Consider the following 288,358-nt stretch of genomic DNA (forward strand, 5'->3'; position numbering starts at 1 on the left):
GTTTTGGATGTGCTTGTCATATTTAGGATAATACCAGAATGAGGCTAGAGAAACATCTTTATAATTTTCATACACAATGTTCTGCTCTGGCCATCTCCAGCTACCTACCTCTGTATTATATGTTTTGTAGGCCCAAGATAGTGAATATTGACCATTGTAAACTAGGTCATAATGATACACATCCAGTATCCCTAATCCACCTTTGTTCCTAGGAATGGATTACTTAAGATTAATTTTAGGCTTTTTATCTTTCGATAATAACAGTGAAAACAATTTGTTGATTTCATTTCTGGAAATTTTTTTAGTGAGAATGTGGAAAGAAGAAAAGTCAGTCTAGTAATTTCATTTTAAAAACTTCTGCCCTCCCCCACAGAGATAATGGTAAGTTTGTTTATCTCTTCAAATCTTCTCTGACAGATTTCAAAAGGTTGGGACCATTTAACTTAAGAATGTTATCTATCAGTGATTTAATATTAACTCCTAGATATCTCATGCCCTGAGACTTCCACACAATAGGGGTTGATATAAGATGCACAGAGTGTGTAAGGTGATTTAAAGAGATGACCTCACTCTTGGCCTGGTCTAGACAATGTCAATAAAATATCACCTGATAAAGGCTGGCTTAAAAAATATGATCGAAAAGTTATACCGGTTGATACCGGTTATGTTCTAATTTGCCCTAATGGCACATGCAAGGGGCTCTAGTGCTGATGTGAAGATAACTGGTGAGGCTGGGCATCCCTGCCTGGTGGATCTAAAAAGCTGGAAAGGGGGGGATATTAAACTATTAGTTTTGCAGAAGCAGTTGGTAGAGAACTTTAATCAATCAAATACAAAATGTACGAAAACCAAATTTTGGCAGAATATGGAAAAAATAAGACCACTCAATCCAGTCAAATGCTTTTTCAGCATCAAGTGAAGTTGCAACTGCTGGGTGCTTAAGGGATGCTGACATTACATGAAACAGTCTTCTCATATTATGAGCAACATTGCATCCAGCAATAAAGCCCGCTTGATCTAAGTGAATTAATGAGGAGATGACTTTCTCAAGATGTACAGCAAGAGTCTTAGCAAATATTTTATAATCGTTATTTAACAAGCTAAGAGGTCTGAAATTGCCCATTTGATAGTCTTTACCTGGTTTTGGCAATAAAGAAATAACAGCTGTATTCATAGTGCCAGGCATCGACTGTGTGGCAAAAACGTCTTTATATAAGGTTAGAATGACAGACAGGACGTCCTGGAAACATTTCTAAAATTCTATACTATAACCATCCTGTCCAGGCGCTTTGCCAACAGCGATAGCTTTAATGGCTGCCTTAATATCTGTTTCGTGTACATCTGCTTCCAAATAGGCCTCTTCATCGTCTTTAAGCTGTGGGTGGGGTGCATTATTGAGAAAGTCATCTATCAAATTTGGATTATAACTACATTCTGATTTATACAAATTTGAGTGGAATTTTTGAAATGCCAGATTTATTTGTTATTATTTGTTTATTTATTTTATTTGTTGTTAGAGATGTTATTGTTATTCAAAATACTTGAAAAACTTCAGTCTTGGCCAAAGAACTGGTGAGCTGCTAGCATAGCAGAAAATCTGCCAGTACTGCATGGATTTTCAAATCAGCTAGCTCAGAGACTTTTCAAGCCATCAAGTTGTGCATCTTAAAACAACAGTGAAGAAGGCAGGATGCTGCACAAGGATAAATAGAAATGGAATTCAATATAACAAAATATTTAAGACACGTTGACTCTCATTAGAAACAGGCTAAAATCATTCATTCAGCAGACTTTTTCATCTGTTGAAAGAAAATAAGATTCATGGACCAAAATGACTTGATAAGAAGGTGTGTGTTTTTCTATCTGCATACTTGATGATTTCACGTGAATCTCCACCTTTGCCGAAAAGTGCCCCCTGTGGCCAAGATAAAAACAAGACAATAATCAAGATAATAGCAAAGTTATGAAGTCATTATGACATACAGTGCTTAAACCTAATGGACAAACACGTTCCCATCCCGAGGTGTCACATATTGAGGGAGGGGGATTTCAATGCTTCTGACACAAGCTGTTTTTTTGTTTTTGGACCACAGTAGCAGAGACGGACACAGTGTCCTGTAAAAAGTAACTCTCTACTGCCAAAAGATGAAAATCTAACACGTACTGAGAAATAGACTCCTGCCCTTTAGTTAGCGACAAAAGTTTACCTATGGCTTCCCTCCCTTTAACAGGATGGTCAAAAACTTTGTGCATCTCCATAACAAAATCTTGGTAATTAGAACACACAAGGCAGGATTATTAAGGGAGATTGCTAATGACCAGGAAGCTGCTTTGTCTGAACATAAACTCATGATATAGGCTATATGCGGCTGGTCAGTGGAATAAGTGGTAGTTTGCTAATTGCAAACTAAACTACACTGGTGGAGAAACTCAGTCACCTGAGTACTGGGTAAGAGTGGGAATGAAGGCTCACGAAGCAGAAGAGTATTGACCATAGGCGGAGCAGCAGGTGGAGTAGCTAGTGCAGCTACTGAAGGAGCAGGTGGAGGAGAGACACCAGCTGGTATGGTGATATTGGAGAGTTGCGTTGCCACGTAGTCCATCTGATCACCGAGCTGCGTAACACTGGCCGTTGGTTGCTGCAAAGTCTCTGTTACCTGACGAAACACCGCGTCATGCTGTCCCACTAGAATGCCTTGTGAAGCCAGCGCCTGCTTCCAGTGTTCCAACTCTGCTGGGTCCATTGTGGCCAAATAATTCTGACACGAGCTGTTTTTTGTTTTTGGACCACAGTAGCAGACGGACACAGTGTACTGTAAAAAGCAACAGTTTTAATGTTCTGGTGGTTCAACAAGAAAAAACAAACGGGTGGTAACAGAATCCCCCAAAAATACAATGGTAGTGGCTGGAGACGGGCTGACCACAATGAAGCTGGCAATGAGTTGATGAATCTCTTGGAAGCACACTGGAGACAGGAAAGAAAGAAAAGCAGCTGGCAAAAACACAGCGAGGCACAAAAAATCACAAGAAATGAGAGATTAACAAGAGAGAATCCAAAAACATACAAAGTTTCACTACTGGCGAGACCAGAGAAACAACAAGAGAAACTCTGAGAAGCACTACCAAACAGGACAGAATTATTTGGCAGAGTGGTGAAGACCAGTCTTATATGCAGAGGTTGATTGCTGAAGATAGGAATCAGGTGTGCCTCGCTGCCGGCGGGAGAATGGAAAGTGGGTGAGCTCATACATATTTACAGTAAATTGTCTTAGTGTTTTTACCTGTTATCTCGTGATCTTCATTGAGATTAACCCTAACCACTTCCAGTGTATCACTGCATTACTCAATCAATAACACAATGACAACATGCTGTGTGGAGCTCAAGTTTAATTTTAAAAAACAGTTAAAAAACAATCAGTTTTCTCACGTTATTACCAACATTGTGTAATACAACACTTCTTTGTTTAGACACAATAAATTGCAACCTTGGATTGAAGTTGCATCTGTAATATCTATTCTAAGGAAGAACACAAAGGCTCAGGAAATCTACCAAGATATATTCTTACCTTTAAAATATCCTAAAATCACAGAATACACAGTAATGTTCATTGCTACTTCCCCTCGTAAACAAGATTATGTTTATCAAGACCCATTGATGCTCAATCTGTTTTTAAGCCTTATTGTAACATCACTCTACTGCGAGTTAGTCCAAAAAATCTGTTACAAAATGTAAAGCTAAGTTAGGGTGATGGAAAAGTGGAACAGACCTTACATAAAGACATTATTTTTCCACTCTTTCCAAAATCTAATCTTAGCCTGACTGGAAGTGTCAGGGCAACCAGAGGCGGCATAAATCTATCACACTCATCAGACTCAGTTGCGCTCCCAGCTGAGACCAGGCAATTTTCACAAAAACTGACAAGAGCAGCAGGGAGGGCACAACAATGCTTACTAATAATTTGAAGTGAGGGGGATGTCTTCTTTTTTGGATGGTGACACACAGTTTGATTGGGAGAATAACAGGAGAGGGGAGGCCATCAGAGATCAGTCTCTTGAGTTGTGTAATTATGTTCTCGGGAAATGGAAAAGGCTGCTTCAGTGAGCCAACATGACAAGTCAAACTCTGTGTTACTTCCTCAACTGCACTGTAATTAATTTGTGCTAATATAAATATGAGTCCTTAATAAAGAATCTCTTAATAAATGAAATCTGAGCTGTCTCCTCTTGGCTGAAGTTTATCTGCTGTCTAGAAGTTGCCAGCACCCACATAAGTTACTTTTATTGACTTCTATTATATTACATTAAATCTACTGCTCTGATTAACCCATTGCATACTGCTTGCCCAGCAATAAAGGGCAGACAAACATAGTTAGCAAGTTAGTGGAGCTAAATACATCAGTAAGTTGCCAAAGAGTTGAGAGTTTACAAGAGCTGTTGAGGACCAAAGCAGCTAAAAGTATATTGGAGTATATTGGAGTACAGTTTGTCGGGCGGCCAAAAACAAAATTTTGCTTTCAGTGTGCTGGATGTATAAAATAAAAGCACTGCCAATAGATATATTATACACTAGGGGCTGATGTGTTACATGTCATGATTCTTCTGATTGCAGGATGCTGCATTGTATGATCACACACTGAATGATGCCCCATTATTTGATTATGTGAAAAAATTTTACACTTCCTTGCGCCCTTATAGGACGAGCTCTGTGTAAAAGCCAATATAAACTGCATGTTTTGTCTACATGAATCTTGGGTTTGGTTGAGTTAGTTATTTTTAGTTTTTGTTTAATTTTGCACCTTTCATCAATGTGGAAATAAACCCATTAAAGCTACTCTATCTGTTGAGGTGACAAATGTCTAAATTATTTTCTCCTTTGCAGGACATCCCCCCAAAGCAAACAGTAACACTGATAATGATGGCTTCTTCAACTGAAAGATGTTATGTGCTGTACTGTACTAGGTTAGCTTGCTAGTGCTAATGATTTAGCTTGTGAGATGTGGATCTCTGCAGCAGATAATAGATCTCCAGTATTGTAATCAAGGTCTTCATTTTTATTGTGGTCGTAAAAATACTAGAAAAACACAAAGCTTGTGTCCATTTTAATTCAACTTGCAACTGAAGGCAACACAGCAGCAGGATTAAAGTGACTTGAGATGCAGTTACAACAATCCAACATTTAAAACTCACAGCAGAGGAGAAAGCAGAGAGGTCCTCTATTAACAAGATTTCTACCGACATGTAGTCATGCCTTCAGCAGAGTAGCAGTGAGCAGTCTGCTGTGTCAGGCTTCTACATACTTCTCATTGTCTTTCTGTCCATCATCCACAGCAATGCAAATCTACAGTCATTAACATCCAGGTATTACCTACTAATAGAATACTTTTAACAGTGTTCTCCGCACATTTAAATACACATAAAGAAATATTCATACATAGCATATTGCTTGAGAAAAATGGCTTGGGGAGAAGGTGAGATTCTTATGCCTGGGCTTCATCACTTGGGTGAGCAGTGTGTGGGTGTCGCAGAACTTGTTTTTTTTTTTTTAATTCTTTATTTCGGTGCCTATGTTAACAGGTATGAGCAGACACACACCTGCTTGAGCAGCACTGCTCTGGCACGGCTAAGCTGTGGCACATCGACAGAAACAGAGTCTCGCAGATTTTTTCTGTGTGAAGTACGCATTTTCAGAAAAAATAGACTGAAAATGGTCTTTTGATAATAACATTGACTCTATGCCACCTTTTACAACAATTTCAATGTCTTCATCCTTCACAGACATGAGGAAATACGAATATATTTGTTTTACTCAAACTTTCCTGTTTCTGTTAAGATAAAAGCTCTCTGACAACATTTCTGTCAACAGAATCCCTTCAGTTGTCGACACAGGTCTTTTTACTGTGAAATATTTGCAGGACCGTGTTTATGTTGGCAGCACAGCTTCATAGATGAATAAAATGTGTACTTTTAATTGTGGAAATACAATATTTTCAGCAACATGCTGCTCTGCACTATGCTGCAGCAACAACGCTGCCAATGTGGACACCACAAGCGTGCTAGACCCAGTTCGGCGAGGTTGCAGTCACGCGCTGCTCACGCATTCAGTGTGTCCTGGCCAGCATGAGCTTATTTAGAAAATAAGACAGCAGGGGCCATGACATCGAACATATGAGAAATGTAAGCCTCTGGGCTCCAGTGCACAAAGCAAAAAGAAAAAGTAACATGCCCCATGATTATGACATGAAGGGACATTATATTTATTCTGAAGCTGGTATAAATACTGTGAACAAGCAGCAAGATCATTATAGAGTGGCACCCTCTACTGGTCATATGTAACTGTACAAAATTAATACAAAATAACACAGAGTCTCCAATAATAGCTGACTGTGTAGTCAGCAATGATGAAAAGGCTGGGTAAGACACTGAGGAGGGATGTTGTTACCTGAATTAGTTCACATGATACATTTCACATAATCTTTATTTTCATAGCACTACATCCATCAGTGAAAAAACAATGTGTTTTTGCATCTATTTTTCTGTAAGTTACCATCAGTTAACCTCAGCACTTCCTGCAGATGTTACAATTTAAAGCCTACAGGGCATAATGCTCTCTGAGCTGCTGGGAGGCTTTTACTGTGAAACATTACTGAAGTGTTGACTTAAAGTAGTGGAAACTCAACTATGATTAAAAACAAACAAACAAAAAATAAAACAGTAAGTGGTTGTCTCTGCAAACAACAAGTCAATGAAAAAAGTGTTTCTGCTATTCAGAAAAACAGCAGCAAAGTGCAGTGGGAATACCCTGAATTAATCAAGACAACACTTGAACATGGAAAAAGTTTAGAGTTTGCATTTATAGCAAGTAGCACTGACAACAGATCAGAATGGGGACACTTCTTGCAAAAAATGATACGCTTATGTGACACAGGCGTCGAAACTCCAGCAATACTTAAAGTATGTAGAACAACTTTATTATATGAACTCTGATAAATTTAATAACGTTGTTCTACATACTACAAGTGTTGATGGAGTTTCTGTACATCTGCTTCCAAATAGGCCTCTTCATCGTCTTTCAGCTGTGGGAGGGGTGCATTATTGGGAAAGTCATCTGTCAAATTTGGATTATAACTACATTCTGATTTATACAAATTTGAGTGGAATTTTTGAAATGCCAGATTTATTTGTTATTATTTGTTTTATTTGTTGTTAAGAGATCCAGTGTGATCATATATAGTGGATATTGAGGAGTTATACTCCATTTGTTTCAGTTGAAGTGCAAGCATCCTTTTTGCCTATGTATCACTTTATCATATGTTACCGTAATGTTTTTTGTTCTGTACACACATCTATTTCTGTACACATAACATCTATTGCACGTCTGTCCCTGAAAGAGGGATCCCTCTTCAGTTGCTCTTCCTGAGGTTTCAATCTTTTTTTTACCTGTTCATGTGTTTTTTGGGGGGGTTCCTTATTCGCTGTGAGGGTCTAAGGGCAGAGGGATGTTGTATGCTGTAAAGCCCACAAATTGCGATTTGTGATAATGGGCTTGAATTGAGATTATCCTTATACTATGTGAAATTAGAAATAATGTTGGTTCACTTCATAGCAAAAACCAGTTGTAGGACATCATAAAACCTGTGTTGTTACTGGGATCTGTTAATATATTGTTAATACATTTAGTCTGAGCAAACCTCGTCTGGAATATGTATACTACTACTGCTATATACCATATATACTATATATTGTACTCTACACTATGGTCTTAGTTGTTCACAGTAATTATACAAAATCCACTCTTATAATAAATGGTAAATGGACTGTCCCTGTAAAGCGCTTTTCTAGTCTTTTTGACCACTCAAAGCACTTTTACACTCCATATCACATTCACCCATTTACACACACATTCACACATTGGTGGCCGAGGCTTCTGTGCAAGGTGCCACCTGCTACTCAATAATCATTCACACACGCTCACAGTACGATGACACAGCATTGGGAACAATTTGGAGTTCAGTATCTTGCCCACAGATACTTCGATATGTTGCCTGGAGGAGCCAGGGATTGAACCGCTGACCATCCGATGACGACCCGCTCTACCGCCGAGCCACAGTCGCCCCACAATAGGATGCAGATAATGCAATGGACAGTAACAGTGTTGCCTTGTCCTTCATTCTGCTACTATCCAGAAACCTATTTAGCCATTTTGGATAAGTTAAATCAGTTAAATCTTTCATTTGACACACATTCAGCACTGTTCCCTCTGTTAAAGCAGTTAGACATAACACTGTGTTCCTAAGATACTTATTGACTTCAGTAATATTCAATAGCATGTTTTACATCCTCGCTGGCAATAAGGATACATTTAAAATGCCTTAATGCTTCATTTTGAACCAAAGCTCTCTTAGATCCCCTCTGTCCTCATGGATGCATCTGAATCCCCCATCCTGAGCCTGAAGGCTAACAGTTACTCACAGTGAAGTGAAGACTTGTTTCAGCTGGCTTGCGTGGACCAGGAAGCAACAACAACACAAGGATGTAAGCACATAAGCAGTGAAAAGGCTCAGTCAGCCATGACACACACACATACAGTGTGCAGGAAAGCTGGAAATCAGGTTAGAAAGCATATGTGACACATATTGTATTATTATACACAACATTCCTCCCCTGAATTATTCCTCAACTTTAAATCCAAATTAAACAAGGAGCACAAAGTGTTCACTTTGTTGGTTTCTAATTTCTAGTTTAGGAACATACACACATGAGTTTTATTAAATGAGGAAGCTGCATAAAAATGCAGCAGGGGAATATATCCCATTCCAAATATGATATGCGTTTTAAAACAGCATAATCCCCGTTAAATGTTTTCTGTTAGTTTAAAGTAACTTAATGCAGCTGTTAGTATGAACACTTTTCAGCCATACAGTACAATGCAATGAGCCCTTGCTTTGAAAAATACAGTAACTTTTAAATAAATTCCAGTTAGGCCAATAATGCAGCATCAGGCTAATACTGGCCGCGGTGGTTGCTGTTGAGTGTGACAGAATGGAGGACGGTGTGTGAAGCTTTTAATGACACCTTCATGGCTAAGTTTTAAAGGGGTACTCTGCCATTTTTGTTTATACACTTAAAGCTGAGTTCTCTTAAAATCTGGAGAAAATACTGATTACTACTGATGGTGTACCGATACACTGATGGTGCCATCAGGGTTTCTCAGCTTCATTTTTTTTAAGTTTTTTTTTTTTTTTTTTTATAAAACAAAAATTTGTGGTTCAGGGTTTGAGAGGCATGGATATTGTAGATAATGATCCAGTGCTTTTGCGGTTCAACCAAGAGATGAAAAGTCAGGATATCGCAGCTTCTGGTGCACAGATTTCAGTTGTTCTTTTTCCTGTGTTAGTTCCCCAATGTGAACTAATATAACTCAAAGGAAAGTATCATCTCTTCCACTCTGATGCTACTTCGTGTGACTCAAGTTAAGTCTTAATGAAGAAAATCCATTTTACTTTAAAAAATATCGGTAAATAAAGTGTTAAGATAAACTGAATGTACAGTATGTATGTTATCAGTATGTATTTTTTCTCCATGTAAAGATGGTGTAAAGAGTCTGTTGTCATCCACCTGTGACCTCCTCAGAGAGTGATAAACTAACTGCACGTGTTCTGTGGACACAAATGCATTACAAAAATTCTCAGAAGGATCAGAGCCTGCAGACCAACAATTCAAGAAGGAACTGCTGGTGTTGGCCGATCAGGGTCAAATCTAATGCTGTAATGTGCAGAGGCATGCACGGATAACATCTGTGTGTTTGGCTACAGTTGATTTGAAAGACTATGAAAATGTAGAAAAGCTCTGCTCTTCACACATACATTAAGTTGTCAGATCCCTGACAGTCAGTCCACTGAGGATGACTGTGTGGAGTATGAAGGCTTTGCATTCTGACCTACAGTTTGTTGCCAACAGTGAGTAAAATTCTTAGTATCAAACAAAGGATTTAACCCGAGTTATTACAACAGTCTCTATGGAATACTGACACATGAAGCTGTAATTCAGTGTTAAAAAGACCACTCTAAGTTTTAATACGACTAATTAAAAGTCTAGATTTTCACATAATAGCATGGGGAGAGATGCTGCAGATATATTCTCTAAGGCTCCAGGAAGCATGTGTTAATTTAAATATAAACTCTGATCCCCTTAATTATTAATTTCATAATTTTCGCAACTGACAAAGAAAATACTTCCATCCTTATCATCCTCTATCCCCAAAAGAGCAGACATACTGGCTAAAAATCATAGAAAGAAGAAGTTATTTCTCTTTCTGTTCCCAGCTGTCACTTTCTTATCCAACATTTCTGAATCTAACTCTAGTTAACGTCTTCTGAAACGTTTAGGCTGGGATCATGAGTCCCTCGCTTCTCCTTCTTTTTCTTGTCCTTCTCTTTTTCTTTTCTTCAAGAGAGTGAAATTGAAAAAGGAGAAAAAGTACATGGCTGGTTGCCTCTGTGTTGCTTAAGGGGGGAAAAGACCCAACTGCGCTGCTTCTCCAGCTCTGCCACAGAGCCCGTTTAGCCTCTAGGGGCCCCTCAACCAAATGCCTTGTCACATTACAAAAGGCTCAGACATGAGATAAGCAGTTGATAAGCCAACAGAAAATGTTGACAGAGTCAAGTCACAAGAGATCCTTGTAATCCAGCAGCTTCGAGTGCTGGCGGCTTTTCCAAAGGCGGAACAGGCGGAAGTCAAAGTACATCTCGATCATCTCTTTGCCTGCAGCCAGAAGACAAGACAAAGAAAACAAAATCCAGATTACACCACTGTGTACTACCGGGAAAACCTGAGCTCACCCAGCACCACTTGGTTTATTTCAAGATTCTGGACTCACCTCTGAGCACCAGTTCTTTGTTACTGATCATATCAGTGCGTTTGCATGTTGTGGGTCATTATCTCAAATCATGTGTTTTGCTGATTATTTTTCCTACAAGACAACTGTGTTCAGAGGTTTCAGTGTATTTCTCTGCTTTCCAAACAGCAGCTGATTTTCATTCAGTTCAACACATGAAACATGCCTCAGGTAGGTAAGAATCACAGGGAACACCAAGTCTGCTTTTGGTGCTGTCAGATTTAGATTTGTTTTCAATCAAATGGGATCAATGTAAACGTGCTGAATGACCATCAGATTACTGAGGGAAATTCACATGTCATCAGTTTTGCAGACGGTACAGTAATTGTGGCAGCAGCAGGATCTGGGTCACTGAGCTGTTGATGATTTTCTGTCATGGCTACATCAGTCATTGCACTGGTATTTTCAACATAATGACATGCTTGCTGATTTCAGGAGATCATCCGCTGGTCCAGCATGATGTGTTCTGCAAGAAGCACTGGCACAATAAGTGACAGCAAGATGTTTTTTAAACCTAATGAGGACTTTTCTTTAGAAATTGCAACTCTCCAGGAAAACTTAATCCTTTCAGTGTGTTTTTAAAATCTATGATTGTTTTGGTCGTTGCTGTTTATTTGTTGTTGTTTTTTTCATCATGCTAGCAGCATGACTGTATGGATGGCAATGCTGGTCCAAACTGAAACATTTCAAATTTTTGATGGATTGCCATTAAAGTTGTACAGAAATTCCTTGTTTCTAGAGGATGTATCTTACTGATGTAGGTGATTCCCCTGCCTTCTCATAATTTGATTGAGACATTAGACATTATTAGATCAAGATGAACAGTGCAACATTTTATTGTTGACTGATTGTCGATTGTCTGTGAAAGTACGCAGAAGTTGTAGAAATTCAAAAGTGGGGCCTCTGGGAACCCAAATCACTAAGAACGTTCTTAATATGTAATTTGGGGTCTTACATTCATAATAAAAAAGCATCAAACATGAGTCTAAATCCAAATTTGAAATATTGTCCTTTGAGCTTTTTCACAGTTTCCCTGAAGCTGGGTTGATTTGCACGTGGCTATCCCTGATCCATGTCACCTAATTAATAATAATAATAATAATAATAATAATAATAATAATAATAATAATAATACTAATAATAATAATAATAATACCTAATGACAGCTGAGGGATGCATTGAAAGTTAATGTATGTACCTGTGTATGTGCTCACACTGTTTAATATGATTTCTTCATAGCTGAGTGGCTTACTGCCATTGATTAATGTCCACTATTAACATTCAGCCAGTGAACACATGAGGCTGATGAGTTCTAAATCAATACAAATACTGTATGTATTTATTTCTTATTTATGCAAGTGCATTTTATTGTGCATGCTACTCTTTTGTGGCACAGGTAAAATGAACATATCAGTGTAAAGCCATCGGGAAATCTTGTGTGTATGTGTGTGTGGTGTAGTACTCTCACCCTCTGCAGACAGCTCAAGTGGGGACTTGAATTCAACCAAGGAGTGTCTCATCAGCCTCTTCAGAATCTGAATCAGCTGCAGGGAAAGAAGGATAGAGAAAGAGAGGGAATACTTCATTCCAAATGCCATCAAGTATTCTGTTATGAGAACAAACAGACAGAGATATGACTGTACACAGAGAGTAGGAGGAGGGTCTGTGCCACACAGCTTCTGTTCATGCTGTGCTGCAGCTGAGTGTATGTCAAACCACTGTACCACTTTTATTACAATAGCTGCAATAGAGTATAAGTGAAAAACTCTTATGGTAACACTTTCTGTTCATACAGACACAGCAGTCAGAGTGGATCTATAGCAAAGCTGGGTCACATACATGGAGGAAACACTTGAACTCACTGCACCTGCCTCTGATAAGCTGATACCAGAAATAAAGTAATGTAAAGATATTTGGAAAGTGGAAAAATGCAAAAACATTGTTTTTTGTTTGGATCTCTCTCAACAGAGTGATCACACGAACAAACACAGCACTTCCACAGTTTCTCATACTGTGATGCAGTTAACTTGTTTTCCACTGGGTGTCCACACCTTGTAGGCTCACAAAAGGGTGTGTCTGTGACAGCCAATCATATCTGTTAAAAGAATGCATCACACCTTGCAATGGGATCAACCGCACCTCCTCATTAAGATAAACATTTATGTCTCCTCCTACTCAGAGTTGCTCTGAGAATCTTCCTAAATCAACATTTACAAAGCTCTAAATGATCAGGCTCCATCCTATCTGTCACAGCTCATAGTTCCTTACCAACCCTCAAGATCACTGCGCTCTGAAAATTCAGTTTTACTTGTGGTTCCCAAAGTTTCCAAATGCAGGATAGAAACCAGAGGCTTCAGCTACCACGCTCCTCTCTTATGGAACCATCTTCCAGTTTCGTTTAGGGAGGCAGACACCGTTTCCACTTTTAAGGGTAGACTTAAGACCTTCCTCTTTGATAAAGTTTATAATTAGGGCTGGCTCAGGTTGCCCGGACCAGCCCATAGTTAGACTGACATAGGTTTAACCTGCCGGGGGACTTTCTATAGGGGTCAGAGAGCAGTGAGACTAACACTGCTCTCCGACCTTTATATATAAGCCATAATAGCTGATTAGTGACCCTAGTTTCATTAGTGTGTATATTCCTGGAGCACAAGTTTCTTGTGCTCAGTTGAAATCCCTGTACGTGTGATGGGGAGGAGGGGGAGGTGGCAGAGCTTTTGGCCCAATCCGGTGGGGGTGGTTTTGAGTCAGTTCAGACCTGCCACTCTGGCTCTGCTTCCTCTCTCTTTCTTTCTTTTCTATTACTGCTCTCTGGCATTCATATTTAAGTCGTAATTGCTGATCAGTGACTCTAGGATCCTCATTGAGAGCATATCCTTTTAACTGCTCACCACCTTGGGTCTGTTAAACTGCACTACGCTAACTCCGTCGCCTCTCCAGAGCATTCCTGCTCCCTTGTTTCCTAGCTTTCCCGGATCCTGGCTGTAACCCTGGCTGTGCCTGATGGTGGTGATATCTGTGCTGGTGCTGTGACCCTGTCTTTGGTTGTGCTCGTGCTGTGGCTGCACTGATACTGTACCCCCCGCTTGCCCTGATCGTGGTCTTGGTCCTGGTTGCGCCGTTACCGTGATCATGCCTTTGGACACCTCCGTATCAATATATGCATGAGACTCTTATCAACACCCACAATATCATCATAGAGTGCATTTGATAATTTCACACATATCGTTATTGTAATATGATGTGTCTATTTCCACTATGGCTGTGCCTCTCTCCCCCTCCCCCCTCTCTCTTTCTCTTTCCTTTTTGCCACAATTGTATCTCATTTGTTATTTATGACATCTATTGCACATCTGTCCGTCCTGGACAACAGTAAAACAGTAATTCCTGTTTTAATTTCCAGAAACTTAACCAAGGACAGCAGTTGCAAAATAGTTATGGCTAGAAACCTGTAGGCATTGCATCTATTTTGTATTTTGAATATGAACGATGTTTTATACATTTGTCCTTGTCAAATATACAAGTAGATAAATAAATATGAACAAAAAACACAAGACATGTGGATTTGATAGATGACTGCCCCATAAATGGGACACAGCCTACTGTATATCTGTGATCCCAAACAACCACCTCCACTGTGAACTCAATAATTTTTCATTAATATTTCTTCTGTCTTCTTAACAAAGAGTTTTACATCCAGCCTCCACATGTTTCCTGCCTCTTCCTCAATTGTTTCACCTGCTCATCCCTGTCCCTCCTCTCACTCCATACAGTCTGGTCCTGTGCCAACAGGTGTGCCATGACACATGGAGCCTAACAGCCAGATGGCATTTGCAGATTTCATGCCATGCATTGCAGCTGTCCGTTCAAAGAGGAACTGTTTTTGATGCTTTTTGTATTTCTTACTTGACTGAGAATATAAGATTTCTCAACAACAACAACAACAACAACAACAACAACAACAACAACAACATAAATGTAGCATGAACCTTTAAAACTTGAATGCTGGGTAGGATCAAGACCTTTGACAGTTAAAGACACAGCATTAGATTTGATAAGAATTCCAGCCTAAAGACATCTAGATGTCAATATTTAGTTGCAGTCACAGTGCCACCTATGGGCAACAGAAAATGACATGTTTTATATATTGATAAAATCCTCCTTGCAATTTCACCAGATCCACCTGGAATTTGTTTTTAAAAGCTTTAACACCGTAAGGACAAAATCTTGAAATTGAAAATATGACAAAGTTAGTGAGTAAATGAGTGAAAAAAATGCAGGTCACTCAGCTTATGTAAAGGTGATGTGACTTCTTCCCAGAAAGTAACAAACATGACACAGACAACCATAACCTATAGCTGAATTTGTTTCATTCAAAAAAAGAAAAAATTCTTATGTAAACTGATTTTTTTTTTTAAACCCCACACTAGTTTCTGCTCCCATTTTTCACAGGTTTAAAGTTCACAGACTTTCTTTAAGCATACAAAAGACTTACATTTTCTAAATTTTGGTATGGATTGGTATAAGCTACGGAGAACAAACAGTTGCATTTTACAGCAGTTTGAGCGCACAGAGATACTGTGAGAGTCATCTGCTGCAATGACCTCATATTGCAGCATGATAATACAAGGCTCCGTGTTGCAATAATCTCAACACAATCCCTGGAAGCGGAAAACATCCCAGTTCTCACGCAGCCTGCACACTCACGAGACATGTCACCCACTGAGCATGTTTGGGATGCTTTGGATCAGTGTGTGCGACAGTGTGTTCCACTTCCTGCCAACATCCATCAGCTTCACACAGCCAATAAAAAGGAGTGGACCAACAATCAACAACCTGATCAACTCTATGTGAAGGAGAAGTGTCACACTGCAGGAGGCATAATATGTCACATCAGATTCTGACTGAGTCTTTGGGATATCTGTGTCCAAAAATTTCTGTAGTGCTGTATGTGAAATTGTAATAAAATGTTATAAAGGTAAAAGTACACATTTTAGAGTGGCCCTTGAAAAAAGTCTTTTGTGTGCACAAGAATGTGTAGCCTATATTTGTATATTTAGAGATGAAAAGGTATGAATATTTCATACCATGATTATAGTGACCAAACATTATTATGGTTTTGAGCATTACTGTGGTATTGCTAGATTGTACTGAAAATGTTCAGATACACACGCATATCTTTTCATAGTTTCATATTATGTTGTTGAATAAGTGGCCTGCCTTTGAAATGGCTGCTTGAGTGTCTGTGTCACTGTAGATGAGGACAGAGGACCAGCAGCATCACTGCGTGTGCCTGCAGCATGCTCACACCAAAAACAATAAGGCTGACAATTCTCCAGAGTGCTGTTAGTTTTCACTGACACAAAACAAAACCCATGTTGGTTGCTGTACCTGTGCGCCTGCATGTGGGAGACTGTTGCTATCTTTGGTATTTGCTGGACAGAATTTACCCTGAGTCTTCCAAGATGGGTTAATCAAACATGCGTTTAATGATTATTACAATTTGAAACAGTGATACCAACTGTCGAGAATTTTGTTGTAGTTTATTGTAACCATGGCTTTTAATGTGTGATTTTTCATTGTACTTTTTTTTCTATGTCGTCGATTTATTTTCTGTGAATTTGTGTGTTATGTAATTATGTTTACTTTTGTACAGTGTCTTTGAGTTCCTTTAAAAGCGCTGTATACATAACATGTATGATTATTATTATTATAACAACCATTTCATCTCTAAAATATTTGCAGGATATGATGGCTGATAGAGGTGTGGAGTGTTGCTGGGTCGCATAATCTGAAGGTAGCTCAGTCAGTCTATTAATAGTGGCTCTCCAGCTGAGTTTACAGGAGTGCAAACAGGCAGCAGCAGAGGGAAATGCAGTGAGTAAGCCTTCCCCTGTTCATCCACCATGTGACTTATGCTAAAATAGTGTGGAGAAGATGCCAAATGTCAATTTATACCTTTGAGCTAAGTGCCCAAGGCACAAAGCGAACAATAGCTGCTGGAAATGTGCTACAAGCATCATTCAAACCCATCAGTTCTCAAACAGTGGCCTTTATATATCTCAGCTGCAGGGGGAACCAGGCTTATGAAAGAGATACAAATTTGTGTCTCATTCACTTTGTTTGCTAAATATATGTAGCCATATTTCAGTATGAGGCCTCCTCGTTTTCAGATCTGCTCTTCTTTGCCGTGTTAAACTTTTGTTTTAGCATTTTGCTGTCAATACAAACACAATACTGCATCCGTTCTAAAATAAATGTCATGTTTAATATATAACATTATATCATGCAACATTATATTATGAATGTTAATGTACGTAATACTTAATTCCTAGGGCTGTCAGCATTAATGTGGTTATTGTGCTTCACTTAAGGTCTGAACATAACATGTTTTGTTTTGTTTTTTTAAATTGTGTTAATGACAGGCTGACATTCCTGTCTTTAAGAGACTCTTCCGTGCTGAGTTTTGTCATATGAAACTAGAAGACCTGATGAATCAAATGTTACCAGCCATGTCATGCTAGCTTCTTAATAAGAGGGCTGAATAATGTTCCATAGTTGGGCTAAATTGTGGCAATGAAAAAATAGCATGGCCATTTCACAGGGGTGCCTTGACCTCTGATCTCAAGCTATCTGAGTGAAAATGGGTTCTGTGGGAACCCACGAGTCTCCCCTTTACAGATAGACCCACTTTATGCTCATCCCATGCAGTTGTGCTGCTGTCTGATTCCTAACCAAGATGATCTGGTAAGTATTACTTTACTTACTTTACCTTTTCAAAGTTGACTTCAAAATTGTTTTAAGTTGTAAAATAATGGAACTTAAAACATGACTAAAAAATGTGATAAGTCAAATGTTTGACAGCCCTATTTATTACTAATATTTTGTATGTCCCTTGCATTGTCATAAGGCTGTTTCTTGGTTTTTCTCTGCTAGTGTTGACTGCTCTCACAGCTTCATACTGAATTTAAAACTTCATTTCTGAGGTCAAGAGGTACACAAGAATATATTAAGTATCAAACAGTCTTTTCCCTGCACCTATGTTTGTTATCTCAGGACTGTTATTCATTTTAAATTCAGATGTTTAAGTGAAGCAGGCATAAGAAATTTGACATTACTTTTTTTATGTTTTATGTTTTAAGTGCAGAGAAATGACCATGTCAGCAGTAAGCAATCATTATACACAGTGGCACAGTGGTTCTACATGTGGCTGCATGAGAGAGTATGAATATTTTAGTATGTGGGTATGTTTATGTACATATGCTGTATGTAGCCAAAGTGTGACTGCATATAGAAAGTGTGTATCACTCTCTGTAGGGGTGGACCGGTATAAGTGTGTGTGTGAATGTGTGAGTGTGCAGTTGCAGCGAGGGTGAGTGGGTGTAGCTTAATTTAGTGGGTGTCAAAGAGGCTATTTTCCTGTCATTCCAAAGTGCTGCATGTGTTTGTCCTCTTCCCCTCAGCGTGACCTGCAGCCAGGCAGCAGGAGGTAGTGACAAAGCCATAATCTATACACTAATTATTTATAAATAGACTAAACATGTATAGCGCTTTTCTAGTCTTATTGACCACTCAAAGCGCTTTAACACTACATGTCACATTCACTTATTCACACACTGGTGGCCGAGGCTACCGTACAAGGTGCCAGCTGCTACTCAGTAAATCATTCACACCCACTCACACTCCAATGACGCAGCATCGGGAGCAATTTGGGGTTCAGTATCTTGCCCAAGGATACTTCGACATGTTGTCCAGAGGAGCTGGGGATCGAACCTCTGAGCCACAGCCGCCCCGATAACAAAATTACTATTCCCATACATAATTTTTTCTTTCACACACACAAAATCCACTCCCCCTTTCATCATTGTACCATGCATATGCAAAATGCACTATGATATTTTTAGGATTCAAGCCTGAAGGGCAGGGTCCCATTGTTTTTGCGTCAGTTTATTATTATTATTATTATTTGTGTTTTATGTTGTTGCTCAAATTCCTGTGAGCTGGAATGATCTAGAAACATAAAACTTGGCCAAATAACTGGAAATTATGTGCAAATGATTCCCAAAAATGTGAGCCAAATCTGCCACATGGTGGTGCTGTAGTTGATGTCTAAAAATGTGATTTTCAAAAGGTTATGCCCCTCACATTGCAGGTCTGATTGACTTGAAATTTGGCACACAGATGCAGCTCAAAGTGCTCTACAAAAAAGACTGCATCCTGCTTTCAAAACAGTTATATAAATAGAACTAGAACACCAAAATTGGTGCACACCATTTTAAGATGATAATGCAAAACCAAAAAAACATTGAATGTAGTTTTGCTGAATTTGGTGTGTATGCTCTAGGGGCAAGTTTTAATTTAAATCTAAAGTGCCATGTTTATTGGTGCAAGTGGGCTTGGCCTAAAACATTTGAACACATAACATATGGAGATGTTCAGAACAGATGTACCAAGTTTCAATCAAATCCAGTGGGCAAACAACAATATTTGAGAGCGCAGTTGTTGTAATAATGCAACTGGTTGACTTCTTCAACAAGAATTAAACTAGCTGCAGAGGCTTTGTTCAGCTGTGTTAAGACAAAAACCTGCTTGTTGATGCTTGTTGCTTTGATTCGGGGCAGTTGGGCTACTTCTTCTGCTTGTGGCTATATTCTTACTAGACTCTGCAAGACTCTGCGGACATCTAGAGACAGAGCCAACAGAGTTATAGTGGTATGGATTTTGTCTGGTTTTTCATATTTTTTTTCTGGATTTTTGTGCACTTTCAGAGGCTGGATGTGGCCCCCTAGTGCTTGATCTCTGCATGCACACCTGCTGCTCTTTAGACTCATCAACTACAGCATAAATACCCTGGACTCATAATCCCATGCTGCTAGATTGTTTCTGCATCTCACAGTTGAACTATCTGCTCTTCTCTAGTGTATTTTTTGTGAACAAACTGCCAGAATCAGCAGACAGGTTGCTTTTGTCTCATTCCTCCAAGCTCCAGCACCTCAGCTCAGTCACAAGCCAGCTTCCCACCACCTGCGTCTTCAGCTACAGCTCAACTGCTTTAACTATAGCCTCTCACCACCCATGCCTCCAACCTGGGACTCTGAAATCTGCCTGCTTCATCCACCTGCAGACTCAATAATAAATTTATTTTTACCCTGTTGTCTAGTGGTCTCGCTCTTGGGTCCACTTTAACACCACAGTAAATAGTTACAAGGTTGTCTAAATGTCTTTACCTGCAAAGTGCTATTGACAGCATATGACTGAACACGTGGTTGCAGACAGTGTGTGGACATTTCAGTGAACTATCTTGTGGAGTGCCTAGGTCTTTTTTGTTTATCATGACTACAGAAACGATTACCTTTTCTCCATTAGTGCTCCCCAGCACATAGCAGCCCATGATGTGTATGAGGTTGGGCTTCGGGTTCAGCTTGGTCATCAGCCAGCTGAGTCGTCGCCAGAACCTGGGCACACAGGAGAGGACAGAGGTTAGGAAACTCAACAACGAATGGGTGAGTGCAGCAGAGGAAATGATGAGTTAGTAAGAGGGTCAAAACTGAATGATGGTTTAAATGAGAGTAAACACATTATAGTTACAATTCTCAACACAATCTGGAGTTACTTTAGCGTTAGCAGACATTTCCATCACATGCTTTTATAGCACCTGCAATCATTTAAATGTAAAATGTTGAAAATGTAAAAGAAAGTTGAATTTCTAAAACATCCATCCTATTCTTTTTATAAAATGTTGAAATTTCTAATGTAGTGTGGCTGACAGTATTGTTAATGCTGTTAGTCTTTGAATGTCCGAACCACGCTACTTATTGACTAATGATGAAGATATCATACCATCCTCATTGCAAATATCAATTTGTTGACAGTGGGATTGAATGATATGCTGAAACCACTTTATTTCAGTGAATAATGCCTGTTCTCTGCTCCGTATCTTGATGAGAGAATTATAAAACAGACACCTACAGATTTCTGATTACACTGACAAAATGAAGTCTTACTGGATCATGTCTTCTTCCTTCTCCACTTTTGCAAAGGTTGCGACTTTATTCTTCAGCAGGTACAGATGTCCTGGACCTCCCTGTGAAAGGTGTTTGTGTTACTTTAGATTCTTTTCAGTAAAAAAGTCACCTCATTCCTTCATAGGCTATACAATTTAGAATTTAGAAAACAAAGACATGGAATGCAACTGTGGTTGTGTGTAATCCCAGAACACGTTTGATCTGATATGAGATGAATGACACTAAAAAGAAGAAGGAAACTAAAGCATTGTTAAGAAGTCAAATGCAACCAAAAATCGTAATGTATTTTGAAAAAAACCCAAAACAAAACAGAAGCTAATGTAAAACTTCACTTTCAAAATCAGTAGTAATACAAAATAATTTAAGCTGCAAGCAGCGATGAATGGGCCCTCGCACCCCAACGCAAATCGAGGCTAATGGCAGGAGTGACGCAATCATCCATTTCAGTGAAAGTCTGAAAAAGTATACAGAGAGTTTGGACCCTTGAGTGAGATATTTCACATGGTGAATTACTTCCTTTGGACACACAAAATCTACGCCATCTTGGTCTACATCATTGGAGACCAAAACATGTAGATTTCATGAAAATCAAAAGATAGTTGTGGTACGAGGCGTACTTCCTGTTGCCAGTAGGTGGCTCAGTGAGTAAAGTTCAATGACTGGTTGATGTGAAGGGCTGCAGCCTGACTGCAACTGTGAAATCTGGGGCCAATCAGTCGATGTAAAGTGAAGTTACAACAACTTCTTTTTGGCGGCCACCACTGGGTCTCCATGATAACAGCGTTCATGGAAAACCTATACTTCAGAGGGAGGCATCATTAAGGTCTTAAAGGTTTTGTCACCAGATTTGAAGTCAGTCGTATATGATCTGTAGGAGCAGTCTATCAAAGAAGAAAGTATGTAATTTTCATGACATTTCTTTTAGTCTTCTAGTTTCAACTTCATTGTTGCCAGTAGGGGGCACTATAAAAAATGGTAACAGTTGTCATGTAGATGTGTTCGGGGCAAGACTGTCATCAAACGTGAAATTTGGTGCAGATTGGACCAAGTCAATTGAAGTCGATTGAAGTCAATCGGATGAAATCTGTAGGAAAAGATTCGAAAAACTGCAAGCCCTGACAATGGCCAAAAATACGCCAAAATTGTACATTCAATTCAAAATGGCTGACTTCCTGTTGGGTTTAGGGTATGGGTCCAAGAGGCTTTTTTGTAGGTCTTGGGCTGTTACACATGCAGCCCAAGTTTTGTAGCTCTAGGTGAAATGTACTGCAGGGGCTGCTTTGTTGAAATCTGTAGGGGGCGCTACAGAACCATTTTGGCACATCAGTGCAAAAAAAATCATATCAAATATCACATTTTTGGACTTCTGATGTGTGTGCTAAGTTTGGTGAGTTTTGGTGCATGCCTTGCCTCTCAAAAAGTGCTTCCAGTTTTATGGCGAATAATGCATGACTTTGGCAACAGCGTTTGATAAAAACTCAGAAGTTTAATTTCTGTCTATCATGAAGGTCTTTACAGTATTCTAATTGAATATGAGGTTAATTGAGTTAACCTGTTACAGGAGAAAAATCAGAGAGTAAAAAAGTAACTTCCTGCTACCAATAGGTGGCGGTATGACTATGATTCAAAATTGCACTGCAGATGTCATCAGGCATGAACTCTTGTAAAATCTGTGAAATTTTGTAAAGATCTGACCATCTGGGGCAAAGTTACAACAGTTTTTGATGTCATGTAAAAAAATCAAAATTGTCCACCCGACTACGATAACGTTGTTCAACGAAAACTCACAATATTCATTTTCAAGCATCATCATCATCTTGGGGATTTTTTGAGACCATTTTGAGATCAATCGAGTCAACCTGCTAAGAGCTGGACGTCTTAGTGTAAAACTTTGCCTTTCGTGTGCCAATAGGTGGCGCTCTCATTATCGCTTAAAATTGTCATATAGATGTGTTCAGGGCAGGATAAGTGATTGAACCATTTACAGCAGCATTACATACCACTTCCTGTTTACTTCCTGGTTCATGGCAGAACATGCAAATTAGAAGCCTCATACAGATCACACAGTGTGATGAAAACTCATGATTTGAATAACTTTTGCTGTCAAAGGTCTTATGAAGATAACATTTGAATCTGATGAAAGATCTAGGACAGGTTCTCAAGATTACAACCCCTGAAAATGGCCAAAAATACACCAAAATTACAACTTCAAATCAAAATGGCTGACTTCCTGTTGGTTTTAAGGTATGACCCCAAGAGACTTTTTTTTTTATTAATAATAATAATAAGAAGAATTCCCTCAGTTTCAAGAGGGTCCTGCACCGTTCGGTGCTCAGGCCCTAATAATACTAATACTAATACTACTACTACTACTAATAATAATAATAACTTCAGTTCCACAACAGCGACGCTTGAACGAGGTTTGGGTCGTTTGGGTGGCGGTTCTTCTGTGCGGAGTTTGCATGTTCTCCCTGGTGCCTGCATGGGTTCTCTCCGGGTTCTCCAGCTTCCTCCCACATTCCAAAGACATGCAGAGTCAGGTTAATTGGTGACTCTTAAATTGCCTGTAGTGTGACTGTGAGTCAAGTCAAGTCAAGTCAATTTTATTTATGGAGCCCATTATCACATCATGGTTTGCCTCAGAGGGCTTTACAGTGTACGACATCCCTCTGCCCTTAGACCCTCACATCACCCAAGGAAAAACTCCCAAAAAAGAACCCCTGTAACGGGGGAAAAAAAAGGAAGAAACCTCAGGAAGAGCAGCAGAGGATGATGAGGGATCCCTCTTCCAGGACGAACAGACGTGCAATAGATGTCGTAAATAACAAATGAATGAGGATCCTAGAGTCACTGATCAGCAGTTACGACTTAAATATGAATACCAGAGAGCAGAGTGTAAGTGTAAAAGGTTGTCTATCTATATGTCGGCCCTGCGATAGTCTGGCAACCTGTCCAGGGTGTACCCCGCCTCTCACCCGATGACAGCTAGGATTGGCTCCAACCCCCCTGCGACCCTTGTGAGGACAAGTGGTTACGGACGATGAATGAATGAATGTTAGTGAAACACAAGAACATCTGTGACTTTGCAGCCCTGTTCAAAGTCGTAATTATTGTAAAGCCCTGTGACCCCATGAGAATATAAAGCGGTTGGGTGCATACGTGTTTTGCAAAGGAATAATCAATAGCTTGGATGATAAGTTTTATGAGAACACATCATTTTGTGCATTTTCTTTTAGATATATGCCTTTTCAATACTCCTCCTTGAGGATTTAACATATCCATCTATAATTTGCCAATGCCAAACTGCAAAGCATTTATTTGGAATGGCGTTGCTGTGGCAATGCTATGAATTTTGATGTTCTCAAATGACAGAAAATTCCCCATGCTGGATAAATGTCCAAGCCTGAAGACAACTACATGCCTATATTGAGTTGTGGTCATGGGGCCACCTACTGACAACAGGAAGTCTTCTAAATGTGATAAAGATCACAGGAAGTGGTACACATTTTGCAATATGCCATTTCCAGCACAGGAAGTGTCTAAGTTGTGCATGCAGTGTCCTACTGTCAGGTCATTGCATAGACGCATAAATCATCGTTTCCGAAGGTGCAAGGGCCTGTTCACTGCTTGAAGCTTTAATTAGGGGCCGAGTACCAAAAGCCGAGCTTTTGATGAAATTGCTATCATTTAGGGCTGGAGGATGAATGGAATGGTACAACAACCCCGTTGAAACTAAGGGAAGTAATTACAATTCATGCTCTGTGGGCTGAAACAGCAGTGCTCAACAAACAGTGAGCATCAGTATTAAGCTTGATACTTGGAACATAAATGTTTCTATGACGTTTAAAGTATTTGTATTTGAAGCATTCCCTCTGTCTCCTCTGATCTCGGCTGTTTCACTATGTGCTCCTGTCCCAAATGTGTAGCCATGATTAAGGAGGAAGCGTCTGAATGCAGCGAGTCATGTCATCTGAGTTATTTCTTATCACCTTTCTACTGCCCTTGGAAATGAGGCTGTTTAGAATTGCCTGTTGGACCTTGTTTGGTTAACATGTGCCACACTGGCACCATGCCAGGTTTGTTTCATTCTTTTATTTGTTTGTAATACAGGATGCTCACTATGTTTTTTAATTTGTTATTATTAATGTTGCTAAGTTAACTGAAACATTAGCAGTTATCAAAAATGGATTTCATTTGTTTGTTGTTCTTTGATCAGTTAATTTTTCAAATGTTAACTGCAGCAATTATCAACTAGTACTACCTTTCAGCACCTTGTTTCCAACCCTCAATATCATGATCATTGTTGAATTTTATGTAATTTATTTGTAGAATTAAGGCTACGGGTGGATACCCTTTGCTTTCATCCCTTTATTTCTATTGTCTTTCAGGACACTTTCATTTTATGTCAACTTTTATTTCATAATATTACCCTTAATTTCATAATGTCACTTCTAATCACAGTGTTGTCGTCACCACCTTCTAACCTATCACATTGGCCAATTACTTGCCTCCTGACTCTCGAGCAAGCAAGCTCAACAACTGCTGCCAGATTAGCTCCTGTAAATGAGTAATCTTGGATCAAGCAGCTAGCAGCTGCTGTAAATACACACAGTACACAGACACAGAAACTACTTGCAGAATGGCTTCACACCTTGTCAGGGGGCTTAAGTAGGTAAGAGGGCAATGACAACACCACTGTCATAATGACAGTGATGTCATGAACAAAAACAAAACTTATTTAATACTCACACATTCCATATCATTCAATGTTTAATCATTATGACATTTAAGGTACTGCGTAACTGTACAACCTTTCCAGAGGCTCTCTGGTCAAGTCAAGTCAAGGCAAGTCAAGTCAATTTGATCAATATTATTATTATTTTATCACCTTATATAAGGGGTCAAGGCAGAATATTTATGACTCATTCACATCTTACACTGCGTCAGGAGAACACACAAAATGAGTGTGGTCAAGACCTGCTCTATATGAAAAGTGTCTAGAGATAACTTTTGTTATGATTTGGTGCTATTTTACAAAAATGAACTTGACATGACGCATCACCAAAAAAAAAAGCCAGATGTTAGTGAGTGTTTGTGGGTCTTAGCAAATATTTGCAAAAGTATTATCAAACTTAAAATTGAAATTTTTGTGAGGCAAAAACCATTGAAAATAAACATATTACTTATGTTTATAGCAGTTTATCAATTTATCCTTCAGTCCATAACTACTAGTTAGCGAGTTCTATTCTGGCATATAGCAACCCAACACCATTAATGTCATAATTTTCCCCTGTCCCTCCTCCTGCCACTCACCTGGCAGAAAATGAGCATGTTCCAGATTTTACAGCCTTTTCTGTAGGCAGTCAGCTTCTTCTCTATCTCCTCTGCGAGCAGGACAATCAGAGAGAGAGAGGTGTCACTTTTCCCACTTAGCTGTAATGATGAGACTCATAAATTGGCTCTCCCTCAAAACACACACACACACACACACACACACACACACACACACACACACACACACACACACACACACACACACACACCAACAAGTACAAAAACGAAAATGAGTCATCTCTGCTCTTATTTCACCCTCATCGTGTCCACATTTACACTGGGAGAGTACTGTTCATTTGAGAGCTAATGTTTAAAAAACCCACACATGTCACACTTACCAAGGATGTCATCAAATGTGGCATGTTCGTGATCCTTTAAATGGAGAATTAAAACAGCATTATTATTTCATTAAACCCTACTGACCAGAAATAAATCAAACTGAATGACCCATCGATTTCTGCATTAAATGTTAGGTCACTTACAGACATTAATTGTAGCAGATTTCATTTCAGTATAATCCTAGTCTGAGTTGGGATTTGTCTCTTTCACAATGACAGTCCATTAGAATTTCGAGGAGTGACAGCAACAATAGCAGAAAAAAAATTAAATTCCTCAGTCATTAATATTACATGTCCATGTTTTCAAGAACAGTGGCTCCCAACCTCACAGTCAGGGCCACTCCAAGGGTTCCAGGGTAAATCTGACAGTGATCTGATTAACAGGATATTGCAGCTATGTGAAATGAAACATCTATGCTACACAATAACGTGTATTTCTTCAGTTGTTCCTCTCATCAGTAAACTTGAAGATTACTGGATAATTTGAGATTTTCATGTGTGTAAAATTAATTCTGATGGTTTGGAGAAAAAAATCTCCTCTGGGTCAACCTGGTCATGAATCATACCAGCCCAATCCCATTCCAAACTTATCAAATAGCTCCACCCTGTCAGTGCTACTGGTGTGAGTGCATGACGCCAAAAGGCACCTTTCATGTGTGCATAGTAGTGCTGGACGATGTCAGCTGAGAATGTGCTGGCTGTGGTGTTATTATATGATGGTGGATGGCCGGAGGCACCTGTCGCGTCTGCCTGATGCACAGCCAGACTGAACCTGTCATGTGCACATGATACGGGATGGCATCAGGTTGAAACACTTCTGTTAACAACATAATATACCGAGAGCGAGGGTGCTTACAGGGCAAGTGGGAGGGGAGGTGGATGGGTCCCATAAACCTGAACTTTGATGTGGTATTCTGGTGTTTGCTTCCTGTTTGAATTTGATGGGGTTTTTTTTACACCTTAGAATGTGCCTCCTTCCCCTAATCCACATGCTGTTGTTGCATGTGCTGTTGTTGCCTAAACACTACCATGTACCATGTCATCCCATCATGTGCTTGTGTCGGTAGCCGCATTCTGGAGTGTGAACAACAGACACAGAGGAATAACTAACATGTAATATGTAGACGCGGAAATCCACTAAAAAGGTGCAACATGTGACGAGTTGGGATGAGAACGTGTTGACCATGCACATATTCAGTCACATGATTGGTCATAGATAGGCGTTGCTTTGTTTTGGGGGTCAAAAGCCAAGAGTCTGAAGCCATGCTGATGGCTGTGTGATGTGTACATAGGAACAGCGCTGCTTTGAGCTAAATGCTAATGTTAGCAAAACAATGCTACTTGCTGATGTTAAGCAGGTATAATGTTTACCATGTTTATAATCCTATTTTAGTATGTTACCATGCTAACATTTGCAAATTAAATCTAAACACAAAGTACAACTGGAGCTGATTGTTTTTAGTTTTTGAGGTATTTGGTCAAGTGTAGTGGACACATATACATTCTGACCTGCTGTTGGTGCAATATGAAAAGTCAGAGGATCACCAAAGTTATTACAATTCATCCTGAGTGGAATATGAATATCTGTACCAAAACTGTGGCAAAAAAACCAAATAGTTGTTAAAAATTAACCTCATGGTGAAGCTATAGGAAAAAGGGATTATCACATCATAAGGATTCATCATTCAGAAATCATGACTATCCTCACAAAAAGTTGTGCCAATCCATCAAGTAGACATTGAGATATTTCTCCACTTAAGTTAAAACTCAGACCTTCTGGTGTTGTTAGAGGAAAGGTCAGGGGGTCATCTAAGTCAGCGGGCTTCATCACCTGGTGACCATGAATGATTGTTCTAAAATTGATGGCAATTCTTTAAATAGCTGTTGGGACCTGCTCCATCTGCTTCTACCGACCCATCCACCTGCTTCCAGTGACCTATGATGTTCTACGGGGCGACTGTGGCTCAGAGGAAGAGCGGGTCATCCTCTAATCAGAAGATCAGCGGTTTAATCTGTGGCTCCTCTGGACAACATGTCGAAGTATCCTTGGGCAAGATACTGAACCCCAAATTGCTCCCGATGCCACATCATCAGAGTGTGAGTGTGTGTGAATGATTAATGATGGCCTCGGCCACCAATGTGTGAATGTTTGTGTGAATGGGTGAATGTGACAATGTAGTGTGAAAGTCTTTTGAGCGGTCAATAAGACTAAAAAAAGTGCTGTACAAGTACAGTCCATTTATTGTTCACCATGTTTTGCAGGTTGATCAAGTCCTGCAACGGGTCCTGATGAATCACTTGTTTATAGAATGATAAATGTAAGTTTCGTCTCTAGCAGTTTTTTTGTTTTGGTTTCATCGCCCTCATAGATCATATCAAGATGGATCCAGCCAAAGTTTTGCTCATTTTTACTAGGGATTTGGCCATAACTACAGTAGCCCCATAACTATTGTAGCCCCAATTATGGCTCATACCTTCACCTTCAGTTGTCTCCTGAGGCAGAAACAGCAATTCAGAATCACTGAAATTGGTTTACCTCCACTCCCATCATCATCCAGCCTGCTGATCAGTTTGTTGTTGAAGTGAATGACTTGGATGCTGGGGTGCGGTGGGACTTTCTCTTAAGGATAACAGGCCAAATCCACGTGCATTTCTGTCTCACCATCTCAGCTTTGCAGAAAGAACTCATGACGCAGGAAATCAAGAGCTTCTGGTGGTGAAGCTGGAATTGGAGTAACGGCTGCATTGACTGGAAGGATCGGAGCAACCCTTCCTGGTCTTGATAAGAACCCAGTGTATATCCAGTCGGCCAAGTATCTCAACTCTTGACAAGCCTGGTTGTCACTCTTCATCGGCTTTTAAACTTGACACAAAACTACAGGCCTGGCAACAGGCCTGTCAAACCTAATGCCTTGTCCCAGCTGTATGGAGACGAGAGTGTGTGCAACTCCTACTCTGACATCATAGTTCCAGTTATATGAGCTACTGTTGCTGTCATCAGGGATATTGAAGGGAAAGTGAAGGCAGTGCTGTAGACTCAGCTCGACCCAAGTAACGGGGCTGCCTGTTAGTCCCTGATTCCATGAAGTCCTGTGTTGTGCAAGCCTTTTCTGTAAATTCATTTCATCCCCTTCACAGTCTGAGAGGCCGTCTGCTCCACCAATGGTGCCACTATCAGCCTCTCCCCAAACTACAGCCATGCTGAAATAACTAATCAAAAACTCAAAACCACCCTTTGCAGCCCTTGGAGTATGCCCATAACTCCCGGTTGACCTCTGCTTCTGGTATATCATTTTCCCAGTGGTTTCTTCCCATCTGAGGAAAAGGACAAGGCTGTTCAATCTGTACAAGCACACCACTGTCAGTGCTACAAGACCTGAAATCAAGTGTGCATCCCTGCTGAGAGCATCTAGCTGGTTCCAGCAACAGTCCAACCATTGTTGCGTCCCTACTGCCAACTACACCCCTGGAGACAAGGTATGGTTTTCATCTCGGGATCTGCCTCTAAAATCTGAGTCTTACTCAGGATTTCAACCGCTTGCATGTGCATTGCATTACAGCTCTGCACCCTCATCCGTCAGTTCCCACTGGTTGCGGTTTCAGTCTGGCACGGCGCAGCACTGCTGGATCAACTGGAGTGACGAGACCGAGTTCCTGTGGTAATTACAGAATCAGGCACAATATATCAGCACATAAGAATAAGTAATAACTCCATTCACTTCCATAACTCCCAATAAGTTGTTCCACACCACCTCCTTCCTATGGTTGTCCCTATAAAAAAGATGAGTGGTGTCATAATAATTTTGTGGTTTTCCATTTCTATTATTAGCTTCTCTTCGTCCATGATGTTGGTAGTGACCTCTGAAAACCTCTGACCTGTCAATACAGCCCTGGATTCGCTCACTGTGACGTTTTGTTGATGTGAAATATGACTAGATGTAAACAAGAAGTGTATTCTGAAAAATAACCGGATGTTTTAATGTTGTGTTGCTGTCTGATTTCCTGTCTGCTCTGTGTTCAATTCGGCTGAATTTTTGGGAAATGCTCTGGGGTCTAGCAAAAATAGAAGCCTTGCATATCTGATCCGCAGGCATCTGGACTGCCGGAGCTGAGACAAAGTCGATCAGTAATGCAGTGGAGCCAGTGGAAGTTAACACATAGACTAGAGTGTAATCTATTTGCTCCGTCTGCCATGACAGATCACAGACGGAAATTAGGGCTAAGAAACTAAATTGATTAGACCCATTGTGGTGGAGAGGTTCATCAATTCCACAGTTGTTGGCCTGCAACTTCCTTGTATGCTCTTCACCCACCCCTCATTGCATGGGTCCTGCCTTAAACTAGTCTCTGCCAATCCCTTGCTTACTCCTTTTCCTCCTCCTCTGCCTCATCACTTAATTAACAACCACCCCTCGCCCCCTCTTCTATCACCTCTTGGACTCCACCACCTAATTGAAGAGGTGGTGTAGGATACTGTAGTTGTGGCCTACAGCAACTCCCCAATTAAGAGGGATGTGGCCCAGAAAAAAAGATGCAGAATATCTTGTTGCCCAATCCAACAACCTGCTCTCATTTGAGTGTTCCATCTCTGGCACCTGGACAACCACAGTGGGTCACCCAAACCCTCTGCCCAGGCCCCTGCTTATCTCACCTCTCCTCACCAGTCAATTTCCTTTAAAAATAAAGATTTGTTAGGCACCTGGTGGCTCAGTGGATAGAGCGGCACCCCATGTGCAGAGGCTATGTCCTCGCCGCAGCGGCCGTGGGCTCGAATCCAGCCTCAGCCCTTTGCTGCATGTCTCCCCCTCTCTCTCTACCCCTTTCACACTCACACTGTCCTATCGATTAAAGGCAATAAAAGCCAAAAAAAAAAAATAAAAAAATAAAGCCTTGTGTTTCACTCTCACTCACCTTGTCTGCATCTGGGTTCTACTTCAGTAACGTGACAAGACCAAGTTGGGACCAATAAACAGACAGTCCAACTGATCGGTATTGTTATCTTATTTGTGGCTAGAACTGTTGGAAACCAATCAATTTATATTGATATGCATATACTGTATTGATTAATGCATAAGTATGAGCTTGTTTTGTGTTGCAAAAACAAGTAATAGGATTTTATCAGAGCTTAAAAGAATTTTGCATCTCACTACAAACTTCTTGTGTTTTGCTCTTTTTTTCTGGAGAAAAATACCAGCAACAGATATTTTCAGTGGTGAAATTCTATTGCAGGTGCTATGGGGGTGCTAATATTTTCAGTGATGGTGCTTTTAAATTTATGATTTTGAATCATGCGCTGCCAACACCCATCACGCACATTCATGCATAAGCACACAATCCGAAACGCACCAGTAAGAGCAAGAGAAAATCTCTCTGTTGAACAAAAATGTAACATTCAGCTCAGAGTACATGTACAAGCCATCCTCAAACACATTTCTGAATGAAATAACGCACAACTGAGCACACACACAGCAAGTGTCACATGCAGAAAGCGTCACATCTCATTTTACGCACACACACACTTTAGCCTTGGACAAAAAGATCAAACAAACTTCGTCAATAAGCACCGCAACTTATAACTCAACAGCAGGGTAATACCAAATCATATTCATAATTTAGGATGAATTCTTGCTCTTATTTCTATTTTTAGTCATTTGTGTGCCTCAATCACCTGTATCAAATTAAAACACAGCAGTAGGGGGAAAAAAAACACACGCTTTACCCTTTAATGTCTTCATAATAGAGCAATTTAATTCAATTAATTTTTCCTGGTCCACGGCCCTTGTTCTATCTGTGTTGATTGCCAACAGTGCCAGGTTGCTGGTCCCAGAGTCTCCACTGCTGTTCCTCAAGTCTTTAAACGGCACAGGCATGAGAAGCTGCGCTCACAGCTCACCAACGTGACGGGTAGTGTCAAGATATGGATAGGAATTTGTACAAGTCTGTGAAGGCATCTCTGTATGGTCTTATAAGGAATAAAAACTCATGTGTGGTGCTTATCTTATGTCCCCGTTCTTTCCACTTAAGCAGCCGGCGGACTTGATACAGCTCTGCACATTGATTTTCCTCTCTGACTCCATAATGTCGAGCCATGGGCAGGATGCACTCCTTGTCAAGAAATGAGGAATGCTCCGGGCTCAAGGCTGGCAACCCCCTAAAAACATCATTTGTCTTCGAAGAAAAGCGCTGCTTCATCTTCATCAGTAACCTGTCTATAACAGGGTAGAAAGAGCGTGTTTTCAGATCCTCCAAACTCTCAGAGCGTACTCTTTCTAAAGGGGCCTCCACAACAAACTCCTCCAGGTTGTTTGAGTTGTTTGGACCGGCTTTTTCTCACGTGAAGTCTGAGGTGAAACTCCTGCATTTGTGCACAGATCTTCCACCTGTTTCTGCATTTCTTTCCACTTTTCCTCTGTGCGCTTTTCCATGATGTCACACAGAGTAGCCTGGATTGCGGGGAGAGATTTTTTGACAGCCTAGATGGCATTATGCTGGCATGCCCAGTGTGTGTCACTTAAGTTTTATAGTTCAATGTTCTGCACTGCTGGCTGGAGTTCTTTTTGTTTTTTTCATGAACAGATCGTGCACCACCGACCCAGAAGAAAAAAATTGTACAGCTTTGTGTTGGCCAGTGCTACGACGGAGCATCGGTAATGTAGAAAGGAGGTACCACAGGCAATTTATATATATAAATTGCCTGTGGTACCTCCTTTCTACATTCCGATGCTCCGTCGTAGCACTGGCCAACACAAAGCTGCACATTAATATTACACTGACTGAGTGTGCGCTTCGCACTGCCTAATAATGAGTCTGCATCTATCCATCAGCAGCAGTAAAATGCAAAAACTGCACTCCTCCTGCACTTGCTCTGTGTCCGGCTTCAAATACCGCACAATAACTGAAATCTGTTCTTTTTTGCTCACATCTTTACTTTCATCCACTAAAAGAGCAAAGTGTTCAGCTTCTTTCACCTCGTCATTTATGTCTTTTCTGATCATCACAGCCATCACAGAAAATAACTCATTTTGAATGTCACGGTGAATGTATTTGGCATTTGATGGGTTGATGGCTAATTTTTTCCTCACCTCTGGATCAAATAATCCCGCCTTCATGTATTTTTGGTTCTCCATAACCAGCACTAAATGTCCCTTATCTAGGCTGGTCGCTATTTTCGGCCACTTGTCTGTGTTTATTTAAACTCACTCCATGTCTACATAGCAAATTTATGTCCCACACCTTCATGATGACTCTTGAGAGATCCAGATGCTTTTCACCAGTTGTTAAATCCGTTACTGGTGAAAGCTGGCTCCACATGGAAATCCATGGCTTTGTTTCAATTTTCCTCAGCAATAAAAACAGCACGAGTCTGACTAGGTTCGCCACTTTGAACAGTCGTTTTATTTTAAAAATATTTGTTTCTTTATCGTTGTAATCCTTTGATTTGTAATGTATATAAAAACATTTAAAAAAAATTCTCGGGGGTGCTACGAGAGGGTGCTTTGGCCATCCAAGGGGTAGCTTCAGCACCCCTCAATGATTGGTGCAATGCATCAAACATCTGCTTAGTTAGTGTACGTCATACTTGGAAGATTATAAGAACCCTCTACTTGTTTTGCAACTCCAAATTTATCCATTTAAAATTGGAAAAAGTGTGGCTGCAGGGTTTAAAAACTGGCTGGTGTCATGTTCAACTCTCAACTCAAAAAAATTCTTTTTGCTATTTTAGGGGTGTGAAACAAGGTATTCCCATTTTATCCTAACTGTACTGTACCTGCAATATTTTACGGAAGAATCTACCTCGATTAATTTCCTTCACGTTCCCTGCATGCATCCAACGTTAATCATTGGTTACGTTTGTTAGTTTAGACCATCATCAGGAAGTGTGCATTCATCCATAACTTCTTTCAAAGTCTTGGGTAACAACTATCTACATAAAGAGAAGAAAATTATGCCTGCTTTTTATTATTTAACAATTTATATTCTATGCTACACGAGCACCATTTTGATAATTTCTATAAATCTGACAATGTTAAAGTGGCACAATGCAAAATCGGTGGAATACTGTTTAAATTACTGTTGACAGCTGTTAGATAGATGTTCAATGCAATATGGTACATGACTACCAGAGGATGAATCCCAATATTGTTGGTGATCACCTGACTTCAGATAATGCCACCACATAGATTGAAATATCCACTTGTGCAATAGATTGAATGACAGAATACCTGTAAAACTTTTTTTTACCAGCATTTTTACCAGCCTGAGCTTTGCATCTAAGATGACGCTGAGAAAGTACAGCTTAGGCCAATGCAAGCTCAATTGAGTCTGACAATATAGAGCTGAGCCTGGCAGGTGGAGTCTGAGGTGTTAGCTACTGTGTAGGCAGAAACTTTTTGTGGCACCACAGTGACAGCAAGCTGGGACCTCATTGTAAGAATATTTTGTATCCCATTTTTTCATCCATCTAAAAATGTTGCTCTTTGTTTTGTTGTAACCTGCAAAGGACATAACAAAATAATATAGCAAACAGTGCCTTAAACCCAAATACAATGGTGGTGTAGAGCTGCAGATGGCTGCTACTCACATAAAAGAATGGGGATGATGGAGGGGTCATCCCGACGAATGATGTTGGGAACATATTCAGCCTTTGGGACTTTGGAGGATATCAGCTGTGTAAAATGGGAATCATGCAGAAAAACTTAATACACATGGCTGCATGAAAGATAATTTTGTGTCACTTCAAAGTCAATTTGTGAATTTATGCTTTGAAAACTGGATCAATATCACCTTTCTTGTGCTGCATTCAGATGCCTTTCACAAGTATTTAAACCTTGGGAGAAAAAGGCAATGAGCAACTTGGCAAGACATGTCCCGCAATACGCAACAAATTAGTAATTTGGAAAATTATTATTTTCATAAGCCAGTGAAAAATGTCTAAAACTGATCTATATTCATGATTATCATAATTATGTATTTATAAATTATTTCACAGAATTTTATATTTTTAAGCTCTTTTTTCAAGTCAGCCATGATGATATACAGCACAACACACAACCTCGAGTGTGATATTGCTTTCATTCAACAGTTCTACAAGCGCCTTTTATTTATCAATAGTAACAAGAGACAACAGATTATTAATATTTTGTTTATGTAATTATTTTTTTGGCTCCCTCGACACAAATAGTTTTGCAACTGCTAGATGCGACAGCTGTTGCCTAGCAACATGTAAACATTTTCCTGCATGCTTCTTGCTAATCTGTGTTAGCTCGGTCTTCGCACAGAGCAGCTGCTTAGTATCATGAACATTTATCTTTGTGTTTTCAGTGAAATCAGAGTCTGTTAACAGACACTTTGGCAACCTGTGTGATTCAAATGAGTTAGTTTGATCAGACAGTTTGTCGCTCCAGTGTGTGTCCACTCACTGCCTTGATCTCTGTCAACTTGAGTATCGTATCAGACAGCGTGTGTGTTGGTGTCTCTCAGGCTGTGGTTGGTGTGAGATGAGTGTGTCCCTGTCTCTCACTGCACATTCTTCTAACATCTGTAACAGTTGTTTACTCCCAGTGAACGGCGGTTTACCAAACCCCGTTTGCACAGCTGCCCCCTCCTGGGCTTCCTCAAAACCTTTAGTAACTCCAATGCTATGTGAACAGCGCCAACTGTTTGAATCTGTGCTCACACCCTACTATAAACATATCCCACTTTCACTCTTACACTAATTAACAGATTTTGAACAACCGTAAAGCAGAGTGATACATGCAGAGTTAAAAGTTAACAGTCCCAGTGAAGTTGTACTCCTATATCAGCACTCATGGAATGCCTGTCGACCAATCGAATTGCTCGGTCGGAGCTGTTGTATAATTAAGCAACATCACACGAGAGGGACTGATGTTGTGCTCTGTTACGTTCCCTTTAAAGCAAAGGAACAATAACATGATAACCAAGAAAGACAAACCAGAGCAGAAGTGGACATTAAAGTAATTTAATTTAAAGTAATTTTGTGACCATTCAGACATCAAACAAAGGTTCTCAAAATGTGAGAGAGGATGGGACAAGGTGGTTGTGGCAAAGAAAATAACTTAATACAACAAAACTGGGCCCAATTAAATCACTACCTCAGAAAACAAACTAGAAACAAAAACCTAACTCCCTTCTTTAAAAAAACAGCTTTCATGAACAAACACAGGGGGTAGCAACAACCACGTAAACTAGTATGTCTGACAGAGTTTTCCTGAGTGTGTGAAAATGTAAACGTTACCCCAACTTATCTAACGTCCACAACCTCTCATCACATACCTTTCACTAAATACTAAAGACAATTCTGGTCACAAAACAAACAGCTAGCTCAGGCAGAGAACAAAAACAACAAAAGAGAGACCGGCACTCTATTTTGAGGATGATTCCGACGGATTATTGGCCAGGTTGGAGTGGAGGGACCAATGAAAAATGGTAAATGGACTGTACTTATATAGCGCTTTTCTAGTCTTTTCGACTACTCAAAGTGCTGTCACAGGACATGTTACATTCACCTATTCACACACACATTCACAGTGGTGGCAGAGACTACTGTACAAGGCCACCTAGGTAGTAATCATTCATACACATGCACACTTTGATGACGCAGCATCGGGAGCAAAGTGGGGTTCAGTATCTTGCACAAGGATACTTCGACATGAGGACATGACGAGCTAGGGATCGAACCGCTGACCTTCCGATTAGAGGATGATCACTCTACCTCTGAGCCCCAGCCGCCCCAAAAAAAAAAAAAAAAAAACACAATGGGGGGGGAGGGAGAAAAACACATACAACACTGTGCCCCTGCCTGGCACATAACATGCTCATATATCATCACGGCTGTGATTTGGTCGTAGTTTTGAGGCAATTAGCTCTCAAAATAAAAAGCTTTTATCAACTGTTATCTCTGTTTCCACGGAAACACGGAGCCTGACTAATTCCTGGAAAACAATCTGTCACATCAGTAGAATCCTATGTGAAATGAAACGTGGTTTACTAGTGCACTAGAATAAACAGAGTACTGACAAAGGAAGTTCAAAATGCTCGGGTGTCACCTGACACATGGAGGCTTCGAATAGCTCCTGGAAGTGTTTGGCGGGCCATTTGAATACATTATACAGAGAGACAAAACTCAGATTTTCACTAAATAGCAGTCAATAACTGCATTGATTTACAATATACACAAAGACCATCGTATGTAGTTTCATTATTATATTGTTTTTTAAAGTAAAATGTGCTTATATTTGAAGATTAATGTTAACAGCCATGGTTAGATTAGATTGATTAATCTCACACTTGAGAGATTCATGCATTTCAGCAGCTCAAGAGTCAGAGGCAATAGAAAAAAAGCAACTGAGTACTAAATAAGGGTTAAATATGATTCAAATACAAAAAATAAATATAATAAATATAAAATAAATATATATTGTAAAACATAAAATATATAAAATATATATATACATACATACATATAGTACTTTTTATATATAAAATGTATAATTACATAGTATAAATATGAGTGATGTGGATATGACATATGGTTATGCTGACATATTTCAGACTTACCATAGTAAAGGAGTAGGTTGCTGTTTATTGCTTATATATATAAATGTGTATTTTATTTGTCTTTGTCTTTCTACTAACTTACTGCAATTAATTAATTAAATTAAGATCTAATAAACTCAGAAACATAAATAGCACATCAAGCAGTTGGTAAATGTCCTTCTCTTGTGGTTTCCTCTCAGATAGTCTCCACCATGTTTTGCCGTGCTGCACGGGGACGATCCAAGTGTGAAGAGAAAGACATGCAGATGAGGAAAATGTTGTTGTGTAAAGCCAGCAGAAGTAGTCTTACACTCACCACAGATTAAAACTACAAAAAATATGTGAGGTTATCATTTTAAAAACTGCATTAGAACATTTTACCCAAGCAAAGAGCACACCATTGGGAAGCCTTCTATATGGTTTAATAAAAAATAAGGAATAGGGAAAGGCTTGCAGAGGACAAGGAGCTGACACTCAGGATGAGGGTGCTGTTTTAGTGCAGGGAGTCCATTCCATTGAATCCTGTGTAGCTCTTTTGCTGTTAAACACACCTGTATAGGCCTGGGTGGGAAACCGCTTTGGGAGATGAGGCGTGTTTGTTCCCCAACTTCAGTTATGGAACTTTGTTAGTTGTGTTCATTGTGTTCATCATAGTGAATTACTCGCTTAGAAGTTAGCTTTTGCTGTGCTAACCTCAGCATTTGGCTATAGTGTTTCATATGATAGGCCTACAATTATTGATCCTTTTTATATTATGTTTAAAAAGGTCTAGGCCACTTCATTGTTCTATGTTGTCACACTACTGTTAATATAAGAGAGTGATTTAATACAAAGTGTAAACCACTGCATGTGAATGCATGAATTAGTCAGATCTGCGCTCCAGAGGAGAGTCTTCATTAGGCTTCTCTACTGGATTTATAGGTTAATGAACTGCATTAAACTAGAGCCTTCTGTGTTTTTATAACCCACTTCGAAATAGTATCTCCGGCACCCAGTGCTCCTATTGTAAGTTAACAATATACAATGACAGGATTACATATAACAACATAATTTTAGTATTGAGAATAATTCCCCATTAAGCCTAGTATGTTTCATTTTTCTAAATGATTTACCCTGTGATCTCATTCAGGTCCTTCAGCTTCCCCTTCCTCTGCTGTCAATGGAAAATCAGCTGAGCTGTAACATAATATAAACAAATGGAGTCAACAGAATCACAAAGCTAAAAACATTCTCCCTTAAATTACATTTCTGTTTACAGTAATGTTTTTAAATTATTTATTAGTCTCAAATATGCACTCTTAATCCATATCAATGCTAATATATCACAAAATAGCACTCCGCTATCAAGCACCATGTTATCTTTAACAAAGCTGACATGTAACTCACACTGAGCTGTAAAATAAATTACACAAGCCTTTTCTCCCCTTTAACTCCTTAATGTTTGAAGAAATTACTCAAGAGCAGGGCATTTTAAATTAACAGGCTGTTAGCAGCGAACGAAATGTATTCAGTATATACAGTACAGCGTTCTGCAGTACTGTTAGCTTACTCCGTAAGCATGCATGTTATTGCTTTGGAAATCTACTAATTTAGCGGCAGACAATCCAATATCATGCTTTAATGCACATGTTAATTTAGCTAAGATATGCTGATAATATGAAAAACGATTCTTTAGACGTCTTACCCAGTTAAAGTCCATCACAAATGGTCTTCATGCTGTAACTCCATTGTGCTGCTAGCAATTAATGCTACTTCCGGAAACTATTGAGGCTCTCCATGATCCGCCATCTTTGAAAAAAAAAAATGGTCCATTGGAGCGAACGGAGAGAACGCGACTCTCTCTTAAAGGGCTCTGGTTTACCAATCCAGCTAGTAGGTTGGACCTTAGTAACAACATAGCAACAGACACATTTTCTAGTCCCTCCTCAGTCCGCTGGCCAACTTGTGCTGATACTTTCAAGAGATTGTGGGGTTTCCCAGACTAAATAAATACACCAGATATAAACACAGAAATGCTTAGCTTTCTCAGTTTTGTTATGACTAAGATATCTGCAGACAAAAAAACATTTTATATAAACAGATTTAGAGACTACATGTCATGGTTCCTGCATTTCCTCCTCCTTCCCCCACTGCCAGTATTTTTCCATTCACCCTCCCTCTGCTCCGCTCTACCTGCCAGCCACGCCCACCGCTGCAGCCTGCTCTCCCCACAGCTGCAGCTCATCTCCAATCAACCCGGTATATAAGACACTCCAGCACCCTCACTCACTGCCAGATTGTTCCACTGCGTTATGCAAGACTTTCCAGCGTTTACCTACCAGATCTTCCGAAGCCGACTCTGCCTGTCCCCGACCTGCTCTCCTCGCCTGCCTCCCAGTGTACCTACCTGCCTTCTGTCCTCGACCACGTGCTCTGTTTTGGCGTTCCAGAAATCTGACGGCTTCCCTGGTAAAGACTCCTCTGCTCAGCTTCGACGTTTCTCCTGCCTGTTCCCTGTCGGTGCTGCTGCCTTCGCGGACGGATTTCCTGGTGACCGAACCCCTGCCTGCCCTCGACCATTCCTCTGCTCGACCCACGACGACGCTTCCACACATGTTGTCGTTGTGCTACGGGGCTTCCTCCTCCCCAGCCACAGTGGGTACAGGCTTCGTTTCTCCTCTTCGTGGGAAACCCAGAGACATTGCTTGGGCTCTCCGCCTGAAGAACGAACTAACTATCTGTAAGCTGAACTTTATTTGTGTTGGTATTAATAAAAGTTATTACCGACCGCCACAGAGTTTTGGTGTACTGCATCTGGGTCCTAAACACACCCGTTACAGTACAATCTGGCCACACATGGATCCAGCAGACTCCACCGCTCTTCAGTCCCGCCTAGCCCGCGTGGAGGGGATGCTTCAACAACACGAGGCTCAACTCACCTCTAACGCGGCGGAAGCTCGCCAGTCCGCCTCGGCGCTAGAATGGGCGCTAACCCTGCTGGCTAATCAGGTACAACAGATGGCTACCACGTTGACTCAGCACGCCGCTCCTGCTACGAGTCCTGCCCAGCCTGCTCCCATTCCTGCGTCATCCCCGAGCACCGCTCCTGAACCCCGGGTAGGGGCACCTGAATGCTACGCCGGGGATCCTGAGGGCTGCAATCCGTTCTTAACCAACTGCTCAATCCTGTTTGCCCTGCAGCCACTCACATTCGCCACAGAGGGAGCCAGAGTCGCCTTTGCCATAAATCACCTCACGGGCCGAGCACGTCTGTGGGGAACAGCGGAGTGGGAGAGAGGCAGGCCGGCCTGCGCTTCCTTCCAAGCCTTCGCTGAGGAGCTGCGAAAGGTGTTCGGGCCGATTCCTGTGGGTCCCGACGCCACGGGGGGACTCGGCAGGGCAATCGGACAGTTGCTGATTTCGCCATTGATTTCAGAACAAAGGCTCGACAGAGTGACTGGAACTCAGCAGCCCAATGCGACGCCTTCCTCAACGGACTAGCTCCCTACATCAAGGACGAACTGGTCTCGTTCGATCTCCCTCATTCCTTGGACAGTCTAATCGAACTCACTACTAGATTGGACAGGCGCATCCAGGTGAGGAGAAGGGAGCAGCTCATGGAGGGTGGTACTCATTGGGTTCTCGGCACCCAGCATGGTTCCCCTGCGTTCACCGGCCTTCCTACGGATCCAGTTCAGGGAGGGGCGGAGCCCATGCAGGTGGGACGTGCCCGGCTGACTACAGAGGAGCATGAGAGGCGACGACGGGGAAACCTGTGTCTCTACTGTGGACAGGCCGGCCATTTCGTATCCAGATGTCCGGCAAAAGGGCGGGCTCAGCAGTAAAGGGGGGCATTCTGCTGAGCCGTTCCCAGAACTCTGTCCCCAATCCTCGCCCCCTGTTCCATGTCCAGCTCCTGCTTAAGGAGGGATCTCACACCCTAGCTACATTCATTGACTCTGGGGCCGATGTTAATTTGATTGACGAGGAGCTCGCTCGTCAGCTTAAGATGAAGCAGGTCCCTCTTCCTCGCCCATTGCCGGCCAGCACTTTGGATGGTCATCTCCTGGGAACAGTGACTCATCAGACCGCTCCCATCTCTATCGGGGGAACATCATGAGACCATCCAGTTTCACATTCTGAGGTCCCCGAACCTGCCTTTGATCCTCGGATACCCCTGGCTTCATCGTCACAACCCGCATATAGACTGGTCTACGGGTTCGATTCTGGCATGGAGTCCATCTTGTCAACAGATCTGTCTACAACAGCCGGTCACTTCCACGCCATCCACCAGTTCCTGCTCCATCCCTGATTTATCCATGGTGCCTCCTGAATACCACGACTTCAGAGAAGTGTTTAATAAATCGAGGGCCACTTCTCTGCCTCCTCACCGAGCCTATGACTGCACCATTGACCTCCTGCCTGGTTCTGTCCCACCCAAGGGCCGCCTCTACTCCCTGTCTGCACCAGAAAGGGAGGCCATGGAAACCTACATTAACGACTCGTTGGCTACCGGAATCATCCGGCCCTCCTCGTCTCCTGCTGGGGCCGGATTCTTCTTCGTGGGAAAGAAGGATGGTTCTCTACGCCCTTGCATCGATTACAGGGGTCTGAATGAGATCACCGTGAAGAATCGTTATCCTCTCCCCCTCATTGCTTCGGCTTTTGAACTTTTGCAAGGAGCCACCATCTTTACTAAGCTGGACCTCCGCAACGCCTACCATCTTGTTCGAATTCGAGAGGGGGATGAGTGGAAAACGGCTTTTAATACTCCCACTGGACACTATGAATATTTGGTGATGCCCTTTGGGCTCACCAATGCCCCAGCTGTCTTCCAAGCCCTCATCAACGACATTCTCAGAGACTTGCTAAACAAATGTGTTTGTTTACCTTGATGATATCCTGATCTTCTCCCGTTCCAAAGAAGAGCACATCCATCATGTCCAGACGGTTCTGCAGCGCCTCTTACAGAATTCCCTGTTTGTCAAAGCGGAGAAGTGCAATTTCCACGCCACATCTGTCTCCTTCCTGGGTTACATCATTGGGCATAACGGCATGGAAATGGATCCTGCCAAGGTCTCCGCTGTGTCCTCCTGGCCCGTGCCTGACTCCCGCAAACAGCTGCAACGGTTCCTGGGGTTCGCTAACTTTTATAGAAGATTCATTCGAGGGTACAGCACAGTGGCGGCTCCTCTCACTGCCCTCACCTCGTCCAAGGTTCCGTTCCGCTGGTCCCCGGCCGCTGATGACGCCTTTCAACATCTCAAGAGACGCTTCAGCTCGGCACCCATCCTCCTCATTCCTGACCCCGAGAGACAGTTTGTGGTGGAAGTCGACGCCTCAGATGTGGGGGTGGGGGCCGTTCTCTCCCAACGCTCGGCTGACGATGGGAAGCTGCATCCCTGCGCCTTCTTCTCCCGGCGTCTGTCTCCTGCTGAGAAAAACTATGACATTGGAAACCGTGAACTGTTGGCAGTCAAGCTGGCGTTGGAGGAATGGCGACATTGGTTGGAGGGCACCAGAGTTCCCTTCCTCGTCTGGACGGACCACAAAAACCTTGAGTATATTCGATCCGCCAAGAGACTGAATTCTCGCCAGGCCTGGTGGGCTCTGTTCTTCGCCCGATTTTTCTTCACTCTCTCGTATCGACCCGGCTCCCGCAATGTCAAGCCTGATGCGCTGTCCCGGCAGTTTCTGGTGGAGGAGGAAGAGGACTCATCCCATCCAGACAGCATTCTTCCAGCTTCTCGCCTCCTAGCCGCTCTCACCTGGGAGATCGAGGAGCGGATCATGTCGGCGTAGGAGGACCAGCCGGGCCCCAGCTCTTGTCCCCAGGACCGTCTGTTCGTTCTTCAGGAATTCAGATCAGAGGTTCTGCAGTGGGCTCATGCTTCCTGCCTGACCTGTCATCCGGGGGTCGCTCGCACTAAGGAGGTCCTTCAACGGCAATTTTGGTGGGCTACCTTGGACAAGGACACGAGAGACTTTGTCAATGCCTGCCCCGTATGTAATCAGAACAAGACACCCCACCAAGCTCCTGCCGGCCTCCTACAACCACTCCCTGTACCTCATCGTCCCTGGTCACATATCTCCCTGGACTTTGTCACTGGTCTGCCACTGTCGGGAGGGAACACTACCATCCTGACAGTGGTAGACCGATTCAGTAAGGTGGCGCACTTTGTGCCCCTGCCCAAGCTCCCCTCCGCCAAAGAAACCACAGAATTGCTGTTGGTACACGTCTTCCGACTGCACGGTCTTCCTTCCGACGTGGTCTCCGATCGAGGACCCCAGTTTACTTCTGCATTCTGGAGAGAGTTCTGTCAACTCCTGGGAGCATCCACCAGCCTGTCTTCAGGTTATCACCCACAATCCAATGGACAATCAGAAAGAATGAACCAAGGAATGGAAACAGCACTGCATTGCATGGCCTCCAACCATCCTGCCTCCTGGTCTTCACAGCTCCTGTGGGTGGAATACGCACACAACACCCTTGTCAGTTCTGCCACTGGACTCTCCCCATTCCAGTGTGCGTACGGCTTCCAGCCCCCCTTGTTTCCTGCCCAGGAGAAGGAGACTGCATATCCGTCAGTGGAGGTCTTCATCTGCCGCTGCCGCTGAACCTGGTCCCGAGCCCGGTCTGCACTCTTGCGAGCTGCTGCTCGTTACACCTCTGCAGCTAACCGTCGCCGCTCCCAGGCTCCCCCGTACCGGGTAGGACAGAAGGTTTGGCTCTCCACTAGGGATCTTCCCCTGAGGGTGGAGTCCCGGAAGCTGGCCCCCAAGTTCGTTGGCCCGTTCACCATCGAAAAGGTCATCAACCCGGTGGCGGTTCGACTTAATCTGCCCCGCTCCATGCGCATCCATCCCACATTCCACGTCTCCAAGGTCAAGCCGGTTAGGGAGTGCCCCCTGCAGCCCGCCTCCTGGCCACCTCCGCCTCCTTGTCTCATCGATGGGGCTCCGGCTTACACAGTGCGTCGCCTGCTTCGCTCCCGTCGCCAAGGAAGGGGTCTGCAGTACCTCGTGGACTGGGAGGGATACGGTCCAGAGGAGCGGTCTTGGGTGCCGGCCCGGCAGATACTGGATGACCAGTTGGTGGAGGAGTTTCACCGTTTGCATCCTGACCAGCCCTCCCGTGTCGTCTCGGGACGGGGGTCCCCTGCCTCTCTTCCTCATCCTCCTCCTGTTTCCGGGGCGTCTGGTTTGGGGACCTCCACGGGGGCTCCCGTGTCTCCGCTGGAGGACGATCCTTCTTCCAACGACGACAGGATTGGATCGGACGTCTCCGAGGAGTTCTACCTGTTCCTCTGCCTGTTTCCTGTCAGTGCTGCTGCCTTCGCGGACGGATTTCCTGGTGACCGAACCCCTGCCTGCCCTCGACCATTCCTCTGCTCGACCCCCGACGACACTTCCACACGTGTTGTCGGCTCGTTGTGCTACGGGGCTTCCTCCTCCCCAGCCACAGTGGGTACAGGCTTCGTTTCTCCTCTTCGTGGGAAACCCAGAGACATTGCTTGGGCTCTCCGCCTGAAGAACGAACTAACTATCTGTAAGCTGAACTTTATTTGTGTTGGTATTAATAAAAGTTATTACCGACCACCACAGAGTTTTGGTGTACTGCATCTGGGTCCTAAACACACCCGTTACACTACAGAAACTTTGCCTGTATTTTTAAACTAGTTGCTCCGTGTCAGGGCACAGCTGATAGAGGATGCCAGAGAATCACAAACATTTCCAATAACTCAAGAGCAACGTAAAGTCCAAAGTCAAAATTAATGAAAAAAGCTGGAGGTATCATCATTTCCAAACTTAATAAAATGGTGTTGTCTAGCAAAATATTCTGTTTCTTGATGCCGTTTAGCCTTTCACGTTTCAGTGCGGTCCCAATCACTATATTATATTTCCCATCATGCCTAGATCTTGACTGAGTGGTTTTTAGTTTGCTGTTTTCTGGTCATACACACAAATGTCACTTTTTTCTCATTGTTTATACATATCTGCAGAACATGGTGGTTTATTCTGATTAAGTCTTTGTGTTAACCCTACTTGCATTATTACAGTAATAATTCCATGTCTCCTGGAGCTCTGATTCAGAAATGGCAGCGTAATCTTCTTAGCGATGGGTCAGGTGTGCTGTAATTAAGCAATATCACACGAGAGTTAATCATGTGTGATTCAGTCGTAGGCACAAGGCCGCTTTTATACAACAGTTCTACAAGCATCTTTAATTTGTTAATAGTAACAACTGACAACATATTATGATTTGTTTGTTTAATTAATGCTTTTGTTTTAGCTCTGCCTAATCTGTTTTATCTCAGTTTTCATGTTATGCACAGACCAGATGCTTAGTATCCTGAACAATTATCTCTGTGTTTTCAGTGAAATAAGTGTCTGTTAACAGACAATTTGATGGCCTGCTGCTGTCCTCTTCTTGCATTACTTATTTCATGTCTTCTGGAGCAATGATTCAGAAATGGCAGAGTAATCCTCTTAGTGCTGACGCAGGTGTGCTGTAAGGCATATTTGAGCACATTCTAAAAGTCTTGCGGACCAATCAGATTGTTTGTTTCGACGTACTCATTGTATAATTGTATGTATAGGAATTATGGTTAGGCAAAAAAGGTATATAGAAAGGTGTAGAAAACACACATGCACAAACACACACACACACTCACACACACGCACACACACACAAATATGGGACGCAAACTCCAGACTCCCGCACTAGTTATCACTCCAAACTCAGAATGTCAAAGTTTGACGCAGCAGGGATACCTAAAACATCATAGGTTGACATGGATGATCACTACCCGACCGTCACCATGTGATGACTTCGGAGTGAGACTGGGTTGTCTGTGTTTTTTTCTTTCTTGTTTTGTTTTTTTGCTGTTGTTGTTTGGCTAATTCTCAGTTAAGGTTTTGTACTTTTTACTAATTTCTTGCTAATTACGAGGTCATTTGTTTAGCAGTTGCTCATTGCCTTCTTCCCATGTTTTTCAAAGAAATCGAACCATTTTGCCCAGGTTTTAAATGGTTAATTGCCAAGACCCTCACCAGGATTTTAGGTGGGATGAAATCCTCTCCATCACAGGCCACTCTCTCCATCTCCCTCTCCTCCTCCCACTCAGCATCCTCATCCAGCCCTTCAACTAGTGTCCCTGAGGACGTCTGAAGCTCGCCACCTGGCACAGACACACACACACGCACGCACGCATGCACGCACGCACGCACGCACGCACGCACGCACACACACACACACAAAGAGTGAGATGAAACACACAAACAAGATTAGAGAGGATGGTGCACCACTTAAAAGCTTGCACCTATTTTTTTATTTTTCCAGATGGGAGTAAGGGAGGAGTTCAACTCAGACAGCAGACACGACAAAACGACACACTAACACTCTCTTTTATTTATCCAGCCAAACACAGACAGCATCAACACAAAGCAACAGGCAGATGGGCAACAGACTGAAAGATGACGATGGCTCTGTGGTTGAATGATACACAGGATAGGAACAGAGATACAGAATGCAGATAAAGGCACACCATCCTGTAACTGTAGACATACAATGACAGTCAAAACCTAAAATAAGAGTGCATGTGTGTGTCACAGTACATCTATCAGTCTGTGTCTGGGTGCCAACCATTCGTCCACAATGTCCTAGGTGCAACCATACTCCGCCTTCCCCAGGACATATGTTCTGGTCTTATCAATCATTAAGCAGCTTTTGGTTTTCAATATTTAAATGTTTCTCATATTTATGTAATAAAACAATAAACCCAATTCCTTTACTACTTCTTTTTGAGTAATCCAATGAGAGAGGGCCTTTCTGGTCATCAAACAAGAGAAACAGAGAAACTTTCGCTTGCCTCTGTGATGAATAAATGATAGTACTAGAGGTCAGATATACTGTATGTGGGTCATACTAGAAATATAATGAAACCTGTTTGCCTTTCTTTAACTATTTTAAAACCTTGTCATTTGAATGATTAAGTTTTAAAATAGCTGTTCCTTACAAAATAGTTCACTTATGTATTGAATATACATAACCTAAGAATTGTTTTCTCCATGTGTGACTTACATACTCTATCTCCATATGTGTGTTATATATTAGATGGTTCACTTACATATTGAACATACATAACCTAGGACTGGTTATTTCTATTTATTTGACCTATGTATTTATTTATTTATTAATGTATTTTATCATTATTATTATTTCATTTTATTCATTTATATTTTTTTTGTTTTTTCTCTTCTTATTTCAGCAAACTGTGTAAACCTGGATGGGAGAGTGTGAGTGGGCATATTTGTAAATGACAATCACGTCTATACATGTATCTTCATGTTATATGATTATATTTTGAAAATATACAGTAAATAAAGTTGTTAAAGAAAATAGTGTCTCTTAAGTCATTTGCTCTTGTGTTTATGTGTGTGTATAAGTGTCTGTATAAAAGAGTACATGTATGTACTATGTAGAGTATGCGTGTGTGTGTGTGTGTGTGTGTGTGTGTATGTGTGTGTGTGTGCGCGTGTGTGTGAATGTGATTGAGAGAGGGCCAACTCACTGTTTCTGGAGTCATGCAGCGAGTCAGGGTTGACGGGGGTAGGGTCACTCCACGAACGGCTGAAGCTCTTGGTGCGGCGGTCGACAAAGGCTGAGGGCGAGAGGAGGGAAGAAAGTGACTTTTAAAGAATCATCAAGCACAGAAATCAAAGCTAATGCTGCATCGGTACACTGTGACGTCACTGTAAGGTGATGTTACAACTCAACAGTCCAAACCAAAATCCATCTTTTTTTTTTACACATAGCTTAAACTAGATATACCACGGGGTTTTATGCCTCTTAAGTAATGGACAATACATGTTTTATGAGGTCACTGTGACTTTGACCTTTGACCTTCAACCACCAGATTCTAATCAGTTCATTCTCGAGTCCAAGCAGATGTTTGTGCCAAATTTGAGGAAACTCCCTCAAGGCCCCTTTCAGATATTGTGTTCACTAGAATGAGACTGATGCAAAGTCACAGTGACACTGACCTTTGAACACCAAATTCTAATAGACTTATCACTGAGTATGAATATTTGTGTCAAATTTTAAGAAATTCCCTCATGGTGTTCTTGAAATATTACTTTCACAAGAATGATATGAATACAAGGTCACTGTGACCTTTGACCTTTTACAACAAATATCTAATAAGCTCATCCTTGAGTCTACTTGAAGGTTTATCCTAAATAAATTTTAATTAATTAATTAAATTTAAGAAATTCCCTAAGGTTGTTTTTAAAACAATGACTCCATATGAATGAGATGACTGCAAGGTCACTGTGACCTTGACCTTTGACCACCAAAATCTAATTAGCTCATCCTTGAGTCTACTCAAATGTCTGTGCCAAAGTTGAGGAAATTCCATCAAGGTCTTCCAAGATATTGCGTTTGCAAGAATGATTTCAGTGATCTTGACCTTTGACCTATGAACACCAAAATCTAATTACTTCATCTTTTCGTCCAAGTGAACGTTTGTGCCTAACTTGAAAAAATTCCCTGAAGGTTTTCTTGAGATACTGCGTTGACAAGAATGACAGATGGATGGACAGACAGAAGAATTATGGAGTGTTTTGAGGAGCGAGGGGTGGATGTTATATCAATATGGCACACTGATTAACAAGAAAATTTCCAAATGGCACTTGCGTAGTTAGTGACTGTTAGAGTTCCATGCTAGTTCCAACACGCTGATGAAGCATCACAAAAGGCTTAGCAGAGGTTAAGTTGCTCGATAAATTTTACTCAACATAAAAATCTGAGGTGTCAGGATACAACAAACTAACAAATGTATGGAATGCTGAGTTCTAGCAATAACTTAATCAGCATTTGATACCCAATCAATACAAAATTCTTTTTCCAAAGCAAGTGAAAGTGAGTGCATAGACACACACACACACAGACACACACATGCACGCGTACACAGCAGTCTAAATACTTTAGTGTAGACTGATCAAATGATCTTTAAGGTTTTAAGGAAGAGGGTTTTGCTGGCATGTCTGATTAATAAACACACTCAAACATGTATTCCAATAAGCATGCAGAGTACTGTTGATCTATGCATGAACTGTCATTGGCATGCACACATGCATAAAGATACAGTGAAAGACTTACTCTGGACCTTCATCCTGCGGCTGCCCACCACTCTAAGGTGTTTGCGGAAATTTCTAAGATTTTATGGAAGAAAAGGACATAGAGACATCAACGGAACAGAGGCACACAGCCAGTAAATGAAAGAATGCATCCCACTTACACAGATGGAAAGATAACAAGACCAAAATTAGGGATGTGTATCATTAAGATTTTCACAGTACCACTACTTTCACAGATACTGCTTATTGATTATAATAATCATTACTTTACCAGTTCTCTTATTGGTTCTTTTTCAGGGGTTTTGAAAAAAAAAAGACGAAAATAATTAACATTGCTTTATTTTCTATGTATGTAAGTACATTATATAAACAATTAAAATAAGTAAATAAAATTGTCAAATAAATTGACATTCTGTAATAATATTGTTTTGAACATAATCTTGTTTTTTTTAGACTGGGTTTTGTTGCCCATCCCTGGTCAAAATACAAAACAAAGTCAAAAGTATAGCCAGAGCTGTGTCAAGAAGATTGATACCAAATCAGCTCTGAGTCTCCAGCAGGAAGCTCCGTCTTGTGCACATGCTAATTTGTTTGCTTACATCCTAAAATATAAATAATCTGCAATATCCAAATCATTTGGTTTCAAAAAGAAAAATCTGCTGCACAATTTAAAAGATTTTTAAATGGGAAAGCTTCTGGCTCGCCTTGTGGGGCGTATGGCCCATGTGGGCTGGGTCCTTTCCAGTGTTCCATGTTGGATTCAAACTTGTGGCCCTTTACTGGTGTCATCACCCCTCTCCCTCCTGCTGTTCCTATCCATTTAGCTGATTAATAAAGGCCAAAACACCAAATAATAATCTTAAAAAAAAGTATATATATTTTTAACCTTTCCCAAATTGCAACTCTTTTTCCTAATCCAAACCATGTTAGCTGACATAACATTTCTATAACATAATCCCAAATTAAAGTTTTGTTATCACTTATATTTGCCTACATGGATGCAGCTTTCTATTATTTTATACAAAAATTACTAGAAAGTAAAATACATTGGCTGAAATTAAGTGAAATAACATGTTATTTCCAGATACCTAGGTAGGAAACAGGCTTCAATTTCAATCAATCAATCAATCAACTTTATTTATAAAGCACCTTAAAGAGCAACATAAGCTAAAACAAAGTGCTGCACATCAGGGCAAATGAAATATAAAAACATAACACATAAAACAAGCAACAGCACAATAAAACAAGAACAATAAAATTAATAAAAACAGCAGTCAATTTAGGAAATGGCATAAAAATCCCTGTTTTGGGGCAGCAGGTGGAATACATTTTTTCATCCAGATCGGTCAGAAAAAACAAACAAATAACAGTAACAAAATACAAATATTTCTTTAATAATGCCTGCAGATTACTAAACATACTGTTTGCTAACATACTAGCATGTAAAAGGCAAAGAACTATCTATCTGATAGTGAGGTGGTTTTAGTATTTTGATTATCAGCCCTGTCTCCTAGTGTTCATGTTTGTATGTTACTAATCTGCTGTCTTCATTGAGTTATCATAGCTACGTAATTGCTGCCTTCAGAGACAATGTTTCTTTCAGGTAATGAAACACTACATTCCTGTACCACACAGGCTTTGGATGAGGTGGATGGAGAAGATGGCAGGCATACAAAGTGCAGGATTCCAGAACTCTGGGTTCATTTTCAGGTTCTGCCTTGTCTTAAGCCCTGTACACACTGTGCGATTTTGGGCCTTCTCAGACAAAAGATAACAATTGTGGCAGAAACGTGGGGATATCTTTGCTCGTGGCTCTAAATGGTGGTCCTACATTGCACAGTGAGAGAGGTGCAAGGACGGCCGTTGTCGCGGTTGTGTGATCAAAGACAGCCTGGGATAAAGATATTTGGGATGAGAATCTAACAGTGTGACTGTTGTTAAAACCTACGTCCACTAACCAACCAATAGAAATGCAGCATGAGTCTGTGTCCTACTCTTATATAGATTTTTTCCCGACACACAGTATTGTTGTCACAGCAAAGGCTTGATATCTTACATTGTTTTGGTTTGTTTACCTTTTTCTCTACAACTACAGCTGCGTAGATGAATGACGCCTGCCAACGACCCTGTGTTCCTCTGTTTGTACCCAAGTTTAATCAGATCCATGTAGCACAATGTGGCTTGCACTAAACTTATAAGATTGCAAAAATCTCACTGTCTGCAGGAGGCTTAAGGTTAAGGCAACAAAAGCAATTTGGTTAAGGTTAGGAAAAGTCGTGATTTTGGTCAAATTTTAATAAAAGAACATCAAAACAAGGACTCCTTATGATTGTGATTTTACTTACATTTTAATTAAAAAAAAACTTAGTAAAGGCTATTGTTTTAGCTTTAGGCAAAAAATGCACTTTGGTTAATGTTGGTAAGATTGTGACTTTGGTTAAATGTTAAAAACGGTTATAATTCTGTGGTAAATGGTAAATGGACTGTACTTGTATTGCGCTTTTCTAGTCTTATCGACCACTCAAAGCGCTTGTCATGGTTATTGTATGGTGTTGTTTTCGGTGCTTGTATTTTTGGAATTCTTCCCCTTTCTTTTTCCCTTCTGCATGTTCCCTCCTGTGTGTGTGCAGCGGTAGGCGGGGCTGGCTTCCCCTGATGAGGCACACCTGAATTTCATTTGACAATCACTCCAGCCTTCTTATGCCCGGTTGAGACTCTGCTTCAGTGCTAGATCACTCCATTGCAGTCGGTAACCAATGTGTTTTGCTAGCTCGCTTGTTTCTAGATTCTCCATTGCTCTGTCGTATTTTTGCCTGCTCCTATACAGTGGTTTTTTGTTTTTCTGCCTACTGGCTGATTTTTTATTTCAACCCCATGCTTGTCTCCAGTTAGCTTCACCTGTGCCACGCCGACTTTCCAGCCTGACTACATCTCTGTCGTGTGCCACCTGTCTGAGTGCCTCAGTCTGCCATGCCAGCCAGCAGCCAGCCAGCCTCCGCTGACGCCACCAGCCTTTGTTTGTTCCCTCTGTTTTGATCAATTGCAATAAACTCTTCTACACGTTTTTTTCCGTCTTCGTCTCTGCATTTTGGCTCCTCCATACAAACAGCCCTCACAGCGCTTTCACACTACACTGTCACATTCACACACTGGTGGCCAAAGCTACCATACAAAGTGCTACCTGCTACTCAGTAATCATTCACATGCACTCACACTCCGATGACACTCTATTGGGAGCCATTTGAGGTTCAGTATGTTGCCCAAGGATACTTGTCGACATGTTGCTCGGAGGAGCCGGGGATCGAACCGCTGACCTTCCAACGACCTGTTCATCCTCTGAGCCACAGCCTTACTATGAGTGGATATTGCATTGCAAGGTTGCCTAATTTGGCAGAAAAACACTGAAATACGTGGTCAGTGGACATTTTGTTGATAACTGAAATGCTTATTAGTGAACATTTTGCTGACACATTTTGTCATTTTTGAGACTTTCCACATACATTAATTTTCAAAATTTCCTTGTTATGTTAATAGAAAATGTATTGTTCTTGGCATTACATCTCCCTCAAAATGCATTTGCTGTTTCATAACAGTTGCACATAATTGTTATTTCCAGGAGACAGGGCTGAGATTATGCATTGTGCAAGTGCTCTCTTTTGTTAATTTATCCTAATTTGTCACTCTTTCAGTGAAGCTACAGTATGAAACCAAGTGAAGTACAGAGTACCTCAGATGGAGTACTGCAAAATTACTGGTGCTAGATAAATAGCTGATTAAAGAGCACTCCACGCATTTTACTCATGATGATCAGTTTGCTCATGCAGACTGTATAATGGCCAATTACAGCAACTCTGACTGGACCTGCTTAAGTCGCAGAAAATAAGTCCAGTGATGATGACGAAGCATGGAGAGACACTATTGAGCTGCATGATAAGAAGAAAGAAGAAATGTAGTATTCAACGGTTTTGTTTCTTGCTTGTCCGCTAACTTCATTACAGTGCACTCACCTTTAGCTGAAGTAGGGCTATTCTTGTATTGAATTAATGAAATTAATTTCAAATGTTTTTGCATATTGTGTAAAATGTCTATAAAAAACAAGTTATTACAATATGCACAGAAAGGTTACTTTCAGCCAGACTTGATGGTAGCTGGGTAGATTAATTGTTTTGAGTGACAACCTGTAAAGTGCAATGTGAATATTCACAATATATGCTAACGAGTGGCCATTACTGATGTTATTGACTGCTGTGACTCAAGGTGCAGCCTCACAAACAAACCTATGCAAACAACCTCTTAACACCACATTATGTGATGGCTGCACATGTTGAAATTATGTGCCAACAGCACAAAAACAAAGCCAAAGTAAAGTAAGTTATGATTCTTTGGCTTGGTGAACACACAAATACCTTGGTTCAGCAACGTCATGCAGCAAGTGGAGTTTAATACTAGGTAGTATAAAAAGGGACAAGTCCGCTTATAGAGAAGGTTGGGGTGGTGGACAGCTCATACAGACCTTTGTAGTAGGTCTGTTCTGCAGTCTCATTCAGCCACTTGTTAGCAACCTCCTTTTTAAAGACACATGCAGGCTTCACAGAGTTCACAGAGGGATATTTATCGACACATTTTATGTTGAAGAGCAAAACATGAAAGTCTCTTCAGCTTGTGTCATCTACAGACCTTTTTTCAGGCTTCTAACCAAGAACACATTCAAAAAACCCACTGACTTTGAGACAAGAGAAAGGAGGTGTTGAAGTGCTAACTCAATTCTGGGTTTAAAGACTCATTCCTGGGGTTGGCAATTCAACCAAAGAAAATCTTGGTGTGTGTGTGTGTGTGTGTGTGTGTGTGTGGTTTTTTTTCCTGTCACAGGTCTCAACATGAACACTTGCCCAGGGCAAGTAAACTCTGTGTTCAGGGAAGTGGAATGCCTTGAGTGAAAAATAAATATGATCTACGATGTCATATAATCTGAAAAAAACTGTAATTGTAAAACTTTTCCACCTGAGCTGTGTGTGTGAGTCTGTTTCATCACTAAGTGTTAAACAGGACTGATGAGAAAAATCTGACACACTGGACACTACAGAAGGTAACTCTGAGGTTGTTGATGTTCTGTGCAACATAACATTGCTAACGTTGAATAACTATGTAACAGTAGGTCCACCCTAGACATGAAAGTGCCGAAATATGTTAATTGTAGCGCAGCTGCCTGTCAGCTGTCACCTTGCCGTTCACACAAGAAGCGTATTCCTTCACACCGGTGAGCAAGTCTTTCTGCTCCTCTACTCTTTTCTAATCACATGGAGAGCTCTCTGCTTTCCTGTGTGTGACTGCTCTTCTCTACCTCTCTCTGTTTAGACACAGCTGACAAATGTGTGGAAGCATGAGCAACATATTTTTTTTCATTTATCATCAGCAGATGATAATGAAAAAAATAATATGGATTATTGGTGAATCTGTCTGGTTTGCTCACGGCTTGCATAAAAATAAAACAGGCACTACAACTATTGGTGCAGATTGAGAACTGTCACAGAGCTCGGGGCCATGGCGCGTCCAGTGTGAACAGCCTTATTTCTCAACTTCTCACTAAAAGAAAATAGGCAGCTTTGCAGCACTTCTGCATCCAGTGAAACGCTGCATATGACAGAGAGACCTCCTACAGTCAAGAAGCTAACGTTAGCAATCCTGTTGCTCCAACAGGGGCTTTGTTGTGATTGTACCCCTTTCAGAAGCTCTGCATCTGGCTCTATCTAACTGCAGTGTCTTTTTGGAGACTTACTAAAATAAATCCATAGTAATAAATCAAACACTGAATGTTTTTTGTAATTATTTATCTATTTTCTGATTAAAAATGGGAGTTGAATGTTTAAAAATGTTTATCTTTGGGTAACTTTAACTTTAACTTTTATTTGATAGGACAGATATAGCGGGGTGGGGGGGACAAAAGCAAAGGGACGAAGCCAGGCTCGAACCCGCAGCCGCTGCGGCAAGGACACAGCCTTGGCCCTTTACTGCGTGTCATCCCCACTCTCTCTCCCTTTCATTCTGTATCTGTCCTGTCTCAAATACAGGCAAAAGTTAAAAAAAATCATCTTAAAAAAAACCAAAAAAAAAACAACGAGGGGATGTGAAACAAAGCCGAGTGATAACTGTAAACCCTCATTCCCACTGCACAAAAAACCCAATAACACCCACTAACATCTGGCTTTATAATGCGCAGCATTGATCAGCATTCACACCCGGGTCAAAGGCCTCTGCAGTTGACACGGGCTTTTATCGCCTTCATCTTCGATCAGCATTGATGAGAACGCAAACACCCAGGTGAACCATGGATGTATTATAAGGAAGTCTGGATACAGCCGTGGGGGCGGGGCCTCATTCATTTCTATGAGAGCTGCTCAGTGGCGCATGAAGCAGAGAAAACTCTTTTTCCAGGTTTAGAAAAGTGTAAAATACCCAGATCTACTGGCCCATAGAGCATGCGTAGAAGTGATTTACGACAGCTGAACGCGGCAGGTGCACGAGCATTGCTCTCGTAGTAGCTTAGCTTATTAGCAACAGCAGCTAATCTGCGGTATAACGACAGTGCTGTCGGTTTTAATATTTACGTGATTATCAGATAATGGTATATTTATCTTTCTCTCTCTCTCTCTCTCTCTACACACACACACACACACACATATAAATACAACTCATCAGGGAATCATATCGTAATCATGACCGGAGAAATCAAATTAACAGAATTGGAACGTGTTGTGCCCATAAAAAGGTAATAAAAGGTGGTGCCTTGTAATATTGCCCCGTGTTTTATTACACAGCTCAACTTTAAAAAATACTACGTTCAATACCTTTTAGTAACTGTCACTGGTGCTCCACGCTGCTCACTGATAATCGATAGTTTGAATACAGACCGTAGGCTGTATATACGGTCTCTGATACAGACACAGTAAGACATAATAATTGGCACTCCTTTTGGGGGAAACCTGGTCTTATCCAGAGGGACGGCATCCATCCCACTTTGGATGGAGCCGCTCTACTCTCTAGGAATTTGGCAGAGTTTATTAGAGGCCCAAAGCCATGACAAACCAGAGTTGGGACCAGGGTTCAGAGTGGCAGTCTTACACGCTTCTCTGAGCTTCCTCTAGCACAGTCACACACCCATAATGTAAATGTTATAAAAACAGTGTCTGTCCCCCGACCACTTCATTTGTTTAAAGCTAAAATAAACAAAAGGGAAGTTGTACAAGAAAATCTCATAAAAATTAACTCATCTCCTGTCAGACAGCATCATAACAGGAGAATTAAATGTGGACTCTTGAACATTAGATCCTTATCAACCAAGGCTCATTTAGTCACTGATTTAATATTGGATAACCATACTGATTTATTATGCCTCACTGAGACCTGGCTTTGTCCTGACGAGTATGTTAGCCTGAATGAATCCACTCCTCCTGGTCATATAAATAGTCAGGTTGCGCGGGACACTGGCCGAGGAGGGGGAGTTGCTGCTATTTTTGATTCAAGCTTAGCAATTCACACTAAGTCTAAGCTAAACTATAATTCATTTGAAAGCCTTTTTCTTAGTCTTTCTCACCCATCCTGGAAAACTCTACAGCCAATTCTATTTGTCATAGTGTACCACGCCCCCGGCCCATACTCAATCAAATTTAGTGCTTAAATCAGACAAAATTATTATCGTAGGGGATTTTAACATTCACATTGATATTAATAGCAATAACCTTAGTTCTGCTTTCTCCACGCTTTTGGATTCAATAGGCTTCAGTCAGTGTATACATAAACCCACCCACCACTACAATCACACCCTCGATCTAGTCCTTGCATACAGCATCGATATTGAAGATTTATTAGTCTTTCCTGAGATTCCTGCTCTGTCAGACCATTATTTTTCACATTTTTCATTTTTTTATTACTCGACTACAAGCCTCTCAGTAAGAGCTACTATTCTAGATGTCTATCTGATTCTGCAGTGGCTAAATATTAAAGGAACTAATTCCTTCTGCTTTGACATTATTACCATGTCTTACAGCGACTGAGAACACTACTACTAACTTAAGTCATTCTCAAATTGACTGTCTCATCGATAATGCTACTGGCTCACTGCAATCAGCTCTCGACACTGTTGCACCCTTCAAGAAGAAAATAATGAAACAAAGAAAATTAGCTCCGTGGTTTAACCTCCAGATTCGCAAATTGAAACAAACATCGCGAAAATTTGAAAGACATTGGCGTTCAACCAAACTGGAAAAGTCCTGTTTAGTCTGGCTGGACAGCCTTATAGTCTATAAGAAGGCCCTCCACCATGCCAGGGCAAACTATCATTCATCATTAATTGAGGAAAACAAAAACAATCCCAGGTTTCTTTTCAACACTGTAGCCAGGCTGACTCAAAGTCACAGCTCCATAGAGCCTGTATTCCTTCAGCCCTAAGCAGTGACGACTTTATGACTTTCTTTAATGATAAAATTATAACTATTCAAGATAAAATCCATCACCTCTTGCCCTCAACTGACCTGACCCCAGACTCAGATAGCCTGGATATGGCAGCAAGGCCTGAAATTTATTTGGGCCATTTCTCCCCTATTGACCTTCATCGACTCTATACTTTGATTTCTGCATCTAAGCCATCAACATGCCTGCTAGACCCCATCCCAACTAAGCTCCTTAAGGAAGTTTTGCCCTTATTAGACAACTTCTTATTAGATATAATAAATGCGTCTTTATTAACAGACTATGTACCTCAGTCTTTTAAAGTAGCTGTCATTAAACCTCTTTTAAAGAAGCCCACTCTCGATCATGAGATTTTAGCTAACTATAGACTGATATTTTTGAATAATATTTTTATTACGGTTTTTCCATAACCATACAAACTGAACACATTACAAACAAGCTAACAAACAAATCAAACAAACAGACAAACAAACAAACAGTGGCCACAGAAATCACATCTTGTAGAAGTCCCTGATATGCCTAGCCCACAACCTCCCAAAGAATAATTGCCTGCAATTATATAGGCATATTGTGGGAGGTGCCATAGCACCTGAACAAATATATGCACACAGCAGCACTCAGTCCATTACATTTGACAGTGATGCAACAGCTAATCAAGTCAAAAGGAACAAATAGAAAAGGGGTATACATTTTCATAAAAAGGAAGATTTGGAATCTTAATAAAATTTCACAAAACAAAATATGAGTAATAAATGACAATCACAATCAATCACCCAGTAGTTAGAAATATAGCCTCCTGGCCCAAAAATATCATTTTGCCAATTATCAGTGCTGTGATCAACCATTCCCTTTAAGACAATGCTTGTGAGTCTTTTACCAGCATATTTAAAAAAGGGTGTCCAGGACTTGAAGAAAACTGCTGTTTTACATCTGAATCTATATGTTAGATATTCCATTGGTATTAACTTAAATATCAATTTATGCCAGCCTACAATTGTAGGGGGTACATTATCAATCCATTTAAGCAATATATTTTTTCGAGCAGCAAATGTAAGAATATTAAACAGCTTTCTTTGATCTGGGCCTTTGATATGAGGGCTGGGTAAGCCCAGGAGCAGAGCCTGAGGGTCAGGGTCAAGATGGACATCAAAAATCATATTAAGTTTATCAGTAAATTTACGCCAGTACTCCTCAATATGAACACACGACCAGACACAATGCCTGTAACACCCCACCTCCACGTGACACTTAGAGCACATTTCAGTCAAACTCGGATTCATCCTATGTCTCAGCTGGGGGGTTATCTGTAAGCGATGCAATATCCTAAACTGGGTCTCTCTGGTTCTGTTACATATAGAAATCTCTTTCGCCAATTCCCAAACTTCTGCCCATGTTGTTTCATCCATTCTGAGATTGAAATCATTATTCCACACTTGTCGCAGATAGTCTGTAGTATTATCACTAGCCTGATTAAGTTCAGCTTACCCCTGGCCAAGGACTGATTTCTTGCCTCTGTTGAGGAGCAAACGTTCTATTTTTGAAGTCTGATAGTCAAAGACATGACTATTCTGATCCTGAATGAAGCTACAGACTTGGAAAAATTTAAAGCAATTATGTGGGGGTAGGTGGTATTTCTTTTCAATTTCTGTAAATGGGAGCATCACTCCTTTATGAAATAAATGCCCTAATGTTAAGATACCTCTATCTCTCCAAATGTTAAATCCGCCATCTGTACTAGCTGGGGCAAAATCAATGTTACCATGTATAGGGGCTAGGGAAGATAATGTATTCGCACGGCCTTCCAGCTTCCTTATTGCTTGCCAGGCTTGCAGAGTCGTTTTAACTATCACATTGTCAACTGAGACACTCTTAGTTTTCTTTAAGTCTAGTGCAAATAACAGACCAGGCAAAGGGCTACCTGCGTTAAGTGTTTCTAGATCCAACCAAACTGATTCTGGGTCATCATTAATCCAATCGGCTATGTAGCGAAGCTGTGCAGCTAGCTGATAAAGTCTAATGTTAGGGACAGCCAGGCCACCTTTCTCCACAGGCATCTGTAGCTTACTCATCTTCAATCGTGGTTTCTTTTTGTTCCAGATAAATGTGCTGAAACAGCTGTTCACCCTCTTAATAGTTTTATTATTAAGTAAAATAGGGACCATTTGAAAATGATAAAGGAGTCTCGGCAAGATATTCATTTTGAGCAAGGAAATCCTCCCTAACAAAGACAGTGGCAGAGATATCCACCTGTCTAGATCATCCGTAATGCGTTTTAGAAGAGGTTCAAGATTAGCCTTGTACAGTGCTTCTAATGATGGGGTAATTGAAATCCCCAAGTAAGTGAAGCCTGCAGGCGACCATTTAAATGGAGATGGGGTGGGGCAGTGGGGGTTACCTAGAGGCATGACCTCAGATTTAGAAAAATTGATTTTGTACCCTGAGAACTCACTAAATTGATTTATGATTTCCAAAACAGCTGGTACAGATGTCTGTGGGTTAGTTACAAAAAGTAAAATATCATCAGCGTATAAGGCTATTTTATGATCTTTTTCACCAACAGTGATTCCAGTAATATCCGGACTGTTCCTTATGGCTTCCGCAAAAGGTTCTATAACTATGGCGAACAGCAACGGGGACAGGGGACATCCCTGCCTGGTACCCCTGCCCAGGGGGAAATAAGAAGAAGTCTGTCCATTAATCCGAACAGCTGCCAGTGGTCTGTTATATAAAAGTTTAACCCAGCTGCAGAATGTTTCTCCCAGCCCAAAGGTATTAAGAGCAGAAAAAAGAAAAGGCCATTCGACTCTGTCGAAGGCCTTTTCAGCATCTAGACTCACCACCATGCTGGATAGTTTCTTCTGATGTGACAACTGAATTACATTTAGCAGCCTTCTCATATTGTTACTAGAGTTCCTGCCAACAACAAATCCTGACTGATCGACATTAATAATATTAGGAAGTACCTTCTCAAGGCGCCGTGCTAGTATTTTGGAAAGTATTTTAAAATCGACATTTAACAGGCTTATAGGACGATACGAGGGGCATTCATCAGCTGGTTTCCCCTTTTTAAGTATGAGACTGATGTTGGCTTCGGTGGGGGACTTCGGTAAAGATCCTCTAACAAACGAATCATTTAACATCTCCAGAAAAGGGTCTATAAGTTCTGACATAAATTCTTTATAGAATTCGCAGCTAAGGCCGTCAGGGCCTGGGGCTTTTCCTGACTGTAGGGTCTGCAATGCCTCCAAAGCCTCCTGTTTTATAATTGGTTTATCCAGTTCTCGTCTTTGTTCATCTGTTAGTTTAGGTAGAGTGAGTCTAGACATGAATTTATCAATCAGATCTGGCTGCTCACTGGTGTAGAGCTCACTATAAAAATCCCTAAACACCCTAGTAATATTGTTTGTATCAAATTTACTAGATCCATTTGTGTCTTTAATAGATGAAATTGTCTGAGAGTCACTCCTCCTGTTTACTAATCTTGCCAGGTATTTATTTGGTTTATTGCCATACTCGTATAGCCTGTGTTTAGCGAACCTAATACTTTGCTCGGCTCTATGAGTAAGCAGAGAATTTAGAGATGCTTTTGTGGCCAGCATAGCCTTCATATTAGCCTCAGATGGATATTTAGCGTACATCTTTTCAAGGCTGGATAATTCACTTTCTAGTTTCATTTGGGCTTCCAAATATTTGCGTTTTTTACTTTTTGTATAGGAGATAATCAGGCCCCTGGCATACACTTTACAGGTCTCCCACAACACCGAGGGAGAAATATCAGGTGTTTTATTTATGGAATAAAAGATTTTAAATTCTGACTTAAAATATGAGGCAAATTTGGGGTCACTGAGTAGATGTGCATTGAACCTCCAAGAGTTACTAAAACCTTGTTTTTCATTAAACATCAATTGTAAAAATACTGGACTGTGGTCAGAAACAGAAATAACTCCTATTTTACAAGACACCACAGATGATAGCATCAGCTTAGGAACAAAAAAGTAATCTATCCTGGAGCTAGTTCTGTGAGCACTGGAAAAAAAGGTGAACTCTTTTAAATCAGGATGTACAGTTCTCCAAATGTCAACAAATCCAAACTCATCACACGTATCTATTAATGCTCTAGCTCTTTTTGAGGGGGCCCCAGTTTCTGCCGGCAGTCTATCAATAAGTGGGTTAAGGTGGCAATTGAAGTCGCCACCTACTATGGAGCATTCGGTTTCAAGTTCAGCAAACTCCAAAAATACCTTTGTAACAAAATCAGTAGGGTGACCAGGTGGAGCGTACATGTTGAGAATTGAGATAAACTTTCCATATAATAGGCCTTTAATTATAATGTAGCATCCATTACTGTCTTTGACACAAGATTCAAGTTTAAAGGCCAATTTCTTGTTGATTAGAATACACACGCCTCTACTGTTTGACGTGTAGGATGAAAAAAAAGTCTCGCCGACCCAATCTCGTTTCAGTTTAAGATGTTCCTGGTCCTCCAAGTGGGTTTCTTGCAGCAACGCAATCTCAACACCTTCCTTTTTAAGGGAGGTGAGAATTTTTTTCCTCTTTACTGGGTGATGAATACCCCGCACGTTCCAAGTACAAAGTTTAATACTAGGAATACTCATAACTAAATTAAATAAACTTTAGCATAACTCAAGCTGTTGCTAATACTCACTGCCATACATACTAGTAAGCTAATCAAACTGAGCACATTGTAAACTTTTAACAAACCAGTGGCCAACCTTGGAATAAAACTATTTACAAACACATACACTAGGTCCTTCATTGACCATACCAATACCTTTAAACTTAAACGGAGAGTAAATTCAAACCCTCCTTTAAGGTGAGAGACCCTTTGCCTAACCCTAAATGCAAGCATGCTCCTAATCGAGCTGGCACATTTGGTTAAATTAAAGTGACTAAAAATATATGAGCCACCCCACCATTGGTGAAAACCAAAGTAAAGTTAACCAACTCCCCAAAAGGAGGAGAGGAGACAAAAAGGAGAAAAGAAAGGGGGGAGGGGGGCAATATTTACTACATTATGAGACCTGATGGCGTTGTTAGGTAAACTCAAACAAAAGTCCCAGTGTCCACAGCCATGGAAAGCAGAACGGCTGTTTTGCCTGGTTGGCAGTAAGCAGGTGTTTCATGAGTAATCACTACTTACGTTTCTCTAATAACTGTAGCTTATCAGATTAAAAAATATACATAAATAATAAAAAAAAAATTGACCAGTGTATCCATATGAATCTTTTAAAGATCAACCATAAGTTAACTCAAAATGTGCTTTTTAGGTGGAACAGTGGCCTTATTAGTTAACAACTTGCCCAAACAATGATGAAATTACCCGCTTCAGCTACATATCTCCTGTCCACTAGAGAGAGTCAACAAACACAGAGGCTTGCTCTGCAGAATGAAACGTTTTAACAGTGTTATTCACCGTAATCCTCAGTGAAGCAGGGTAGATCATGGCGTAGCGAGCCCCCTCGATATTCTGCAGCTTCCTCCTCACCTGGTCGAACTCGCGTCGCCTCTTCTGTGTTGCAGCAGCAAAGTCCGGGAAAAAGTGAATCCTCGTTCCCTCAACTCGGATGTCTTTCAGTCGTCTAGCTGCATCCATCACTCGTTGGCGGTCGCTGAAGTTATGAAACCACGCAATTATGGCACGGGGGAACCTGGACGTCTCCGGACCCTGAAGCCTGTGTGCTCTCTCCAGCTTAATGCGTCCCGCCTTAGTGTCGAGCTGCAGGATCTGGGGTATCCACGTCTCCATAAACGTTGTTGTGTTCGTCCCCTCCAGCTTCTCCGGCAGGCCAATGATCCGTAGGTTTTTGCGTCGGCCCCTGTTTTCGTAGTCGTGGAGACGCTCGGTTAACTCGTTAGCCGTCTTTTCCAGAGTTAGCAGGCGCTTTTCAGTATCAGCCGAAGCGTTTTCCACCATCAGGATCCTCTGCTCAGCCTCGCCAATCCGTTCGGTAACTTCTTTCAAACTCTGAGAGATGTTGGCTTTGATATCGAGTGCCATCTTTTCTAGTTTTTCATCCATCATCTGTGCGATATTTGCCGTCATTGCCTCCAGAACTCTGGTCAGCACCGGGTCTGCTTCCAGGCTAGCGGATGGGGGGCTAGTACCACCCGTTAGCATAGCATCGTCAACACGAGGAGAGGCCGCCGTTACATCTTTCTTCTTAGTGGTGTTTTTTGGAGGCATTTTGCCGGCAGCTTTGCTCCACAGCTGGTCCAGGGACATCACCCGGATTAGAATCTGTTTAGTTTTAAGTTATAACGCCAGCAGAAATTAATGAAACAGGATAACGTGCCGGAGCTCCAACAAAACGTGGCTACCCAAGCGCTTGCATCACCGGAAGTCCACTCATAGACCGATATTTAATCTCCCCTTTATTTCTAAAATCCTTGAGAGAGTGGTTGCTCATCAATTCTGTGACTTTCTCCAAGACAACAGTTTATTCGAGGACTTTCAGTCAGGCTTCAGAGTTCATCATAGTACAGAAACGGCACTTGCAAAAATTAATAATGACTTAATTAGCGCTTCTGACATGGGTCTGGTCTCTGTTTTAATCCTATTAGATTTCAGTGCCGCATTTGACACCATTGACCATCAAATCTTACTGCACAGACTTGAAAACTTAATTTGCCTTAAAGGAATGTCACTAGCCTGGTTTAAGTCATACTTATCAGATCGTTCCCAATTTGTTCACATCAATGATCAATCCTCCGCACATACTAAGGTCTGCTTTGGAGTGCCACAAGGTTCGGTGTTTGGACCAATCCTTTCTACTTTATATATGCTTCCTCTAGGCAACATAATTAGAAAACACTATATAAATTTCCATTGTTATGCTGATGATACGCAATTATATCTATCTATGAAACCAGATGAAACTGATTAGCTATCTAGACTTCAAACATGTCTTAAGGATGTAAAAGCCTGGATGAGCCGTAATTTCCTGATGTTGAATTCAGACAAAACTGAAGTTATTGTTCTTGGCCCCAAACACCTCAGAAGCTCCTTTTCCAACAATATAATTTCTCTAGATGGCATTACCTTGGCCTCTAGCACTAGTGTACGGAACCTCAGAGTTTTATTTGATCAAGATTTATCTTTTGCCTCCCATATAAAACAAACTTCAAGGACGGCTTTCTTTCACTTGTGTAACATTGCAAAAATAGACATATCCTCTCCCAAACAGATGCTGAAAAATTAGTACATGCTTTTGTCACCTCTAGGCTGGATTACTGTAATTCCCTATTATTTGGTTGCCCCAACAAATCTCTTAGGTCTCTCCAACTGGTGCAGAACGCTGATGCTCGTGTTCTAACGGGAAGCAAGAAAAGGGACCATATTTCTCCTGTTTTAACTTCTTTGCACTGGCTCCCTGTGAAATCCAGGATTGAATTTAAAATCCTCCTCCTTACTTACAAAGCTCTAAATGGTCAGGCTCCATCCTATGTCTCACAGCTCATAGTTCCTTACCAACCCTCAAGATCACTGTGCTCTGAAAATGCAGGGTTACTTTTGGTTCCCAAAGTTTCCAATAGTAGGATAGGAACCAGAGCCTTCAGCTACCATGCTCCTCTCCTATAGAACCATCTTCCAGTTTCGGTCAGGGAGGCAGACACCGTTTCAACTTTTAAGGGTAGACTTAAGACCATCCTCTTTGATAAAGCTTATAATTAGGGCTGGCTCAGGTTGCCTGGACCAGCCCATAGTTAGGCTGACATAGGTTTAACCTGCCGGGGGACTTCCTCTGATACGCTGAGCTCCTTTTCCTTCTCTCAATGCCGCCATCGGAAAATCATGCATGTCTGTTAACTGCATTGCCATTTGCAAGCTTAGCTTAGCCTCAGTAGTTTAGCTTAGCCTTACATCTGTGATAGCCATGTGGTACCTTCACTACCTGGGGCTCGCGATTACAGAGCCTGGGTCTGTTGGATTGCACTACGCGAATCCTGTTGCCTCTCGGGAGCATTCCTGCTCCCTTGTTTCCTAGTTTTCCTGGATCCTGGCCGTAACCTTGACTGTGCCTGACCGTGGTGATAGCTGTGGTGATAGCTGTGCTGATGCTGCGACCCTGCCTTTGGTTGTGCTCGTGCTGTGGCTGTACTGATACTGTGCCCTCGCTTGCCCTGATTGTGGTCTGGTCCTGGTTGCGCCGATGTTGTGATCTTGACACCTCCCTATCAGCATATGCATGAGACTGTTATCATCACCCTCAACATCCCCCTCTTCTCCCCCTCTCTCTTTCTCTTTTCTTTTTTGCCATAATTGTATTTCATTTGTTATTTACGACATCTATTGCTCGTCTGTCCGTCCTGGAAGAGGGATCCCTCATCATCCTCTACCGCTCTTCCTGAGGTTTCTTCCTTTTTTTTTTCCCCCCCGTTCAGGGGTTCTTTTTTGGGAGTTTTTCCTTGGGTGATGTGAGAGCAGAGGGATGTCGTACACTTTAAAGCCCTCTGAGGCAAACCATGTTTTGCGATAATGGGCTCTATAAATAAAATTGACTTGACTTGACATCCATATTAAGCTTTATAGCCAAAAGCGTATGGATGTGTTGTAAAATGGTTAAAATTATGAATTGTGATTAAAAAATGATGAATTACAGCAAAAATATCCATTACTACGGCCGGTACGAAGCCTGTGCTGTATCAGAAACTCAAGTTAATGCGCATTCTCACGAGTCCCGATGCGCATTCATTTTATGTCTGGAGAAAGACCGAATTCCAAATCTTGATTCTGAAAATAGCGCATTTTACGTCTTTAGGAAAAAACGCGTTTTGAAAAGTCAACATGTCTCAAAAAAAATTATCCAGTGATTTAAGGAGGTCTCTTTCCCAATGTTAACAAATGGGGAAAAGTCATTCTGGGCCAGTGTGCATCACGTGACGCTGTAGTTCCACTTTCGGCCACTATGTAAATTTTGCTTCAGAGGGTGGCGCACTTCCTGGGGGCTTGAGGTGAACGCAGTCATTTCTGTTCCCTAACCGGCGAGATGTAATGAGGCGCCGTCACTAATTATTGTCTGTGTCCGCCTAAGCAGCGCTAAAACACAGATTCCAACACATCTGCACCGAATTTGAAAGGGGGACTTAATAAGTAAGAGATAAATAAAGACAAAAACACAAAGAAAAGTTTTCAAAGACGTCTGCTTCTGCTGCTGCTCACTGATACCTGTTCTCCTGCCTGTCCGTGACGTTGCACCGACTACCCAACAACACAATGCGCGCGCGCACACACACACGCCAGCTAATGTGGCAGTGGGAATACAGACATCAACCCGTGTGCACCCACTAATTGCAGTGGGAATGAGGTATTATATACTGGTCCATAACCCAGAGCTTATTGCTTTTGACAAGACCCACCTGCTGTCGATTATTGCTAGCTTGTTCCACACAGCCGCTGTTGTTTGTGCCACCCCATAACACCCCACGACTTTAAGGTCAATTTCAGTGTTTATCAAAGTGTCACAGGAAAATAAAAAGCACACATCCTCCCGCATGCATTGAAAAATTTTGTATCCGAGACATCCCAAAAAACAATGCTGCCATGTCAGTGCTGATTGCAGGAGTCAAGAAGGCAGAGCCTAAAATAGAGCAACGACTCAGAGGAGAGCGGATCCATAAGTCAGCCAACATTGTATTTTCATAGTGAATGACAACAGCTTAAAAGACACCTAAAAACACCCGCGCATCAACATCACCCAGTCAAATTCACGTCAGTGTGAAAATGGGTCTGTAACGATCTTACCCGCTCAAAATACTAGATATGTACCTTTCCATTTAAAGCATTACACTCTAAACACACACACACGCACACGCTAAAATGAACGCGCATAGGACCCGCGGGATTCTACCGCGTGAATGCGCATGTACCTCTTGGAGTCCCTAACACAACACAGGCTTCGTGCCGGCCTTAGTAACGGATATTTTTGAATCATAATTCATCATTTTTTACATTCATTTATTTTTACAACACATCCATATGCTGTTGGCTGTAAAGCTTGTAATATGGACGTTTTACCGTGTCTGTATCAGAGACCATATACAGTCTGCCGTCTGTATTCAAACAACTGGTTATCAGTGAGCAGCGCGAAGTACTAGTGACAGTACTAAACAGTACTGAATGTAGTATTTACTTAAAGTTGAGCTGTGTATTAATACACAGGGCAATAGTACAAGGCACCACCTTTTGTTGTATTTTAGTGGGCACAACACTTTTGATTCTGTTAATTTAATTTCTCCGGTCGTGATTACGATATGATTCTGTGATAAGCTGTATGTATATTTGTGTATGTGTGTGTAGAGAAAGATAAATATACCATTATCTGATTATCACGTAAATATTAAAACCGATAGCACAGCTGTCGTTATACCACCAATTAGCTGATGTACGAGAGGAATACATAATACATAGTAAGCTATCTGTCTAATGCAGTCAACTCATTGTGTTCTAAAATGGCTAAATTTAATCAAAATTAATTAAAATCAACCCAACCGTTAGAATATGCAGACTTCTGGTTTCAGTTTTAAAAATACCAGATTTTTCAATCAATGGATTCAGCATCCTCAATAACCTCCAAAAGCACCCATAAAACATGAAAATTGGCCAAGCAGTTGCTGATGTACTGTCATTATATATTATAAATATATATATACAGTATATATGTATATATATATCTTTGTGATGGGTCACAACTTAATGTGATGAGATGCAGCTCCAAAATACTGTCACTTCAGCACACAACCCGCCATCAGGTGGATTATGGGCTTCTTTAATACACAGTGTGCTCTGTAAACACAGTATGACAGTGGGATAATGATGGGAATCTGCATTGGTCTTGGGATAAAAGTCACAGTGCATTCCTCAGCGCTCTTTGTACTCTCACAACACAAAATACATGAAATTATTATAACATGGTGTGATCGTATGGTGTATTTTATTTGTCTACTAGAGTGAGATTCTGTTCTAGACTCCCCTTTGAATTAAGATCGATTGTGGGGATGTTCAGTCTCAAAAAGAACACATCAAATTGGTTGTGATCTGGTGTTAAATCAGGAATATAGTTTAGAATAGAATTCTTTAAATTGATCATTGATAGTTTGATGATTCTCTGTTAAGATGCCATCTGATAATCTAATCTGGGAAATAATATGAGATGCTGCTTTTTGACGAAGCCGATTCACTAACAACTTGTGTGTGTGGGTTTATCCCCTTCTTCATAAAATCTACTTCAAGACTTAAAGCTTAGCCTCTCTGCTTCATTAGTTGTTAAGAGATGACCTTCTGTTTGTAAACCTACTCTTTTCCTTATTAAATCAGGGATCGGTTTGTATTTGATTGTATTTGTATTCTCAATATTTCTTTGAGTAGTTTTCCTAATAAATGCATTGCGAGCAATAATCTGATATGCTCTAAGCGTTTCCCAAAGAGTCAATGCTGAGATGCCATCTGTAACGTTTGTATCAAAGAAAAAATCAATCTGTTCTGAGACAAACTGCACAAAGTCTGAAATGCTAGCCAGACTCAAGCCGCCATACCCCTTTAGTCCTCTGAATTGGAAGTGTTATATTTCTAGCTACAGGGGCATGGTCAGAGATCATAATTGTAATATATTTACAGTCTGTAATAGCACTGTTTAAATAAGAGTCAAACAGAAAAAAATATATCGGAAAAAATGACTTTTGTACATTACCAAAAAAAGAATACTGCCTTTTAGTGGGATTTTTAACCCTTCATGGGTGTATGAGTCTTTGCGTGTCCATGAATGCTTGCATTGTTTGTACTGATTTCGATGATATCAACATTTGTTGATATCAGGAGCTGAAGTCGGGGAAAATGTGGATTCGTGATACGTCATAGGTGAGAGGGCCTCTTTCAAGGCGCAGGATCAGCTCTTTTGTTTGGAAGTTGTGTAACTTCACTATGAACGGCCGTGATCTGTTGTTGCCCTCTCCTGGTTTTGGGGCTGAACTTCTATGGGCTCTGTCCACGGACCACGGTCTCTCAAAACTTTCTTCCACCACCAAACACTTTGGTGGCAAACTCCACAGGACGTGGTCCCTCTGTGTTTTCTTTTACCCCCACAATATTCTGTCTTCTGGTGTAGTTTTCCAAGTAAATCACCTTCTTTCTCAGGATAGCATTCTCTTTAGCCAGTGATGATGTTGATAATTCCACGCTGTTCAATCTCTTATCAAACTTGTTCAGTCCATCCTCCACGTCTGCTATTCTTTGGTCATACATAATCAGTGTCGAGTGTTGAGAGGCAACAGATGCCTGACTTTCCTCTCGAAATGAGTCAGTTGAAGCTTGTATAGTGCCGACTGCCTTAGCTAGCGCCTCCATGCTTTTAGCATTAGCATCTGCTTCCAAGTTAGCTGTAGAGTTTGTGGTGTTTCTTAGTGGCCTACCCTCTCTTGGCTTTTTAGGAAGCTTTTGTGACATTGTAGAGATTGTCACAGATCACTCAGCATACGTTATATCAAAGTTCGGGTAGGTACGAGGTTCACAATATATGATTTTTAAAAGAATATTGCAGGAGCTCGGTCTGATGCATCTACTCCGTGAGCATGCTCAACAGCGCCCTCATTCCAATTATGTTTTCAAATGGGTGAAACTTTTATACAAAGAAATAGTTACAAAAAATAATTTATCCAATCCAATCCAATTAAAATCAAGAGAGGATGTAGACAAGGCTGCCCTCTCTCCCCCCTACTATTCATAATTGCAATTGAGCCTTTAGCAATAGATGTTAGAAATCACACACTGATCTATGGTACACTTATTGGTCAAGTCGAAAACCACATAGCTCTCTTTGCAGATATTGTGACTCTATTTCGAAAAAAAAAAATTAGGTTACAAAATCAGTGGCCTAAAATCATCCATTCTGTTGTTTAATTTAGCTGAGAGAGAAATCCCACCCAGTCATATTAACCAATTCAAGGTAGTAAACAACAGAACAACAAAACAATAAGAAATTACAGGCCAATTATACACCAGTGTTAAAAACTAAGTCAGTTGATTGATGATCATCTCCTCCGATCTCTGTAAAAGGTAGAATTAATATTCTTAACATGAATACTCTCTCCAAGTTACTGTATCTCTGTCAGAACATCCCATTGTTGCCTCCTTCAAACTTTTTTTCTAGTCTAAAAACTGTTCAATAATTTTGTATGGAAAAATAGATGCCCAGACTCTGCCTGCCTATTCTATACTTACTTTTTGACAGGAGAGGGCTGAAGTACCCAAACTTGCTATGGTATTACTGGACAACTCAAGTTAGAACTATGAGGTTTTATTTCTACTCAACAGAAAACCCACAAGAAATGGAAAGCTATGGAATCTAACTCTGTAAGCTTTACAGAGTTAGATTCCATATCTTTCCTTCTCAGCTACAGGCTAATGATCCTAAAAAAACAGAACAATGTCAATGAAACAGCACAATGAACCCTATAGTAAGAAACGTGATTGGTATATTGTATGATGGTAAAAAATACTTGAAGTAAACATACAACATATAAATAATATATAATATAAAGTAAAACAATCTTGAAAAATACATACTGATATGTTAAGAACAATAAGAACATATTATTATTTATTTATTTTTTACTTTCCTTTTCATTTACTATTTTATTCATTTAGCTATTGTTGTTTGTGTTCTTATTTATTTATTTTGTATATCAAAAGAAAAAAAAATCCCCTTTATGGAGGAGTGGGCAACACCTACACAAGATGCTGTCTCTCATACTGCTAATTTTATGAACAGCAAAGAACGTTTTTATGAACATAACTTAAAAATACAAAGGAAATTGTGTTATCCCCATCAAAATAAAAGTCTCATAGGAATCTATTTGAGATTTCACAGGGATTACACAGATTGTTTGAAAAAAAATGTGTTTGACTTTGTTTGAAAGTGTTGACTTTCACTTGGTTCTCTCTGCATTGCCTGGTTCTCTCTACATTATAGGTAATTAAAGGCCTCAGTCACTATTTGAAAATGTACAGTATCCATATAAATGAGGTTAAAAATCAGCCAAAAGTCCGTTAAGAAAAAAAGAGAATTTAAGAAAGAAATGAGACAGATGATGAGACCTGTTAGACGGGGGGATTATGTTAGATGGTTTTGCACCACACAGGACATGATAGGACAGCCAAGACACAGTACCTCTCAATCATGGTGGCAGCCTCCTGCTCTCTTTTTCGCCTCTTTCTTTCAGCAATGCCTCGGAAAGCCCTGCCAGGATGTCAAAGCATGAGGTGGATTTGTGGGGACAAAAACATTTTTATCTTTTAGCTGTTCCTGACCTACACCAAAGAACTCTTGTCAGAACCTAAACTGAGCAAAGGGAAAAATAAACTCTACAGAACTGACCTTATTTCGCTCAGAAATCATTTATGCTGTAATTCTAATACATTTACTTCTTGACTAAACGTAACTGAAATTCCACTAAGCTGAGAGGAACTGACCAGATATAAGCCCTTTGGGTTGCATTTGGGTTTAGGCATAAATATAAAGTTGCAGTTGGGATGGCTGGGGCAACAATATAGGGGTTTAGCAGCACATTGACAATTATCTAACAGAGGCAAAAGGCATTGTGGATATTTTAAAATAGTATACACACACTCTCACATGCACACACAATAGGGTCACAATGCAAGACAAGGATCTACAAGACGAGACACAGAGTAGTAACCAGGAAACCCATCCTGCCTATCCAATGTGAGTTAAATTTATATTGACAGGTTATTAGGAGCAGCATGAATGGTATCTGAAAAATATAATTTCATAAATCTAAATTTGGATAATTAGTGTTCTCTGTAAAGGGTATATTGTGGTTAATGTACTGTAGTATGTGTATTATAGTATATGTATTTTTCGTGCCTTCCATGTTTATAGTGTATTGTGGTCTTATGGTGTTTGAAACTCAATATTTTAATAACACTGTAGGTCTACATGTAAAAGCCCAACTTTAAATAAGAGTTGAATATTAGCAATAGCTATACCCTAGACCCTCATCAGTCTCATACTTTGTATCATACTCTGTCAATAAGAAGTCCACAATAAAGCTGTAATATTTTGAGAAAAAAAATACCCAACTTCTGTCCTATAGTCTGCTCTGCAGTCAGACTGTCTGACAGAGCCATGTTTCAGACTCTCTGAGTGAAACAAAGTTTAGGGAAGTGGAGGAGCGCTCTTCATCTGAGGTGGAAAACTCAAACTAGATCAAAGAACAGGCTGACTGTACAATCAGCATCTTGCTATGCAAAAACAGCAGGGTTTTTCTTGTGGTTTTCCAGCATGCCACACTTAAAGGTGGGATAGTTTTCTACTGTGACACGTACACCTGAAGCTCGGGACCTTGCCACAAAAAATGCTTCAGCTGATGGTGGTAAAGGCATGTTTTAAAATCATCAAAATGTGCAAGTATGGCTAAGCTGCTATCAAAAAGACACATATACCCCCAAGAGCTCCTTAACCCCCCCCCAAAAAAATATTGCTTCCAGCACCCTCCAACGTTCTCTGAACGCCCCCCTGGGGGTCAGTACCGCTCCAGTTGAGAAATGCTCATCTAGGGAATTCTATGTAGAAGACTATATCATGGGCTCATTGGCCTCATAAAAAAACTCTTTTGGACACAGCTTCTGTAATTTTAACTGCACCTTTAATGTGGTGAATGAGGACAATTCCTGAATATAAGAAAATGTTTAAATAACGGCTAAGACTGAACTTCTTTTTATTTTCTCCTAAACTGACCTCAGGGTCAGCTAATGGACCTAATTGCCCTGTTGAACTTATGACTTTGTTCTGCAGAGACAGACATTATTGCCCAGCCAGTCTGACTTAACTTACAACTCATTTGGTGCATGGAGTTGACAACTGAGCTCCTGCAAAGACTCATGAAGACATTGGGAGATCCCTACATTAAAGAGACAAGTCAATTTAACCCTTTGTTGACAGACTGCTGAACTGAACACTGAAGAGGAAAGACCCTTGATACTCCTGATACAGACTTGCATTGATGTATGCATTTCCTTTATGTGCATACAAATACTTACGCCGCAACTTTCTATTTGATAATCCTCTTATTGTAATTAGGCCTTTATCTGTATCTGTAATCATCCCTCCTATATACGTTGTTGTTTGCATATGCTATATTTGTTTTCTAATCATGCGAATTGTGATTTGCTAATTATAGGATTTGTTTTGTTTGATGGGGCTTTGATCATTCTGATACGAGCACTTTTATACCTTTATTCTAATAGGATGTTGAATAACCTTTACTTATATCAGAATGTTTTGACACTGTAGTATTACTGCTCTTACTTATTCTAACACATGTTCATCATGTTTGTTAAACTTGGTTAATACTGTTTTACTCATTTAACGGTCTGCCAAAGAACTGTTTGGTTTTCTCATAAGTGTTAGGTCCCGATCAGCAAAGAAGAGTGTCATGGTTTCAGATCTTGAGGATTCAAAAGCATGTAGTGAACTTTTTCAACACTTTAGGAAGAAATTAGATCTAGATAGTTAAAACAGTAGGAGTGTATTTTTCCCACTTCGACAGTCAAGCACTGCATCCCCTTTTTCACAAAACTTTTATAAACAAGGACAAGTCTTGGGACTCTGGTTTTTGCCTTTGCTCCATTCCCCTCCTCAAGCCTTTAATCTACATAAGAAAAAGAGAACTTTTGAAACAGCCTGTGCAACATCGACCAAAGGACTTTGCACGAGAGAGACTGAACGACAAAAGACTTCGAATTAAATGAGGTCTGATGAGCTTTCATCAAGATCTCATCTCAGCCATGTGAGGTGTCAGAAGATGATCCGGCTGTCCATTGGGAGAGAGAGAGAGAGAGAGAGAGAGATGGAGAAAACAAACTAAAGCCGGGTTTGCAACGTTAAAACTGACAGAGGCCAACCAAGGGGACTGCGCAAGCCCGCATTGTTCAGTGCCCCCACAAAGACGACACTGCCACTTTTCCAGAGCCGACCTTTTCTCTGGCATCTGCGACATTAGAAGAAGGTGAACGATCTTTCCTGTGCTTATGGGGTTTATGCTCTTAGACAATAGGGAAATATAGTGATGACTCAGGTAAGGATCTCCAGTTAACAGAATTATGGTTTATTGTCTAATCAGGCCTGGGAAAGCAAAGGAAGACTAGTTGAGGTTTAGTTAAATAGAAGTACAGTCTTAGGAAGAGATGGATAAGTATAGTCTCAAGTAGAGAGGAAACCACATAAATTTGAGAGTGGGTTAGTTAGAAATGTGAACTACTAGCCACTAAAGTGGCTGGCCTTCTTCACACACACACACACACACACACACACACACACACTGTGTCCACTCCTTGGTTGATGTTGGCAAGAACATAAGTTTTTCATTTGTCTGAGGAGGATGTTAAAAATTTCGAATTTTTATTATTGTTGCAGTGTAAACTAACAGGTAAAGCTCAGGAGGTCTATTCTGGTCTATTCTATTTCTGGTTCTCCTCACATTAATTGATTTAAAACTGGCAACAATTGCCCTGATTTTGCCAGTTTTTGCTCCAAAGGCTAGCACTGAATTCTCTGAGAGAATATGTTCTTCTATAAAGAGCCACGTCATAGTTGATTGTCATGCCCTCAGTAAAAAGCAGAAAGCTATTAAGCCTGCAAGGCTTCAACACCATGTCAGTTGCCTGGAGTAGAAAAAGATCCCAGTCAGTCCTTTGAAGATGGCACCAAGCAGGACCCCTTTAGACCACACTGTATGAATGGCTCACTAGCCTTCTTTGAAGCCTATCTCAATTCCTTTTCTATAAGATAAAGGAGCTGCTCAGTCTTTTTTGTTTAAGGGAATTTTTAAAACCATTAGTGGTAGCATTACTGTAGTGCAGGTATGTGGAATGACCTGGAGTCAAGCCCCATTGCATGTTGTGTATTTGCAATCTTGGTTACAGGCTGTGTGGCTGAGGCCTTATATTGCAGTTCTCGAGAAACAGTTTCATCCACTTGAGCTCAGGTGTTGCCTGCTGCATTGGCCTGGGATTGTGATAAAAACCCTGTAACGGGGTAAAAAAAATGGTAGAAATCTCAGAAGAGCAACTGAGGAGGGATCCCTCTTCCAACAGACGTGCATAGATGTCATAAATAACAATTACATTACACTAATGACAAAAAGGAAAGAGAAAGAGACAGAGAAAGAGAGAGGGGAAGAAAGGGGGAGAGAAGCAGAGCAATAATGGTAACAATAAAATAATAATCAAATAATGAAATATATAGGCTATAATAGGTTATCTGAATACTTATACTCTACACTTTAATTCTAATACTTTTGTGCTTTTACTTGAATAATTTGAATGCAGAATTTTTACTGAAAACAAAGTATTTCTTCCACATATGAGTACTTCTTTCACAGCTGTATATTAATATACTGGAATACTGGTTTTCAGACACAGTTGATGCAGTGTGGTGTGTGCACTGTCTGCCCCCTCTCTCTTTGCTGTCACTTTGAAATGAAAGTTAGTTTACACACAGAGTTTTCTCCGATAATATAAAGAATGTGTGCACCATTTTAGCTCCTTTTGCGTAACGTTATGTAATGTGACTTCTGACAGAAAACGTTAGTTGGTTTCATGTGTTTGGGCCACAATCTAAGGAGACCAGTACCAGCAGTACACTCTGCTGTCAGTTTGTCCTGGTGTTTTGCAGTACTGGACGGGGAAACAGTCTTTGACACTGGAGTCCTGTAAAACCTCTCTGATTGGTCAGGTCTTGCCTGTACACTGATGATGCAAAATCGCAACACTGTCGTTTTCTTTAGTGACAATAACTCCTCAAACTGAGAATTATTTGGGGCAAAAGATGCCTGTGTTTGGCACTTGTGGGGCAGGTGGTGCATGTATGGGGACATTGCCAGCCCCCCCCCCCCCTCCCCAACCCCCACCCATGCCTAGAACCGGCCTCGGGGGCACCACATTTCTCTATTGATTTCAGGAAGGTAAACATTTTTACCAAGCCAATTTCCTCTTCCTTCTGTGGAAGAATGTATGGATAGGATTGGAGCTACTTGCCAGTCATGAAGTTTGCTCAAGGGCTACTTGCAAGTGCCCTTGACAGCCCGTGCACCTGAGATCTCTGTATTTGTTATCCCATATCCTGAGGTATATGGTCAATGCACCAGCCAAGCACAAGTAACAAATAATATATATATATTGATGATGTGGTAGTCTATTCTGCTGATGGGAAATCTCGTGTTGAAACTCAACCAGCTACACTGAGACGGTACGATCTTCTAATGGAAAATTGCCCCCCAAAAAGTACCCAATACCAAAGTCGAGTAGAATAGAGTGGAGTACTGTAGAGTAGAGCTGGTACCATGTAGTGGAAAGAGGCTTTAGGCTATCACTTATCTAGGCAAGCAGGTCCATCAGGGCCAAGTGCACCATCGCTTGGTTATCTGTTCCCACTACTAAGTAGGAGCCTCATCACTTTCTCAACTTGGGTCCCTTTTAACAGACTGAGCCCCACTAAGAGAACAGCAAGCAGATATTTCCTGACTGTAAAAAGTCCTTACTGTAGCTTACCAGTGCTGTTGGCACTAATAGTGGAGCTGGTGCTTGCTACAGTTGAATTGAAGTGCCAAATTGAAAAAGAAGCCCAAGCAATGCTCTTGGCTGTACAACATTTCAAGGCTTAAGTTTGCTCAACCCCACAGCCAGTGGTAATTTTACAGGTCAGTGCCGTCTTTCAGTTTAGGAACACAAGCCTGTTCCTAAGTCAGCTGTATAACAGTAAACAGCTGATGCGCTTGGCCCCTATAGCCCAAAACTTAAACATCCACAAAAAGGAGCGTGGTATTTTTGTGAGTACTGCTCTCTCAGGAGCATCTTAGGATGATAACAAGTGAGGATGTCATCTTAAGCCCCTTTCCCACTGTGCGAAAAAAAAAAAAAAAATACTAACACCACCTAGTATTTGACGTTTGTTTTTAATGGGAAAGGTTATAATCAACAGTGATGAAAATACGACACCCAGGTGGATGTGCTAATTTTAGTACCGTTACCAGTTCTATGCAACAACAGGTGACCACAAAATACCATCCATTGTGGGCCAAGTGCAGGAAGTGTATGTTGTTGATGAACAGGACATTGTATTTCCCTGTGAAATCTCAAATAGATTCCTATGAGACTTTTATTTTGATGGGGATAACACAATTTCCTTTGTATTTTTAAGTTATGTTCATAAAAACGTTCTTTGCTGTTCATAAAATTAGCAGTATGAGAGACAGCATCTTGTGTAGGTGTTGCCCACTCCTCCATAAAGGGGATTTTTTTTTCTTTTGGTGTAGCAGGAAGTGCGGTAATAACGGAGTTGTATTTGCTGCGCTCCTGCAAACTGTTCTTCCGTTTGCACCTGACTTTCTCCTGGGAAGGTATGCATGTCTTTCTCTGTGCCTATTTTTGGTTATTTCACACTTATATTTTATGTTAACTTACCTGAATTTTTTTAAGAGCAATGTAATCTCACTGTGATCATTTTGAGTTACAGTTTTCGTTGTTTTTGATTCATAAACCCTTTAATTAGGAAATAGAAGTTGTTGAAGATTAGAGTAGCAGGGCCGCCATATAGCCAGTTGCTGTATAAGTATAAGGAATGTATAAGTAAGGCATGTAAAGAAGAAGTTGACACCATAATTTTTTCACTGGCCTCCATGCTGCTTTCTGCTATTTATTGACCCTTTTTCAGACCTATCTGTCACATCCAACGTGGCACACCAGTTAAAAAAAAACCCAAAAGACAGTTGAGTCGAATTGTGTTTTTCTCTAGTGTGCTGGCTATGGAAAAGGAGTATAATGCCTAATTTTGGATAAAAAAAAATTGCATTCACTTTCTAATTTTTGTGGGAAAGGGGTATTAAGGGTACATGTCATTCTATGTGCTGTAACTGCTTTGTGTATGTGTGTGTGTGTGTGTGTGTGAATGTGTGTGTGTCTGTGTATGCGTTCTAGCTGCTGCACAGTGATTGACAAGCTGATGACAGTTGACTGATTGCCAGCAACCTGTGTTAAAGTGTGGGTTAGGTCTAAATAAGTGGCTCCTTACTCTGCCCACACTTACTTCATTTCACAACGCAAACCCAGCTTTCTATTTTTTCTGTTATCTGATTTTTTTTTTTTTATTTTTAAGATTTTTTAAAGCATTATATTTGTGTGTTGTCTTGGTGTCCATTGTATTTTATTCTGCCAGTGTGTAAATTGTTCAGCGTGGGTGGGCATTCTTGGGGGACAGTAGTGGCTCTAACAGGATGTCAGACATAATAAGAATCATCTCTGACAATGTATGTCAGAAATGAAGTCATGCCCTGCATCTTGATTTTGACTGACAGACAGCTGATGAGCCCTGGAACAACAAACTATTATCCCCAAGTGTTTATAACCCTTCCCTCACAAGCTCCATCACTTTCTGTCCCCTCTCCCTGAAAAAAATGAACATATTGTCACTCCTTCCACCATCTGCCAACACCAAAAACTATTCATCCGTTTTGTACCACAAGACAATCTAGCAGATTTCCCACCAAATTCAACCAAGAACAAAAACTGACAGCCTATATTCATTGGTGTAGTATGTGTTCCATTAGTTTCGAAATGCTTCCATTTTTATACAGAGCCATGTGTTAACTTCAAATAAAATCAGAACATTCATCAAAAGTAATCAGGCCCCTACACCAGCATAGATTCTAGTTTAGTGCTATAGCTATTTGCAATTTGCATAAAAAATGTAATTGTGATTTTTGTGAAATATTTTGCAGTTGGAATTTAAACTCCAATTACAGCTCTTCCAGTCAAATAACCTCCAGTTTTAATTGGTGACCTACATTGTTTTAACATGAACAGACCAGTAAAAATACAGAAAATACAAAATACATAAAAATACAGTACAAATTTAGCTTGTAACTGTTTGCATATGAAAGAAAACAGATAAAACAATAAAAATTACCGCTCAAAGACATTAAATGATGCAGAGTGGTGCTAGAGTACAGACATTATCATGCAGAGAACTTATCAGCCAGATATTAGCCAAGAGTTTGAGAATTAGAGAATTTAGAGAGTTTGAGAGTAAGAGAATTACAATCTTTAGCTACAGCTTAGCAGCCCGTTCTCATTCCAAACTCGTAAAATAGTGTCGCTTTTGTCAGTGATTTTGGCAAAAGTTTGCAACGCCACAAGGCACTTTTCGCATGCGCATTAAACGCTGCTGGACGGCGTAAGAACGTTCTTACCTGATGTTAACGTTCTGGCATTGGTTGCCATGTGCTAGTGTTGTCTTAATATTACCACATTGCACCTCATCCCACCATATGCATTTGTTGACATCATGGTAGCAGCATCCCCATCAACAACAGATGCAGAGGGATACCTAGAACATAATAAGTAGTCGTTGAAGTCCACTGCAAAGCATCAACATGTGACAAGTTGGGATGAGAACGTGTTGACCTTAGTCTGTTGGTGACAGTTGTCCCATCAGCTAGCAAAACAATAAACAGAAACTTTCACCTTTTACAACTTGTAATGAACAGTATATAATTTAACATAACAGCTCTTATGATTTGAAAAATGCACATTTTTGGTTACTGCTCTTTAGTTGACTATTGATTGAATAGATAACTTCAGTTACCCATACCAACACACACTGAGATAGAGGGGTTTGAGGACACAGCAGACTGAACAGCACAAAGCCTCAAGAGGAAAAGGGTTGGAGACATGCTACCAAACTGACAGAGTGAGAAAAAGCCATAACAACAAAGAAAGAACAGCGAGGGCAGTTGGTGGAGTTACTCACGATATTCTACAGTTGTGGTTTGGCAAGCCGCCACATAGAGACGATAGAAAGAAGAGAGGACAAAATTAAAGAGAAGAACATACATATCAGAGACTGCTTCATGTTGCATTTCTCATGTAAGATTATAAGAAGAAAAAAAAAACCTCACCTTAAGTGGAAAAGTCTTGAGTGTCATGAAATGTATGTAAAAATAAGTAATTCTAATTAGGACATATACAAAGAGGTAAAGAGCAGTACAAGATGTTGAAAATGCTAATTCCTTCATAATATGATCACTATTTTACAGATAGTTTGATCAATTCTACAGTAAATATGTATTAATTGAAATGCAACAAACCCATCATATTAGGGGTGAAAGATACTAATTGGCCACTGACATAGAGATATAAGAGGGAGCAAGGGAGAGATGAGAGAAAAGATCATGATGGGTGAGCTTTGTCTGTTTGAGAATCATAATTATAAGATCTAGGTGATCGGTGATAATTAACTAGTCACAAGAAATGGAGGGTACTTTTGTGTTGGTGTATGCATGGCTAACACACATTCTCCATGTTTACCTCCTGTCAGTTGATGACATTCACACAAAATGCAAAGCATTCAAAAAGGAAATTAACAGTGATCCATTTAGAGTTTGAAATGATCTATAGCACTTTCCACTCAAGTTGTACCTGTTGATATCCTTTAGGTAAAGGTAGGTTTCGTGAATTTTGAAAGATTTTACAATTTTGATTTGTGATTTTGTGAATTTTGGCTCTATTTTCTAAATCTGATTCAACAGAAATTGACCAGTTGATGTTTTGTTTGGATCTCTACATCAACTGGTCAATTTCTGTTGAATCAGATTTAGAAAATAGAGCCAAAATTCACAAAATTAATAAGAGCTTTAAAGTTCTTATTAAAACCAGACAAGGACTCAAGTCCTTCCTCTGCTTATGGCTCCATATCATTAGCCAACACAAACATTAAAATTATTTCCAAAACACTAGTAGAAAGAGTACTTCCATCTTTAATTCATAACGACCAAACCGGCTTCATTGAAAGATGACATTCCACTACCAACATTTGAATACTCTTACACTTAATCAACGTTTCACGACACAACAAAGAAAAGACAATTATAGTTTAACTTGACACAGAGAAAGAATTCAATAAAGTTAACTGGATGTTTTTAAGGTTCTACAAAAGCTTGGTTTTGGGGAGTTGCTCATTCACTGGATAAAAACACTATAATACACCCAGGGACACAGTCCCCACTAACAGATCACATAAAAAAAGCACAAGAGCACCAGGCAAGAAAGCCCATTCTCTCCCTGTCCTTTTTCCATTTTCATCAAACCACTTGCTTGTGCCATTTGGCATAAACCATAACATTAAAGGAAACAGCAAACATAGAAAACAGAATCAATTAGAGTCTGATGAGACCATACTCTACCTTCAAGATCAACAAAGCTCACTACAGGAAGTAACAATTTCATTCACATTCTCTTTCTCATTCTTTCTCCTTTGGTAATATTTGATCAGACTTGATGCTGGAATCCTGTTTTCCTTACTATAGCTCTCAAAGCAGTTACAAAGACAAAAAGAAAAGAAAGGATTTAGGTTGTCCCATGCTTCCTTTAGTGCCCTTTGGTCTTTTCTGGTTTGGGCAGACATTGGTCAAGAAAACACCAAATAACTGATCAGTTGATAGCCACTGGAGCAGCCTGGGTGTAAAGATAAAAGGCATCGGACGTTCAGAGAAAAATTGTTGATGCAGTGAAAGAAATGCTATATATGTCTGTGAACTCCAGATGGCAGGGTTAGGGTGAGGCTGTCCTGGGGAAAACAAAGAGTTGAAGAAATCAAGGACTGCTGAAAAAAGCAGATTCACCAAACAGCAGAGGATGAAGCAGCATGGTTGAAGCAGAGCTAGGGGAGGATTTCACCTCGCTCTCAGATTGTTTAAGAAGAATACTTGAAGCCAACAGTAATTACAGGACTGGACTGCTGGCAAAGATTCAAAATCCTGGAGAGAAGCTAGGAACAATTCTCAAACTGGAAGGAAGAGGGCAACATTGGGAGGACTGCCAGGGATATTAAAGACAGATTTGAGGAAGTGACAAGAAGAGACATGGTCCAAGCTAATCTGTGGTCAAGGTATGGAAAATGAATTAATCTGTTATCATGGAAGCAGAAAAAGCCTATGACCTAGCTGGTAATGTACTTGTTATGGAAACAAGAAGTGACCTAGATGGCAGAGTCAAAGACTTAAAGGCAACCAACATCAACCTTGAGCTAAGGAGAGCTGGATTTGTAAGTGCATGGGGGACTGCAGCTGAGTCACTAACCGTAGAAGCTCTGCCCACATTGGCAGCACTGATTGTGAGGAGGATGCCCACCATCTTCCAATTTTCGGTGGTTGCAGAAAAGAATGAATGGTAAGCCTGCAAAGACAAGGGGAGCTGTCTGGATCTGCTGAGGTCAAGAGAATCCAACTACAAATGACAAAATTACATAAGACTCTCAACCTACAACATTGCTGGAGAACAGGTATGGAAATAAGTCAACTATCACCACAGAAATCCTTGAAGACCCAAAGAAGAAATGCCAGCTGTATAGGGAAACCAGCAAAGGAAAGTCAGTGACCTCATACAAACTATTGAAATAGAAAATGAAGACACCATGCCGTTTGGAAAAGAAAAACCAGAGGAGAAATGCTTCTACAAGAACAACAAAGTCGGGGGTCCTGGAGAAGTATTTGATGTGTGTGATGGTGAAAGACACAATGACAAAATCTTTTTCTTTAGGATGTTGAAATGCCTGAAGCTGCAGAGAAACAGAGGAACACGATACGTTTTGAGTTGAACTTTCCCTAAAGAGAGCAGAAGGATGTAGAGAAGACTTCACCAACCAGACTGCAGTTGCAAGTACCATTGCTAAGGACCAATCCAAGTTTCACAAGGGAAGAGACTTTTGCAAGCTTCCTGTCATCATGATGCTGATGGAGGTCACTGCCAACAAAGGGCAGAAGTTTGGGACTCTGTTGGGCCTTGCATCAGACACAAACTACATACCCATAAGGCTGCTGACAGTCTGCATTTACATTGCATTTAGTTGTCTATGGAGTAGTCGGAATGACCATCAAAGTTGACACTCAAAGGTGTCTTCCGAAGGTCAGAGTCAAGACTCCTAAAGGAACAGAGTGGACTCATGAACTTGCCTACCATGGCCTGGATAAAATCGCCAAAGTCCAAAGGTATTGAACCTGAGAAATTGCAGAAATTTTTACCAGAAGTCAAGCTTAAAGAATTAAAGAGTCCAAAGGAGGTAGATCTTATCACCCATGGAGAGGGAAGACTAACCCCACACAGGGTAAAAGTTGTTGGAGACCTCATTTTGTGGTAGCGTCCATTAGGAAAGCACACCCTGACATGTTTGAGGAGACAGGGGAGGCTGCACGAGTCCCAAACACACTTTGCTTAGTCCAAACAGCTGCAGTCAAACATGAGGAGATAAGCAAAGGGTCAGCGATTAAAACAGCTCGGTTGCAGCAGGAAGATACGGCTGAGACAAATTTTACAGCTTCGACTAATCGTAAGTTCCTGAAATGGTGGAAATAGGACAGCATCAGAACAGCCTGTGAGCTGAAATGTGAGGGATGTTGCTGTGGAAATTATCAACCAGGGGAAAGAAGATCCCCTCCCTGAGCTACCACCTTATCATGGTGGTGGGGTTTGCGTGTCCCAGTGATCCTAGAAGCTCAGTTGTCGGGGACGCCGGTCAGACCTGGCAGACCCGAACGCATTGTGAGGGTCTGCTGGGAACGTCTAGCAGAGTCTCGTCAGAAGGAGCTTCAACTCCCACCTCCGGGAGAGCTTGGACCATGTCCCGGGGGAGGTGGGGGACATTGAGTCCGAGTGGGCCATGTTCCGTGCCTCCGTTGCTGTTGTGGCCAACTGGTGCTGTGGCCATAAGGTGGTTGGTGCCTGTCGGGGTGGCAACACCCGAGCCCGTTGGTGGACACCGGCTTTGAGGGATGCCGTCAAGTTGAAGAAGGAGTCCTATCGGGCCTTCTTGGCCTGTGGGACTCAGGAGACAGCAGACAGGTATCGGCAGGCCAAGTGGAGTGCAGCTACGGCGGTCGCAGAGGCGAAAACCCGGGCGTGGGAGGAGTTTGGGAGGCCATGGCGAACGACTTCCGGATGGTTTCAAAGAGGTTCTGGACCACCATCCGGCGTCTCAGGAGGGGGAAGCGGCGGTCTGTCAACACTGTGTATGGTGGGGACGGGGCACTGCTGACTTTGACTCGGGACGTTGTGGATCGGTAGAGGGAATACTTCGAAGACCTCCTCAATCTCACTGACATGCCTTTCAGTAAGTCAAGTCAAGTCAGTTTTATTTATATAGCCCATTATCACAAAACATGGTTTGCCTCAGAGGGCTTTACAGTGTACGACATCCCTCTGCCCTTAGACCCTCACATCACCCAAGGAAAAAAAGAGGGATCCCTCACTATCCTCTACCGCTCTTCCTGAGGTTTCTTCCTCTTTTTTTTCCCCGTTACAAGGGTTCTTTTTGGGGAGAGGGGGGGAGGCACAGCAATAATAGAAACAGATGCATGTCATATTACAATAATGGTAGGTGTGAAATTAGTAATTGCTCTCTATGATGATGTTGAGAGAGGCTATGCTTTCAGTAAGAAAGCATAGCCTGGGGACTGTTCCATCTCTGAGGCTGAGGTTGCCGAGGTGGTCAAAAAACTCCTCGGTGGCAGGGCCCCTGGAGTGGATGAGGTCCGCCCGGAGTTCCTTAAGGCCCTGGATGTTGATGGGCTGTCATGGTTGACACAACTCTGCAAGTTTGCGTGGACATCGGGGGCAGTGGCTCTGGACTGGCAGACTGGGGTGGTGGTCCCTCTTTTCAGGAAGGGGGACCGGAGGGTGTGTTCCAACTATAGGGGGATCACACTCCTCAGCCTCCCTGGTAAGGTCTATTCAGGGGTACTGGAGAGGAGGGTCCGCCGGACAGTCGAACTCCGGATTCAGGAGGAGCAATGCGGTTTTCGTCCTGGTCGTGGAACTGTGGACTAGCTCTGGACCCTTGGCAGGATCCTTGAGGGTGCATGGGAGTTTGCCCAACCAGTCCACATGTGCTTTCTGGACTTGGAGAAAGCATTCGACCGTGTCCCTCGGGGAGTCCTGTGGGGGGTTCTCCGGGAATATGGGGTATTGGACCCCCGATACAGGCTGTCCGTTCCCTGTACGACCAAAGCTTGGTCCACATTGGCAGCAGTAAGTCGGACTTGTTTCCGGTGAGGGTTGGACTCCACCAGGGCTGCCCTTTGTCACCGATTCTGTTCATAATTTCTATGGACAGAATTTCTAGGCGCAGCCAGGGTGTTGAGGGGGTCCGGTTTGGTGACCTCAGGATTTGCAGATGATGTGGTCCTGTTGACTTCATCAGGCTGTGCCCTCCAGCTCTCACTGGATCAGTTTGCAGCCGAGTGTGAAGCAGCTGGGATGAAAATCAGCACCTTCAAATCCGAGGCCATGGTTCTCAGTGCCCTCTCCAGATCAGGGATGAGATCCTGCCCAAAGTGGAGGAGTTTAAGTACCTCGTGGTCTTGTTCATGAGTGAGGGAAGGATGGAGCGGGAGATTGACAGTCGGTGCAGCGTCTGCAGTAATGCGGACTCTGCACCGATCTGTGGTGAAGGGGGAGCTGAGCCGAAAGGCAAAGCTCTCGATTTACTGGTCGATCTTCATTCCTATGGTCATGAGCTTTTGGTAGTGACCGAAAGATTAAGATTGCGGGTACAAGCGGCCAAAAACCCTCCGTAGGGTGGCTGGGCTCTCCCTTAGAGATAGGGTGAGAAGCTTGGTCATCCAGGAGGAGCTCAGAGTAGAGCTGCTGCTCCTCCGCATTGTGAAGAGCCAGATGAGGTGGCTTGGACATCTAATTAGGATGCCTCCCAGACGCCTTCCTGGTGAGGTGTTCAGGGCATGTCCCACCAGTAGAAGGCCCCGGGGAAAACCCAGGACACACTGGAGAGACTATGTCTCTCAGCTGACCTGGGAACGCCTCGGAATCCAGGAAGAGCTGGACAAAGTGGCCGAAGAGAGGGAAATCTGTGCTTCCCTTCTTAGGCTGCTGTGCCCGCGACCCGACTCCGGATAAGCGGAAGAAAATGGATGGATGGATGGGAAAGAAGATGACCCTGGTGGTGGAGGGTAATTTGAGATCATAAAAGAAGGCCTCACCTGCATCAGAGAGGATGCTCGCATAACATCTATATACTGGGATGCAGTATCTGTGGACTGAAGACCCTGCTTCTCTTCCTATCAGCAGAAGTGCAGTAAAGACCACATTCCTGAGGACAGAAAGGCACCTGGAAAAAGAACCAGAGTGGCAAGATAAGTTTAAGTCTATGTCCGTGTCCCAAATCCATGAGATGGTGGAAGTGGAATGCAGTCCTTCAGAAGAAAAATTATGTGGGCAATCTCTTGACTTCCCATAATCGCCTGAAGGAGCTGGACAAAACCACAAGAAGAGCCATATGGGTCCGGTCAGGGCACAAGCTTTCTAAACCAAATAAGAGATGAAGACGTCAAAGCCGTGGGTTTCAGGCACCAGGTGGAGGAAGACAAGCTCCACATGATGACCTTGATCAACTTTTCCAAAAGGAAAAAGAAAATGGAAATTTAGTATTGTTCAGTCACGCTGACAGTTAAACAGTCCTGGGAGCAATTCAAAGAGATAGCTAAGGTACTCAACATTCTTTGCTAACAGACTTGGTGAGATCCAGTAGTCTGGTTGGTTGAAGACTGGTGGTGGATCCTTGGGGCTCCAACATTGCTCACATTATCACAAGAGGAAGTCCTCTGGAGGATCTGAGGGAGGATACCACATGACAAAATGGGCCTGAGTTTCTGAAATGGCCAGTGGAGGAGTGGCCTTAAAAGTCAGTGGCAGAGGGTGTAGCACATGCTAGAGAGAGTGCAGACAAGCTCCAGAGGAAAGTATTCTTAGCAGCTTTGACCAGAGCTCAAGTAAAAAAGGATCAGAGAGATGCCCTGTGGATCCCTCAGGAGTGTCTCAAGAATAAGAACCAAGTTGCTATATGGGCAATAGAAATCTCTTAAAGGTAAGAAAAATTCAATTGTAGACTGATCATCAGCTGGGTATGGCAAGCTGCAAAGAAGTGGCTAAATGAAAAGGGCCACATCAGAAGACAAACAAAGAGCGAGAGATATCAGCTGTCTGGTTATCTTACTTCCTGTTGAAGTACAAAAAGAAATCTGAAAGACTTTTGTGACCTCCTTGGCTTTGGGAACCGAGAGCTCAAGTGGGAGATGTGAGGACAAAGCTCAAAATTTGCAATAAGGTCTTAATTATTTTCAGTTTTCAAACCTTATTTGTATTTTTTCAGTATCACCCATCGCATTACATTTAAGGAGTCAAACATGATAATGACATTATTGTGGAGTGTTACACAAAAGGGTGGCGTGTATGTAAAAATCTCACTTGTGGTAACCACAGACCTTATTTCTATTGCATCTATTGCTCGTCTGTCCGTCCTGGAAGAGGGATCCCTCATCATCCTCTACCGCTCTTCCTAAGGTTTCTTCCTTTTTTTTCCCCGTTCAGGGGTTCTTTTTCAGGAGTTTTTCCTTGGGTGATGTGAGGGTCTAAGGGCAGAGGGATGTCGTACACTGTAAAGCCCTCTGAGGCAAACCATGTTTTGTGATAATGGGCTCTATAAATAAAATTGACTTGACTTGACTTATTTCGCATCTAACCAACAATCCAGTCAAATCACCTTTTTAATTAAAGACAAGGAGTGCTGACATGCTTACTCATTTCAAGGTTTTAGGACTCATTCCTTGACGTCGGGCATGGACGCTTCCAGCTGCGTCTGTGTCCTCTGTAAAATTTGCACAGGCTCTTTTGTCTATTTTGCAAGTGTTGGTGACGCTTTTTGCATTTTTTTTTTTTTTTGGACAGTGGTGGCATGTGAACATCAGTAAACATAGAGGAAATGATGGAGAGGAATGGGCACTGCTGGAAAAAAAAAGTAAAGAACATACTTTCTGTCACATGAAAGGCTTAATTTTAATGGATGAATTTGGCAATGGACCTTTGACCTCTGGCCACACCCTCTTGGCGCCCATTGTATGACATCACTACCCCCCCCCCCCCCCCCCCCCCCCCCATCCCATTGTGAACCTTAGACCATAAACTTTTGACCTTGTGTCTCCCCTACCGCATGTGAATCATAATTCATTCTAAAATAAAATAATTCTTGGGCCACACCCCACACTCACAAATGTTTTAAAGTGTCAGGTTCTCTCTCTATTCTGTAAAAACTGTTTGCAGTTGTTGAACAAGACGGTTGTAATAGCTGTGTGTGTGTGTGTCTGTGGGTTGAATGTCTGGCGGGTGACCTGTAGGCTGAATGGAGCAGTAATAATTGAGGAAGTGTGTGTGTGACCTGTACAGAGATTCTGATTTATTTATGACGCTTGTAGAGGGCGCTTATTGTTTAAAAGTAGTAATTAGGAGGTGGCAGGACGAGATGGACAAATTATCGTCAGGCTTGTATGCAGATGGTGTGACATAAACGAAGACGGATGATCCATTTATCCTGTCTGCAGAGAGGCCATAATTGTTTAAAAGTATTAATTTAGGAAGTGGGGGAAGAACTAGACTGCAAAATATGTGAAGGCTTGTATGCAGAAGACTCTGCTCATGTGACATGGACAAAGTGACTCCAATTTGTCCTCAAGTGGGGATATTAATGAAGTGATTGATCCGAAGCCTCCACACCTCTCCTTTAAAAATGCTCACTGAGGAGCAGCCTCAGTCTCAGTGGAAGAGGACCTGTGAGAGCTGCAATCCTGAAGATGCCATCCAGTACGTGTTTTTTTCTTTCATACTTGAATACCTTTTCCCAAATACTTTACTTTGTTTTACACCTTTATTTATCAGAGTTATTTTCATTTTAGACAACCATGAATACAAGATGGATCGTCACAAGTCATGCCGAGTGAGTATCAAGTCTCTGCATTTATTTAAGAATTTAAATGTAATTTATGTTATGATATACTTCACTGATTCAGATTGTATATGCTGCGATTATAATTACATTGCGCTGCATTGCAGGCACACCAGTTGTGCGTCCTAGTCAGGCGGTTGAATCCTGTAAGTCTAGATATTAGTTATTAAACCAATATGTTTTCATCGTGTTCCTTTACTCTCATGTATCACCTTTTATCCGCTGTATTGACATTTTGTCTTTTTATGTGTCTAAAGGATCTAAAGAGACTTTTGAGTGGAGTCAAGAGTGGGAATTTGAAGGTAAACTACATTCTACATTTTTACAGTGTTTCAAGCGTGCAAGACTTCTTTTTAACCGCACGAGACCCTGCGAGATCTTAGTGTGGTTATGCCTGAGGTTTATTAGAAACAGTCTCAGTTCACAGACTGCAGTAGGCCAGTACACAGAGTGCTGAGAGCCTGAGAGTCTTGGTCTGGTCATTGATGATATAATGAGGTGAAAAGTGATTAATGTCTTAATGTTTCAAGATACATTTGATTTAATGTGAAACTGTTTTGGTTTGGATTAATGTCTTAATGTTTCAAGATACATTTGACTTAATGTGAAGCTGCTTTGGTTTGTTTTATTTAGGCTTGGAAGAAGCTGAAGAAATAGAATATATTACATTGAGCTCTGACTCAGAGGAAACTGCATTTTGCAGCAGGTGAGCTTTTTAAATTTTATTTCTTAATTTTTGTAATGGTATATATTTATTACATGCCTTAGATGTATAGTTTGAAATCTGACCTTCATGATTTTTAAAAATTATTTTTCAAGAGGCTCCAGTGGAACCGGGGGCAGGGGCAGAAACAGAGGCAGAGTCAATTGTGACAGAGGCAGAGACAAGTGTGGTGGAGGATTCAGATCAGGTTTTAATTGCTGGTGAGTATTATTATTTTTGTTTGAGTTTTGTTTGTGTTTTAATTTATTTGATTATCATTATTTAAATACATTTTTTTTTCATCAGAAGAAGGGGCAGTGGCACCACCAGCAGGGGCACCACCAGCAGCAACAGCAGCAGCTGGGGCAGCTGATTGCTGTAGGATGCAGAAGATCCCTTGTTGGAGGGAGAAGAAGAAGAAGGAGGAGAAAAGGACAACTCTTTGCCAGCCTTTGGCCTATTGTAAGTGAGGAGTTACATGAATTCCTTGCGCGATATAGTGTAGCTACAGCAAAATATTTAATGCAAAATAAATAAAGAGTCGGATGGGCATTTGAAAAGTAGCTTTGTCTCAGGGTTTTATTACTATTGTTAATCATGGGTGAAAATTACCAAAGGGCTCCGCTCTCTGATCTTCAACATCTCAAAAATTTGGAAGAGGCTTTAAATGTCCTGGCACAGCCCTCTACCAGGCTTGTGTTCAGCTCCTTCAATCAGAAATTGATGCTCTGATGCGTGATATTGTTAGACAAAATGATCCAGACTCTGCTCTCATAATGCCTGAACTCTACGAATTACAAACCAAAAGTGAAACAAACGCAACCCTCAATAAACCCCCTCTTTCTGATCTTCAACAACTAGAAAATTTGGAAGAGGCTCTAAATGTCTTGGTGCAACCCTCTTTCAATCAAAATAGTCACTTAGTCAATATAGACCTAAATGATCAACAACCTGGGCCATCAAACACTGGTAGGATGGGTGGAGGGAATGCTCCACCTACGCTGAGAATCATTCACAGAAATCATTTTAACAACATTGAAATTAGACAGTTACTTAATTTTCCCTCCCCACAGCCCATGCCAGATTATGCAGAGTTTTACAATAATGTTATGGGCTCTGTACAAGAGGCGGTAGATAGAGCCTTATTGCATGCAAGGCAGGGGGATGTGGTGCAGCTAGAATTAAGGGGAGAAAGTTTCTAAAATGATGTCTCAAATTTCAAAATCTTCTTGACAGGTTAGTACAATCTAACATGGCCACTATGACAGCACTCTAGAGCTAGTTGTGCAGGTGGTGCGTAGTCTTCGCGGCGGCACAAAAAGAAAACTTGAACATCGATATTGTTCAGAAAAAAATGCGCTGTCTGCATATAGTCAACAATACTGATAATCAGTTATGCTTTGCCATTAATCTAGCACTTTTGCTGTATCCCAATTTAAACCTGGATGAGGCTGTTGTAAGAGCCTGCAAAATACAGAATCAGACTGGATTATCTTTCCATACTCCTGTGTCCTTTAGCGATATTACTAAATTTGAGCAGACCCTTGACTGTAAAATAGTAGTGTTTTATAGAGCAGAGGGTGAGAGAGCGCTTTCCAAATTTCAAACATCTAGTGGGAAACACGCTAAAACAGTTTTTCTCTTCCTTCTCAAAAGCCACTACTATGGCAGAACTTTTTTGAAAGCATTCCTGGGTACAAGCCATGTGTGTGAATATTGTTACACAGGTTATGACCTCCACATGAGGCACCACTGTGCAGGTCATTGCTTTGTGTGTTGTACACCCGACTGCGCAAAACAAAAAGACAAAAACACAATCATGTGCGGCGACTATAATAAGATCTGCTTTTCTACTCACTGCTTTCATGCACACAAATTACCTAAATATCACCCTAAAGCCGATAAGTGGCTCAGTGAATGTGATACTAGTAAAAAATGTCTGAAGTGCATTCATTTCATCATATCAGAAAAAGTTTAGAGTAGTGTTTGACAAAAGACGGCTCTTGCCAGTCACACTGAGCCCTTTGGCTATTGAATTCAATCTTTGAATCTCTTGTGATTGTAAATATTGTATTTTTGGATTAAACTGCTGATTTATTTTTCTATTTTGATTGTAGATACTGTATTTTTTGATTTAACTGTTGCTTTTTCTAGTTTGATTGAATTGTTTTTAAAAATATATATATATTGATTAAACAACAAAAATCCTACAGGGGTAAACTGTTGTTTTTTATTCTAAAAAAACAAAAAAGGACATAGAAGATAAAAACAAGACTGATTATGATCTTAGAATGTGTTTATCTTTTTCTTGTTTAGTTGGTCAGGAAAAACCTTTTCTGTCAAAAAAAGTGCTGGAAAACTGTTTGCATGTTATGAACGCTGTTCCTGATAATATTGTATGGATTTATACTTATTTTCAACCAATGTATAGAGAACTGCAAGAGAAAATTAATAACATCGGTTTGTAAAGGGCTACCTGATTCTTTTGAGGATGAAACCCTTTCTCCATCCAACTCCACACACTTGGTTATTTTAGACAACCTCATCTTTCAAGACTCCTATCTTCCAGAGGTCGTGAGAATTTTCACCCAATACCATCATCACAGAAACATGAGCGTCATCATGCTCACCCAGAATGTTTTTCATCAGTACAAATTTAGCCGCACCATTAGTCTGAATTGTAATGAGGTGTATTATGCTCAGTTTCTTAAGGTTCTTATTTCGGTTAGGCAAGGAGGCCTTGAGGTCAAAGGTCTAGGGATGGTTAGGCCTGGGAGCCAAGTGTGCAGAATACTGGCGCCAGGCTAAAAGTAAAATGGAATGAGGCTCCTTTCAAAAAAGGAGATATTTGTGGGGTCTTGTGATTGATCACAGCAGGTGAAGAGTTGCTTTACTGACAAATGTATTGATGCCTGTACCTATATAAGAGACTTGCATGAGCTGTAAGATAGAGAGATTCGCATTGATCCTGAATCCTCTCCCAGGCAGACCATGGTGCCTGGTGGATGCTGAACTTTGTTTTAATAAATTGATTTTAATGCAACCAAGTCCGTGTCAGCGGAGGTTTCTTCATCTTCTACACATCATTGCTACTTAAGAAACAACTACAGTAACTACCTGGTGCTGTTTAAAAATCAGTGAGATAAAAAGCAGAAGAATATTCTAGCTCAACAAATGTTTCCCTCCAGAAAAAAAACATTTTCTAGAAATTTTTGAGGACGTTAACAGGCAACCGCACTCTTATTTATTGATGGATTTGACTCATCATTGTCCAGACCAGCTCAGACAGAGAATAGAGATACTACCTGGTGAGTGGACTGCTGTGTATCTGCCCAAATCTTAACCATCAAGACAAGCACACGCATTAAGAAAAATGCCCCCTTACTTAAAGTTCCTAAGCTCCTCAGATCTTCAGTCTTTGTCTTCTGAGTTTTTGGTATTGTTGGCGAGACAGGGGAATGTTTCCTTTTAAAAGATTAAGAGCAATCTCAGACAAAAGAAATTGACCAGGTTGCTGGCTGACAAAAAAATCAGTCTGAAGCGTAAACAGGGTGCATTGCAGCAAACAGGGGGTTTTCTCCTTCCTCTGCTTACAGCAGCAGTTCCTATAATAGGACAGTTAATAGGAGGACTGGTTAGAAAATCAGATTAACCACGATGGAAATGGCTCTCAAGACAGCGCAGAAAATCTTTTTGGTTTCGCCTCAGCAGTTTAACCGTCTGACTCAAACTGCCTCAGCAATGAGCAGCAGCAACAGCAGCAACAACATTAGACAAACTGCTGAACACGATTTGGATTTAAAGATGAAAGAAATATTAGAGGAGCGAGGACTCAGTCCTTATAAAAAGATGAAAAAGTGCAACGCTCTGCTGCAGCGTTACCTTAATCTCATCAAACAAGGGCAGAAATAAATAAAACGCTTGACCTTGACTCTACTGCAAGATGAATTAAAACACATAGAATCCGAGGAGGAAAAACAACCTGGCAAAGAGGAAGCGGCTGTACAACAGATATTTAAAAGCCTTCCTGTTTGTGATCGTAAAAATGCAGAGTATGTATTTAATAAACTACCAGAAACTCAGAACGGGTGGACTCCCATTTGATCAACCTGATCAAACACCTAACCGGTTCCTATAAGAAATCCAACGCCCCCTCACCCAGAGGCTGGACCCCGTTTCTTGCAGTCTATGACTGTCTGTGACAATCCAAGACAATCTTTAAACATATGTAAAGAACATGACAGTTGGTCACAAGACCTCGTGCAGGGATGTGAAATACAATGCTGATATTTTTCAACAAAGTGTGACACCATCATGTAGGGACCTACAAAAATACAGAATTACAAGGAAAGTGTGTTTTAAATCATACACGGGTATATGCATTGAAAACTACATTTCCTATAAACTTGTTGTGGTGAATTGTAAAAGTTCTGTCTAGTCAGCCAATAGATTTTCCGTAAAGCTGCACCTTAGCCAATCGGAATTGACTTTGTGGGTTGGTGGACGTAAACGAGGAAATGAGGGAAAAACCCGCAGGAGGAGAAGAGCACATGTTGGCAGGAGAGGAGCGTGGCCGTTCAGCGAGCGAAGCAGAAAAACTAAGTTTAAGATCGAGGTGACTGATATTTGTAGACTTAAATACTTTTAAAAGTACTGGCACAAGTATTATTTTGCAGTGAAATGTCTTGTGTGACACACTGTTTATTGACTCATTATACCGCAGTTTGAAGTGAAGTGCAGCTAGGCTAACCGCGTTTATTGTTTTCACTAGCTTTGGAAAAAGTGTTAAGTGTAAACTTGAAAAGCGTGGACGTTTAAGCTAGTATCGTCGTGAGGGACAATCAGCTATAAACGCCAGCCGCTTCTTCAACTGAGGACTGAGGGAGACGAGGACCGTGCCGGCTACCCAGCCTGTTACTGCCGCCTGGGAGGACGGACCCTGCCGCTGGACCTGCGTGGACACAGACGCCTACCTGCTACACCTTGCCTGTTGCTGCTGCCGCTTCATCATCATCCTTGCTCGCCGACTCTTCTGACCTGCTTCCTATTCTGTGTGGATTCGTGAGTAAGAGAAGTTTTTCTCTGAGACACGGAGTGTGTCGCTTCTCATTGAAGGATCGAGGATTTGTGTTTCTGTTGTGCACCAACTTAAGGGCCCCAACGGTTAGAAACCCAAGCGCTTGGTAATAACTGAACACATTTAAAAGGGTTAAATTAACGGACCATAAAAATATTAATTCATTAAGATGTTGTCTTGTTAAAAATATAATTCATTGTGAGTGTTAGAGTTCATAAGTGATTCTAATCTAAAAACTTGAAGGTATTTCATTTGATATATTTTTGTCCTGGTAGGATAAAACCAAAAAGGGTAACATTTATTTTAAGAGATAAAAAAGTGTTTGAGGTCTAAATATCTTTTCATCTCATTATATATATGACAAATTTTGAGTTTAAAGGAGACGTATGTGAGATTTTCAATTTAAGCTAAAAAGTTAAAGGACACTTATGTGACTTTGGTATTTACTTTTAAAAAGTTAAAGGACACTTATGTGAATTTTTATTTGATCCTATTTGACGATTTAAGGGTTTTTTTGGTACATTGGTACTCATTTTGAGTTTATTGTGGTTAACAAAGACAACATTTATTTTTTTTGGGACAAAGACCAGAGAAAAGAAACTATATTTTGGTTACAAGAATACAGGAAAGAGACCAAGATAAAAGAAAATAAATTAATTCAGGTTGTACATTTTACCAACGTTGTCCTGAACATTTTATTTTCTGAAGGTTTATTAACATCTGTGATATTTACTATTGTTTCTGGGGAATTATAAGTGTAGCTCATAGAGGTTGAGTTAAGTAGTTCCACAGTGGAGGCACCACGCTATTATTACCTTTTGGATACATATGCCTGTGAAGATAACATCTACTGGAAAGAGGGGATTTAGCCGATTCAACATCAACCGCTAAGCACTCAGGATCCTGTTCAGTAAATTTGAAACTGTAGCCCAGATAGATATTATACTTCCAGTGTCAGGAAGGGGTTACAATCACATCATTTTTTTATCATGTTGTCTGAGTAGCAAGATATGACATCTCTGTAGGATAACCCACAGGCTCTCTGGCATAAGCAATACAAGCAGTGTTGCCCGCATACAGTGGATAGTTCATGTTGAAGTTGACGGTTATGGTAAAAATGTTCTTTATCCCGCGATGATTTTCCAGGAAAAAAAGGATGCTTTTAGGGTAATAAAAGCAGGTAGCGATAGGGGTTGCAGGATGCTCAATTCATCCAAAGCCCAAAAACCGCAGATTATGTTACCCAGTAAGCGTCTTAGGAGTGTTTCAAGTTCACCAGTTTTCATCTTCTCAGTAATAATCCACCAGAACTTCTCGCTTTGAATTAATCTCTAAAACAGAATCGTACGCAGCATAAACCACGAGAGTCACCATGTGAGGTAAGGGGACTCTGAATCTCATCTCAAGTCTTAAATTACCATTAGAGACATCCTCATTGGGATTTAAATTAAAAACAAAAAGGCCATAACCCTGCTCAAAATCTTCTCTGTCGATACACAGAGCTAAATCGTTGAGATGTCTTCCAATGGCTGTAAAGAGGTTGTAAAACTCTCTGACAGAAATCCTGTTGTTAAATTGAGGTTGGAAGGCTTTTGATGGAATCTGTCTGCTGTCTTGACAGAGAGCCTAATACTCCACATCGTAGTGGGCAAAGTTGAAAGGTGAAAGATCTCTTCTCCCTGTAAATGCATTATTTTTTACAAGAGTGATGTCCAAATATTTTGGCAACAATCCAGAAATGACATTATCTTGGTACATATTCTGGAATTTTGGGGGATGGAATAAGTTTTCACATTAATTCTAGATAACGGGTAGAGTGCGTTGCTTTTCAGCAGGGCCGCTAAATGACCCAGATGCACAGCTGGGGGAACGGCCACCTTTTTCACAAAATGAGAAGCCTCTAGTATTTTTAATCTGAAATCAGAGTTGGGCTGGCCCATTAAATGAAATGGGTCACTGGCTCTGGTCAGCTTGATTCATAGTTCTAAGTTGTTTAAAAGAAGTCGGTCGCAAAAGAAGATATCGGCGTGCAATGGACCAAAACTGTGAAACTCGCTCAATGTGGCGCTAAAGCGAGCCCTCTGAACATACCCTCTTTTGGGACCATCTGCTGTCCATAGCTCCAGCCGTATCTTTGTAAAACAGACCCTCTGTGAATTGACTTTTCAGCAAATCATCTGAAAAATTTAAAAATGTCTCAATCATGGCTTTGTAGGGGTGGGTGGTGCTGGATTGAGAAATCAGCCTGTCGCCTAGCATTACATCCACCTGTGAGAAGATTGTATTAATTGGATAGTTTATCACTCCTATGCAGGCATCCTGCGCCAAGTTTGTTCCGTCCCCAGTCACAATTTGCAAACACAGATGAAGCAGAGTGTTACTGAGATCCACATAGCGATTGCCTTGACCTTCAAGCACAAACTCCATGGGCGAAAAGTCAGTGAGAGCTGAGACTGGTGTTACATCGACATACTTGCTTTGTTTGATAGAAAACTGAGTGGGTGGGGCTGCGAATAAGTCCAGCTCCAACATGCTGCATTCTGGAGATTTATGGTGTACAAAAACCATCACAATATTTTCGAGAGTCAAGAGAATACATCGCTGGACCTCCTTCTTGTGGCTCGTCTTTTCTGCACTGATTTGCTCAGACTGTTGGTCTTGCGCTTTTTATGACCCCCCTGCACGACGCCCTGGGGGTCTTTTTCCAGGTCTTTGAGCTAGAAGCATAAGACCCGCACCATCTTGATCTTCCGTGACTGGAGCCTATTTTTGAGTCACTTGCCTGACAACTCTATTGACTACGTCCGACGCAATATTTTGCGCAGGGCTTTTAAGATGAGGCTTAGCAATGGAAAAACCTTTTGTAAGCATCAGTGTTACAAAGCGAAATTATTTGAAAACATGGATCCCAGTCCCTTGCCGTGCATCGTGGGAGCCCCATGGAACCCAGGCATCCTATTTCCCACTTGATTTTCAAAATAACCTACAAATTGATAAAGATCGGGGTGAGGTTCTACTTGCACCATCTTTTAATTATTTTCAGGAAGCTTCAGCGTTTTAACAGGCTTAAAATGTAATGTCAAAACCACTTTTCCGTAGGTGAAATTTACCGGCTGGTTTTGATCTGTCTTTATTTCTACACCAGCGTTTTCAATTTGTGCCTGTGCCACAGGTAAGTAGTAAGCCGGGTTAAAGGTTTTAGTGACTATGTCGCTAAATTTCCCCTCTATTTGAACTGTTCGTAAAAGCGGAGCGTACAAGTCTCCAACCACTTGCGGTGGCACCAGATCGCAGTAACAGAAGAACTGGTACTTCTCGGCTTTTATATCAGATGGATGAGGAGAGTTTTTGCCAGGACCGCACCCAAACCATTGGCAGGCATGTAAACCTAAAATGTACGCCATTCAGGGGGAAAAAACACACTCGATAGCAACCGCTACCCGTCCATTGAAACACATGTTTTAAGGGGACATACCTAAGAGTGACTTCAGATTGCATCCTTTTAGGCAACAAATTTATTTGTCTCAAAATGATTTCTTTATCATCGTAATAGCCTTCTTCAAATCTTTCCCTGTGGATGGTTAATTTGCTATTGTAATAGTCACATTTTTGTATGTGCTTGTTGAACTCTGGAACTCTGTGCTCCCAAGTGTCTATCCATTGAAAACTTGCCTCCTTAGCGCTAACATTATAAAAAGTGTGAGGGTATGAAATCTCTGTTAAAGCTATCTGCCAGGGACCGTCCAAGTGAAGATGCTGGGCTAAATCCACTTCAAAGTCAGAAATGGTGTTTCCTGTATACACACCAAGACTGGTGTTAGAAGGCAGAGTCATAAAATCCTTCTTCAGACTTTGCGTCCATGGCTCTTTGTGATTTGTATCAAAAGCTGTGTGCTGCCTTTATACATCAGTCAGCTGACTGGCCTCCACCCAACTATTGAATTTCTCTGGCCAATTTTTCCAATGCACCAGGACATACTTTTTACCACGTTTATTATGCTTGGCTAGAATCTCTTCCACTTGATAAAATTTATCTTTACCAACCGTTACTTTTTGTAATTCGGCTTCATAAAAGGGCCCGTCAATGAGCTCTCCATCATAATCTTTTATTTTGTACATGGGGGGCTGACGCGGTATACACTCTGACACTGTAAACAGCTTATCCATGGAACTTTGCTCGTATTTTTTATCAAATACCCCTCTGAGTTTGGATAATAACGTCACCTTCCTTTAAATTAATCTTTCACCTGTTTTTGCGACGAAGGGGAAATGTCCCAGCAAGTTTTGAAATACCTGCCGTGTGTTTACCGGAGTGACTTTTATTAAATTTCATTTTTATGCTTTGATGATAGCTGTCATAATAACTTTTTAACAGATCCTGTAATACATCTATGTAACGACGTGTATTTTTATATTTTTAGCTGTAAAGTATCGCCACATTCTAGTCTTTAGTGTACAGGTAAACCTCTCAACCACAGAAGCTTTCAGATCACTGCCGGTGGCAAAATGAACAATACCATGTTTCTGCATTAATGCCTTAAAATTTTTGTGGAAAAATCCTTTACCTGCATCACTTTGTACCTTCTCAGGCACTTTGCTGTCTGTTAACACTGAGGCAAACACCTTGGTCACTTCGCTTCCCGTTTTTGTCTTTAGCACTTTGGCATAAGCCTTTTTTGAAAAAACGTTGATAACGGTTAAAAGATACTTGAACCCATCGCTGTATTGTGCAAGTTGCAGAGATCAAGCTGAAATTGGTTTAGGGGCCGTGGTACGAATACTGTATTTCTTGGAAAATTTATTGTGGCAGGTTTATGTAAGGTATACATATCTTGCTCTGATAGAAATTTTTTCACCCCATCTACTTTGACTTTACTCCCCATGTCATCCTGCACAGCCCTGTGAAGACGGTCCACTCCCCCAAAACTGCCGGTTATTAGTTCCATTATTGTTTCTAATCTTTCCAATTCAACTCCATTGTACTTTGGCCCATTGTTTACAGTATTTTCAATGGCCTGATGTAAAAGAGCCGATAGCTCAAAAATGATGTAGCGTTCTCTCACAGCTTGAAACAGTCCTCTCAAACAATTTCCCATGGTACAATTGTCTAGCAACAAGTATATACATATATATGTATGAGAAAAAAGCATGCAATTTAAAAAAAATAGTCTTCTGAACCACTCCAAAGGTCAGCAGCCGCTCGAAGTTGAGCTAGTTGTTGAAAAGTTCCTTGATTTTGTCCACAATCTTCTCTGATGATTTCAGATTGTGAAGAAATGTTTCAGCCATACCTTGGACTCTGGATTCACTGGTATATATGCACTGCAAATACAGCAGCCTGAGGATGGCCAGAACAAACTGTGGTGTCCAGAGTTTTCTCATCAACGGGTCAAAGTGAGTCTGGAAGAAGTACTCTGGGATCTCTCACAGGCATTCATGCTGTATCTGACTCGGGTGGTTGACTTGGCATCCGTAGCAGATCTTGGTACTGGCTCAGGACAATGCTCAGTAGATGAAGGACAGCAGATTTAACGCCGTCAAGAAGCAGTGTCAACAGCACAGTGTCCGGCTGGTCACTCTCTGTGCGTATGCAATCGCACTCCAACCCATCATGCAGCTCCACATGAGGAGGGGGCATGTATCACAGGGTCCTAGAGTCCGACCTATATATGTTAAAGGAGAGGGGCGCGGAAGACGGGTGGGAGTGGCCTCGTATCTCGATCTTTTTTTTTTTTTTTCCAGAATAACAAAGAGAGATTCTTGTTTACCTTAGACACCTCCCTATAGCATCGACTGGTGCGAAACAGTGTGCCTATGTGTATCCCGCAGTCGTAGTCGCAGTCATTTTCATCCACCCCTTTACAGGCACACTCAGGGTATTTGAAAATACCCATTTTTTGAGCTGAAACTCTCCACAATGAATTGACCCTCAGGAGTTTTTCCAAACATTTAAAAAGTCACTCTGAAGAACCATCGGATGGAGACGTCACATTTTGATTCCAAAATCACTCTGACAGTCTTTTTCAACTCTTGTTCTTCACCGGGGCTATGAATCAGTGTTGCCTGGTCCGCTCCAGCCACCTTTTCAATTTGGACGCTATTTGGATGGCTCTGCATCTCGTCAGAAGATGGTATTGCCTCACCTCTAAACCATCTCACCATCTCACCAATTGTCTCTGGACCAAATTGTTCCCCCTGGTAAAGGCGGTAGAAAAGCACTTCTCCAACATAGTAGTTAAAGTGGCAGCCCAACTTTTCATTCTCTTCCAGTCAGTGCTGGGAGGTATACTGGTTCACACCGAATACCGGTGTATATTTTTGTTATGGTATGGATTCTTAATATGCCGCCATACCATTGTATTTGATTACACAATGTTCAGAATGCTGCGCTGCATGACACTGTTTCAGACAGGACCCTTTTCAATGTCGCGCTTCTAAACACGCATGTGTGCGACTGTGAGGCATGGTGAAGGTAAACATTAGTGCTCTGGTGTTATGTTAAGGTGAAGATGGATAGGATAGACATTGAAAGTTCCAAAATCTAAGCTGCAGAATTAGTTGAACATGATGACACAGAAGAACTCCAAAAGGAGGAGCCATGTCTTTTGTTTGGAGGTTTTTTGGTTTCAAAAAATCCGACGTCGACAACAACCATTTTATGCAAATGTTGCCGGGCCAAAGTTGGTGCCGAAAGCGGCAACACGAGCAATTTGCTCCACCACCTTAGCCGCAAGCATGTCGTGGAATATGAAGAATGTATGAAGTTAAGGTCAGCGCCCTCAACATCAGCAAGTAGTGCTAACATGGGGAAAGCAAAAGAAAAGTCGAGCCAAATGTCACTTCAAGACATGTTTACTAGAGGGACTCCCTACGATGGCAAAAGCAGTGGATACAGTGGATCGAGATTACAAACACGATCCACCTAGCAAAAGACATGGTTCCGCCTGATACAGTCAAAAAAGAAGGCTTCAAGCAGATGATCAAGACGCTGGATCCCAGGTATGAAATACCAAGCAGAAAGTACTTTAGCCAAGTTGCAATCCCCAACTTGTACTGGAAGCACAGAGCTAAGCTCGAAACAGACCTGGCGACCGTCCGCCATTTGCAGCAACAACTGATATGTGGTCTAGTCGCACTATGGAGCCCTACCTTAGCCTTACAGTTCACTTTATAAGTGATGAATGGGTGTTGCAAAGTCATTGTCTGCAAACAAGCTACTTTCCTGATGACCATACTGGAGAGTTACTTGCAGCAGGCCTGCAAGAGGCACTTGATTCCTGGGGGCTTTCAGAGAAGACGCTAGTGGCTAAGACTCCAGTGCTTTGGTCACAGACTTCACCTAGCCATAGGTAAGCAATAGTCATTATATTAATAGTGAACTATAAATTATAGCTGTAAAATGAAATTGATGAATGAAATGAAATAAATAGTTTTCTGTTATCTCTTTTCATCACGATCTTCATCATCATTATCATTATTATTATTATTATCATCGTCATCATCATCATCATCATCATCATCATCAATGCCTTATATGATATATATTTCCAACTTGCTTCGTGTGGGTTTATTGGAATCATTTGGTTTGGGGCTATGGTAAAATCAATGTTTTAATTAACATTAGGATAAGTGAACTAATATAATTGTTTGTCGTTTTTACAGAGAGAGGTGTGAAAGATGACCGCATACAACGTGCAGTCGGTGTGTGCAAAAAAATTGTGTCAGCCTTCACATACATACTCATGGAAGAAAAGGAGAGACCTGGCCATTGTTCAGAATGATCTGGGTCTTCCAAACCATGTGCTCACATCAGAGACGCCTACCAGGTGGGGATCACGTCAGATGATGATTCAAAGAGTGCTTGAGCAAGAGAGGGCCATTAGTCAGGTTCTAAAAGATGACAAAAAATCAAGGCACTTGGTCCCTCGCTGGCAAGCTGTGGATGTCCTAGAGGCTGTCAACAAGGTGTTGAGCCCACTCCAGACTTCACAGATGCCTTGTCAGGAGAGCAATATGTCATTGTCTCCTACCTCAAGTCAGTGCTCAGTCTCTTCAACACATCCATTCTTGTTGAGGAAGAGAGTGATACTCAGCTGACGAAGGATGTGAAGAGAAACATTCTAGCCTACTTGAATGAGAAATATTCCGATCAGGTCACAGATGACCTGCTTGGCATTGCATCTCTTCTTGATCCACGGTTTAGAACCAAGTATATGGATAAAGAAAAGGTAAAAAATTTTAACTTTTTATTTTCAACTCGAGAGGGCAAAAAAGGAGGCGGAACTGCTTCAATTACAAAGATTACCATGTGCTCAAATGAAGTATTTTTTAACAACTTCGTATCATTTGAGTATCATGCCTTTGTTTTTAGCAACCCCCCCATTCTTTGCTTAACCGTCTACAGACCACCCAGGTACTCATCATCTTTTATCAATGAGTTTTCCGAACTTTTATCAATTATCTATAGTAAATACAATAGAATTTTAATAACTGGTGATTTTAACTTGCACATGGACAATTCCTCAGACACAGTGTCCAGAGAATTTTTAAACCTTTTACACTGCCTAGATTTTAGACAGCATGTCACACAGCCAACTCACAGCAGGGGGCGCACCCTGGACCTGGTCATAACTTATGGCCTGTCCATTGGTGGGCCATCTGTTGTGGATCTGGCTGTGTCTGACCACTTTTGTGTGTTTTTTACAGTCACCAGTTTTAATCAACGGGAGGCCCCGGTGAGATCAGTGAGGAAACGCTACCTAACTTCTGAAGTGGCTGCAAAGTTTATCCGGATTTTACAGAGCACTCCAGCAGATATTTTACCAGCACCATGTGATTTCATTGTTGACAGTTTTAACAATAAATTAAAGACAACACTGGACTCAGTGGCCCCACTTCAATTGAAGACTGTTAAAACAAAACCTACACCGCCCTGGAGAAATATGAACATCAAAAAGCTGAAGAGAAACTGCAGGAGTGCTGAGAGGAGATGGCGAAAGTCAAAGTTAACAGTTCACTACAAAATATTCCGTGAACACCTCAAAACCTACAATAACACTGTCAAACAGGCAAGAATTTCTCACTTTCAAAAATTAATCAACGACCATAAAACCAACCCAAAATTCCTCTTCTCCACAATCGACCTTTTAACAAACGCAAATTTTAATAGACCCTCCAAGATACCAAGTGACGCCCTTTGTGAGGATTTTGCAGACCACTTCAGAAGTAAAATCAATGACATCAGATCGAGTCTTTTACCGCATCAGATTTTAAGTGTTTACTCACCCGAATCATTGATTTTACCGGAGGAAACACTGGAGAGTTTTGCCCTGGTAGATGCGAGGACACTTGGTCGAGTTTTCTCCCAAGTAAAGCCCACAACCTGCCTCTTAGACCCAATTCCCACTCCATTTTTTAAAACGTTTCATGCATTCTTTGAGGAACAATTGTTATACATGGTGAATTGCTCTCTTCAGACGGGTGTCTTCCCCACCTCCTTTAAAACGGCGGTGGTGAAACCCCTTCTGAAGAAGAGCAATTTAGATCCCAACATTTTTAATAATTATCGGCCTGTATCGAACTTACCATTCTTAAGTAAAATCTTGGAAAAACTTGTGTTTAACCAAGTAAATGACTTTTTAACCACAAATAACATTTTAGAGAGGTGTCAGTCTGGTTTTAGGATGAATCACAGTACCGAGACGGCCCTTGTAAAGATTTTAAATGACATCAGGCTCAACTTAGATAACCATAAACTCACTGTCTTGGTACTACTGGATCTAACCGCCGCCTTCGATACAGTAGACCATCACATTTTATTAAATAGACTGAGGAACCTGGTCGGCCTCTCTGGTACTGTTCTGAACTGGTTTGACTCCTACCTCACAGATCGACACTTCTTTGTAAGTATGGATACATGTTCCACAGGAATCCATGAGATAAAGTGTGGGGTTCCCCAAGGGTCAATTTTAGGCCCAACTCTTTTTAATCTGTACATGCTTCCCCTTGGGGACGTCATCAGGAGTCACGGCATCAGCTTTCATAGTTATGCTGACGATACTCAACTGTACATCGCTGTGTCTCCTGATGACACAGGGCCTATTGATGCCCTTTTTAACTGCATTTCAGACATAAATTCATGGATGGCAGCAAATTTCCTACAGCTCAACCAGGACAAAACAGAGGTTTTAGTCATCGGTCCTGAAGGCCAGAAAGAGAGACTTTTACCAAAGTTACAGGCTTTTAGAACATCACAATCTGTAACAAATCTGGGTGTGATTTTTGACTCTGAGCTTACTTTTATCCCACACATCAAAAAGACAACAAAAATTGTTTTTTATCATCTAAAGAACATAGCCAGAGTCCGCCCGTTTCTCTCTCAGGCCAGCACGGAGGTACTGATGCATGCTTTTATCTCTTGTCGTCTAGATTATTGTAATGCCCTGCTCTCTGGTCTTCCCAAAAAGAGCATTTCCAATTTACAACTATTGCAGAACTCGGCCGCACGAGTGCTGACGAGGACCAGAGGGCGGGAGCATATTACACCGGTTTTAAAATCGCTTCATTGGCTCCCGGTGCGTTTCAGGATTGATTTTAAGGTTCTTTTACTTGTTTTTAAGTGTCTCAAAGGTCTTGGGCCTTCTTACCTAACTGAGCTGCTTTTACCTTATCAAACCTCGCGGACCCTGAGGTCCTCCGGCACTGGCCTTTTAACCATACCACAAGTTAGCTCTAAAAGAAATGGGGAGGCGGCTTTCAGTTACTATGGCCCCCGTCTGTGGAACAGCCTCCCGGAGAACCTCAGGATCACAGACAGTGTTGAGGTTTTTAAAAAGAGGCTCAAGACCCATCTTTTCAATCAGGCTTTTAACTAACTAACTAACTATTTATTTATTTATTCTACTTTTTTATTTTATCTTATCCCACTGTTTTAGTCTCCCATTTATTTATTTATCTAATTATTAGCGGTTATAACCTTTAAACTATTTTACTGTGCACTTGTATTCTTTGTCTTATTTTACTGTTTCAGTCCCTTACGTTCTTAGCTTTTATGTTCTTTACGTTATTTTATTGTGTTAGTTTTTAGCTCCAGTGTTTCCTCATCGGGGCCTACCGGACTGGGAGTGGTCTCTGGTCCACCATTGGGGGTGCTGTACCGTGGACTGTTTCGGCCCGGGTGGCTAGAGGGCTCGGCATCTTGGTGCGGGCACTCCTGTCCGCCCGGGTTGGGATGGTCTCTGTGGCGGCGCCCCGGCGGTGCTGGACCGTGACCTCTCTCAGTGAGGTTGGCCCCCAAAGGTAGCTTCTCCCTCGCCTCAGGTCTCAGTGCCTAGCCATGTCTCTTTAGTAACAATTGGTGTGTGTTGGTGTATGTGTGCGTGTGTGTGGGTGGTAAGGGTGGATGTTCGGGTGCCTTTGCGAATATGTGTGGGAATATCTACATGATTGTGTGTGTGTTGTTGCGTACGTTTATGTGGGGGTGGGAGGGTCAGGCTGTCTGTATTTTTCTTGATTTTCATTGATGTTTTTCATTTCTGTTATTGTTTTTAATCTCTGTGAGGCACTTTGTGTTACTCTTTGTATGAAAAGTGCCATACAAATAAAGATTTGATTTGATTGATAAAGCAGGTTTTATCCAGAGCAGTCAAAGAGATAGTGTCACTAATAAAGGCCCAACAGGACACTCTCTCAGGGGCTGCTGGTGCAGCAGCAGCAGAAGCAGAGCCTGTTCCTCCTCTTTTGGCCAGCTTTTTCAAAAGGCAGAGCAGCAGCAGCAGCAGCAGCAGCACACTGTCAGAAGAGGAAAGCATCAGAATGGAGCTGATAGTCTCCTTACAGACCACAGAGGTTGACAGTGATGTAGACCCTTTAGACTGGTGGAGATGCCATCAGACAAATCTCCCTCGCTTTGCCAAGCTAGTGCGGCAGTATTAATGCATCCCTGCCACCAGTGCTCCATCAGAGAGAGCGTTCAGCACTGGTGGCAACATTGTCACTTGCCAAAGGGCCGCACTCAAACCAGATGCTGTGGACCATCTGGTTTTCCTGGCTTAAAATTGTGAAAATTGTAAATGTTGAAATGTGTGATTATTGTTTCTATTATACAGGATAATCCTGTGAATCAAGTTGCACTTTATATTTCTTTTATATGTTCAATACTGGTTTCAAAGCAATACTTTTAAAGTAAGTGATAACTAATGGAAGTTGCATAATTTTGCTTTACTGTTTTATTTGTTTGAATGTGTATATATATCTCAAAGCAATGCATCTTAGATTTACTTGAATACATGTGTAATGTACCTGGGTTTTAACTAATACAAGTTGCACACATTTTTGTATTTATTATGTAAGTTGCCTTTACATGCTGTTGATTTCACTTTGTTTTACTATTTATTTGAATGTGAATATACCTCAAAGCACATATCAATGCAATTAGTCTCTTCACTAAGTCACACTTGTTTTATATTTCCTTTTTAGATCTACTTGAATACTGTGTAATGTACCTGGGCTTGAACTTAAAGCAAAAGTATAACTATTGCAAGTTGCACTACTTTTTGTATTGGTTTTATGAAAGATGTTTGTGAAATATGCACGGTAAAAGTTCTGTATTTTGACTGCAGTTGTCTTTGCATTCTGATTTCTTACTTCATTAGAATCATGAGTGGCTCTTCTTTGTAAACAGCATCATTTTGTGGGGCCATGCAACCCTGTATTACTACTAGTGTGGAATTCATCTACAATATTCACTCATCATGACAGTGAAATAGTGCATCCTAAGTAAATCTACTGCAGTGATTCCTCTCTCAACCAGTAGAAACTGTTGTGAACATCTGATTATGCATGAAAAAAAAAACAAAACGGTCCTATACAGTGAAACTGTTAGAATTTTGAAAAATACCGTCATATACATTTTTGGTCATACCGCCCAGCACTACTTCAGGCTCCATTCAGCCTGCAGGTTGCCCGCCAGAGGTTCTTGAATTCTGCATTTGAGCACCAAAGATTTTCTTGGGTCATTCCACACAGATGAGTTTTGAATAACCGTCAGCAGAGTCTTGCTAATAACTGCGGAGGTATACACTCTCTTAGGCATGTTTTTTTTTTCTTCTTCAACAACCGGAAACAGTTTTTCCAGACTAGAGAGAGAACCCAATAGATTAAACACTTGCGAGTAAAAGGGTCGGGCCTATGTGTTTGCGCGCTCCGCAGACGCGCTGGGGATGTGGCCCTATTTTTTTAATTTTTTTTTATGTTGGGGGGGGTGGCCAAAGGTCAAAGGTCAACTCATCCATCAAATTAAGCCTTTGATGTGACAGAAAGTATGTTCTTTATTTTTACTTTTTTTGCTGAAGTTGGCGGGAGTTTTCGCTGTTATCTTCTTTATTAAACATTGCCATGAAAATCTACAGGCAGAAATCATGTTCATGGAAAACAAAATGTATTAACGTCTTATTTTTGTTACATTTAGTCAGAATTCAGATTACATAATTTTAAATAGTAAAAAAAAAATCTAAATTAAATCATTGTGTGTTGATATTGTATTAAGGTACACGTTATCTAACCTTAACTTGGTGACTGGCATGAGCCACTTATCATAGTAAGTTAGCTCACTGTAGAAAGCTGCATCTGTATTGACATATATTAAATTAAATCTCTTCTTGATTACTGTCTTGCAAAATGGCATGCAAAAAAAACGGATTTGCAATGATGTATCATCTGGTGTTTCCCATGTTTCCCAGAAGTTATAGCAACTAAAGGAGGTAAAGGGGATATGACGTCAGTGACAGGTAACCAAATGAAATGCAACATTTCTTAAATAAAATTGCAGATTTCTCTAGGACTAAACATTGTTGGAAACATTTGGGATAATGTAAGTACACCCTTCAACAAAATATCTACCATAAGTACGGTGGTTTCTCTATTTTAATGCGGAAATGAAACATATTATATCTTATACTAAATAGAAAACTTAAGTTCAATTTGGTTAAAAAAGTTATTTCCATATCAGCAGCTATGAGTTTCATAGACTAAAAATTAAAATGTAAAAAATAAAGTGGACTTATTACAAGTTGTACTGGCTTCATATATTAGTGAGGCCAACAAGTAAGAAATGTGTAAATGCTCATTAACATTTTGTGACAAAACACTACATTTGAGCAATAATTCTTAGAAGGAAAAGTTTAAACGATATCCAGCCAACATGGTGATGCAGTATGACAATGTAATGTATAGAGTAGGAGTGAGGGCAGATTTCCATGCAATACTCACGCCTGCATGGTGGTGGTGGCTGTTTGAAAGCTGAACATATTCTCTTTGGGGAACCAGCTATTAGGACTGTCCTCTGAAAACAGAGAACAAAAGGAAGGCATGGTATCAGGGTTATGAGTGTTCAAATATGGGCCTTGATATGAAGAGAGGAGACTAGTGAATGCATGTTGTCAAGACAGTGTAAAGTGAAACAGCTAAGGATGAATGGGTAAAATACACCTTGTTTTTATGTTTTATTCACTGAAATGTCTAGTGTGTAGGATGTAGTGTTATCTAGCAGTAAGGTTACAACCAATTGGAACTTCTCCAATGGTGCCAAGCATGCGAGCAAATTATGGAGGTGATGCGAAAATGCAAGTGGCCTCAGCAAGAGCCAGTGTTTCTTTATCCATTCTGGACTACTGTAGAAACAACATGGCAGACTCCTCAGAAGAGGACCCTCTCTGTAAATATAAATGGCTCATTCTAAGGTGACAAACACACAACTGTTCTTAGTTTTAGGTAATTTTACATTTCTAAAAACATATTGTATTTATGAATTATTATGAATAATTATATTGGGTATACTTAGGTATCCTAAGTATTTTTCACACTACTTTGCAAATAGTATTTGAACGCACAAACCACAAAATTACCGACTTTTCCCTTCTCTCTTACATTAAATTAAGCCATCGCCCATTTTTTCATCCATCTTTCTTTACCCTTTTCATCAGCTGATGCTCTGTCCTCGCTGTACGTCCTCTGTAGTTTCTTCTGGTGTTTCTCTGCTGCCTGCGGTGAGTTATCCAGGTCAAGAGAGCGCTGGCTTTGACATGGAGCCCGAATGCAGGCAACACAGTCTGTGGTGTAGACATCTCGCAATTCCCCTCTCCTCATCTCCCAGTCCCGGATGTTGTTAGCACTCCCTGAGCTCTGCAGTGGCTGTGGTGACCATGGCGGGCCTCTGTATTGTTGGTTGGCGTGATGATGGTTGCTGTGGTGATGGCTACTATGGTGATGGCTACCGTGGGAGGCTGTGGCGGACAGCTGGCTGGTGCAGGACGGGTTGAGGTTGGCAGAGGCAGGGGCCTGAGACAAAGGGTGCGCCCTAGAGCTCTTCAACACCTCCAGCTCCAGGCTCTTCTCACTGCTACGCCCCCCCAAGGTCATCCCTCCTTCCCGAGTAATTGTGTACACCCTGGCCGGATTCACTGCCACGCTCCCCTCTGGGCCACTGTCATCTGGGTGGTCTTCTGTGGAAAGGCTGCACTCAGCAAAGAGTCGGTGTCTGGAGGGTCCCAAAGGTGTTTGAGCCTGAAGGCTATTGAACTGAGGCTGAGACTGAGGATAAGCACTGGGATTGGATTGACTGGGCTGGCTGATTTTAGCTATGGGTATGCAGTGGCTCTGTGGTCTCAGATTGTTGTCATGCAAGTGGCTGACATCTGGAGAGTTGCAGTCCTGGCTGGGAAAAGTGTCAGACAATAGATGATCTGGAAATAGAGTGGAAGAAGATGAGAGGACTCAGGGAGCAGTAACAAGAAAGCAAACAAAGCAACAGATAAATCATGTTGCCTGTACTTTTATACAGATAAATATGGGATAATACTGGGATTAATAGGTTTGGCAGCAAAGTGGTGAACATTTGTGTGCCAGCAAAGCTTTTGGGGGGATAAAAGGGAAAGCAAAGAGGTGGCTGAGTGCTAGAAAAGAGCAAGGAGAGGAATGATAAAAGATTTGTAAATGGATGAGCTGGTGCAGTACACCAGGGGCACTGGCACAAGCAAAAGCTCTGTTGTTCTGTGGGGTCATGGAGGTCAGGTGCTCCTGTAAGCAGCTGCAATGCTGCAAGCTATTAAGTCTGGTTTTTTTTTGTGCCATCTGTGTGTGTATAACATGCTTGTTGAAGAGTGAAACTGAGAAAAACTGAGTAGAAAGCTCTGTCTGCTTCACAAAACAAGGCAAAATTTTTTTACTTTCCAGCATTTTAAATTTTTAGATATGTTTTCGTGAAATTTTATGTAGTTTCATTGCAGGTTTATTATTTTGCATAGGGTTCTATTGTTAAGGTGTAGAGCCACGAGAAAGTGGCAGAGCAAAGTTCACTCGCTTCCTTGCAAAAATAGGTGGCGCTAGAAGGTTTGGGATACAGTAACAATCCACAGGGCCACTTGGTGAACTATGACTGGAGAGTTGGTTAACCTGTCAGCTATATTTTTCAGCTAGTTTTTTTGAGTGTGTGTGTACACACTCAAAAAAACTAGTTTCTACCAGCAAAAGCAATGAGTTTGCATCATTTTTCAATGACAAGATTTAAGGCATCAGATACACTGTCAACTTTACAGACATGACAAACATGACAGCTCCCCCAAAGTGTAACTTTTATAGGCCTAGGTCATAAAGCCCACCTCTCCATGTTAGTGAATGGGACATAGGCAAAACTAAAAACTCAAAGTACACACTAAATACATTATTTTCCAAAGATGGTCACTGAAGGTAGTTCTCATCACCCTGATGTTTGTTCAAGTGTTTTGATGAGTAAATAAATTATCCAAAAATTGGAATTTTCCGCCATGACTCAGCTGTGACAGCCAATATGTGCATTTGCATTCAATGGAGCTGATCACGACTGGTCTGACAGGTGTTTTGGCGGGAACTCCTCCACCGCGGATATTACTACTGTGCAGATTCCACCTCTCGATGACATCACCAAACTTAATTCATCTACCTGTTGCCTGGATGTTTTACCCTCTAGGGGTACAATACTCCCTAATCTGGCCTTTATCCAAAAGCTTTGAAAACTGAAGTAATTAAGCCTCTTTTACAGTCTTGATGCTACTGTCCTAAATAATTATCTGTCTATGTCAAAACCTACTGTTTTTGGGCAAGGTCATTGAGTTGTTAATCAAAAAATAGATTTTTTTTACTAACTTTCAGTTGGGATTTAGCTGTCATCAAAGCACCAAGACTTCCCTCATCAAGGCGCTACATGACATCCTCTTAAACAAGACTTTGTTTTAGTATTGGTGGCTCTTAGTGCCCACTTTTGACACTGTGGACCATGTAATTCTATTGTAAATATTAGAAATCTGGGTGGGACTCTCAGTAACTGTCCTCAAGTCATATTTACATGACAGAAAGTGCTATATCTCAATTGGTAACTGTTTGTCCAAGCAGATGGCCATGACCTGCAGGGTCCCACAAGGCTTCATTTTTGGACATTTGACTTCTATATGCTTCATTTAGGTCAAATTATATGACATAACAAAGTAGCTCACCACAGTGATGCAGATGATATGCAAATCTACATTTTGCTTACACCAGGTGACTATGCGCCTGTTGGATCTTTGTGTAAGTTTATTCAACGAATTAAAGACTGGATGACACAACAATTTTTCTCAAGTTAAATCGAGATAATGTGGTGGTTTTGGCTTTTGGATGGTTATGGGTTTTGGGTGGAATTCCTGGGACTTTTTTTTGTGCTTATGGCAGGTCTCCCTTTTTCTGTGGCTGTGTTGCAGGGGCTGGGTGTGGCTTCTGGGTGCTGGAGCTCACACGCACTTCCTCACCCGCTCGCCTCCCCTGCCAGCTCGGCTTCTGGAATCCACCTTCCCTACATTCCCATTCCTCCCCACCAACAACCATTAAACCCATTATTCATCCATTCACTCTGTGTGTTCGCTCCTGTATGCAGAGCCTATGCCATTGCGTATGAACATGGCAAATACAGTTTGAGTATTTATACTCACAACCGACATGCTAACGTTATTAGCACAAGTCCATGGCATTTGACATTGTATGAATTATCCTAGCAGCTAGGATGGTCTTTGACTCTAGTCATTTACCTACACTTACATACCACTTTACCCACAATGCAGCACAAACTATCTGCCATTGTGTTGGAGATGTAAACAGACAATTGATAATTAAAAAACTTTATAATTTCTAATAGCCATTTTAATACTTTGTAAACCTAAGAACTCTCAAAAAAATCCTTTTTGGAATCTGTTGACATGTGGTTAATGGAGGAGGGCAAGATAAGGAGTTCTAGATCTATGTTATTACCGCTGATGATTTGTTTTTTGTAAACTGATGGAAACTGAAAGTGGACAGAGGATGACAGGGCAAGACAGGGAGAATAGTTGCCCACTATAGGCTACATGTATGGAAGGAACTTGCTGCTGCAAGGATTGTGAAGGACAGCAGGGTGCTGGCATCACAGAGCTGATGGTTCCAGCTGACATGAAGTGCAGAGGCCGTGTGAAGCCGGGACATGAAGAACCTGGCATTCTGCTGTTAGGGAGCCTGACTAGAGTGAGCGACTACGGTTGCAGGGAGTGGGCAGTGGGGAGCACTGGCATTATGGTGCGAAATGATCAAACCAAACTGACTGCTGTGTATGTAATGACATGTTCTGGAGGGGTGCTGGTGTTCCGTAGGGGTTTTATGGTGGGAGCGCCAGGCTGACGTAAGAGTGTTTAAAAGAGTTGCTGTGTTTATCCTGTGAATTCCTTTATCCTTTGGTGTTTTTTTAAGAGTGGTTATAGTCCAGTCACCAATTTTTGATGAGAGCTGGTTATTGGGGGACCTTGCTGGATTGTGTTGATGCTGCAAATTGTGAGGGTGGAGTGGTTGGGACAATAGCAGGAGTTTTGATTTCTCTTTGATGGAGTCAGAGAACTGTGGCAATGGCCATTGACTGTGATGAATTGCTTTATCCTCTTTTTTCTGATGAGGGTGGGGGACTAGGAGATGCTGGGGTTTTGTCAGGAGAATTATACTGGTCTTGAATGTTGAGGAGGGATGAACTGGGCGGGATAGGGATCACAGAGAAGAATTTGTTGAGGCTTGCTGGATTCATCGGCTTCGTGGATGGCTTTTTAATTGCAGAAAGCGGGGTTTCAGGCACGGAGGTGGCGGACAAGTTTTTGTCTTCTGTTCAAGGGTTTGCTTGCGTGGGCTCACCCCAACTTTGTAAGTGGTCATCTTGATTCCCTCAGGAAAGGTAATTCCCCAATGTTAGATGGTGTCCATGGCCTGATCGATACTAGTACAGGAAGTTAAGGTTAAGTGGGTATTTATGCCAGTGGGTATTTATGGTTGAGGTGTGGTCCTGTGATCCCACTAATCTGCTAGGAAGCTTCAACTCAAAGTTCACCACAGCACACAAAGGATTTGTATAAATGTCCTTCCCCTAGTAAGCAAATCTGCTAATCAGGGTGATCCCATTGGAAATACAAACCCCTGGGCACAAATGTTTGATGGCCCCCTGCACAGCTTGATTGGTGTTCAGGCATTTTTTTTAAAAATTTAATAAATCAGATACAGGGAATAGTTTTAATTAATTATGGAAAGCCTTGTCCAGCATTTTCCGACACTATATTGCAGTGTGAAAATACTATGTTACAGTTAAAAGTCTTGGAGCCACACAGCATATGTTGCTCCAAAAGCTGTATATACCTTTCAACATTCATGGTGCCTTCACAGATGTGCAAGTTACCCATGATGCCTTGGGCATTAACACCCCACCATACCATCACCAATGCTTTGAACTTTGAGATAGTAACAATCTGGATGGTCCTTTTCCTCTTTAGCCCAGAGGACACAACATCCATGATTTCCAAAAACAATCTGAAATGTGGACTCGTCAGACCACAGCACACTTTTCCACTTTGTGTCAGTCCATCTCAGATGAGCTCAAGCCCAGAGAAGTCGGCCCTGCTTCTGGATGCTGTTGACAAATGATTAAATGATTAATTTAATGTGTTACCTACCTGCTTTTTTGTGGTTCTCTTGATTAGTATTGGACAGGTATTCTCCATATGCTCTGGCAGCCCTGTAGAGACAAAACAAGTGCAGCAATTAAAACATGCATTTTTTTTCCTATGAGGCCTTTCAGGGCCGGCTCTTGGCATAGGCAATATAGGCGGTCCTGCTCAGAACCCCCCCAAAAAACAGTAATAATTTGCCTCGTCCTTTAGCTCCCTTTCATCATATTCCACCTTGAAAATAACAAATGGACACATAAAGAAAGAAATAATCATAAACTCAGCGCCCCTGTGGTTGACCTGGCCTTGACTAGCCTGCACTGTGAGCACTGACAGCACTGCATATTGAAAATGGAAGTCTAGGGTGAGTAACTGATGTGTCAAATGACACTGACACATGTCAAAGGCAGGTTATAAGTTATCTGTGTTTACATTTTTTTTTCATACAAAAAGGTCTAAACCTTCAGGTGTGCAATTTATAATAATAATATATATATATATATATATATATATATATATATATATATATATATATATATATATATGTATAAGAACAGAAATGAGGAAAGGAGATCCAAATACAGAGTTATGTCTTCTTTTATAACATAAAAAAGGCTGTTTTGTTGCTCTACCCAGTTAGTACGTTAGACAGCTGAAAATTAGATTAGCTGACCAATATGGACAAATAATTACTTGTGGTGCATCCTTTTTTATTTTATTAATGAATAATCACAATTAAGAAATCATGCAGGTGCATGTATTTGCCTGTGCAGTAATAGGCTAATGTACTCTATAACTGTCCAGATGCACTCTGGAAACTTTTGCTCACAGCAGCTGCTGGAGAATTTTTTGTGGTCACTGAAATACTGCTGTTATTATTATTGTTGTTGTTGTTGTTACTGAATATTACTGTTAAATCTTCAGTGCCTGCTTTACATGAAGTAGAATGAAAAACATATATATATATATATATACAGTATATATATATATACGTACATATCTTGAGGAACTTGGGAAGTAACACAGAGCACACACTTTACCAGTAAATTAGGCCTTTTATCTTTGCTGTTGTTGTTTAAATTAGAGTTGCGTCGATTTCATGTTTTGCTGGTCCGGTCCTGTGCAGTGAGTTTTGGAGGTTTAACTTCATGCAAACAGGCTTAACCGGTGTTTGTGATTAGAACAAGTTATGGTTAAAAAAAAAAAAAAAAAAAAAAAGCAACAGACATCAGCAATCTGTGCAGATGGCCTCACAGCGCTAAATCAAGCTCATGTCACATTAGTAATAAGCAATATGACAACGTGATTAAAATAATATTATGTTTATAAATTTGAAAATAAATTTTTTTAAATGGTGCTGAGCCATGAGTGTGTGACAGACTGTGGCAAATTACTGCCAATCACTGCCAAGCACCAAACTGCAAGAGATCAAATTTTAGAGGAAGATGTGCACATCATAAGTTGTTTACTGAAAATTCATGTGTTATCGGGCTGACGAAGACAAGAAACATGGCTATCTTGGTCTCAAAGAAAACCAAAATTGCTTCAATATCCAACATTTTGGATTTGAAGCCAACAACAAAAGTGAGCTGAAAAACACAGATGCGGCCATGTGTAAACTCTGCAGGAACTTGTCATGGCCAAAGGGGTAATACATCCTATTTACATGCCCATCTGCAAAAATAGCATGCCTCCATTGCAGCACACATGGGCCCCACAGTTAAAGGAGGACAGTCTTCCACTTCATCCCAATCAACCATTGAAGGAGCATAAAATATAAAAGAGTGCCAGATGGAAGGAGTGCACTGAAGCTGTTACCAAATATATTGCTGAGGAGATGGTGTATTTTAACACACTTGAATAGCTGTCGTTCAACTCGCTGCTGAAGAAAAACTTTGGGAAAAATTCTGGCCGAGGTGGAAATCTACAGACGGAGAGGTCAAACCCTTTTGAGTGGTATTTGTTGTGAAATGTAGTCTGCAAATACTTATCAAGTCAAGTCAAGTCAGTTTTATTTATATAGCCCATTATCACAAAACATGGTTTGCCTCAGAGGGCTTTACAGTGTACGACATCCCTCTGCCCTTAGACCCTCACATCACCCAAGGAAAAACTCCCCAAAAAGAACCCCTGTAACGGGGAAAAAAAAGAGGAAGAAACCTCAGGAAGAGCGGTAGAGGATAGTGAGGGATCCCTCTTCCAGGACGGACAGACGAGCAATAGATGTCGTAAATAGCAAATGAAATACAATCATGGCAAAAAAGGAAAGAGAAAGAGAGAGGGGGAGAGAGGGTGGGGGGGGGGCACAGCAATAATAGAAACAGATGCATGTCATATTACAATAATGGTAGGTGTGAAATTAGTAATTGCTCTCTATGATGATGTTGAGAGAGATGATAACAGTCTCATGCATATGTTGAAAGGGAGTTGTCCAAAGGCAAGATCACAGCATCGGCGCAACCAGGACCAGACCACGATCAGGGCGAGCGGGGGGCACAGAATCAGTACAGCCACAGCACGAGCACAACCAAAGGCAGGGTCGCAGCATCAGCACAGCTATCACCACGGTCAGGCACAGTCAAGGTTACGGCCAGGATGCAGGGAAACTAGGAAACAAGGGAGCAGGAACGCTCCCGAGAGGCAACAGGATTAGCGTAGTGCAGTTTCAACAGACCCAGGCTCTGTAATCGCGAGCCCCAGGTAGTGAGAGTACCACATGGCTATCACAGAGCTAAGCTAAGCTTGCACATGGCAATGCAGTAAACAGACATGCATGATTTCTGATGGCGGCATTGAGAGAAGGAAAGGAGCTCAGCGTATCAGGGGAAGTCCCCCGGCAGGTTAAACCTATGTCAGCCTAACTATGGGCTGGTCCAGGCAGCCTGAGCCAGCCCTAATTATAAGCTTTATCAAAGAGGAAGGTCTTAAGTCTACCCTTAAAAGTTGAAACGGTGTCTGCCTCCCTGACCGAAAATGGAAGATGGTTCCATAGGAGAGGAGCGTGGTAGCTGAAGGCTCTGGTTCCTAACCTACTTTTGGAAATTTTGGGAACCACAAGTAACCCTGCGTTTTCAGAGCGCAGTGATCTTGAGGGTTGGTAAGGAACTATGAGCTGTGACAGATAAGACGGAGCCTGACTATTTAGAGCTTTGTAAATAAGGAGGAGGATTTTAAATTCAATCCTGGATTTCACAGGGAGCCAGTGCAGAGAAGCTAAAACAGGAGAAATATGATCCCTTTTCTTGCTTCCCGTTAAAACACGAGCAGCAGTGTTCTGCACCAGTTGGAGAGACTTAAGAGATTTGTTGGGGCAACCAAATAAATAGGGAATTACAGTAATCCAGCCTAGAGGTGACAAATGCATGTACTAATTTTTCAGCATCTGTTTGGGATAGGATATGTCTAATTTTTGCGATGTTACGCAAGTGAAAGAAAGCCGTCCTTGAAGTTTGTTTTATATGGGAGGCAAAGGATAAATCCTGGTCAAATAAAACTCAGAGGTTCCTTACAGTTGTGCTAGAGGCCAAGGTAATGCCATCTAGAGAAATTACATTGTTGGAAAAGGAGCTTCTGAGGTGTTTTGGGCCAAGAACAATAACTTCAGTTTTGTCTGAATTCAACATCAGGAAATTACGGCTCATCCAGGCTTTTACATCCTTAAGACATGTTTGAAGTCTAGATAGCTGATCAGTTTCATCTGGTTTCATAGATAGATATAATTGCGTATCATCAGCATAACAATGGAAATTTAAGGAATGTTTTCTAATTATGTTGCCTAGAGGAAGCATATATAAAGTGAAAAGGATTGGTCCAAGCATCGAACCTTGTGGCACTCCAAAGCAGACCTTTGTATGTGCGGAGGGTTGATCATTAATGTGAACAAATTGGGAACGATCTGATAAGTATGACTTAAACCAGGCTAGTGACGTTCCTTTAAGGCCAATTGAGGTTTCAAGTCTGTGCAGTAAGATTTGATGGTCAATGGTGTCAAATGCAGCACTGAGATCTAATAGGATTGAAACAGAGACCAGACCTGTGTCAGAAGCGATAAATAAGTCGTTATTAATTTTTACTAGTGCCGTCTCTGTGCTATGATGAACTCTAAAGCCTGACTGAAAGTCCTCGAATAAACTGTTGTCTTGGAGAAAAGTCACCCTCTCTGATGAGCAACCACTCTCTCAAGGATTTTAGAAATAAAGGGGAGATTAGATATCGGTCTATAGTTAGCTAAAATCTCAGGATCGAGAGTGGGCTTCTTTAGAAGAGGTTTAATGACAGCTACTTTAAAAGACTGGGGTACATAACCTGTCAATAAGACTTATGCGTTTGCTCAACTAGCATTCCATCAGAGACAGTGTTTAGCACAGCAGGGAATACTGTACCATCTTAAAGGTCACTTCTAAAAGACTGGTCTGGGTCTGTTTTCCTGCTGTTAAGGTGCGCTGTTCTAGAACTATTTTCAATACACTAAAAGACTAGGCCTCTTGTGAAATTTCTATATCCAAAACCCTAATATAGAACTAAGAGTAACTGGATTGCAAAATGATTCTGATGAAATAGCAGAAATAGACTGCACCAGCTTAAGTATCCTACAGTCAAGCATGGTAGTGACAAAATCATTCAAAATGGCGCTTCCAAGGCAGATCTACGACATCAACTATCGCTTCATTCGCATTTTCTAGCAAAGTAGCCTACTCCTACAAACATGAAGAAAAATTGTAACACAAGAGTCATCAAGCTTGCTGTGAAGAATTTGGCATGTGACAGGGGTTACCAAGAATGCAAACTGTCTCCAGCTACAGGGGAACCCTCCAAGGAAGTTACTGGTAGGCCTAATTTCAAGTCTGTGCGCCTGAAAAGATGCATATTTCTTTTACTCACACAAAAGTATATTTAAGCAACATCACACGAGAGGGAGTGATGTTGTGCTTGTATATCATCACGGCTGTGATTTGGTCGTAGGCACGAGGCCGCAGGCCAGTCTGGTTTGAGTCAACACACAACCTTGAGTATGATATTGCTTTTATACAACAGTTCTACAAGCATCTTTTATTTTTTTTTGTTTTTTATTTCTTAATAGTAACAAGCGACAAATTATGATTTGTTTGCTTAATTCATGATTTTTTTGGCTCGGCTGACACAAATAGTTCCACAACCACTTGACGTGACAGCTGTTGCCTAGCAACACATACATAGTTTCCTGCACGCTGCTTGCTAATCTGTGTTAGCTCGGTCTTCATGTTATGCACAGAGCAGCTGCATAGTATCATGAATATTTATCTGTGTTTTCAGTGAAATCAGAGTGTTAACACACACTTTGGAGGCCAGTGTGATTCAGATGACTCAGTTTGATCAGACAGTTCGTCGTTCCAGTGTGTCCGCTCACTGCCGTGATCTCCGTCACCTTGAGTCCCGTTTCAGACAGCATGTGTGTGTCAGTGTCGCTCAGGCTGTGGATAGTGTCAGACGAGTATGTCCCTGTCTCACTGCACATCCTTGTAACATCTGTAATAGTCGTTTACCCGAAATGAACGGCGGCTTACCAAAACCAGTCCATGACAGCTGCCTGCTGTAGTTACTAAAAGTTATGAGGAAGTGTAGGGGCATCCTCATAACCTTTAGTAACTCCAGTGCATGTAAAGTCAGCTCAAGCCACACTTCAAAATTCCCGTCCTTTGTCGCCCCCCCATCTCTCTCTTACCTCTCTTCTTTCTCTCCTCCCTCAACCTGACCAACTGACAGCTATGTGAATATCACCAGCTAGCTGTTTGAACCTATGCTTACACCCTACTATAAACATATCCCACTTTCACTCTTACACTAATTAACGGATTTTGAACAACTGTGGAGTAATACATGCAAAGTTAAAACTTAACAGTACCAGTTATGTTGTACTCCTATATCAGCACTCATGGAATGCCTTTCGACCAATTAAATTGCTTGGTCGGAACTAACTGTTGTATAATGAGCGATAGCAGACCTACACATACTGATGTAGTGCACAATAATACAATATAATAATACAATACCCCAGTCTGGACACAGCTGTGTCCGAAATTAGATATTATGTCTCATTATGCTCCACTCAGAAGCAGCTGCTGCATCAAGTCTTTTTTGGATAAATTTGGTAAACCGGTCCAGTCTGGTGTGAGTCTTAATATTGTAGCGACCCTGTGGTGTGGCCAGCCATCATCTCCTGTCTCTCTGCCATTCACCAACGTGCATGATGTGTCAGTGTGCGCGCATGAGTGCGATTTGTGGGGGAAGAGGGGGCTGGACACGAGTTCAGTAGAGTGTTTATGTTGTTACAGGAAGCTAGTTCTGAGCGGTTCTCTGTGGGACGCTTTTTCTTCACTGCAGTGTGTTCGTACGGGCTGCTGAATGAGATAATAAACTCAGCCACTTCAAGACATACTCTCGTCAGTGTCCATTACAATATAAGGTAAGGTAAGTAAGTTTAAGTTTATTGTCATTTTTTCTTAAACGTAGTTTTAGAAGAATTGAAATTTAAAGGTGATCCTAAATCCTGCTACATCTTTTGGTGTGGAGGGGGAGTTGAGGAGCCTCACAGTCTGGGGAAAGAAGCTGCTCTGTAGTCTGGTGGTTCTGCAGCAGATGTTTCTGTATCTTTTTCGAGATGGCAGCAGGGTAAACAGACTGGCTAGGGTTGCTGCTGTCTTTCAGTATCCTTTGGGATCCTCACTTCACTGAGGTCACTGATGCTCTGTAGATGGGAACCAGTGATGCTCTGGGCAGTTTTAATCACCCGCTGTAGAACCTTCCTGTCCTGTCAAACCAGCCCAACCCTAGTTTATATGCACACTGTAAACATGTAAATATGTCATAATAATATACATATGTGTATAATAGACATAATCCAAGCATGTTGCATGCTGTGCATAGTATATATACTATCATATCCACTTACCTCATGTCTAATCTGTTTATCATTCAGTGTTCTTAGACTGTTTGCACTCTACACGTTTCCACTAATGTCTGACTTTATAAAAGTGATTGTGATTCTAAATAGCTGAAGTGTCATATATGGTAGTTTACACAGCTTACACAGAAACTGAGGAGTGTCTAAAGGTTATTATCTTTGAATGATGATTTTCTGCTACATATAGCTCAAGATCAGATCAGTAAAATTTGCTGCTTTACTAGAGTTTAGTAGTCACATACAGATTTCTCATGAAACACCCACACACTTAGAATACTTATCAAAGATCTTATAAAAGATATAGACCACACTCACACACACACACCCATGGAGAACAGTAAGTCTGTAATCACTCTCCTCCCACTCACTTTGACCTGGCATTTTCCTGTTGTCTGCATACACACATGCACAGTCTTCCACACTGTCAGAGCGTGCATGTGGAGCAGCATGCAGAAAAAAGAAATAGGCTACACACACACACACACACACACACACACACACTCACGCACAATACACTTTCTATATGAACACAGGGATAAATCTCCAGGGGACTGTGATGAAATGGAATTGCTGTGTTGTTGCTGTAGCCTATATGCCTGCCTGCTGCAACACTCTAAGTAATGAAATATTAGGTGGCACGTGCAGCAGCAGTGCTCCTCGTGAAAACTCCTCTCCCAGCCTGGCTGAAGGGAGAGGAGGAGTAAGAGGAGGAAGAGCATGAGGAAGAAAATTCAATCATCTATGATATATTTTGCTTGGCTCTGCAGTGCTTTGACTAAATATTCCATATGCTAAGCTGAGAGAAAAAGGGATGTCAAATAAGCTATGGTTTGCAGAGCTAGAAAAGCTCCCCTCCATGGATACTGCTCACCCCCTGCTGCAACAACAAAATGCAGGTCATTCTTAGAGACTTGCATCATCCTGCAAACTCTCAGTTAAGGTGGAGAAGCTCTAGATCCCAGCTAAGTCACCATCGCACAGAGATCATCAGAGCAAAAAAGAAACACTTTCACAACAGTTACTGGCAAAATACATTTAAATTGGAGTGAAAAAAAACAAAACAAATTGTCATGCTACCATCACCAAAGGGAAAGTTTAAAGAAAATAGTTTTTTTTTTTAAAAATTCTTCTCCTCTTTGATTTTGGATTAAAGGAATCACCCGAATTAACTGTTAATGACCTACTGACCTGCTTCTTTTGAACCTCCTATTTTTGCATATTTTAGTACAGCCCCATCCCAGCCTACCCTGCTGACCTCTCATGACATTAAAGCTATCTGGATATACTCAACCCCTGTTTAATATAAATCCAAAAACCCATATTTGTGGCCCAAGAAAACAATACTAAACCGGAAAAGTAAGAATAAAATCTCACATTGGTAAGATCCAACAATGCAACAATTAACAACAACACCAATCAGCTTTTCAGAAGAAACCAGGTTAAGCAGTTCAATAGAATATTTTCATAAATGTTTAGATCAGTCCTACTGCCAGTGAGCTAATGCTACATTTAAGTATGGATGTAAATGTAAGCATGTAACCAGGGTATGTGTATGTGGTAGTGTGTATTTGTATATGTATGAATAGAAAAAATTGACAATACTATACCAAAGCCATCCTGCAAAGCTCAGCTGAAAACCAGACAGATCACAACCCCTGTTTATTTAGACTTATTTCTTCCCTCCCTCTCGCTATTTGTTTCACCATCTCCTGATCATCTTCTTTATTTTCCGTGTAATTATTTTATTTTTAAATTATTTTATTTCTTTTTAAAATTTTCTCTCCACATGCTATCCGCCTGTTTAAAGAACACCGATAAGTATCGGTGCCCTTTAATGTTTTGCAAATTAGTAAACATCTGTCCATCTATTGTCGCCTTTTTGTATTTGTCTGTATGTCCATATTGTCTAAATGTGTTATTTACAAATTGTTAAATAACAGGAAAAAAACATAAAGTTTTCCTCACTATCCAAACTTCTCTAATGGTGAAGTAAAAATGGTGGAATCATACCTTACTAACCAGTCTTAACTAGTCTTGTCTCCATAAATAATCAACAATCTAAGCCATTACAGCTCCCTCCTGGGGGGTATACTGCGAAGCGAGATTAGTGCCTTAGCGAGGTCTGTGGAGTCTAAAGCAAGGGTTTCCTGTACTACGAAGGTGGCTCTCTTTTGACCTGGCTTGATTGCTATGGTAACTTACATGTCAAACTTAACCTTGTCGGGAGCAGTTTATGTTCAGAGTTTCAGCTTGAAATCAGCTGAAAAGCGTCATTCACAGCTTCTTTGAGGAGTGTCACTCGATAATCAGTGTCAGCATGAATTGAAAATGTTTATAATACCCTTCATACAACTTGAGCCGTAATGTTACATAAATGCCTTCCAACAAAGTTGCGCATTTACAGTATACCTATATGCATTACAAAGCTTTATTTTTCCCCACAGGAGCCTGCATTTTATCAGTGATGCAGAAAATCTAAAACAGACTATTTTTTTACCTTATTCACGTCTCACTGAACTACTGAATGTTTCTGTGGTGTTTGCTGGTCAACTTGTCCACAGTGAATCAAAAATTTTTATGAAACCACAGATCACATTAGACATTAACAGGTCACTATATATTTTTAATCAGGATGATGTTAATTTCACAATAAATGCGGTATAATTCCTACAAATCATGCATACCGTTACCACTTCTATTTATATACTTAGTTCTGATGTGCTGAAGTCTGTTTAAACACTAATGTTATATTACAGCTGATATATTAGTCTCTTAATATTTATCACAGATATTATTCAATCCTGACTTTGATTTCTCTAAAAACTAAAGTGATTGATATGTCTCCTTCATTACAGGACAGTGTCAGACCTAAAATCTGCTGCATCAAGTTTGAAGTTTCAGAGCTGCAAAATGTGCAGCTGATATGTTAGAAATAATGGAGTGATATATTGCCTAAATAGATCAACTACTGTATATGAACTTGTGCATTCAACATACGTCATTTTCTGTCAGCTCCCGCGTTTATTAAAGCAACAGTGTTTCTTTGTGCGTTATGCTTTCTAATATTCTTCAAAGGGCAGAAGTAGGCATCACGCAATCGATTATTTTTAAGTGTCAAATGGCATCATTTAACTCATTTTCTTTGAACACGCAGAGAGTTTGAAGCAGAAAACCTGGGTTAACAAAGAAAGTTGATAACCACCTTCCTGTTAACTCTGACTGCGGCTGCAGGGTTTGTCAAGCCAGCTCAGTCAAAGAGAGCCTGGCTCTGTTGAACTGGCTCCGTAATATACCCCCCTGATGTCCCAAAAGGATCCATTCTTGGTCCGTGTAGTCTGTACATCAACAACCTTCCATTTGCTTGTGCTGAAGTTGGAACCCTAATAATGTATGCAGACAACGCTGTTGTATTTGTACATTGAAAAACCATAGCTGATCTTATAGCTAAGCTCACCAGTTCAGTTGCTCAGGTCAAAACATGGCTGAAACAGCACTGCTTCAAACTCAATGTGTCTCAAACAGTCAGCATGGTCTTCTGTAATACCAATAGTAACCTTCATATATTTTAACTGTGAACAATTAAAGCTGGGTTGTTTATTGACTGTAACTTTTCTTTTAAGTTGTGTGAAAAGAAACAAAAAACCTGTAATAGGATCTGGTCAAATCTTTCAAATTTCTGATTCATGAGAAATCACATTTCTACAAAGACTGCCATGACGTTTCTACATTCACATTAACTCAATCTGTCTTTCACTTTCATGGTTGTCAGAAGGGGTAGCTCGTATAGGGACTCATAGTCTTCTGGATCACATGGGAGCCTGAATAATCAGATCTCCTTCTCTTCATGCAGTTGATGTGGGGGAGGGCAACTGGTTGTCTATAAAGGACCAACAGTTTCCTTAAAAGTCAGTCCCATTCCCTTCCATTTCAACATCACTTCCAGCAATAGGATTACTACCAATAAAGGGAACAGATAAACACAACACACCCCTCCCCCTACAAACACAAGCTGGAGTTTGACTTGGCAAGTCAAGTGGAGCATTACTCATGTAGGCCACAAACTAAACCAACAGAGAAACAGCAAAACAAAATAGCCAACAAACAAAACAACTCATGATCAGAGCTAGAGAGTCATTTTCAACATGCAAAGAAGAATGCTAACAGCCCAACAGAGGAAGACCAAGGTCCCCAGTGTTCAAAGACACAGTCACAGCATTATGTCAACATGGCAAGCTGACATCCACTTGCTCAATGGCACATTCATCTATGTCTTCTATGTTACATCTCCTTCTGGTGTTCTATACATAGGTCTGCATATGGGGAAACCAGTATGAATTCAGATGGGTATCTTGACAGCATGGACAGACAAAACAAGGAAGACCACAATTAATTAATTAGACTACAAATAATTAATAATTATGTATTAAAATAAAACAAATGTATAATGCATATGGATCTAAGTAGATAGATAGATAGATAGATAGATAGATAAAACTTTATTGATCCCACATTGGGGAAATTTGTGCATCAGACACAGATGAAAGAAGGAAAACAGCAATTTAAAAGAGATATAAATAAGAAGAGTAGCATTATATACAGCAATTTAAAAATAAAGATATCAAAGAAAAAAGACACCATATATATATACATTGTTAGCTGAAGGTAATCTATATGCACACATACACAGTATGCATTATGGGCGAAGGGTTGTGGAAATATGTAGATAATAAACAAGTACACATATGTATATGTACTATATATGGATGTATGTAATATAAATATGTGCGTGGGAGTGCACTGTGTGTGCATAAAGTGGGGACAGTGGAGGTAAAGTGTCTAAGTGACTCATGACTTCATGATGCGTTATAGAGTCTAACTGCTGTTGGGATGAATGACCTGCGAAAGCGCTCCTTCCTGCAGCGAGGGTGTTTCAGTCTCTGACTGAAGGAGCTGCTCAGCGCACTCACAGTCTCATGCAGAGGGTGGTGAGAGTTGTCCACGATAGATGTCAGCTTTGCCAACATCCTCCTCTCACCCACCACGACCACAGATTCCAGAGAACATCCCAGCACAAAGCCAGACCTCCACACCAGTTTGTCGATCCTGTTTCTGTCCCTGTCAGTGCTTCCCCTCTCCCAGCAGACCACTGCATAGAAGAGGGCAGATGCTACAATGGAGTCGTAGAATGTCTTTAACAGGGTCCTGCAGACTCCGAAGGACCTCAGTCTCCTCAGCAGGTGGAGTCGACTCTGGCCCTACTTGTACAGGGCGTCTGTGTTTGTAGTCCAATCCAGTTCATTATTGAGGTGAACACCAAGGTACCTGTAAGAGTCCACTGTCTCTACCTCTTTTCCATGGATTCTCACCGGTGTGACAGGGGGGACTTCCTCTTGAAGTCTATGACCATCTCCTTTGTCTTGTTGGCATTGATTTGCAGGGCATTGATCTCACACCAGCCGACTAAGTCACTGATGACCCCCCTGTATTCCTGGTCGTTCCCATCCAATACGCATCTGATGATGGCCGTATCATCTGAGAACTTCAGTAGGTGGCAGTGGTCACTGTTGTAAACAAAGTCTGGGGTGTAGAGACTGAACAGAAAGGGTGAGAGCACTGTGCCCTGCGGCACCCCCATTTGCAGATAACCACATCAGACACACAGTCGTGGAGCCTCACATACTGTGGTCTGTTGGTGAGGTAGTCAATGGTCCATGCAGTCAGCTTCTTGTCCACACCGGCTGCCTCCAGCTTCCCTCTCAGCAGTGCAGGCTGGATGGTGTTGAAGGCACTTGAGAAGCCAAAAAACCTGACCCTCACAGTGCTCCCTGCCTGCTCCAGGTGAGAGAGGGATTGGTGCAGTAGGTAGATGACAGCGTCGCAGCATATGTAGGGGGGATGGTGGAAGCTGGGGGGTGGGGGAGGTGGTTCAAGTCACCTCCCCCATTCAAGTCGTGAGCCCACCCCCGGTCAGCAGGCACTGTGGCTCCCCCAATTGGCCTTGAAGTGACCGGAGATTTTCTTCATGTTCCTCCATCCTCCTCCTGAAGCTCTCTTTGCCTCCCCGGATCTTATATTTAAGATCCTTTTTTTCTCCAGCTCCTCTTTGTCTCCAGATTTGAATGCCCTCTTCTTCTCATTCACCAGGGTCTTCAGCTCTGGGGTCAGTCAAGGTTTACTGTTGGAGAAGCACCGTACTTTCTTGGTTGGTACAGTGTTCTCCACACAGAAATTGATGTAGTCCGTGATGCAGTGGATGAGGGCGTCAATGTCCTCCCCCTCGAGGCCTGCAGACTTCCTGTCAGTCTGTGCATTCAAAACAGTCTCTCAGGGCCTCACTTCATTCCTCAGACCACTGCCTTATCACTTTCCCGGTGGGGGTTGTCTTCCTCACCATGGGGGTGTAGGTGGGGTGCAGCATAACTAGGTTGTGGTCTGAGTGGCCAAGCGGGGGGGAGGGGTGATGAGCTGTAAGCCACCTTTGTGTTGGCAAACAGCAGGTCAAGAGTTTATTGTCCCTGGTATGGCAGTCGACATACTGGGAGAAGTTAGGGAGAGTGGTGGACAGCGTGCCATGATTAAAGTCCCCAGAGATAATAATAAGGGACTGCGGATGCGCTGTCTGTAGCTGAGAGACAGTGGTGTGAATATCTTCGCAGGCTGCCCTAGCAAGAGGGCGAGATTGCAACAGTTAACACAATAACATGTGAAATCTCCCGGGCCAGGTGGTATGGCCGAATGCTAACCGCTAACAATTCAATGTCTTTGGCACAGTGCTGCTCCTTCACCGTGATGTGTCATGGGTTACACCATCTCTCGCTAGTCCCCCACCTCTTCTCTTACCACTCTCCCTCATGCTCCGGTCTGCTCTTACTAGTTGAAATCCGTCCAAAGTTACGATGGAGTCCTGTGTGTGGTCCATGAGCCAGGTCTCCATGAACAGCAGGAGGCTGCTCTGCTGGTACTCCCATTGCAGTCTGGTTAGCGCCGTCAGCTCTTCTATCTTGTTGGGTAAAGATCTTACATTACCCATGAGAATGGATGGAATGCTCGGTTTGTACCGTCTCCTCCTCTCTCGGTACTTCGCTCCAGCTCTGCATCCCCTTCTCTGACGCCGTAATTCCTTTGGAATCTTGAGTCGCTCCTTCAGGAGTACCCTGCTGTTGCTAAGCACTAGCAGCTGATCCTGGCTGTAAACAATGGGGGGGCTCACGGGTTCCCCAGATGTGGTGGCTAAAAGTCCCAAAAAGAGTAGAAGACACGCTACTACTCTCACTAAACTTAGCATGTCCATAGCGGGTTGTAGTCAAGAAATAAACACGACCCAGATAGTCGGGAAAAGGGCTTAAAAACACAGAAAAACACAAGAAAAACAAGGAGGTAAACAGGGAGCTGTGGCAACAAGCTGCCTACCGTGGCGCCATCTTGATCTCTTGCTCTATACACAAAGATTTTTGCAAAATATAAGGTGGCAATAATGTGAAAATGAAACCAAATAAACCAAAAAAAAAAGAACCAAAAAGCTCCCTGCTTGCTGGGAGGAGAGAGAGACAGAGCTGCCATATTCAGCCCTCTGTAGGAGTCAAAAGGAATAGATTCAATAGAGAACATCCTCCTGACACACCTCTTTCCTGCCTGACTGCTAAAATTTTACAACCCCCTCCAAGTCTTCCTCCTCACCCTCTCAGCAACCTTTGTACCTGTAGGACAGGAGTGAGCAACCTGTGACTCCAGAGCTGCTTGTGGCTCTTAAGCCCCTTTCTAGTGGCTCACTGTGGCTTTGAAAAAAAAAAATATGAAAAAGAATAATGGTTATTCTTTTTAAATTTTAAATGTAAGTTATCATGGTTGTAAGCCTGAAGGGGTTTTTTTAAATTCTCAAATTAAAAAAAAAAAAAAACATAGTCAAACAAAAAATGTTAAAAAAAAATTACTTTTCATCAACTAAAATGCGCATCCAACATCGAACTGTTGCCATCTGGTTGCAGGTGTGTTTTTGAACCTAACATTGGCTGGTCTCCCAGGCTAAAAGTATGGAAGGAGAATTTAAGAATTTAACAAATGGACTTTTAAGACATGGAATAACTCTTCAAACTCCACTACTGCTGCTGCTAGTTTTGTGGCAACTTAGGAGATTGTAATGCATGGAAAGCTGTTCACAGACGGAAATCATTCATTAAAATATCAGAGCATCTATTAGACTTCAAAAACAAAACTAAGATAGTTCAGAAAGTTGAAGATATTAAACTCTGTGCAAAGACTGTCAAGGACAGAGCCATAAAAATGTCTGCAAACATCAGCTCAGCTTCAGCATATTCAGCTGCCTGTGATGTGAGCCATACTGAGCAGGCGAATGTGAACAGAATATGTAAACTGTTTCTTTATTGTAGTTCTATAATTTCATAAAAGCTACAAAACATGATGTTTTCAAATGTAAATGCAAATCAAAAGTACCAAATAATCACAAGTGCTGCTTCACTTCAACAAAACTCCAGCTACCAAATCAACACAGAACTGGAATTAACGTCCACACAAAGAGGAAGGCAAGCTACAACAAAGCTCTCACCTGAAACAAAAAAAACCCCACAAACTTCAGCACTTGCTGCCAAAGCTAGCAGGCCAAGCTACCAATTTGCAAACACAAACAACAAACTTAATCAGCCGCTTCTTCACAGCTGTCATTTTAGTTCCTCACCTACGAAACCAAAATCTATCATGAGGCTAGCCATCTTGAGGAGCGCCAGGCTCAAACAAAGTTGATAATGCATACCATCAACTCCAAACCAGCATTTATGTTACCCCCCAACGTCTGGCCTGTATCACATGTAGTTGTAGTTGCAAATAAAAATAGACAGCCAAAATGTCAGGTGGGAAATAGGCCGAGTAAATACATGAATTCATTGATAGTATATTAAATAACCTAGCGTGACCCATAAGATATGTTACCAAGATAACTTGAATATATGCCTAAATTATGAAGACCAGATTTCAGGATTTTAATCAGGCTCTACTCATCCAATGAAGCCACATAGCTTGCATCCCTGCTTCTTTTGAAAAAGTGCCACATCTATGGCAGTCATGGTCTTCCTATCACTGTGCTCAGTCTAGTTAGGTGAGTGCATCACAGATCACATTCTCCAGGAAGGCCATCTACACACCCCAGGTCCTTTTGTAGATCAGACCAGATCACTCCACCTCAGGTAGCCAGATGGTGGATAGCTGGCTTAATAATTTCCTGGATGTGTTCACAAAGGACATTACAATGATGCTTGCTGCACTGAGTCCTTCCTCTTTAACTAAATCTTTGGTTAGTCCCTCTATTCAACAGACTTCGTCATTTAGCTTGTTTTCAAGTGTTTTTAATTTGAAGGTGTTTTTTTTAAATGTGGGCTAATATATGGCAAATTAAGTCATTTGTTGGTCTTTATGGTCCAAATTCAGTGTGGGGACAAGTCTGTTACGATAATTTAAGCCATTTTCTCAGTCATACATGGCTGTTAAAGTAAACAGAAAATATAAAACAGCCCAATAACAATGATAGATGATGTATGGTGTTACATTAGCAGCTGTGCAGAAAGTTTAAGTTAAGTAATAATCCTATTATATCATGCTTGAGTGGGGACAAAAAGTAAACAGGATGGTGCTGTTTTGCTGCTATCTTGACAAGCGCTCTAGGATGCTCTCCCTTAACATGTCTGGTCACAGTAGTTGTACTCCTGTGATAATCTGTTTCAGCCATAGAGCAAACTGTAGCTCGATCTCCAGTGGAATCCATGATTTAACCAGTGAGCATACAACCTACTTACTGCTGAGATTGTGACAGGTTTCTGTTTTAGAGATGGGACCCAGATATTTCTAACTAATAGCCACAATGGACCGTGGCTGGAGCTAATCTATGCAGTGATAAGGACAGGGTTGCTGCTGGTCACACAGTCTTCAGGGAAAGAGGCCCTGAAATCACATTTTCACCAAAGTGGAAACTGAAGTGCTGTGCAACTGCTTTCAAAAGAGACTCAAACACTCTTGAAACATTAAGGGCATTTGTACCTCTAAAGTGTCCTTTCCTATTGTGTGGTTAACAAAGCATAGAGCATGGTTTGTGTGAATACCTGCACATACAGTCACCATTGGTTACTGTGGCTTACCTCAGCTTGTTTGTTTAATTTCTCTCTTCCTCATGGGACCTCCAACAAGCATCAACAACTCTCCAACAAGGAGTGTTGTTGATGCTGGAGGACGTGCTTGTCCCTCCTCTGCTTTTTTTGTTCACCTTCCTGCATGCTCACAGCAGAAAAGACTCTTTTCACCTAATGGCTTTTCGAATGTACCCTGCTCCAAGCAGACACAGAACTCGTCTTAGTGAGTTCAATCAATCAATCAATCAATCAATCAATTTGTTACATGACATCGTAAGTTGTCAGTTCCTTCAGTTATAGCAATAGTAATACATAAATGTCAGTGTTTAGGATTGGGCAGAGTCATCATTTAGTATCCTTCTTGGCTTGAAGGTAGAAGCTCGCTCTGTGCTTCTCAGTGCTGCCTGGTGTAACTGGTACCTTTCTCCGAACCTTAATAGGATGAAAAGGCAGTTATTCAGGTGGTTGGGATCTTGAATGATTCTCTTGGTTATTTTTGCATCATCTAAACATTCTTAATGCAGGGTAGAGCAGCGCCTATGGTGTGTTCAGCTGAACTAACCACTCTTTGAAGGGCCTTGTGGTCCTGTTCACAGTTGTTTCCATACCAGGCTGTGATATTCTCCGTTAGGAATCTCTTGATGATGCAGGAGTAGGAATTCCTCAATATTTGAGAGGATATCCAAAATTTTATCAGGTGTTCCAGGGAAAACAGTCTCTGCCTTTCATTTTTTCACCACTGAGTCAGTGTGCAGCACCCAGGTCAGTAGGTCTGTCGTTCCAATTTCTTCCTGTAGTCCCTTTTTGTCATATCGCTCTTCTTACATTGTAGGTTTCTGCTTTAAAATTGTTCATATTTCCAGACTGCAATCCTGATTTGTAAGCTGCAGTGCATTTTTTATGGTATCGCGCATGGATCTAGTAATCCATGGTTTCTGATTGTGGAATGATTTAACTGTCGATTTTGATACAGTTGCTTCTATAGTTTTACAGATTAAATCCATCACAGACTCAGTGAGTTCATTGTTGTCATCAGTGATGTTGAAAGTGGTGTCCTGGAACTTGCTCCAGACTGCATCATGTAATGCAGACATCTGATAGGCCTGATCATTTGCAGACCTCTCACGTCACTGGGATTATGTGCTGAAGTTTTTTGACACACTTTGATCCGAACAGGATGGCTGCATGGCCATGCATGGCAGGGGTAGAGATTCTGCCCTGCAGCCACTTCTGAATGCAGTATAACATTGATCCAGTATCCATAATTCCCTTGTAGTACCTGGCTGAATGTACAGTCCGGTATTTCTTAAGTTTTACATTTATTTAAATTTCAGTGAAACAAAGCACATTGCAGTTCCTGATATCCCACTGGAGACTGACATAGGTGTGGGGATCATACAGGTTATTACACAAAACCTAGGAACAACAAAGCCAAACTGCTAACTCTGTAAAGGTAACAAAATGTAGCACCAGTTTACTCTGACCTGGACCACTGGAATAAAGCACAGCAAAGTCTGCATCACAACCACTTATCATGGCTCAACCACCACAGAGACAGCCAGCTAACATAAGAAGCATGGCACAGCATCTCTTTTTCCCCCCATTCATTTTTCACCATAACCCCTGGGTCCAGTCAATGTTAGCACAGTAACAGTAGAGGCTTAACAAGACTGTTTAACTTTTGTCAGTATATGTGTAGCAAATTGATTTGATGTTATTCAGTGAGTTTTATTGTTTATCTCTTTTTCGGTGTATTAAACAGAACCAGTGTTGAGTGAGGAGACTGACAACCACCTCACTGAAGTGATGTGGCTCGCACGCTTATGGGGCTTATACAGACAGCGTTGCTCCTGCAGTGCTGGGTCAGAGGTGCTTGCAGCTATAGCTATTGTATTTCCACCATTAAAAGTCAGTACTCAGTCATGTAAGCAGCCATGCAAGCCACTGCACTGTCAACAACATGGAGGCAGTGTGGCCTGGGTAAGCTGCTCCAGTCAAAGCATGGATTCCCCCAGAGAGCAAGCCGCAAATGAATTTCCTCCATTAATATCAGTCTGTGATTAATGTTGAAGCGAGGTTGATTATTTTATTGCAGGGGTAACCTGAGCCTTACATCTGTCCCACAGACTATATTACAGGCAAAATACACACTTGAGAAATAGCTGGATGAAAATCAACTCTGCACTCTGCACTGGATTTTTTGTACGGTAGCTTCGACCACCAGAGTGTGAATGTGTGTGTGAATGGGTGAATGTGAAAATGTAGTGTGAAAGCGTTTTGAGTGGTCAATAAGACTAGAAAAGCGCTTTACAAGTACAGTCCATTCACCATTTACCATTTAGTCCACCTGATGCTACATCAAGTGCTGACTGATGTTCGCAGTGTTGTAAAAGCAAGTGAAGTTGTCATGTCTTTGGGCCAAAGACATTAATAATTCATATGTTTCATAAGTTAGTTAAAAAAGTAATAAATTATTTCATTTTCCGTAAATAAATAGCTAAAAGTTCTAATAAATATTGTTAAAAACTCTAAGGTTAAAAAGTCTACAGAGTGAGACATCTTCTCTAGAAAGTATCGTTTCTGGGCCACTGAGTGAGTGCTCTCGCGTATAGACAATCTTTGTTGTTTTCTCTCGGAAAAAGCAGGCTGGCCTCACGGCAGAGACGGAACAGGAAAAACCTCATAAACACGCTAAAAGTTGCTCTTAACGCTTGTTTCTTGGGAAATTATTGTCTTTGTAAGTATATATGTGTACAAAGCACCTACATAGACGCATTTTCTATTTCAAAAGTTGTACTTGTTTGTCAAGTTACTAACGTCATGCTGCCGCTATTTTGCGTTTGCATTTGGTGTAAGTGTGTTAGCTAACTGTTAGCTGATGTGTGTTTAGCCTGCGATATGAGCAGTATTGGAAGTTTATTTTATTTTTTCTGTATGTTTCAGTTACCACTTATTTTTGCAAGAAAGCTTCATAAAGCAAGAAAAGCAAGCCTTGTGTGCGGAGTTTTCTGCATTGGTTCGCTGGCTGTCTAGCAGCATACAGACACATCTTGTGAGGACAGCACAGTAAAAAGACAAGTAAAGACGTCCAAAGTAAGAAGACGTCTTCTCAGCGGATTCAAGCAACACAGACCAGCATTTAGCAGACATGAGTACTCGCTCAGGGAAAAGGTATTTGAAAGATTATGAGCTGCATAATGAAGCAGACCCACTGCAACAACCAGACGTTGACACAGAGCATCCGGATGACGCAGACCAACCGTCGGCCATGCTACAGCCACCACCACCATCATCTGACACCAGGTCCAAGACCACCAGGACATCCCGCACATCGTCTTCGGTATCTACAGCCACAAAAGCCTATGCCAAGGCGCAAGCGGCCAAAGCTCAACTAGCCTTTGCTGAAAAAGAAGCTAGCATGATGAAACAAAAATCTGACTTAGATGCGAGCCTTCATGTTTTAAAATGTCAAAAAGAAATAGCAGCAGCTGAAGCAGAAGCTGCAGCCTATGAAGAGTTACAGAGTCATAGCGGGGAGGGAAGCATTAAGCCCCTTTCTGAAGTTGATTCTCATGTGAAAGTACAACGCACAAGTGAATATGTTGCTCAACAACGTAAGTTAGTCCTTTCACAAGCCTCAAACAGGTCACATCCGCTCTCTGCGACAAGAGGGAATGCTGCAGTAGTACAAGACACCAATCAATCATTTGATCAGCTAACAAGTGATACACAGTATGCACCTCCTCCAATGGTTGCAGACATAAAGGAAGAGCGAAAGGTAACCGAGGGTCCTGCAAATACTCAAATGTTAAATCCTCTAGCTCACACCTTTCAGCCTCCAAAGAACAACTCAGCTGAGTTTAAAGGAGCTCAAGATTTTGCTAAATATCTCATTCGCAAAGAACTGGTCAGTGCTGGTTTGCTGCATTTTGATGACAAGCCCGAAAACTATTGGGCATGGAAAGCCTCATTCGTTAGTGCAACTAAAGATTTGGATTTGTCAGCTAGAGAGGAAGTAGACCTGCTCACGAAGTGGTTAGGGCCAAAATCCTCTGAACAGGCCAAAAGGATTCGTGCAGTGCACACCGTCAATCCATCTGCAGGTGTGAAAATGGTCTGGCAACGCCTTGAGGAGTGTTACGGATCCTCAGAGGCCATTGAAGACGCACTCCTGAAAAAGATAGAGGACTTTCCAAAAAAACTAACAAACAAAGACAATGCTAGGCTTAGAGAACTTGGCGATCTCCTTTTGGAGTTACAGTGTGCTAAAGCAGACGGTGCACTGCCAGGACTTGCATACCTAGACACAGCTCGAGGGGTGAGACAAGTAGTTGAAAGACTTCCCTTCAGCCTACAGGAAAGGTGGACAACTGTGGGAACAAAATACAAAGAGACTCATGGCGTGTCATTTCCTCCTTTTTCAGTGTTTGTGCAGTTCATTCAACAGCAGGCTAAAATGAGAAATGATCCTAGCTTTGCTACATCCAACTGTAACAGTCAGGCATTCACACGCTCAGAAAAACCCACTTCATACACTCGCAAAGTCACTGTGTCTGCACACAAAACGGAAGCTATGGAGAAAAGTGGCACTGAGATAAGGAATAGCTCTGAGACAAAGAAAATAGAAGAACCAGATCGGCAGTGCCCGATTCACAAGAAGCCACATCTGCTCAAAAAATGTAAGATGTTCAGAGATAAACCAATCGAGGAACGTCAAGCTTTTCTCAAAGAGCATCACATTTGCTACAGGTGTTGTGGTTCAGTTCAGCATATGGCGAAAGATTGTAAAGTGGCAGTTAAGTGTGGTGAGTGCAACAGTCCTAAGCACATTTCTGCACTCCACCCAGGTCAAACCCCTGACTCAAAAGATGCCACAACAGATAAGGACAAACAGAACAAGGATGAAGAGCAAACTGAGAATGCTCCTTCAGTCGTCTCCAAGTGCACAGAGGTATGTGGTCAGAGCAATAGTCCACGTTCTTGCTCTAAGATCTGTTTGGTGAAAGCCTATCCAGAAGGACAGAAAGACAGAGCAATAAACATGTATGCAGTGATTGACGAATAAAGCAATAGGTCCCTGGCCAAGACAGAGTTTTTCAGTCTGTTTGATGTTAAAGCCACACCTGCACCGTACACACTAAAAACCTCCTCAGGAAAAGCTGAAACTTCTGGCAGGAGAGCTACAAACTTTTGCATACAGTCCATGGACGGAAAAACAAACATCCAGCTGCCTCCCTTGATTGAATGTGATTCAGTGCCGGACGACAGAACTGAAATACCCTCGCCCGAGATTGCTCAGCATCACCCCCATCTCCTCCCAATTGCAAACAAAATCCAACCTGTGGACCACCAAGCTCCAATCCTTCTCCTCCTGGGAAGGGACATCCTCAGGGTAAACAAGGTGCGTGAGCAAATTAATGGGCCAAATAATGCTCCTTATGCACAAAGACTGGACTTGGGTTGGGTTATTGTGGGAGAGGTGTGTTTAGGGAAAACTCACAGTACATCCGAGGTGAATGTTTACAAGACACACACGTTTGACAGTGGGCGCACGTCATATTTTGCACCATGCCAAACATCATCACTGTTAAAGAAAACTATACAGGTACATCTGGGCAAAAGACTCAGTCAGTCACAAAATGTAAGGACATTGACTTTGAACACAACACAGACAGGCTAGGTGACTCTGTGTTTGATAGATCTGAGTATGATGATAAAGTCGCACTTTCTGTAGATGACAAAACTTTCCTAAATCTTATGGACAAAGCAGTTAGCCAGAACAAGGAAAACAGCTGGGTTGCTCCTCTGCCTTTCCGCTTCCCAAGAAGGAGGCCCAAGTAATAGAGAGCAAGCCCTAAAGCGTCTGTACTCACTCAAAAAGACTTTGGAAAAGAAACCAGAAATGAAAGATCACTACATTCAGTTCATGCAGAAAATGCTAGATAACGATCAAGCTGAACTTGCCCCGCCTCTGCCCGAAGGTAAAGAACACTGGTATCTGCCTACATTTGGTGTATACCACCCACAAAAACCAGATCAAATACGGGTGGTTTTTGATTCCAGTGCTGAGTGGGAGAGCATATCCCTAAACCAAGTGCTCCTTAGTGGGCCTGATCTCAACAACTCTCTGATTGGGGTGCTACTAAGATTTAAAAAGAGCCCGTAGCCTTAACAGCAGATGTACAACAGATGTTTTATTGCTTCGAGGTATGCGAAGAGCACAGAGACTATCTTCGCTATCTCTGGTTTGAGGACAATGACATCACAAAGAACATAGTCGAATATAGAATGAAGGTACATGTTTTTGGCAACAGCCCGTCGCCTGCTGTAGCCATTTACTGCATGAGGCGGGCGGCACAACAGGGTGAGCAAGAACATGGCACTGATGCAAAACTGTTTGTTGAGAGGCAGTTTTATGTCGACGACGGACTCACATCAGTTGCCACACCAGAGCACGCTGTCGATCTGTTAACAAGAACCAAAAACATGTTAGCTGAATCAAATCTAAGACTTCACAAAGTTGCATCTAACTGCAGCCTCGTCATGGAAGCGTTTCCTGTGGAGGACCACGCAAAGGATTTGAAAGAGTTGGACCTCGGAGTAGATCCCCTCCCAGTTCAGAGGAGTCTGGGACTCCGTTGGAATCTACAAACGGACAGCTTCACATACCTCGTATCCAGTGAGACCAAACCTTTCACACGCAGGGGAGTGCTGTCAACGGTCAATAGTCTGTATGACCCTTTGGGCTTCGCCGCTCCGATAATCATGCAGGGAAAAGCAACACTCAGAGAACTGTCATCTGAAGAGAGAGACTGGGACGCGCCTCTTCCTTCAGAAAGGGAGGACACATGGGTCACATGGAAAGACTCCTTGAAAGCCCTTGAAGACCTACAAATCAAAAGGTGCTACAGTCCAGGTTCAGTAAGTGCAATGAAAAGTAATGAACTGTGCATTTTTTGTGATGCATCCACTGTAGCAATAGGAGCCGTAGCTTACTTGCGCTCTTTAGACAGTGATGATCAGTATCACCTAGGCTTTGTGATGGGGAAGTCTAAACTTGCTCCTCGACCAGCACATACCGTACCACGGCTGGAACTTTGTGCTGCCGCACTTGCGGTTGAAATGTATGAGTTAATCAGAGATGAGTTAGACTTAAAAATAGACAATGTAAGGTTTTTCACTGACAGTCGTATCGTTTTGGGATACATTCACAACACTTCCAAAAGATTCTACATGTATGTAGCCAACCGTGTCACACGCATTAGGTTATCCACACAACCTGACCAATGGAACTATGTTGCAACTGATTTAAATCCAGCTGACCAGGCAACTAGATTTATCCCAGCCGCTGAACTTAAACACAGTCACTGGTTCACAGGCCCGAACTTTCTCTATACAGACACTCATCAGGAGTCACGCAAAGACGATCTCTATGGACTAGTCGAACCCGAAAAGGACAGAGAAATACGTCCAGAAGTCAAAACGCTGTCAACTACGATCTCAGAGCCTCAGTTAAGCTCTGATCGTTTCAAAAGATTCTCAAGCTGGACTATACTCTGTAAAGCTGTAGCCAAACTTATTCATGTTGCCGCGTCTTCTAGAGAAAAGTCAAGTGGACAAAAAGGATGGAAAAGTCTCAAAGAAAGTGTAAACACAAAAGAACTCATTCAGGCTCAGAATGTGATCATCCTCTCTGTTCAAAAGGAAACATACAAGGACACTTTCAAAAAGATAGAAGAGGGCAAGCAGATAAGGCCTTAAAATGACGCTCTCAAAAAGCTCTATCCAGTTGTGGACAAAGATGGACTATTACGAGTCGGCGGGCGTCTCTCCTCTGCCGACGTCTCAGACAATGAAAAGCACCCTCTGATCATCCCCTCCACCAACCACGTTGCCACACTCCTGGTCAGGAACTTCCACGAACGTTCAGCTCATCAAGGACGTCACATTACGGAAGGAGCTGTCCGTGGTGCTGGTTTTTGGATAGTTGGAGGCAAACGACTTGTGTCTTCTATCAAACATAAGTGTGTCACTTGCCGCAAATTGCGAGGCAAAATGCAAGCTCAGAAAATGGCGGACCTGCCTGCAGACCGCGTAAATCCTGAACCTCCTTTCACTACTGTGGGTTTAGATGTGTTCGGACCTTGGACTATTGTAGCGCGCCGTACTAGAGGGGGTAGTGCTCAGAATAAAAGATGGGCTATCCTTTTTACGTGCATGTCAACCAGGGTTGTACACATTGAACTGATTGAGACTATGTCCACAGATAGTTTTATAAATGCATTAAGAAGGTTCTTCTCTATCCGTGGCTCAGCTAAGCTCTTGCGCTCAGACAGAGGTACTAATTTTGTAGGAGCGTGCAAAGAGCTAGCTTTAGACAACGACAACACAGCGGTGAGAAAGTACCTCCAGGAGAAGGGGTGCTCATGGAAATTCAACCCCCCACATGCATCGCATATGGGAGGGTCCTGGGAACGTCTCATAGGAGTGGCTAGGCGTATCCTAGATGCAATGTTGTTACAAAATGCACAGACTTGTCTTACTCATGAGGTTTTAAGCACGTTTATGGCCGAGGTGATGGCTATTATGAATGCGAGGCCTCTTGTTCCCATATCTACCGACCCAGACTGTCCATCTATTCTGACTCCAGCGATGTTGCTTACTCAGAAGACAAGCACTGTTTCTGCACCATCTGGCAACTTCTCCTCGGGACAGTTGTTTGGGAAACAGTGGAAACAAGTTCAACATCTCGCAGACACATTTTGGAAAAGATGGAAAGGAGAATACTTGTCTACCTTGCAGAAACGCACAAAATGGACTGACAACAAACCAAATGTCAAAGAAGGAGATGTAGTTCTGTTGAAGGACTCCCAAGTTCACAGAAACGAATGGCCTTTGGGGAACTTTTCCCAGCAGTGACAAAAAGGTCCGCAAGGTTGAACTGCGGATTACAAAAGATGGGAGGGCTAAGGTGTTCCTCAGACCTATCTCAGAGGTCGTAGTCGTAGTTACTATCAGAGACTGAGTGATATTTTCATGCCTTGTAACATTGAAAATGTTTATTGTGTTATGTTGGTATTTGTGGTGACATAATGTAATTATATCAAGCGGGGGGAGTGTCATGTCTTTGGGCCAAAGACATTAATAATTCATATGTTTCATAAGTTAGTTAAAAAAGTAATAAATTATTTCATTTTCCGTAAATAAATAGCTAAAAGTTCTAATAAATATTGTTAAAAACTCTAAGGTTAAAAAGTCTACAGAGTGAGACATCTTCTCTAGAAAGTATCGTTTCTGGGCCACTGAGTGAGTGCTCTCGTGTATAGACAATCTTTGTTGCTTTCTCTCGGAAAAAGCAGGCTGGCCTCACGGCAGAGACGGAACAGGAAAAACCTCATAAACACGCTAAAAGTTGCTCTTAACGCTTGTTTCTTGGGAAATTATTGTCTTTGTAAGTATATATGTGTACAAAGCACCTACATAGACGCATTTTCTATTTCAAAAGTTGTACTTGTTTGTCAAGTTACTAACGTCATGCTGCCGCTATTTTGCGTTTGCATTTGGTGTAAGTGTGTTAGCTAACTGTTAGCTGATGTGTGTTTAGCCTGCGATATGAGCAGTATTGGAAGTTTATTTTATTTTTTCTGTATGTTTCAGTTACCACTTATTTTTGCAAGAAAGCTTCATAAAGCAAGAAAAGCAAGCCTTGTGTGCGGAGTTTTCTTCATTGGTTTGCTGGCTGTCTAGCAGCATACAGACACATCTTGTGAGGACAGCACAGAAGTAGTTAAACAGAGTGACACTTGAAGGGACATCTGTGTGAGATGCAGTGTGAAAGGAGAGGATCCTATGAGGATCCTATAATCCCTCCATCGGATTGCTCTTTACACTCACGCAAATACAAAGAGGTGGAATTGGATTTGTTAGAGTGAGGTGAGACTCTGTTCTTTCACTGCACAACAGATAAACTCAGATGAAACTAATCCAGGCTCAGCGCCTCAGTTCACTGACAGCCATTACAGTCCTTGTCAAGTGAAGTCTCATGAACACCAATATAACAGGAAAAACGTACAGGCACAATGGCCTTGGCAGTGTTCCCATGCACGTTGACGCTGTTGCCTGCGTGATTTATGGAAAGTTAGGATTGAGATGTGACAAAAGCAAATGAGGTGGAGAAGAGAGGCAGGTGATAAACAGGCTAACAGTTAAAGAAAGAAAGAAAGAGACAAATGGAGGTGGAAAATGTGTGCATGGTGTGTTGGTGACTGTGCGAGTAGATGGAAAGGTCATACGTTATGTGCTTAAGCTTATGTGTTGTTGTTTTACTGCAGAGTAGCTGTGCACTGGATCAGAGCGTAGGTGTACACACACAGGCAGAAGAGCACAGGTCATATATATTCATCTGCGTTGCGTGTTTCTGAGGTCAGGATGTGGGAGACACACCACATATCCCATCGCAGAACTTATTTATCATAAAAACACACTGATCTGACACCCATGACACAAAGCCCTGTCAGGGCATGACTCATATGTTCACAGTTAGAGTTCTGCTGGAAGTCTATGGATGGTCATGTCACTGAAGCTAAGCTTGCTTTGGCTGGGGGTCACTTTTGAAAAACGACAGGATGCCAGGGGCCAGTTGCAGCAGCCCCATACATGTTTCTTAGATTTAAGGCTTATAGGACATTTCTAGGATTTTAGGATGTTTATAGAATTTTAGGACATTTCTAAAATGTTTGCACATTTCTAGGATTTTAGGACATTTCTAGGATTTCAGGAAATTTCTAGGATTTTAGGACATTAGTGTCTTAGCTAGGACCTCTGGGGCACCTTATGTATACTAGGAGTACAAAAACAATTCCCAGTGTGAATCATTTTTTTAAATTGTGAATTAGGAAATTGTTGATGGGCCAGTCTGCATCTTATCAGGGGCCAGATTTTGCCTGTGGGCTGGAAGTGGAACATCACTGCACTAAAGCAAAGGAAATGGCTTTATATACAGAATTCAGTGTGACACATCAGGGCAAGGTTTTTCCTTATGTCATAACACAGTGCAGTTCACAGCATTTTAAATAGTCAGCACATAGAGGAATATATACAATAACTAAGGTCACTTAGCCTAATATAAATATCAAATATGAACAAAAATATTTGACACATTTGACACAGTGGTGTGTGGTTCAGGCTAAAAGTAATGGACATGTTAAACAGTCCCCCCCTCCGCCCGCACACACACACACGCACGGACGGAAACACTAACCGAACTTTTGAGGTGACGGAAGATATGGCATCACTCCTCAGATTCCTTCTCCTGGACACCGCAGTTCCCATGCTGAAGTGGAAATAACCGGGCAGGGAGCACGCAGACCATTCCACGGACTGACCGGCAGGAGAAACGCAGGAGAGGAACGCACGACGGCAGAAAATACAAAACCACCGGTATCCAACGAGGAACGATCTATAAATATTCCATATCTATTATTGTCATTTCTTCTGATGAAATAAAAGCCCTGACTATTCGAGAGAGGTGCGGGCTGGAGGAGAGAAGCTGCACTGCGCTCCTCTCATCCATCTGAAGCCTCAGGAAGGAAACAGACTATAAAGGAGGAGCAGCCTGCTGCACGAGCAGGGAGAGAGAAAGACGCAGGCTCGTTATATCTCCAGTATACAGACGCCAAACCAGAGGTGTTGATTGGCTGTGGACACTTGAGTCCATAAGTAATCTGCATTTTTTTTCAGCTCCAGAGGTTTCCTGCCTCTCTCACTGTCAAGTCCAACATGACCTGCTCACTACTTCACTACACACACAAGTATAAGCAGCAGTTTAATGTTATAGCTGGTCGAGGTGGAGCTATATGTTCAATTGCTTCCTATAGGCTTTTTTTTAATGTATCTTATTGTTAAAAATTTTAGCTTTACAAATAGTAAACCAAACCTGCATGTTCATACAAACAGATCACATAAAGGCCTAACAGAAAGCAAGTATCAAAAAACAAAAACAAAACATAAATCCATCCATCAAGCCATTATGCACAATCTGGCATTTCTGGAAGCAGGGAGGGCTGGATGATTTGCAATCCAAAAGGATTTTTTTTCCATCAATGCCATTGGGTCTGAAAATGAGAGTCCTGTAGCATTCCCAGAACATCCAAAAAGTGCAAGCTTAGGGTCAGGCTCAGTGGGTTCTCCAAAGATCTTGGAAAAGATTTCAGAAATCTTTGACCAAAAATCAGATAGGAGAGGACAGAATTGCATACTGTACTATTTGATACTTTGAGCAATAATAGTTATGAAAAAATATTATATAACTTGTACAGTATTACACTAGTTGCCAAAGTATTATTCACTTCAATTGTATTGTGTTATGATACGCTGCTGGACGGCCCCTGGCATGGCAGCATGATACGCTGCTGGTCAGCGTCAGGTTGAAACGCTGCCAGTAACAATATAATATAAGGAGCACAAGGATCCCTATATGGTGGGCAGGAGGGGTGGTGGATGGATCCAACAAAGTCAGTCCTCTTTCAAATGATCTGACAATGTGAACATAAAAAGAGCTTAGACATTTTTCCCTACCTTTTTTTTCAAAATAATTTTCTAAATCTACTAATTTTTTTGCAGTTTATTAAACATTCATTACCAAGTTGCTCATTGCCTTTTTAACCGTGTTTTTGGAAGAAATCACAACAAATTGCTCAGAGTTCAAGAGTTTAAATACTCGTGAAAGGTATCTAACAACAGCCCAAGAAAAGTGATGTCACTCCAGGTTTCAAAGGGTTAACTTGAAATTGACTTTAGACCAGACGCAAGTACTGCAGCCTGAGAAGTTATGTGATGACAAAAATAATTTGTAGTAAAATACTTTTCCACTCAGTGCCTTGATGTGATGGTGTTGAAGAACAAAGTGGTTACCTGGCACACTGATCAAGTTTCTCGTTGAGAAACGTGCCGTGTCTGCACATGTCTGATGTCTTATGGGGGCAACTGGCAGAGTGGTAACACGTACAATAAATAAGCATGTGCCGCAGCCAGAGGGATTCGCAGCCTCAGCTGTGCAATGACCTATTTACCTGCTTGACCTGCTTTGTTTTACATTAAAAATGGATGACATGAAAGCTCTGAGAAAACTGAAGGAAAGGAGGAAGAGGAAGAGTGTGAAGATGGAGATGAAAATCACCAAATGAAAAACCATTTGAAGACAGGGGCAGTCCACTAACACAGATTAAATCAATGCTTTCCCCAAGTGGAGGTAGCGTTTGTGTAGAGTGACAGCTGCCACACTTAGTATCTGGCTGTCATCTGTCTTCACATGTAGTTAAAGTAATACTGATGCTGTGCTGGTCAGCTGCTTGCAGTACATGTGTGAAACTATTGGAGTTTTCCTGTATACACTGCAAACATGCCCAATCAAATTCAAGAGCATGACTGAGTGCTGGCATCAAGGAGGCTAAGAGGAGACATCAGCAGAGACTGGAGAGAGACCTCAACAGCAACAACACAACAGATATGTGGCAGGTGATTCAAAATGTCACAGGCTACAAAAACAGCAGCGCCCCCATCATATGTGAGGCCACGCTGCCGTACGAGCTGAACACATTTTACGCTCACTTTGACCTCTCAATAAGGACTCAGCTGTGAAGTCTACTCCACCTCCAGAGGACCGGCCAACACCAGTGACCACAGCAGATGTGAGAAAACTCCTGCTGAGAGTGAATATAAACATGTCCACTGGCCCCAACAATACTGCTCGACGCATACTAAAAACTTGTGCTGATCAGCTTGTTAATGTTATAACTGACATTTTTAACATCTCACGCTGCCTGACAGTCATCATTGTCCCTGTACCTAAAAAGTCTGCTGTGTGTAGTCTTAATGACTACCGCCCTGTGGGTCATACCCCCATCCTGATGAAGTGCTTTGAGAAACTGGTTCTCCAGCACATCAAAGACAACATCCTTGCAAGTCTGGACCCTCACCAGTATGCTTTCACAGCCAAGAGATTCACAGAGGACGCCATATCTACTGCTGTACACCCAGTCTTCACTCACCTTTAGATAAGAACAGCTACATCTGGATGCTGCTTGTTGATTTCAGCTCAGCATTCAACATAATCTCTTCCATGAAGCTGATTGGAAAACGTAATACTCTGGGCTTCAATACAAAACTCTCCAACTGGATACTGGACTTCCTCACATGCAGACCCCAGAGAGTTCAAATTGGCAGTCACACCTCCTCTACATTAGTGCTCAACACCAGCGCTCCCCAGGGCTGTGTGCTCAGCCTCCCTGTTTTCACAGTGTACATCCATGACTGCACTCCCAGACATCAGGAGAACTCTCTTGTGAAGTGTGCGGACGACACCACCATCATTGGCCGTATTACAAACAACGATGAGAGTTCATGCTGGGAGGAAATCAACAATCTTGCAGAGTAGTGCACAGAGAACAACCTACTGCTCAACGTCAGTAAAGCCAAGGAACTAATTGTTGATTTTAGAAAGAAGGAGGCAAGGACACACACTCCTGTCTACATCAGTGGAGCTGAGGTAAAGCAGGTGAACAGCTATAGGTTCCTTGGAATTACTATCACTGAGAACCTATCTTGGTCGTCACACATCACCACCCAGGTTAAACAAGCACAGAAAAGGCTCTACTTCCTATGGAAACTTAGGAAGGCTAAATTCCAGAGCAAGATCCTGGTTAACTTCTACAGACGAGTAATAGAAAGCATACTGACAGCGGGTGATTAAAACTGCCCAGAACAACACTGCTTCCCATCTACAGAGCATCAGTGACCTCAGTGAAGTGAGGTGTCTGCACAGAGCCCAAAAGGATACTGAAAGACAGCAGCCACCCCAGCCACAGTCTGTTCACCCTGCTGCCATCTGGATAAAGATACAGAAGTATCGGCTGCAGAACCACCAGACTACGGAGCAGCTTCTTTCCCTAGGCTGTGAGACTCCTCAACTCCTCCTTTGACGCCAAAAAGATGTAGCAGGATTTAGGGTCAACTTTAATTTCATTTCTTCTTAAACATAGTTTAAGAAAAATTACAATAAATCTACCTCGTACCTTGTACCTTGTACCTTTAGATATGAGCATTATTTCACTTCAAAAGCGCATTTGGCTGCCAGCGCAGTGAATGATTTTCACACATTAAGACTTCTTAAAATAACAGTATCTTCAAAATTTGATCCAGTCAGGAAGGATAAGGAATGTTTCCGACACTAGTTAGCAAACCTTTATCATGTTATTGCTCACGACCCCAACCTGTTTTCACCTTCTCCCATTTTCCACGTCTTTGCTCAAAAATTATCTTTATTTAAATACAGAGTAGACTTCAGCAACTGCAAGGCCCAATGTTATGTTTAGTTAAATATCAAGTTCTTTAACTAAACATAGCCAATAGGATATGAATCTGAGAGCTGTAATCTGAGGGCTGTGCCTGACCGTGGTGATAGCTGTGCTGATGCTGTGACCCTGCCTTTGGTTGTGCTCGTGCTGTGGCTGTACTGATACTCGCTCGCCCTGATCGTGGTCTGGTCCTGGTTGCGGCGATGCTGTGATCTTGACTTTGGACACCTCCCTATCAACATATGCATGAGACTCTTATCATCACCCTCAACATCATCATAGAGTGCAATTAATAATTTCACACCTATCGTTATTGTAATATGACATGCATCTGTTTCTATTATTGCTGTGCCTCTCTCCCCCTCTCCTCCCCTCTCTCTTTCTCTTTCCTTTTTGCCATGATTGTATTTCATTTGTTATTTACGACATCTATTGCACGTCTGTCCTTCCTGGAAGAGGGATCCCTCCTCTACCGCTCTTCCTGAGGTTTCTTCCATTTTTTTTTCCCATTACAGGGGTTCTTTTTCGGGAGTTTTTCCTTGGGTGATGTGAGGGTATAAGGGCAGAGGGATGTCGTACACTGTAAAGCCCTCTGAGGCAAACCATGTTTTGTGATAATGGGCTCTATAAATAAAATTTACTTGACTTGACTTGACTTAAGCATAAGTGGGCTATAGATGCTACTGGACCAGATTAAATTATGGAACAAGACAGATTAAATGGACATTTTTCTTAGTCTTTCTCAACCATCCTGGAAAACTCTACAGCCTATTCTAGTTGTTAGAGTTTACTGCGCCCTTGGCCCATACTCAGAATTTTTATCTCAAGAGTTTATATCAAGTTCAGTGCTTAAATCAGACAAAGTAATTATTGAAGGTGATTTTAACATTCACGTGGATATTTATAATGATAGCCTTAGTGTTGCATTCTCCACACTTTTGGATTGAATTGGCTCCAGTCAGTGTGTACATAAACCCACCCACTGCTTCAACCACACCCAAGATCTTGTCCTCGTGTACGACATTGAAATTGAAGATTTAATAGTCTTCCCTGATAATCCTGCTCTGTCAGACCATTATTTAACAACTTTTGATTTTTTGTTACTCGATTACACGCCTCTCAGCATAGGTACTATACTAGATGTCTGTCCAAGTGCAGTAGCTAAATTTAAGGAGTTGATTCCCTCGTCATTGACCTCATTACTATGTCGACTATGTTGCACCTTTCAAGAAGAAAATAATGAAACAAAGAAAATTAGCTCAATGGCTTCACCCCAAACCTTCCTCTTTGATAAAGCTTATAATTAGGGTTGGCTCAGGTTGCCTGGACCAGCCCCTAGTTAGGCTGACATAGGTATAATCTACCTGGGGACTGTCTAAGATACACTGAGCTCCCTTTTCCTTCTCTTGCTCCCTCCATCTGCAATAACTCCTGTCTGTTTACTGCATTACGCTAACTTCATTGCCTCTCCAGAGCATTCCTTCTCCCTTGTTTCCTAGTTTTCCCGGATCCTGGCTGCAATCTTGGCGGTTGTGCTCGTGCTGTGGCTGCACTGATGCTGTACCTCTGACTTGCCTTGATCGTGGTCTTGGTTTTGCCATTGCTGTGGTCCTGTTTGAAGCTGCACCTGTATTGTGGGTCCTGGTTGTGCCGATGCCATGATCCTGCTTGATGCGACCTCCTACTGCCATTATGCGTCATGCCTTCATGCCTATCAACATATGCATGGGACTCTTATCAAGACAATATTTGCGCATAACATCACATGCTATCATAGAGTGCATTTAGTAATTTTACACCTATCAATATTGTAATATGATATGCTGTAGTTACCGTTACTGCTGTACATCTCTCTCCCTCCCTCTTCCCCTTTCTCTTTCTCTCTCTCTCCTTCTCTTTCTTTTTTGTCATTATTGTAATTTAATTGTTATTTACGACATCTATTGCAAGTCTTTCCGTCCTGGAAGAGGGATCCCTCCTCAGCTGCTTTTCCTGAGGTTTCTTCCATTTTTTTCCCCCGTTACTGGGTTTTTTTTTTCGGGGGAGTTTTTCCTTGGGCAATGTGAGGGTCTAAGGACAGAGGGATGTTGTATGCTGTAAAGCCCTCTGAGGCAAACTGTGTTTTGTAATAATGAGCTGACTTGATTTGACTAGGCATTTTTGTCCACATATGAAATAACATTACAGTTTTAGGGCTAGGGTTAGGGTTAGGGTTAGGGTAAGTGAATATGCCTTTGAAGTAATGAAGCAGTTGCCCAAAAGCTCTAGGAAACTATAAACCAACACATGACAGTCATCTATCTATATCAATCAGACCTCTTTAATTGTTACCACTCATAGAAAACCATAATAAATGCACTAATTGAGCCTTTAATGGGGTCAGTCGGCCACAATATGCTGACACATATCTTTGAGTGTAATTGACCAATTCAATCAGCAGATGAAGACATATAGCATGGAAAAATTGTGTGGAAAAACACAGCCTTTCTCAGTAAATTTCCACAATGCTATTTCAAGCATGTTTTCAGACTAACATGGACTGTTGACAGGCAGAGAAGTGTGTATTACTCATTTCTAGCACTTCCATGCATCCAGACACAATTTTTGAACACAAAACTTACATGCTGCATTTGAGTGTTCATGAAGCATTTTTATTGAAGGAGTTTTTCTCTCGATTGCTGCAAATAGAAAAAAACTCTCACCCTCACAGGGTGAGCGCTATGTTCAGAATTCTTAAAGGCAACTCAGTAAACAGCAAATGAGTGAATGTCCACACAGAATTTAGAATTATAAGTTCGAACCTTTAGTGAATCTTTTCAAACAACAAGCAGTAAGCAGTTACAGAGCTGTGGATCAGAAATGCCTCTCCCTAGCCGACAACATCAGCGAGTCAGCCTGCATTCTGACAACCTGTCTTTCCCTGATCCAGTCTTTTATACTATTACAATGAGGAAATGAAAATGAAGGTAGAATCATCTTCTGGTTGGCTCCCCTCGTTATCTGGCCCCCCTTTCGGCATGGCATCACTTTTGGGATTGGCCAACTTCAAGGACAATCCCTTATTAGGAGTTGTTTTTCCCATCTAGGTGTCCTGTTGAACAAAATTATAGGCACCACACATCCATTCCCCTTTTGACCCCATGCATCCAACACATCTCCTCCTCCCATCTCCATATCTCAAGCTCTCTTCACGTCATGCTTTCACTCACACCACTGGCACCCCAGGTTTATATTGTCATACAAAACGTTAAACTGTCATCCAGAACTCATGCGTTCACTCACACTGCTGACCCCAAAGGTTAGTTTATCATACAAAACGTTAAACTGTTAACTAGAATATTGAGTTATTGTGAGACTATATCTTATCTTTTTATATAAGGAATAAACAAGAAATAAGGAATGAACATGAACATGAACATTGTATCATATACTTACATACTCCAACAATATGAAGTGAACATTTACCTTCCTGCATGTGTCTTCAAATTGCCACCTCAACATCTACATCAGAGCTGACTTTATATGTATGTAACCCTCTCAAATCTTCATCTACATGTGCAGTATATATGCAGATGTTTGTCTGTCAGATTGGGAGGACATTAGGAGTTTGGTATTTTGTACCAACATTTTGTCAGGTCCTGTTGTGAAAATGAAGTAATCGTCAAATATCGTGATGCTTAATCAAGCGTTCCACCTCCTTACCAGTGTTTCAGAGAGGGCTTATAATATGCTCATTTTAGTTACACAGGTTCACTCCATGTCAGACTCTCTCAGTTGAGTCAATCCAGTCATCCCTGTTGGAAAAACAGGGATGACTGGATGCCCATCATGTGCAACTGTCCCCTTTGAATCAGAGACACAATGCTCCCACCTAGTGCTGCAATATCAGCCCTCCAGTTCTCACAGAAGGTTATCATCCAAGCTTGCTTACACTGGACACATTTCTTGCATAGACAAATAATTACTGTAAATATTACGGACATGTCTCTGCAAAGCCCAAATAACTCACATTTATTTGATTAAATTCGATATGCTCTGTTGCTCAGTATCAAGGTCCAAAAAATACTGTTGCAGTCTATTATAGATTGAAAAGGAATTTAAGAATTTATAAATTTAATCAAATCACGGTTTTATTATCATAAGCTGAAGTGAATTGCAGATATGATCATACAAGCAGTCAACCGAGGCAAAACATTTCCTGCTGTTCTCTTGTTTATTTCATGAGTTTTATTATAGCCACTGTGTGGTCCAGATCTCCTCTGCTTCCTCTTGGCTCTGCTTGAGGACGTCCATCAGTCTGTTCCTGCAGCATTTGATCTCCTCATGGGATGAAGAGCACTTCTTCGTCATCACTAAGCTCGGGAGTCTCTGTGACATAAAGAAAGAAAGGTCGATTCTCAGTCAACAGAAGATTAACAAATGATGGAAGCCTTGTATGCATTCTGATCTTTTTTTGTAAAACATGAAAGTCCTGTTTTTGTGGTCACTGTTGACCATTCAGAGCAACTGTCTCTCAGCAGACAACTGAACAGTTGATTGCACTGATGGAATTGGGCTGTAGTTGCTTTGAGATGGCCCCGAGTGAGATTTCTGACCTGTTCTGACTATTAATCTCTAATGCTTCCTCAGACCTGTACCTCCACACTGTTGATGATGTTTGTGGCCCAATCTCACACATGCAGTGTCAAACAAACTCTGTAGTTACCTACGTCAGTAAATCATAATACCTGACAGGAAGTTAACCCTTTGAAACCTGGATCGACATTACCTTTCTTGTGCTGCATTCAGGCACATTTCACAAATATTAAACCTTTGGATCTTGAGCCATTTCATTTGACTTCTTGGGAAACAGAGGGCAAAAGGCAATGAGAAACTTGGCAGAAATGTCTCAAAAATTGCAAGAACTTAAAGATTTAAGATAAAAAAAATACTAACTAAAACAAAAAAAAAATAGGGAAAAATGTCCAGAGAACTATGTTTCTAATTATCATAATTATGTATCTAAAAATATTTTTATATTATTTTGTGCGTCGGGTAATTTTCTTGTACTTTTGAGTAATTTCTCGTTAATTGATTTTTTCCTTAGTTGTTCATGGCCTTCTTCCTATGTTTGTGAAATAAGGCAAGCCAATTTGCCCAGGTTTCAAAGCATTTAGAGGCAGTCTCATAAAGTTAAACTCAAATATTTATTTTACAATACTGTAAGTTCTGAACTGGTTGTATATTTTTTTAATAACATTGGTGTGATGTGCTGTGCTATGTGTGTACTATGTGTGTGTGCCACCTTCTTGTGATAGCAATGAGTGATTAGGCACACTGGTGCTCACTTTCTCATCAAGGACTAAGATTTACAGGACCAGGACTCTCATTTATAAAACAGTCCATAGAGTCCAAAATAAAAGCGCACACATGGACAAAAGCCAAAAATAGCGTGGGTTAATTAATGTATTTTTTCATTTTATTATCTTTTTTTTCTTTTTTCTTTTTTCCCCTTTTGTTACCTGACAACCATGAAGCATTAGACGCATGTTTATCAACAAAACAACTACCCAACATTGCTATTATTTCTGTTGTTGTTGTTATTATCATTATCATCGCCATTTTCTGTTATATTATATGTTATTACATTACTGTTGCTAAAGTCATTTACAATATTATTCTTATAATTTTTACTATTGACTATTATACTATACTATACACTATTTGATTTATTTCTTTTCTTTTCTTTCTCTCTCTTCAGTTATAACATTTAATTATTTTGAATCCAATCATCCTTTAAATGCAGTACCTACACTACCTACCTAAACCTCATACACAATCACACACTGTTATTATGATTTTTAATATCATTGTTTACATCATATTTATTATTACTATTATTATTGTTGTTATAAATCACAACTACCTACACTATGTATTGGGGGACTGTAAACCCCCCTTCTCCCTACCACACTACCCGGTGTGCTGGGGCACCATCATCTTCTGTCAGACTGGGGAAGGTCGTTTGGGTGGGGTCGGCATGCTTTCTCTCCCCTTCTTTGTGATTTTGTTTGCTGGCTGTTTGTCAGGGGTACAGCTTGTCGGCTGTAGCACTGTGGAGATAGGGGGGTACTTGACAGACAGTCCCTTTGATGGCAAGGCTCCCTCCTCAGGGTCTGGGTGCTGTTTGGCTCGGGACTATGTTCCAAGATTTTGTCCAAAAAAAAAAATAATAATAATAAAACAGTACTAATAAATAACTCAACCTCAAAAGATGGGCTGTACCAGCTAAGGACAGACAGACTCCCTCCTCAGGGTCTGGGAGCTGTTTGTCTAGGGTTGGGCTCGGCCCTCGCTGCGTCTCGGCGGGCGGTTGGTGGATGGGGTCGGAGGGATGGGGAGGGGGGCGTGTTGATGATGATTATGTGTTTACAGTGTTTACAGTAATCACACCTGGAATATTTATATATATATATATATATATGTGTGTGTGTGCACTATATATATGTGTGTGTGTGTGCTCTGAATCTTGGATGTTTTAACTGGATTCAAACCCTTCCAACAGTTTCTCTGTCAGTCAGCTCAGTGTTTGTGTATTTCTCTTAACAACAGTAAGCTTGTGGATACATCCTGGCGTGTAAGTTGCTACTCACGTATAGGAGTAGTTAGTCTCTTGTTGTTCCTTGACTCTGTCCTGTTGAGTTGTTCCAGCAAACTGTAAACCTAAGAAAGAAGAAGACATGGAGGCAAAGTTGTCAAAAACTATTCTGATTTCTAAAGCAAAGGCAACAGACTCACCTATCAAACGACTTGAACGCATGATTATGAACTACAAAAAAAGAAAAGCTATTTAAAAATAGATTGTCTTAAATGGGCAGTGAATTTAAACCAAAATTAATTTCTTACACCTTTAAATGCATAACTTATAAACAACTGGAACCATCGGAGACCATTTCCACTTTTAAGGGTAGGCTTAAGACCTTTCTCTTTGATAAAGCTTATAATTAGGGCTGGCTCAGGTTGACTGGACCACATCTGTCCGTCCTGGAAGAGGGATCCGTCATCATCCTCTGCAGCTCTTCCTGAGGTTTATTCCTTTTTTTCTCCCATTTACAGGGGTTATTTTTTAGGAGTTTTTCCTCAGGTGATGTGAGGGTCAAAGGGCAAAGGGATGTCATATGCTATAAAGCCCTCTGAGGCAAACTGTTTTGTGATAATGGCCTTTATAAATAAAACTGACTTGACTTGACTAGATACTTACAGTATAACCTGATAAATTCATTTGCGAAATCTCCAAAAACACATTTATACTACTATCATCTTCTCATGCAAATGTGGTTAAGACAGAAAATGTGTTTTCTAAAATGTTAGTTGCATGAAAAAATCTGTGGAAAATATTGCAAAATAGACCAATTTAAAGATACTGAGAGGATGCACAAAAGCTGAGTATCTGTACCCTGATTGCACAATTATTTATTATACTTATTATAATAAGGTTGTGGCCTATATACATGGGACACAGGCCCAGTGCAACACGTCTGCCAAAGCAGAGCATGTCTGTTATAATCAACTGAAGCTGCTACACTGAGCACAAAAGCTATGCTTGCTACTGTAAAAAATGATGCTGGCTCCTCCAGTTCACATGTGGAAGTATCCTTGGACAAGATAGGTCTGTGGACAAGATACTAAACCCCAAATTGCTCCCAAATCCTGCATTACCACTTGGTAAAACTCAATAAAGCTGGCAGCAACCACACAAAGGCAGCCTGTGTGGCAGGTAAAGAACCTCACTCAGCCCCGCTTACATAACGTGTCCATGTCCCGTGTAGGAAAGCTCCAATAATTACATCAGCATAGAATATAAGAAAGAGCACACCAACTGTTAACTATCCTTTACAAAGGTCTGGGTCAGATTGGAGAATTGAGAGCAGATAAAAAGAGAACTGTAACACCGTCTCTGGGCTCTGGCTGCTGCTCTCAGGTCTCTGCTCGAATGCTCGTTGCAGTAATGTTGGCAGACGGGCGCTGATGTCCCTCAGTTTGTCCATCCTGTCAGCACTGGATGCACTGGCTGACAAGACCTGTCAAGAGGCCAGATTTACTCAGTCAGACATCATGTAAAGATAAACAGACTTTTTTTGGGTCTTTTTTAGTATAAAAATGTGAACAAAAATTAAATTGCATTTTTCATCAACACAACAGAAACTCATGAGAAACACTTGGAGGCCTGCAGTCCTCAATGGTGTTATTTTAACCCAGTTGTTGGCTCCTTTTGTCAAGAGGTTTGTTTTTCCCCTCAGAATAAACTGTAATCACAGTGGGCATCTTATGACTTTTCATTAAGCCTAATCATCAACATTTTAATGTGTCCGATACTTAAGTTTATGACCAAATCTTTACAGGGCTACTTTTCCATCAGCCTCAGATGAACATTTTTACATATTAACTAGAATGTTACCACTGTCATTATAAACATGTTAGCATGCTGACTTTTAGCATTTAGCTCACTAGCTCAGTTGTGGACTCTTCAAATGTGTCTAAACTCCACACCACATAGGAACTGAGCGCAGGCTTCCAGTATGTGTTCTGTTTACAGAGAAAAAGTGACAAAATACAGCAAACTCTAACTAGAGTGTGTGCACAGATTCATTATTCTTGACTTTTTGAGTGTACTGTCAACAGACAGTATTCACCCACTATTTTATTTTATATCTTTTATTAGTTTAAAACTTGTTTTAAGAACAAGTTTAAACTTAGTTTAAAACAGTGTGTTTTTACTTCTGCTGGTTTGTATTATTTGGTCTCATTTTTTATTTTTTGAGTTTTTGGTTTTACTGTGTTATCATCTTTTATTGGTCTATTCCTCTTATTTTATTCCATTTTTAGTTATCTAATTCATTTTAAGTCACATGTATTACCATCTTTTAATGCCTTTCATTCTTAATTTTTTGATCATTTTGTCTGTGTTCATGCATATGGCATACATTTTGGCAAGATTGTATATTTATTTTTAATCTTGGAATTTAAAAGTCTAAAATACACTGTGGAAACTAAATAGTTACATTCAGACGTTAAGTGTAAAACATGCTCCATTGAAACCCATTCAAACTGACATTTTTGATCCCACAGCCATCAAAGAATAAAAACACGCACTGCATTAATTCTGGTTGTCATTCTGAGCTTTTGACTTGGAATTTGTCATTTTTACTATTTTTCACCTGACAACATTTTTACCATATTTGGCATATGGAGAATATAAATGCTATTTCCACTAGATGCACTTACACAAACAATATTGCTGCAAATCATTGACATATCCCAGGCTGTCATCATCAAAAAAAATCCACTTTGCATGTAATATACTGAAAATAATTCATTTCTTGTTTTTTTCATTTGAAAACATAGTGGCATAATGAAAAGAACCTAGCATTAAAGGGTTAAAATTTTGAACGTGAATGAATATTTGATATTTATGACTTAAGACTGATGTTGGTTAAAAAACTAAACTTCATGAAAGTAGAAAATAATATTAATGCATGACATTTTTTAAAGCCTAATTTTGAAAAGTGCATTTTGTGTGCAAAGTGGTATTAGCGTGAGTATTTGACACTGCACAAATAATAATATATAAAAATCAATGTTGCTGCCAATCATTTACATATTCTAGGCTGTGATGATCCCAAAAAAATATAATATACTGTAGTATTTTGAAAATAATAATAATAATTTTTTTTTTTTTGCTTGTTTGGTTTTTTTTTTCTCATCTAAAAACATAGCGACATAATGAAAAGAACCTAGCATTTAAAGGGTTAAAATTCTGAACATGAATGAATATTTGATATTTATGACTAAGGGCTGATGTTGGTTAAAAAATTAAAATTCATGGAAGTAGAGAATAATCTTAATTCATGACATTTTTTAAAGCCTAATTTTGAAAAGTACATTTTGTGTGCAAAGTGGTATTAGCGTGAGTATTTGACACTGCACAAATAATAATATATAAAAATCAATGTTGCTGCCAATCATTTACATATTCTAGGCTGTGATGATCCCAAAAAAATATAATATACTGTAGTATTTTGAAAATAATAATAATAATTTTTTTTTTTTTGCTTGTTTGGTTTTTTTTTTCTCATCTAAAAACATAGCGACATAATGAAAAGAACCTAGCATTTAAAGGGTTAAAATTCTGAACATGAATGAATATTTGATATTTATGACTAAGGGCTGATGTTGGTTAAAAAATTAAAATTCATGGAAGTAGAGAATAATCTTAATTCATGACATTTTTTAAAGCCTAATTTTGAAAAGTGCATTTTGTGTGCAGAGTGGTATGAGCATGAGTATTTGACACTGCACAAGATAAAAATCAATGTTGCTGCCAATCATTGACATATTCTAAGCTGTGATAGTCAGTCATTTTCTGTAACCGCTTGTCCTCGTAAGGGTCCCGGGGGGGCTGGAGGCAATCCCAGCTATCATCGGGCAGAAGGCGGGGTACACCCTGGACAGGTCGCCAGACTATTGCAGGGCCTAAACTGTGATAATCCAAAAAAATATCTGTAGTATACTGAAAATAATTAATTTTATGTTTTGTTTTATCCATCTAAAAACATAATGGCGTCATGAAAAGAGCCTAGCATTTAAAGGGCTCAAATTCTGAAAGTTAGTGAATATTTGACATTTATGATTTGGACTGATGTTGGTTAAAAAGAAATTCAGCAAAAGTAGGAAATAATATTAATGTATAATTAGTTTGATTTTGAAAAGCACATTTTGTGTGCAGAGCAATACCAGTGTGTGTAATATTAAAGCAGGCTCTAAAGGTTTAAGGCAGTGGTAAACAAAAAAACTGGTCTGTTTTTGTGTCAGACCTCCACAGGAATGCAGCTCATCCTGAAATAGAGGTTATTGACCCCCTGCTCAACAGTATCCAACAGGTCCTGAGACTGCCTCAGCTTCGCCTGCAATTGCTGAACATGGCCCATTTCCTGATTCAGCTTTGCCTGCATTTGTCCCTTCAGCTTGTCAAACCTAAAAAACAACAAAAACAAACAGATGTAGTTCTTTAAGACAGCCCCTCTCTCCCCTCATTATATAAGCTAAACATGGCAGTAAAATGGCTCATTAGGCATATGAAGGGCATGACATGAGATGAGATTAGATGAAACAAAATAAGACAATCCTTTATTAATCCCACAGCAAGGGAATTTGCAACATCAGAGTAGCAAAGGGGGAAATGCAATTTGAGAAGCATCAGTAAAAAGACACAAAGCAGTTTAATAAGTGAAATATGCATCAGTAAGAAACACAGACCAATATGAGTATACAAGTAAAGTAAACAGTGAAAAATACAAAACATATTAACTAGACAGGCTGAATGGCTGAATTCACATTATTGCAGGTAGGAAGTATAACTATTACATATACATATATTGCATATGAGTAAGGATTGATTCTACCAACCAATAAAAACAGAAACATTTAAGAAACTGCAACCATTGACTTTTGGTCTTCAAAAGATGAGCTAAACAATTATTCTAGCAGTAACATATCAGATTAGTTTTTATCTGCTCATATTAATCAGTTTAGTCAGTGGACTTAAAGTTACAGCTCTGTATGAATGACACTGTATTTGACTGTAATAAAGATTTGATATAGTATATTAGGTGGCCATCTTAGATAACTCATTTGGGCTCCTCATTTTGGCTCTCATCCAACACATACCTTAGAATAAGAGGAGCTGAATAAATATGACTCCAAGTACAAACATCTGAAGGATGAATAAGTCAGACTGTGAGGCAGAGCTTCCATGTCGGTACCTTGTAGCTGCAGGTTTGGCTCTGAACTTGAGTTCTGTGAACTGCAGCTCCAGATCAGCCAGGGTTCTGGCCTCCCTTCTGGCCAGTTGCTCATGCTGGGTCACCTCAATGAGGAGCTGCTCCTTGGTGGCTCGCTGTGACACCACCTTGTTTACTAGCTCCTATGAAGACAGGCAGACAGGAAAGACAAACCAGTCACGTACTCATTCATAATATGTCTCCTCTTCTGATGCCCGTACCCGCAGGCTAATGGCAAATCCTGCTTCTTAACCATTTTTGACAATGTCTGTGGATCTATTAGTTGTAATGTGCAAAATGTGTCCATTTGTCTGTAAAGTCTGATGTTTTCTGTGTTTTGTCTGCTGGTCAGCTGGATGTAATTGTGAATTTGCCTTATGTTTTATGTTCTTTGTGTTACCTGCTTTAGGACTACGGATGAAATTTAGCTATTGTGCTAATTCTGGCATATTTGCATTGATGTGCTGATATGTTGCTGATATGTTGATTAATGTGCATTGTCCTAATTAAATAAATTTCATTAAAAAGAAACATTAAAAAAATGTGCCCAGATGAAAAGTTTTTTGAAAAGGTCAAGTGAGTGATGAGTTGTAAAGTGTCTACTCCAAAATGTATCTATGTATCCTATGGCTCCCTCCAGAAAGTGTTGACGACACACACAACAACGCAAGTTCATGAAGTCAGAAAAGCTTATGATTTCCTCCACACAAGCTGTTACAAGTGGAAGCATCTCGTGGCTCAATCAATTCTGCAAAAACTTTTATGGGCGGCCCTTGCAACTCATTTGTATTCATCTACCACTGCTAAGCGTGAAGTAGTTTAAATGAACAAGGAATCCTTTCTTGAATTTCTAGTCGATGTGATAGATGGTGAAGTGTATGAGGACAAGCCAACAATAATGAACCAGTCTGAGAGGGGGAAGAGAGCAGGGAAGGACAGGATTTAGATGTAGATGACATGTGCAAGTAGTTGGAAGAAACTGATCCAGCATTGTCAGCCCTTTGAAACCGTGAGCAATATCCAGTTTGTGCTGCTGTCAGACACCTTTCATAAGTGTTTAAACCTTTGAACCCTGACCACATTGGTGTGATTTCTCAAAAAAATCTTTTGATCCTTTGTGGGAAAGTCAGGAAAGATGCAAATGGTGCTGTGATTGAGGAAATTATAGACAACAATAATCTAGGGATTATAAATGACAGCAGAACAACCCAATTTCAAATGAAGTTGTTTCAAATGTCTTGTTTGTATCTGATGCTTTAGCAGGAGTTGGGGAATGGAGTGTTCTGGAAAGAGATTCAGCGAGGTGGCAATAATTTTCCTGTTCTTAGCCAGTTTGGAAGGTCTCAAATTTTGTTACATGGGGAAAGGGTTCAAAGATGTGATTATGCCTGAGCTGAATGGGGCAAGTTTAAGGAAGGGTTTGAAGGTGGTTTAGGGGAGGTCAATAGTGACAGCTCTACAGATGAGTATTATGATTCATTAACTGCATGATATTGAGAGTATCCTCTGAAACAATTCCTTTTAGAGAGGTCCCCAGGGATCTTCTTATTGTTCATGGGTGGATTGAGGACTGTGATGAGGCAGTAAAGAAAAGAAATCAAGTATTTAGAAACATAAAACCCCCTGAGGCAAATTGTATAATTACAACCTATACAGTGGATTAGCAAGGAAACTATTAAGGATGAAAAAAAAAAAAAAAATGCTGGAGAAAATCGGATTCATGTCATGATGTCAGATGAATCAGTCAACTCAAAAGGTCTCTTCCGGGCAACAGAAGGGAATCTGACTGCTAAAATGGTATCGCTAAAAACACGTGATTGCGACTTGAATTAAATTGTCTACCTGCACATCAGCACAGCCCAGAGCCTCTCTCAGAGCCTCCATATCCTTGACCACTTTCATGTCAGACAGCAAAGCACCACAGACATCATAACACTGATGATCTGCAGAGACACACAGAGCACATACCAGCACTGTCAATACCTAATGACCTCACTTATTTACGCTCACATCAAGATCAACATCAACTTTATTGTCTCCTGAGGGAAATGTGTCTTGGTAACAGTGCAATGCAAAGTTGCAATCACAGACAATTAATTGATATGATGAGTTGAGACACACAGAAAAACAAAAGACAAAACACAGTGTACACTGATAACCTGGATTAAATCTCACCTTGAAATAAGGAAGTTAAGTTTACGAGGCCTCCATGCTGTGCACCTGCCCTATCACACTGCACCAGCCTCCGTGATCACAAATAAAAAATGTAATTGCACATGGATAAAATAAGGAAAAAAAATCACTGATGATGAAAAGAGAGATAAGATAAAAAAAAATAATGGCAATGTCGTGCACAGGATAGATAAAATAACGATAATAGCAAATATAAATAGCAGCTATTACACAAATATTACATGCACCGCATGTCATGTGATGAGGAAAAACCAATCAAAGCCGGCAGATATCTCTCCTCAGTAAATATCCGTCTGTGATTAATGTTGTGGAGAGGTCGATCATTTTATTGCAGGGATAACCTGAGCTGAGTTGCTAAGCAACCTCAGACGCAACCTTTCTCTGTGCTCATGAAAGCTGGCACAGCATGGACACAAGAGTGTTTCTAGGCGGTTCAAGATGCTCCATATGCATGGCCCCTAAATCCACCATGATGAATTTTTTTGCTACTCTACACGATATGAAAAACTGAATATCTTTTTTAAAAACTTTTGACTCTATTAACACTAAATTTGGCATTTGGCAGAACAAGATGGACACACACAAGTTAAATGAACAACATCAGATAGAAAAACATGGCCACCATCAATCGTAAACTTCACTATCAACTTCAACTATCAATCCTAGTAGATCATTCCGACATACAATCAGTGGCCTGTTGGCATCAGACACCTACGCACAGAGGCACCCTTTAGAGGTGGTATGAGATGCCTTTGCATAATTGTCATTTTACTGAGCCAACCTTGAACACATCAATATGAAACCTTATGCAGCCTTGTTTATTTAGCTAACTAGCTAACTTGGATTTCAACACTGGATTGCTATTTTTAACAGACAGGACTTGCTACAAAGTGTGAGTGTGCTTCCCACTGCTGCTGTGAGTGGATGATGATGAAGACTGAGCTGGCTGTGCCGCTGCAGCAGTTGACGGAGATGATGGAGTTTTTTTAACCCAAAGACAATTGAACAATTGATGTCTGTGGACCAGTGATTGGATTAAAAAGACGTGACTCAACTCAAGATGCAATGTTATGTTATAGGACCCATGAGACTCAATAGCAGTATCATTAAGCTCACACCTTAATGATTTGGGAGTTTTGAAAAAAGCGAATCAGGTCCTTAATAGAACGAGGTTTTAATCCCCATCCCTAGTCATAATAATGTCTTCGTAAAAAGGATTTAGCTTTGATTATAGTTCACATCCAGCCCTGATGGAATTCTGATTCATAATGGGTTAATCTTTTGTTGAGGTTTGTACTTGGCAAGCATGTCAGTTTTTTCATATTCCATATCTTATACATGTGCACCTGCTCATGCTGCTTTTAATTTCAGAGTCCTTTAGAGTTTATGATCTGTCAGAGCTCAGCAGACATTTGGTTGGTGTTTAAGTATTTCACAACCTGTAACAGCGTGGCACAACCACCGAGGCAATGAAATAAGGCAAGTCATTTGTTGTCAGACCTGTGACAGGAATGTCATGTGTTTCTACACCTTCCTCTTCAATTTCCTGCATGTGAAAAAAAACATATACCAACAGTTAATAAACCATAAACAATCATTTATTTACAAACTGATTTATCTGCATCTTATTTTATCTTGATCAGAACATTATCAGATTAGTTCCTTTTTCATTCATACCTGCTCTTTCAGCTTACTCTGCCCTGTGGGGCTGAGATGCTGAAGTGTTTCCATTTGCCTTTTCATCTCCTTTTCTTCTGCACCCAGTTTATACAGCTCATGATCCATTTCTCTTTTCTTTCCCATGGTCTCATATTCCATCTGTGCCATCCTGCCCTGATGGGTTAGACAGAAAGAAAGGAACAAAATAAAGTGATTAATTATGTTAGAAAAAAGGTTCCATAAGGTCAATATGAGTCATAGATTTTATCTCAAGCTCTTATAGAAAAATGTTTTAATATGGAACCATGTCAAAGTCATGATGAAAAATAATAGCGATCGTGTGAATGTATGATTCAACCATTGTCATGGTAAAATATTTCTGAGTCCTTCAACTTCTGCATGCAGGCATGTGAGCAGGCTGCAGGATGTCTAAAGGTTAGAAGATAAAGACCTTATAGATGTTCAAAATCCAGTGTTAAACAGGTTGGACCAATGTTAGACATGCTTCTGTACCATGTGTGAAATACACTATGTAAGGTTGAATCTTTTACTTAAAGTTTTTGATACAAGATCTTTTATGACGTCAGGTTTATGTTGTAATAAACATGTCTTCCAGTAAGATCAACTGTGTCTGCTGGTAGGACACACGTGAAAGTCATATGAAAAAAGCAAAAAGTCTGTGCAGTGCAATCGCCACACAACAATGACAGAGTAGATGCATAATCAGGAAACTGTCTCATTCTCTTGGCATGAATCAGCCTCCAGAACAGAAACCGTCTGGAGAGCACCGTCAGAGTCTGCTCCAAGATCACTGGTCTACCAATAAGAACTCTTTCCTCATTCTGTGAACAGCAAACAGTCAGGCTGCAAACCGAATCCTGCAGGATCCCTCTCATGCTCTCCATGCTCTGTTTGAGTGGCTCCCCTCGGGACGACGTCTCCACTGCCCAGGCTGCAGGACACAGAGGAGGAGAGCAACCTTTGTTTCCAAGGCTGTTCTCCTCCTCAATTCCTCCTAACCCCCCTCTCCCTCCTCCACACACAAACCACACGGACTTTCAAAGCTGTGGAAAGAAAAAGGGAAAGGGAAGGAAAAAAGGAAAAAAAAACAAACAAAAAAAAAAAAACTGTTCATGTCTACCTCCTCTCAGTCGCACCTTATCAGTGAACTCTATGTTCCTTTATTACTGTAAAATTGTACATACAGACATATTTCATTCTTATTATATTTTTGTTTATAACAGTCACACACGCCACACAACATACATACACACAACATACACACACACACACACAAACATACACACACACACATCTTACAATACACACACACGCACAGACAAACATACACACCACATGCACACACACACGCCACACGGACTTTCAAGCTGTGAAATTGTTTTTAAGCACAATTACCTCCTTTACATGCACCTTATAATTATTATTAATATTATTATTATACTTTATTCACCTATATACTGTATATACACAAATATTTAAATTATCTTTATTTTGATTTCTATTTTTTCTCTCCTTCTTACTTTCATCTTTACGTTATTGCTTGTCATGCTGCTCTGTGTGCCTTAAATTGCCCCCTGGGGACAAATAAAGTTTTTTGAATTTGAATTTGAATTTGAATTTGAATTTGAAAACATGATATCCAGACATATAAGTCGAAGATGAAGTATTTTAAATATAATCCTTATATTTAGTTTTGTAATCCGGTGGAATATGTTAGAAATTACATTTAAGGGCATGTTTTCAGAGATCTGTACTGGAATATGTTTTACAAGTGCCCCTTTAAAAAAGGATAGCTTTCAAAAAACTTTTGATGCAATGTTTTTATTGACTAAAATAGGCTTGATGTTCTGTAATATGGCCTTGACATCACTTTTTTGTCCGTGCATCCCGTTAATGTATTTCCTATGTAATCTATTTAATTGTTTATTGTCAGTTGTTTAACTACCCTGAATGGTTCTGATGGTTAACCATATCTGCAACCATAGGGCGTTTCAAACAGCAGGTCGGTTCAGTTCAGCTCAGTTCCATACACGTTTTTTGCGTTTCCATTCTGAAAAGTTGTGGATGGTACCTTTGGAACAGTCCCCATTTTTCGTCTCCCCTCTGCTTGGGGTACCTTGCACCCAGAGCTGGTACTAAAAGGTGGAGCTGAACCATTGCAGTCTGTTGATTGGTCAGAAGAGAATCAACAGTCTGCTCAGTACTGGGCTGTGGCTGCTTTAACCACTGTTTATACTGTGACAAGTTTTTCATACATTAGTAAACTCTAACTATAAAATGAAAGGATGTTTGCAGCCTCTAGCAGCAGCTGGAGTATGAGAGAAAAAAAGTCATTCACTGGGCCGGCTGCTGGCAACTTTTAAAGTGGAACGTTTTACTTGTAATGTTACTGAATGCATGAGATGACGACGTGAATCCATCAACACACCTTAAATTTAAACATGACAACTTTGACCACTTCATCTGTTCTTATTCTCTCACTCGGATGACAGACACTTTCAAAGATGTATATACTGATGGCAACCAAACTGTGAACTGCATATATTGTCATCCACATTCGCAGAAAAAAGTGTCCTTGTTCCGATACTCTTTGGCTGCACTAAAAACCCTTGTTCAAGGTGACAACGCACAAACCCACTATTTTTAAATCGAGAGTGACTCTTTCTGCAGCCTGCAGCCTCATTCTGTGGACAATAAATGGGGTGCAGACTTCACTCTGCATCACCTTTAAACAAGGAAATATAGCGAGTGCTGCTGGATGGAGCAGCGAGTAACAACAAACCCACCCACATGTAAGAGTACTGTCTGCAGTGGAAACACTACATACAGTATATTTAGGCTCTAGGTACCTGTTCGTAGGGTGATGGAAAAGCAGCTTTAGATGTTTATATTCAAGTCTGAAACAGTCTATATTTTATAGTTGTGACATCACGATTTCCTGGAAGCCCGCTTAAGAGCACAGTCTCTGAATATCGACAGTTTGTATTTCTCTGTGAAGCACTGAGCTTTCTGATACTAGTATATTAGTGAAGTGAATCAGGTTTACATCTCACTGGGAACCCAGTGGATCTGAAGGACTCCTGTAAGCCTCCAAACAGCAGTCTGAATGGCACATCAAACCTCAGTGCTGTTGTCAGGTTAAGCTATGTTTGTGATGGCGAAGTCTTACCAGTGTACCGTCTGCAACAGCTGCTGCTGACTGGAACTGTTTGTTTGCTTTGTCCACTTCTGCCTGTCCAATGGCAACTGCATGCTGTTTCTGGTCCAGGACCTTGTGCATACCACAGACCTCCTAGTCAATTATAAAACATCAGCTTAATGAGACAATGGGTTTGTGTCAATATTTTACACTGCTGCCTATTTTAATATTGTTTTTCACGTGGCTAGAATCTCAATGTGATACTAGAATAACGATAGCTGTAATAATGGTTTTTCAGTCAGGAGAGACTTATTTTCTTTCTTGATGGATGGTTGAAAGAGGATGAGAGGAATGGGTTAAACATTTTGTAAACAAATTATCAGAGAAATACTCATGATAAGTCTAATTCTGGAGTTGGTTGGTTCAACTGTGTTTGCTGTGTTTTTAACAGCAGAAGGCAAGCAATGTGTATCTATATTAATCATTTTGCACCAGTTTCTGTCAACACTGAAATACAGCTAGTATGTTAAAGTGTCACAGCCAACTCACTATTGGTGTAAACTATACAATGACACAAACATGACAGTGCCCCGAATAAACCACCATGTTCTGAACAGACACATTATAAACACTGACAAAAAGTGACATTTGCAGTTTGGAACATAAAACAGCAAACTTCACTAAAAACTACTCAGTTCAGCACTAGGAAAGTATAAGCACCATCAAATACGGACTGGAGCAGAATATTTATTAACAACATGTGAATTTTGGAAATGATTACATCTATCATTTGTTCATTAATTCTGACCTTTGGACTTTACAATGCTCTTGTTATTGAAAATGTTATCCTCCATCAGCTGTGCCTCTGATATGGAAATACTAGTTTAAAATACAGGTTAAGTTTGTGGATGTAATAGCTACATCTGTTTATGGGAAAATAATTTTTTTAGCAGATATCTTAGCCTTAACAAGACCAAGCAATCTGAGCAGTTTTGTGTTTATATCTGGTGCATTTATTTAGTTTTGGAAACCTCACAATCTCTAGAGGGTATAAGCACAAGTTGGCCAGCAGACTCAACAGGGGCTAGAAAACATGTCTGCAGCTCGTTACTAAGGTTTGACCTACTTGCTGGAGCAGTATAGTCGTTTATAGTCGTTATATAGTCGTTTCATATAGTCGTTGACAAACAGCATAGCTCACCTGCTGCAGGTGCCCATGAATGTGTTGATAAGTGGTCTGAATGTCTTTAGCCTTTGTGATCTTCATCCTCATCTTGTCAAGGTTGTTCTCCAGCTGACGTATACGCTAACATTAAAAAAATAAACAAAAGCTATGGTAAGTGATCAGTGATGCTAGGGTAGCATAAAAGAAGACATGCTACAACTTAAAATGTAAATGAATTCATCAAGCATCAGCTGTCTCTGTCATTGTTGAAAAAGAACTGAGACTAGTGCTCATGTTCAATTCAAGTCAATTTTATTTATAAAGCCCATTATCACAAAACACAGTTTGCTTCAGAGGGCTTTACACCGTACGACATCCCTCTGCCCTTAGACCCTCACATTGTCTAGGGAAAAACACCCCCCAAAAAAAACCTGGAATGGGGGGAAAAATGGCAGAAACCTCAGGAAGATCGACTGAGGAGGGATCCCTCTTCCAGGATGGACAGACGTGCAATAGATGTCATAAATAACAATTAAATAACGATGACAAAAAGGAAAGAGAAAGAGAGGGGGAGAGAGAGGGGGAGAGATGTGCAGCATTAATGGTAACAATAGCATGTCATATAACAATAGTGATAGGTGTAAAGGTACTAACAGCACTCTATAATAGCATGTGATGTTACATGCAAATATTGTAGGTGTTGATAAGAGTCTCATGCATATATTGATAGTGGAGACATGATGGTATGATGGTAACAATAGCATGTTCACAGAGACATGAGTTGTGCGGAGCAGTTTGAGAAGGCCCATTTTCAGACAAACTAGTTGGTCAACAGGTGGAAGAAAGCCCAAGCGGGAAGAAAATTCTGCATTTTATTGTGTATAAAGCCCCATTTACTTTATAATTTCTGACACTTAAACTGGGTAGTGAGTACTGCTGTCACTGAAACACACATTAACAGTAGCACTACACTAAACGTTACATGAACTGACTGATCCTATGGGCCCCTTGGTCAGTCATCACGAATAAACAGGGGCTGGCATGGTGGTGCAGTGGTTAGCAATTTTATCCATGGGGCCCATATCTGTGGAGTTTGCATGTTCTGCCTGTGTCAGTCAGGATTTTCTTCCAGTCTTCCGGCTTGCTCCCATAGCACAAAGACATGCAGGTTAACTGGTGACTCTAAATTTCGCTATAGGTGTGAATGTGAGCATGAATGGTTGTCTGTCTCTATGTATCAGCCCTGTGACAGTCTGGAGACCTGTCCAGGGTGACCTGCCTCTCATCCAGTGTCAGTTGCGATAGGTTCTTCTGCTAAAGAAAAATACTATGTGGACACACGCCCTGAGGCTCCTGGGTGCACACTTACCTGCTTATATGTGTCTTCATTATTGTAATTTGTGGGCTGAAGGTTTTTTGCTTTCAGTAACTCCTCCAGCTCCTTCAATTTAGCTTCTTTTTCTTTCATAGCAAGTGTTAGTCTGTTGTGCTCATCAATCAGGACATGCCTCCACCGCTTCTCTTGTTCAACTTTTTTCTGTATGACAGTAGAATAAAAACAGAATACACAGACTTCAGCTTCCTTAATTCACAATTAAAAACTGTAGCCTACTTTGCAAATGAAAGTCAAAATAAGTTTGGAAGGTGTATGATTTATGTAGGCTCCATCTAACACGAAGATGGCATTAGTTAATGTCTTGCTAAGGGGCACATCCAGCAGCAAAAACAAAACAATACAGCAAGCCTTACCTCCAGAGGTAGACCAGGCTTAGGCAATCCTTTTTGTCTTGAGAAAAAGACCTGTTTTGTGACACAGACCTCTGCTTCAGTCTGTTTCTCTGGAAATGAAAATGGCGCTGTATTGATTATATTCAAAATGTATTTAGTTAGTATTTAGTTATTTAGTTCAGTTAACTTAGCTAGCTCTTGAGTAAGTTATTATAACTTCCCAACTAGACTTCTGTTACATCTTGCTACGAGCAAAACAGCAACAGGCTACAGTTCATTTTCAAAGGTAGCCAGAGAAATGACACTACAAAGTGACGCCAAGGACTAGTTGCTGCTAAAAAGTATGAAAGTTGAACTGACCTCAACTTTTTTCAGGGCTCCAATGACACATTGAAGCCCCAATCAGTCATATGGTTTGTTTTTAGCTATGGAACTGTAAAATTTCTTGATAGTTGTTTTATGATAACACAATGTAATTTTTACAGTGATGCAATGTATTTTCTGCAATGACTGACTTTAAGAAAGATTAGCTTACGTTAACATGTCACTGTTATCATTTAACTTATGCCTGTAGCCTTTAGAATAACTCTATATGCCCTAGTAATACAGCTTCAATACAATTTTCTATGAGGGTCTTGCTTTTTATGTGTTTTGTGATAGGTTAACTGGCTAGCCAAGTTAACTAAAACAAACCTATTTCAGGTAGTCATTATTTAATTTATTTCACAGTGGAGTTTTCCTCTTTATATCACAGATGTAAAGCTAACACATGCTGCTTATCTATGCTAGCTATGCTAACTAGCTTAACTAAGTTTTTACAGAGGCCTACCTGAGGTTTTCCCCCGAGGCAGAGTCGGAGTCCTTGAATCTTTCATCTTTGCAGAGGAATTACAATCCATTTTTATTAGTGCCAGATGTTTAAACTAATTGCTACCTGTACGTTTATTTTTTTTATATAAGTTTATTCAAATGTGCTCATTGTTTTGGCAGCAATGCTTTCAAATCATGCAGTTTCAATTGACTGTTTGCTGCCCCATTGCCCTCTTAGTTACTGTTGCTGTGGCTGTCAAGCTTTCCATTCCAAAGCACTGATAACTGTGGTCACTTGGTAACTTTGTTTCTAGCGACTTTTCAGACCCTCTTTGCAATTTAATTTCTAAACAGCAACAAATTTAGCAACTTATTGAGACGATAGACTGTATATAAAAATGGACATAATGACAGCTCCCACAAAGTGTAACTTTTCAGGCTTGATCACCCCTGGTGTCTGACTGCAGTAGTCTATAGGTCATAAAGCCTACCCCTTTATGTTACTGAATGGACATTGGCTAAACTAGTGCAGTAGAACAGAGTACTGACAACAGAAGTTCAAAATGCTCGGGTGTCATGTGACACATGGAGGCTTTGAATAGTTCCCGGAAGTGTCTGGAGGGCCATTTGAATCTGCGTTTTTATAACCCGCTTCGAAATAGTTCCTCCAGCACCCAGTAATCCTATTGTAAGTTACCAATATACAATAACAAGATTATATATATAACAACATAATAAGAAATAATATAATACAGTTGTGTAACAATGCCAGTGTTTAGAATAATTCCCTATTAAGCCTAGTATGTTTCATTTTTCTAAATGACTTACTCTGTTTAAATCTCATCCAGGTCTTTCAGCTTCCCTCCCTTTGCCTTAAATCGAAAATCAGCTGAGCTGAAACATAATTAAGACAAATGGAGTCAACAGAATCACAAAGCTAAACATTCACCCTTAAATTACGTTTCTGTTTACAGTAATGTTTTTACATTATTTATTAGTCTCAAATATGCACTCCTTATCCATATTAATACTAATATATCACAAAATACCACTCTGCTATCAAGCACCATGTTATCTTTGACAGAGCTGACATGTAACTCACTCTGAGCTGTAAAATAAATCACACAAGCCTTTTCTTCACTTTAACTCCCCAATCTTCGATGAAATTATTAAAGAGCAGGACATTTTGAATTGACAGGCTGTTAGCGGCTAACGAAATGTGTTCAGTATATACAGTACAGTGTACAAATGTTAGCTTACTCTGTAAACATATGTTATTACTTCGTAAATCTACTAAATTTAGCGGCAGATAATCCAATATCATGCTTTAATGCACATGTTAATTTAGCTAAGATATGCTGATAATATAAAAAACGATTCTTTACACGTCTTACCCTGTTAAAGCCCATCACAAATGTCTTCTCTGCTGCAACTCTGCTAGCAATTAATGCTACTTCCGGGAACTATTGAGATGCTCCACGTTCCACCATTGTTGTGAAAAACGGTCCATTGGAGCGAAAGGAGATGACGCGACTCTCTTAAAGGGCTCTGGGCCAAACTAAAAAATCAAAGTAGACACCTAATACATTTTTCCCAAAGATGGCTTCGTTCACTGAAGGTAGTTCTGATCACCCTGATGTTCGTTCAAGTGATCGTTGTTATGACAAGTTTGGTTATAATGCCTTAATAAATTCTACAAATTTTTCCGCCATGACTGACAGCTATGTGTGCCAATCCATGTGCTTGCATTCAGTGAGGTTGCTGGTTGGACAGGTGTTTTGGTGGGAACTCCCTCACAGCAGATATCGCTACAGCGCAGACTCCAGACATCACCATTGCAAGATGGCCCATCTCTGATATTTTTACTTCACTTAAGCATAACAAGGGTAAGAGGGGGTGTCTCGTTCAGCTTTTTTCAGTCTATGATTGAGACCAGCAGGAAAAAAGAGAAATATATTGTAATTCATGCATGCTGTTCAAACAAGTCCAGTTCCCGGCTGTTTTGCCATCAGTGTCTCTCTCCTCTTGTGCCATGCAGGACTGACAGGAGAAGAAGAGCGCCACTCGCAGTGGGAGTTAATCTCTGTTAGTTTCTGTGGTTAAAGGCACTAACACACTTAACCAGCGGTCGGCCGTCAGTCAGTGTTGGTTCGCTGTGGTGTATCTCACAGTGTTGGCCCTCTTTGGCGTTAGCATTGTTCTCCAACTCTTTTTCAATAATTCTTTTTTCGCTAAGTGGCTAGCATGGGGGCAGCCTCTAGCTTACCTAGAGTATGTGCCCCATATACCAAGGCCTTTGCAGCGGCCTAGGTTCGATTCCAGCCTGTGGCCCTTTGCTGCGTGTCATTACCCGTCTCTCTCCCACATTTCCTGTCATTCTACAGTTGTCCTATCAATAAAGGGAAAAAATCCACCAAAAATAATCTTAAAAAACAAAACAAAGGCTAGCACTAGCTTCAAATGTCACTAGATGATAGCATTAAATTGCTCCCATGAAAAATCCTCAACAAAGAATTTATATGCAATGAGAGCTATGGGGCTTAGAATACAGTGCAGCACTTTCTTGAACTTCCAATGCAAAGAGCGAGAGCTTCACCTTAGTCAAAGAAACTCACTACAATTGAATTCCCACCATGAGTAGCAGTCCTCTTCTGTCCGTCACACACCTACTGCAGAGCACAAGAAAGAGAGGAAGAGAGACTTTGCATTGATGGCGAAAAAGCCATGGACTGCAACTTCTCTGAGCAGCATGCATGGTAATGAATAGCACTATATTTCTCTTCTTCTCCACTAAATTTGTTGCTTGTCGCTTTTTAGAAATTAAGTTGCCAAGAGGGTCTGAAAAATCACCCAATATAGCAACAAACTCGGCAAGTTGGCAACACTGCAAGTTGGCTTTTTTTCTGTCAATTCAGCATGTTGAATCTGAGCCCATCGGTGAATGAAATCACTCTGACTGGCAGTTCAGTTTAGCATACCAGAGACACAGAAGTGACGAAAGAAAACCAAATGCTGAAGTCAAGAGGGAGTGAGATCGGGGAGCCAAGTTGCTCACCTAGTATGGCGCCCCACAACAAAGGTTGTATTCTATTTTCTTTTTTTTTTAACCTGTCCTGTTCGGCAGCTTAGGCATGCAGTACGAGAGGTCTGGATGCCTTGAGGTGCAATAACAGATTTGCTCTGCAAAGGAGGAGTCTGACATACTTCTTCCTGTTGCAGTCCGTACTGAGATTTATTGGCAATGCTACCGGACAGCACAACGTCAGAGTGGATAGGAAGAGAGAAAAGAGAGAGGTTGGGGGACACAGAGGGGAGGGGAAGACACAAGAGACAACAAAAACAACAGCAACATAACAACAACAACGACAATGAAAACGATGACAACAATGCTAATTACAATAATGACAGCTGCAAGTATTTACAACAGTATTAACGGTGGAAGCAGGCAGGAAATGAGTAAACTGCCATCCACGGGTATTTACTCTCACACAGGCGTGGAACGCATCTGCTGGTTGGCCTGTCGGTTGTAGTCCTTGCAATGTGTGCCTATGCAACTTTTTGGCTGAGACAAGGCAACATGAAGCAACAGAGCAGGGGGCCCTCGCAGGGCTGCCAACTTTTCAGAAAAGTTTGGAGTGAGATTTGGAATGGTGTTTTTTGGTGGTGGTGGTGGTGGTGCTGCGTGTGCGAATGTGTCGTGCAGCATTTTTTTTCCTTACAAAAAGCATGACATAGCCTGGCTTATTTTGTGTAAAAGTTTTGATAAAAAAAAGTCTTTATTCTTTCTAGCGTTACAACAACAAATAAAAACGTATTATTCATACACAGATCTGCATTAAAAAACATTATGACCTTAGTGAATGTCAAACTGCACTTACTGAACTAAAAGTGAATTATGCCTTAACCGAAACGCAATAACTGTAGGCCTACTTTATGTTACACTGGGGCAAACAGGTGTGTTGTGTGTGAAAACAGCATAACTTATTCTACAGCCCACCACCACTCCCAGTTAGAGAATGGGTAAAATCAAAGCAAGGCAGATAGACTGGGGCACCAGGCCGCCAAATCACTAAATCCACTCCTGATAAAAACGGAAGCAACAAAGCGCAGATGGATGAGAGATGGAGCGATGCGTCATGATATTTATAACGAATTCCATCTCAAGACTGAGAGAAAGTGATATTAAAACAAAGTCTTCTGTGGAAATCTGAAGAAGTCACTTTCCCTGCTAACTATTCAGACGCTGTGAGGAAAAACTCTGCTGTCTGTCTCTGTCTCTGTTACTGTGCTGGGCTGTCAGTCTGCTGCAATCTATCGATCAGCTGTGTGATCAGCAAAATATGTAAGGCATATTGTTTTCATTAGTGCCTTCTGTTTTTTGTCAGTGGTTGAACATAGTAAAATTAATTTCTTGGGTTCAGTTACTTTGGTTCGGACAGGAATGTGCGGCCTGAGTTGCTCTAGTATCCAAATGCGCACACACCTGGCGCACAGTCTGTATTCAGGCAAGTTTTATAAAAACAAAACTATTTCTGTGCATTTTTTAGTATTAACTCTCTAACCAGCTGCTGCATGTCGGATGTTTAGTAAAACACAGGACAAAAAGTGACATTTTTGGAGCGGTCAAATTTCCCTATTTCGTATAGCCCAGGAGTAGGCAACCTGTGGCTCTAGAGCCACATGCGGCTCTTTACCCCTCTCCAGTGGCTCCTGTGTCTCTGACTAAAAATTAAATGGAAATGAATGGCGATTATTTTTTTAAAAGATTTTCATTCAGTTTTTCAATTGCAAAAATGTGTAGCCTGTACACAGAGTATGAAAATGTATTAGCATTTCATTAACTAAAATATGCATCATATTTCTGTGGCCTTGGTGCCTTTTCTGCTTAATTTTGCCAAATTTCAAAAGCAGTGGACGCTCCTGAATCAAAAAAGCTTGACTAGCTATGGATTCCAAATCCAAGATAGGAGAAGTCTCAGAGGAAAATGGAGAAGTTAATAATGCATATAGATAATAATGCATAATAATAATAATAATAATATACTACAATAATAATAATAATAATAATAATAATAATAGTGCATGAATAGATCTTTTAATTTTTACCACCAACACTGCAAAGTTAATGTAACAAAAAATAATAAATAGTAGTAAAACATATTAATGAATGCTCATATAGACCCATTCATAATATTGATAAGCTAGTTTGACGATGTGTTGTGTTACCTGCGGCTCCAGACAGATTTTTTTTGTTTGTTTTGGGCCAGAAATGGCTCTTTTGATAGTAAAGGTTGCCGACCCCTGGTATAACCTATTGGTTCAGACATGACCCCCGGTTCCCCATGGAGACCACGTGCATGGCCCAGGGCTCTAAATCGGGAGTAATACGGGAGAAATGTCATGCCGGGAGGACACCGAGAGAGGGCTGCATGAAACAGGAATCTCCCGTGAATTCGGGAGGGTTTGCGGTATGGCTGTGACCACAGACTATATGGCTATGACACGCTAGTCATGCACGCTGGCTCTCCAGCTCATTGTGGTGTTGATGTGTAAAGTAACAGGTCCTGCTGACAGGTGAGAAAAGGTCCAGGAAGGTAGCCAAACAAGCCATAGCCTTGCGGATGTATATAACCTTTGTTAATTTTTATGTCACATTTAGGAACCAATACCTGGCGTTAAGTAGGCTACTCGGTTCTAATTTGGAACAGAGTTTCGGATGCCAACCCTACTAGTCAGGCAGATTTGATAGGCAGATCTGAAAAGTAAAAGTAGCAAATCCATTTTTAAAAATTCTAAAGAAAGTCCAAACGATATTGCTGGTGACTTGACCGGCCCTCTTCATGAGTTCCTACAAGTTTTTTTCTTGTTTTGGATTTGATGGAGTGGGAAATAGGGGGTGTGGTGTGAGAGCGTGTGAAAGACGGTGGATGCGTGTGTCTCACTCTCATTGCGTGAGAGTTGGCAGCTCTGCTTTCGTCACTGCAAGTTTCTGATGTTGGTTTGGTGTGTCTGGGCCTAAAGTGAAGCTCTTACTATCTGAATTGGGAGTGCAAGACAGTGGTTCGTTATAGTATAACCTCCATCGCTATGCCATTGAAATGTTTTGTTGATGATTTTCTGTCGAATCTAATTTAGCAATGTTTTAATGCTTTTATGTGAAGATATCACTAATATGCAAATGAGCACATGATGTTATGTAAGCACCGTTCCTATGGTGGCAAGCTTATATACACTGGTCAACTTTAACTATAAAATGACAGGATGTTTTTCCTTTTTATCTCTACTAGTTACCAGTGAACAACCATGTGTCAACCAAAAATATATTTATTGACACATATCGATTCTGAATATTTGAAATGGTTTCAAAACTCATTTTCCGCAGTATCAATACTATCGGTACTTCCTTCTTGCTCTCTCTTCTCTTCAACAGAGAGCTGACACACACACACACACACACCACTGCAGGGTCCTAAGACTTTCTATTTTGTTATACAGATCTCTGTCAAAACTGGAGACCTCTTTGTCTTGTCCTTGTCTGCTCCTCTCACCTGTGGGCTCCATTTTGGAACTTTTTTTTTTGCCTTATTTGCTCTCTTCAAGATCCAGCTTCCAGAAATACAATGTCTCCTACCACTGCTACACAGACAATACTCAGCTATTCCTCCCAGTAGAACCAGATGATAACAAGAACAACACAGTTAGGTCCCTCCTTGACTGCCTCCAGTATATAAAAATCTTGGAGGGCAAAAAACTGTCTTTAATCAAATAAGTGAGACCGAAGTGGTCATATTTAGTCCCTCCAACTCCTCCCGGGGCATAGTTAACCACTTTAGGCCCCTGATGCCTAATCTTTATGCCCATTCCAGAAATCTTGGTGTCATCTTCAATCCACCTTTGAAATTTGACTAACAAAATCACACTGCTGTGAAAGGTTGCTTTTTAAAGCCAACAAACATCGCCAAACTGTGAATATTCTATTTCCTCGTTGAGAAAAAAAAAGTGGCAAAGTGTCATGGTGGCCTCTGGCAGCACTACACCTCTGTTAATAACCATCCACTTTTCAGCTGAAATGGCAACTCTTATTGACAGATTTGATCAGCTGTAGGTGCTAATCAACCCTTTGGGCCCACTTTGATATTGCACACACTGGTATCGCTCTAGCACAAATTGTGCTTTTCAAAATCAAGCTTTAAAAAATATTATTTTTCTATTTTCATTCAGCTGATTTTCTCACTAATCATAAATATCAAATGTTCATTCAATTCAACCCTTTAAATGCCAGGTTTTTTTCATGATACCACGATGTTCTTCAATGGAGAAAGAAAGACAAAAACATTATTTTTTAAAAAATTATATTCAATATACTTCATTCAAAGCTGATTTTTTTTTGATGATCACAGCATGGGATATGTCAATGATTTGCAGCAACACTGATTGTGACATTTGAAATACCATGTATTTCACCACCTGCAAAATATGGTTAAAATGACATGATCATGTGGAAAAATAGTTAAAATAACAACTTCTAAGGCAAAAGCCCAGAATGACACCCAGAACCATCTTAAGCTGGTAAAGCTGTTTTTTACAGCAGGGTTAATGTTTAAATAAATGTAAGGCTCATTTCATACAGACACGACTGTTCTCAAAACAAACTGATGAGGTGAAAACTGACATGACGACTGCGGATGCCTTGTTAGCTGTCTAGCCACCATGCTGCCGTGTTACACTGCTTACAGAGAATTATATAACATTGTCAATAACGATGATCAACTGCCCTCATCAGCTTGTGCTTGTTCTCCTGTTTGTTGCCTTATTGATGACTGGAAATAGCAGCAGCATCAACCTTTGGACATTTGAAACAGATTAATATAAAATTGAGGGAAAAACAACCTGTTGACATATGAAAAGATACTGTAATTTGCAGGCAGTTTTATTGGTCCTTTCTCACTGGTAGCCCAGGCCATGTCTACTGAAGTGGCAAAAGAGAGGGATGGTGATAGACAGACAAATGAACTGTAAACAAAAAGGACAAGAAAAACATAGTTTAACTACTATGAAACAATGTTTTTCAAAGACACTAAATCTAATAAAACCAATAAAGAATATAGGGCTGCATTATGCTGGCTTGAAACTTCAAGTCAGCTAGGCTACATAATAGTGATGCTGCCATCTCTGGAACACAGGCCACTGTGAAAATGTGACTTCTTGAAGATGCTCTAATCAATACTTTCCTATTAACAATAGGGCAAAGGACTATGTGTAATGTTAACAGCATTGCTTGATCTGACAAACCCACAGACAGAGAATTATTACTTGATGCCTTGCATTTGTCCTACCCCACATTTTTCAGCTGGGAGATTTTAGCATATGTCAGCTCATTGTTTTGGTTTTACACACCACAAATGAATTGTGTGGTTCACTCTCACAGCTCTGATCAAAATAATTTCAACCCAAAACTTTTCAAACTGATAGTACACTTCCTGCTGAGCACAAAACAGCAGACAAACCAACCCGTTCTCATCGTTCTCATGTATTATGCAGTTGCAAAAGCTGGCTTTTTGTGTTGGGATCTTACACTTAAATCACTGCAAAAGTCGTGGTATTTGATGATTTAGGAATAAGAACCGGCTGGACAGAGACAAGATGGTCAACATAGAGGAGCATTTAGCAGCTAAACAGACAGATATTTCGAGATGGCAGAGTCCAAAGACAGAATAAAAAAGAAAAACAAAAAAGAGAAACATGACTCTGAATGAATGTTAATGTTAGTACTGCTGGTAACATGTTTACCATAGCAACAGTGCTGGATTGCCCACAGGATATCATCATTAGCTAGCTGGCTTGAAATGAGTAGTTCCAATACATAAAACACATTGAGCTGTTTTTAGCCATTGACTCAAACAACTAATAGCTTCCATGGTGTTGCTACTACGTCAGGGTTTAACTGATGCTTGTAAGCTTTATAATAAGGAAAATAAGAGGACTGACTGAATTACTGTACCTGTATGATAAACATTGTGACAACGCCTGCACCTGTGCTAAGATAGTTCCTGGCAAACCAGTTTCTCAGTTTCAAGAGACAACCCTGAAAGAAAAAAAATGTATAGTTATTCGTTATTCATACAGAGTAAACTGGCTGAGATGCACATTTACAGCGACACTCATAAATATGTAAAAAAAAATCAAAAAAGTTACAGACAGGAAGTGGACATTTACTGGTATGTCTTGAAGTTACAGAGGAAAAGAGTGTTTTGATTGCAGAATAGTTAACTATTTTATATTTAATGTGCAAAGGTGCCTATTGTAATTATCTGCCATGGCCATGAGTTGGATCAAATGAGGAATGATAGAGAACTTTGTGTGTATTTGGAGATCCTTTGAGAAGCAGGTGTTTATAAGATGATAATATAGTAAATGTAACCTCTTGCCAGTAGTTGTGAGGGACGGTGTTACAGGGGTCCTTGATACAACATGATATTGGCACGTTACCCTTCCAGTCTTCCACACCATGAACTCCACAGCACCCGAACTGTACAAAGAAAGGGCTACTTTAATGGAATAAACATATACATCACCAGATCAGGGGAAAGTGAAGAAGAAAGTCTTTCATCTACTTAAAGTGTGTGTAACATATTAGCAATAAAACATAATCATACTATAAAAGTGCACTGGTCTCAGCCAGGCAGCCAGGCAGCCGCAAAAATGATCAAGAGCACTCAAGGCAATTTCTACAATTCCAGCAGACCTACTGCTGGCATTTCAGATGTACGTATTTCCCAGAGGCCATTAAAATTACGAATCTCCTCTATTTTTTTTTTACAGAGGGGACAGTAAATTGCATAGAGCAGATTGAGTTTCCTACTAAGGCACTGTATGCAAATATACATACAATGTAGTTATTAAGATAAATGTCTTCAAAGGGTGCTTTCACATTAGGCACGACTGTTTCGTATCGTGTCCAAGCATGATTCCTCCGTACTCAACTATACATGAATCATGCCCGAAACCACCAAATGGACTCTGGCATGGTTGAGTCCAGAACATTTTGTCCACACTAATCAAATGAACTGGACTTCGGGGTCAAGTGTTTCCGGCCCCGAGTCCCTAATGTGGAACCACCCTTAATAAGTGAAACACAGCCACAAGTCTTTGATCCATGTCATTTATAACTGAACTTAGTATTAACTTTGTCTGTAGGCTACAGCACAACTAAGTAGGAAATAACAACAATAAACAGAGAAAAAGAAAACAGCACAGCAACTATTGATGGAAGAAACACAAATCTAAAAAGTCTAAAAATTCTGGCAGGAAAAACACTCTGCTTCTGAGATGCTCCCAGTGTTGTATGTTGCTGTGTGGCGGATGGAATAAAAGCAGGTCGCAGCCATGGCAGCCAGCTGTGCCTAGTGGACTGCCAAGTCACAGACTTGTCACATTATTAGACAATGACGGTGAGCAAAGATGCAGCGGCTTGCCGCTCTCTCACTCTCAAAGTGAGAGAGCGCAAAGTTTACAAACTTTACTTACTGGGTATGGCATTGAAAGGATAGTTCGGGATTTTTGAAGAGGGGCTATATTAGATACTTATCTATAGTCAGTACATGACATTCAGCATTCAGCAGGTGACCGGTGAGCTCTGTATTCAGTATCAGACAGGACTCACACCCAAAAGCTCAACATTACACTGCTGTTTAGGGGGGTCAATTTAAAACTCTATTTTAGCCGCTTTAAAAAAGCCTACTTAAAAAAAATCTATATCAGTCTAAGTGAACAATCTATATTAGTCCAAGTGAACACACAGCCTTTTTATTTGACACTGTTTTTTCTCAACCATATAATGTCACTACACAGAAGCCCAACTGTAGCATGCACTGTAATACTCCGCCTACCTACTCAGTTTACGGGAAAGACAAGACATGCATTTCAAAGACAATACCAGGAGTCCTACTTAAAATCCTACACAAAATACAGGTTTATCGTGACAGGTGATTCTCACACACCAAACCCCCTCTGCATAATATGTGGCTATCAAATGAGGCAATGAAGCCTTCAAAACTGCACATGGAGACCAAGCACCCTGCATTAAAAGATGGGCCTTTGGAGTTTTTTGAAAGAAACAAAACATGAACAAGAAGGACAGAAGCAATTATTGAAGGTCACCACATCAATGAATGTGAGTGCACTGAGAGCTTCATACTTAGCGGCTAACCGTATTGCTAAGGCTAAGAAACCTTTCACTATTGGTGAAGAGTTGATTTTTTTGAGAAAAAAAAGTCACCACTGGCAGCACATTTCAGTGTTCTTTCTTAGAACAGGTCAGGAAAACACAAGCATGTGAAATTTTAGAAATGGGAAGTTTCAGATTGTGTTACAGTCAGTGATCCAGTTCACTGCAGTTGGGCTTCTGCGTAGGCACTACATGTTCTCAATTGGACATGATCCAATTGAGAACATGTGCCAAATGAAAAGGTTGTGTGACAACGAGGTGAGGCGGTAAAAACACTCTTAATACAGGGTCCACTTGGAGAGCTTTCTTTTTTTTTCTTTTAAATATGGCTAAAATATGTTTTATATCAACCCCTCTATACAGCAGTGTAATGCTGTCTCGAGGGAAACAGGGAGCGCACTGACCGCCAGCCACTGTGTGTAATATATTAACTATACATAGGTATCTCATACAGCCCTACTTCAGAAAGTCCAAACTATTCCTTTGAGCTAAAGATAATTTGGTTCAAAATGAGACCAAACTTTTCTATGGATATCAGATTTTGAGCCACAGAAAAGGCCAAAATTTGTGCTGCAACAGAAAGTAAATGGTAAATGGTAGATTGCATTTGTATAGTGCAATTCTAGTCTTTAACCACTCAAAGCGCTTACACATTACATGCCACATTCATAAATTGGTGGCCGAGGCTACCGTGCAAGGTGCCACCTGCTACTCAGTAATCATTCACACGCACTCACACTCCGATGACGCCGCATTGGGAACAATTTGGGGTTCAATATCTTGCCCAAGGATATTTCGACATGTTGCCTGGGAGGTGCTGGGGTTTCGAACTGCTGACCTTCCGATTAGAGGATGACCTGCTCTACCTCTGAGCCATAGCCGTCTAGTAAGGATTGCTATTTTTAGCCACGCTGATTTCAGGAAAAGTTGCTGCCCCTACCAGCCTGTTAAGAGAAGTGAGCAGTCAGCAGTCAATGATGGTATGACACAGTAATTTTTTTTTCAACAGGTATGACCAGAGGTCCTCGGTCATAGAATTATAAATGTGCACACAAAATATTAGGATGATTATCCAATAGTATTTTAGATTAACTGCGGGCAGACAGATACACACATGCAGACACAAATACATCCACGCACACACACAACCAGGTGCACTATCTCCTCAAGGCTTATTTCTTGTGGGGATAATAATGACTACCGGAATGACATGAAGACATACAGCAGTGGAGTTCACCTCAGATTGATGAGCAGAGGAGCTAATCATTTACCAGGTGCTGGACAGCATCAAAGTCTTCTTTAATGGGGGTGCTGATTTCTGGACTGGACTGTCTGTAGATCTCCAAGCTTTGCATCAGGTCCCTCTCAAAGTATGTGTCAATCTGCACAACAGATCAAAGCTACATTATCTGCAATAGACGGCTACTTAAAAAGCCCGGGAGTTGCCATGGAGAGATAAATAAATAAATCAAGGCCACGTTTAACTTAATCAAGTGCTCAAGATGCTTTTGCATCACCTCATTTAACTAAAATGTGGCCTCGCTTTACTGTTGTGTGTCCTTGAGATTGGCTGAATCAATCCCTCATTTTGGTTGATTCATATACATTTGACATAATTAGTTTCCTTGTATTGATTAATTTGAATTATTAAATTAAATAGGCCAATTAAATCATTTCACTCCAACTGCCACCTACTTGGCACTTATGTTATCAAGACATCAACAACTGATTTGTAAGGGATTATTAATAGTACGCCTAAAAGGCAGTTATCAAGGAAGGTGAGAGATTGTGGATCATATAGTCGGCAATATGCTGACTTGGCGGATGCTATTGTCTTAAACTGCAGTGAACTTAGTTTCAAGTTGGATATTCAACAGACATTCATTCTGGACCCAGCGGTGTCTTCTTTACTCAATTTCACTCTGTCTGGGCAACAGAGGATAGTTAGATCACCTCCAGCAGCCTTGCGTTTAACTGGAGGTGGATTGGGCGATGATCAGTAATTTCCTATTTACTTGATGCAATAATTGCAGTTTTTTCAATAGCTTTCATGTCCTATGAACCAGTGACTTGAAACCAGTGCCACATTGTTTTGCTACTCAGGTCAAATAAGACACACCTCTTTTTAGTGCTTTCAACTCTTCTTGTATTTTATATTAATATTTTTGTTTGATTTATTTATTCTTTTCTCTGCATGGTACCTCCGAGGCTCTGTAGATACCTACTGGACAGTGGCAGACAGTGACAGATAGTGGCCTCCAGTTTCATGGCAGTATATGCTACCAGAAAAATCAACAGTGGTAAGTGCAAAGCTGGCAGTAACAAAATCAAATGACAGTGTGTTGCGTGTCCCTCTACCAGCTATAAGCTTCTGATATTATCAACCTCGTCATCAGTTGACAAATTTTACACATGTGCATTTGGAAAATTTGAAGAATTCTGCCAACCAGATGTTTGAAGTGAAAATATTTCAAAGGGGGGCCATATCAATCAAATGAATGGCAATAAATAAACTTCAATAAATGTGTTGTTGTGTAGGCCGAACATGAACTCCTTCACCTCCCTACTGTAGACGAAGAACACACAGGCCATGGCCAGCTCCACCAGCATCAGGATGAACAGCAGGATGAAAAACTGCAATCAGTGCAAATCAGATTCAAACGTGTGAGTTTGTATGATTAGCACTGCTGAAGAAAAAATTCTGTGATTGGTTCAGTTGAGTTTTATTCACTGCGCAGTGGAAACAGATGTTCACAACAAGGCTGTAAAAATCTTTCTGAAGATTGACAACAAGGTTTATGATATGGAATCAAAGGCAGGGCTAAAATGATGGGCTGAGGGCTGAGCTAAACAAGAGATGTGAGTGGCAACAAAAGGAAACCTGCATATAATCCCCCACACAATCTGATAGAATACAAATCAAATCAATCTTGTTGCCCTAATCCCTTCAACACCTCAAAAGCTCAATTTCCACCATGTAGTCCTGTTCAGTTCAAGTCGATACAATTTCTTTCTATTTCCATCACGTAAAATTGTTGATTGTTCCAACCGAATCGTTCCTTATCATCCCAATTTTTCATCTGGCTATATGTTCATAGGAGTTATAAAGTTAAAATTTTTGGTGAAAACATGGCTAAAGACTGTGTTCTTGAATGAATAGCTAAATAAATTAAGCCGCATTTTGGTCAAAAACTTTCAGTATAGTACCTTTGGAACCAAAAGTATCACCTATACGAACATGCCCGTAAACCCTAGATCTGTTTAGCGTTTCCACTGCAGACAGTACTTTTACATGTTGGCAGGGTTGTTGTCTCTCACTGCTCTGTCCAGCAGCACTCACTGTATTTCCTTGTTCACTGGTGATACATAAAATCTGCAGTCCTGTTTATGGTCCATAGAATGAGACTGCACACCTACATTTTCAGAACAAAAAAGAACTGGCTGCAGTGAGAGTCTGTCTCAGTGGAATATATTGAAATTGTTGGTTTGTGCATTAATTTCTTCTCAGACAACAGCAGAGGTTTAGTGCTGCTGGAGCACACAGGAATAGACTACAATATATGAACGTCACATAATTTGGTCTCAGTTAATATAAATTTATAAAACACTTAAACATCTACTTATTTCTCAAAGTGTCTGCCATCCAAGAGAGACAATAAAGAGTGGTCAAAGTTGTCATGTTTAAATTTAAGGTGTGTTGATTAATTTACATCATCAATGCATGCATTCATAACACTACAAGGAAACGTTTCACCTTAAAAGTGAATTCATTTTTTTTTCTCAGTCTCCAGCTGCTGCTAGAGGCTGCAAACATCCTTTCGTTTTATGTTAGAGTTTACTAATGTATGAAAAACTATTAACAGTGGTTAAAGCAGCCACAGCCCCGCCCTGAGCAGAGTGTTGATCCTCTATTGACCAATCAACATACTGCAGTGTTTCAGCTCCACCTTTTAGAACTGGAATCAGTGTGCTAGGTACCCCAACAGAGGGGGAACCAAAAATGGGGACAGTACCAAAAGTAGCATCCACAAATTTTCATAATGGATACTCAAAAAAATGTCTACCGAACTGTTCTGAACTGTCCTGAACTGAAGCAGACTGCTTGGTGGAAACACAGCTTTACACACAGGTGTCTAGTAATCAGTTTCAGTCAGTTCATAACTTAATCAGAAGAACAGAACGAACAATGCATTAAGATAAAACTAAAACTACGGGAAAAAACATTTGCTGCAACAGTACTTTAGTTTGTCATGAATGCATATGTAAGGCTAATGTTTTTAATGGGAGAATTAAGCAAGCATCACAGAATGACATTCAGTTTACTGAGTAGTGCACCATTAACCAGTGGCGGTAGTAGTAACAGGCAATATATGCTCACCCAGATTTTCAGTTTCCAGATCCTCTCGCCAAGGCTGCCCTCTATCTCCACTTTTGTTCACTCTCTCTCTAGAGCCTATCGCTCAGGCTGTCCGACAGTCAGAGACTGTAGCCCCAGTTACCATACATGATACTCCACATCACATATCTTTGTAAACGGACGATATTCTAATTTTTACAGAAAACCCATCTAAATCACTTGCACATCTCTTAAAGACTTTTAAGAACTTTGGTAATTTGTCTGGATATAAAATTAATTGGACAAAGTTGTCATTAATTCCTCTTGGGAAATTAAATGGGCAGATACCTCCATTTGATATTCCTGTTGTTAACCATTTCAGATATCTAGGGGTCAATATATCTTCTTCACTTCAAACATTAACTGTCAACAATTACATTAAGTACTTAATGATATCCATGATGTACTTATGATTGAAAAACTCAATCATAAGTACATATGTATGGAACAACAAAAAACCCAGAATCAAAGCTTCCAGCTTGCAGAGACATAAATCAGCAGGAGGTATAATCATGCCTAATTTTGTGTAGTGGATGATGAGGACAACTCTTGATAGGAAGATATTCAAATGCCTACCCAAAACTGATACTTATTTTGGAGATTCCTTAGATGACCCTCGGGGTCAGCTAATGGACCTAACCGCCTTGTTGAACTCATGACTCTAGTAAGCAGAACGAAATTACGACAGATTTTATTGCCCAACCGACAGTTTGAGTTAACTTACAACTCATTTGGGGCAAGCAGCTGTCCACTGAACTCCTGCAAAGACTCAAGGAGACATCAGGAGATCCCTATGTCATAGAAACCGACAATTTATGTCTTTGTTGCTTTTGTCCAACACGTGGCACACATCTGCACATCTCCAGACTGTAAGAGAGGACCACACTGACTGATTTTCGTATTTAAAGTAAAATGTACTTTGAAATGTTGTGTGGTGATCTCATACCTACAGAACAGGAACTTTGCTTACATGCCGATTTTGATGCCAAACTCACAAACACAAGCTGACTTCACTGGCAATGAGTGCTGCTGATGGCGTGTTTGCCTGTTGTGTGTGTGTGTGTGTGTGTGTGTGTGTGTGTGTGTGTGTGTGTGTGTGTGTGTGTGTGTGGAGGGGTGTGACCTTTCGTAACCCCCTGCCAGCAGCGTGCTACACACTGAATAGAAAGACTCTTAGTACAGACTTTCGTTTTGATATGCATCTCCTCTATTTGTATCTTAATTATCGTTCCTTTACACTGTTGTGTGCAGATGCTGTATTGTTTTGTAATCGTGTGAATTGTGATTTTCGAATTATAGGTTTTGTTGATAGACCTTTGGTCATATTAAGTACTTTCATATTTTGTTATATTTTGATGCTAGTACTTGTATAGCTTTACTCAAATAGGATCTTTAATAGCCTTTAATTATATCAGAGTGTTTTGACACCGTTGTATTACACCTATTACACTTACTTATTTTCACACATATTTGTTGTGTTTGTTAAACGTGGTTAATACCGTTTTACTTAGTTAATGATCTGCCAAAGAATTATTTGTTTTTCTCATAAGTGTTTGGTATCGATCAGCAGAGGAGAGTGTCATGGTTTCAAATATTGAAGATTTGAAGGCCTGTTGTGAACTTCATCAACACTTTAGGAAGACATTAGATCTAGATAGTTAAAACAGTAGAAGTGATAGAAGGGAGGAGTGTATTTTTCCCGCTTTGACGGTCAAGCACCACACCCCTTTGTCACAGGAGTTATAACCCCAAGAAGTTGAAGGGGGGGTGCCTGCATGTGCTGTAGCCATGAGATGCTGTGATCTGCTGTTAATCTACCTCAAAAGAGAGAACTGTGGAAACAGCCTGTGCTGCATGTGTTCTAAATGACGCTTTAGAACTAGAGGACTGCACAAGAGAGACTGTGAGACAAAGAGAGACTTCAAATGAAACAAAGTCTGATAAGCTGTCATCATGATCTAATCTCAGCCACATGAGGTGTCAGAAGATAGTCCAGCTGTTCATGGAGACAGAGAGAAATAGAAAGATGGAGAAATGAAACTCAAGTCGAGTTTGCAACGTTCAAACCGACCGAGGCCATCCACTGGAATGATACCTATTCCTTGGAGCTAACCATAAATGACAGGTGCCTTTTGTTAGCTGGTCTCACAGCGGCTAAAAGAATGGTAGGTTGTTGCTGGAAACAGCCGCATGCACTGTCGGTGAGGGAATGGCTCTCTGCCTACAAAGACGTTGCACAGCTGGCTCGGTTACAAAAACATAAAATATCATTTGTTGGTCAATGCTGCTCCAAAAAATCTGTACCCGGTTATAGTTATTATTTGTGGTTAATCTCTTGTGAGCCATGCAATAAATATCTGTCAGCTCACTCACTCTTCTTGAGCATGTATAATATACCATATGTATACCCCATTGTCCTGTTCTTTCATATACATATATTTTATGTATTCCTGTGGCTATTTCTGTGGATATCATCATAGATGATGGAGGAAATCAGCTCAACTCTAATAATTCTTTTTTTGATACTTACATTTTTATTGAAAAAATGACATTTACAGAGTGACATAAACATAGACATATCATTTCCACCACAATAATAATATCAACAACAACATTAACTATAAAAGAAATCTACCTCGTGACATGGGGTTTTCCTCTCTTTGTTATGCATTGTTATGCATGGCCCTGATCTGAAACCATCTCCTAACCTGTGGTGTCATTCACTTCTTTTATACTCAACCCATTTTTCCCACTTTGATTCAAATTTCCCCTCCTGGACCCTGAATATGTGTGTGAGTCTTTCCATCTCATATATTTCCTCTATTATACCCAGCTATTGCTCCTTTTTAGGTGGTCAACTCTGCACCATACCCTTGTTATGGTTTTTTTGCTGGCTGCCAAGAGTACCTTTATCAAGTATCTATCCTGGCCCTGAGTGTTTTCCTGTGTCAAATTCCACAGGTATAACACCATGTCAGTCTGAGGCAACTCATAGCCCCCTTTACCCCCTTTAATACTCCCCATACTCCTTCCCTTAACTTTTGGCATTTCCAAAATATGTGTGTGTGGTCTGCCCCCTCCTGTCCACATAGCCTCCAGCACACATTCTGTTCTGGGGTGTACCTCCCTTTTGTCTTTGGGGTAATGAAGAATCGTACAACAATTTTCCAACCGAACTCCCTCCATACTCTTGACCCGGTGATTGATTGTTGCACCCAACACACATTATGCCAGTCTTCCTCAGTTATCTCAATTCCAAGTTCTCTTTCCCACTTTTCTTTTATATACAGCGTTGAATTTCCCCTACTCTTCAACAGAGCCTGGTACAGAGCCGAGGTCACCCCACCCATTTTCCGTTTATATGCATCAATAATTACTTTAATAACCCTATTCTGCTCAGTGTTCTGATCTATTCTTCTTTTCCCTTCTATAACAATCCCTTGCCTGTAGATATCTAAAATAGTCGGTTCTGTCCAATTCAAATCTATCTTTTGGGTTTTGAAAACTTTGCATTTCTCCTTTTTCTATCATTATACATATTGCTGTGATGCCTTCTCTGGCCTATCTCTTAAAGCCCTGATCTTCTTTTCCCGGCTGAAATTTATTATCATACGTTAACCACCTTAAAATCTTTGTCTCTTTGTCTAGTTTGTATCTCCTTATTATCGTGTTCCAAATATTTAGGGTGAATTTGGTAATTGGGTCTAGTAGGCTTTCCTCTATCCCATATAATTCTCTGTCCCCTAATAGTGCTTGGATCTGATAGCTTTCTACCTTAGTTTCAATATCCTTCCATTTGGTTACATAGTCCCCATTATACTAACACGCTACTGCCCTGATTTGTGCTGCATAGTAATAGTCTTTGAGATTTGGCACCGCCATTCCTCCTCTCTCCTTGGGTAGTTGCAGAGTTTCAAGTCTAATTCTGGGCCTCTCTCCCCCACCAAATGAATCTTGAGATCCCTTCGTCCCACTCTATAAATTGGCTTTGTGGTACAGATATGGGCAAAGAGTGATAAAGATACAACAACCTTGGCAATATATTCATTTTCACTATTTCAATTGTTGAGCTGAAGTCCAGGGTCTGCATTGCCCACCTTCCTAAGTCCCTCTTGATGTTGTGTTGGTCTGTGTGTAATTTGCATTATATAATTTGTCTACCCCTTTTGTGATGCTCACCCCTAGGTATTTAATCTTGTCCATGTCCCATCTAAGTTTGTATTTATCTGTGATCCCTATTGTTGGTGTGTAATTTAGAGCCAATAACTGTGTCTTGTCACATTAAGTTTGTACCATAAATAGTGTCAATATTCCTCCAGTAAATCCATAAGTCTTGGGAAACTCACATCTGGCTGTCCTATATATGCTATCATGTCATCCACAAATAGGCCCACTTTGTGTTCTGTACCTCTTACCTCTATTCCCTTAATATTGTGGTTCTGCCTAATTGCTTGGACAAGTGGTTCTATAAATATATCAAAAAGTGTCGGGGAAAGGCAGCAACCCTGCCTCGTCGACCTCTCTAACTTTATCCGACCAGTCAGACTACCGTTCACCTTCACTCGTGCTGTTGGCTCGTTGTACAATGATGTGATACATTTAACAGACTTCTCATCAAAGCCAAACTTTTTTAAGACATTATACAGATATGTCCATCTCACACTATCAAATGTGTTTTCTGCGTCCATGCTAACTAAAAGCGCACTTTCTCCCCTCTTTTGGGCCTCCTCCACTATATGAATTGTTTTCCTTATATTATCCTGTGCCTGTCTCTTTCTGATAAAACCAGTCTGGTCCTCCTCTATAATGCCGGGCATAAATGTCTCAAATCTTTTAGAAATTATTGAGGTATATATTTTATAATCTACATTAAGTATGGATATTGGTCGAAAGTTACTACACAGTTCTCTATCCTTGCCTTCTTTAGGAAATATGGAGAATATGGCTTCTTTTCAGGATGGGGGAATTTTGCTCTTTCATAGTTTATCTAAATGATGCTAACATTATGGGGCTTAATTCCTGTCTAAATATCTTATAGAATTCAGATGTGAACCCGCCGCTCCCTGGTGACTTACTATTTTTTGTTCTATTGATTGCATCACCCATCTCTTTCTCTGTAATATCAGAGTTCAACATTCTGTTCTGTTCTTCCCCTATTGATGGCAGATCCAGCCCCTCTGAAAATGTTTTGATACTCCCTCCATCTGCTGCAGCTAGCTGTGTGTACAATTCCTTATAGTACTCCTCAAATACCCTCTCTATTTCCTCCGGTTCTCTTAACAGTTCCTTGGTTTTGGGGTTTCTAATCTTATGTATAGTGTTTAATGTTTGTTGTATCCTTATCCTTCTGGCCAGTAATGTACTTGCTTTGGGTACCCCTTCGTAGTATGCCTGCTTCACAAACCTAGCTTTCTTTTCCACCTCTTTTAATAATACCTTATCAATCCTCCCTCTAATTTCCTTAACCTTCCCCAGTGTCTCTGAATCATTCACAATTTGATGCTGTCTCTCTAATTGCTTTAATTGCCCATTTAAGTTTTGATATAGTTCCAGTCTGGTTTTTTTTTGGTTTTTTTTTGAGGAGTGCTGCTTGTGCTATAAATTTCCCTCTTATCACTGCCTTCAGTGCATCCCATAAAATGGTCGGGTCCAGTTCCCCATTGTCATTTTCCTCCCTATATCTGATTATATCTTTCTTTATTTCTTCCACTAATCCAGGGGTAGGCAACCTGTGGCTCTACAGCCACATGCGGCTCTTTAGCCCCTCTCCAGTGGCTCCTGTGTCTCTGACTAAAAATTAAATGGAAATGAATGGCGGTTATTTTTTTTAAAGATTTTCATTCAGTTTTTCAATTGCAAAAATGTGTAGCCTGTACACAGAATATGAAAATGTATTAGCATTTCATTAACTAAAATATGCATCATATTTCTGTGGCCTTGGTGCCTTTTCTGCTTAATTTTGACAAATTTCAAAAGCGGTGGACGCTCCTGAATCAAAAAAGCTTGACTAGCTATGGATTCCAAATCCAAGATAGGAGAAGTCTCAGAGGAAAATGGAGAAGTTAATAATGCATATAGATAATAATAATAATAATAATAATAATAATAATAATAATAAATAATAATAGTGCATGAATAGATCTTTTAATTTTTACCACCAACACTGCAAAGTTAATGTAACAAAAAAATAATAAATAGTGGTAAAACATATTAATGAATGCTCATATAGACCATTCATAATATTGACAGGCTAGTTTGACTATGTGTTGTGTTACCTGCGGCTCCAGACAGATTTTTTTTGTTTGTTTTGGGCCAGAAATGGCTCTTTTGATAGTAAAAGGTTGCCGGACACCTGCACTAATCCCTTATTATTCAATAGGCCTACATTTAACCTCCAGACTCTGTTCCTCTTTCTATCGATTAGGTTTACTGTTAGACCGCACTATGATCAGATAAGTCTGTTACGCCTATGCCACAGTCTTCCACCTTGTGTTTGTCTCCCTTTGTCATAAAAAAGTAGTCTATCCTAGAGTAAGTTGAGTGTGGATGTGAAAAATGTGTGTAGTCTCTATCTAGTGTATGCATATCCCTCCATATATCTGTGAGTCCCAGTTCTTTCAGTTGTAAATTCATATATCTAGTGATATGTGTCCTAGTCTCCCTTGTGCTTGTTGTATCCAAATCGTAATTTAATACCATATTGAAGTCCCCCCCACAGATCAAAATTCCCTCCATTTCCACCGCTATGATATCAAACAGAGCCTTGAAAAATTTCTTTTCACTGTCCAGCAGTGCATATATTTTATATATATTGCATTTATTAGTGTAACAATTTGTCCTTCCCTCTTCCCCTTAACCACCCCATATCTCCCCTCTCTGTCATTAATTTCTTTGTTTTTAAAAATTTTAGAGTTCCTTATTAGTATGCCACCCCTCTCCTATGACTTTGCTGAAATGAACTATAAAAATGTATTGCTGTAACCATATCTTTTCAGTTTTTCATGTTCTTGTGATGTAAGGTGAGTTTCTTGCATAAAAATGACCTGCACCTCCTCCTTTCTAAATTTACTTAGTACCTTCCTCTTTTTATCGGGTTGCTCATACCATTGACATTCAACAACACCATTTTGATACCCCTACGCTGCATCACATTTTCCTTTAGTGCATTTTTCTGTTCCCCACATGTCACAAAACAAAAAACAATGAAACAACAGCAACAAACAAACCAACAAAATCAAAACTTGTTCTCCCAAGGCATTTGGGGGTTTTCAAACCTATCCCCCTTACCCCTGCTGGTGGGCGGGCATGAGGCCTCTCCTAATGAGAGGGCCTCCCCTAGTGGCGGAGATCTCCCTTACGGGTGGTCTCCCAAGCTCACTATAAGTGTCCAGCATTTAATTAACGTCCCGGGGCTCCCGGCTGGAGCTTTGTACACATTGTCCATATAGTCTGTAACCCTCTTTCCATATATTTGTGCCACTGTTGATCCCATGAGCCCTTCAGTCTTTAAACTTATACATTGGTAACTTAAATGTGGCTCTGATCAGAACAAAATCACATTCACTAGGATATATAGCTTCTGAGACTGCATTACAGTATAATAGAGTTCCGTTGTTGAGTTTGTTTCTTGCTCAGCCGTTGTGGTGTTCAAGGACCCTCGACAAAAATTGGAAATTCTAACTTTCTGAAGTAATATGATAAAATCAATGTTTATGTTACTCCTTCAACAATGTGCGTCCTCCCTCACCGTTTTCATTCTTTCTTGTCCCCCATGTTCTCATTTCCCGACTCTGGTCCACTTGCGTGCAGCCTTCAGTCTCTGCATCAGTGTCAGTCCCTCGTCTCCTGGGTCCGGTACCTGCCATCCTCTCTGCCGCATCGCCCTCGCTGCGTCCTGCGTGCTGTGGTAAACCTGGGCCCCCTCAGGCCAGTGGACCCTCAAAGTGTCCATTGGTGACTGGAACCGCATCATTCTCTTGAGCCCTGCGTATTTCCAACATTTGGCCACCACTTCAGCTGTGTAATCCTGATCAAATGTCAGTCTCCGTCCTTCCACTTTCACCGTCTTTTTCCAGGCTGTCCTAAGGATGTTCCCTTTGACCTCGAACCTCAAAAAGTTCACGATGACTGCTCTCGGGGGCTTGTTTGGTTGTGGTTTCGGTGCTAAAGCCCTATGCGCCCTTTGACTCTCCAGTTCAACATCCTGCGCCACTCCCAACTCCTTGTGAATTAACTTATCTACATATTCCTGAACAGAGTCTCCCTCTATTCCCTCCTTTAGCCCCCAGATATGAACATTATTTCTTCTTGATCTCCCTTCTAAGTTGGTCAGTTTCTCTTGGAGTTTGATTTGTTTTTCTAGTGAAGCCTTAATAATGTCATGGACATCGGTGCTCCACTCCTCCTCCTCCAACTCCACTGCGCGTTCTTCGAGAATCTCAATGTCCTCCTTTTGAGCACGCATCTCCGCATCCACAGTCTCACACTTTCTGTTTGCTTCCTCTCTGCAGGTGTTCAGTCCATGTTTCATCTCCTCACCGGGCTTGTCCATAAACTCTTTCAGTTGTCCCATATCTCCACGTACTCCTCTCAAAATGTCCTCCGTTTGCTTGCCTATTTTGTCCAATTTAGCGTCCACGTTGTTTTGGCCCATCTCTATTTTAGCCACATTAGCATGTAGCTCCTCCACCCAGCTGGGCTGCTTGTCATTGCTAGCTAGCTCATCATTAGCCGCAATCTCAAGCTATGTCTTTCCCAACAATTCGGGCCTTGCCCTCCTCTCTTTTGCCGTTGTTTTTGTGCTCTATTCACGTTAAATGTTCTTCCGTCTTCGAGTTATAGTTATAGGGTTTTTTCTTCACTTTTTTTTATCTTATTTGGCTGGTAGCTCCCGTTTTAAGCTGCCTACCGTCTCATAGTCATACCAGAAGTCAACTCTAATAATTCTTGTCTGTTCAATGTAGTGGCTCATCATGGATTCCTGGGTGGTTGGGGAACGGGGTGGGTAGTTTATTGAGTGTTTTTATTTTGTTTTCTTTTTCTCCTATTTTTAATTTTTTTTTTTATTATTGCTACTTCTTCCTCTTTATTTGGGTTAATTCCTCTTTTTTTTAATTTATTTTATCTTATTTATATTTACTTTTTTCTTTTCTTTTTTTTTTTTCTTTAAAGCTTTCAGGCCCTTGCTGTGTCTGATCTGCTTTGTCCTGTGTACACTGCCAGGGTTGGGGGGTTGTGGATGGGGTTTATTGTGTGTATCTGGGGGGTCAGCACTGCCATGTCAAATTCATCTTATGACATGCTACATCCCACTGTCTGTAAACAACCAATAAATACTTGATCACAAAAACTATAATCTGGCCCATTTACTACCTAACTCAGCGCATCCTGTTTGAATCATTTCATGCTTGATACTTACAGTGATGAGCATGCAGCCGTTTTCCTTCATGCCTCCCAACACTCCCAAAAAACACACACAAGGTGACAATGGTGCCGGTGACCACCAGAGTATTGGCAGGGTAGATGGGCCAGAAGGTGGTGATGAGGGAAGCAAACTTGGAGTGGATCATCTGGAACTCGCCAAACGCCACCACAAACGCTCCGCACAGCTCCAACACACACAGGAGACACAAAAGACATCTGATGTTATTATTGTGGATATGTGAGTTTATCTTTGACTTTACAGCATAAATCAGAATACACTGGAACTGCACACTGAAATAAATCAGAACAATGACCTCATCCAGGTTACTGATTTAACTTCAAGACAGATTATATTAGTCATTTTCTCTTAAAGGGGTATTTGACCAATTTCTAATCAATCAACCAATTTGTCACATGAAATCACACAAAATACATTTCCAATGAAATGTTAGTTCTCTTGGTTGGTTCATTAAAAAAAAAGACAAAAATTCATATAAGATTGTGCAGTCTTACACCATCTTTGCACTGGTCACAGGAGTGCCCCAATGTGTCAAATGGCAGTTGGCTATCAGCAGTAACTTGTCAAAAAGTGTGTGTGTTGTGTGTGTGTGTGTGTGTGTGTGTGTGTCTGTGCGTGTGTGTGTGTCTGTGCGTGTGTGTGTGTCTGTGCGTGTGTGTGTGTGTTTGTGTTCTGCCCGCTTCTCAAACATATTGTCATCTCAAGTCTTCAAATGTTGCCGCTTTGCAGTGGACTTCCGCATTTACATATTATGCTCTACGTATCCTCCTGCATCTGCTCTATGCATTTTGGTATGCAGCTACAGTGATGTCAACATAAACAAATGGTGGGATGATATCTGCACGTGGTTATGTTTAGGCAACACAAGCACATGGCAACTAATGCCGGGGACATCAAATAAAGCACATGCTGGCATGAATGCCTAGGTTTAGGCAAAAGAGGCACATGGTAAGGTGTAGAAAAAGACATCACATTCAGACGGGAAGCGAACACCGGACTCCTGCATGAAAGTCTGGGTTTGTCTGCCATTAACATGTTAATGAAGTCAAAAATAACCTCCTAAGGTCAGGTTAATTGAAATCTTCAGCAACAGTGACGCAGCAATAGTGATGAAGCATCAGGAATAGCAGTCTGTGGGTGGTTCAGCTCTTTGCAGAGGTCTCTGTATTTGCTTTGCATGGTGGAATGTATAAAGTGCAGTCTGCATTTGATTGAGAACTAGAAAAAGCAGTTCCTGTGGAACATGCGTGTGGATGCTAATAGCTGAAATCAGTTTGAGAGCATGTTTGAAAATGCAGAAATATATTGCTGAAAATGCAGAGACCCATTACAAAATGATGGAAATATCTGAAAAACTGGCAGAAATGAAAACTGAACTGCTTTAAAGTGAAGAAGCTACAAGTTGAAATGCAAGAGTGTGTCATAGGAAGAAGTTGATGTCAACTGAAGATTAGAATAAAAAAATATTTAATATTTTAGGCATAAATGCAGAAAACAAAATGAAAGGCATAAATATCCTTGTAGAGCAAAACATTTTGACATTAAAATGGTTTTCTGTAGCTTAAAGTATGCAGAGGTAGCAGTTGACCAGAAAGTACATGAGAAATAGTACTAGTAGTATTAGTAGCATGAGTGTTAGTCATAGTAGTTGTTGTAGTTGTGGAAGTAGAGAAGGTAGCAGTACTTCTATCACTACAAGGAGCAGTACTTGAGACAGACAGAGAAACAGACAAAGATAAACACACCTAAGAGGCCACAAGGGCCAATAAAGGCCCCTGTTCACCTGAGGGCCCACAAGGGCCAATTGATGGCCTACTTGGACCATTTTTACTAACTGGCAACTTTAATTGGCGATAAGGGCCAAATAAGGGCACTCTCCACCTGAGGGCCACAAGGGCCAACGATGGCAATATAAAGGGTCAGTTAACCATTAGTTACAAGTGGACAAGTGGGCCAGGCATCACTAACTGGCATCTTTGTATTGGAAGAGTCACGCACACACCAGGATGGCACTCTGGTGTGTGTAAGTGCCCGTTGCCATGGTAATTAATGGCCCAGGTGCACCCCTCCTCTCCCCTCTCCTCTCAGGTCAGCTCAAAGGAGGCAGTTGGATTTGATGGAAATGTCTCTGTCAAACCCATAGTTTTTACCGCCATACCTTTCACCAAATAGTCAAAATATTACAACGAGAAGAGAAAGGAGGTTGTCACGAACACAGAAATACCAAATTTGTCTGAAAAAAATTCTACTACATATCTCAAATTTTTGTGTAAGAAAAAGTTTGCGGCAGCAAATTTCCAGAAATTTCTCATCTCAGTCTGTATTGGAGTAAATGGGGATTTTTTCGGCAAACTTTTTGTTTGGAGGCGCACTGAGCCAGCTGTGTTGGGTTGTCAGCTTTCAAACCTACTTTTCTCCAACCGCCACAAGTTTTCCTATGACGTGATGTACAAATTGTGTATGAAGACCTCATACTGTGGGCAGGAGAAGACTTTGTTTGAGAATTTTTTGTGAAAGAGCAGAGACAGAGATATCCAGAGTGCGGGAGCTCGTTAGTGATGTCACGTGCTCTGACCTCCAACATTCCGTCTCCATTTGACTCCATTATAAACGCAGAAATCGTTTGAAAAAAGCATAAAACTTAAATCCCAAAAACAGAAAAACTGTAAAAGATACAAAGGGCTAAATCAAAGTAGAAGAGTTGAAGGCCTTGTGACCCATTAAAAGTTTAAATGGAGTCTCTAGCTGAAAGAAAGCAGAAGCACTAGACTTTCAAAGTGGAGTGGAGTAAAGAGAATTTGAAAAATTTCCCCATTTATTTAAATGTGAAAAAAATTATATTTATTATAAATTATATTTAATTATAATGAGTTGAAATGAGAAAAGTCATAGCAATAATGTCCTGAAGCAGCTGAATGTTTTGATAGTTTAATGGTTTAAATAGCAGAAAGTATGCAGAAGTAGTTAGTGGACAAAAAAAGTAGGGGGGTTAATTAAGAATAAAGAAAAGATGAACAATATTGTGGCTGCTGAAGCATCCACACTAATAACAGGTGAGCAGGACAGGACAGCATTCTAATATTCACACTTCCATGCATGTTCTTTTTCACCATAAAGCACACGCCTCCTCCTTCTTTCTTGCCCAAGTCCTCTGTTCTGTGAGATGGGTGTATAGTGAAAGAGTCACTGTCAGGTACTCCAAGATTTGACTCATTTAGCTAAGTTTGGATGAAACAGAGGACATTGCAGGTCCTAATGTCCTGCTGAGGAAAATGGCGCGGGCACAGAGGTCGTCCAGTTTATTATCCAGAGCTCTATATGTTGGCTAGCAGGATTCTTGGCAAACAAGATCCATTTGGTTTGCACCGAAGCCTTGTGTTTAATTCATCCACGCCTGCCACAGTACCACCTTCTCTGCCTTTTCCTGGATGTTTTTTTTTTGGTTTTGTTTCAGTTTTTTATTTTTCACAAGTAAATTACTATCTGCAAAGATGAAGAAAACATAAAGGATACTGAAGCAAACTGCTGCGTTTCTGATTAATTCTTGTCACATATACTTTAGTAAAGTCAGTCAATAAAGTGAAAAGTTGTTATTCTTACTTTATAATGAAATCTTGTATGTATGTGAGTCTTAATTCACCTACCCAGCACAGGAAGTTGAGAATTATCACCAGAGTTTTCAGGAAGTTTACACAGGAGCGATTCATCCTTCCTCAGAGTCTTCCTCTATATGATCTGTAAGAGTGATGATTATCAAAATACAAGTTACACTGAACAATTTAACACCACACTTTTTTTTGTTCCCATTTTTCACAGGTTAAAGTTTTGCACAAAAGATTTGTTTCTCTCAAATTGTGAATTTGCCATATAGATAGATAGATATAGATAGTTATCTCAGTGTTTATCTCACTTTCTGCAAACAGAGATAAACATTTTTTTTTATTGTTGCCTGATATTTTCTTGAAAAATGGATGCTAAAGATGAATAGAACTGGAAAGTACAAAATGGGATCAATGCTTGAATCTTCATATAGTCCAAAGTCAAAGCAGATAACAATAATAAATAACAATATCACAGAAAATAAACATTTTCCACATATTTTTGTTCAGAAAGACGGTAAAACATTATGAGAGAAAAACTGATCAGCACAGACTAAGTGTCTATTTAGGAGCTTCTTGTATATAAAAGTGCTAATAGAAAACCTCAACTGATGAGAAAGACAGTTTCTCCCTCTAAGACAACAGCCATTTATTTATCATTTATGTACATATATAAGAGTATGTGATGACAGTAATCCAATCAAAAGTGCACTTAATGTCAGAAATGTTTTTGACTATGAGACCCATAAGCCATCTGGCCAGCCACTTGCTTGAGATTGACTCAAGCAGTAATCTTCAAGGCTAAAAAATGCAAAGTGCCAAAAACTGCATTTCCCCTAATGTCCATTTGAGGCTGCCTCCTAAACAGAGTCAATCCCTATAGACCCCCATGTTAAAATGTTTAAAGGGGCCCTGATATGCTCATTTTTGGGATCGCAGTTTTATTTTGGGGGTCTGCTAGAATAGGTTTACATGCTATGTTAATGTTCAAAAAACACATTATGTGTTTCATACTGCCCTCTGCTGTGATTGGTCAGATGGAAGCACAATCTGCTCTGATTTGTCAGCTGGCTCTCTTTCTATTTGTTACATTGTGATGTCAACAAGTTATGGAAGTAAACACTGAATCTCAAATGAGCAGAGAGAGCTCCATTTGGCTTGAACTTTGGGCTTTATTACTTGGAGACCTTTTGCAAGTACAAAAATGCTACATAAAACAATGAAGAAAAGAAAAAATCCAAAAATTAATTTAATTTTACAGCAGAAATAAACATGTACAGCCTGGTAAGCCTACAAAAAACACTTTTGGTATCTATAGCTAATATTAACGTTCATGACAACTGCACCGGGTGGGTTAGCAGTCTTTAAGTCAGATCCGCCCCTCGCTCCTCCATAGCTCAAGCTCCTCGTCTAAAAATATGGTCACCTCTGGCCTCAAAAAGTCAAGATGGCAAGGGCCGAAATGCCAAACTCAAGGCTTCAGAATTGGAGTCCACACTCCTACAGGTGACATCACTGTAGCTATGAGCATTATTTATATGGTGGACTGGCTCTGAAACCCAAGAACTCAGGCAGGATCTTCCTTTCAATACAGGCCCCTCACTGATTGATAACAGTAGGCTGTAGAGCAGACGCAGATGGAAGCTCCTCCTGACACAAGTGAGGTGCCAATCAAAAAGCTTGGTGTTCAGTATCCAATATACTATTAATATGTTACATATCTGCATGCAAACATTAGTATCAGGACCAAACATCATGAACTATGAACATTTTAAATGATGATTATAATAATGTGTTTGGATTAAATAGTTCTCTGGATTTAGATTGTCCGGGCCTTTTGGAGTGTGCGAGGACCATTTATGTTGGAATGTCTGTTTGACTGAGGTGAACCTGCTATGATTGCGGTATCTTAAAATGATGCGCATCAAACAGACCACAAGGAGTGTAGCTTTCTAATGATAGGCTGTGTGAGTAAACAGTTGTTTACATATTATAATCATTGCGGGCTGTCGTTAACCAAGTAAAAATCTCATTCATATGAAAAATCTCTTTCTTAAAAGACTTCCCCGACAGGATAGCATAAACATCACTGCAACGATAAACACGAACAGACATCCATCTGTCACAAACCACAAACGAGCCAGCACAATGTCCAGTTAAAATGCATTACAAAAAACATTATAATACATAAAAATTTACAATTTTCTACAACAATTTTAGTAGCAATTACCCTGACCAAGAGTGCCATTTTCTCAACCCTTTAAAAAGATCCAGAAAACTCATTCACTAAACAAACATATGACAGAAAACTGGGCACCAGTTTGAAAACTGTCAGAAACAGAGGACAACCAGTTCCAACTAAAAATCTCAAAGGAGTATCTTATTATAACTAACATTAATAGTTGTTTACTCAACAATGAGAAAGCTTCGCTGCTTGCTGAAGTGCGTCTGAAACAAACCACAACAGTGGTCAAATGGCCCTTAAGAAATTCAAAGAAAAGCATGTGGAGGAAAGCTGGTGAAGCTGCTGCCCCTCATGCTGGCAGTGTTTACAGGACACCACTGTTTGATATGGCAACACTGAGCCATCAGGCACATGGACACCTGTGACCTCTCCAGGCTCCAGTGAATCATCAGGACCCGCACCCATCCACAGATTAACCACTTCATGTCTAAGAGTGTGTTCTGTTGCAGCAGGTCAGCACTTGTTTCTTCTCTGCTGAGACCTAGCTGTCCTCACACTTTGCTCTACAACCAGACACAGTAACACACACTCTGTGAAGACAATCAATGTTGTTTTGACATGTTGCAGTTACTTTTTGAAATGAATGCTGGTTAACACCTACTTCTCTAACACCAACAACACTGCAAATAGCTTTATTACCAAATTTTCTTTGTTTTTAGTTTGCTGTCCACTACAAATAGAGCTGTTTTTATACAAACATGGATCAGTTCATAGTGTCATTACAGGGAGTATCTTAGCCATCATAATAAAAGTGATGAAATGATCTGAGGGCTTACCTGAACTACAGTGGAAGCAGCAATCCTCCAGTGATGCAGTGGGCAGGATTTTGGTGTTGCTCTTTACAATCCTAGTGTCAACTGAGGCTTGTGTCTTCCAACTAGCACAAAGAAATATTTACATGTTCAACAGTGAAGAGGAGTGGCCACATACTAAGCAATAACACAGGAAGAGCTGGTGAGACAAACTTTAGTGAAAAGGCAGTGTGAGCAAATTAATATGAGTTGAATGTATCCCCGCTGGATCTGCCGTCTCTACTTCCTCTGCTCAAATGCACCAGCCGTGTAGATGTTGCTACACTGTAACTAACAGTCGAGATCATTCTAGTATTTTGACCACTCAAAGTACTTTTGCATTATATGTCACAGTCACCCATTCACACACATTCACACACTGGTGGCCGAGGCTACCATACAAGGTGCTACCTGCTACCAAGGATACTTCGACATGTTGCCTGCCCAAGGATACTTCGACATGTTGCCTGCCCAAGGATACTTCGACATGTTGCCTGGAGAGGCCGGGGATCGAACCACTGACTTCCGATTAGAGGACAACCCGCTCTACATCTGGGCCACAACTTTGCGACATCACAATGTAACAAATAGAAAAGAATGTGCATAGAGAGAGTCAGCTGATCAATCAGAGCAGACTGGGCCTCTCAGGAGGTGGGACATCAGCTCAGACAGACAGTTTCAGCAGAGGGCAGTATGACACATGATGTGTTTTTTAAACATTAAAGCATGTAAACCTATTCTAGTAGACCCCAAAATAAAAATATAATCCCCAAAATTAGCACAATAGGGCCCCTTTAATAGCCCTCTCCTCAGCACTGCTGTGCTCAGGCTTCCTGTTATTCACCTTTTAAACCAGGAAAATCTACCAAAGTCCAAGTTACTTAAATCTCTCCCATTATAATATCTGGTAAAAAATATATCCCCTACAAATATGTAGGCCTAACACTGAGTCCTAACAGCATGCAGGCGCCTCTCTGTCCACACTGAATCCGTTAAATATGCACTTCTGTAACCCCCTCCAGTTGGAAAACAACACCACAAATCACTAACGTAAAAAAAAAAAAAAAATCTGCAAAACTGCTGACAAGAAACATGGTTCTACAAACCAGGTCAATTGAATCTTTCTGTTCTGCATTTTTGAGTAAGGCGAGCAACTACAGTGGGATGAAAAGGCGCCATCTTTGGTGCGGTGTCTAGGTACTACTAAAGTCTATGAGTTCCATACTGTAAAATCCAACCACTACTATGTCCCTATCTGGCATACTACACATTGGGACATAATAAATATTTTTTCGCCATGCTATATAGTATTGCAAACGCGCTGCATATACAGACAGGTGCTGCAATTAGAGAAACGCGCTGCATATCGGAAAACAGATGCAAAACGAAAATGCTACAAATACAGAAACGCGCTGCAAATAAGAAAACAAATGCAAAAAAAAAACGCTGCATATTCAGTCATACAACGGAAGTGCTCCAGGCCTCTAGGGGCTGAGCTTCCACCCGCCCGAGAGACAGACAGACAGACGCATCAACCTGTGGAGCAGATAGGTACATGAGCGGCAGAGATATTGGTGAGAGGAAAACTGGAGTCGGGAGAGGCAAATGAAAAAGTATGTATTCTTTTTCTTTTTCTTTCTTTCTTTCTTTTTTCCATATGTGGCCCTCATCTTTTACTGTATTATGAAACTGCAGCTGATTTACATGATGTTAGCATGCTAGAGACTTTGAGTTCTACAAGAGTAGTGTATCTGTAGTGGTAATGTTAGCTAACGTTACTGTAACTAACGTTACTTTCCGGGAGACCCCAGGGATTTGATTGCATTTAAGGTTAGATTATTTTCGACCTCGTCTCCACATATGATTGGATACTTTATTGATCAGTGACGGGATTTTGAATAAGAGGAAGGTGGGGAGGTGATGAAGAGAGAGAGAACAGAGTAAAACAAGAGTAGCATAAATTAAACACACACACACACACACACACACACACACACACGTCGTATTCCTCTAATGTAACATTTCTCTTTATTTAGTGATAATTGCTATTTATGTGATTTTTTGATTGAGTTTACTAAAGGGATTTACCATATCAATGTCTGTATTTCCAGGCTGCCATGTTTTGCCCTTTCTGTGGCCAACATCTACACACGTTCGAGTGTTCTGTGGCTCATGTGGCAAAAATGTACAGTTTCTGGCAGAAGTGGGAGACAACAGTAAGTAGACTAAAAGTTGTATGTGTTTGTAGATTGTACAATAAAGGGTTCAACATACCCAGTTTGGAATACTTATTACTGGCTAGATACAATAGTTTTCAGTCGGAGTACTTTTCCGAACATTTTTTAATGTATAATACAGAGATCATTATTATATTGTAGACTTACTCATTACAGACTTTTAACAGCTCGTATTATAAATCATTTGATATTAGTTCTTGGTTCATAGAATTAAACAATAAATCAGAAACAGATATTGAGAGAGCTGGGGGCAGGGAGAGTGTTTGTGAGTCCCCACTGTTTTTATGGTGTGAGGTTTTGGTCTTGATAGTCCAAAACCTTTTAACAGAGGGAAGGGGTTCTGACAGGTGGTGGCCAAGATGGGAGGGGTCTGTCTTCCTGCACTCTTTTGGTCCTCAATGATAAAAAATTAAGGTGAAATGATGAACAGCTGATGATGATGAAAGCAAGGACTTTCACCCAATGATGACAATTATATGCTAATAATAAGTAACAACAATGATAATAATTAATAATCTAACATAATACATTCATAAAAATGCAACAAAAGTGCCAAACATAGGAAACAGACATGACATGACATTTATGTTAAAATCCTAAAAATAAGGTAAATCAAATAAATCAACCATAAAAACACTATATTTAAGTTTTTTTGAATGAATGTGGTTTTCATATGCTTTCATTTAGTCAAAAGGTGAGTGTCAATATTTTCTAAGACAGCTAGGCTGTCAATTTGTGCGTACGCATGGTCTGAGGAAGTTCTGAATTTGTTTGCAGAATATGAACAAATTCAGGTAAGAAAATATTGATGAATCCCAGATTTGTGTGTACGCACGGTTTAAGCATAAATCTGTGTGTACGCACTGTTTGTGAATGAGGCCCAATGTGTACAGGTCCTTAAGAGATGGCAGATTGCAGCTGAAGGTCTTCTCTGCTGACTGGATGATGTGCTGCAGCTTGTCTTTGCTGGAAAATGTTTATTTATTTTTTTCTCCCTGTGTTTGTCAGGGTCAGCATCGGACAGCCCCACAGAGGAGGATTTGATTCGGAAGTATTTCCATGATGGCTACAGCTACAACGAAATTTTGGATTTCCTGGCCACAAAACACAATGTTAAAATGAGCCTTTGCTCTCTGAAGCGTAAACTGGAACATTTGTCATTGTCCAGGCAAAAAAACAACAACAAAATATCTGTTTCTGATTTATTGTTTAATTCTATGAACCAAGAACTAATATCAAATGATTTATAATACGAGCTGTTAAAAGTCTGTAATGAGTAAGTCTACAATATAATAATGATCTCTGTATTATACATTAAAAAATGTTCGGAAAAGTACTGAAAACTATTGTATCTAGCCAGTAATAAGTATTCCAAACTGGGTTTGTTGAACCCTTTATTGTACAATCTACAAACACATACAACTTTTAGTCTACTTACTGTTGTCTCCCACTTCTGCCAGAAACTGTACATTTTTGCCACATGAGCCACAGAACACTCGAACAGTGTGTAGATGTTGGCCACAGAAAGGGCAAAACATGGCAGCCTGGAAATACAGACATTGATATGGTAAATCCCTTTAGTAAACTCAATCAAAAAATCACATAAATAGCAATTATCACTAAATAAAGAGAAATGTTACATTAGAGGAATAGTGTGTGTGTGTGTGTGTGTTTAATTTATGCTACTCTTGTTTTACTCTGTTCTCTCCCTCTTCATCACCTCCCCACCTTCCTCTTATTCAAAATCCCGTCACTGATCAATAAAGTATCCAATCATATGTGGAGACGAGGTCGAAAATAATCTAACCTTAAATGCAGTCAAATCCCTGGGGTCTCCCGGAAAGTAACGTTAGTTACAGTAACGTTAGCTAACATTACCACTACAGATACACTACTCTTGTAGAACTCAAAGTCTCTAGCATGCTAACATCATGTAAATCAGCTGTAGTTTCATAATACAGTAAAAGATGAGGGCCACATATGGAAAAAAGAAAGAAAGAAAGAAAAAGAAAAAGAATACATACTTTTTCATTTGCCTCTCCCGACTCCAGTTTTCCTCTCACCAATATCTCTGCCGCTCATGTACCTATCTGCTCCACAGGTTGATGCGTCTGTCTGTCTGTCTCTCGGGTGGAAGCTCAGCCCCTAGAGGCCTGGAGCACTTCCGTTGTATGACTGAATATGCAGCGTTTTTTTTTTGCATTTGTTTTCTTATTTGCAGCGCGTTTCTGTATTTGTAGCATTTTCGTTTTGCATCTGTTTTCCGATATGCAGCGCGTTTCTCTAATTGCAGCACGTTTCTGTATTTGCAGCGCTTGTCTGTATATGCAGCGCGTTTGCACTTGTCGGCCACCGTAGTACGGGCACTGAAACGCACAGTAAGTTCACAGCATAATGAAAAGGACCTCAAGTGTGCAAAAAATTGAGCACAACTGAATTTTTCAGAGCCACTGCTTTCTAAATCTTGGTTGCATTTTTTTGGCCTATATACAAACCACAAGTCAAAGATCCAACTTCACACATTTGACATTCTTTGTTTTTATTATCTAAACAATTCATAAAGTATTCATTAAAAAAAAAAAAAAAAAACATCACAACAAAAATTTAAAAAAATGAGACTAGGGAGACAAGGGTAAGAATTAGAAAATTTTAAACAGAATTGATTTAACATTGTTATTTGAATAATTAACTACACTGATTTTGCCCTGATGATGGTTTGTGGATTGGATGTTGAATTTCATGATAATGACAAACAGCTTGGCTTACATAGTCCAAAAAGGTTCATTTTAGCCTACCAGATAACATTATATAGTTGCTCTTTTTATGGCTAGTGTTACTTTTCCTGCCTTAACAGCCATCATGAGCGGCTTTTTCATGGAAGACCTAGAGGCCAGAGCCATAACCACAGCACCCACAGACTGCAGATTGTCCTTTTGGAAGAGATATGTGGACAACAAATGGGAAAAGATCAAGGCTGGCCACACACAAGAGCTCACAGATCATCTGAACACCATAGGCAACACCAATAATAAAATTCACCCACTAGGAAGAAGCAGACAGATCCACCATGAAGAAGACTGTAGCATCAAGATTAAGATATACAGAAAACCAACCCACACAGACCAATATTAACTGTGGACATCCAAACACCTCACAGCACACAAATTGTCAGTTGCCAGTACACTTTTTGACCGAACGAACAACATCATAACGGACACACGGGACCAACAGGAAGAGGAAGAACACAACAAGAATGCACTCAAACAATGTCAATACCCAGGATGGGCTATTAATAAAGGCAAAAAAGAAGCTCAAAAAATCCAAAACGAAAAGGAAACAAAAAAGCAAAGAGATGCAAGAAGGAGAACATCAGCACGGTCACCCTCCCATACATCAGGGGCATCACAGGGTCCAGAATGTGATGAAGAAACACCACATCAACACACCAACCAAAACCGCACATAAAGCTACGCCAGATCCTGGTACACCCAAAGGACAAAATAGACCTAGATAGAAAATGTGACATAATATATGAAATTCCATGCCTATCTTGCAATAAAACATACATGGGGAAACAGGTAGAATGTTTGGCAAAAAGAAGAAAGAACACCTGAAGGAATGTGAAAAAGAAACATCTGGAGCGCTGACTCGAAGAACAGGAAAATCTGAAATCAGCCATCTCTGATCATTGCAAGAGGGAGATCCACATCATGGACTGGAAAAACGCCAAGGTCATCCAAACAGAAATCAACAGTTTCCACAGATGGATAAGGGAGGCAGTTGAAATTACAAAAAGGGGCCCACAGGACAATAAACCGGGATGAGGGAGCATACCAGCTGTCTCACACCTGGGACTCAGTAATACAGAGGTGCACCCCTGCTGTCTGACCTCCGTTAGAGAGCAGCCCTCCCCACCCCCATCCCCGGACGCCTGACTCCCATCAAGCAGCCAGATACCATACTCTCTGGCGGCTGAAAGAGTTTCTCACCGACAGGGGGATGTCGTCTTTCCACCACTCAGGTGAAAGAACCAACCTGGATAACGTGCGGAGGTCACAACACCACGTTACACTTCAGAGGAAGACTGCAGACAAAGCAGTTGAAACTGTTAAGGTAGGAAAAGCAACACTAGCAATCAAAAATAACAGCTATATAAAGCTTGACCTACAGTTACGACGAAAAAGCACCAGCTAAGAGGAAAAGAGACATACCTGTAGACCTTAGAGAAGGACAGCAATATTAGAGTCTGCATGACAATCAACAGCATTTCCAGCTGTTGGTGAGTCCAATTCCATGAGATATAATAATAATAGTAACTTTTTATATTGCTTATTTCATGTAAAACCGGAGCCCAAAGTGCTTAGCAGGACATGATCAGATTAAAATAAACAGTGTAGATGAAAATTACAGTAGCAAAAAAGGAGACAAAAACAAAACTTTGAAAATTATACTAGTGAAATTATCTCCACCTGAAAGCCAAATTAAAAAGATAGGTCTTTCATTTTTTTTTCTGTTCTAAGATCTGATGGTGGAACCATGAAAACAAAGAGTGGCTTCACCACATTTCCTCTCCAGAAAATGAACAAAGGGTAATGATAAAATGATGTCTTAATTCCATTTGACCGCATCAGGTTCAGGGTCTTGCTGTAGTGCATGCTGACTCTCTGTCACACTGCCATGACTTATGAGGACATCTCAATCGAACAGAGCTGTCATTGATGTTATCAGGTAAAAAGGCCTGTTAAATAAGCCCTGCTGTCCGATGCATGCAGCAGAGTCCGCTCTCCTCCGCAGTTCTTCAAGGAGTTGTTGAGCAGACACATTTCCAGTATTGTTCATGTAGTTTGTTTAAATATTTTCTTTTTCAAGCATATTGAAAATGTGGCTGCAGCTCATTTTGAATACTTTGTGGCTCTACTTTGAGCTTCATTTCAAAGATAGAGGAAGTGGACAGAAGGGATGGACAAAAAGGACAATAACTTGTGTTGGAATGAACTCTAAGAATGGAAGCAGTAGCAGACAGTGTGATAAAATGCCAGTACATGTCATCTACTGATTCATTAACGCCGATCTAGTGGTAAGTTACTCTTTAACCTCTTTAACTCCAGCCTCCCCACCAACCAGAGACCCATTTTTATCTTTTGTAGAGGAGACAGTGGACATTAGGGGGAGTTTGCAGTTGAACAACAGATGCCCTACTGAAGTGATATACATCATCTAAAAGCTAAAAACCTCAAGATTAATTTGAGATGCAGCTCACTTATAAATCTGTGTATTCACTTATAAATCTGTACTAACATTGTGTTTTGTTTAGACACCTATTTGGACTTTAAATGTTAGAGTGTATAGAAACTTTATGATGGACATTTTCATGCTTAATTAGACTTGATTTATGTTTCAATTTAGTTTAAATATTTCCTTTTTGATTTTGAGTCACTGTTTGAATCATTATGTGCCTCCTCTCTAAGTTGATGTTTGTTGCAGGTTCAGTGATCGCAGCGCAGGCAAAATTGGTTAGGAGTTCTTTTTATCCCTCAGCAGCAGTTTGAGGAGTTTGAGTCGCAGCTTGGATAACTGATCAGTTGATCCAGTCAGAGCTGATCAGATGGATGGATGGGAAGAGAAGCTGCTGCACATTGAGTTACAGTAAACTTTTGGAGCCAGTATAATCATTGGCTAAGTTTCACTTTCACTGCGCCTGGTGTTGTTCTGATCAGTCTGGGCTCAGAATATGAAAAATCTTCTTCAAGCGGCAGATGTTTATTGTGGCAGCCCGCTACAAGATCAATAAATGTGTGGAGAAACCCTTATTATGTCTCATAAATTGTTGTAGCAATTTTTGGGTTGACTATATTTGTTAAACAGGTTTGGTGCCAAATATATGCATTTTCAACTCCCTCGAGAAATGATAAAAACCACCCCAAAATAGCGCATAAAGTCACCGAGACATTGAGCAACTCCACAGATAAATGTAAAGGTGTGTTTCTCTTTGAGGCTACAATATGTCATTTTACACAGTGAGTCGTTTCAAAGAAACTGTCTCATTACTATGAAACAGCTACTATGGAGACCAACAAACTCACACATGAACAAATCTCACAGAGAGTCTTGCTTCTCTGTTTTATATTCATATAAAACAGGTAAAACAACATCTGTGCTGTATGAGGAAACGGTATGCTTTTGCCTAAAACTGCAGGAGTAGCATTGAGTGGACATGTCTTAAAGGAAAGAGCCCATTTTCATTCAGATACCTCAAGCAGAGAGATCAAGTGACTGTTTTTCTGTTGCCAAAAATGCATTGTTATTTAACCTCCTTTCAAACAAGTTAGATTTTCACAGTTGGTACCAGAGGACACCTCAGTTCTTCTGCTATATAATAGCAGTATGTTCACTCTGCCTCGGAGAGACAGACATGTTGGCCGAGGTCTGAGTCCCTGCGCACTGAAAAATGTTCAGTTTTAATGTCAATGAACATTACATGTAGACATTTCTAGAAATTCAAAAGTGATCTTCATGCATTAGAGACTTCAGCAGAAATACACTAGGAGCCAGTGGAGACAGTGGAGTGGAGACCAAGAGCCATGAGTGAGGAGCACTGGTCACCAGTCTGATGGACACTGGGACAGCAGCTAAAAAGGTAGTGGATGGTCTCAGGCAGCTGCGTCTAGTGGACAGCAGGGGAAAGGCACCAGCTTCTGTAATGGCATCACTTAAATTTCAAGTCTAAACAAGTGTTAATAATTATAAATATAGTGTTTGGACATTTTTCCTTTACTTTCTAAAAAACAATTTTCTAGATGTATTAATGTCTTGTAATTTGCAGCACATTTCTTACCCAGTTGCTCATTGCCTGTTTTTCCTGTGTTTTTGAGAGGACTCAAACCAATCTGCTCAGGGTTCATATACTTGTGAAGTGTCTGAATGCAGCACAATGAAAGTAATATTGATCCAGGTGGTTTCAAAGGGTTCAATAACAGTGCACACTAGAGCAAAAGTCTAAAGTCACATAATCAGAAATGAATCAGTTGATGAAACAAGATGGTACTGATGAAATCATGTACTACAGAAAAGTTGGATTTTGTTCACATAAAAAGTGATGCTAAAGCTCAAAGATCTGATGCACAGCAGCCATAAACAGATTACTGACAAAACTTAACATCAACTTCTCACAGCTGAGAACTGTTATCAGCTGCTGATGGGAAAGGAAGCAAACAGAACACAGAGGAGGAGCTGAAACCAGCAGAGAGGACAGGAGGAGAGTCAGAGCTGCTCTATTGGTCCTGGCTCGGCACTTCAACTCTAATCACTCCTTTGAAGTACAAGAAGCACGATGTCTCACTCACCGTACCTTTACTGATTGAATCAATCCATTTCAGCTGATCTGAGTGTTTGCCGGGCTCAGAGGGCGCTCTCAATGCAGTTTGCCGTTTTCAGTGCTGACAGAAGAAGTGTCCAGAGATCCACAGGTTGATGGTCTTCACAGCAGCTCCATGTCAGATTCAAGCTGCACGTTGGCAGCACCCAGTGGCAGTAAGAGGTACACTTTAAACTGCAATACCACAGTATCTCGTAACGTGATTTCAGTAAAGCGCACACATCTGTGATTTTGGAATTGATCGGAAGTTGTTTTGTTTTGTTTGTCTGTTGGGGATGAAGTGACCACAAGGGACACCAGAGTCACATCAGCAACTATTTCAAATCTACAGTGTCTGGTTTAGTGCAGTTGTTCCAAACATACTGTGATCCATTTTTAAAAGAAGAAATTCCTCTAAAGCAGCTTTATCTCATCTATCTTCCACGCACGCGACGAGGCGCGCGTGTGCGCGCGCGCACGCACGCACACACACACACACACACACACACACACACACACACACACACACACACACACACACACACACACACACACACACTTCACAGCTGGCTCACCTGTTGATCTCTGCACCTGTCTCTGTTCTGTGGGCTTGGGCCTTCAGACCCGTCCGGTTGTTCATTCAATCACATGGTTCAGTAAAGCTCTGGCAGTCCTTGCATTGTGGTGATCTAAGTTGATTCCGAAACCTCTGTGAAACGCTTGCTCTCTGATCAATAGAAACGTTTGCGTCTGTTTTCCTTCCAGCGGCCATAAACCATGAGCCCTACCACTGCCAGCACACCCAGGCCCAGGATGGAGAAGAGCAGGGTGAAGAAGAACTGCACTCCGCTCGTCCCTTCCACCTCCACCTCCGCTGCAAAGCAAAACGAAGAGAGACTCATAATCACACAGATGTTCTTGGTTTATACAAGCACTTCATGAGGAGGGACCAAATCAAAGTTTGCTACTCCAGACATCAAAATGTGGGTATGCTCTGTAGGCATCACTGCTGAGAAAGAGAAACTGCCTATGGAGAGTACACTCCCTCAACAAAGATCTTTAGAACACATTTTAGAAAAAAAACTTTAGAGGATATTGATGAATGAGGCCCACTGTTTCAAGATTACAGGTCAATTAAATTGCTTTTTTGAATTCAAAGTTAAAGAAAAGCTCAACCAACTTAATACAAGAAATTAAGGTTTTTCATGGTGAGAGGACTACTTTGCATTATGTCTTCACTGGTTCCAGAAGTCTGAGAAAACACCCTGTTCATGTCATTAAAGTTATCTTCATTAAACTTAAATAACTCGCAACCCAAATTTCTAGGAGGGTAGTATTTAGTTAGATGTTGCTTTCAATGTATAGGAATATGTATAAAAATCACCCTCCTCAGCTCTCCTCTCAGCTCCCTTCTCAGCTCTCTCCTCTGCTCCCTCCTCAGCTCTCTCTCCTCAGCTTCCTCCTCAGCTCTCTCCTCTCAGCTGCTGTTGTAGCTGCAGGGGGGTCCTCCAGCTCCAGTGTTACATTTGTGCTCACTATAGTGACTGACTCACAGACAATCAGTTTGTTGCTGACTTTTTGCTGACGTCAGCTCATGTTGCTGACTTTGGTTGCATGCATCAGTCTACACTACCTTTATTCTGCACACGGTACAAATACACAAACTGTCACAGCCCTAGTAGTGAGGAATCTAGTGGCCCATTCAAGGGATTAAAATGATATCTTGGCCTCTGCAGTTTTGATTTTGAATCTTTGCAAAGAATGTGGCTGTGGCTCAAGAGGTAGAGCGGGTCATTCATTGCTCAGAAGGTTGGCGGTTCGATCCCCAGCTCCTCCAAGTCGCCGCTCGAAGTATCCTTGGACAAGATACTGAATGCCAAACTGCTCCTGATCCATGTGAGTGTGTTTGAATGTTTAGACTGAGTAGTAGGTGGCACCTTGTGCCTCAGCAACATGTGTGTAAATGGGTGAATGTGACTCATGGTGTAAAAGTCCTGTGAGTGCTCAGAAGACTAGAAAGTGCTATACATGTGCAGGTCTAGTTCTTCATGATCATCATCAAAATAAGGATAGAATTCATATAAACTCATGTCACATTCCCACACTGGTGGCGGCATGGTGCTAACCATTCACTCACACTGACACACTGATGGAACTTTCATGAGTAATTTAGGGTTCAGTATCTTGAAACCACCAGCCACCTGGTCACGAGAATGGGAACTTGGATTAAATTTTACAAACTGCTTCAGGATTGAATTTTGGTGTTTCTATGTTTCTGAGATCATGTAGTGTTGTAAGAGACAACTGATGACCTTAGAGTGAGCAGGGTGGAGTGGGCGATGGTGGACCTACCTTGGAACTTATCCATGTTGTCAACGCTAGGGATGGTGACCTCCTCCTCCTCTTCCTCCTCCTCAGGAGTCCTCACTACTGTCAGCTGGTACAACTTCATGGAGATGATGTCATGGTTATCTAGAGCAACATGCACAAGTCACTAAGTAATATTTAAAGAAACAATTCACACAATTGTAGCATTGTGTGAATTCTATGGCACATGGTTCAGTAAAGCTGCAGTCCTTGCATTGTGGTGATCTAAGTTGATTCCGAAACCTCTGTGAAACGTTTGCTCTCTGATCAATAAGAAAGAAAAGCTGTGGAGTCACTGGAATTTTTGGACGTACTGATTGTATCCCAGTTTCCCATAAGAGACTGCAGAAGCAGGGATTAGGCCTGGGTCGTATTATGGTATACCAGAGTAGAAATTCTAAAGATATGTTTTTTAATACCATCATAAATTTATAAAAAAGTTAAAGTAAAGCTACAGGACTGTAAACAGCTGGTGGCCAACAGGCAGTGGGAAAGCGTGGGGAATAATGGCATGTTTTTTTTACATCTAACATCAACCAAACTGGAGCTGCTGATTGTTGAAACAGAGGACTTAGTGGATAGTTTGGGTGAGTTTTATTTTGTTTCTTTTGAGTTTAAATTTAGTGTGTTTTATGATGAGTTTAGTTGATTTATCATTATCTTAATTTATTTTTTTTTTCTTTCAAAGAGCCTTTTATACCATTGCCTAATCCTATGCACTGTTTTATATCTGCTTAGTTTTTGCCTTGTTTTTAATGTTTTTAATCTACTGTCCTTATACCATGTCTGTAGCACTTTGAGATTTTTCTAAATAAATAAATAAAATGTATTTATTATTATTTTAACAAAATGACGTATAAAATGACAAACCCACACTGTGTCTTCTCTGTCCTTTCCAGAGAGTATTCTCCAGCATTTGCTGCTTCAATGCAGCTCCAACCTTTGTTACATGAATGAACTCTAACCTGTTGAGTGTTTATTTTTGACTTGTGTATATTTTGCAGGGATTTGGCTACATTAATAAATTTACTCTTGTTGGCTTTTTGCCCATGGGGCTTTGTCAGTGCTGCAAGTGAAACAGCATGCACCAGAGATGACAAACGAGCCCAATACAGATAGCGATGATGTGCCAGCATTATCACGTATTCCTAGCCTTAATGAAATTAATCAGAGGTTCCCAGCAGTCAAGCAGCCCTCATGTGATTATTAAGACTTCATACCTGATAGGTCTCCAGTGGCAGAGGACGCACCAAAGAAGTAGCCTGAAGGTAGCCGCAGTCCTGAGATGTCAGCACAGTCTTTCCATTCCTGCTTGCCCTCTACGTCCACCATCAGCTGGTGGGCAGAGGAAGAGTTGGTATGAGTCACTGATGAAGAATAAACTCATGCTAGGAGTTCTAAACTTAACTTCTAAACTTTACTTATTTAATAGGAATTATGTTAGAGCTGTCAATGGGAATCCTTTAATGTAAAGGCCCTGACACACCAAGCCGACGGGAGGCCGTTGGTGAGCATCCGCAGCCCTCGTCTCTGTGGTGTGTCCCACACCCTTGGCATGTGTCGACGCTCGTCTACTTTTTTTCCCCCAGTGATTTAGCATGTTGAATTGGCGACGGTGGAGCCCGAAGGTGAATGAAATCACTGATTGGCTATTCAGTGCACAAGAAGAGAAATGTAAGTAAAAAATATAAACCAATGGCTAAAGTTAAGAGGGAGAGAGGTCGAAACAAACTTGTTAAGTTAGGTCAGATTAGTTTTTCTTTAACCATTGAGTACTTCAGCAGAAAGGTTTCCTGATGGCTTGTGATGTTGCTAATTGTGCTTTGCTCCTACAACACTAGATTTTGCTGTTAATGTGCTCAATGACTAACTAGCGTCATAGAAGTCTTTAGGTTTCCCTATTTGAATGACTATTTCAGATGTCCGTATGTGCTGGTTGGCTGTCAGTTTGGTGTGTTCATGTGCAACTTCCTGCTAGAGACACGGCGAAGTGAGGTGGGAGGAATTCAACGCTCCTAATTCTCTGATGTCGGTTTGGTGTGTTTGGGCCTCAAGAGATTTTTCACACAAATTATGTCTGTATTAAGACATGATGACAATAAAAGAGTCAACATGTAACAATTCTGTGTCCATTTCACCTAAATTAGAGGATTTCATACCGTCAGTCTGTTTCTGGAGAATCTGATGAGAAGAAATGTGTCATAGATAGCGTTGCGCGTCAAAGCTGAACATCCTCCAAGTTCAGTGTGCCGTCCATCAGAATCATGGTCATATGACAGTGTCCCATTTCCCAGCATCACTGATACATATGGGAAAACCCTCTGAAGAAGACAGGAGAGTTAAACTGGCTAAGCACAGAGTACACCAGCATACCAGACAACAGACTCAAAACACTCAGATGTGATGAGACATCGGGCCTCATGCAAGAAATGATATATGATCACATTTTCTCTTACTTCTGCTCATATACAAGATTTGCTCTTGTTTTGTTAGTACTCATTGATTTGGGGGATTCATCAGCGTTTTCTGATTTTTGCTCTTCTCTTAGGTAAGAGAACATTTTACGAGTGGTTAGGAGCAGTCTGACCAAGATAAGAGATAAATATCTCGCTTTCACAGTCCACAAATTGTTGCCCAGCAAAAGAAAAAATAAGTTTGACATTTGAGAAACATTTAAAAAACGCATGAATATCCTTTAATCAAATTTATATAATAATTAGAATAATTATAATGACTTGATTGTTAAATATAAAATATTTAAATATATATATATATATTTATTATATAATATATAAGACTAAAGAAATACTGCTATACTTGGTGCACTGATCCCAGATATTGCAATTTCAGTTACTGCGTCACTCTACTGACCAGAAGTAAATTTACTTAAGAAATGTTAGTACTTTACCTATGTGCAAATCTGAGGAACTTTTACGTAACTTGGGTATTTTAATCTCATGCCACTTTCCGATTGTACTCCACTACACTTCAGAGGGAAATACTGTACTCACATACAGTGTGTCATGTCTCCAGTCTTGTTCATGTGTCAGAGTCTTTGCACACAACCCTAAACCTGCTCTTATATAGTGCTTAGGAGGTGATACCTGTGCTGACAGGTGACTTATGATCAAGCAGGATTCATCATTGAGCACACCTGGGCAGAGCAGATTTGAATGGTTAACATTTGGTGCATCTGGAGTTGACTTTTCTTATATTTTATCTTTGAAGAAAATTAAGAGAAAACATAAGACAAATTTAAGAGAAAGTTGCTGCACAAGGCCCATTATGGTATGGTGAAGTGATGAAGACATGGGGTGAACAATGTCAGCTCATGGAATAAATAGCTGTATTTGATGCTACCTGCATTCCATGTTGTGGCCTCTGCACATTGGAGAGGTTTGCAGAAAGAGAAATATGACACATATCTGAGATAACTGATCACAAAATAAGAGGTCTGGCAGACTATACTTTTGACATGTTTGTCTAGACTATATTAAGAAAAACACTAACAGTGTGATAACACAGGCATGACGCAGAGGCTACAGACCGAAACTCACATCATGACTCTTGTCAGCGTTGGGGTAAGTATCCACAAATATTCCAAGTCCAATGAACTGGTTCATGCTGCCAAACACAGGTCCTGCCAGGACAGAGTGACGTACATCAGGGCAACAGCCTCACAACAAACAGCATGGGATATTTGAGCCATTTTATGTAGTTTAGCCATTAACACAAGGCCATCCACACAGTTCTATTTACCAGTTGTTATTATGACCTTTAATTTCAGTATGAACATACATAGAGCCATCAGTTACCTCAGTGTCTCTGTAAGTGTCAGTTAGTACCTGCATAGATGTGGAAATCCCTTCTACTATACAAAGGTACAGTAAAGACAGCATCACCTTTGACATGACAATGACTTGATCTGTTTATCTTTACATCTGTCTTCACTGCATGAGTTGACTGATGAGATTCATAATTTTCTTTCTTTCTATTACTTATAGCTTCTTACCTAGTCATTTTTCTTGTCACCTCTTACTCATTTCTTGCAATTTGTGGGACATGTCTTGCCAAGTCGCTCATTGTGTTTTTCCATGTTTTCAAAATGAAGCAAACAATATGCTCAGGTTTCAAAAGTTTAAATGCTTGTGAAAGGCATCCAAACGCAACACAAAAACTGTGACTGATCCAGATTTCAAAGGGTTAAACAGCTAACTGATGATACAGTATTTCAGTATTAGTATTAGATTTGTTCAACTTAATATGGAAGGGAGGAAATCTCCTTATTTGTGGGAAAATTAGGGGGCTGTTCTGTAGTCACTCTAATATCACCCTAAAAACTTTTTTTCTGGGTCAGAGAATGCGGTTCTTTTTATCTCCTTTGCAGCTGAATGTCACTCGTGAGGTGGATAATTGATCTGTTGATACATTCACAGCTGATCAGATCGATGGATCAGAGAAGATATTTGCAGGTTTTTGTAAGTGAAAGAGAGTTTTAGGCCCAGCAGAATGAACGGTTGAGTTTCACTTTTAATGTGCCTGATGTTCTGCTGCTCATCTCTGCCTTTACTGCGCTATAAATAACCCATCGGTGTATATGTTTTTAATACTGCTCTAATTAACAGTCCAGCTCCATTGAGACTACGACAAGATAACTGAATGTGGTGGCCCGCCAAAGTCTTAGTTATTAATAAGAAACACTGGCACAGCATGTACAAGAGCTTTCAGTAACCCTCACAAACATCTGAACTTAGAGAGGGGACACAGAATAGAAAAAAAGGACACAGGCACATAAGATAAAAAAAGCAACAAATCAAACAGCACTTTAGCTGGAACACATTTCCACTTAACACACCAATAAGCAATAATGACCTATTTAAACCTGCGAAGATGGATGCCAGGTTCTCTCTCTGCAACAGAAAAGGTCTTGGCACAACTGGTGATTTCTGCAGTGAATACATATTCTCCAGCTTTTCTCAGTTACGCACTGCCTTTAATCTACAGCAATCTGATTTCTTCAGGTAATTTGAATCTTAAAAATCGAATACACCCTCTCTTCTAGAATGCTCCACCCTCTTCGGTAATTAAAACCTTGTACCAGTAACAAAAATGAGCAGAAGGTAAATTTCATTTCTATATGAGCTCCTAGCTTCAGATACATCTCTGACTTTGCTAAAAATTAATACTGAATGGGAATAGAACTTCTTATTTTCATGTATGATGATTAGTGGACTACAAGAAATAAAATCTTGCTTGAAATTTCAACTACTCTAATTTAAAATTGTTTATAGGGTACACTACAGTAAAGCTAGACTTGCCAAGATATACAAGAATATGGCTGGCACTTGTGACAGATGTTCCCAGTCTCCTTGCAATCTCACTCACATGTTTTGGTCATGTTTGAGTCCGGAGGAGTACTGGTGCTGGAGTTCTAATTTTAGAATAATTTCAGTTATATTAGAACAAATAATGGAACCTTCCCCACAGATGCTATATTTGGTATACCTGAAGTTGTAAAAGAAAATCTGTCCAAAAGGCAAGCAAATGTAATCTCATTCACTTCCTAAATAGCTCGGCGGAGAATACTTTGAATATGGAAGAAACCGCCCCCATCACATACTTCATGGCTGCGTGATACAATGTCTTCTTTAGAGCTGGAAAAGATCAAATTCTCTGGTTCGATTGACAAATTTTACAGTAATTGACAGCCTCTAAATAACTATGTAAAGAGCCTGACCTCACTTTCCTAAGAATGACTACCCAGGTGAGATGACAGTACATTTAGCAGCTGAAGCCTACACTCTGGCAGAACTTTGAAAATTAGCTTACTATACACTACACTGACCCATATGTATAGACTCTCCTCTCTCTTCATTTTTCATTGACTTGTGTATTTATTTTTATTTTATCTGAATTTATTGAATATTACTTTATTCATTGTAAATGTTTTAAATGCGGAGGGTGGGGGTGATGTGGCGTGGGTTCATTGTTGTTATGACTTGGTTTGACTCTTACAATGATAATGAAATATGTTTAAAAAAAAACGGGATGTTTGTTGGATTTTTTGCTTTGGTGCAAAGTTTTTCCTGAGTTATCGGAATAAACCAGTGACTGGGAATTATCTGTATTTCAGTGAGTGTGTCGTTGGTTAAACACAGATAACAAACCTGGGTAATGCAGGTAATATTAAAATCAACTAACCTCTCCTAAAAAATAATCCAGTCTAAATGGGGCTTTGGAAGCAAAAATTGGCATTAAAGAAATTCACATAAGACAATTCTTTGTTGCTGTCTCATTTACACATGGTTTCTTGTGTATTTTACTGTAGAATTAGAAAATTAAAATATGTGGTTTTAGGAGCAGTTGAAACTGTGAGTGCACGGAGGCTACCAGATCCTGGTGTCTCAGCCACTTTGTACAGGATCGTAATAAGAGAGGATATGTGCTCCTGAATACTTTCACATTACATTAAATCATTTGTAGCATGTAGTTTCTCTCACTGAATGACATGACTCCCTCAGAGTGATCCAGGCCTGACCTACCACTCTGCATGCGGTCTTTGGTTAACCAGATAGCCATGCCATCCCCATTCAGATTCTTCTTTGCCTGGCCATGGATTTTAAAGTGCACCTTTAGTTCCCAATCCCTCACGAAGAAAGGCTAGAAAGCAACAGAAATAAAGATAAGCAGGTTATTCTTGTGCAATGCTATCTGTAGTATGTGTTTATCAAAGGCACTGAGCAACAGACAAAAACAGAATGAACTTGTGGAATGTTAAGTGTAAGTAAATAAGGGGTCTTTGGGCTGCACAATATTGGAAAAGTGACATTACAATATGTTTTCCTGCAAAATAAATAGCAATATGAAAAATACAGGGATTTCTGCCAGATTACTTGAATAGCTCTATTTGGAAAGAATCAATCTAAATGGAATTATTGGTGGAATCTTGCATCAGAGTGCATCTGCAAAGAAAATGAAAATAATAGTTAAAGCTGAAAAGTGACTTTTTACTTAAGTTAAATGCACTGGTTGACTTACAATGACACCATGTATTCATATAATACTCGTCTATCAATCCAGGCTCAAGTCAGTGATCCTAAAATGAATAGGCTCCTTGATGTTGCTCCCCTCTTGTTCCATGCTTATTTTCAGGTTCTGGCTGGCGAATGGGACGTGCTATGATTGTTTATCAGACTGACTTCCCTTTTAGATTATCATTACCCTTAACATTACAGCCTTGCAACTCCAAAGTGCTGTTGGGAAACCTCTGGTTTCTTTAGGTTAACTTACTTAGCTTTAGCCTGGCTTATTGCTGGTTACTAGCTTTTACATTCTGCTAACTGCAGGGAATACTGATCAGGGTACACTGGGATAATGATGCATTAAACAGAAGGTATATTTCTTCTGTGCAGCAAACACAAAACACATTCCTTTTTAAAGTTTTTATACTGGAACCTGAGCTCATCTACACACTTTCTGCTGACTGCCGTGGTTTCGGAAAAGCATGCATTTCACTGTGTTTGTGGTACTGTCCCGGTTATGGTGCTTCTTTACTCACTCACACACAGGAGAATCTCACCTTGCAAACGGCACCAGACACATCACTTACACACATAACCTTTCTTAAAGGAGAAGGCTTGGTCGGAAATATTAGTCAGAGAAAATGTGAACCGTGTGAGTTTTCCTTTTCTATCAAGCAGCAAAAAAGTTGCAGCATGACATCTTTGAGTTAAGATGACTTCCTTGACAGTGCATGTTCTGTGATGTTACTATGCACATTCGCACAATGTTATGTCTAAAGTGACACAATATGTTGTGTATTATTGATTAATTGCTCCCTTAAGCAATTAATCAATAATATAGCATATTTAAGGTATACTATGCAGGGATTGTCAGTGACAGTTTGTAAATAATATCACAAGAGAAAGTGAAAGCTACCCCCAGGGGTCTGCACCACCAAGTGAGATTAGTGCCTTATACCCCTTTCCCACCAAGTCTAGCTCTTGCACGCATGTATTTTGAACGAAGGTAAACCCACTAATTATCGGCGACTGGCTGCATTCCCACTGCCAGTGAACACACTGCTGCATCACACGTCTGCCTTTCTGTCAACTTATGTGTGTGTGTGTGTGTGTGTGTGTGTTGTTTTGTTGGTGTGTCTGTGCCTATATCTAGGGCTGCACCTAACGATTATTTTTTTATCGATTAGTCTATCGATTATTTTTATCAATTGATTGATTATTTTTTTAATTGATCTAACTGTTATTTTTGTATTACTTGAATAATATAACAACAAATTTACTGACATTTTAATGTCACATATTAACATAACATTTTAAAACTTGTCACACATTGCAGGGCATTATTTCCCCCCAAAAAATAGCCCAGTCTTAATTGGTAATCTGTGATTTACAGTCTGATATAAAGTCTCTAGTGCACAAGCTTGTTTCACTGAAGTAAAAGGAATGTAGTGCAATCTACATTTAGCAATCCAACAGCAAAATAAATTAAACTATGTAAAATTAAAGTCACTTTTAGGAGGAGTAACGAAACAGTTACTCTTTGTTACAATAACAAACTTCAAATCTGCCAGTCCAACAAAACATCTTACAGTAAAATTAGTGAAATTTGAATAATACTATAACTTTTCTCTAACAGAAATGATTATTAGTACATTCTTTCTGCATCAAAATATTCCAGTCTTACTGAACCTTAAGGCGTGCCTGCTGATATGAGTGCTGTATTTTCACATTTATAAGCACATATTCCACTCATTTATGAAGTTATACAAGCTCCTGCACAGCTGACAACCCCATCCTGTAAATGTTTCAAAATAAAATACATTGTATCAGCAACTGATGGCATTCTGTCTACAGACACAGTCAGATGGCTTTTGTTTTGAAAGGGAAGCATGGAAGTTGAGGTAAAACAAACATCTTTGTATTTCCTCATCTCTGTGACAGAGAGCGACTTTAAACTGCAGTATGAAGTGGTATAGAGTCAACAAATGCGAGCGTCACGCGTAAAAAAAAACAAAAAACGCGAGCCCCTGTTTCTGTAGATGTGCTGCAGCTTACACGCAGCTCAAACGCACCTGACAAGCGCTGCTCGAGCGAGCATTGTGCACGCTCTAACTTGATACACGAGCGCCGAAACAAAAAACAACACACTCGGCTCTGCTTACCATCGCATAGGGCGTGCTGTGTGAAACGGCGCAACGCATCGACGCAGGTTATGTGAATCGACGTAATCACGTAATCGATTACGGCAACGCGTTGCCCCAGCCCTAGCAATGTCACTGTAATACATCCATGAGGAGAACAGGTAAACAGTAGACAGCAGCAGGGACGGAGGTGGGTGAAAACTTTACGGTGGTTACTTCACTTTATTTATATATCTCTGACTTATTTAGTCTGCCTCTAAAAACTGGTGCAGACTAATTAGGGCCCGAGCACCAAACGGTTCTAGGACCCTCTTGAAACTGAAGGAATTATTATTATTATTAATAATTATTATTATTATTATTGTTATTTTTCTTTAAAATTAATTACCTTTTTGAGGGCAACATATTCAAAAAGTCATGGAACTTTGCAGACTTATCAGGTCTGGTGAAAAATTAGATATTTTAATGGTCTCGTGCGTGGGTGGGAGGAAATGTACCAGTGGCGCCCCCTACTGATTTTTAACAAAGCAGCCCCCACAGCACGTTTTAACAAAGCAGCCCCCACAGCACGTTTTACCTAGAGCTGTGAAACTTTGACAGCAAAAGTTATTCAAATCATGAGTTTTCATCACACTGTGTGATCTGTATGAGGCTTCTAATTTGTATGTTCTGCCATAAACCAGGAAGTAAACAGGAAATGGTATGTAACTCTGCGGTGAATGGTCCAATCTGCCCCAAACTTCACATGTTTGATAGGAGTCCCGCCCTGAACACATCTATATGACAATTTTAAGCGATAATGACAGCGCTGCCTATTGGCACAGGAAAGGCAAAGTTTTACACTAAGGCGTCCAAGCTCCTACCAGGTTGACTCAACTGAGCTCAAAATGGTCTCAAAAAATCTCTAAGATGTTGATGATGCCTGAAAATGAATATTGTGAGTTTTCGTTGAAAGGCGTTACTGAAGTCGGGTGGACAATTTCGATGTTTCGACATGATATCAAAACCTGTTGAAACTTCGCCCCAGATGGTCTTTACAAAATTTCACAGATTTGATGAGAGTCCACGCCTGAAGATATCTGCAGTGCAATTTTGAATCTTAAGTCATGGCACCACCTATTGGTAGCAGGAAGTTACTTTTTTAACTCTTTGATTTTTCCCCTGTAGCAGGTTAACTCAATTGACCTCATATTCAATTAGAATACTGTAAAGACCTTTATGATGCACAGAAATTACACTTTTGAGTTTTCATCAAACGCTGTTGCCAAAGTTACGCTTTATTCGCCATAAAAATGGAAGCACTTTTTGAGAGGTAAGGCATGCACCAAAACTTACCAAACGTGGCACACACATCAGAAGTCTTAAAATGTGATATCTGATATGATTTTTTTTTTGCTCTGATGTGCAAAAATGGCTCTAAGGCGCCCCCTACAGATTTCAACGAAGCAGCTTCTGCGGTACATTTCACCTAGAGATATGAAACTTGTCACACTGTGTGGTCGTGACTCGGCCACACATTTCCATGTCTCGCCATTAACCAGGAAGTAGTTTATAACTCTGAGGGACATGGTCCAATCTGCACCGAACTTCACATGTTTGATGACAGTCTTGCCCTGAACACATCTACATGACAACCATTACCATTACTTTTACAAAAGAGGAAGTTGTTGTAACTTCACTTTGCAAGGACTGATTGGCCCCAAATTTCACAGTTGTGTTCAGGCTGCAGCCCTGAACACATCAACATGTCATTCAACAATGATACTCACTGCACTACCTATTTCCAACAAGAAGTATGGCTTCTCACACAATTATCCTTTCACTGACATGAAATTTACATGGTTTGGTCTACAAATAATGTAGACCAAGATGATGTAGATTTTGTGTGTCCAAAGGAAGTAATTCTCTCTGTGTACTTTTTCCACTTTAAGCTGCAAGCAGCGATGAAAGGGCCCTCACATCCCTGCGCATGTTGGGGTACTGGTGGGACTCCATCTCAAGTGGTTGTTCATTTCTGTAAAAGGTGGATAATCTACGCAGAGAGTTTGGACTCTGGAGTAAGATATTTCACATGGTGCAGTACTTCCAGCGGCCATTAGGAGGCAGTGGAGGGGGGACAAATTTCATGTCATGTTATAGACCAAACCATGTAAATATGTAAATCCAATAATAATTGTCCCTCAAGGCTTACTTCCTGTTGCCAGTGGGTGGCACTTTTACTACTAGTGAACATCATCATACAGATGTGTTCAGGGCAGGACCCTTATCAAACATATGGAGTTTCAGGCAGATCAGACAATGTACACCAAAGTTACAACAATTTCCTGTTGTATGGCGAGACATCAAAATTGTACGCCATGCCACTGAAAAACCGTAAAAGGTTTGTGCAGACCTGTGATAACTTTTCAAAGCCAAGGGGTTGAGAATGGACACACCTCATTTGACGTTGATCGAATTAATCCTGTGGGACAAGATGGCAAAAGTACGAGGCCGGAAATCGCCAAAAATGAATAAAAAATTCCAAATGCCGATGTCCTGTTGGGTTTGGGGGGTGGGTCCAAGAGTTTTTTATGTGCATCTGGGCATGATAGATGAGTGTACCAAGTTTCATAATTGTAGGTGAAACTACCTAGCCATTGGGGCTACATGTTAGGGTGCGCTGTGGAGCCATTTTGCCATGTCCATTTTCGAAACCACCAAAATAGATATTTTTTGGCCAGGCCGAACGAGCATACCAATGTTCATGAGTTTTTGAGCATGTTTAGACCTCCAAAAATGCAATTCATTTTGTAAAAAAATAATAATAATTAAAGCTGCAAGCAGCGATGAACAGGCCCTCCCACCCCCACTCAAGTCAAGGCTACCGTGGGGAGTGATGCAATCATCCATTTCAGTGAAACTTGAAAAAGTATGTAGAGACTTTTTGTAGAGAGTATGTAGACCCTTGAGAGAGATATTTCACTTGGTGAATTACTTCCTTTGGACACACAAAATCTGTGGCATCTTGGTCTACATCATTTGTCGAACAAAACGTAAACTTCATGAAAATCAAAGGATAGTTGTGGTACGAGGCGTCCTTCCTGTTGACAGTGGGTGGCTCAGTGAATATCATATTAAAGGACATGTTGATGTGTTAAGGCAGGCATGTCAAACTGGTCCACAGGGGGGCCGGTGTGGCTGCAGGTTTTTGTGCCAACCAACCAAGAGCACACAGTTTGACCAATCAACTGTCTGAAGACGGAGATCAGTTGATTAAATGAGTCCAGTCTGGTGTGCTGCTACTTGGTGGAAACAAAACCTGCAGCCACACCGGCCCCCCTGTGGACCAGTTTGACATGCCTGTGTTAAGGGCTGCAGCCTGACCACAACTGTGAAATCTGGGGCCAATTAGTCAATGTAAAGTAAGTTACAACAACTTCCCTTTTGGCGGCAACCACTGGGTCTCCATGGCAACAACGTTCAAGGAAAATCTATACTTCAGAGGGAGGCATCATTAAGGTCTTAAAAGTTTTGTTACCAGATTGAAGTCAATCGTATACAATCTGTAGGAGCATTCCATCAAAGAAGAAAGCATGTAATTTCCATGACATTTCATGTTGCCAGTAGGGGGCGCTAAAAGTAATGGTAATGGTTGTCATGTAGATGTGTTCAAGGCAAGACAGTCATCAAACATATGAAGTTTGGTGAAGATTGGACCATGTCCCTCAGAGTTTTAGGGCTTCTGAGAGGATTTCTAAATTTTGAAGTCAATCGGATGAAATCTGTAGGAGAAGATCAAAAAATTGCAAGCCCTGAAAATGGCCAAAAATACGCCAAAATTGCACATTCAATTCAAAATAGCCGACTTCCTGTTGGGTTTAGGGTATGGGTCCAAGAGGCTCTTTTGTAGGTCCTGGGGTGTTACACATGCCGCCCAAGTTTTGTAGCTCTAGGTGAAATGTACCGCATGGGCTGCTTCGTTGAAATCTTTAGGGGGCGCTACAGAGCCATTCTGGCACATCAGTGCAAAAAAAATCATATAAAATATCACATTTTAGGACTTTGGATGTGTGTGCTAAGTTTGGTGAGTTTTGGTGCTTGTATTGCCTCTCAAAAAGTGGATATGATGTCAATTAAGTTAACCTGCTACAGGGGAAAAAAATCAAAGAGTAAAAAAAGTAACTTTCTGCTACCAATAGGTGCTATGAGTAAGATTCAAAATTGCACTGCAGATGTCTTCAGGCCTGGACTCTCATCAAATCTGTGAAATTTTGTAAAGATCTGACCTATTCTGTGCCCCCCGCTCGCCCTGATCGTGGTCTGGTCCTGGTTGCGCCGATGCTGTGATCTTGCCTTTGGACAACTCCCTTTCACATATGCATGAGACTGTTATCATCTCTATCAACATCATCATAGAGAGCAATTACTAATTTCACACCTACCATTATTGTAATATGACATGCATCTGTTTCTATTGTTCTGTGCCCCCCCCCCCCCCTCCTCTCTCCCCCCTCTCCCCCCCTCTCTTTCTCTTTCCTTTTTTGCCATGATTGTATTTCACTTGCTATTTACGACATCTATTGCTCGTCTGTCCGTCCTGGAAGAGGGATCCCTCACTATCCTCTACCGCTCTTCCTGAGGTTTCTTCCTCTTTTTTTTTCCCCGTTACAGGGGTTCTTTTTGGGGAGTTTTTCCTTGGGTGATGTGAGGGTCTAAGGGCAGAGGGATGTCGTACACTGTAAAGCCCTCTGAGGCAAACCTTGTTTTGTGATAATGGGCTATATAAATAAAACTGACTTGACTTGACCATCTGGGGCGAAGTTTCAACAGTTTTTGATGTCATGTCGAAACATCGAAATTGTCCACCCGACTTCAGTAACGCTTTTCAATGAAAACTCTCAATATTCATTTTCAAGCATCATCAACATCTTAGAAATTTTTTGAGATGATTTTGAGATCGATCGAGTCAACCTGGTAGGACCTGGTCATCTTAGTGTAAAACTTTGCCTTTCCTGTGCCAATAGGCGGCACTCTCATTATCGCTTAAAATTGTCATATAGATGTGTTCAGGGCGGGACTCCTATCAAACGTGAAGTTTGGGTCATATTGGGGCCATTTACAGCAGAGTTACATACCACTTCCTGTTTACTTCCTGGTTTATGGCAGAACATACAAATTAGAAGCCTCATACAGATCACACGGTATGATGAAAACTCATGATTTGAATAACTTTTGCTGTCAAAGGTCTTATGAAGGTGGCCATAACATTTGGAGTCAATCTGATGAAAGCTCTAGGACAAGTCCTCAAAATTACAACCCCTGAAAATGGCCAAAAATACACCAAAATTACAACTTCAAATCAAAATGGCTGACTTCCTGTTGGTTTTTCTGGTATGGCCCTAAGACACTTTTTTGTAGGTACTGGGCTGTTGCACAGGCCTCCAAAGTTTCACAGCTCTAGGTAAAACGTGCTGCGGGGGCTGCTTCATTGAAAATCAGGGGGCGCAACTGATACATTTCCTCCCACCCACGCACGAGACCATTAAAATATCAAATTTTTCACCAGACCTGATAAGTCTGCAAAGTTTCATGACTTTTTGAATATGTTAAAGCCCTCAAAAAGGCAATTAATTGGGGAGAAAATAAAATAATAATAACAATAATAATAATAATAATAATAACAATAATAATAATAATAATGATAATAATAATAACAATAATAATAATAATAATTCCTTCCGTTTCAAGAGGGTCCTTGCACCGTTTGGTGCTCGGGCCCTAATAATAATAATAATTCCTGCAGTTTGAAGAGTGTCCTCACACCGTTCGGTGCTTGGGCCCTAATAATAATAACATTCCTTAATTGTGTAGGCCAAGTTCATAAAAGAATAAACAATTGATATTTGGGTCAATGACATGACGTGCATATTTTTGTGTCTGAGTCCATTATTTTTGAAAAACATAATTTAATCTAATCATCTATCACTTTATTCTATAAAACCTATTTATTTTCAAACATTTTTCAGTAAATTCAAATAATTATATGCTTTTATGTTTTGGCTTCTCAAACCCCTAAGATGTCAGGTGGTGCAACTGTCCGAGCAAGTGAGCAGACTAAGAAAACTATTAGAAATGTTATTTTAATAATGATAAATTCAAAATAAAATACTCTGGCATTATTTTATGTGAAGTCTTTTGGATATTTTTTTTCTAATATCAATAGTTTTAAAGCTGTCAAAATAACTGCAAAACTTTTGTCCAGCAATTTACATTTCCTAAATATCAGGGTGGTGCAACCATAAACATTGGACTTTTATTTTGAAGTGAAGAGACAATAGCTGTAAACAGGATGTTGCATCAGCCAGAGGACCCCAAGTGACCCTTGGGACTAAGCTAAAAGGTTGCAGATCTCTGTCAAATACTGATAAAAATAACTACTTTCAACTCATATGTAGGCAGGTACACTTTCCATGTCAGGTGGTACAACCAATGTAAAACTAGAAAAATGTTATTTTATCATTTAACTCTTTATTTTTTTAAAAAAGTGGTCTGTTTGAACTTTATGACAAGGGTAGAAGCTAATGCTAGCATCTAAACAGAAACCTGTTTAATTTGAGATTAGTTGCAATAGTCAGGTGGTGCAACCAGTTAGTCAGGTGGCACAACTGCAAGGAATGTCACTATATAATGCTATTCAAAGCTCTAAGATTATCCATGATACTTCTAAAATGTTAACTAGTTTTAAATTTAAAGATATTACACACTTTAAAACATTTTACATGATAATTTGTACATTTTAGATGCCACTATCAACTAAAGAAAAATCAGCATGACACAGGGCGTGCATTAACAATGATCCAGCTGCAGGGAAGCATATCTTGCAAAAAGAAAAGAGAGGTAATACATCTAGACACAACACAACAGTTCATTTTACAGTTATTATTATTATTATTATTATTATTATTATTATATTAGAACTTTCAGATTAAATGGGACTTTGTCAATTTATTAGTTCTTGTGTTTTATAGTTATCAGAGGAGGAAGAGAGAGGGAAAAATTGTGAAACCCCTCATCAGCCAACTGTCTAAGCAAGAAAAGGGAAAAAATGAAGCAACAGTGGAGGCAAGATCAGAAAGCATAGGGACAGGAAAAGGGCCATGGAGGAAATCTTGAATTTCACACCAGAGTCAATAGAACCCCCAGCAGAGCTTGAACCAAACCCACCCAACAAGGATGATATTGTCAGTGTAGATACACCTAAGGCATCTTCAACACCACAAAGAAAAGCATGCAGTAGATGGAAAAGAGAGAAAGCAAAGCTGTGCAGGAATAGGCAAAAAATGAAATGAGAAGTGGAAGCTGCCAAAAGATAGTCTGAAAGGTTAAGAAAACGAATAGAAAGATTAAAGAAAATGAAGCCTGAAAAGCAAAAGACTAAATCTACTGAAGGAGACAGATCAAGTCCAGTGGCCATTCAGAGAAAAGAAAGAGTTGTAGACTTCCTCTGTCGAGATGAGAACAGTCGCTTACTGCTAGGGAGAAAGGACACAGTCACAAAAAACAAAAACAAACAACATAGGCGTGTATTAGTTAAACCCTTCACTGAACTCCACCTGCAGTATCATTCTGAAGTGCAAAAAGTCTCACAGGCTATCTTACAGACAGTTTGTTCAATATTGTCCATTTTTTGTAACTCAGCCAAAATCATCAGACAGGAGTACATGTGCATGCTTAGACCACGAGAATGTCAAACTTTTGACCGAAAAACTGCACCAGAGCGGTCTCCTGAAAACTACCAGCATGTCTCAGCTGTTGTCTTCTATTGTATGCAGTCCAGACAAAGACATGCATGTATCGAGTCTGCCCCAAATGCTGTTATAATGAGGTTGAAATTCCAATACCACAGGCAGAAGGGTTCGACTTACTGCCGGCAATGCGGACCAAGCTCTGGCACCGGTCATACAGGGAACGGACAGCCCGTATCAGGGAGTCGAAACCCCATATTCCCGGAGAACCCCCCACAGGACTCCCCGAGGGACACGGTCAAATGCCTTCTCCAAGTCCACAAAGCACATGTGGACTGGTTGGGCAAACTCCCATGCACCCTCAAGGACCCTGCCAAGGGTCCAGAGCTGGTCTGGGCTTCCCTGCTTAGGCTGCTGCCCCCGCGACCCGACCCCAGATAAGCGGAAGAAAATAGATAGATGGATGGACAGGCAGAAGGGACCATGACATGGCATCAGTGGATCAGAAAATCTGTGTCAGACAGGCCAAAAACATACATGAATTTTGTAAAAGAAACACAAACTGGAACATGTGCTGAACTGTTGAACATTTTCAAACAGAAGCTCGACAGCCTAGCCAAACACCACTACTGGTTGCACCAAACCAAAGAGTGCAGGGCTTTACAAGAAAGCCTAAGAGAAGATGAAATTGTCCTCCATGTGGACTTTTCAGAGAATTTCTCCTGCAAACTTCATAGTGAGGTGCAGGCTTTTCAGTTTGGAGGGAGTCGGAAGCAGGCCACAGTCCACACGTGTGTGGCTTATACAGCAGCAGGCTCACAGTCATATGCAACCATCTCTGCAACCCTTCGGCATGATGAGAGAGCTGTGTGGGCCCACTTGGAGCCAGTGCTGAGGGATGTGATGAAGAATTGCAGTCCATCTCCTGCAATTCTACATGTGATGAGTGATGGTCCAGTCACCCAATACCGCAATAAAAAGAATTTTTATTTGCTCAGCACTATTCCCTTCCTCTCAGGCTTCCGGCAGGTGACTTGGAACTTCTCAGAGAAGTCCAATCGAAAAGGCGCCCCGATGGAGTTGGCGGTGCAGTGAAGCGCACTGCTGACTCTGCTGTCCAAAGGGGTGAAGATGTCCAGACTACAGAAGATTTTTACAACCTCCTAACAGAGAGGAAATCTGATGTCAAGTTCTTTGGGTGACGGGTGAGGACATCAGAAGATTTGATAAAGCGGTCCCTGAGGTTGTGCCTCCTGTAAAGGGAACTTTGGCAATGCACCAAGTAATCTCCACTGAACCAGGGAAAGTCATGCACAGAGAGATCTCCTGCTTCTGTAGCAGACCAAATATCTGCCAATGCCACAATCCCATAATGGTCAACCTCCAAACAGCCAGTGCTCAGGCCAGTGCCCATGAGAGTGCCCATGAGAGCAGTGATCTAAATGGAAAGTTTATCATGGTGAATTACGAAGGTCAGCCATTTGTGGGGCAGGTCCTTCAAGTAGTTGGAGAAGAGATTGAGGTGAGCTGCATGCTGCAACTGGGAGGAAAAAATGCATTCACTTGGCCCCATCGTGCTCACATCATTTTTTTCTACGCAGCTGAAGTGCTCAAAGTGATTGTAGAGCCAGAGCCTCTCAATTCACAGCACACACGGCTAATGCATTCAGACTGGGAATACTTAAACAAAACTGAGATGAGATATTGTCTACCAATGTTGACCCAACATTTGAAAATGTTCCGATTTTGTTGAAAGATACTTCATTGTTGCCATTTAGAATAGTGTTATAGTGTTGTATCGAATGTAATTACACTTCGCATCATGTATGTGAAGTGTTTTTGGTGGGTTAGGGTTAGGGCTAGGTTTAAGTCTCTATTTAAGAAAACTTAAATAGAGACGGATGACTAAAACACGTTACTATTTTAATGAAAATGCATTTTTTTCAGCATATTTCATGTCATAACTAATGTTGTCAGGTGGTACAACCAATATTCGTCAGTGGTGCAACCAATTTAAACCAATAAATGATAGGTTAAAGTGACCGGCATGCCTCAGACGTGCTGACGTACTGCGGGTAAGCGTGTTACATCACTTCCGGTGTATCTTGTCTGTGTCTCTGGTAGCGTCTCTGAGCTGCTCCTACGAGCGATCCTCAGCTAATCTTCTAACTTGTTCCTTACTTCGGCTGCTCTTATCTATCTGTGACTGAAAACTCACATAAGTTTTACTTAATCACTCACAGCTGTCTCCTCCTCTCAGCGGTTTTTTCTGTGTATTCACAGCCGCTCTCTCACTGTTAGCCGGTTAGCTTCGTTAGCATTAGCTCTGGTTAGCGATGGCTTTCTCTCTGCTCCTCTCCCTCTTCTGCTCTCTCCTGCTCAGTGTGTCAGATGTTTAGTTACTCCTCTGCCTCCTTCAGTGATAGTGGTACCTGTAACAAGTGTAGTTTATTTGCTGCGCTGGAGGCGAGGCTTAGCGATCTGGAAGCGCGGCTCCGCACCGTGGATAATCCCTCTGTAGCTGCGATAGCTAGCGAGCCCCCTGTAGCCGGTGCGGACCGACATAGCGTAGCCTCTGCTAGCCGTCCCCCGGCAGCCCCCGTGCAGCCGGGAGGCTGGGTGACTGTCCGAGCGAAGCATAGTAAGTCGAAGCCCGCGGCACACCACCCACCCCACCTTCACGTTTCAAATAAGTATGCCCCTCTCAGCCACACACCGACCGAGGACACAACCCTGGTCATTGGTAGCTCTATTATGCGAAACGTGAAGTTAGTGACACCAGCGGCCATAGTCAAATGTATCCCTGGGGCCAGAGCGGGCGACGTCGAGTCAAATTTGAAGCTGCTGGCTAAGGCTAAACGTAAATACAGTAAGATTGTTATTCACGTTGGCGGCAATGACACCCGGTTACGTCAATCGGAGGTCACTAAAATTAACATAGAGTCGGTGTGTGAGTACGCCAAGACGATGTCGGACACCGTAATCTTCTCTGGACCCCTCCCCAATGTGACCAGTGATGACATGTTTAGCCGCATGTCAGCACTCAACCGCTGGTTGTCGCGGTGGTGTCCAGCAAATGATGTGGGCTTCGTTAATAATTGGTGCTCCTTTTGGGGTAAACCTGGTCTTATCCGAAGGGACGGCATCCATCCCACTTTGGATGGAGCCGCTCTCCTCTCTAAGAATCTGGCCGATTTTATTAGAGGCCCAAAGCCATGACAAACCAGAGTTGGGACCAGGTTTCGGAGTCGCAATCTTACACGCTTCTCTGAGCTTCTTCTAGCACAGTCACACACCCATAATGTAATGTTTATAAAAACAGTGTCTGTCCCCTGACCACTTCATTTGTTTAATACTAAAATAAACAAAAGGGGAGTTGTACATGAAAATCTCATAAAAATAACTCATCTCCTGTCATACAGCATCATAACAGGAGAATTAAATGCGGACTCTTGAACGTTAGATCCTTACCAACCAAGGCTCATTTAGTCACTGATTTAATATCGGATAACCATATTGATTTATTATGCCTCACTGAGACCTGGCTTTGTCCTGAAGAGTACGTTAGCCTGAATGAATCCACTCCTCCTGGTCATATAAATAGTCACGTTGCGCGGGACACTGGCCGAGGAGGGGGAGTCGCTGCTATTTTTGATTCAAGTTTAGCAAGTCACACTAAGGCCAAGTTAAACTATAATTCATTTGAAAGCCTTTTTCTTTACTTTACAGCAAACTTTACAGCCAATTCTATTTGTCATAGTGTACCGCGCCCCCGGCCCATACTCTGAATTTCTATCTGAGTTCTCTGAGCTTATATCAAGTTTAGTGCTCAAATCAGACAAAATTATTATCGTAGGGGATTTTAACATTCACATGGATGTTAATAGTGACAGCCTTAGTTCTGCTTCTCCACACTTTTGGATTCAATAGGCTTCAGTCAGTGTGTACATAAACCCACCCACCGCTACAATCACACCCTCGATTTAGTCCTTGCATACGGCATTGATATTGCAGATTTATCAGTCTTTCCTGAGATTCCTGCTCTGTCTGACCATTATTTGATAACTTTTAATTTTTTATTACTTGACTACAAGCCTCTCAGTAAGAGCTACTCTTCTAGATGTCTATCTGATTCAGCAGTGGCTAAATTTAAGAAACTAATTCCCTCTGCTTTGACATCATTACCATGTCTTACAACTCCTGAGCACACTACTACTAACTTAAGTCATTCCCAAATTGACTGTCTCATCGATAATGCTACTGGCTCACTGCGATCAGCTCTCGACACTGTTGCACCCTTCAAGAAGAAAATAATGAAACAAAAAAAATTAGCCCCATGGTTTAACCTCCAGATTCGCAAATTGAAACAAACATCGCGAAAATTTGAAAGACATTGGCGTTCGACCAAACTGGAAGAATCCCGTTTAGTCTGGCTGGACAGTCTTAAAGTCTATAAGAAGGCCCTCCGCCATGCCAGGGCAAACTATTATTCATCACTAATTGAGGAAAACAAAAACAATCCCAGGTTTCTTTTCAACACTGTAGCCAGGTTGACTCAGAGTCACAGCTCTATAGAGCCCTGTATTCCTTCGGCCCTAAGCAGTGACGACTTTATGAATTTCTTTAATAATAAAATCATAACTATTCGAGATAAAATCCATCACCTCTTACCCTCAACTGACCTGACCCGGACTCAGATAGCCTGATTATGGCAGCAAGGCCCGAAATTTATCTAGACCATTTCTCCCCCATTGACCTTCATCAACTCTATACTTTGGTTTCTGCATCTAAGCCATCAACATGCCTGCTAGACCCCATCCCAACTAAGCTCCTTAAGGAAGTTTTACCTTTATTAGACAACTTTTTATTAGATATAATCAACGCGTCTTTATGGACAGGTTATGTACCCCAGTCTTTTAAAGTAGCTGTCATTAAACCTCTTCTAAAGAAGCCCACTCTCGATCCTGAAATTTTAGCTAACTATAGACCGATATCTAATCTCCCTTTATTTCTAAAATCCTTGAGAGAGTGGTTGCTCATCAGCTCTGTGACTTTCTCCGAGACAACAGTTTATCCGAGGACTTTCAGTCAGGCTTTAGAGTTCATCATAGCACGGAGACGGCACTAGTAAAAATTAATAACGACTTATTTATCGCTTCTGACACAGGTCTGGTCTCTGTTTTAATCCTATTAGATCTCAGTGCTGCATTTGACACCATTGACCATCAAATCTTACTGCACAGACTTGAATCCTCAATTGGCCTTAAAGGAACGTCACTAGCCTGGTTTAAGTCATACTTATCAGATCGTTCCCAATTTGTTCACATCAATGATCAACCCTCCGCACATACAAAGGTCTGCTTTGGAGTGCCACAAGGTTCGGTGCTTGGACCAATCCTTTTCACTTTATATATGCTTCCTCTAGGCAACATAATTAGAAAACATTCCTTAAATTTCCATTGTTATGCTGATGATACGCAATTATATCTATCTATGAAACCAGATGAAACTGATCAGCTATCTAGACTTCAAACATGTCTTAAGGATGTAAAAGCCTGGATGAGCCGTAATTTCCTGATGTTGAATTCAGACAAAACTGAAGTTATTGTTCTTGGCCCAAAACACCTCAGAAGCTCCTTTTCCAACAATTTAATTTCTCTAGACGGCATTACCTTGGCCTCTAGCACAACTGTAAGGAACCTCGGAGTTTTATTTGACCAGGATTTATCCTTTGCCTCCCATATAAAACAAACTTCAAGGACGGCTTTCTTTCACTTGCGTAACATCGCAAAAATTAGACATATCCTATCCCAAACAGATGCTGAAAAATTAGTACATGCATTTGTCACCTCTAGGCTGGATTTACTGTAATTCCCTATTATTTGGTTGCCCAAACAAATCTCTTAGGTCTCTCCAACTGGTGCAGAACGCTGCTGCTCGTGTTTTAACGGGAAGCAAGAAAAGGGATCATATTTCTCCTGTTTTAGCTTCTCTGCACTGGCTCCCTGTGAAATCCAGGATTGAATTTAAAATCCTCCTCCTTACTTACAAAGCTCTAAATGGTCAGGCTCCATCCTATCTGTCAAAGCTTATAGTTCCTTACCAACCCTCAAGATCACTGCGCTCTGAAAACGCAGGGTTACTTGTGGTTCCCAAAATTTCCAAAAGTAGGTTAGGAACCAGAGCCTTCAGCTACCACGCTCCTCTCCTATGGAACCATCTTCCATTTTCGGTCAGGGAGGCAGACACCGTTTCAACTTTTAAGGGTAGACTTAAGACCTTCCTCTTTGATAAAGCTTATAATTAGGGCTGGCTCAGGTTGCCTGGACCAGCCCATAGTTAGGCTGACATAGGTTTAACCTGCCGGGGGACTTCCTCTGATATGCTGAGCTCCTTTCCTTCTCTCAATGCTGCCATCAGAAATCATGCATGTCTGTTTACTGCATTGCCATGTGCAAGCTTAGCTTAGCTCTGTGATAGCCATGTGGTACTCTCACTACCTGGGGCTCGCGATTACAGAGCCTGGGTCTGTTGAAATGCACTACGCTAATCCTGTTGCCTCTCGGGAGCGTTCCTGCTCCCTTGTTTCCTAGTTTCCCTGCATCCTGGCCGTAACCATGACTGTGCCTGACCGTGGTGATAGCTGTGCTGATGCTGCGACCCTGCCTTTGGTTGTGCTCGTGCTGTGGCTGTACTGATTCTGTGCCCCCCGCTCGCCCTGATCGTGGTCTGGTCCTGGTTGCGCCGATGCTGTGATCTTGCCTTTGGACAACTCCCTTTCACATATGCATGAGACTGTTATCATCTCTATCAACATCATCATAGAGAGCAATTACTAATTTCACACCTACCATTATTGTAATATGACATGCATCTGTTTCTATTGTTCTGTGCCCCCCCCCCCCTCTTTCTCTTTCCTTTTTTGCCATGATTGTATTTCACTTGCTATTTACGACATCTATTGCTCGTCTGTCCGTCCTGGAAGAGGGATCCCTCACTATCCTCTACCGCTCTTCCTGAGGTTTCTTCCTCTTTTTTTTCCCCGTTAAAGGGGTTCTTTTTGGGGAGTTTTTCCTTGGGTGATGTGAGGGTCTAAGGGCAGAGGGATGTCGTACACTGTAAAGCCCTCTGAGGCAAACCATGTTTTGTGATAATGGGCTATATAAATAAAATTGACTTGACTTGACTTGACCAAATGGCTTCTAAATGTAATGTGTGTAGTCATTATACTGAATATATGAATTTGTGTATTTGTGTAATTATTTTCCTGTCTTTAAATGTAAAATTGGATGTTAACGGTACTTAAAACCTGACCTACAGAATGCAAAAATCTTAAATTATTGTAAAAAAAAAAAACCCACAATGATAAAATAGTAATGTGTTACCTAAGGGATAGTTGCCAAAGAATTCATCTTAAAATAAATATTAGGAATGTATCTATTTTTTAGAAATATTTGGTTGCACCACCTGACATTTTTTTTGTCGTGAAGTTAAAAATACTGTTGAATGAGTTAAAACAGTTAGAAAAGTTATTCAATAAATGTGACTTGTTCAAACACATTGTTGTGGATTAAAAAATATGCAATAAATCTATACTGAAAATACTTTTTAAAAATACCTTTTTAGAAGCTTTATTTGTCATTGACTCATTTCCTGTAGCCACTAGGTGGCGCTATCACGGCTAATGAATATTGTCACACAGATGCGTTCAGGGCCGGACCCCATCAAACCTATGAAGTTTCAGGCAGATCAGACAATCTACACCAAAGTTACAACAATTTCCTGTTGTATGGCGAGTCATCAAAATAGTATGCCATGTCATGGAAAAACCATAAAAGTTTTGTGCGGACCCGTGATAACCCCAATGCGTTGAACACACCACATTTGAAGTCGATCAGATTAATTCTGTAGGACAAGATGGCGAAAGCACGAGGCCTGAAATTGCCAAAAATGAGCACAAAATTCAAAATGGCCAACTTCCTGTTGGGTTTGCCTCCAAGAGGCTTTTTTGTGCGTCAGGGCATGATACATTAGTGTACCGAATTTCGTAATTGGAGGTGAAACCAGCCACTGGGGCTACACCTGAGGGGGTGTTGTGGAGCCATTTTGCCACGCCTGTTTCCAAAACCACCAAAATACGAAATTTTTTGCTAGGCTGAACGTGTGTACCAAGATTAATGAGTTTTTGAGCATGTTTAGACCTCCAAAAATGCAATTCATTTGGCGGAAAAATAATAATTCCTGGCATTCCAAGAGGGTCATTGCACCGCTGGGTGCTCAGGCCCTAATAATGTTTAAGCGCAGCTTGGGAGGAGATGGGCTGTAAGTTGTGACAGCGTGTCATTGCATCTTGCCAGTTAAGGAGCTGAAATTACCCTGTTCACCTGCATGTTGTGTTCTCATCAATGCCGATCAGAGAAGGAGGCGATAAAAGCCCATGTCTACTGCACCCATGTCCGCTGCACTGTCATTTGACCAGGGTGTGAATGTTGATAGTGTGCATTCTCATTGCATTAAAAAGCCAGATGTGCAGATGTGCCAGATGCAGAGGGAATAAGGCAAGGTGTGTAGAGTCTAAAGCCAGGGCTTTCCGCCCTTCAAAGGCAGCACTCTCTTAACCTGGCTGGATCACCATGGTAACTTATACAGCAAAGTTAACCTGGTCTGGAGCCGGTTAAATTAAAGTTTTGGCCTGAAGTTAGCTGAGAAGCTCCTTTCCAAGCTCTATCAGTGTCAGTATGAGAAGCATATAGATCCTAAGCTGAGAGAAAACATTATCAACTCAACATGTTAAAACATAACTTCACAGAAATTCCACCAAAACTAAAGCCATTTAGACATCTCCTTCATTACAGGAAAGAGTCAGACCTAAATATGGTTCTTAATTATAATGTTTAAATCGGCTGCATCAAGTTTAAAGTTTATATATATATATATATATATATATATATTATATATATATATATATATATATATATTTTATAATAAGCCTGTGCATTCACACAATTAGTCATTTTCTGCTAGCACTCCTCTCCCTCCTTAATTTAAGCAACAGTGTAGCTTTCTACGGCAATACTTTTTAGTATTCTTCAAAGGTGGAAGTAAGTGGAATGCGATCTCTGGATATGTCATGTGAATTCATTTATGTGAACATGCACAGTCTGAAGAACAGAGAGTTAGCAGACAGGCAATAACCACCTTAGGTACTTGTTTATCTCTGAGTGAGGATGCAGGGTTTGTTGAGCAGCTCAGTCAAAGAGAGCCTGGCTCTGTTGAACTGCCTTCGTGGTACAGCCACCAGATTCACTTCCACTCGCTATACTATTTGCATTTTTTTCTTGCTGTGTCTGATTTTTGTAGCTTCCTCCTGGATGCCAGCTAAATATAACCCCACACACTTCTAGTGGGTCAAAAGTGATTATTAAGAATGATTACTTTTGTTGGGTTTTAAAGTTCATTGCAGCAGACTTACAATTCGACTCCACACAGCTCCCTGTCTGCTCTGCAGGTCTGGGGTCAGCCTCACATAGTCAGGTGTAACCATGGCAGTACCCATCAAATCCCACTGTGAAGAACTAGAGAAACCCAACCCTGCAAAACAGATTATTATAAAATATATTAGCCTATGTTACTAGAAAGAAAAAATGTTCATAACAAAATAAATGCTGAAAACTGAATGAAAAGAGTATAAATTCAAACGTGTCACCAGGGATAATGGATGACATTATGGGGTAACAGAAAATAACTTATAAATCAACATATTTGTTTTTAGTGGGTTTTTTTCAATGACACAATATTTTACTCTATAGTGCACCCCTGAGCTTAAAGGGTTTGTTAAACATGTTTTAGTTATATAGAGATTTTTTTAACCTTTCACCACTGTTATGGGGTCTTTCAAGGACTTCCTGATTGTGTAACATTCTGTCTGATAACATGTCAAAATAAAATGAAAAATAAAATACAAAAAACTGCTGTTCAAAGAAAAGACTGACAGTGTGTAAAAGTGTGCCTTTAGATAGTCATAAATAAGAAAACTCAGATCTCATCAGGATTTTAATTTTGGGGTACTGTACTGTACTTTACTTGCGTTTTTATATTTCTCTTAACTTTCCCTTTTACTCCACTACTTTTCCTAAAAAATATAATTATACTCCACTACATTTCCCAAAAAAAGTATATTTTTATTCCACTACATTTCACCTAAGCACTTTAGCTACTGATGACAAAATAGTGAAGCAATTAGAAAGGGAGGAAGGAGGAAGGAAAGGGCAAATGGACAATTGAAGGAATGGGAGGGAGAGCAAAACTGTATTTAGTTCTTTCAATCCTTTAACTTGTGAAAAAAGGCCTGTTTTTTTCTTCAAGTTTATGTACACTGCATTTATTAAGTGGTGTATGTTATGGAGAAATAAACTGAATAAACCTCAGAATTCTGACTTTTTGTATTTTCTTGTATGTATACTTTCAATGCTTAAGTATATATAGTACAAAAATTACATTGGATACTTGAGTACGGTAAATATCAGATGCTTAAATACTTTTACTCAATCAATATTGTAATGGGTGACTTTAACTTGTACTTAATTCATTTCTGGTGAAATATCTGTACTTTAACTAAAGCATTAGTTTCAGGTAGTTTTCAGTGACCACCCAGTGAACCGGGCCCGGGCCTCTGCTGCACAGGGCACCATGGTTGGCGGTTGGAGCTGCCTGTTTTTGTCGGCTCGGTTCCTCCTGTATTCTTGTTTAGCGGAATAAAGTTTGAACTAGACTTTATCAACATAAACTGTTACAAATTACAGACGTAAATATAGTGCTCTGTGGGCTAATAGTATCGTTAGCTCTCATTTCCTGTATTGTGACACTGGCTGAGATTTGGAACAACAGGCTGCGGAGGAGAAACAGTTAATGTTGATGTTACTTAAATATGATACTCAGGTGCTAACACAGCATTAGCTGTCAAACAACGACACTCAACTGTGCGAATATTCATGTACCAGAGGAGGAACTTTTGTTGTCGGTTAGTTAATATTGCCTTAGCTCAATTACGCACTTGTTAGCTAACGTTTGCGTAAATGTAACGCTAAACTGACCTAACCTGACCTAACGTCACTTGACAGTTAACTCACCTCGGTAAGGCTTTGCCAAAGAATATTCCCGCTTCAGAAACTCCTCCATAAAGTCCCGGTCGTCTGCCAACGACTGGCTCATCAACACATACATGGTAACAAACACACATGTTAATTCACGGAGGTTTTTCAAATGAAACATTGGACATAAAAAACAGAACCTTCTCAATCGGTCCAGATTTAGTTTGGTTACACTGGCTACCATCTTTACGCTTAAACAAGTCACGTGGTTTGAAAAAAGTGTACTTCCGGTTATTACTTTCCAGATTAAAAGCTCACCGACAGACGACTAAATGAGTTTAATAGAAACTGCGTGTTCAGAAATAACTTTTTTTATTTTATTTTTTATTTCACTCATATAATAATTCATTGAAGTAAATATGACAACGCGATACGTTCTACGTAGTAATTTGGGATATTAGCCGAAGAATCAATGCAAACGCTTACTGACTTTAAAATATTATATTGGTTTATATCTGATTCCCAAACATAACATCATATATGATATGTTGATGGCGGAGCAGGTTTTAATCACGTGTACTGTAATGTATTTTTCGAAAATGTAATCTAATGGAGTTCATCATGTTTTATAGGCATATAATATAAAACTATACCTGGCAAATAAATGCAGTGGAGTAAAAAGTCGATGATTTGTTTCACAGATATGGTGGGGTGGAAATGATCTTTATATATATTAGCTGTTTTTGCAATCCTTTCCTTAAATATTTTCATAACTATCCAGGTCAACCTTGCAGATGGTGTAGATCCACAATGGGAAAAAAGTCCTGGTGACATTCCTGTTTGAAGTATCTCTGACTTGTGATGTGAATGCCATAAAGAATCAAAATAGCCCAGCTCTTAATGAATTATATAAACCTTTTTTATTATCACTAGCCTACACAACATTTCCAGGATCTGGTATAGTGATGACCCATATCTTATGGCATGTAGTCTATGAGCTGGTGGTTTTCTTTGAACTCTGTCAGGGGCACAGGTATAATGTGATGAAATAATAATACTTTGTCACAGTACTGCAGTATTTTTGGAAGTATGTGTAGTTTACTTGAGTTTTTATATTTCTGTAAACTTTTACTTTTCATCCACTACATTTCTTGAATAAAATGTGTACATTTACTCCACTACATTTCACTTGAGCATCTTAGGTACTTACTGTAAGATAAGGAGGGAATGCAGGAAGGAGGGAGGAATGAAGGGATAGAGGGGAAGGAAAAAACTGGGCTTTGTTCTTTAATTCCTCTAAGTTGAAAAAAAGAAAAAAGCCTCAATTTTATTCAAGAGTATTGAAGGCTCAATTTTTAGGTGGTGTATGTTACAAACAAAACAACTTCATTACTCTCAAAAACAAAGGCACCAAACCCGCAACTGCTCAGGGTGCCTGTCCATGGGCAGCCCCCTCACTCTGACATCTCTCCACTTAGTGCATGCAGAGCTCCCGTTTGTGGTTGTGGGTGTATTTTGAGTGAAAAATTGAATTTGTCCACAGGGATTAATGAAGTATGTAAAATAAATAAAATAAAAAATTAACAGTATTTCTTACTCTCAACACTTAGTAGGCTACATTTAATGTAATACAATTACTTTTGATATTTAAGTACAGTAAATATCCGATACTTTAAGACTTTTACTCAAGTTATATCTTAATAGGTGACTCTAACTTCTACTAAAGTAATTTTCTGGTAAGATAATTGTTTTACTCCAGTATGGCTTGCAGGTATCTGACACAGATCAGGAGCTCTTGAGTTATTTAGTGGACAACAGCACCATCTTCTGGCAGCAGGGTCTCCCATCTGAAGGTTTGCCCTCATTGTGCTAAAACCCCCAATTTAAGGCCCATGAGCCAGATGGGGTGCAGGGGCCCCACTGACCATTTTCTATTTCACAATAAAATTAATTTATTCACACTGACAATTGTCTTTGGAGTTCAAATGTAAATAAGGCGCTAGAGTGCACAAAAAAGTATGAGAACTGAGCTTCTTTATAAAGCATAAAGGTGAGGACCAGTTTTACCATTTGATTTCAGTGTTTCCAGCCTCCTTATCTAAAGTCGGTATGGTGCCCACTTGCAGTTGATAAATTCTTGCATTTCAACATAGTGCTAAATAGGGCCCTAAAACATGTTTCTGTAGACAGTGTCGGCAAGAAACAAATAATAGAGCCACAGAGTCTTGGTTTATATTTGATCAGTACTGCCTAGTTTTACAGTTTCATTGGAGCCTCTGTACTCTTTCTGTCTGTGGTGGCCGGCATACAAAAATGTGTAAGTACAATCTGCAGGTGAAGCAACAGCCCTAGAATCAGTGAAATTCCACCAGATGATGCAAAGCATGGCATCAAGAAATACTTTATTGATCCCTAGAGGGAAAATGTGATTCATTCCAGTCGCTCTGATGTAAAGCATGGAGAAGTTTAAGAAAGTGGAAATAAAAAGTATGAAAATATGAAGTAAAATATAAAATAAATATGCACACTATGCTACATTAAATGTATAGAGCTGGTATGTTAAGGTCCAGAAATATAAAAATAATGTTGATCCAGGTTTCAAATAGTTAATGTATTCTTACCCACACCTCTTGAATGTATATTTAACACACAATGCACATACTGTAAATACTCTTATCGATCTACAGAGAATACATCAACCATTTTAAACCTGGATCAACATTTTTCTTGTGCAGCATTTATATGCCTTTTACTAGCATTTAAACTTTTGAAATGGGAGCAAATTGGTCTGATTTCTTCTGAAAACCTTGTAGAAAAGGCAATCGGCAACGTGGCAGAAAATGTCATGCAAATTAAAAAAGAAAATGAAAAGTGACAAGAAAATTAGCTTTCAAAAAATAAGTGAAAGAGAGAGAGAGAGAAAGGAGAGAGAGAATCATTAGAAAATCATCAAATTATAATTTTTTAAAAAAAAAAAGTATTTTAGAAAAGCATGATCTTTGTCTCCTGTAACTCTCTCAGTGCTCAGAAGCCAAGTGAGGAGTGTATGAGAGAAGTTATCACACACACACTGCTCTCTGTTATTCCAGGCAATTACCTCATGTAGTGAGGTGTTGGTTGGAACCAGAGGCTGTCTGCGCACACAGGGCCTCCATTATGCTCTCGGAACTGTGCTCCATGGGACATTTCTTTCACTGGCCATCAGTTATAAAGCTGGCTTTTCATGCTCATGAAAACATGAGGTCCATATCTGTTAGTACGATTGAGCAACAAGTGACTAGCTTGCAATGAATGAGAGAAAAGCTTAGGCCAGTGTAAATTCAACGTGAGAGTAAAGTCATTTTCCTCAAGTAAGCACAGTGTGTTTCTATATGATTGAAAAGGCAGGTGTAAAGGTTAAACTCTGCTGTTTATTTTTGAAAGTGAGCAGTTGTCTGAAAGCTACGCTTGCCTTCTTATCTTACATTCGTAAAATCATTTGTTTGCTCAGGTTGTGTACTCAAGCAGATATTTTGCTTGAGTTAAGAATGGATCAACAATAGAGTGAAGCAGAGAAGAGTGCGGCAGCCTGAAGCACAAGTAGAGAAAAAGAGAATCAAGAGAGTGAAATTACGAGGATTAGCTATTTACCAGGGAAAAAAAAGCACATTTTGTTCACCTCTGCTTAATGCTCAAAGTATTTTCTTGTGAGTGAGTGAGTCCAAGACTTGCAACACCAAATCTCCAGACACAGTTATAGAGTTAGAAAGCCAATAAGACATTTTGTCATGTAGGTTTGAGAGTATGTGATCTCAAATTAACACTGTGAACATCTGACCATACATCCACAGTAAAAAAGGGCGGATTTATTTACCAACTTCCCATCCCCCACACATCCTTGGATTCTTAATCCCGCAGTTTGGTCCTAGTGTGTTACACAGGAACAAAGACAAGTTGTTCTCCTCCGTGGTACTCCTGGTCCATGGAGGTACGAGGCCCAGTCACCACAGAAACTGGGCAGGGCTGATGAGAGTCTGTATTTAGATACAGACCCTGAGAGGCCCTTGATTGGGTCTAACCACTATGAAGGTTGAGCTATGTGCATTCCAAGAACATTCTCCTTCTGCTGCCAGTCGTCTGCTGTAATGTCAATTTTATGGGTCATCCCCATTAAAAAATTTGAATTACCAGCCTGTACTTTATGTTTGACAGAAAAGTACACCTCATTATCCTTGTATAAGAAAGAACAACTGTCCTTCTCAATAGATGGATTTGTCCCTCACATTAAGGATGGACATTTCTTTGTTAATGTCTTCCAGTGATGTGCTTGGACTCAGCTGTTTGTGAAAAATGATCAATATGTCCTGTATAACTTGAAGTGCTCCTGTTCGGAGAAGCACCTCAGCGGCCATATTCACAATGCTTCCTAGTACAAAGAGCTGTGCCTTGTTGCAAATTATACGAAAATTTAAGATGTTTGCGAAGATTTTCCCCTTAAAGTGAGGCCCTGATAGAGATGAGGGTCATTCACAAAACATCTTAGTGTTTCTTAAGCAGAGAAGAAAATCGCAGAAAGACAAAGAGGTAGGAGAAATCGTCATTAAATGCTGGATGTCTGTGAGTAAATGAAATGCTGTCTATAAGATGGTCTTAGGATAGCGTCGTCATCAAATAACTCAGGAGCTGCTGACAGATAATGTGTTGATCTCAATAGAGATTTGCTAACATCTTCCACCCAACACAAAAACACTGTAACACCAGTTATAAGCTGCGCCTGCTTGACACGACCTTCTACTGCCATTATTATGCGTCATGCCTCCACTATCAATATATGCATGAGACTCTTATCAACACCTACAATATTTGCATGTAACATCACATGCTATCATAGAGTGCAGTTAGTACCTTTAAACCTATCACTATTGTTATATGACATGCTATTGTTACCATTAATGCTGTGCATCTCTCCCCCTCTCTCCCTCTCTCTCTCCCCCTCTCTTTCTCTTTCATTTTTGTCATTATTGTTACTTAATTGTTATTTATGACATCTATTGCACATCTGTCCATCCTGGAAGAGGGATCTCTCCTCAGCTGCTCTTCCTGAGGTTTCTACCAATTTTGTCCCCCCGTTACAGGGGTGTTTTGGGGAAGTTTTTCCTCAGATGATGTGAGGGTCTGAGGGCAGAGGGATGTCATATGCTGTAAAGCCCTCTGAGGCAAACTGTGTTTTGTGATAATGGGCTTTATAAATAAAATTGACTTGTATTGACTTGACTAATGTATCACAATACTAATACAACATATCCATCCAAATTAGCACATGCCTGCATTTTTGTAATATGTAAAAAAACACTAAAACTAGGCTGTAGAGTGCTTTCCCATTGCCAGTAGAACTGTGTGTGTGTGTGTCTGTGTGTTTGTCTGTTCGACATCACGCAAAGGCTGGAGGACAGGTAAACAGTACACAGCAGCACAGACAGAGGCCTGTGAAAACTATGGTGGTCACTTCTCTTTACATATCTCTTACTTATTCAGTCTCTCTTTAAAACTGGGCGCAGACTAATTTGGATTGATGTTTTAGCTGCTTAGATGGAGACAGATGGTAATTAGTGGATGTGCATCATTACATCTCATGTTGAAATAGGCGCGTTCACCTTGGTGTTTGACCTGCGTAGATTTTACACATTCCCACTGTCGAGACCCAATCACAATCATAACTGTTATTTGCAATAACTAACTCTGCCGTCATTAATTGGTTTGAAGCCACTGCCTCCATCAGCTGTTGTGTTGTTTAAGAGGAGACAATATTCAAATATAGTGAACACTTAAAGTGATATTGATTTTTTACGTGGTTAAAATATGTTTAACTGTGGCCCCGTCCACAGCAGTGCATCGCTTAGCTTGCGTGCCAGTGTCTGTGTGTGACTGTACTTTATTTATCAGAGGAAGGGGTGGCTGGGGTTTGACTTTTTTATTTAAAATAAATTCAAATTACCATCTTTTTAAGGTGTGTGGCCCTCACTTAAGCCAAAATTAAAAACACAAGTCCATCTTTAGTGCTTAAATTAAAAAAAAAATAAAAATGGGACGCCTGGTGGCCCAGTGGATAGAGCGGTGCCATCCTCAGGTTACATCCTTACATCCTCACTATAGCGGCTGGTTCAATTCCAGCCTCGGCCCTTTGCTGCATGTCATCCCCTCTCTCTTTCCCCCTTTCATGCTCAAACTGTCCTGTCCATTAAAGGTAATAAAAGCCCAAAAAATAATCTTTTATTATTTTTTTTTTAAGGCCTGACCCATTTTGCAGCACCCCTTCCCCCCTTATAAGTGACAAAACAGTCCTTATCCATCAACATCAAGGGAGGCTGGCAAAGCGACGAGGAGCACATGCAGAACGCTGAGTCCAGTTAAAGTCCAACTGAGGTGTTTACCTGATGGAATAGCTCGACTATCAATTGAATTATCTGGGTGTGTTGGTGCGACTTTGAGAAATTTGATTTAGTTTCATTTCAATTGGGCTAATACATTTACATGAACATGAGTCCAGTTTTAGCCACATGAACATTATGTAAATGTACTGAGTGATGACTTTAAGTCTGTCTCAGCCTTCCATCAGCAGAGTGATCACATGTTGTGAACAACAACATGGACAACACTTCCTGCGACCCTGCCTTTGGTTGTGCTCGTGCTGTGGCTGTACTGATACTGTGCCCCTCGCTCGCCCTGAATGTGGTCTGGTCCTGGTTGCGCCGATGCTGTGATCTTGCCTTTGGACACCTCCCTATCAACATATGCATGAGACTGTTATCATCTCCCTCAACATCATCATAGAGTGCAATCACTAATTTCACACCTACCGTTATTGTAATATGACATGCATCTGTTTCTATTATTGCTGTGCCTCTCTTCCCCTCTCTCCCCCTCTCTCCCCCTCTCTCTTTCTCTTTCCTTTTTTGCCATGATTGTATTTCATTTACTATTTACGACATCTATTGCTTGTCTGTCCGTCCTGGAAGAGGGATCCCTCATTATCCTCTACCGCTCTTCCTGAGGTTTCTTCCTTTTTTTTCCCCCCGTTACAGGGGTTCTTTTTCGGGAGTTTTTCCTTGGGTGATGTGAGGGTCTAAGGGCAGAGGGATGTCGTACACTGTAAAGCCCTCTGAGGCAAACCATGTTTTGTGATAATGGGCTCTATAAATAAAACTGACTTGACTTGACTTGACTTCCACAGTCTCATACTGTGATGCAATCATTGCCACTGGGTGTCCACACCTTGCAGACTCACAAAAGGACAACCAATCACACCTTTTAAAAGAATGTGTCATACCTCAGAACAGGGTGAACCACACCTCCTAAAAAGATCAAAGTCTATGTTTCTCCCTGCTCAGAGCTGCTCCTAGAATTTCTCTTAGTCACTTCTAAGATATGAATCCTTTTAGGAAATTTTCAGGCGGCGTGAGGAGCTCTCTGAAAGTGTTCTTCGAATGTTTGTGAATACAGCACCACATTGCTGTGGTGGTTTTAGATTTCTCTAGATTTTCTTAAAAAGGAAAAATAATCATTATTATGTTTAAAGACATTTAGGGGGGCCTTTTGCCTTTAATTTGATAGGACAGATATAGTGTGGAAGGGAGAGAGAGAGAGAGGGAATGACATGCAGCAAAGGGCTTAGGCTGGAATCAAACCTTCAGCTATAGGGGTGAGGACAGAGCCACTGTACCTGGGGTACCTGCTCTACCAGGTGAGCTCCTGGGCATCCCTTTTGCATGATTGTAAATACATAACTATGACAGCTGTCAGCATAGCTCTCTGGACATTTTTCCCCAGTTTTTTAAAGTGATGTTTGGGTATATGGGAATATACACATCAAATACATCCATCCATCCATTAATTTGCGGGAGGGCTGGAGCCAATCCCAGCTGTCCTCGGGCGGAAGGCGGGGTTCCCAAAGCTACTGTCAGTCATTTTAGGTATAGTCCTCGTGGAACTGACACCAGTGCAAGACAGCAGCACCTGATCCACTATCAATTATCTACAGTGGGAGGAAGTGGAGACGTGTCGGCCATCTTTTTATACAGTCTGTGATTTGAGTGTACTGTTGAAAGTAATCAGCCAGCCTAACACCTTTAGACCACTGGGCGTTTGGCCAATGATTTCATCTTTGTATAACAAACAATCCTGGGAACAGTAAGAGCTATAATGTAATTAGTTGGAGTGGGGAAGGTTCCTCTGCATGTCTTGTATTTTTGAAGCCAAAAAAAACCCCTTGCTAAACAAAACACAAATTAAATAAGAACGTCCAGCAGGCTGTCCCAAACTTCTGCCGAAACGGAGACATAAATCCAAACCTGGAAGGCGACACAGCGCCTCTTTTGGGAAAGAGGTCCTCATGAGCCAAAGGAGAAGAAAAAAACAACAGCTCAGCGTGGACCCTTTCCAAAATACCAGAGCACAGAGACAGAATGATTCTTATTGTTCATTGTATACCTGCAGATAGACAGACACACAGGAGGGGGCAGAGGTTTGCTATTCAAATTTCATCTGTCCTCTGCAACCCCTCTATGACGCAGAGCAGCCATGAATTGAGCTTATTGTAAGGAGCAGGCTAATATAGGAGAGGAGGGCCGACTGTGAGGCCCCGGTGACTGGACTCCTGGTCCCCTGCAATCATACCTACCTGTGAACTGCCACCTAACAGCCCTGCGCTACGAGCACTTCCATTTTATTTTCTCTTTTCTTTACTCATCTATGACCAGGTGAAAAGCTGTTTCCTAAACAGAAACACTGTGTAGCTGAGTTAACCCTTAAATAACTGTTAAATAAGATAAATATAAAATGATAGATATAAAGTGCATAAGCAGTATCTACTAATTATTGCGGTGGTGGTGATTCTGTTGGGGGGGGGGGGTATGGCTGTGGGGTAAAAACTGTTCCTCAGTCTGGAGGGGTGGCATTTTTTGTAAATAATGTTAAATATTTTATGATAATTATATATATATAGTCCTCTGGACATTTTTGCTAGCTTTTTAAAATAAAGTAATTTCATTTACTAATTTCTTGAAATTTGTGGTACAAAATACCATCTGTCTCCATCCAAGCGGCACTCAAGCATTGATTCAAATTAGTCTTCACAGAGTTAGAAAGACAGCCAGTGGTTTGTCCAATTTTTTTGCTTGCTTTACTAAATATGTACAACCTGTGTACACACACATGCAACATGTGACACTCTCAGCAGAGAGACCCTCCCCCTCCAGCTGCCCGAGAGACTGCCATCAACATCCTGGTATGTTGCCCCAGACAGGAAGAACATAAGGACACAAGTTATTTTGATACAACATAAATATTTTGCTAAAAATAATATCATTGAATACAATACAATCAATATTGTTAGTCTATAGGCAATGGTATAAGAAATATTTGCCTGCATGCATTGATGACTGTGAGTGGAGAGATTTTTATTAAGTATAAAGCTGGTGACCCACCGTGGGAGGGTTAGGGTACGCAAACTGGGAAAACAATGAGATTCGGGAGCTCCTTAGCCTCCGAACAGAGAACAAGATCATTCATCATATCACAGAGAAGGTAAACGATTGCGATTAAAATGATATGCCTTTGTGATTGTTTAGAACAGTTGCTGACCCTCGGGGTGTTATTCATGAGTGAGGGTAGAATGGAGCGTGAGATGGACAGGCGGTTTGGTGAAGCATCAGCAGTGATGCAGGCACTCTGCCAGAAGTTGTGGTGAAGAAGGAGCTGAGCCGGAAGGCAAGGAAAGCTTTTGATTTACTGGTCCATCTGCACTCCAACCCTCACCCATGGTCATGAGCTCTTCGTAGTGACCCAAAGAATGAAATCATGGATACAAGCAGCCAAAATGAGTTTCCTCCATAGTTTGTCTGGGCTCAGCCTCAGAGACAGGGTGAGGAGCTCAGACATGTGGAAGGAGCTCAATATGATGCTGCCATGATTTGGTTCTGTGTAAAAATGAAGAGGGAGTATAAAGAAAGGACTTCACTCTGGCTCTATAGCACCATCTCGGTGTAAAAATGTCTTCTGTGAATAAGTGAGAATGAAGATCTTCAGGTCTTACAGATTCTGAGATCTAAACACTTTAAAAGTGAAGAATTTACTGAACAGTGAGCCTCAAGGAGCCTTCATTATAAATGCTGAAGGACATATTTAGAAGGTTAAAGTGCAAATTTCCATTATCAAAGTCAGCTACAGAGTTATCCGTTTGACAGCTTTTTCATTTTGTCCTCTCAAATTTTGCTGTGAAAGATTGCAGCTAATTAAAGACTTGAAGAGTTTACCTCAAGCAGGTAAAAACATGCGCTGCTGCTATGCAACCAGGCACCTGCTGCTCCTTTTTTTACAGCATGTCATCCTTTGTGTAGTGTTGAACCTGTATAAACAATGACCAAATCCCATTTCAGCCCATGTGAGTGATGGCTCGTCAACACACTGACTGAGATGTTACAGATAAAAATGGCTGCAGTGGATAAAAAAGGCTCAAAAACTGGAGGGAAGAGGAATGTCGAAGGAGTTATTCACCTGGCTTTGAACATGAGATGTCTAAAACAGCATCCACAATCATGCGCTCCATCTCTCTAATTGCAATGAAGAGTAACAAAAGGACACTTTGTCCTGCCTCTCTTCAAACTTCTGTGCTTGAATTTCTTAAGACCTCAATAATCTTGTTGAATCTGCTGAACTGTAGGAGCTCTCTAAACCCACTGTTCTTCCTCTCTATATATTCTCACTGACTGAGGAATACAAGTTATGGTGGCTCGCAAGCCTCCACCTCCCCACAGCCATTTAATATACTTTATATCAGTCTTGTTAAGTCATCAGTATTAGCAGCCAGGTCTGGAGCCAGCCAGAGAGGGAATTAAAAGAGCTCTCTCTACAGTTAGATACACTGAGGACAAGATGCAGTTAAAACTGCAAGATCAGTCTGAAAAACATCATTAGCCGCAGAATTAGAATATATGTGTGGCCATAGCTGAGGACAGGGCAGGATGGGTGTGTCCCTTTGTATCATTCTGTGTCCCCTCTCTAAATTCAGAGGTTTTTGCAGGTCCTTGAACACGGTGCAGAACTCTTCACGAGCAGCAGTTTGTGGAGTTTAAATTGCAGAGTGGAGAACTGATCAGTCAATCAGATCAACGAATGACAGGAGCAGTTGCTGCAGAGCTGAGTAAATGCAAACTGTTAGACCCAGCAGACGGTGCTATGAATAACTGAATTGTATATGTTTTTGGACACATACGTTCATACTACTAATGAACGGTCCAGTTTCAAAAATCAATTTGTGGCAGATCTTGTTATTGTAAATAAATGAATGTGAGAGAAATCCTACTTACATCTACATACCTAACAAGAGCCCCTTAGATGAGTTCCACTAAAGAAGTATTTCACCGATCTAAAGAGAGTTCTCACATAAAACTAGGCTGTCTCTGCAGTTGAAGGCAGCGTTTAGATGGAGGGACGTTTGCCACAGTTCATCTACAGATACTACCCACACTGCTTTGATACAAAGCTGGTTAAAATTGGCAAAGTATCACTTTAAATGACAATAGTAAATTAAAGGCTCCCTGCTGAGTTTGGAAAAATGGAAAAAACTACAAATTGTTTGTTAGCATCCTTAAACCTAAATTATGGATAAAAATCTAGTAATATACATGGGGTGGACAAAAAAAACAGAAACACAAGCTTTTGTGTCAGTCCAAACCTTTTCTAATCAATTTCGTCCTGTCGCCCCCCCCCAAAAAAAAATAATAATTGAAAATTGGTTGAGCATTTAATTGACAGAATACATGAGAACAACATGACTCTTTGGTACATGGACACTGTTTGGGTGTAATATCAGGTGGCACTTGTTTTTAAACAGCATTTCCTGAAATAACCTGATTATGTTTTAGACAAAGGCACTTTTTCATTTCGTTCTGTTACTGACTAAATGCATTGTGTGGTCAGTGAAAGTTACAGACTGACAATGATTGGAATTATAAAACACAAAAGACTATGTCCTGCTGCAACAGGATGGCATCATCTTCCAAACCCACAGCAATACCATACTGTAAAAGCAAGTCATTAAAAGATCAACAATTCATATTTAGAAATGAGGAGATGTACTTTTTGCTAAAAGTCAGATGAGTTATTTTAAAATACATTCTCTCCCACAGTGTTAAATTACTGAGGCATTATTGATGCAGTGTGTTCATGGATTTAAGAAAGTGCCTTTCCAGATATTGTTAGGTAGTCTAAACTACACTGTAAAATCTCACTGAAAATAATCTCGGGGAATTGACTTCCTTGAAAAAAGCAAGGCAAATATAACTATAAATCTTAATATATTATGACTTTATATCTAACTGTTAAGTTTACATAAAATTTAGCTGTATTTACTTAATTTTTATGAAGTTGTTGCAACTTGTAAATGACAAGTGGAAAGACCTTGTTCTTTTTAAGTGTTAAATACTTCACTAAACCAAGTTAGTCTGACAGAAGTTGATCATAACAAAGAGGATTTACAGATGATGAAATTTGGAGATCTGTGATTTGTTTTATTAACATGTTTAAGAAAAGACAAATATGACTAGTTTGCATCCAGAAGAATACAGATATACAGCTCAGAAAACTTGGTTTACTGAAGTTGCTAACACTTAGAAAGAACAATCTAATTTTACTTGTCATTTTAAAATACTTCACAAAATTAGACAAAAAGTAAACATAAATTAAGACTAATAGTTGTATCTACTTACAATTTTCAAGGCAATCGGTTTCCCTAGATTTTTTTTAGGTAAAATCAACTTGTCAGATTTCACAGTGTACAGCAATGCACATTATATGACCTCATTATGTGTTTGCTTGAGAAACCCTAATCTGCAAAGGAGTACAAAGCCATCAGACAACTGCCATACACTAACAAGTTCCGTGTTTTCCACTGAAGTATCTATTAGAGCCTAACAACATGAAAAGACTCAAATAAAGTGGCCACATCTTTAAATTGTGCTTATGTCCAATGAATGCACTTTGTTACTTCACTGTTTGTAATTTTACACATTTCCCTAATAACAAAATAAATACTGGACCTACTTGTCAGATTTTCTCTTCTCTATAGTGTAATGTTTGCATGTGTTGACGTTTCTCCATCAACTTCTCCTCCAGACACTTAATCAGAATGGGGTCCACTTTGGGGTCAAATTTGTTGGCAAACCAGTGTCCATAATTGAGGAGCCATCGAAGTTCAGCGGCTCCATAGATGCAAACACTCCGCATATGTGTACCCGTGCAGGCTGGGTAAAGATTTCCTTCTAAATAATTCCATTTGACGAGTCGTGTCTTACTCCTCAGATCTGTAATGTCAGCGTCTGACCTGGGAATGTGTCCTGGCACTCCAGGGACCCTGACCAGGGTGGCCCAGTAGTGTTCATCTGGTGAGTATGTGTCAGCAGACCATGCCAGAAAATCCTTTGCCACCTGGCTGTTGCTAATGTAGTTCACAAAATCCCGTGACAAGACAAAATAAGCACTCCCGATGAACATCTCAATACTGTGAGGAGGAACATCTTTGGACACTGTGGTTTTGACAGGGATACGACGGTACTCATAAGGCACATTTTTCAGCTCATGCTGGAAGCTGAAGCGCTGTTTCTTGAGTTCACTGGGTCGGCTGGACTCCAGCATGTTACTACCATTCAGCTGCTTCAGCTCCATTACCAGCTCGTAGTTTGACTTGAGAGGAAAGTCCTGGCCGCACAGGTTGATGACATACTTCCACTTCACCTCAGACCTCAGCAGGTCAGAGAGGCAGTTTAGGTCGGCATTAAGTCTGCTGATGTGGGCATATTCCACAGACTCTATTTTTGAGGCGATGAACACATTTGGAGCACACTGAGCCAGGTTTTTAATGGCCTTAATAAACACAGGAGAGGACTTCTGATCATAGTGGATGCAATAGATGTTATGAGGTGCATAGATGGCATGAAGAATACGCTCCACCATGGGTGCATTTTTATGCACCACCAGGGAGTAAGCCAGAGGGAAGCTCTGCTCTGTAGCCGACACCGGAGCCATATTGTAACCCCTTGTTTTGATAAATGTTTGGCAGTCTGAGGTCAAACTCACAGTGCTATCATCGTCCGTGTCAACAATAACATTCCGTTTTATCTGGAGAGCTTTGCCTATCTCCACAGGGTCAAGCTCGTAGATGGCAGTGCAGTTGATGTCATATCTGTGGCTGTGGACTCTGGAAAAGCTGATTCCATAGGGCTCGATGTAGACACTGTCCCTCACTGTCACTTTAATGTGGACCAGCTTGAGCAGACAGACTGCCAGTAGAGACAGAGAAAACAGGAAGCACCTGTGTCTCAATCTATGTGTATAGTGGGCACATCTTATTTTCATTCTAGGAACAAAGGGTTACAGAAAAAAAAGACATGAGAAAAAGCATTCAGATGGTGAAATGCAGGTAACTATTCTACCTGATTGTGAGAAGAACATAAAGTGAGCTAAATATCCAAATCATTTAAGATAAGTGGCTGATTAACCCTTTGAGACCTAGATCAACATCAGTGTCCTTGTGCTGGGTACAAATCTCTTTCACAAGTATGTAAAACGCCCAACCCTGAGCAAATTGGTTTAATTTCTTTAGAGAACATGGGAAATAAGTTGCTAACTTGGCAAGAAATGTCCTCCAAATGACAAAAAAAAAAGATTTAGAGACTTGTTTTAAAGCTAGGGGAAAAAGTTCAGAGAACTATATTTATAATTATCATAATTATGTATTTAAAAATATGATTAAACTTTTTTTTTCTTAAGCACTCTGATCATTTCCCTTTTTTGTATTGCTTTTACTTTCATTTTTTTGCACATTTTTAGGTAATTTTCTTAACTTACTTTTCTTTATTATGAATTTTGTGCAACTTTTTAGGGTGATTTCTTCTGTAGTTGCTCAATGCCTCCTTTCTAGGTTTTTGAAAAAAAAAAAAGAAAAAAAAAAAACATGCCAATGTACTCAGGTCTCAAAGGGTTAACTATCTATATTGTACATGGTGACACATTCTGTGTGGCTGCATGAAGTTCTTTGAGCACAGTTGACAACTTTGTCCCGCTATTATTAGTTAGTGACCACACTTAAGCTTTAATACTCAACTTAAAATTTTAACGTGTATTTTTTTCTGATATTTGTGTCCAGGAAGCAAATAATAAAAACAACTGAAATTCGTTCTTTATCTTGTCTAAATTACCTTGCTCTCTCTGGTAGACTTTGAGCGTATGTCGTGCCATGCAATCTTCTCACACAATTCCACATAAGAACCTGAAAATAATGAGAGACGTGTCTTTATTAACTATGAGGGTAAAAACAAGCATTCAAAATTACGAGTGGAAACAATACTGACACGGCAATACCACACCGGCTGTCCGGTGTCCAGAGAGCTGGGAAACCTTCTGCTCTATAGCTCACTTTTTGAGGAGCAGCTTCAGTCGAGAACCCAAGTGCTGAGGTTTTCTTTTTTTTCATTACGCACAAGACGACTGAAAGGTGTCCTTTTCTCCAAAAGGAATCACATGATGAGGCACACAGCACTGCAGACACAGTCTATGCTCAAACAATCACAGCGTAACCTGTCTGAAAAACACTTACCACATGCGTAACGAAAGTGGCGAGCTCATGAGTACTGTCTGCTATGTCCGATACTCCATCGCGACTGTTCACAGAATAGTGGCAGGGAGGACAGCCCCGGAGCAGACCGCCCACTGGCCGGCCTCAGCACATCACCACCACCTGATACATTTACCGCCCCCTCACTAATGGTTAACCCTCCTCAGCTCAGAATCCTCAACTATCCATCAGTGCATGCGCACAGTCTCCCTGTGTACAGGAACTGTGCAGGGCCCAATGGTTAAATCCAAAAGCCAGGACTCCCAGCCTACAACCTCTAAACCAGTGATACTCAATAGGGGGGGCTAATGTGGTCCCTGATAGGATGCCAGGTGGTCCCCCAACCATTTTCCAATTCACAATCAAAATAAAGTGATTCACACTGGAAATTGTTTTTGTACAGCTTTAAAATAGGGCTTGTTTTTTTTTTTTTTTTTTTTTTTAATAAAAGGGCCAGTGGAGGATCCCCCACACCCCCCATAGAGAGGTCCTGGCTAAGCCACTAATGTCCTAAAATCCTACAAACATTCTGAAATCCTAGAAATTAAGTCCTAGAAAAATCCTAAGGTCGTAGAAACGTTCTTAAATCCTAAAAACATTCTAAAATCCTAGAAATGTCCTCAAATCCTAAAAACATCCTAAAATCCTAGATATGTCCTTAAAATCTACCTGTATGTGTGATACCTGTATGGGGCTGCTGCGACTGGCCCCTGGCCTCTCATTTTGCAAAAGTGGGCTGAGTATCCCTGCTTTAAACACACCAAAGCAGACACCTTTATTTATGATATTTCTTGCTGTTTTACTTTAATGCAGTAAAAAAGATCACATATAAAAATATAAATACTATAAATAACCAAACAATGCTCAAATAAACTTTACGTTAATGAGAAACTTTTAAATGAGTGTTTGGAGATATAATGTGCAGCTACAACTTCCCTTCACATTTTCAAATAGAGTTAATCTGAAATAAACAGAACGTGAAACCTGAAGTGCAGACACCCGAGAACAATAAACCTGTGTAATACGGGACATTACCATTCATATTCTTTTTCCCTCCCATTAGAGGTTTGGATCTGATCACTCTGTGGAAGTCACAATGAGTACAGTAAATTGATCAGAACTGCCGACTAAGCAAGTTAAAATCTCAGAACAAACTGTAATTGAGGAAATATGGAGAAGGATGATCATAATAATTAATAATTCAGCCAGTCATCAGACACTGAGAAGTCTGTCTTCAACAGCTTCTCCCAGTAATGGTCCATTATAGCATTTGGCAGCATTTCTTCATCATTCACCAGATGGATTATCTTGATTTTCATCAGACGGTCGAGGCCGGCTGCCTCTGCAGAAACAGAAAAGGCATCCAAATACATTCAAAACGGGGCTTTACACATGAGGTCTCCTTTTCAAATAGATGTACAGTTAATTTTAACTAGGCTGTTTTTGAATGAGCGCTCAGAGTAACTCCAGGTGGGAGATGTATGAGGTGTGATTAATTATTGACACAGAAAAGGCCCTGCTTCAGTGGCTGCTTGCCTGCTCTCTTTATTTTTCAGAGTTGGTCTGAAAAAGAAGTCAAAAGCATATATATGTGTGAGTGTGACTGAGGCTGCACTTGGGCGTGTTAGCAGACAGGGACAACAAACCTGTGGTCAGCGCCTCTTGAGAAGAAGCAGCCCTGCAGTGTTGAACACTGCCCTCATGATGTGTCTCTGCTTTGTTTCCTTCAGCCTCCATGTTTAATAAGTAATAAGACAAAGGTTTGCCCCTGAACGTCACCTGAGTAAACAGTGGAAGGAGTTCATTAGAAAGATCTTTTAACACCACTGACATGTCTGTTTATAGATGATACATTATTCATGAGAGAATCACATTATCCTGGGTGGGATATGTGAACCCTGAGGGCCGATCAAATGCACTACGCAGTTTTAATTATTTTCTATGAGATGGAGGAGCAGGTGTGTGTGTGTGTGTGTGTGTGTGTGTGTGTGTGTCTGTGTGTGCTGGTGTATGGCTCTTCAGTGAACACTCAATAATTTACACCCTGATGCTGTGTAGTGCTCTTTCTCCACAGACCCCTGCTGACAGTGGCAGGCAGGAAACAGCTCAAATGTGAACCTTGTTCCACATCAACAAATAAGGAAAGAAAAGAGTCTGTGGGAGCTGATTCCTCACTGCCAACCAACTCATCCTGGACTCAGAACTAACAGAAACTAAACAAAAAACAAACAAAAAGATAGCTTTTATATCTCCACATTACTGTATGCACTGTATTTTACGGTTTTGTGTACTGCATTATGAATTTCATTTTATTTTTGCTTTTAAGTTTTACTCTTCACTATATTGTCTTGTTACCTTTGTTGCCTTTCATAAAGCACTTTGTAATTAGTTGTTTTGATAAGTGCTCAATAAATAAACTAATTACTTTTAGAAACTGTTTACAATGTAGTATCCATTTATGTCAGTTATTCATGCAGTGCTTCAGCATTAAAGGCCCACATTCATTACATGGGGGGCCATGTCTGAACATTGAAGTGGAAGGGTTTGTGTGAGTCACAATGAAAAGCCATGTGGTATTTCCCTTTGTTGAAGCAGTTATGTTTTGAGTGCTGAGATAAGATGTATTCAGTGTGATGTCTAACCTTGTCCCAGGCATACGTTGAACTGACAGGGATGTTGTTACCCAGGATAGACTCCAGCCAGCTTTCTGGAGCCAGGTGCAACCGGCCTCTGTTGTCCTTTATTGAGCCATCACACAACACATGAGTAAGGTGCCGGTGACCCTGCAGAGGCGAGACAAACAGGTTGCCTTCTGAAATGATGACAGCAGCACTGGCAGAAGTAACCTATGTAACACATATGCTGTTGCAATATGGAATAACAGGAGTCAATAACTGTGTGCATTTTTAGAACTAAGTGCAGAGAAACGGTTTATCAGCCACTCAATGGCGTGATTGTGTATTGATGAATAGGCATGTTCCCACCCCAGGAAGATAAACACTCATCACAAGTGTACTGATAATGAGGACCCTGAATAAACAAACAAATAAACAAGCTCAATGTTTAGGGCCCTGCTGATATATTTGGCAGCCAGTCACTTTTATTGGTCACACCTGGCACTCACTGCAGTACAAGACAGATTGGACCCTGTCATGCCACAATCGATTGTGGCAAATATAAAGACTCCACATATGTGTGTGCCTGTGGTTGAATCATTTTCTTTGACTTTGCAGCAATGTTGTAAATGTAAGGTGTTGTCTCTATCTATGTTAAAGATCCCCAAACCACTTTTTTCAGTTGAAAGCCAATATCAATGGGTATTTAGTATTGTTGTTGATTGATTCAGATCCAAATCTTGACATCTGAGTGCAAAGTATTGAAAATATACATACTGGGCCAGATCTGCAAATAATGGACTGCGCCCGCTAATAGCACCATGATTTGCAAAATATTGGCACCGGCAATCTGCCCCATTTTATCACCCTATCCATAAAATAATTTTCACTAATTATATGCCGGCGCTAACACGCCCTCAAAGTTTGGCAGCTGAGTGCACTTTGTGCTCCTTCTGCGATTAACTGAGTAAGCTGATATTTCAGGCTTTTTTTCCATATTTCACAACACAGATCGGTTCATGATGAAAACTGCAGAGAGCACAACATTTTGCAAAATGCATCAGTTTAGTTTGTTGCCCACAGTTGGCTGTGTGTTGCAGCTCCAGCATCTGACAGCAGCTGACACCACACGAGTCCCCAAAATTAGACCTAGGCTGTGCGCTTTTACGCAAGAAGGATCGTCCAGGATTTGATGGTAATTACTGTTCTGTATTCTGCTTCACATCCACACAGGCTGGCTGTTACACACAGATCACAGGTTTATACTGTGATATTGTCAGTAATAAAGCAGCCCTTATGGATGAATCTTGAGCTCTTCCACAACTGTTTCATTTCAAAATCCCATATAAGCTCACAGCACACTTGATTCCCCCTCTGACTGTAGATTTGGCCCTAAGTATCACTAAGTATCAATTCAATATCATTCAAAGCTCATGAGATTTGCACGCTATCTTTTTCTTTCATTTGCACAGGTTTAGCAGCTGCAAAAGCAGCACAATCCTTTAATGGATTTGGCCCATAGTGTAGAATTTAAGTCATCTACGTATAAATATGAGGAATATAAGGAACATGTGGAAAATATAATTATTAATTTTCTTGTCATTAGGAAAGACATTCAGTGTAATGATGGTGTGTTTGGCGACAGCTCGAGAAACTACAAGCTGCTACACATACATTAATAAGGTTTTACAAGGAGAGCTTTGCCTGACCTTCAACAAGACCTGTAGAGCACTTCCACATGGCACAAGTCCCCTCTGTATGAGCTCCAAGAGGTGTCTGCTGTTGTCTTCAGCTCTTGTCTGTATCAGTACATTATTTCCTTTCATCTGAAAGCTGATGTTCTGTAAAGTATTTCCTAGCTGTGAGGCACGGCTCACACAGCTGCTAGCTTTCTTCCTGAACACACCAGTGTGTGTGGCAGTCTTCTTCCCCTGAGTTAGTACAGGACCAGGGGGCCCGCGCACTGTAAGGTCCTTGGCACTGTTTGGACATGCTGGTGTTAACAGTCTGGTCTGTGAAACTGGTGTTTGGCTTTTCTTTCTGTGGACGTTTTGAATGCAGCTGGGAGCTCCTCTAGCTTTAGAACAGGCTGCTGTGGAAGCTGGAGTGGAGAAGTGATCTGGCTGCTGTAACACTGCTGTACTGCCATTATGACTGGGAGGCTGAGTGGAAAGTTTGACCTTCGTGGTTACATACACCTCTACCAAATGCAAATGCTTCTGGAGGATCTTCACCAAGTTCTTTTGATGTGAAGCAAGAGAGAAAAGCTGACCCTTCAATGAATGTTGCTGAAGGAAGTGAGCCACACGCCTGCACAGAGAATCAAACAATTAATTACTAAACAGGTTAAGTAGTGTGCTGGACAATGACAATACTTAGTGGGGCTAAGTAATCTGAAGTACTGTCAAAGGTGAGATTTGGAAATAATAGACTGAAAGAAGCTGAAGGAAGAAATGCTTTGTACTTTAAATCACATGAAAAGTTGAACGCAAGCATAAATGTCCTTAAAGAGTAAAACATTTTGATATCTGCATGGTTTCTGTAGCTATGCAATAGCAGTAACTGATCAAAAATGTACAGGAGAAGAAAAGCTTCTGGATGAAACGATGGAGAGCAGGAGAATGTCAAAGTGGAGGAGATTGATGATTTGATATTTTTCAATTCACAAGTATTGAAAAAAAGCTTTAAATTTGATTATATTTGAATCAAGGGGCTTTAATTTTTGGAATCCTGCTTTGTATGGCCCCCCTTGTAAACTAATGTATCATCTGGGGGCTTTTATACTGAAAATTCAGTCTTGTCCAAGGCTCCCCAGTAAAACTCCAGTTACCATCTGGGCGCTCTTATCTTGAAAATCCAGCTTCATCCAAAGCCCCTGGTAAACTATTGGCACCATCTTGGCACTTTTATTTCAAAAATCCAACCTGGCCATAAAAAATGTCACTAAAGGTCACGGAGGGCAAAGACAAGTGATGGACAACAACATCAGCCGTATTCAGCTAAGAAAAGAAACACTTTGGTTGGCACACAACCTTATTTAAGTAACACTAGCGGTGATGGTCCAACCAATGAGAATTTGGTCGGACGGGAACATATCAACCCACCAAGTGACCAACAGACCAGAGGGTGACAGCCCTACAACACACACACATTATAAACTTAAAAAACATCTGAAAACAGCATAAAACATAAACTGTAATAATACAAAAGTGGTAAGACATCAAAAAGCAGAACATAATTGTAACATTTTGAAGTCTTGTGTCCTGTTTAAAGTTTAAATGAAGCCTCTAGTTGAAAGTATACAGACACTAACATTTCAAAGTAGAGAAGGTTTAAAATAATTTAAAACTTTTCTCCATCGACTAGTAAAAAAATGTGCAAAAGTGAAAAAAAGAATTAAAATAAAAATGTTGATCTCAATAGTGTGTATGCAGAGTCAGCACTGGTACAAGAAAGACAAGGATAACAATAGCTTGAAAGCATCTGAATCAGAATTTACATTAATAGTAAGGATTTAAAGAACACAGAGGATGAATAATTACAGAAGAATTTGGATTATAGCAGTATGAATGCTGTTTCAGCATTTGCACAATAAAGATTCCAGTAACAACAATAAAAAAGCAGTTTTCTGGAATTGCTTGTATTGACTGCTTGCATATACTGTATACTGCAAGTAAGTTATTAACTTCCATTTTTGTAATCTTACAATGAATGCATTGTGTAACACAATATCTTTTCCTGCTGGCTCACAAAACCTTGCTTAAGTCAAGCCTGAGAGAAGTTCCTGAATTATAATCTTATATTACTGTTATCTTCTAATGTTTATCTCTTCTGTAAACACGTCTATAGCACATCTGTCTACCTGGAAGAGGGATTCCTCCTGAGTCCAGAGGTTTCTACCATTTTTTCCCTGCTGAAGGGTTTTTTGGGGGGAGTTTTTCTGACAGAGGGATGTTGTATGCTGTAAAGCCCTCTGAAGCAAATGATATCGGGCTTTATAAATAAAATTGAATTAAAATTAAACTGACCGCTGTTTTTGGGCAAGATTATCCCTCTCCAAATGCTGTTTAGTGAGCACCTCAATCAGTCTGTTGTGGATCTGTATTAGAGCAGCATGGTATGTGCCTGAAAAACAGTACAGCCACAGTAAATGATAAAAATTAAGTATCTTTCTGGTTGTCCTCTATTTCAAACCAAGCAGACAATGTTTTGCATTAGTATTACCAGCTGGATATCCTGTGGTCCTATTGGGTAATTACGGTGTATGCTTCTTTTTGTGTATACTTCAAACATGAACATGTAAATGGGTACCATTGCTACTGTCAGTAAAACAGTGACTTGTCTTGACAGGCTGAACTGTTCACAGCTGCTCTACCTGCATCATCCCGACCCATCAGAGGCCACGCCAGTATTTCTGCTTGTTTCCTTCCCACCTCCTCCAAAACTACTGTTATGGCCACTGAATGACACTGCTATAAAAAAAAGTGAAAAATTTGCATCAAAGCTGCAAAACCAGTGAAGCTTTCAATAAAGTTTCAATAAATGCTACATGTCTACTAAAGAGAAGGATCACATCAAACTATTGGACTTGTGCTATAAATGGTTAAAAATACTTTTTTTTTTCTTTTTGTCTATGTGCATTTAACCCAGTGTCAACTGACAGAAATGCACACTTGAGTGTACAGGTATTTGAAGTTTAAAGAGCTCTCACATTATCAGTGGTGGTGGTGTCTTTCTTCCTCAGCTGAATGTCACCACGCTCACTGGCTCCGTCTCTGTCATCTGATTCTCTGGATTGTACATTTGATGTGTCACTGCAGCCGATCTGGCTGCAGAGCTGCAAGTCACCTGAAAGAATCCAGCACTCAGACATCAGCTGAAATCACCACTCAAAGAAATCCTACAGTCGAAAGCTTTTCTATGCTTGAAATAAGCTATAGATCCAGTGATAACTTCAACATTATGACACAAACAGGTACTACCTGTCAACTGCTTGCCAAAAGTATTATGTAGTCAGCTTAACCAACTTGAAATACATAGTTCAGTCTGTTTCAGCTTGAAAATTTCTTAAGTGAAGATCTCCAGCACTGACCAAACTTCAATGGTCAAACTCTACAATTCCACAATCCACAGCAGTGAAATCAGCTGATACTAAATTCTTAAACTTAACGACTTAAGTTTGTTAGTTGTACCTTTGATTATTATTGTATTACTCTATGAATTAATTGACTAAATTGCAAAGTAATTAATAATTTGTCTTTTTTTAATTTGGCAATAAAAAGAGGGATTACAAAAGGAGTTTATAAATAAATGATTACTTTATCAATAAAAAGTTAAATTTAGAAAGGGATTTTCAAAACAGTATAAAACAGTCAAGAAGTACATCATTTTAAATGCATTATTGAATTCAAAAGTAATGGAATTTCATTTTCTATTAGAAAATGTGGTTTAAAAAGAGAAATAATAATTGGATTCACAAACTGAACACGCCGGAAAATTTTGAGCGTCACACACTTGATTTCCTGACGTTTTATGGACCAATTTATGGTGGAAATGTCTTTATTCATGTAAAGAACAACAAAATTCAGGCAATAGGTGAATGTACAAAATTCAAAAATAGACTACAATTGAATGTAATGCATTAAGATGCATAATGTCTCCTACAGGTCAACTTTTCTTATTTGATGTTATCTCTGCTGAGTCGACACACGTCTGCATGGCTTATTTTTCTGGTGCCACCTTTACACATCTATGATACATTAATTCATTTTAATCAAGTCATAAACCCCTGGACTTAAATAGCTTGAATGTGTTTCAGCAAGATTTCTGCTCATGTTCAAAACTCTGCACATTCAAACATATCCCATATGTCAACATAACTGAGAGGGAAACACTGCAGCACTACATTTACCTGGCACAGACATTCAGATTTTTACTCACAAAATGTAACAACAAAAACATGATGCTCTAGCATTACATGAAAATTAGAAGCACCACCTTAAACAAACTTTAAGTCAATTCAAAAACAACAAGTCAATTCAAATAACCTCTCCTAAATGTAGGACTTTGACTTTTGCTGTGTGTGAATAATAGTTTTAGGGTTGCAACTAACGATTATTGTAATTATCAATTAATCGTTTGATTATTAGTTAGATTAATCAATAATCGGATAAAAAATATCTATTTTTATTACTTTATTAAAAAAACAAATTTTACTTCACGTTGACAATACGAGTGAAAAAAGTGCACAAAATAGTATTTTTTATATTTGTCCCTGAGCTTTGAAAATCTTTCTTTTTATACTTCTGTTAATCCTAAGGAACTAACTTACCCAGGAACAAACTTAAGGAACAAACTTAACCAGTTGTCACACAGTGAGGCCATAAATTCAAACAAGTTTTTTCATTTTTATGTGTTCATTCCTTTAGGGTCACTGTAATTCATGGTTGCAATTATAACAATTGTGTAATACCGTGATATTTTCGGAGACAATTAGCATTCTGTGAAAATCTCATAATGTTGCAAACCTAATAAAACACAACATAAAACCAATACTTTTTAGCTGTAATTTTTTCTTCATTTAAAAACTCAGTCAAAATAAAAATAAGCACAAATGTAGCGCCACTGAAATTTTAAATGATTCATTTCAGCTTTATTTTCTATATTTCTTTACTGTTTACTATATTTCTCTATTACTCTTTACTATATTTCTGTACTCTTTACAATGCAAAACAGAATCTTTTGAAAGATAAATTATGCATTGTATGTTTAAGGGCCTGTGATGGGGTCTCAGACAGAGTATAAAACTTCTTCTTCATTTCTTTAAAATAAGACTAAAGATGGATGAATGAATGGAGGGTGGACAAAAAGACAGACAGATGGAAAAGCTACAATATAAGGATGTAAAAATAAGTAGAAACATTTTTCATAATTAATTATATGCGTCTATTAAATGAATCTGATGCTCAGTACCTCTACCTTTTTATCAGTGGCTCAGTTGGCTGTTTGTATTTGTGGTTTGTAACCAATGTAAGCAAACATAGTTGCTGCTGTGCTCAAAGGGGAAACTATAAATGTTTTAGAACCACCTTTCAAGACTACAGGAGGTGAGTGTTTGATACTCAAAACATAGATTCAGTGGAATATGCCCTATGGGGCCAAAATGCATTTGCTGAGCTGCTGTTTACTCTGTATCATATGTTCTGCATGTCAAACTCAGACCATATTTGCTTTACAGACTGATTTCTGAAGTCCAGTATGGAATATGTAAGCTGGCTCACCTGGTTGTCTGTATTGTTTAGATGCTTCACGCGGCTGCTCATGTACAAAAGACACGTGGAGAGAAAGCAACCCTTTGATATCCTCCTCCCCTGCCATGTCCACTGCACTGAGGCCACCAATGTTCCGGTCCCTGGCATTTGACCCATGTAGGAGAAGAAGCTTCACTACCTGCACAGCACACATTCATTTCACAGCATGTTATCAGAAAGTAGCACCTCCAATAGTTTGTGGATTTTGATATTGTTCAGAAATAACTCTCCTTACAAAATCCAATGTGTGATAAACGTGATTAAGTGTTCTGGCTGAAAAGCACAGCTGATGTCACAACTGAAAACTATCATGTCATGGTGTCATTTCAAGTCTAAAAAGTCTCCTTGCCCATTCCAGCTGGTGCTAAAATCGCTGCTGTGGCTGATTCATGCGACACACCACAGTCATGTAAGTTTACAGCTGCAATGTTCATTTACTGTGAAACTGAAGATAATACGTACAAAAATGGCAAACCATGGTGGATACCAGCCTTCCCCAACATAACACATGCAAAATGCAACATAAGAATTACTGTAAGCTTTCACAGTGCATGAACTTAATATAAGACATTCTTCATCCGTCTGAGTCCTTTCATATGTTTGCTTTCATATCTTTACATTTGATGTAAAGAATCAGGCACTGAGCTGTTATGAGGAAAGCATCACAAACGGCTGATAACCTTTAGTGCAAATGGTTATAGTAGTTTTCATTAATTACAATAACTGGCCAAGGAGAGCAGATTATGTCAATGCTGGTATTGGGCCACACAGCCAGTGGCCTAAACATGTCTTACTTGTTGTGAAAAAATATATTCTATATTCTCTATATTAATTGAGGTCAAGAAAAGTTTCTGTACCAAGACATTTATGACACAAACGATATATTATTCCTCTAACTTAATATATTTTTGAACACAGGTAATGTAGATATAAGGGATGATGAATTTTGATGTGTTATTAATTAAACCTATAAACCTGATATTTTGTAGTATGGCCTTCGCATTACTGTTGTTTTCCCCTTGAACTTTTTTCTCAGTATTTTATTCAATTGTTGATCGTCAATGGTTAATGGTTAACCACAGCTGCCACCATTGAGTCTGTTTTTAAAACTAATGGAATTGTAAATGTGATGCAACCGTGATTAATCACGTTTATTAAAACACGAGGCCCGAGGCTACCATACAAGGTGCCACAAGCTTCTCAGTTTTTATCCATCCATCCATCCATTTTCTTCCGGTTATCTGGGGTCGGGTCGCGGGGGCAGCAGCCTAAGCAGGGAAACCCAGACCTCCCTCTCCCCGGCCACTTCGTCCAGCTCTTCCCGGGGGACCCTGAGGCGTTCCCAGGCCAGCTGTGAGACATAGTCTCTCCAGTGTGTCCTGGGTCTTCCCCGGGGCCTCCTACCGGTGGGACGTGCCCTGAACACCTCACCAGGGAGGCGTCCTGGAGGCATCCTAATTAGATGCCCGAGCCACCTCATCTGGCTCTTCTCAATGCGGAGGAGCAGCAGCTCTACTCCGAGCTCCTCCCGGATGACCGAGCTTCTCACCCTATCTCTAAGGGAGAGCCCAGCCACCCTACGGAGGAAACTAATTTTGGTCGCTTGTACCCGCGATCTTGTTCTTTTGGTCACTACCCAAAGCTCGTGGCCATAGGTGAGGGTAGGAACGAAGATCGACCAGTAAATCGAGAGCTTTGCCTTTCGGCTCAGCTCCCTCTTCACCACGACAGACCGGTGCAGAGTCCGCATTACTGCAGACGCTGCACCGATCCACCTGTCGATCTCCCGTTCCATCCTTCCCTCACTCATGAACAAGACCCCGAGGTACTTAAACTCCTCCACTTGGGGCAGGACTTCGTCCCCGATCCGGAGGGGGCACGCCACCCTTTTCCGGCTGAGAACCATGGTCTCGGATTTGGAGGTGCTGATTCTCATCCCAGCCGCTTCACACTCTGCTGCGAACCTATCCAGTGAGAGCTGAAGGTCACGGCCCGATGAAGCCAACAGGACCACATCATCTGCAAAGAGCAGAGACCCAATCCTGAGGTCACCAAACCGGACCCCCTCAACACCCTGACTGCGCCTAGAAATTCTGTCCATAAAAGTTATGAACAGAATCGGTGACAAAGGGCAGCCCTGGCGGAGTCCAACCCTCACCGGAAACGAGTTCGACTTACTGCCGGCAATGCGGACCAAGCTCTGGCACCGGTCATACGGGGAACGGACAGCCTGTATCAGGGAGTCCGAAACCCCATATTCCCGGAGAACCCCCTACAGGACTCCCTGAGGGACACGGTCGAATGCCTTCTCCAAGTCCACAAAGCACATGTGGACTGGTAGGGCAAACTCCCACTCACCATCAAGGATCCTGCCAAGGGTCCAGAGCTGGTCCACAGTTCCACGACCGGGGCGAAAACCGCATTGCTCCTCCTGAATCCGGGGTTCGACTATCCGGCTGACCCTCCTCTCTAGTACCCCCGAATAGACCTTACCAGGGAGGCTGAGGAGTGTGATCCCCCTGTAGTTGGAACACACCCTCCAGTCCCCCTTCTTAAAAAGAGGGACCACCACCCCAGTCTGCCAGTCCAAGGGCACTGCCCCCGATGTCCACGCAATGTTGCAGAGTCGCGTCAGCCACGACAGCCCCACAACATCCAGGGCCTTGAGGAACTCCGGGCGGACCTCGTCCACCCCCGGGGCCCTGCCACCGAGGAGCTTTTTGACCACCTCGGTAACCTCAGCCCCAGAGATAGAGGAGCCCACCCCCGAGTCCCCAGGCCCTGCTTCCCCAACGGAAGGCATGTCGGTGGGATTGAGGAGGTCTTCGAAGTATTCCTTCCACCGATCCACAATGTCCCGAGTCGAGGTCAGCAGCGCCCCGTTGCCACCATACACAGTGTTGACGGAGCACCGCTTCCCCCTCCTGAGACGCCGGATGGTGGTCCAGAACCTCTTCAAAGCCGTCCGGACGTCGTTTTCCATGGCCTCGCCGAACTCCTCCCACACCCAGGTTTTCGCCTCGGCGACCGCCGCCACCGCACTCCGCTTGGCCTGTCGGTACCTGTCTGCTGCCTCCGGAGTCCCACAGGCCAAGTAGGCCCGATAGGACTCCTTCTTCAGCTTGACGGCACCCCTAAGTGCCGGTGTCCACCAGCGGGTTCAGCTGTTGCCGCCCCGACAGGCACCGACCACCTTACGGCCACAGCACTGGTCGGCCGCCTCAGCAATGGAGGCACGGAACACGGCCCACTCGGACTCAATGTCCCCGGCCTCCCTCGGGACATGGTCGAACCTGGCTCCAGGGGGGAGCCCCGGTGACCCGCGTCCGGGCGAGGGGAACTCCGGACCATTGGTTGTCGTCATCATAAGGATCTTGTGAGCTACACTTTGTCTGGTCCCTCCCCTAGGACCTGTTTGCCATGGGTGACCCTACCAGGGGCATGAAGCCCCCGACAACTGAGCTCCTAGGATCACTGGGACACGCAAACCCCTCCACCACGATAAGGTGGTAGCTCAGTTTTTAACCATTCATAATCACTCTCACACCGATGAAACAGCCAACAGGCATTCAATGTCTTGCCCAAAGATAGTTTGACATGTTGACTGGAGGAGCCAGGGACTGAACTGCCAACTTTCCAATTAGAAGACCACTGGTTCCACCACCTGAGCGATTAAAAATATTAATTGTTTGATAGCTCTATTTTTAACACATCCTATTGACACCGATTACCAAAAGAGGAGTTTTGTCATTGTGGCGGCAACCATTCTGGCATTTTAATATGTAATATTCATATTCAGGAATTAAATGATACCACCAGCAGCAACATGTGAGAGCAACCGGATGGAATTTTCATAGTAGTTGCTGATTTTAGTCAACTCATCCTTCAACTCCAAAGATGTAACAGGATCAAGGACAAATGTAATTTTGTTTCTTAAACTTTGTTTAAAAAATGACCAATAAATCTACCTTCTACCTTCAATTTCATTCAGTTCCACTTTCTCCTCAACACGGTGTCGATAGCCATTCTGAAATTGTGATACGTGATGGTCAACAATGTTTAAATAAGATCTTGTCTTGTGTCATACAGACACAGATCACCATCCTGCCATTTCAACTGCGGTTAGCAAGTCAGCTAGCTAGCTTGCTAATTCCACCATGCTTTAATGCTAACGTTACAGTGATAAAGAATAAGCTGAAGAAAGTTCAGTCACTAACTGAACTAACAGACTTTTTGAGCAATTTGCTTTCCTACGCTGTGACAAGCGTGTGTTTAAGAGGCATTAAATTGTCATATTTTACTCAGTGGCTGGCTAGCTAACTTGCTTGTTCACTATCATGCTACACTGGTTACAGTAAGTGAAGAACACAGTAATAACATACTGTCACCTTCCAAGGCTCAGTAAGTGTCAGCGCCTATTTACTTCAAAAACATAACGGCCAATGGGAAAACACCAACACTCACATCATCACTCATGCACAGACTTTTGTATTAACAGGGCTGGCTTCTGCCCTCTCAACCACAGTCCAGCCAAAAAAGAAAAAAAAATGATAAGGAAATAAAAAAAAAGGGACAGTTACAGTTTCAAAGCAAAAGTTCATCTGTCTTTATAAACCCCAGGGGCATATTTTTCAGCAAGACAAGACTGCATGGAGTGACCAAAACCAAAAAGAGTGACAAAGAGGCTAGTCTGAAAATGATGCCAGGACCTTGCTTCTCTATGGATATATGAAAAGTGTTACAAAAAACTCTAAATCTTAAAAGTGTTTTTCAGAGTTTCTCCATTACCTCATAGTGTCCAGCAGCAGTGGCGTCATGTAGGGGAGTGACACCATCGCAGCTTCTAGCGTTAACATTGGCTCCGGCCTTTAACAGCTCCTCAACCACTTCCTTGTCACCAAAAGCAGAAGCCTCGTGGAGAGCTGTCCAGCCTGACAAGTCAAGTTCTCATTTTCAGATAAGAGTGGGATTTGTGTTTGTCAGTTGTTTTTGTAAGTAACAGATAGAGAGGTGATCAAGTGAAAAGAAACCAGTGTTTACGTGTGACAAACCTGCATAATCCTCCATGTTGATGCTGATCCCAGCTTGAATAAGCATTTTGACTCGTGCTAGATCTCCTTTTTTGCATGCTTTATGCAGGTAAGTCTCTCCCTTTTCATTTCTCTTTTTCCAATTTGGGGGGATTTTCACACATTGTGAGACTTTTCCTGCTTTAAAGATGAATAAAATCAAGATTTGAAAAAATAAATGAAGATAAAACATGACAAATCAGAGAGAAAAGTACTTTCAATTGAATAAAGATACAGCAGCAACATTTTTGCTCTTACATCCCTTTCACATTATATATTTGTCATATTACTGACATATTTTATTATTTGATGCCGAATTACTTAGTTTTTTTTTTTTTTTTTAAATATAATAACATATCACTTTATCTTGTTTTTACACAAAACTCTTTTTCACAAAACCAATGTATCTCTTTGAAAAAGAGAGAGAAATGTAACACTATATATTACGTCCCCCAATGTGCAGCATAATGCATAATTTGCAGTGTAATTCTTTGTGCTAACAGTGTTCTGGTATAGTACTAAATGTAGGTACAATGATGGTGGTGCAGAGACGTGGCACTTAATATTTGGGATTCTTCAGTTTGCTTCAGGCATACCTTATAATAAACAGAGGCTGGGACAATGACCATTGGTGGTGATGACAAAGATGCCCTGAACTGAATGCAAATGTATGCGTACCATTATTCTTATTGTTGTATACAGTGTGCTCAGCCCCCAACTGTTCACACTGTACACTCACAACTGCAATCCCCAAAATAGAGACAACTCTGTTGTGAATAACACCACCATAATCAACCGGATTAAAAAATTTCATGTATCATTTGTTTTGATACTCAATTTGAAATCCAAAATTAGACAATTAGTTATTTCATTATCCATTTATGAATCAGATACCAAAAACAAATGCTGGTTTGTACTCCATAGTTTTGATTTTATGCTTGGATCAAAAATAGGACATAAAAAAATGGCTGATTTTGATGATTTGTTGTGACTCAGAAGTTGCTCCTCCAAAGAGCTGCTACCCTGCGGTTCCTCTCTGCCTCACTCCTGCCTTATATCAGAAAACTATTGCCGTATATATAGATATAGATATAGATATATGAGCATGTTTTCCCTCTGTGATTGGCTCCGGAGTCCATGCCGTGGCTGTAATGCAGCGTTAACGGACCCGGTGGAATTTTGTCATCAAACTGCAGCGCACTTAACAGTGGCCGATGTCACTAAAGAGTTTCTTTTTTTCAAACTTCCATTTAGCCCATTATACTGTAATGTCGCCTTTAAAACAGGAAAATACAACATTTAGTGTATTATCATTATCAAAATCTAAGACAATTTCTAGTCTCATACCATAACACCAATATAATATTGATATATTGCCCAGTCTTATCCAGTAATAACAAGAAAATATACACAAAAACTTTTTTTAATTAAAAATGAGGCAAAAACAAGAAACAGTACAGATATGTTTTGTCATGGTGGCAGCAGTGCAGTGCCATAGCATGATGTTACAGAAGTTTCTAATGTAGAATTACCTGACTGAGATGAAGAATCAGCATGGCCTGCTGCAGACTGAGTACAACTGGATATCCCTGGCTCAGCTGCTTTGATTTGATTTCTCTCCATCTCTTCTTTCTTTTTCTGCTCTTTGTTGCCATATTGTAAATTTCCTCCAATATTCTCTGTGTCCTCAGCTGGCCCTCTGCTTTGGCAGGCATCAAGATCATGCAGCAAGCTCACAGAGTCGTCATCTGAAGTCGACACATCTCCATTCCTCTCATGCTCCTGGTTACAGACGTCTATCACCTCCACAAAGTCTCTGGAAGGAAAATACACATACAGAGGTGCCAGTCACATAGCCACACTTTGAGCGTTCTTCACTGACTATTCTGCCCGAACCAAAACAATATGTAGACACAGTAAAAACAACGTGAACCAGCAAGTCCTCCAATCTAAACAACTACACCTGTCACTTGTCATGACCACGGAAACAATGCATGAGAGCTTTCTGATGTGAAACCCCAACTAGCAGATGGCGTTGTTTTTCAATGACTTGTAATTTCTAAAAATGTTGATGACCACTACTGAAAGGACTCATGATGTATGTGGCACAAAAACTTACTTGGTAAGGGATATTTATCAGGGTTCCCACACTATTTTCACCAGTGAATTGTTAAAACTTTTTCATAATATTTACCCCATTTCCATGGCTTTATTTAAGCAGCTGAAATGGACAGGCCTCCAATACTGCCATACATTAATAAACATGCGCTTTCCAGGCATTTGCAGATGCACAAAATATTAGCGCTTGATAACTTAACTCACTTGTTAGACACTATCGCCACCAACTAGCTGCGTATGCCAATAGACCAGACAGGCACATATACGGGTACTCTGCGAATGATAGAAAACTTAAGATCCTGTAGATGTGAGTACAATTAAATGTTTGTTTGGATTCAAATTTTAGTATGCCTGCATACATCTATTTCTTCTTAAACAAACATTAACTTTCTGGTCATGTCTACTAATAACTTTGTGTTTTTGCTTGAATCTGAATGACACCTTAATATTAAGGTTGATAGTTGAATGGCTCTTTAGTCTTCCCCCATCCAAGTGAGTCAATGACCCAACATGCTGGCTGGATACTACGGATGCACAATATTGGATATTGATATGTTCACTTTTTTTCCCCACCTAATCATAGTGATAATCAAGTCTCTTCTGTAGTGTAATCGTCATATTCTGAGCACTCTTATCATGTTGGCCCACCAGCAGATGGAGACATGAAATACACTGCTTTTCAATGTATGTAATATTAATTTATTTTGCAAAATAAGAAAAACATTTCAGCTTAGGGTTGATGCTTTGTACATGTTCGCTTTATCAATTAAGAAAAATATATATCAGTTTGCTATATCAGCAGAAATTAGCATATTGGTTGATTCCAATATTTAATTTTAAAGCCAGTATCTGCCGATAACGATGACTTGCCGATGTGCATCCTTATGATTTATCATGATACCTAGTGATTCAATCAAACATGCAAATATGGTTCAATCACCAGTTGTAGTTGGGCAAAGTGCTGTCTATAAATAACCAACTTGTGATAAGCCAGCTGTTTGATCTGGGCAGAGAGATACCAGGAGATGACAGTCTGATGCTGCTGTGCTGTATGAGTGAACTCATACTCAAGCTAGTGACAACTATCCATCAGCAGAAACTGTCATCTGTGTCATTCAGCAGTTTAGTACACTGACAGTGAATATTCGCGTTGCTTATGAGCCTCAGATCTCAGTGTGACAACAGCTTTGCAGAGTTTTCCTGTTTCTGTCCTGATGTGACGGCACATTTCTTTCCACCTAAAGGGGGCGTGGCCTTGGCGATGACATGATGCCAGACTGATCTTTGTGTGATACTAGTGATGTGTAAACAGTCAGCCCTAGATTTTAAATTAGTAATACAAGGGAAGTATTTTGTGTAATGTTAGACATGTTTTTAAGCACATATTTTAAACAATAGCCAAAACAGAGTACATTTAAACCTTTCTTCAATACTCCAAACCATTTTCAAGCCAGGAAAACAGTTTTCTAATGTCATAACTTTTCCAAAGATTTTATGACTGTGGGAACCCTGTTGAAAATGTTGACTGTTGACATGAAAATTCACTATTTGTTGGCTCACCAATTCACCCTAACCTCTTTCCTAAGAGGTTTTGAGGCAATATATGCACATTCTGCTCTGCTTTTACTCCTGTAAATACAACAAGACTGGCCACGCATGGCCACCCTGAGTTTTTGTCACTTTACGTGTTTGAGCAAACAACACATGCTGTCATTTTTCTGTTGAGGATGGTCTCTTTTTAACCATTGCAACTCCATTTTTAATCCAAATATGGCAAACTGACATTCTCTTTGCTCAGTTGTGCAATGCATCATAATATTTAAAATGTTAGCGTATCAAGCCCATTGATCTGCAATGTGTATAGGACAGCTGATGTTAAACAGATTACAGACAGCATCGAGCAGCACTAGAGAATAGCAAACTTTAATGAAGCAGATGTCATGGAATTCTAAAGAGCCTCACATCATTACGGTGTTATTTTTCTTAAACAACACAATGTCTCTGTCACCATATTTGATTATTTCAAATTTAACTCACTTCACACATTAAAAAAAAAATATATTAAAAAATTAGGAATGTTTAATCATATTTTGGTTTGAACATGCTCCTCTCTTGGCTCTCTCACTGAGAATAAATGTGTGCTCCCACCATTACTGCTCTGATTATGACTATAAGTTTTACACTTCTTCACAGAATTTTGTCCATATTTACAAGCACTCACCTTAGTTTAGAAGTCACATTTTTTACCAGATTTTGGGTGTATGGATGATCTGCTGTGATGTTTGACAGATGCTGGACCACAGTCAGCTGATGATGATGATTTGTGGAACCAGATTTGCAGCTGGTCTGTGAATGTTCACCACCGTCCATGGAATAAGTGGCTTTAGCTGCAGGACAACTTTCTTTAGCAACATTAGGATGAGATAGAATCAATGCAAAAGTGTCATAAAAATCTGTTTAAACAACACTCACTAGATGGCAGCACATACACACGTTTGTACACCTAAAATGAAACTGAGCACACCTAAAACATTGTTTTTCCATACTGCATATTCTAGTCGCATCTGTGACTCCTGTACATTTAGTGTCATTAAAAGGTAGACTTTGTACGTAAATTGAATCCTGCTCTGAGATAAGTTACCTCCTCAATATGGTTGCAATTAACAGTTGTTTTGATAATTGATGCCCATCACAGTTTCCTAAAGTCCAAGAAAAATTGCTTGTTTTGTCCAACCAACAGCCAAAACCCAAGAATATTCAGTTTATTGTCAAGGCAGCAAATCCTCATCACTGAAGAACTAGAACTGTAAACTAATGTCAGTCTAAATTACTCTGATGTAATAACCTTTATTAACCAATAATAATAACAGTTGTTAATTTTTTTGTAAATCAATTGACTGATTGTTTCAGCTCCACACCTGAATATTGTTTTGAATGTCAACAACTAGATAAATAAGAAAACACCAAGTAACTCTGCTACTGCTGCAAATCCCCAAACACTCCTATTTTGATACAAAATATGAAAGGTATACTTATATAGCCAATAATGGGACCTGTGTTCCCAAAGATGGATTTCCAAACATGCCTACACAGGCCCAGAAGCCTGTCAGCCAGACTCTGATGTTCCAATCATGCTTTTCCTGCTGCTACCTATCTTTTATATGGAGTGTCTGAGCTGACTGAGGATATGACATACAGTCCAGTGTCTTTTAGTTTAGTTATTTGTTCCAGTCATAATATTGCTACACTCAGGCTGTTGTAAGCTGAAATGACTAGTAAAAAACTAAAAAACCAGTAAAGCTATTCAAATCACTGAATTGTTGCTCTGTATTAAGGCATCAGAGGTTTTCTTTTGGTTTCCTATTATTTGTCTCATAGAATTTCAGTAGTTTGTGTGTTAGTGTGGATCTGCTGGGGGAGGATTTTATAGCCATTCATTCACTGGTGGGCTCTAAGCAACATTAATGTTCAGGGGTCCACTGACTCATTTTACATCTGCATTTACACAGCTTTGTTTTCATGAAAAACTCTTTCAAGTTGTTTTCTTTAAGCTTGTGGTAGGTATTGCCATGTTTGAGTGTCCCCACAGTGAATTGATGTGTGTTACATCAATATCTATGATTCATCATTCTATAGCACCAAATAATTATGGGAAAAAAGAAATTAAAAGACATAATAGAGTGCAGCACTTACAGTTCCCTGGTCTTGGAGTCAATGGGTTTTTTTGAAAAGCTTTGAAAAAATGGGAAAATAGGTTTGTATGGGTCAGAGGTCTAGGTATCATCTGATAATTTGTCATTCATTTGCAATTAAAAGAAAAGACACAATGGATAATGAATTATCTGATGACACCTTGACCATCAACCTGTCTAATCTCACTTAAGCCTTTGAAGACTGGATCAACATCATTTTTCTTATGCTGCTTTCAGACTCCCTTACAAAGAATATCCTTCAAATGTGAGCAAATTAGTTTGCTTTCTTTCAAAAACACACAGAATAAGGCAAGAGCAACTTGACAAGAACTTCATGTAAATTATAAGAAATTAGAAGATTTGGAAAGTTACTTTTTAAAAAAAAAAAAGCAAGGAGAAATGTACAAACACATTTCTAATTATCATAATTTTGTATTTGAAATAATGTAGACTTATGTTATTATCTTTACTTATTGTTAAAATTATGTATTAATTATCGATTTATTTGTGATCATATTTAGTATTTTTATTATCATTATTATTTTCTTCCTTATTGTTGGTTATTTTTTTTTTCTTTTTTGAGTTACTTTAATTCTTATCTTTTTAATTTTTTTCATTTATTTTACTAATTTTGAGGTCATTTCTTTGCAAGCTGCTCATGGCCTTTTTTCAAATGTTTTTGAAAGAAATCAAACCAATTTGCTCAGGTTTCAAAGGGTTAACAGAACCATTCATTCCACGTTTGAAAGGCACACATTATTCACACTAATTCACCTTTATCCATACATCCATATATCTATCCATCCAGCTATCCATCCATCTATATATCTATCCATCTATGTATCTATCTAGCTGGCTTGCTAGCTAGCTATCTAGCCTATCTATCCATCCATCTAAATATTGCTTTGGCTATAGCTGGCGTTATACTACTGGCAAACAGCTTTTGCTATCTTTAAAATATTGAGACCCCTGTCTAAATACAGTAGGGTTAACATTAAATGTTAAAATGTTTAAATTGTAACCCTAGGGTTGACAGCTCAGGCTAACTTGGCTATCAATTTCGCAAGCTGTTACTATAAAATAATTGTCGTAGGTTCAATGTTAACGTCACTTGTCAAAGCTATCAAAATATGTGCCTTATTTAAACTAATAACGTTGCCAAATGTGATAAGACCTTTGAGGCTTAAATGTCGAATACAGTCACTATGTATTTGGAAGAATATTATTTAACGTCATTGCCGTTTTTTTGTGTTGCCTTTGCTAGCTAGAAGGAGTAATGCTTCCGTTCTTTTATCTAAAAACACAGAATGGCAGTCGGCTCTAACACTACTGCCTCTACAACAGGTCCGCTGTCAAAGTCTGTTTTCTGTCAAACACAGGTTTAACAGTGACCTACTTACCTTGCCTTAGGTTCCTGTTCTTCACAGATGACAGACTCGATGGAAACAGGTTTGCTTGCAGTCAGTGCGGGCGGTCAGTGCTGGCACTGTGCTCTCTGACGCCGCTGATGCCTCCTTGTCTGCTCCCTCCGGCCAGGAGCTCTGACCTGTGGGTGCATCCTGTCTTAAAGACTCTCGAAATTTCATACATTCAATTGATGAGCATTTGACAACAAAGTCAAATTATTTAAAATTAAAATCATTATATCAAACACGCTTATGTCAGAGAAAAAAAAGAAATCTGATAAAAAAAATAATAATAAGGAAAGAAATATTCAATCTTTATTCACACTGTAAAGTAGGGCCTATTTGACTGAAGGCCTAGATTTACAGTTAATCACCACACTGCAAATGATTGCAGGGATTTCACAATTTTTTGATGTAAAATAAAATGACATTCAGACCATTTTATTTTAATGGATTTGACTGTAATATTTCACAGTAAATTGCTTTATTATCACACTACAGGGTTTTACCAAAGATGCCTTTTATTTATATATAAGGATGTAGGTGCATCCTTTCTTTAAGACTTTATAAATTTTGTACATTAAACTGATGAACACAAGACAATAAAGCCAAACCTTTGTGGGAAGAATTATAACACAAACACGCTTATGTCGGAGGAAAAAAGTAAGTCTGATTAAAAATAAATAAATAAGGGAAGACATATTCACACTATAAAGTACTTGACTGAAAGCCTGCATTTACAGTAAATCACTGCCATGTACACGGTTTCCAGGATTTCACAAGATGCAAAATTGCATTATTATCACATTGCAGGCTTTTACTAAAGATGCCTTTTATTTCACAGTATAATACTGTTTATAGAATTTTATTGTGAAATTCATAGGCAAACCACTCTGGATTCAATATTTTTCAAATTTGTATTTATTTATTTGCATCATTCTGCAAGTATATCTCAGGCTCCCAGAAAGTGGTTTATAGCCTGTTTTTTTGTGGTGGCCAAACAGTGTCATTACAGTGTCACACAATGCCCTTTGGCCCAAAAAGACTTTTTCCCATTGACTTACATGATGAAAGAGACATCTGTGCATTTCTGTGAAGGTAAGACACTGCACACAGGAGTAAGATAATACTTCCTGTGTGGAATCGGGTTGCTGGAAATGACCTATTGTATATTTTATATCACTTCCTGTTTCCAATGTGGTGCTTGAGAACACACACTAATTATGTGTCACTATGCTGCATTTCAGTTGTTGAACACACCATTTAAATTCATGTAAAACAAATGATGCATGTCACACCAAGCTTACTGACTGTTGCCAGTAGCTGGTGCAATGGCTATGACATTTAATTGGCATGTTGATGTCTTAAGGCCTGGAGTGTTATCACGTGTGAAATTTGGGGCAAATTGGATAATATAAACTTGCCATGGCAACAGCATTCATTGAGGACTCACAACCTTCAAAATAAATCTTCATCAATGCCTTAAAGCCATTCATTTGGGACAGAGCTGGTCAACCTGCTCAGAGGACTGCAATAAGGTATAAAACATGTCATTTCCTATTGCCAGTAGGTGGCACTATAGAGTGCTGCAGGGATGATTTTTTTCTGCAGGCTGACATGGAAGTTAGCGTTGCTCTAGTTCAATGCCTGAGGTAAAAAGCTGATGTAAGCAATATATGAACTACATAGTGCTCGCATGATTTAATGTTGCTACCACAACAAGGATCTAAAGTCATGTTCAGTGTGATGACATTCTGCAGTCTCATTTAGCCACCTGTTAGCAACGTAGCAATGTTTTTAGACACATAAAGGCTTCAAAGTTGGTGAGTGGGATATTAACTGACATATTTTATGTCACAGAACAAATGCTTGTGTTAACCACACACTTTATTTCAGGCTTGTAACCAAAAACCCATTCAATAAATCCACTGACTTTGAGAAAAGGGAACCAGTTCGCTGAAATGCTAATACATGGGTTTTAGGACTCATTCCTGGGGCAGTTAATTAGCTTTCATATGACATATGTCTGCAACTGTTATCAACCATGACAGATTTGGAGCACATTTTACAATGTGCTCAAGTTACAACAACTTCCTGTTTCATGATAACAAGTGCTTGATTGGCCATCATATCACTTACAATCTTCACAATGAAGCATCATCAAGGTCTTAAGGCTTTTCAAAACAAATTTGAGGTGGAACTGGTCTACTTTAATGGAGGAGTACATTAAAGTAAAAAAGATGTCACTTCATGTGGCCAGTTGGGGGTTTTGCATGGCATCTTTTGTTTCAAGGAAGACAGAAACTAGAATACTTATTAGTTCATTTATTCACATGACACTGAAAGATTTCATCGGTGTAGTAGTAAATATACATCCCCACTCCCCAAGATAAACAGTTCATTGATAACTGATGTATGAGTGAAATGTCCCTGAAACGTCCCTGAAGGGGTGCGTTAGTTTTTTTGTGTCTTTAAAGCTGCAACAGGGGGTTCTATAACTGTAACTAACTATTGGCATGTCGATGTCTTCAGGCCAGGACTCCTATCAGACATCTGTTCGGGGCATACTGGAGCACGTACAAGGGAGTTACAACAATGTCCTGTTTTGTGACGAGATGTAGAAATTAGACACCTCGCCACGGCCATACCGTTCAACAAAAACTCGAGCTTTTTATAACTTTTCATCTTGAAGGTTTAGATGGCATATAAAAAACAACAACACTAGAATTGTTCAGTAAATTAAAAATGGCTGACTGCCTGTTGGGTTTAGGATATGGCTTCAGGAGAATTCCAACTTTTGTTCTTCCAGGTGAAACGCAGCATGTGCACTACTTCATTGAAATTGTGTTGAAACCTTTGCACATGCCAGGGTTACTGGTGTGATGCTAATCATCAGGGCTGTGCATTTCCATGCAAGTTGAACACTGCATGTAGGAATTAAGACAAATTTTCTGTGTGGAGTGTGGGTGCTGGAAAAAGTAGTAGTAAATTCAACTTCCTGACTGACTTCCTGTTTGGTGTAGGGTATGGCTTCAGGAAGGTTCTGATTTTCATACGGAGAAGTGAAGAGACTGGTGGAGACTGGTCAGACAAGGTTCTCCACCTCAAAACATCACCCACACCAAAGTTGGCCTCCATGGTCTCCTCGGCTCTCTAAGTGACAAAAAGTAAATTTTGAAAACCCTATCTAGCTCATTACAATATGTTAAAATGGATGTAGTATTATACAGTACAACCCTGTTTTAAAAATAATAAATGGAACGTGTAGTGTCTTAATGATAAGAGAAAATGAATTGTGTTGGCTCATGCAGCTCATGTAAACATAATAGGCTAACCTGTTTGGTGTAACACCTTTTCCAGGTGATAATATGTCAGTGTTGGCTTTACAGCTTGTTCCACTGCACCTAAGTGGTCAAAGAAACTAAAAAGAAATTGTTGCTGCTTTAACATGCCTGCTGAACAGAAAACAAGAAATAATTTGAGCATAAACATTCAAGAAATAGTTTAACATAATTCTACTGGCTTGTTTTTCTCGGGAGCTTTGCAATATATCTTGAATGATTTGAACCAGACTCAAAACAGTGGAGGGAGCATCCTCCTCATACACACTTGTTAAGCAGATTAAATATAGGCAGTGTAACTGCTTGTCCTCGTAAGGGTCGCAGGGGGGGGGCTGGGTACACCCTGGACAGGTTGCCAGACTATGGCAGGACTGACACATAGAGACAGAAAACCTTTCACACTCACAGTCAAACCTAATGGCCCACCAACCAACCTGATATGCATGTCTTTGGACTGTGGGAGGAAGCCAGAGACCCTAACAACCTTGCAGACACAGGAGAACATGCAAACTTGACACAGAAGGGCCAAACCCCATCCCAACCGGGTTTTGAACCAGGGATCCCAACATCCCAACATTTAATCACAGGCACTTTCATTTCATTTCATTCTTTTTTTATTTCAAGGACCTTTGCATTATACAAAATGTTTAATGTAGAAACAACAGCAAAATTCAAAGTCTGGCCAAGGAACATAAAATCAGGCAAACAAACATTTCACTGAATCCCAAGACCCAAATAAAGGAATGTTCCAGCTCTGCTGCGCGGGGTGGAACTGAAAACAATGTTCAATACTGTCTTTAATAGAAATTTGTCTTTCAGCGAGACCCACAGTTGATATCAAATATTAAAAATCAACAACAAAAAAACACATGGTATCTAAAAGTACTAAGTTTTCTACATGCACATACATTGTTAGAACATGCAAACATTTGTATTTTGTCAGAAAAAGCCACATCTACACTGCCAATGGTGAGCAGAAATAAAGCGATTAGATCGCTCCTAACGTGTGGTGGCTGATTGGTCCAGACTTGGGCACAGGTACGTTTCCTATGACTCGAGGCAGAGGCTGCAGAGTTAAAGAACATACAGGTTTTTTAATGAATGTATCTGTGAAGAATATTTTCCTGTTTCTGAGAAAAAGAATCACTTTGACATATTCAAGGTTAATTTATTAAAAACCCTTTTACTGTGACCTAATAGGACACACCTCCTCCCATTTGAGTCATGGGATTTCCATTCTATATTGTCGAAGTGGGTACATGTTGTGCATGCAAATATATGTATAAACTTGCTGTAATCCTAAATATTCTGTTTCTTGTTTACACTTTGTGCCTTGATGCATTTTAAGTGGTTTTTTTTGTTTGCATGTTTTTTTTATAGCATTTTCTATAAAACATTTGGTCACAATCACGCTGAAGCCTGACTCTTAGGAGACCAGCATGTAAAGCTACAGAATGGATGGAGAAAGGGGTTTGTCATGTTGCATAGCCCTACTCTCTTAAATTCTGTAGTGTGTCACTGTGGTTTGACAAGTCTCTCTCCTTCTGTCCGCTGAGGGGTTCATGCCTCTCAAGAAATCCTCCATAAATACCTTATAGCCAATAGACTGCTGCAAAGCTTGAAATCTTTCCCTCATGTTGCAGATTGCCATGATATAAAAGCAACGCTACAGATTATCATTTCACAAAAGACAATCTGATGGTGATGCCAGTCGTGTATAAAGCAAGTTGCATATAACCAGTATTGTTTGTGTATAAATCAGCCTACATATCCAGTTCACAGACAAATATCAACAGACAGGCCTCCAGAGCTCTGGGACTGACCAGTGTTAGACATCAGTTTGCGGTTTTCTGCACAATCTGGGGCTGTTTTGTGATTTAATTTTTAGAGAATATTGGAGTCTTCGTATTCAATGCTGTTGATGCAGCTGAGCCTGCCCTAAAATAATCCTTGATTTGCTCAATCTCTTACTTCTACAGTACTTCACTTCTAAAGGGATTTCCTACATTCCCCAAAATGCATTTTAACAAGTCCCAGAAAAAAAAGCATTAACTTCTTGCTTTTAATCAAAAGTGTGTTTGGACATGTTAGCTGTGTCCCAAGTCCTTACAACGTGCTAACAAGACAAATGCCAAGGAAACCTTTGACCGCATTTATAAAGTCTCACCATCACATAGTTTGTCCAGCAGAGAGAGGTGAGATGTCCTGTTAAGAACACATCACAATTCAACAGCTACATTTAAGCAGCCCCTCTCTCAGAATCCAGGATCTAGCAATACGCCCCCACTGCTTATAAGCAGCTTATGTAATATACAATAAATGAATGTTCTTTAGCAATTTGTATCAATAGGACATGATGTAAAACTTGGCATCATCATCATTGGCATCAACAGGCATCATTCAAATTATGAATTTGAAATGACAGTGCCAATTAACCCTTTGCAACCTGAGCAAATTGGCTTAATTTCTTTCAAAAACCTGGAAAGAATGCAATGAACAATCTAATGAAAGGTGACCCAATAGCTGCAAGATAGTTAACAGAAAGTAAAAAAAGGGCTTATAAATACAAACATTAAATCGTAATAATATTAATAGTTATGTTTATTATTAGAATTATTAAAAGAATTACATCTGTATAATTTTCTGTAACCTAATTTAAAAATTATTACTATTATTATTACATATATTTATATATATATCTTTTTTTAGCTAATTTTTTTAGGTAATTTTCTTGTCATCATTGCAATTTGCAAGAAATTTTAAGCCATGTTGCTGATTGCCTTTTTTTTTTAACAAAATCAAAACAATTTGCTCAGGTTTAACACTTTGAAACCTGAGCAAATTGGCTTTATTTCTTTCTAAAACATGGGGAGGACGCATTGAGCAACTTAAGAAGAAAGTACCCAAAAATTAGAAGAAAAAGTACAAGGAAATCACCTGAGTATGAATACATGCTCAGGGTTCAAAGATTTAAATACTTCTCAAGGCATCTGAATGCAGCACAAGAAAAGTAATGTAGATCCAGTTTCAAAGGGTTAAATAGAAAAAAAAACAAAAAAAAAGAAATGTACTTGCGCAACAGCTTAAGACTTGTTTTCAAGTAACCTCCTCAAGGCTCATTTCTTTTTTAAAGATATTTTTAGGGCTTTTATTGCCTTTAATTGATAGGACAGAGAGAGTGTGAAATGGGGAAAGAGAGAGGGGATGACATGCAGCTGAGGGCTGAGGCTGGAATCAAACACATGGCCACTGCGGTGTGGACACAGCCTCTAAACATGCTATCTATCCACTGAGCCACCAGGTGCCCCAGCTCATCTCTTAAAGATAGTCTACAACTGTGAGTTGCTCCTCCATTGTTATCTTGTAAGACGTCGGGTTGAACCTGTTTGTGTGACGGGTTAAGCTCATTTTAAAAAGTTCACTGATGCTATACGCAGAGGCCGTGTGCAAAACCTTCAGCACACCATCAACACACCAAAAAGTCAAACACATTTAGTAGTTGTAATTTCTTCCACTTTGAATGCATTATATATGAAAAACCTCTTACAGTTAAGATTAAGTATGGAATTGGGACAAAGCTAATAATGCTATTGTATAGTGGTTTGTTTGTTTTTTGCTACTGTGGGCGGAGCAGTTCATCACTCCGCCACTGTCACCATCAGTTTCTTCACTGTGTGAACTTTGAACACCAGTGTCACGTGGCAGCTCTGGATAAAAAATCCTTTTCCATAATGACACAAAGGCCTGATGTTCATTAAGAATAAATCAGACTGCACTAACAATTCCTGCAGACAAGCATAATACAGTAGCTGCTGGAGATATCTTTGCATCAATTACAATATCTTTTTTTTTTGCAAGTTAACTATCAGAGAATGAAAAAAGAAAAGCAAAGCATGAAACAGCAAACTGGAACCAGAATCCAAACATATCCGCAACAGCTTCAGCTTACTAGTGCTACTTTTAATGCACACACACACACACACACACACACACACACACACACAGGACCTGGTTTGACTTGAATAACCATGATGAGTCATAGTGTGTCTTCCTTTGCTACTCTGGGTCTATATCACAGTAAACACCCCCACCCCATCAGACTACAGCCCACCCACACACGCTGCCGACCAAACAATACAGAAGCGTGCAAGACTCACACTGTCA

The 288,358-nt window shown here is 40.6% G+C and overlaps 3 protein-coding genes and 1 pseudogene across 3 annotated transcripts; all 4 read right to left on the reverse strand.

The window, feature by feature from the left end:
• Positions 1 to 10,663: 10,663 nt before the first annotated feature.
• nsmfb (NMDA receptor synaptonuclear signaling and neuronal migration factor b) lies at positions 10,664 to 144,806 on the reverse strand. Its single transcript, XM_042488989.1, has 17 exons — positions 144,736 to 144,806; positions 116,409 to 116,470; positions 111,357 to 112,127; positions 110,656 to 110,728; positions 81,575 to 81,580; positions 72,917 to 72,985; positions 50,290 to 50,342; positions 48,701 to 48,790; positions 47,181 to 47,308; positions 35,173 to 35,257; positions 34,145 to 34,146; positions 26,592 to 26,625; positions 26,233 to 26,303; positions 20,899 to 20,978; positions 20,247 to 20,349; positions 12,363 to 12,438; positions 10,664 to 10,761 (listed from the first exon to the last, which is right to left on the reverse strand). Exons 1-17 carry the CDS (start codon positions 144,804 to 144,806, stop codon positions 10,664 to 10,666), a joined length of 1,872 nt encoding a protein of 623 aa, XP_042344923.1.
• A 33,965-nt stretch (positions 144,807 to 178,771) lies between these two features.
• LOC121945030 lies at positions 178,772 to 213,283 on the reverse strand (annotated as a pseudogene).
• LOC121945029 (VIP36-like protein) lies at positions 211,048 to 243,252 on the reverse strand. The gene is made up of 8 exons (XM_042489028.1): positions 243,037 to 243,252; positions 241,380 to 241,498; positions 221,563 to 221,680; positions 218,578 to 218,660; positions 217,180 to 217,341; positions 216,241 to 216,355; positions 215,006 to 215,125; positions 211,048 to 213,527 (listed from the first exon to the last, which is right to left on the reverse strand). Exons 1-8 carry the CDS (start codon positions 243,239 to 243,241, stop codon positions 213,385 to 213,387), a joined length of 1,065 nt encoding a protein of 354 aa, XP_042344962.1. The 5' UTR covers positions 243,242 to 243,252; the 3' UTR covers positions 211,048 to 213,384.
• A 12,825-nt stretch (positions 243,253 to 256,077) lies between these two features.
• Positions 256,078 to 258,255, reverse strand: gcnt4a (glucosaminyl (N-acetyl) transferase 4a). The gene is made up of 2 exons (XM_042487742.1): positions 258,228 to 258,255; positions 256,078 to 257,386 (listed from the first exon to the last, which is right to left on the reverse strand). The coding sequence occupies exon 2, from the start codon at positions 257,383 to 257,385 to the stop codon at positions 256,078 to 256,080; it is 1,308 nt and encodes a 435-aa protein (XP_042343676.1). The 5' UTR covers position 257,386; positions 258,228 to 258,255.
• Between the last annotated feature and the right edge of the window lie 30,103 nt (positions 258,256 to 288,358).

Source organism: Plectropomus leopardus, chromosome 6 (genome assembly GCF_008729295.1).
Source record: "Plectropomus leopardus isolate mb chromosome 6, YSFRI_Pleo_2.0, whole genome shotgun sequence".
Taxonomy (NCBI): Eukaryota; Metazoa; Chordata; class Actinopteri; order Perciformes; family Serranidae; genus Plectropomus; species Plectropomus leopardus.

Coding starts and splice junctions, on each gene's coding strand:
- LOC121945029 (XM_042489028.1), bottom strand. CDS start 243,241: ATGGTAGCCAGTGTAACCAAACTAAATCTGGACCGATTGAGAAGGTTC. Junction 218,661..221,562: donor CAAAGACCGCATGCAGAGTG/GTAGGTCAGGCC, acceptor CTGTCCTGGCAG/GACCTGTGTTTGGCAGCATG. Junction 216,356..217,179: donor TCTCCAGAAACAGACTGACG/GTATGAAATCCT, acceptor TCTGCCCACCAG/CTGATGGTGGACGTAGAGGG.
- nsmfb (XM_042488989.1), bottom strand. CDS start 144,806: ATGGGAACTGCGGTGTCCAGGAGAAGGAATCTGAGGAGTGATGCCATA. Junction 26,304..26,591: donor CACATTTGATGACATCCTTG/GTAAGTGTGACA, acceptor TCCTGCTCGCAG/AGGAGATAGAGAAGAAGCTG. Junction 10,762..12,362: donor ACTTGAGCTGTCTGCAGAGG/GTGAGAGTACTA, acceptor TTCTGGCTGCAG/GCAAAGAGATGATCGAGATG.
- gcnt4a (XM_042487742.1), bottom strand. CDS start 257,385: ATGAAAATAAGATGTGCCCACTATACACATAGATTGAGACACAGGTGC.